The 282921-nt window shown below is 49.1% G+C and overlaps 9 protein-coding genes across 15 annotated transcripts; 6 read left to right on the top strand and 3 right to left on the bottom strand.

Annotated features, from left to right (window-relative positions):
- Positions 1–16119: 16119 nt before the first annotated feature.
- On the top strand, positions 16120–36364 carry BUB1B (BUB1 mitotic checkpoint serine/threonine kinase B; the record flags this gene model as incomplete). The annotated part of the gene is made up of 5 exons (XM_080645284.1): positions 16120–16329; positions 16506–16597; positions 32161–32390; positions 35562–35674; positions 36308–36364. The coding sequence occupies exons 1-5, from the start codon at positions 16159–16161 to the stop codon at positions 36362–36364; spliced, it is 663 nt and encodes a 220-aa protein (XP_080501410.1). The 5' UTR covers positions 16120–16158.
- Positions 36365–64811: 28447 nt separating this feature from the next.
- LOC308248114 (serine/threonine-protein kinase PAK 6) lies at positions 64812–124721 on the top strand. 3 transcript variants are annotated; one of them, XM_080668126.1, is made up of 11 exons: positions 64812–64934; positions 91164–91243; positions 102454–102574; positions 114315–114523; positions 115382–116026; positions 119696–120193; positions 120317–120450; positions 120795–120921; positions 121030–121155; positions 121614–121748; positions 123168–124721. In XM_080668126.1, exons 4-11 carry the CDS (start codon positions 114320–114322, stop codon positions 123333–123335), a joined length of 2037 nt encoding a protein of 678 aa, XP_080524252.1. In that variant the 5' UTR covers positions 64812–64934; positions 91164–91243; positions 102454–102574; positions 114315–114319; the 3' UTR covers positions 123336–124721. The 3 variants fall into 3 exon arrangements, with proteins under 3 accessions (XP_080524252.1, XP_080524251.1, XP_080524253.1); XM_080668125.1 differs by lacking the exon at positions 64812–64934 and adding an exon at positions 89667–90397; XM_080668127.1 differs by lacking the exon at positions 64812–64934 and adding an exon at positions 90943–91022.
- Positions 124722–125591: 870 nt separating this feature from the next.
- ANKRD63 (ankyrin repeat domain 63) lies at positions 125592–130069 on the bottom strand. The gene has a single exon (XM_080658645.1). It carries the CDS (start codon positions 129706–129708, stop codon positions 128554–128556), a length of 1155 nt encoding a protein of 384 aa, XP_080514771.1. The 5' UTR covers positions 129709–130069; the 3' UTR covers positions 125592–128553.
- Positions 130070–134660: 4591 nt separating this feature from the next.
- Positions 134661–155112, bottom strand: PLCB2 (phospholipase C beta 2). 2 transcript variants are annotated; one of them, XM_080659050.1, is made up of 31 exons: positions 154900–155112; positions 151563–151640; positions 150931–150999; positions 150230–150370; positions 150015–150094; positions 149879–149932; positions 149697–149772; positions 146084–146184; positions 145764–145930; positions 145527–145673; positions 145202–145359; positions 144859–144941; positions 144527–144611; positions 143844–143994; positions 143579–143691; positions 143370–143466; positions 142280–142364; positions 142034–142158; positions 141305–141459; positions 140618–140782; positions 139911–140010; positions 139326–139430; positions 139067–139161; positions 138857–138932; positions 137986–138256; positions 137737–137902; positions 137546–137622; positions 137329–137424; positions 136802–136859; positions 136089–136175; positions 134661–135726 (listed from the first exon to the last, which is right to left on the bottom strand). In XM_080659050.1, exons 1-31 carry the CDS (start codon positions 154981–154983, stop codon positions 135523–135525), a joined length of 3549 nt encoding a protein of 1182 aa, XP_080515176.1. In that variant the 5' UTR covers positions 154984–155112; the 3' UTR covers positions 134661–135522. The 2 variants fall into 2 exon arrangements, with proteins under 2 accessions (XP_080515176.1, XP_080515177.1); XM_080659051.1 differs by having other exon boundaries at positions 137986–138211.
- An 8752-nt stretch (positions 155113–163864) lies between these two features.
- Positions 163865–166858, top strand: INAFM2 (InaF motif containing 2). The gene has a single exon (XM_080659206.1). The coding sequence runs from the start codon at positions 164302–164304 to the stop codon at positions 164755–164757; it is 456 nt and encodes a 151-aa protein (XP_080515332.1). The 5' UTR covers positions 163865–164301; the 3' UTR covers positions 164758–166858.
- Positions 166859–172168: 5310 nt separating this feature from the next.
- Positions 172169–181371, bottom strand: CCDC9B (coiled-coil domain containing 9B; the record flags this gene model as incomplete). Of its 3 annotated transcripts, none has more annotated exons than XM_080683336.1 (11): positions 172169–176310; positions 176393–176435; positions 176990–177089; positions 177191–177244; positions 177823–177881; positions 178177–178373; positions 179011–179133; positions 179224–179379; positions 179922–180029; positions 180299–180412; positions 181162–181371. In XM_080683336.1, the coding sequence occupies 11 exons, from the start codon at positions 181369–181371 to the stop codon at positions 175780–175782; spliced, it is 1695 nt and encodes a 564-aa protein (XP_080539462.1). In that variant the 3' UTR covers positions 172169–175779. The 3 variants fall into 3 exon arrangements, with proteins under 3 accessions (XP_080539462.1, XP_080539463.1, XP_080539464.1); XM_080683337.1 differs by lacking the exon at positions 181162–181371 and adding an exon at positions 180514–180683 and having other exon boundaries at positions 180299–180438; XM_080683338.1 differs by lacking the exon at positions 176393–176435 and having other exon boundaries at positions 172169–172912; positions 181162–181305.
- Positions 181372–200060: 18689 nt separating this feature from the next.
- DISP2 (dispatched RND transporter family member 2) lies at positions 200061–218722 on the top strand. Of its 2 annotated transcripts, XM_080669919.1 has the most exons (8): positions 200061–200217; positions 206147–206476; positions 206767–206796; positions 206943–207066; positions 207343–207458; positions 207654–207781; positions 208149–208246; positions 210202–218722. In XM_080669919.1, exons 1-8 carry the CDS (start codon positions 200105–200107, stop codon positions 213454–213456), a joined length of 4194 nt encoding a protein of 1397 aa, XP_080526045.1. In that variant the 5' UTR covers positions 200061–200104; the 3' UTR covers positions 213457–218722. The 2 variants fall into 2 exon arrangements, with proteins under 2 accessions (XP_080526045.1, XP_080526046.1); XM_080669920.1 differs by lacking the exon at positions 200061–200217 and having other exon boundaries at positions 206148–206274.
- A 4150-nt stretch (positions 218723–222872) lies between these two features.
- KNSTRN (kinetochore localized astrin (SPAG5) binding protein) lies at positions 222873–237945 on the top strand. Its single transcript, XM_080666959.1, has 9 exons — positions 222873–223002; positions 223188–223282; positions 232750–232882; positions 233631–233678; positions 234516–234621; positions 234749–234842; positions 235775–235830; positions 236602–236676; positions 237201–237945. The coding sequence occupies exons 2-9, from the start codon at positions 223213–223215 to the stop codon at positions 237330–237332; spliced, it is 714 nt and encodes a 237-aa protein (XP_080523085.1). The 5' UTR covers positions 222873–223002; positions 223188–223212; the 3' UTR covers positions 237333–237945.
- A 24084-nt stretch (positions 237946–262029) lies between these two features.
- Positions 262030–273374, top strand: IVD (isovaleryl-CoA dehydrogenase). The gene is made up of 12 exons (XM_080665787.1): positions 262030–262264; positions 263254–263343; positions 263576–263627; positions 265626–265795; positions 266636–266729; positions 266899–267035; positions 268961–269057; positions 270220–270313; positions 270815–270896; positions 271395–271499; positions 271598–271670; positions 272346–273374. The coding sequence occupies exons 1-12, from the start codon at positions 262112–262114 to the stop codon at positions 272477–272479; spliced, it is 1281 nt and encodes a 426-aa protein (XP_080521913.1). The 5' UTR covers positions 262030–262111; the 3' UTR covers positions 272480–273374.
- Positions 273375–282921: the final 9547 nt, after the last annotated feature.

The raw sequence follows: 282921 nt of genomic DNA, 5'->3' as shown, positions 1-282921 counted from the left end.
TTGGCACTGGAACCCTGGAATGGGAGGCCTTGTGTGGGGTTGGGACTCTTCACTCCTCAGGGAGGACCTCTGCAGCTGAGATATTCCTCCCAATTTTTTAAAAAAATATATTTTTTATTGATTTTTTTACAGACAGGAAGGGAAAGGGATAGAGAGTTAGAAACATCAATAAGAAAGAAACACCGATCAGCTGCCTCCTGCACACCCCCTACTGGGGATCGAGCCCGCAACCAAGGTACATGCCCTTGACTAAAATCAAACCCAGGACCCTTCAGTCCTCAGACTGACGCTCTATCCACTGAGCCAAACCACTTAGGGCTTCTCCCAATTTTTATCTGCCACATGTGGGTGTGGAACCAGTTCATTCCACATGTCCACCCTTTCTATCAGTCAATGTGGCTGCTGCTGCTGGTGGTGCTTTTTTTTTTTTAAATTGATCCAGAAAGAGGACAAGAGAGAGAGAGAAATATTGATGTGAGAGAGAAACTGAGCAGTTGCCTCCTGCATGTGCCCCAACCAGGGTTCAAACACACAACCTGGGTATGTACCCAGACTGAGAATCTAACCCACCACCTTATGGTGTACAGTACGATGCTCCAACCTAGCCACACTGGCCAGGGCAATGTGGCTTCTTCTTTAATCCCTAGTTGTAGGAGTTCCATTCAGCCAGAATTCACGTAGTTCTGAATGATTATTGTTCTGTAGTTTAGTTGTAATTTTGATGTGGTTATGGGAGGAGGTGAGAACCATGTTTACCTACGCCACCATCTTGACTGGAAGACTCATATAATACTAGAGGCCCGGTGCACGAAATTTGTGCACAGGGGGGTGTGTATCCCTCAGCCCAGCCTGCACCCTCTCCAATCTGGGATCCCTCTCACAATCCAGGACTGCTGGCTCCCAACTGCTCGCCTGCCTGCCTTCCTGATTGCCCCTAACTGCTTCTGCCTGCCAACCTGTTCACCCCCTAACCACTTCCCTGCCAGCCTGATTGATGCCTAACTGCTCCCCTGCCAGCCTGTTTACCCATAACTGCTCTCCCCTGCAGGCCTGGGTCCCCCTCAACTGCCCTCCCCTGCAGGCCTGGTCCTCCCCAACTGCTCTCCCCTGCAGGCCTGGGTCCCCCCCAACTTCCCTCCCCTGCAGGCCTGGGTCTCCCCCAACTGCCCTCCCCTGCAGGCCTGGGTCCCCCCACAACTGCCCTTCCCTGCAGGCCCGGCTGCCCCCAACTTCCCTCCTCTGCTGGCCTGGTCACCCCTAACTGCCCTCCCCTGCTGGCCTGATCGCCCACAACTGCCCTCCCTTGCAGACTTGGTCCCTCCCAACTGCCCTCCCCTGCTGGCCATCTTGTGGTGGCCATCTTGTGTCCACATGGGGGCAGCCATCTTATGTGTTGGAGTGATGGTCAATTTGCATATTATTCTTTTATTAGATAGGATTCTTTTTTTTAATATATTTTATTGATTTTTTACAGAGAGGAAGAGAGAGGGATAGAGAGCTAGAAACATCGATGAGAGAGAGCCATCGATCAGCTGCCTCCTGCACGCCCCCTACTGGGGATGTGCCCGCAACCAAGGTACACGCCCTTGACCGGAATCGAACCTGGGACCCTTCAGTCCGCAGGCCGACGCTCTATCCACTGAGCCAAACCGGTTAGGGCTAGATAGGATTCTTATATGTGTTTTATTAAGAGGTTACACTGGGTAAACCTCGAAGGTGACTTAATCCTGGGATTCTATGGTTATATATTGTTGGAGCTATTAAAAGTAACAATTAATTGATGCTATCGTGGTGTTGGTATTGAAGAGCAATGACATTATTAGAAAGTAAAAAAAATCATAATCTAGACTAGAGCTTCTAAAAGAATGGTCTGCAGACTATTCAAGATAAGTATAAAAACTGAATAGCCATTTAGAAATTTTGTTAACATTTCACATTGTCACAATATCCAAACACATTATTTATCTAGTAACTTGTTTTTATTGTATTTAAAAATATCAGCCCTAACTGGTTTGGCTCAGTGGATAGAGCGTCGGCCTGCGGACTGAAAGGTCCCAGGTTCGATTCCGGTCAAGGGCATGTGCCTTGGTTGCAGGCACATCTCCAGTGGGAGATGTGCAGGAGGCAGCTGATCGATGTTTCTCTCCCATTGATGTTTCTGACTCTCTATCCCTCTCCTTTCCTCTCTGTAAAAAAATCAATAAAATATATATTTTTAAAAAAATATCAGTTCCACGATGGAATGGAAATTTTTAAACACACACACACACCCCGCCCCCAATACTGGCCCCTTCACCACAGGTAATCTGAGAAACACTATTCTAGACAATCCTCAAATTCAAATGATCAGCCCTAGAATGGTCAGCAATAATCTTAACATTGTACGTGGATAACAAGGTGCATATTAAATTATCATTTTTTTCTTTATGGGATAGTCAGGAGGAGTAACAGATGGTTTTCTGACTATCTTTTGATTTGCAGAAAGATGTCTCCAGTTATTTTTTTAAGGGATAATTACAGTCTATCTAAGGGGATGTTTATTTTTAGAAAAATCCAGTATTTTTAGTTAAAATTGTTTTAGTTTGGCTTTTTAGAGCTTACCAAAAAGATTTTTTGTGGTGGTGGTGAACATACAATACAGTGCACAGATAATGTATTGTGGAATTGTGCACCTGAAACCTGTATAATTTTGTTAACTAGTGTCACTCCAATACATTCAATAAAAAGGAAAAAGAAAAGATTTGTTTACCTTTTGGATCTATTACTCTAACCGTGTTGCCCCTTAATTTATGTTTTCTTAAGTGATCTCATTTAGCACTCTGGAATAACCATGGGACAGCCAGCTTTTATTGGCAGTTCCATGCTGCACAGAGCTATTCAGAGAGTTGTTAATAAAGTGAAATCTGTGTTAAGACTGGATCTTACACTGATAACACATTCAGAATTGTAACTTTGCTTGAAGCACTATCACATATGGGAAAACATCACTAATTTGGGTAAGCAGAGAAAAATCATTTACTGAATTACTGCAGAATTAAACTATAAAATACTGTTTTTTTGAGAGAGATATATAAATAGAGCACTTCATTTATTCAGTCATTTTCTACCAGACCCAGGCGAGGGATTGGGATATAGTAGAGAGCAAAGTTTTCTGTGTTTGTGGAGCTTACTTTATTGTGGAAGACAGATGTTAAGCAATTAATTGTAAAAGTAACAAAAAAAAGAGGGAAAGTATTGAGTTGTGTGGGCATACATACAAGGAGGACTTATTTTAGGCTAGACAATCAGGAAAAGGTAGGTATGAGAGAAAATACACCTAATAAATACACAGGAGAAAATGTTAGCCTCCCTGATAGTAAAAGAACTAATTGGAACACTGAAATGCCATTTTTACATGAAGTAAGGGAGTTTTAAAAATTGGTATTTGAGCCAGCCGGGTGTAGCTCAGCGGTTGAGCGTCGACCCAGGAACCAAGAGGTCACTGGTTCGATTCCCGGTCAGGGCATATGCCCAGGTTGCGGGCTCGATCCCCATTGGGGGGTGTGCAGAAGGCAGCCAGTCAATGATTCTCTCCCATCATTGATGTTTCTATCTCTCTCTCCCTCTCCCTTCCTCTCTGAAATCAATAAAAATATTTTTTAAAAATTGGTATTTGGGAATTACTATTAGCATTTTAAATTTGTATGACTCTTTTAAAAGGCAATTTTTAACTTTTTAACATAGTCCAACTAGGATTTTTTTCTTAAGAGGGTAGTGTAAAACATGAATGGTTGTATGCATGAAGATATTTATTATAGAATTATTTGTAATTGTGCAAACTTAAAAGTTGTTTATTTAAAAAGTAATAGTAAAGAGTAAGCCACAGCATGGAAAAAATGAGTGATGCACCAAGTGTAATAAAAGCAATTTTGATTATTAAAGCTTTATAAAATGATTGAAAAAAATCTTATTCTGTATAAGACTAAAGAAAGTACATCAAACTGTCAGTGGTGGGATTTTTAGTGATTTCCACCCATACCCGCTTTCTTACTACTAGAATTCTCTGGAATTACAAGTTCCCTTCTAAAATCCAGATTTGAGGACTCGGTCCCAGCACATGAGGGAGGGCAACCAATTGAAGTGTCTCTCTCACATCGATGCTTCTCTCTTTCTGTGTGTCTTTCTGTCTCCCCCTCCCCCACCCTTTCACCCTCTCTAAAAATCAATGGAGAAAATATCCTCGGTTGAGGATTAACAAAAATAAAAAGAGAATATAATACAGATTTAACCATGTCACAGCTCTTCCACCCAACACACATACATTGACTCTCAGGTAAATTCAGAATTGATTAGCTTGACATTCAACTCCTGTCACCTTTTTTTTCCCCCAAACTCCTAACTTGCCTGCACCCCTACAAACAATTCTCTATGCCTAGAGTGCCCTTCCTTTCCCATTCTGTACCTGATGTAAGTCTATTCTTCCTTTAAGGCCACACTCAAAAATCATACCTTCTTGAAGTCTTTCCTCCTTTTTCTCGCAAATTAACCTCTTCTGTTCTCTTTGTAGGTCCTTTTGTCCTTTTTTTTTTTAGGTCCTCTCAGTATCATCCTTACAACATTATAACTAGTGCCCCGGTGCACGGATTCATGCACATTGAAAGGATATTAATTAGAAGGTGGCCAGTGGGGTGGGACTGGGCAGATGGGCTGGACACGCCCTAGAGCCAACCTCCCTTGGTTCTTCCCCAGCCAGCCTCCCTGGCACTGTGGCTTGAAGGGCGTCTGCGGTGTGAGCGGGGTCCCTCCGGCAGGTGGGGTCTCTTGGCCTGGCCTGCAGGGATCAGGCCGAAACTGGCTCTCTGAGATCCCTCAAGGGGTCCCGGATTGCGAGAGGGCGGTTCTCCAGTGACGTACCCCGGAATCGGGCTCCCTCTTCTCTGGTTCCGTGGTGCGTCACCCGAGAACCACCGCTATCAAGTCACCGCAGCTTGGCAGCAACTGCGTTGAGCGCCTGCCCCCTGGTGGTCAGTATGCGTCATAGTTACGGGTTGGAGCATCTGCCCCTGGTGGTCATTGCGCGTCATAGCTACTGGTCGGATGGTCAGTTAGCCTTTTATATATATGGATTATAGATAGATTGTTTTTTTTTCAATGCAGAAACTACAGATAGTATGTCCAGTGATTGTTTGGCACATAATAGTAAGTGAATAGAAATCGGTTAACTGTTAATGCTTTTAATTTGTTACAGGGGCATTTATGCAATGAGCCTTTGGATATGTACAGTTACTTACACAACCAAGGGATTGCCGTTTCACTTGCTCAGTTCTATATTTCATGGGCTGAAGAATACGAAGCTAGAGAAAACTTTAAGAAGGCAGATATGATATTTCAGGAAGGGATTCAACAGAAGGCTAAACCACTGGAAAGATTGCAATCCCAGCACCGGTAAGATGCTTCTCTAGAGCTTGTTTTAATTCTTTATAGCTAGTGGCTATAAATGGTCATTTTTACATCTAATAAAGTACTCTCCATGGATTGGCATGTTTACTGTGTCACTATTCAGTTTTTTTTTGTTTTTTTTTAAATATATTTTATTGACATTTTACAGAGAGGAAGGGAGAGGGATAGAGAGCTAGAAACATCGATGAGAGAGAAACATCGATCAGCTGCCTCCTGCACACCCCCCACTGGGGATGTGCCCACAACCAAGGTACATGCCCTTGACCGGAATCGAACCCGGGACCCTTCAGTCCGTAGGCCGACGCTCTATCCACTGAGCCAAACCGGTTTCGGCACTATTCAGTTTTTTAAAAGGCATATTTAACACACAGTAAAATGCATTCTATGGTGTACAGTTTTATAAGTAGTTTTCACAAATGAAAAGAGACATGTAACCATTACCATGATCATGATATACTAGTAAACTAGTTCCATCACTCCATATAATCCTATCATGCTATCCCTTTGTGGTCAACACCTACTCTCACTCCCAACCCCTGGCAACAACTCATTTATTCTCTCATCCTATAGTTTTGACTTTTCCATAATATCATATAAATAGAATGATAAAAATATGTAGCCTTTTGTGTTTGGCTTCTTTCATTTAGCATAATGCATTTGAGGTATAAGAGTTCTTTATATATCCTGAATACAAGTCTTTTGTCAAATAAGTGATTTGTAAGCCTTTCTCCCAGCTTAACTCTGGTCTATTCATTCTCTTAACAATATCTTTTATAGAATAAAAGTTTTTAATTTTGAAGTATCTGACATCAGTTATTTCTTATGGATTGTGGTTTTGTTATATCTGAGAATTTTGTCCAGCCAAAGGTCACAAAGATTTTCTCCATTGTTTTCATCTTGAAATTTTATAGTTTTACTTTCACATTTAGATCTGTGGTCCATTTTGCATAATTGTTAATTTTTGTATAAGGTTTGGGTCAAGGTTCTTTATTTTTTGTAGTTGAAAAGACTTTCTCCATTAAGTTGCCTTTGCACCTTTGTCAAAAATCAGTTTCAGTTTGATCATTTGTGTAGTTTTATTTCTGTTACTTTATTTTGTTCTATTGAGTTGTATATTCATTAGTGTATGCCATGTTATCTAGATTGCTGTAGCTTTATAGTAAATCTGGAAATCAGGTAATATGAATTCTCTAACTGTTTTTCTTTTTAGCTCTTCTAATTCCTTGGACCGTAATGTCTTGATTTTTCTTGGGGTTCATTTAAGATATTTTTCTTTAACATTGGTTTTCAGCAGTTTGATTGTGATGTGTCTAGATGTAATTTTATCCATTTGGGGTTTAATGGGCTTTTACAATTTAGTTAAATGTATACCTTTCACAAATTTTGAAAATTTTCAATCATGGTTTTAAAAATATTTTTCTGTGCCTGTATTTTTTTCTTTCTTCTTCTGGGACTTCAGTTATACATATGTCAAACCTTTTGATAATTGTTCCACAGGTCCCTGAAGCTCAGTTCCTGTTTTAATAAAATTGAAACCTTTTTTCTTTCTATTCTTCAGAATGGCCAACTATTGATTTTGTTTTCAGGTTCGATTACTCTTTTGTCAGCCCTCTTCATTTTGATATTGAGTACATCCAGTAAATTTTTTATTTTAGATAATTGTGTTTTTCAGGTCTAAAATTTTCATTTGATTCTTTTTATATATTCTGTGTCTCTACTAAGAACTTTAGTCTTTTTATTCATTTTAAATGTTTCTACCTTTATCTCATGGAGCATAGTTATAATAGCTGCTTTAAAATCTCTGCAAACTCCCACCACACCTGTGTCATCTTTTTTTTGTTTGTTTGTTAATCCTCATCTGAGGATATTTTTTCCATTGATTTTTAGAGAGAGTTGAAGGGAGGGGGAGAGACAGAGAGAAACATTGATGGGAGAAAGACACACTGATTGGTTGCCTCCCACACAGTTCCCAACCAGGTCCAGGGATTGAGCTTGCAACCAAGATACGTGCTCTAGACTGGAATGAAACCTGGGATCCTTCAGTTCACAGGTCCATGCTTATCCACTAAGCCAAACCAGCTAGGACACCTGTGTCATCTTACTGTTAGTATCTCTTGATTATCTTTTTCTTTGAGAATTGGTCACATTCTCCTGGTTATTTGTGTGTCAAATTCGGATTATATCCTGGACATTTATAATGATACTATGTTATTAGACTCTGGGTCCTATTGGTTAATATTCTGTGGAGAATGTTGAATGTCTTAGTAGGTAACCAACATTCAGATGTCTCAAGTTCTTTCTCATCTTATGAGATTTCAGTGTCTGTTAAATATTGAAGACCTTGGGGATCTATGTCATGTGTGTTGCTCATTGGTTGTTCTGGGACTTGGGCAGTGGTTTATGTTGTAGTTCAGTTCCCACAGCCTTTTCTGTGTTGCCATGGTTCTGCCCTGTGCATACATAACTGAGGAGTGAGTCTAGGGTTTGTGTCAATTCCTGTACAGAATTAGGAGATCCTCTTCTTCAGCTCATCCTCTCCCATATTTCTCCCATACCCATTGGCCCTCAGAGCCCCCCTTTCCCAGTCCTCTGGCCAGAAAGATGAGGTTTCTCTAGGAGTTTTAACTTTGCACCTTTGCAACAATTCAAAACCATAAGAAAAAAGAGAAGGGAAAACAAACAGGAAACAACCCCATGTCGGTTATTTCTTCAAGTTTGTCTCCTCTCCACAGTTCACTTGCTTTTGTTTACTTTTCAGAGGCCTCAGTTGCTTTTTTTGTATTATATCTAGAGATTTTAGTTCCAATCAAAGAGAGAGGGGTAGGGGGAGGGAGGAAGAGAGAGAGAAGTACGTGCTATCATGGGCATACTCCATGTTGGCCAGCACTTGCAGTTTATTGGTTTTTTTTGTGTTTTTTTTTTTTACTCTTTTGTAATACTTAAAACTTTAGCAGCAGCAAAAGAACTTTAGTCTTCAAACTTCTGCCAGCTTTACTAAAGTAAAATGTTATGTTGGATGTAACTTTATTTTGAATGATTCCACAAAAATGGTGAGTTGGGAGCAGTGTATGGAGAGAGAAAGAGACACATAAAGGCAGTGATAAAATAATGTGCCAAGAAGTTAACAATTGGTGAATCTACATGAAGGATATTGAGGTACTTATTTACTCTTGTTAACTATTTTGTAAGTTTTATAATAAAAAAATGGTGGTAAACTCTGACTTTAATAAATTCTGTAATCTTAGTCACCCTGATTTTATCTTCAGACCAACCTAATGGTGATCTTCAGAATATTTTTAATTAGTCAAATTTGGATATTTCAAAGGGGGTGTTAAATCATTCTAGCCCAGTGGTCGGCAAACTCATTAGTCAACAGAGCTGCAAACCGTGGCTCGCGAGCCACCAGTTTGCTGACCACTGTTCTAGCTCAAACCCTCTCTGATCTCAAGGTGGTTTTCTTTATTCCTGAGAAAATAAACACTTTCTTGGGCTTTTTCTACATATTTCTTCTCCCATCCAACCCTTCTCCCTTGTTTGTTTTAACAAATTAGAACTTTGAATCTGGTAAGTAGTATTCATCTCACCAAAAGTTAATAGTTCATTTTTTACTTTAGACAATTCCAAGCTCGAGTGACTCGGCAAACTCTGTTGGTACTTGAGAAAGAAGAAGAGGAGGAAGATTTGGGGTCCTCTGTACCACAACGAAGTACACTAGCTGAACTAAAAAGCAAAGGGAAAAAGACAGCAAGAGCACCAATCAGCCGTATAGGAGGTGCTCTCAAGGGTATGTTTGTTAAATGTTATTATGGGAAATTCTTAGTCTCAGGTGGTAGGCAAATTATGTAAAGAGATAATATATATGTAGACATTGTCCTAGTATTCTGAGTACTAGGTAGCAAAAAAGAAGGAAGCCTAAGGAGAATTGATATCACAGTGTACACAAAAAACTTGTCAGCAATTTTGTGACTTAATTTTAAAAAACCTAATATAGGAAGCATCAAGAGTTTTTGAGTTTAAGAGTTGTTAGTCGAAAAAAGATATGTCTTATCAAAATAAGTTTGCATGTCCAGAGCCTCAGAGAATGTATTAACATGGTCTTTAGTCTTTTGGGGCCAGAAATTGGGCTCTCTTTGTACATCTAAAGATGAACAACAATAAGCTTTTTTTAATTCACTATTTTTTAGGTAAATTTTATGTTTATATAGCAACATTGAGCAAAAGGTACAGAGAGCAATAAGCTTTTATTAACTAAATTTATAGCAGTTAGACATGTAAATGAGAACATTTTTTTAAAATCTCTTACCCTTTCTTGGTATCAACTTACCAATATTTAGACTGTTTCTTGGAGATGCTACAATCCTAATATATAAAAACCCTGGGACCGTCACATCCACAATGACCGGAGGCTTGGCCAACAGGAAGTTAGTCCTTCAATCAACACTGGGTTGCCATGCCAACCCAGCGCTGACTGCTGTGGCTGTAGGCATGGTGACCCAACACTGACTGCTGAAGGGGCTGCGAATCAGGCCCGGAGAGAGGCAGGGTCTGATCCGTAGCCTCTGTGGCAGGTGTTGATCAGCACTTGTCTCTCTCTTTCTTTCCGGACCTGGCCAGCAGCCACGCCTCCATTTCTCTCCAGGCCTCCACTGGGACTGCTGATCAGCCCTGCCTTTCTGATTAGGCTATGTTAATAGGCCCAGAGACGCTGACTGGCATAGAAGCTGACCAATCAGAACCAAATCTGGGTCAACTGTGATGAGCCAATGGGTGCCTGGGAGGCAGAGCTTTTGATGCTGACTGGCATAGAAACTGACCAATCAGGGAGAAACCAAGATGGTGGCATAGGTAAACACCTGAACTTGCTGCCTCACACAACCACTTCAAAACTACAACTAAAAGACAAAACGGATATCATCCAGAACCACAGGAAGGCTGGCTGAGTGGAAATTATACAACTAGAAGGAAAGAGAAAAGCACACTGAGACTTGGAAGAGGTGCGGAGGTACGGAGGCACGTGCACGGAAAGGGGCTGGCAACTGAGTACGCTGTTGTCTTTTTTCAATCAGGAGGGAGACACAAGCTCCCGCTTGCTCTGAACTCCAGTTCCGGACAAGACTCTGGGGACCCAGACTCATACGGGGAGAAACTGGACTGTCTGGCATCGGGCCGGAACACTAGGGCGGCTTTCTCTCAGATGTGCTTGCAGTGATCATTGTTCGTGCACTGTGCCATGGGACACAGAGACCCGGGGACTTCTTCAGGGCAGGGCTGACGGTCAGCCATTACTGTTTGCTCCACCCTGGTGATTCCCTGAGACCCCGACCCACCCAATTTACAATCCCACTAAACTGTGCGCAGAGGCTTTTGCATATGAATGCCCTGGCCCTCTGTAATCTAAAACCTAACATACTACAACTGGGTAAGAGAGCCCCAGAGCCTCCAAAAGAAGGCCCAAAGCTGGACAGCAGCTTGCAATGCTTCACAGCTGGACCTCATCTGGGCACCTCCAAACCCCAAACAAAGAGGAGGAATCTGCAGATATCTCTGTAGCTCCTGCTGGGTGGCTTCAGGTAGTGGCTGACTTTCCACCTCCTTGGAGATCCAAGAGCCAGTGTACCCAGTGGTCAGAGTAAGACCATCCAGATTACAACTCTTCAGATCCATAAGAGACACACTTGGGGAGCAGACTCAGTGAGCGCCAAAGCCCCACTGAAGCAAGTCTTGCCCCATAAGGGTGTCTCAAGCACAGAAATTCACCCATTGTAGACACAACTGGTCCTCACAGCCATTTGGCCTGGAGGTCAATTCCTCCCAGTGATACCAACAGCAATCAAGGCTTAACTACAACAAGACTGCACACAGCCCACAAAGGGGTGCACCAAGAGTGCCCACCTCAGGTAATTGGGGAGGCTGAGCCTCTGGTCTCTATAGGACACCTAGCAGACAAAGCCACTCTATCAACACAGGGAAGCAACCAAAATGCAGAGACAAAGAAACAGGTCACAAATGAAAGAAATGGAGGAAAGCAAACTACTGGATATAGAATTTAAAACCATGGTTATAAGGTTACACAAGAATCTTCTAGAAACCTCCGAGAAATTTAGTGAGACCCTCAAGGATATGACAAAGGACCAACTAGATATTAAGCATACACTGACTGAAATAAAGAATAATATACAGAGATCCAAGAGCAGACTAGAGGATCCCAAGAATCAAGTCAAAGATTTGAAATACAACGAAGCAAAAAACACGCAACTGGAAAAGCAAAAAGAAAAAAGAATCCAAAAATATGAAGATACTGTAAGGAGCCTCTGGGACAACTTCAAGCATACTAATATCCGAATTATGGGGGTGCCAGAAGAAGAGAGAGAGCAAGTTATTGAAAACCTATTTGAAGAAATAATGTCAGAAAACTTCCCCTACCTGGTGAAAGAAATAGACTTACAAGTCCAGGAAGCGCAGAGAACCCCAAACAAAAGGAATCCAAAGAGGACCACACCAAGACACATCATAATTAAAATGCCAAGAGCAAAAGACAGAGAGAGAATATTAAAAGCAGCAAGAGAAAAACAGTTACCTACCTACAAGGGTGTACCCATACGATTGTCAGCTGATTTCTCAACAGAAACTATGCGGGCCAGAAGGGAATGGCAAGAAATATTCAAAGTGATGAATAGCAAGAACCTACAACCAAGATTACTCTACCCAGGAGAGGATCCAAGATGACGGCGTAGGTAGACACCTAAACTACTGCCTCGCACAACAATTTCAAAACTACAACTAAAAGACAAAACGTCTATCACCCAGAACCACGAGAAAGCTGGCTGAGTGGAAGTTCTACAACTAGAAGGAAAGAGAAAAGAGCAGTGAGACGTGCACAAGTGCTGAAAAGCTGAGGTTCGGAGGCGCGTGTATCGGAATGGTGGCGGGCGACTGGGAGCACTGCTTTTTTCAACCCGAAGGGAGACAAGCTCCCGATTACTCGGAACTCCAGTTTCTGGGGAGACGCGGGGGAGGAGCTGGACTGTGCCATCGTGTCGGAAAGTGAGGGTGGCTTGCTTGCAGGGCTGCGCGCAGAAATAATTGTTTACTGCGCTGGGACGCGGGGACGCGGTCGGAGACGCAGAGCCGGCTTACTGGCAGCCATCGCTGTTTGCCATGCCCTAGCCTAGTAACACCCTGAGACCCCGCCCGGCACAACCTACAAACCCACTCAAGCTCCTAGCAGCGGCTTTAGCATATGAATGGCCTGCCCTATCGCAGCTTAACCTAGCAAACTTGCAGCCCGGGTTCGACAGCTCCAAAACCTCCAAACCCCAAGCAAAGAGGAGAAAAACTGTAGTTCTCGCTGTAGCACCTGCTGGGTGGCCTCAGACAGTAGCTGACCTGCACCCCATTGGAGATCCAGAAGCAAGTGTACCTAGTGGTCAGTGTGAGACACCAGATTTCAACTCTCACATCCATAAGTGACACATTCAAGAGGCAGACTCAGTGAGCACCAAAGCCCCACTGAAGCAAGTCCTGCACCATAAGCGTGTCTCCAGCGCAGCAGTTCTTCCATTATAGACACAGTGGGTCCTCACAGCCAATTGGCCTAGATGTCAGTTCCTCCCAGTGTACCAACAGCAATCAAGGCTTAACTACACCAAGACTTTGCACTCAGCCCACAAAGGGGTGTACCAAGAGCGTCCACCTCAGGTGATTGGGGAGGCTGAGCTACTGGCCCCTATTGGTCACCTACCACACAAAGCTACTCCATCAACACAGGGAAGCAGCAAAATGCGGAGACAAACATGTCACGAATGAAAGAAATGGAGGAAAGCAAACTACTGGACGACATAGAATTCAGAACCACATTTATAAGGTTACTCAAGAATCTTCTAAAAACCTCCAAGAAACTTGATGAGACCTCCGAGGAGCTTAGTGAGACCTTTAAGGACCTTAATTAGAATGCCAAAAAAATGGAAAAGCACCAGTCAGAAATTAAGCATACACTGTCTGAAATAAAGAATACACAGAAATTCAACTGTAGATCAAAGGACCCCAAGAATCAAACCAAAGATCTGAAATATGAGGAAACAAAAACACCCAACCAGAAAAAAAGAAAAAAGAATCCAAAAATATGAAGATAGTGTAAGGAGCCTCTGGGACAACTTTAAGCGTACCGACATCCGAATTTTTGGGGTGCCAGAAGAACAGAGGGAGTAAAATATTGAAAACCTATTAGAAGAAATAATGACAGAAAACTTTCCCTACCTGGTGACAGAAATAGACTTACAAGTCCAAGAAGTGCACAGAACCCCGTACAAGAGGAATCCAAAGAGGACCACACCAAGACACATCATAATTAAAATGCCAAGGGCAAAAGACAAAAAGAGAATCTTGAAAGCAGCAAGAGAAAAACAGTTAGTTACCTACAAGGGAGCACCCATACAACTGTCAGCTGATTTCTCAACAGAAACTATGCAGGCCAGAAGGGAGTGGCAAGAAATATTCAAAGTGATGAACAGCAAGAACCTACAACCAAGATTACTCTACCCAGCAAAGCTATCATTCAGAGTTGAAGGTCAGATAAAGAGCTTCACAGATAAGAAAAAGCTAAAGGAGTTCATCACCACCAAACCAGGATTACATGAAATGCTGAAGGGTATTCTTTAAGAAGAGGAAGAAGAAGAAAAAGGTAAAGATAAAAATTATGAACAACAAAGTGACAACAAATACATACCTAGCAACAAGTGAATCTAAAAAGTGAATAAAAAATCTGAAAAACAGAATGGACTGGTGAATATAATAGAATCAAGGACATAGAAAGGGAGTGGACTGACAATTCTCAGGGGAGAGGGAGTGTGAGAGGTGCGGGAAGAGATTGTACAAAAATCTTACAGCTATGAATGAAGACAGTGGCGGGGAGTAAGGGCATGGGGTGGGGTGGGGTGGGGAATCAGGTGGAGGGGAGCTATGGGGGAAAAAAAAGAGGAACACCTATAATAATCTGAACAATAAAGATTTATTTTTTTTAAAAAAAGATTACCCAGCAAAGCTATCATTTAGAATTGAAGGTCAGATAAAGAGCTTCACAGATAAGAAAAAGCTAAAGGAGTTCAACACCAAACCAGTATTATATGAAATGCTAAAGTGTATTCTTCAAGAAGAGGAAGAAGAAGAAAAAGGTAAAGATAAAAATTATGAAAAACAAAGTGACAACAAATACATATCTATCAACACGTGAATCTAAAAAGTGAATAAAAAAATCTGATGAACAGAATAAACTGGTGAATATAATAGAATCAGGGGCATAGATAGGGAGTGGACTGACAATTCTCGGGGGATAGGGGTGTGGGGGTGCAGGAAGAGACTGGACAAAAATCGTACACCTATGGATGAGGACAGTGAGGGTGGGCTAAGGGCAGAGGGTGGGGTGGGAACCGGGTGGAGGGGAGCTATGGGGGGTGGGGAAAAGGAACAACTAATAATCTGAACAATAAAGATTTATTTTTTCAAAATGCAGGGGGGAAAAAAGATACGGACCAATCAGAACCAAATCTGGGTGACCTGTGAGGAGCCAGTGGCTGCCTAGGAGAAGAAGCTTTTGATGCTGATTGGCCTAGAAAGCAATCAGTCAGAACCAAATCTGGGTGAACTGTGAGGAGCAAATAGCTGCCTAGAAGGCAGAGCTTTTGACGCTGACTGGCATAGAGACTGACCATTCAGAACCAAATTGGCCGGCAGAGGAGGACAATTGGGGGCGAGATCAGGCCTGCAGGGGAGGGCGGTTGGGGGCGAGATCAGGCCAGCAGGGGAGGGCAGTTAGGGGTGATCAGGCAGGCAGAGGCAGTTAGGGGCAATCAGGCCAGCAGGGAAGGGCAGTTGGGCGTGACCAGGCCTTCAGGGGACGGCAGTTGGGGGCCATCAGGTTGGCAAGGGAGGGCAGTTGTGGGGGACCAGGCTTGCAGGGGAGGGCAGTTAGCGGCGACCAGGCCGGCAGGGGAACAGTTAGGTGTTAATCAGGTAGGCAGGGGAGCAGTTAGGGGGTGATCAGGCTGGCAGGCAGAAGCGGTTAGAGGCAATCAGGCAGGCAGGCAGGCAAGTGGTTAGAAGCCAGCAGTCCCCGATTGTGAGAGGGATGTTAGATTGGAGAGGGTGCCAGAAGGGAGTGGCAAGAAATATCAAAGTGATGAATAGCAAGAACCTACAACCAAAATTACTCTACCCAGCAAAGCTATTGTGCACCAGGCCTCTTGTTATCGTAAAAGAGTGTATATGATCCTAAAGAACATTTCATTCAGCTCATGACGAAGGTTGATTGTATCAAGCAGCCCCACAATAGAGAGCACCCCTAATAAATGGACTAATTTTAATTTGTCTTCATTAGATTCAGTATGTCTCAACTGATTTCCATTCACAAAATTTTAAACTGAAAAATGAAGATTTAGGTTAGGTTAGTCTCTGATAAAAGTAGACAATGTTAGGATGATGACTGAAGGCAGATGTAGAATTTGGTGTTTTTTTTTAATTATATCTATGAGTAAAAAATTGTAGGTGAGGGAAAGGAGAATATAAGTAACAAACACTGGATTAAAATATTACTTTGATTCTATGGTAGTAGAAGTAACCTTATCTGGCATCTGAGTTGGATAACTAAAGATTTTACATGGTTTTAATATTTTTCTCCTAGCTTCAAACCAGAACAGAGGACTCCAAAATCCACTTCCTCAACCCATGCAGAGTAATTCTAGAATTACTGTTTTTGATGAAAATGCTGATGAGGCTTCTATAGCAGAGCTGTCTAAGCCTACTGTCCAGCCATGGATAGCACCCCCTGTGTCCAGGGCCAAAGAAAATGAGCTGCAAGCGGGCCCCTGGAACATAGGCAGGCCTTTGGAATACAGGGTAAGAACTCTTACTTCAATCCAGTGACTTTGCCAACATAAAAAAAGACTTCAGATTTAGATTACAGGAGTATTTTTAGCTTCTTTATAAAAGATTCTTCTTGCATAATTAGGCATGGTCTGCATATTTGTGTCAGAATGTAAAGCCATGGTAATTTTCATTTTCTTCATCGCCAGCCTCATGACAATGCCGCTTCTGTGACAGCTGTGCCCTCCATGCTGCCCAGTTTTACTCCATATGTGGAAGAGACTGCACAGCAGCCTGTTATGTGAGTTTTGATTTCCAGATTTTTTGAGGTGGGAATTACTAAGCATGGGCAGAGGTACCTATCCTAATTCCCAAAGGTATTTTCATCTTTGTGGGTATGAAAGTAACCAAAGTTTTATGTTTCCTTTATGTCTATATTCCTTTGAGTATGTTAGGGCTAAAAGACCATTTGGTAATATTCTTACATTCTTACTGAAAAATAAACTTAATGGGTTTATATTTACACTAGAGGCCTGGTGCACGAAATTTGTGCATGGGGGTAGTGTCCCTCAGCCCGTCTGCACCGTCTCCAATCTGGGACCCCTCGAAGGATGTCCTGCTGGTTTACAGGGATTGGGCCTAAACCAGCAGTTGGACATCCCTCTCGCAATCCGGGACTGCTGGCTCCTAACCGCTCACCTGCCTGCCTGCTTGCCTGATTGCCCCTAACCACTCTGCCTGCCGGCCTGCTTGGCCCCAACTGCCCCCCACCGCCAGCCTTCTCGCCCCCAAATGCCTGCCCGCCAGCCTGATCACCCCCAACTGCCCCCCGTCCCAATGTGCTTGCCCCCAACTGCCTCCCCTGCCGTCCTCACCCCCAACTGCCCCCCGCCCCTGCTGGCCAGCTCACCCCCATCTTCCCTCCCCACTGGCCTGCTCACCCCCAACAGCCCCCCTGCTGGCCTGCTCACTCCAAACTGCCCGCGCGCCCCCCCCCCCCCCCTGCTGTCCTGATAACCTCTAATGGACTCCCACTGATGGGGTGAGAAACTGAGGGCTGTTTTCAGGCTGGCCAAGCCCCCCAGCAGGGACCGTCACCTCATGGGTGTGTAGCCAGCCTGTGTGAGGAGCTGAGGGATGTTTTCAGGCTGGCCATACTCCCTGGCGATCCAGGCTCCCAGCCTTTGCTTTTTTTCTTTTCGTTCTTTTTTTTCAGCGCCTCCTTGAGCGGAGGTCAGGGTCGGCTGGAAGCAGGTATCTGGGATTTCTTTATCTTCTATAATTGAAACTTTGTAGCCTTGAGCGGAGGCCAGGGCCAGTTGGAAGCAGGTATCTGGGATTTATTTATCTAATACAATTGAAACTTTGTAGCCTTGAGTGGAGGCCAGGGCTGGCCAGGGCGGCAGGAAGCTTGGCTTCCTCCATTGCCAGGGGCAACCCAAGCCTCCTGCTTGCTCCAGCTCTGTGGCTGCCGCCATCTTGGTTGGACTAATTTGCATACTCGCTCCTGATTGGCTGGTGGGCATGGCTTGTGGGTGTAACGGAGTGATGGTTAATTTGCATGTTTCTCTTTTATTAGTGTAGATTGTTGTAAGTCAATGATAACCACTGTGATTTAAGTGAGATGTTCTACCTTTATTATTGACAGAATTAGAAATTATTACTGTGTTTCATCTGATCCTGCTCTTTCCTTCCAAATGTATTTTTCTTTCCTTCCTAGTCCTTAGCATTTCTGTTTATAAAAAAGAGTGATGACTAGATAATCAGGCAGTCTTAGATTTGTTCTAATACATAACATTGTGGCATTATAATACTAGATCGTATTTTGTGCCCCAGTGCAACCTAACTCATAAGTAATCTATAACCCTGTACTATATGGTAGGTAGTGTAGCAGAGTAAAAATAGATAAGATTTAGAGTAAAAATTCTGTCTGATAAGAGCTCATTACTAGGGAGGTTAGTCTTTTTAAAATATATATATATATTTTTACTGATTTTAGAAAGAGGAAAGGAGAAGAAGAGAGAGATAGAAACTTCAATTGGCTGCCTCCTGTAGGCCCCCTACTGTGGATTGAGCCTAAAACCCCGAATCAAACCAGCAACCTCTTGGTGCATGGGTGAACACTCAACCACTAAGCCACACTGGCATGGCAGAAGATTATTCTTAAGAAAATAATGAGTATTTATGAAAAATTACCTGAAAAAATTGATAGCACCTATTTATGGATGTTTAATTTTTTTAATGTCTCAAATTTGTGGAAATAATTATCTCAATAAATATGGTATAGAAAATGTTCAACTCTGTTTTCATTAAACTCTTTTTCATGGCTGTCTTGTTTGACTTCTCTATAACATTTTTGTTTAGTTTGTGTTTTCCTTAATATGTTTCAGGAACTCTTTTTTTTTTTAATATACATTTTATTGATTCTTTTATAGAGAGGAAGGGAGAGGGATAGAGAGTTAGAAACATCGATGAGAGAGAAACATCTGTCAGCTGCCTTCTGCACACATCCCACTGGGGGTGTGCCCGCAACCAAGGTACATGCCCCTGACTGGAATTGAACCTAGGACCCTTTAGTCCGCAGGCCGACTCTCTATCCACTGAGCCAAACCAGCCAGGGCTGTTTCAGGAACTCTTGATCGATTAAGAAAACCAGCTAAACTGTAATAGGAGTTGTAAATATTTTCTTCTAGTTTGCCACTTATCTTTTGATGTTGCCTAGTAGCAACCATTATAACAATATTTTAATTTTTTACACAATCAAATTTTACTATCTTTGCCCTAGCCGGTTTGGCTCAGTGGATAGAGAGTCAGCCTGCGGACTAAAGGGTCCCAGGTTTGATTCCGGTCAAGGGCACATGCCCGGGTTGCGGCCTCGATCCCCAGTAGGGGGCGTGCAGAGGGAGCCGATCAATGATTCTCTCTCATCATTGATGTTTCTATCTCTCACTCCCTCTCCCTTCCTCTCTGAAATCAATAAAAAAATTTTTTTTAAATCAACAAATTTTACCATCTTCTTTATGATTTTTTTATGATAATTTTGTTTCTTTCAAATGTCATTTATTAGAAAATAAAATTCCAGAGAAAGTAGGAGATACAAGGACAGCTGGGAAGTGGGTATAGTACACAGACCTCTTTAAATCAGGGGCACAGAGCCGTGGTCAGCAAACTGCGGCTCGCGAGCCACATGTAGCTCTTTGGCCCCTTGAGTGTGGCTCTTCCACAAAATACCACGGCCTGAGTGAGTCTATTTTGAAGAAGTGGTGTTAGAAGAAGTTTAAGTTTAAAAGATTTGGCTCTCAAAAGAAATTTCAATTGTTGTACTGTTGATATTTGGCTCTGTTGACTAATGAGTTTGTTGACCACTGGCATAGAGGATCAAAATAAAATGAGCTACAGGCATCCCTGTACAGGTGGTTTATTTGGTTGGAGTATCACCCTGTATACCAAAAGGTTGTGTGTAGGTTCTATTCCTAGTCAGGGCACATATCTAGGTTGCAGGTTAGATCCCCGGTAGACTCCCCAGTCAGGGTGCAGCCAGGAGACAACCAATCAACCTTCCTTTCTACCTTTATACCTTTCTCTCTCCCTCTCACTCTTAAAAAGGCAATAAAAACATATCCTCAGGTGAGGATTAAAAAAAAAAGAGCTGCAGGCAAAAAGCCAGTAACACATCTATGGTCCATTCACCTAGAGAGGTTCACTCCTGTTCCCCATTTCCCTTCCCCTTCCCCACAGCAGTCAGCTTTATCCTTGGTGTTTTCAATTAAAAAAAAAAAGAGTAAACTTTTTTGCCACTCGATGGTTTCAATGAATGCAGCTTCTTTCTCCAGTTATGGAATGAGTCAGCAAAAGGGGGAATTTCTGATCCTTGGAGCTGGGGAGGAAGCTGAGGAGGGACAAACAGTTCACAAAGTATCCCCCATTAACTCTGTTTCCCAATCATGAGGCACATCCAGCCTATTCTGGTTTAAAACATTAATAAGAAATTCAAAGTCTCTCCCTCTTTTTTTCCAGAAAGGTATGCTTTGGAGGCACAAGAGTGAATTTCAAATCCAAATGGTAGGAAATGAGGAGTATCCTAATATATAAAAAGCCAGGGGCCATCACGACTGAAACATCCAGGCGAACAACCGAACAGCAGGCTGCGTGGGGCAATAAGACCAGCAGGGGAGTTAGTGAGGGACAACCAAACAACTGATCAGCAGGCTGCGTGGGGTAACCAGGCCGGCGGGGGGCGGGGGAGGGAGCAGTTGAGGGTGACCAGGCTGCGGGGGGGGGGGGGGCAGTTAGGGTTGACCAGGCCAGCAGGGGGACAGTTGGGGCTGGCAGGGGGGGACAGTTAGGGGCAACCAGGCTGGCAGAGGGGGGCAGTTGCAGGTGACCAGGCCGGCAGGAGGGGGGATCAGTAAGGGGTGACCAGGCTGGCAGGGGTGCAGTTAGGGGCGACCAGGCTGTGGGGGGGCAGTTAGGGGCAATCAGGCTGGTAGAGGGGGCAGTTGGAGATCAGGCCGGCAGGCAGAGGTGGTTAGGGGTGATCAGGCTGGAGGGGTGGCATTTTGGGGCAATCAGGCAGGCAGGCAGGTGAGCAGTTAGGAGCCAGTGGTCCCGGATTGTGAGAGGGATGTCTGACTGCCAGTTTAGGCCTGATCCCAGGGCCTAAACTGATAGTTGGACATCCCCCAAGGGGTCCCGGATTGGAGAAGGTGGAGGCTGGGCTCAGGGCCGCCCCCACCCCATGCATAAATTTCATGCACTGGGCCTCTAGTATATATATATAAAAGGTTAATATGCAAAATGTCCCCTTGGGAGGTAAACCCGGAGCCTGGGAGTTTGATTGCTCGCTATGATGTGCGCTGACTACCAGGCGGCGCAGAGTGAAGGAAGGCCTTGGCTGGCAGCCAGCAGCCAAGAAAGGAAGGCTCCAACCGGCAGCCAGCAGCCAGGGAAGGAAGACCTGGCCTGCAACTGGAAGCCCCCAATTGGCCCTGATCACAAGCTAGGCCTAGGGACCCTACCTATGCACAAATTTTGTGCACCAGACCTCTAGTTAAGAGATAAGAGTCCCAGTCTCTTCCTCCCAGCTCCAGGGGATCAATCACCACTCTAATCCAGCCTCCCTGAGAACAAAGAAAATCACTGGAAAAACAAGTTTTGGTGTTTTTTAAATCCTCACCTGAGGATATGGTGTTGTTCTTTGAATATGAGAGGTGGGTTGGCAGGGGGAGAGAGAGAAACAGTGATGTGAGAGAGAAACATTGATCAGTTGCCCACCCTGGTTCAGGCCATGCTGGAATGGAACTCTCAGCCTTTTGGTGCACAGAACAACACTCCAAATAACTGACCCACCCTACTATGGCAGGAAAAACAAGTCTTGATGGGACCTCATGCCCCTTTCCTTCAGATAAAGCATCCCTTTGGCTCCAGATTACATAGGTTTATGGTTCCATAGAATGAGGGAAATTCTTATTAAAAACTAGAGGCCTGATGCACGAAGATTCGTGCAAGAATGGGCCTTCCTTCCCCTGGCTGCCGGCACCACCTTCGCTCTAGCCGGAGCTGCCTTTCCGTTCTGGCCCAGAGCCGCCTTTCCACCTTCCCACGGTACCTAGAGGCCCATAGCAGCTGGGGTGGTGCAGAACACCTGCGTCGTTGCCATTGGCTAGTGGGCATCGTGAAGGTATGGTCAATTAGTATGTTACTCTTTTATTAGTGTAGATATGAAAGAAATGGAGCTTGGGAGAGAAGCAGCACAAGAGGAGTGTTGGGTTATGGGAAAGGCTTCCAAGGACTATCCAGCTGGCAGCTATGTTGGCATCTGCAGCCTAGGAGCCCCCTTCCCAGGACCCAGATGCCCTTGGGTGAAAGAAATCAAGGACCAAGGCATCATATTATGCCTCAGAGAAAAATGAAGAGAGTGACCCATGAAGGAGCAGCCCCAGCATATTCACAGGGCCAGCTGGCCCCCAGAAGGGTGAGAGAATGGAGGGGTAGATGGCATATTCAGGGCAAGTCCTAGCAAAGAAGGTGAAGATGAGAGGAAAATCTCGCCCAGCCCCCACCCCAAAAGAGCACTAGTTCCTGAATACAGGTCCTTTGCAGAACTCCATAAGAAAGGCCCTTCCTTACACACACGGGAATCACACTGCTCTCCTTTGGAAGCAAAATCAGAAAGTCCGGCAGCACAGGCCTTAGTCCAGCATACTCAGCCCTTCCTGCTCCTCCCAGACTTGTCCTTAGAGAGGGGAGCTCTAAGGGAGGACTCACTGGGCCCCTCCCCAAATAATTTTTATAGAGAGAAAAACCAAAAAAATAAATAAATAAATAAACACAAATCTGGGGGGAAAGTCCAATAAGAACCTTATCATACAAAAATCCAAATAGTCTTCCCCTTTTTGCCTTCTGAGGCATATGTGAGTTTCTTCTCACAAGGCTTTTGTCCAGTTAGGACAACATTACTGTTTCATTTTTAACAAATAAAAATAAAGCCCTGGTCAGTGTTTCACTCTCACATCGAATGTTTCTCTTCTCCCTTCCTCCCTCTCTCTGTAAAAATCAATTTTAAAATCTTTAAAAAAAAAAAAATAAAGGTATCTGCCCTGGCCGGTGTGGCTTAGCTGGTTGGAGCATTTTCCCATACACTGAAAGGTGATGGGTTCAATTGCTGGTCAGGGCACTTACTCAGGTTGTGGTTCATCCCTGGTCCAGGTGAGTACAGGAGGCAACCAAACAATGTTTCTCTCTCCCTCTGTCTCTCTCTACATTAAAAAAAAAAAGATATCCACATCGCTCCCTTGACACAAGGTAAACTTAAGACTTTGCTGTAACTTCACAGCCTCCAAGGGCCTATTCATTACAACCAACTCAAATTCAGTCTGCAGAGAGCTTCTTACCTCCTATCATTGAGGCCCCATCCACCTGGATGGACAGCAAGGAGACCTGCCAAGAGCTCTGCCCCTTCACAAGGAAAAGACAAGTCACACAGGGAGAGTCCTCTCCACCAGCTCCATCATCAGCCTGAGGTCCAGGCCAGGGCTCTGCTGGGCTCATGAGGTCTTGTGACTTCAAGATCCTAGTTTAAACCAGCAGATCCTAGTTTGCACCTGACCAAGGAGAAGGTTCTTCCAGAATCCTCGCACACTCAACACACTCAGCTGTAGTTCTGCTGCTGCAGGTCTCCCTTGGGCAGTGGTTGGCAAACTGCGGCTTGCGAGCCACATGCAGCTTGCGAGCCGCGGTTTGCCGCTCTGTTGACTAATGAGTTTGCCGACCACTGGGATAGGGGCTTAATCACAAGGAACAACAACAACCTGTAATTATTGGAATCGAGAGTCTTGGTCAGTGGTTGGCAAACTTATTAGTCAACAGGGTGCCAAACCGCAGCTCGCAAGCTGCATGTGGCTCGCAAGCCGCAGTTTGCCGACCACTGCCCTTGGGTATCTCATCATACACCAGCATTGAATTGTAGGTGGGGTTGCAGGTTTTTTTGAGCCACTTTGCTTTTCTTCATAATGGTTTTCTGAGGGTCAGGAAGGAGGAAAATCTTCACATAGAGGTCAGTGTCATTCCCATCCAGGAGCCGTTGCAAGCCCCGAATATGCATCACCATGATGAAGAATTTATTGTTTTTGTAGGAGATGGATAGCTTCAACTCCCCCACTTCCTGATGGGATGGGGCCCAAGAGGCATCTGAGGACTTGGGAACTGGGTTGGTGCTTGAATCCTTTTCATCCCAAGGCAGGGGAGGGTGGAAGAAGGTATATTCCAAATCACACTCAGCCACCTCCAGGTGGTATGGATCAAATGCCTCTTTTTTTTTTTTTTTTTTTGCTGGTGTTACTGCAACCTAACTACCTCTGCTTTTATTCATCCCATTCATTCTTTATGATGTCACAGATCTTCCATGTGAAGCATAGTAACCTCCATCTTGTATAAAAACTGCTGTTTGAAATTCTCTGCTGTTGTTAGATAGTCCTTTGTTTTGTAAACTCTGTCATTTTTAGACAGTCTCTTATTCTGTAGAATAACTGTTTTAGTTTGAACAAGAGAAAAAGATAAAAACTTAACTGTCTGACCTTGTAAGCTAGCCATCTAACATAATGAACTAAGCCTATCTAATAAAACAGCAATATGCAAATTAACCATCACTCTGCTACATCCCCAAGCCACGCCCACCAGCCAACCAGGAGCAAGTATGCAAATTAACCCAACCAAGATGGCTGCAGCCACGGAGAGAGCAGGAGGGAGGCTTGTGTTTCCCCGGCAGTGGAGGAAGCCAAGCTTTCCGCACACCCTGGCTGGCCCAGGCCTCCACTCAAGGCTACAAAATTTCAATTATAGAAGATAAATAAATCCTTACAAAAATGGCAGCAGCCACAGAGCTGGAGAGAGCAGGAGGCTTGAGTTGCCCCCAGCGATGGAGGAAGCCAAGTTTCGGCAGCCCTGGCCTGCCTTGGCCTCTGCTCAAGGCTACAAAGTTTCAATTATAGAAGATAAATAAATCCCAGATACCAGGGTCTCTGCTTGGGTTGCCGGGGGGCATGCAAACCACCACAGGCCCCTTGCCCAGGCCACCCCACGACCCAAGGGAATCTCCACCCTGATCCAGGACACCCTTGAGGGCAAACCAGCTGGCCCCCACCCGTGCACCAGGCCTCTAGCCTATCTAATAAAAGAGTAATATGCAAATTGACCATCACTCCAACACAAGATGGCTGCCACCATGTGGTCAAAGATGGCTGCCCCATGTGGACACAAGATGGCCAGCAGGGGAGGGCAGTTGCAGGGGGACCAGGCCTGCAGGGGAGGACAGTTGGGGGGGACCAGGACAGCAGGGGAGGGCAGTTGTGGGGGGGACCAGGCTTGCAGGGGAGGGTAGTTGTGGGCAATCAGGCCAGCAGGAGGGCAGTTAGGAGTGACCAGGCCAGCACAGGAGGGCAGTTGGGGGAGACCAAGCCAGCAGGGGAGGGCAGTTGGGGGGGACCAGGCTTGCAGGGGAGGGTAGTTGTGGGCAATCAGGCCAGCAGGAGGGCAGTTGGGGGGGCCAGGCCTGCAGGGGAAGGCAGTTGGGGTGACCAGGCATGCAGGGGTGGACAGTTGGGTGGTGGCAGGCTTGCAGGGGAGGGCAGTTAGGGGTGACCAGGCCAGCAGGGAAGAGCAGTTCAGGGCAACCAGGCATACAGGGGGGACAGTTAGGGGCGACCAGACTGGCAGGGGAGGGCAGTTAGGGGTGACCAGGCCAGCAGGGGACGGCAGTTAGGGGCAATCAGGCTGGCCAGGGAGCAGTTAGGCGTCGATCAGGCTGGCAGGGGAGTGGTTAGGGGGTGATCAGGCTGGCAGGCAGAAGCAGTTAGGGGCAATCAGGCAGAGGCAGGTGAGCGGTTTGGAGCCAGCAGTCCTGGATTGTGAGAGGGATGTCCAACCGCCCGTTTAGGCCCGATCCCACTGGGATCGGCCTAAACGGGCGGTTGGACATCCCTGAAGGGGTCCCAGATTGGAGAGGGTGCAGTCAGGGTTGAGGGACAAACCCCCCCCCCAAACGAATTTCGTGCACCAGGCCTCTAGTACTGATAATAATTCCCATATTTTTATGCCAAATGTTTGTTCTTTATGTATCCAAGATTACAAACTGTCTGTAACAATAACTCACAGCCCTTTGTAAAATCTGCAAAGAAGCTCAAAAGGTATATATACGAGAAACTTCCTTTGTGACTTCGCTCAGAGATTTGGAAGAAACGCCTCCCTCTGGGCCGCATGCAATAAATGACTCCTAATTAATTGGCACATTAAGGTGTCTTGTATCTCACTCGCTGATTTATGATACAACAAATGCAAATCTGATTGTGTCATTTCCTGATCAGAGTCCCTTGCTAGCTCCCCATAACCTATGGGATGAAACCCAAACTCCTTAACATAAATTATTAGACCATTTATGATTTTACCTCTAATAATATCTCCAGTTTTCTCCCCCAGATATAGTCACAGTATACTGTTGAACTTGTCTAGAATAGCCAGTCTTTGGACATTTAAGTTGTTTTGTACTATTTTTGGCTATTATGAATCATGCTTCTTTGAACATTTTATATGTTTTTGTGTAGACACATGTTTTCACTTCTTTTGGGTATATACCTAGAAAGGGAGTTGGAGAGGTATGTATTAACTCCATGTTTAATATTTCGAGGAACTGTTAAACTTTTTCCAAAGAGACTGCTCCTTTTTATATTTCTACAGTTCCATGATGAGGGTTCCGATTTCTCCACATCCTTATTAACACTTATTATCTATGTTTTGTTTGTTTGTTACTGCCTTTGTGAAGTATCTCATTAGGGTTAGTGACGTTGAACATCTTTTCTTGGGCTTATTGGTCACTTGTGTATCTTATTTAAATAAATGCCTATCAAATCCTTTGTCTGTTTTTCAGTTGGTTTATTTGTCTTTTATAGTTGAGTTGTAAGAGTTTATATATTCTGGATAAAAGTCCATTCTTTTGTTTCTTGTACTTTTGGTGTTGTATCTAAGAAGACTTTGCCTACCTAAAGACATAAAGATTTACTCCTATGTTTTCTTCCAAGAGTTTTATAGTTTTAGCTCTTACATGTCTGTGACCCATTCTTAGCTAATGTTTGTGTATAATATAAGGAAGGGAGAGAGTCCAACTTCATTCTTCTGCATGTGGATGCCAGTTGTTCCAGCACCATTAGTTGGGAAAACTTTTTTCCCCATTGAATAGTCTTGGTATCCCGATGAGAATCAATTGACTATAATGTATGGGCTTATTTTTGGACTCTTAAGTCTATTCCATTGATCTATATATCTTTCCTTACACCAGTTCCAAGCTGTCTCGATTACTGTAGATTTATGCCAACTTTTGAAATCCAGAAGTGCAAGTCCTCCAACTTTGTCCTTTTTAAATATTGTTTTAACCATCTAGTCTCTTAGAAATTCCATATTAAATTTAGGATCAGCTTGTCAATGTCTGCAAAATAGGCAGCTGGGATTTTGATTCAGATTGTGTTGAATCTGTAAGTCAATATAATGAATATTGTTGCCTTAACAATATCAAATCTTCAGATCCATGAACATGGGATGTCTTTCCTTTGGTTATATCTTCTTTCATTTCTTTCAACAGTGTTATATAGTTTTCAGAATACAAGTTTTGCACTCTTTTTAAAAATTAGCAGACTTTATTTTTTTTTGCTTGAGTATATTTATTTTATTTTTTATTTATTAAGGTATTATATATATTTCCTTAGTCCCCCATTAACCCCCCGACCTGTTCATGCCCTCATCCCCCTGGTGTCTGTCCATTGGTTATGCTTATATGCACGCATACAAGTCCTTTGGTTGATATCTCCCTCTTAGACTTTATTTTTTAGAACAGTTTTAGGTTTACAGAAAAAATGTGCAGAAAGTACAAAGAGTTCTTATATACTAGCCCCACTTATTTGCACATTCAGTTGTTCCTATTATGAATTAACAATTTGTTATGAATTGACAAAGAAATATTGATACATTATTATTAACTAAATAGAGGCCCGGTGAATGAAATTCATGCACTCAGGGCGGGTCCCTCAGCCCAGCCTGTGCCCTCTCGCAGTCTGGAAGCCCTTGGAGGATGTCCAACTGCTGCAGAGGCCGGAGAGGCCCCCGCTGCTGTGCTCGCCAGCTGCCGCTGCGCTCGCCAGCCAGGAGCCCAGCTTCTGGCTGAGCAACACTCCCCTGGTGGGAGTGCACTGACCACCAGGGGTCAGCTCCTGCATTGAGCATCTGCCCCCTGGTGGTCAGTGTGCATCATAATTACAGGTCGTTCCACTGTCAGGCCTAATGTGAGAGGGCCCAAGCCAGGCCAAAAGACCCCACTAGTGCACGATCAGAGCTGGGGAGGGATTTGAGAGGTTGGCCAGCCAGGGAGGGACTGCAGGAGGGCTCCAGGGCGTATCCAGCCCATCTCGCTCAGTCCCAATCGGCCGGACTCCAGCAGCCAGCTAACCTACCAGTTGGAGCGTCTGCCCCCTGGTGGTCAGTGCACATCATAGCAAGCGGTTGAGCTGCCTTAGCATATCATTAGCATATTACACTTTGATTGGTTGAACGGCCAACCAGATGACCGGACATTTAGAATATTAGGCTTTTATTTTTTTTTTTTAGTCTTTTTTTTTTTAATAAATCTTTATTCAGATTATTACAATTGTTTCTCCTTTTTCCCCCCATAGCTCCCCTCCACCTGGTTCCCACCCCACCTTTTGCCCTTACCTCCCCTCCACTGTCCTCTTCCATAGGTGTTTGATTTTTGTCCAGTCTCTTCCTGAACCCCCCATACCCCTTTCCCCCTGAGAATTATCAGTCCACTCCCTTTCTATGCCCCTGATTCTATTATATTCACCAGATTATTCTGTTCCTCAGGTTTTTAATTCACTTGATTTTTAGGTTCACTTGTTGATATGTATTTGTTGTTCATAATTTTTATCTTTTTTCTTCTTCCTCTTCTTTAAGAATACCTTTCAGCATTTCATATAATACTGGTTTGGTGGTGATGAACTCCTTTAGCTTTTTCTTATCTGTGAAGCTCTTTATCTGCCCTTCAATTCTGAATGATAGCTTTGCTGGGTAGAGTAATCTTGGTTGTAGGTTCTTGCTATCCATCACTTTGAAAATTTCTTGCCACTCCCGTCTGGCCTGCATAGTTTCTGTTGAGAAATCAGCTGACAATCGTATGGGTCCTCCCTTGTAGGTAATTAACTGTTTTTCTCTTGCTGCTTTTAATATTCTTTGTCTTTTGCTCTTGGCATTTTAATTATGCTGTGTCTTGGTGTGGTCCTCTTTGGATTCCTATTGTTTGGGGTTCTGTGTGCTTCCTGGACTTGTAAGTCTATTTCTTTCACCAGGTGGGGGAAGTTTTCAGTCATTATTTCTTCAAATAGGTTTTCAGTATCTTGCTCTCTCTCTTCTTCTGGCACCCCCATAATTCGGATGTTGGTACGCTTGAAGTTGTCCCAGAGGCTTCTTACACTATCTTCAACTTTTTGGATTTTTTTTTCTTTTTGCTTTTTCGGTTGAGTGTTTTTTGCTTCTTTGTATTTCAATTCTTTGACTTGATTCTTGTGTTCCTCTAGTCTGTTGTTGGGTCTCTGTATAATATTTTTTATTTCAGTCAGTGTCTGTTTAATTTCTAGTTGATCCTTTTTTATATCTTCGAGGGTCTCGTTATATTTATTGGCCTTTTCTAGGATATTCTTGAAAAGCCTTATAACTGTGGTTTTGAATTCTATATCCAGCCGTTCGTTTTCCTCCATTTCTTTCGTTTGTGATCTGTTTCTTTGTTGCCGCATTTTCACTGCTTCCCTGAGTTGGTAGGGTAGCTTTGTGTGCTAGGTGTCCTATAGGGCCCAGTGGTTCTGCCTCCCCAGTTAACCTGAGGTGGACACTCTTGGTGCACCCCTTTGTGGACTGTGTGTGCAGCCTTGTTGTAGTTAAGTCTTGATTGTTGTTGTTATCACTGGGAGGAATTGACCTCCAGGCCAGTTGGCTGTGAGGATCAGCTGTGTCTACACTGGGAGAAGTTCGGTGCTGGATACAGCCTTATAGGATTAGACTTGCCAAATTGCAAAAGCCTCTGTGCTCAGCTTGGATGGGGTGGAGTCTCAGGGCGGAGCAGACAGTCTTGGCTTCCTGTCAGCCTTGCCCTTGCGCGCGCGCGCCTTCAGACCTCCGCCTTCCCCGGCTCCCGAGTCTCCGCCCGAGAGTCCAGATTCCCCCCGCAAGAGCGTGGGTCCCCAGGGGCTCGCCTGGAACTGGGGTTCAGTGCAGTCAGAACTGGGGCTCAGTGCAGTCAGGAGCTTCTGGCTCCCTTCTGCTAGGGAAAGCCTGTGGCACCCTCCGCAGTCTTTGTGCGCACTGGCGCACGCGCCTCCAGACCCCTGCCCACTGGGGCTCCCCCGGGTCTCCAAGTTTCCGGGTGCCTTTCTCTCTACCTGACAGTCCAGACTCCCCCTTGTATGAGCCTGGGTCCATGGGGTTTCACCCGGAACTGGGGTTCAGTGCAGTCGGAACTGGGGTTCAGTGCAGTTAGGGGCTTCCTTCCCCTTCCTGCCAGAGAAAGTCAGCCAGGCTCTCAGCCGCCCTTCCTTTCTGCGCACACAAAGACCCTTTGCCGTACCTCCAATTTTCTGTGAGCTTTTCTCTTTCCTTCTAGTTGTAGAATTTCCACTCAGTCAGCTTTCCTGTGGTTCTGAATGGTGTCCATTCTGTCTTTTAGTTGTAGTTTTGAAATTGTTGTGCAAGGCAGCAGTTTAGGTGCTTACCTATGCCACCATCTTGGTTTCTCCTAGACTTTTATTATATAGGAAGTTCATAGCTTACATTAGATTTTACTCTAATGTGTTTTGTAGTTCTGTGGGTTTTGACAAATGAGTGTCATAGATCCATTATTATAGTGTCATACAGAATATTTTCACTGACCTAAATATTCTCTCTACATTATTTATCCATCCCTCTCCTGAATCCCTGGCAACCACTGATTTTTTATATATTATCTTTATAGTTTTGCCTTTAAAAATATTCTGAAATATTTTATTCTTTTTGATGCTGTTATAAATGGAATTGTTTTAATTTTATGTTCAGATTATTCATTGCAGGTATATGAAATGCATTTGATTTTTATATATTGATCTTGTATCCTACTTATTTTATGAATTCATTTATTCTAATAGTTTTTAGGTGAATTCTTAGGATTTTCTATACATAAGATTAAGTCATTTACAAATATAGATCACTTTACTTCTTCCTTGCCCATCTGGATGCCTTTTATTTATTTTTCTTGCCTCATAGCCCTGGCTAGAACTTGCAGTTTAAATAAAAGTGGCAAGAATGGACATTCTTGTCTTGTTCCTGATCTTAGCAGGGGAAGCATTTCATTTTTTATCATTAAGTATGATATTTATATGGGTTTTTCATAAATGTCCTTTTTCAAGTTAAGCAAGTCGATGAAGCCTTTTAAGCATATAGATTCTTGGACCCTACCATTAAAGGCTCTGATTAAGTGGACTGGAATTAGGACCAGATATCTTCATTGTGAAAAGGTATATAAGAAAATAAAAGTTATAAAGTCATTCTGACCAAGGATTGAGAACATCTGAGCTATCCTTATTGGGGCACTTTATACTTCATTCTTTTCAAACCTTTATTACCACTCTCATTCTTCCCCTTCAGCTGAGAACCTTGAACTTACATCATCAGTTCCCTAAAATTGTATTCCTAACTCCAATTCTTTTGGGTGCTAAACAGTGGGAAATGGGTTATATTGCATAGGTTAATTTTCATTCATATACTGTGTTTGATTAAGAAATTATATTGTGGCCCGGCTGGTGTGGCTCAGTGGCTGAGCGTCGACCTATGATCCAGAAGGTCACGGTTTGATTCCCGGTCAGGGCACATTGCCAGGTTGCAGGCTCGATCCCCAGTGGGGGCATGCAGGAGGCAGCTGATATATGATTCTCTCTCATCATTGATGTTTCTCTCTTTCCCTCTCCCTTTCTCTCTCTGAATTCAATAAAAACAAAGTTTTAAAAAACAAAGAAATTGTATTATGATATATATATTTTTTACCTATAAGGAATATAAATATTTGATGACCCTAACTTATGGCTAATTTTCTTCCTAATCATAACATAATACTTAGAACATGATTGTTGATAACCAATGTAAATTATTTGTAGGCTCTTTTCTCAACCTTTTGTGGTTTTGTTTTTGTTTTAAAAATCAATCACATTTAGTCTTGCTGCTGACATTGTACTTGTGTCTTATCAAAACGTAAAAAATAACTCATTTAATCTGTATGGTGAATAATAATTATTTTGCTTCTTTAAGGACACCATGTAAAATTGAACCCAGTATAAACCATATTCTAAGCACAAGAAAGCCTGGAAAGGAAGAAGGTGATCTCCTGCAAAGAGTTCAAAGCCATCAGCAAGCATCTGAGGAGAAGAAAGACAAGGTGATGTACTGCAAGGAGAAGATTTATGCAGGAGTGGGGGAGTTCTCCTTTGAAGAGATCCGGGCTGAAGTTTTCCGTAAGAAATTAAAAGAGCAAAGGGAAGGTATGTGTATTGATCTATTTATGTTTGTCATAATAACTTAGTTGTAGGAAGGTTAGTATATTAAGTCTGAGGAGAATTGCCTTATTTTTTGTATGTTTGTGATGTTTCCATGGTTTCTACTGTTTCTCTTTCTATTTAAGCTGAACTCCCATTTCTGCTTTCCATGAGACCCCTAAGGGGAAAAAACTAAGCAACTAAGTCTGTGTTCAAAAGTAAAGGAAGAGAGGAAGCTCTAAACTGTAGGAACAGTTCATATTCACCATTGTAATAGGCAGACAGCTATGATCCCTGACATACATACATGTACATGTCATGCCTCCCCATTAAGTACTTTCTTCATCATGCCTGAAATATTTCACTTGACTTTTGATGCTCTACCTGGAATTTCTCCCAGGACTTACTTAGGTTAACATACTCGGTCACACTGCAGTCACTTAGATGATATTTATTTGTATTATTTCTTAAAGACAGTATCTTCTTTCTAAATTAAGGAAAGTTTTACTGTAAAAGGAGAAATTTGGAATTTTGGGGAAAATGGGTAGCAGTTCTGTTTTGGAGCCTAGAGTACTTGGGGCAAGAGGTAGTGCTGAGTGGGCTGAAAAATATTGAAGTATAGTATTTGGAGCTTAAGGCATTAGAAGATGAGGGAGAGCACAGAATAGGTGGTAGGGGAAGGTCCAAAAGTAAAGTTCATCCACTTAGATATTTTGACTAGATTATATACCAAGAAAGAAGAAATGTTTCTACACAGATATCCAGAATAACCTACTATGGAAAGAAGAGCTGGGAAATTTAACCATTACTTATAATTTACTTATGGAAAAATAATTTCTGAGTTCCAGGTGACAAGTTAGAAGCAAACTTCTATAAAGCAGACTGTTGTTAGTAAGTTTGGAATGGCTTTCATTTGTCATATCAACTATATCAAGATTGACAAAGGTGCTCTGGGTTCAAATTAATGTATTGAAAAATGGAACCTTTGTATATAGGTAAGAGATGGGGAATGGTTAGAAAGCAAGGAGATGGTTGAACCTTTTAAAAAATGGGAACCACCCTAACAAAGAAGTAGGCTAGAAGGTAACCTAATATGAGCTGGGAAAGGAACTAGATACTCAGATTAAAAAATTAGTGTTTTCTTCAACCTAAGTGTCCATCAATAGATGAATGGATAAAGAAAATGGTGTGTGTGTGTGTGTGTAATGGACTATTATTCAGCCACAAAAAAAGAATGAAATCTTAACCATTTGAAACAACCTGGATAAGTCTTAGGGATATAATGAACAGCATGGTGACTATAATTAATAATGTTGTATTGCATATTTGAAAGTTGTTGAAAGAGTAAATGTTAAAAGTTCTCATCACAAGAAAAAAATTTTACAACTGTGTATGGTGGCAGATGGTATCTAGACTTATTGTGGTCATCATTTTGCAATATATACAAATATAGAATAATTATGTTGTGTACCTGAAACTAACATTGTGTGTCAATTATACCTCAAAAAATTTTTAATAATTAAAACAGCATTAAAAAAACAAAAAACTTCTGTTTCTTTAGGAGAGGTCTAGCTTATACCAGATATATAGATGTAAGATGAAAGTACATTTTATTCTCAGCTAGCCAAAGAAGGACCTATGTTAGGTTTAGATAGTATTTGAATAGATGAAAATACCTCTGAGGCTTTTTAAATACTCATTTCCTAAGTTGGTCTCTGAATCTAATTCATGAACATGTAATTTCCCTGCTGTGTATAGTTTGCATTCTTATAAATCGTCATGCCTATAATGAAGTGGTTTCTTGTTATTATTAGAAACTGATTCCAAAGACTGTCACTGATTACTTACTATCAAGTAGGAATACTAGAAATGAGGAAGCCACAGGTAGGGCCTACAGAGAGACAAGGTAGTTCTACATTCTTCCCATTGCTACTTCCAAATCATTTTTTCCCTTCTCCAAAAACTCGACCTTTTTTTCAGATCCGTGTCCTTCCATTTTTTTTCTACCTCCTGAGCCTCCTTAGTCACTCCCCATCATTCATTAATTGACTAAGTACCTAGCTCTGTATCTTCCTTTCTACCCCTACAGCATCCAGTAGTATGGCTTCTCAATTTTGTGTTTGCCATACCTCCTGTGATCTCTTCTTCAACCCTACTGCCCAACTCTTCACATGGTCTTACTGTTGACCTTGTCACCCAATAACTTTTTGATCATGCACCCTGTTGATTCAAGACAAAAAATCCAGAAGTCATCTTTGATCACGCTTTTCTTACTGTGCCCCACAACTAATGAATAAGCCCATCAACTTTACCACCCCAAATTTTCCAAATCTTTTATCACCACTCCCATTATTAATCCAAACCACAATCTTTTAGCTAGACTACAACTAGACTTTCTACATTCACTCTGGGCTTAACGAAATCCATTTTGCTCACAACAAATGATCTTTTTAAAAAATCAGATTATGTCACTTCTTTACTTAAAATTCTCCAGTGTTTCTTTCTCATTATCTTAGAATGCAATAAAAACTCTTTAACCCCATGTGACTTGGCCTCTGCTTACCTCTCCAACCCCATCATTTACTTTTCTCCCTCTTACCATACTGCATACCATGTTGGCCTTCGTTTGGATCCTTGAGCACAGTGATATTGTTCCTTCATTAGGGCTTTTGTGCCAGCTAGTCTCTTGGCCTAGAATCTTTCCCTACGTCTGTATATGACTGGCCCCTAGTTATTCAGAGTATAGCTTTATAATATTTCTTTCTGATAATGATCTCCCCTCATCACTGGCCTTAAATAGTCCCTGACTTCCATCCCCTGCACAGTCACATATTTTCACATCACCTATTTTACTTTATTTTTAAACCTGATTTTCTTGTTAATTTGTGTGTGTGTATTTGTTTCCCCCAAATTGAATGTTAGCATCACATGACCAAGGACTTTGCATTATGTACCACTGAGATGTAAATGCTCAAGAGTTGTGCTTGGCATGTAGTAGATACTTTATTTTTTATACTGACTGAATAAATGAGACCTCAAGTTGAGGGTTCTGCACCACTTATATCATTCATATCTGTAATATTAACATCCATGTTAAGGACATGAAACCCAAACGCAGTTTTGACAGAGTAAATTGCTATGAGTAGTAAATGCCTCGGCCAACTTTATTGTTTCTAGCTGAGCTACTGATCATTGCAGAAAAGAGAGCAGAAATGCAGAAACAAATTGAAGAGATGGAGAAGAAGCTAAAAGAAATTCAAACTACTCAGCAAGAAAGAGCGGGTGATCAGGTTACTTCTCTTTTTTTTTTAATACATGAAACTAAAGTTTATTGAAATAAATTTATGCAATGTAAAAGCATAGAAGGTAAAAGTCCTCAACCCCCATTTAGAGTTTTCTGTAGTTCTTTAACTGTTAATAGCAGCAAAGTTGAACAGGAAAGTAACTTAACAAGTGATTTCAAATGGAATTAGTGGCATGTGAAACAATTTATTAACTTCTTAGTTATATTCTAAACCATTGTTTTGTTACCTCTAATTTTAGCTCTTTTTTTCTATTCATTCTCCATTAAAATGGGGTTAACTAAAGAAATTCAGTATATGCTTGGCACTCTCATAACAATGCCAGTTGATACTAGGAACATAAATTATTGGAAAGAACTTTTGTGGAACAGACATTTTATCTTATTGGTGGATATCTAGGGGCAAAGTATGATAAAGCTAACTTTGGAACTAAAGATTGAAAATAGATAGCATTTTCTAGATAGAGGGGACAAATTGATTTTGTTTATTTAATGCAAACAGCAAGAAGAAAAGATGCCTACAAAAGAGACAGCTGAACTGAAAATTGCTTCTGAGTCTCAGGAAATACCAGGAATGACTGTGTCCAATTCTGTTTGTCCAGTAAACTCTTGTGCCAGGTAGGACCACATTGGTGGAAAGGATGCTGCTTATGGGAAGGCATTTACAACCAACCTCTGACTCTCTAGTGACTTGAAGTCCCTTTGATTTCTATAGTATCAAGACATGATTTTGCAAGTCTCTGTCACAACATAAACTTTGATGCTGATGAGGGATGACAGGGTAGTGACTTTTTTCTATTAAAAACTAACACATCTTTCTTATAGAAGCAATCAAATGTAAATAATAGTTTAAAAGGAAAAACTACCCATTTCTACCACCAAGAGATGACTACTATTAACATTGTTTTTGTTTTGTTTTATAAAAATGAGAGTTTAGCCCTGGCACATGTGGCTCAGTTGGATGAGTCATCCCATGAACCAAAAGGTCAGGTTGATTCCAGATCAGGGCACATGCCTGGGTTGTGGGCTCTATCCCCAGGAGAGGGCATGCAGGAAGCAGCCAATGATGTTTCTCTCTCCCTCTCCTTTTATTTCTCTTTAAAATCAATATAAACATTTTTTTAAAAACACATAAGAGCCCTAGCCAGTTTTGCTCAGTGGATAGAGCGTCGGCCTACAGACCAAAGGATCCTGGGTTCGATTCCAGTCAAGGGCACATACCTTGGTTGCAGGCTCCTCGCCAGCCCGAGCCCTGATTGGGACATGTGCAGGAGGCAACCAATCAGTGTGTTTCTCTCACATAGATGTTTCTCTCTATCTTTCTCTCTCTCTTCCACTCTCTCCTAAAAGATCAATGGGAAAATATCCTCGGGTGAGGATTAACAACAACAACAAAAAAATAAACACATGAGAGTTTTTACCATTTTGTATTCTGCTTACACTGTTAATGTAACTTAACATATATTATCAAACATCTATAATAATAAAAGCATAATATGCTAATTAGACCAGACGTCTTTCTGGATGACCTTCTGGATGAAGCTGGGGCTGTGAGGGAAGCCCGGGTGCCGGAGGGAAGCTGAGTGCCAGAGGGAAGCTGGTGCCGGCAGCCGAGGGAAGGAAGGCCTACTCTTGCACGAATTTCGTGCATCGGTCCTCTAGTCTATATATAAAAGCCTAAGCGACCAGCCGACTGGCTGGTAGCTATGACGCACACTGACCACCAGGGGGTAGATGCTCAACGCAGGAGCTGCCGAGCAACAGCAGCTTTGCAGAGTGCCCTCGCACACACCAGGACCCCTCAGGGGATGTTGGACTGCCGGTTTCGGCCTAATCCCCACAGGCCAGGCCAAGGGACCCCACTCCACAGATGCCCTTCAAGCCCTGGCGCCACCCTAGTGCAGCCAGCTGGGGAGGGACCGCGGGAGGTTGGCTCCAGGATGTGTCCAGCCTGCCTCGCCCAGTCCCGCCCCACTGGCCACCTTCTAATTACTTTACTTTCAATGTGCACAAATCTGTGTACCGGGCCTTTATTATTTCTATAATGGCTATAATGACTGAAGTTTCCATCTTTTTAAAGAATTTTGATTGACAGTACTAGAATATTTTCTTTATCTAGGAGTGAAGAAGATTAATAAAAAAGCTGCCTAGACTTTCTGCTGTTAATCTTCACCCAAGCATATTTTTTCCATTGCTTTTTTTTTTTTTTTTTTTGAGAGAGAGTCGATGGGAAGGAGTGGGGGAGACAATGAAACATCAGTGTGAGAGAGACACATCAATTGGTTGTCTCTCACACAAGCCTTAACCAGGGTCTGGAGATTGACCTGCAACCCAGGTGTGTGCCCTTGATCAGAAATCAAACCTGAGTCCCTTTGGTGTGCAGGCCAAAGCTCTAACCACTTAGAAACCCAGCCAGAGCAAGCCTACTAAACTTAAAAATTAATTCTTTCTGTGGGTAGTAAGCACATCTTTTAAAACAATTTTCTTTATAGGGAAACTTCACTTGCAGAAAACATTTGGCAAGAACAACCTCATTCTAAAGGTAAGTTGCATTTGACAGTGTCATGAAGAACTTGCTGACAACCCATGCTTTATGTAACAAATGATAGATTTTTTTTATAGATATTGTTCTTAATTACAATAAAATGAGTGGAAAGAAGGCAGAGAGGGGAACTAAGGTTATTATTGTATCTCTGAATCATGGAATTTATTTATAAGCATATGATTTGAGATAAGAGACATTAAAAAAAGTGTTTTGAAATATTTGGTTTAATGTAAATATAAGGTTATACTAACTACCAAATAGTCTTCCACTTTAGCTAGTGTACATTAAATCCCTCACAGGGATTTAGTATCCAGCAGCCAAGACTGGAAAGTGATCTTTGGAACCAAGAAAAAAAGTTTAGCCCTGGCCGGTTTTGCTCAGTGGATAGAGCATCAGCCTGCGGACTCAAGGGTCCCAGGTTCGATTCCAGTCAAGGGCATGTACCTTGGGGGTGTGCAGGAGGCAGCTGATTGATGTTTCTCTCTCATTAACATTTCTGGCGGCTCTCTATCCCTCTCCCTTACTCTCTGTAAAAAATCAATAAAATATATTTTTTAAAAAACTTAAAACTAAGACTATATTATATTCCAATTTGTTATCTTTTCCACTTAGAAACATGTTAAAATAGTAAGAACATGCATATCCACCATAAGCAGTTACTTTTAAAAAAACACACATTAAATCAAATCTGATTAAAGCTCTAATTCTAATAACCCTCCCACCAAATTATCCAATATAATAAAAGCCTAATATGCAAATCGACCGACTGGCAAAATGACTGGTCGCTATGATGCGCACTGACCACCAGGGGGCAGACGCTCAATGCAGGAGCTGCTCCTGGTGGTCAGTGCGCTCCCCCGGTTTCTGGCTGAGCAGCGCTCAGCTGGCAAGTGCAGCAGTGGTGGTGGGAGCCTCTCCCACCACCTCCATTGCAGGCAGGTGGTAAGGAGCGAGGGGTCCCAGACTGCAAGAGCCCTGGACTGTGAGAGGATGTCGGACTGCTGGGCATCAGGCCTAAGCCAGCATGCGGACATCCCCCGAGGGGTACCGGACTACAAGAGGGTACAGGCCGGGCTGAGGAACACCCCACCTCCTCTCCCCAGCCACAAGTGCACGAATCTCGTGCACTGGGCCTCTAGTAGGAAATAAAAGCAGGGAGGAACAGGTTAAACAACACAGAAGGGTATAATTGGCAAAAAATTTCAGCATTATGGAGCAAACAACCCAGTTTCTTCAACAACAATTTATTGTTTAAAAATTCTGCCCTAACCGGTTTGGCTCAGTGGATAGAGCATCGGCCTGCGGACTGAAAAGTCCCAGGTTCAATTCCAGTCAAGGGCATGTACCTTGGTTGCGGACACATCCCCAGTAGGAGGTGTGCAGGAGGCAGCTGATCGATGATTTCTCTCATCGATGTTTCTAACTTTCTATCCCTCTCCCTCTCTGTAAAAAAAAATCAATAAAATATATATTTTTTTAAATTCTATGGAATAAAAGTGACTTGAGAGACATTTTATTTTATTTTACTACTAGAGGCCCATTGCAAGAAGATTCCTGCAATAGGGCTTTCTGCAGCGGTCTGCTTCCCTCCCTTCTCCCCTGCCCCGCCTTGTTTCTCCCCCCGCCCTTCTCCACAGCCCCACCTGCTTCCCTCCCTTCTCCGGGGCTCCACTTGCTTGCTTCTCGGCAGCTTCGCTCCCTTCTGCAACGCTTGGCTTCCTTCTGCGCTGTCTTCAGTCTTCGCTCTACTCCTGGATATGCAAATTAACTGCCATCTTGGTTGGGCTAATTTGCATAGTCGTGCCTGATTGGCTTGTGGGCGTGGCTTGTGGGTGTAGCGGAGTGATGGCTAATTTGCATATTACTCTTTTATCAGATAGGATTTATTTAATTTTTATTTTTTATTTTTTTTTTAATATATTTTATTGATTTTTTACAGAGAGGAAGGAAGAGGGATAGAGAGTTAGAAACATCGATGAGAGAGAAACATCAATCAGCTGCCTCCTGCACACCCCCCACTGGGGATGTGCCCACAACCAAGTTACGTGCCCTTGACCGGAATCGAACCCGGGACCCTTCAGTCCCCAGGCCGATGTATCAGATAGGATTTATTTAATTTTTAGAGAGGAAGGGAGAGGGATAGAGAGATAGAAACATCGATAAGAGAGAAACTTCGATTGGCTGCCTCCTACACACCCGCCACAGGGGATCGAGCCCTCAATCCAGGCATGTGCCCTGACCAGGAATTGAACAGGGGACCTCTTAGTTTATGGGTCAATGCTCCACCATTGAGCTACACTGGGCGGGCTAAGAGACATTTTAACTAGTCACAATACATGAATCTTACTCTGCATCCCCAGTTCAGACTTTCTAAAAAATTTTGGTAAAATATGAAACTTCTGATTGGATAGTTGATATTCAGAAATTGTTAATTCTATAGTTATGACTCATGCTTTGAGATTATGTTTTTTAAAAAAGAGCCTCATAGAAATACATACTGAAATTTGTATAGATGAAATGATATGATGTCTTGGATTTGCATCAAAATAATCTGGAGTTGGGTTGAGTTTGGGGAGTGTGGTAGTGGTAGGGAATAAACAAGATCATCCATGTTTAGATAATTATTATTAAACTAGAGGCCCAGTGCATGAATCTTTGTACGGGTGGGGTCCTGCTGGCCCGGCCCCAGTTAGGGCACACTGGGGCTGGGCCTGTGGAGAGGAGATGGCGGGGCCGATCAGGGCTGGGTTGAGAGGCCGTTGGCGATTGGCTAGCGGGGCCCCGCCCCCGATTGGGGTTGGGGGCCGATTGGGGGCGTGGCCAGGCATGGGGAGGGGCGGTGGGCCACCTGGCTCCACCCCCAAATGGGGTGGGGGGGTGCCAATCGGGGGCCAGCAGCTTGGGGAAGGGGCCATGGGTGGTTGACCATCTGGCCCTGGCCCTGATTGGGGTAGGGGGGGCAATCTGGGGTGGGGCCAGGTGGGGGGGCACTGCAGGAGGTTGACCAGCTGGCCCCGCCCCCTATTGGGGTGGGGGGCCAATCAGGGGGAGGGGATGCAGGCTGACCAGGGTGTTGGGGGCCCATAGGGGGTGGGGCTGGTCAGGGGGAGGGGCTGTGGGAGGTTGGCTGGCTAGCCCTGCCCCCTATTGGGGTGGGGGGACAATCAGGGATGGGGCTAGATGGGGGAAGCGGCTCCAGGCCTATTGTGGTGGGGTGGGCTGATCAGTGGCAGGGCTGGCCGGAGAAAAAGGTGGGGTGTTTGTCCAGCCAGCCCTGCCCTTGATCGGGGTGGGTGAGTCTGGTAGTGGGCAGTACTTATTAAAGGACTAGAGGCCTGATACACGAAGATTCGTGCAAGAATGGGCCTTCCTTCCCTGGCTGCAGCACCACCTTTGCTCTGGCCCAAGCAGCCTTTCTGCTCCAGCCCGGAGCTGCCTTTCTGCCTTCCCACGCTGCCCAGAGGCCCAGAGCAGCTTGAGTGGTGAGGAACGCCTGCGTCGTCGCCATGGCGATGACACAAGCGTCCCGCCCCACCCCCGGCTACTCAGGGCCTGCATATGCACATTAACCTGCCATGTTTTTTGGGTTAATTTGCATACTCACTCCTGATTGGCTTGTGGGTGTCTCGAAGGTACAGTCAATTAGCATGTTACTCTTTTATTAGGTAGATGACGCTTTGGTTGAACAGCCAACCGGATGACTGGACACTTAGCATATTAGGCTTTTATTATATAGGATACTTTTGAGAACAGTAACTGGGAAGAATGGGAAAGAACAGGTTTGAGCAGAGGAATAAGTAAAGCTTCAATGCTGTCCAGGAATCAGCCTCAGCGAACCACATAGAGAGCTCTTGGGTCAATGGGGAAAAAAGGAGACATATGTACCTGATTCAGCCGGTTCGCTGACCACAGTGGGCATCATAGCAACCTCTTGTTAAGGTAGTTATGGCGTTATGTCCACTGGCTTTATATATATATATATATATATATATATATATATATATATATATATGATCATTACTTTTATGTGTTTGAAATTATCCTATATAATAAAAGAGAAATATGTAAATTGACCGTACCTGTGCCACGCCCACCAGTCAATCAGGAGTGAGTATGCAAATTAACCCAACAAAGATGGAAGATTAATTTGCATACACAGTCACCAGGTGGAGAGCAGAGCAGGAGAGCTGGCGGCTTGGGGGGATGTGGCTCCCTCGGTCTTTCTCCCCAATCCCCCGGGTGGAGAGCAGAGCAGGAGAGCCAGCAGAGAGTGGAGTGGCTTGGGGAGCTGGGGCCTTGGAGGACTTGGCAGAGTGGGAGGCCATGGGACGAAGACAGAGCAGGAAGGGAAAACCAAGAGTGCAGGAAACACCAGGAATTCTGGGAATAGTAGTTCTGGTGGCCGCCCCAGGACTGGAAGAGGAAGCCCAGAATGCGGGGAGCACCAGAAATGCTGGGAATTGTAATTCTGGTGGCAGACGGATCTCCTACACACTAGAGCAAAGTGAGCCTGGAGCAAGTTACTGTTGCGGTGGGGGATTGAGGGAAAGCAAAGGTGGGAGACATAAGTAAAATCAGAGTGTCTAGGAAAAATTAAAGGGAAGATATCCTAAAACTTCCAGGAAATCTCCACCAATGAAGCAAAGAAAAAAAAGAATGCCTCTATTATTCTGTGAGAAACAAACCAAAATCAGACAATTCGCTCATATGATTGCAAAGACAGACAGAAACTCCCAGATTGGAGAGGGGTGCAGGTCGGGCTGAGGGACCCTCCCCCCTCCCCCCCCCCCCCCCCCGCCGTGCATGAATCCTCGTGCACCGGGCCCCTAGTTCATTATAAAAAACAAACAGTTGCCTTTCTGCTTTCAAACAGTACAAAATATTAATTGATCTAGTTGCCTTGAAGAATAGAGCATTTACTCTAAAGAGAATAAATCTAGTCTCTTTTTCTATAGGTCCCAGTGTACCTTTCTCCATTTTTGATGAGTTTCTTCTTTCAGAAAAAAAGAATATCAGGTTTGAGTATTTTTGTTCCATTTTGACACTTTAAAGTTTTCTATTTTTATAAATGAGAGTTTATTATCTCTGTCAACAGAAAAATATTGTTAAATGGAATGTGTCTTTTTATAGTCCACCTACAGATCCTCCACGGGTTTTAGTCCAACGAAAACCCCTTGCAGTTCTCAAAACTTCAGACAGCATCAATTCAAATGAAGATGTGTCTCCAGATGTTTGTGTAAGAAGTATTCCTAAGTTAATATAAATGGACTAGTGGATTGTTTCATTCAATTCTCAAAAAAAAAAGTTTAGGATTCAAGTGAAAATTACTGACTTAAAAAAAGCACTGGCCAGTTTTATTCCCTCTCTCTCTGTAAAAATCTATTTTAAAAAGCACATGGAAAAATACTCAACATTATTAGTCCTCAGAGAATCGAAACCTCAGTGAGATACTACTTCATAAGCACTAGAATGGCTATAATAAAAAAAGACAGACAGTAACAAGTGTTGGTGAGGATATTGAGAAATTAGAACTTTTATACATTGCTGGTAGGAATGTAAAATGGTATAGCCACTTTGTACAACAGTTTCTCAAAATGTTAAACATAGAGTGACCACATGATCAGAAATTCTCTCCTAGGCTTATATGCAAGAGAATTAAAAACATATGTTAACACAAAAAAATTTGTACATGATTATTCATAGCATTATTCATGATAGCCAAAAAGTGGGAACCCAATGTCCATCAGCTGAGGCATGGATAAATAAAATGTTGTATATCCACACAGTGAACTATTATTCAGGCATAAAAAAGAAAGAGGAACTGATACATCTTATAACATGGTTGAACCTTGAAAACACTTTGTTAAGTGAGTGAAGCTAAACACAAAAGATCACATAGTATTTGATTCCATTTATATGAAATGTCCAGAATAGGCAAATCCATAAAAAGAGAAGTTAGTCCAGCTGGCGTGGCTCAGTGGTTGAACATTCACCTATGAACCAGGAGAGCACGGTTTGATTCCCAGTTACGGCATATGCCGGGGTTGCTGGCTTGATCCCCAGTGTGGGGCATGCAGGATGCCACCCATCAGTGATTCTCTTTCATCATCTATGTTTCTATCTCTCCCTCTCCCTTCCTCTCTGAAATCAATAATAAAAATATATGTATTTTTAAAAACAAAACAGAAACTAGATTAGGGATTTCCAGAGAATAAGAGGTTAGAGGAGTTAGAGAGTGACTGCTAATGGGTATGGGTTTTTTTTGGGGGGCGGGGGGTGGGGGGTGGTGGTGAAAATGTTCGGGAGTTAAATAGTAGTGATGATTGTACAGCCTTGTGAATATGCTAAAAACCACTGAAATGTGCACTTTAAAAGGGTGATTTTTTTTGGTATGTGAATTATATCTCACTTCTTTTAAGTCGGGGGGGGGGGGCGTATTGTGTTAAAAGCCTTAAGCACTTCTTTACAAGTAACATAGCAAAGAATATTTGTTCTTTTTATATAAAATGCTTTTTGTGGCAATAGAAGAGTTATGTGACCAACCATTTGACTTTAGTAATGTTCTGTTTTAACCACTATGGACTAGTGACATGACTAGTTTATAAAAATTGAAGTCAAAGTAAATAACTTTTATCATTGACATTTCATTGAAGTTTTAAGGAAGAAAATCATCCTTGTCTTTAAACCAGCATCTGGAAACTTGTCTTGAGGTGGAAGAAAATGGAATATGTTTAATCTGAAAATTTGACAGAAGACAACGAGTGGCTATAATGATTTAAAGCAGTGTATTCTCCATATCCTAGGGAATTAATCACTTGGGGAAACTTTTTAAACATGTTTTTCCCCATTTACTTCTTTATTGAAGTATATTTTACATCCAGTAGACTGTACACATTAATTGTACAGCTAGATGAGTCTTCACATGTGTGAATAAATTTGCAATTTCCACCTAGATCAAGATGTACACAGTATCTAGCAACAGAAGAGACTAGGAAGCCATTTATGTCTGCAGGTGCTCAGGCCCCATTCTAGTTATACTGAATTGGAATTTCTAGGGATGAAGTCCAAGCATATATTTTTTAAAACTAATTTATTTTTAATTTATTGGGCTGGCCAGTTAATAAAGTAAGCACATATTTTTGTTTGTTTTAAATACTCTCCCAGATAATTCTGATAGTTTACTGACTGCTCTGAAAAAGTAACAATGTAGAATAGTAATAATTATATACTGTGTTCCTGAGAATACCACCAGAGAACATAATGAATGGATAGGCTGGATTTGGAGGTAGTAGTTCTAGGTTCAGCTGTTCCAAAATGGGCTGAATTATTAAAGGAGTCTATCTTAATCTATTGGGGTTTTATTTATTTATTTTTAAATATATTTTTATTGATTTCAGAGAGGAAGGGAGAGGGAGAGAGATATAGAAACATCAATGATGAGAGAATCATAGATCGGCTTCCTCCTGCAGGTCCCAAACTGGGGATTGAGCCCACAACCTGGGCGTGTGCCCTTGACTGGAATAGAACCCGAGACCCTTCAGTCCACAGGCCGACTATCTGCTGAGCCAAACCAACTAGAGCTAGTGTTTTGGTTTTAAACCTTTTACTTGAATTTTGTTAATAGATATCTATCAGAATTTCCTCCCTAAAAATAATATGTCTAAAGGGCCATACTAGTTGTACCAGTTAATAATGCGGATTTTTTTCAATAGATGGAGTTACACATATGTTGATATATATGCGATTTGATATGTATGCTATTTTGTTATATTGACAGCTAGCTTCAAAACTTCATATGTCAAATTTGCTGAAGGTGTTAATATCATAGATATTTTACGCTTAAAAATGTCGAATTTCCTGCCAAAAAAAGAGCATTTGCGGGGAGTTTTAATTAATTACTCTATTTTGAATAAAAGTGCTGCTGAAAGTTGTCGTATACTTCGGGAAGCTTATGGTGAACATGCTCCATCTCAAGATACTTGTGAACGCTGGTTTAAACGCTTTAAAAGTGATGATTTCGATGTGAAAGACAACATCCAGGTCAACTGCAAAAGTTTGAAGACCAACAATTAACAAGCATTATTGGATGAAGATGTGTGTCAAACTCAAAAACAACTTGCAGAAAGATTAAACATTGCTCAGCAAACAATTTCCAATTGTTTACAAGCAATGGGAAAGATTTTAAAGGAAGGAAAATGCGTGCCACATCAACTGAACGAAAGACAAATGGAAAACTGAAAAGTCATCAGTAAAATGTTGCTTTAACGGCATGAAAGAAAGTCTTTTTTGCATCGAATTGTGACTGGCGATGAAAAGTGGATTTATTTTGAGAATCCCAAATGCACAAAAACATGGGTAAATCCAGGTCAACCATCAACATCGACTGCAAGGCCAATCGCTTCGGAAAGAAGACAGTGCTCTGTGTTTGGTGGGATCAGGAAGGTGTGGTGTATTATGAGCTTCTAAACCAGGTGAAACCGTTAATACTGATCGTTACTGACAATAAATAATCAATTTGAACCACGCTTTGATCATAAAATGACCAGAGTGGGCCAGGAGACATGGCAAAGTAATTTTGCTTCATGATAACGCACCATCACACACTTCAAAACCAGTTAAAGACACCTTAAAAGATCTCACCTGGGAAGTATTAACCCACCCGCCGTGTTCACCAGACCTTGCTCCTTCACATTACCACTTGTTCCAATCGATGGCACACACGCTTTCTGAGCAGCACTTCAAAACATACGAAGAAATGGAAAATTGGGTCTCTGAATGGTTTGCCTCTAAACAAGAAAAGTTCTATTGGGACAATATCCACAAATTACCTGAAAGATGGGGGAAATGTGTAGCTAGCGATAGACATTACTTTGAATACAGCACTTTTGATGTTTCTCTTGAAATTATCATGTTTTCTTTGATTACAAAATCCGCCATTATTAACTGGTACACCTAGTAAGTCATATTTGCATAAAATGTATTCTTAGACTATAGATACCTATTTTACTTTAATTTTATAATTTTAGCCACATTTATTGTGGTTTTTTTAATATATATATTTTTATTGATTTCAGAGAGGGAGAGAGAGATAGAAACAGCAATGAAGAGAGGGAATGATTGATTGGCTGCCTTCTACACGCTCCCAACTAGGGATTGAGCCTGGGCATGTGCCCTGATCTGGAATCAACATGACCTTTGGTGCATGGGATGACACTCATCCAACTGAACCACACGTGCCAAGGCTAAACTCTCATTTTTATAAAACAAAACAAAAACAGAACAAACACACAGAAGGAGGGCTATATCAATGTTAATAGTAGTCATCTCTTGGTGGCAGAAATGGGTAGTTTTGCCTTTTAAACAGTTATTTATATTTGATTGCTTCTATAAGAAACATGTTTGTTAGTTTTTAATAGAAAAAAGTTATTACCCTGTCCTCCCTCATCAGCATCAAAGTTTATGTTGTGACAGAGACTTGCAAAATCATTTCTTGATACTACAAAAGTCCGCAGGCCGATGCTCTGTCCACTGAGCCAAACTGGCTAGGGCTATTGTTTCTTTTAGATGTACCTCTCATCTCTACTTACAAATGTTATCAGAAATTTAAAGTATATGTCAAATTGATCATCTAGAAAATTAACGTCTAGCATCCACAGGGGTTAAATGAAATAGGCACTTTTGTATACTGCAGGTAAATGTGTAAAGTAGTACAATCTCTTTAGGGCAGCTATACCATATATATAAAAACCTTTAGTGTTCATAACCTTTTGTTTGACCTGATAATTCTACTTTTAGGAATTATTCCTAAGATATTAAGATATTCCTGAAGACTTAAATGTATAAGGATATTTAAAATAGTTGTATAGGGAAAAAAACCAAGATGGCGGCATAGGTAAACACCTAAACTGCTGCCTCGCACAACAATTTCAAAACTACAACTAAAAGACAGAACGGACACCATCCAGAACCACAGGAAAGCTGACTGAGTGAAAATTCTACAACTAGAAGGATAGAGAAAAGCTCACAGAGAATTGGAGGTACGGCAAAGGGTCTTTGTGCGCGCGGAGAGGAAGGGCGGCTGAGAGCCTGGCTGACTTTCTCTGGCGGAAGGGGGAAGGGAGCCCCCGACCACACTGAACCCCAGTTCTGACTGCACTGAACCCCTGTTCCGGGCGATCCCCTGGGGACCCACGCTCTTGTGGGGGGAGTCTGGACTCTCAGGCGGACACTCGGGAGCCGGGGAAGGCGGAGGACTGAAAGTCCTCTCGCGCCAGTGCGCACAAAGGCTGCGGAGGCTGCCACAGGCTTTCCCTAGCGGAAGGGAGTGAGAGGCTCCTGACGGCACTGAACCTCAGTTCTGACTGAAGTGAGCCCCAGTTCTGACTGCAGTGAACCCCAGTTCCAGGCGAGCCCCTGGGGACCCACGCTCTTGTGGGGGGAGTCTGGACTCTCGGGCGGAGACTCAGGAGCCGGGGACGGCGGAGGACTGAAAATCCACTCGCGCCAGTGCGCACAAAGGCTGCGGAGGCTGCCACAGGCTTTCCCTAGCGGAAGGGAGTGAGAGGCTCCTGACGGCACTGAACCTCAGTTCTGACTGAAGTGAGCCCCAGTTCTGACTGCAGTGAACCCCAGTTCCAGGCGAGCCCCTGGGGACCCACGCTCTTGTGGGGGGAGTCTGGACTCTCGGGCGGAGACTCAGGAGCCGGGGACGGCGGAGGACTGAAAATCCGCTCGCGCCATTGCGCATAAAGGCTGCGGAGGCTGCCACAGGCTTTCCCTAGCGGAAGGGAGTGAGAGGCTCCTGACGGCACTGAACCTCAGTTCTGACTGAAGTGAGCCCCAGTTCTGACTGCTGTGAACCCCAGTTCCAGGCGAGCCCCTGGGGACCCACACTCTTGTGGGGGGAGTCTGGACTCGGGCGGAGAATCGGGAGCCGGGAAGGCAGAGGACTGAAGGCACATACGTGCGCGCAAGGGCAACGCTGACGGAAAGCCAAGACTGAGACCCCACCCCATCCAAGCTGAGCACAGAGGCTATTGCAATTTGGCAAGTCTAATCCTATAAGGCTGTCTCCAGCACCGGACTTCTCCCAGCATAGACACAGCTGATCCTTACAGCCAACTGGCCTGGAGGTCAATTCTTCCCAGTGATACCAACAACAATAAAGACTTAATTACAACAAGGCTGTACACACAGTCCACAAAGGTGTGCACCAAGAGTGTCCACCTCAGGTTAACTGGGGAGGCAGACCCACTGGGCCAAATTGGAAACCTAGCACACAAATCTACCAACTCAGGGAAGCAGTGAAAATGCGGCGTCTAAGAATCAGATCACAAACAAAAGAAATGGAGGAAAACAAACGACTGGATATAGAATTCAAAACCACGGTTATAAGGCTTTTTAAGAATATCCTAGAAAAGGCCGATAAATATAACGAGACCCTCGAAGAGATGAAAAAGGACCAACTAGAAATTAAACATACACTGACTGAAATAAAAAATATTATACAGAGACCCAAAAACAGACAAGAGGAACACAAAAATCAAGTCAAAGAATTGAAATACAAAGAAGCAAAAAACACTCAACCGAAAAAGCAAAAAGCAAAAAAAAAAATCCAAAAAGTTGAAGATAATGTAAGAAGACTCTGGGACAACTTCAAGCGTACCAACATCAGAATTATGGGGGTGCCAGAAGAAGAGAGAGAGCAAGATACTGAAAACCTATTTGAAGAAATAATGACCGAAAACTTCCCCCACCTGGTGAAAGAAATAGACTTACAAGTCCAGGAAGCCCACAGAACCCCAAACAAAAGGAATCCAAAGAGGACTACACCAAGACACATCATAATTAAAATGCCAAGAGCAAAAGACAAAGAGAGAATATTAAAAGCAGCAAGAGAAAAACAGTTAGTTACCTACAAGGGAGCACCCATACGACTGTCAGCTGACTTTTCAATAGAAACTATGCAGGCCAGACGGGAGTGGCAAGAAATTTTCAATGTGATGAATAGCAAGAACCTACAACCAAGATTACTCTACCCAGCAAAGCTATCATTCAGAATTGAAGGGCAGATAAAGAGTTTCACAGACAAGAAAAAGCTAAAGGAGTTCATCACCACCAAACCAGTATTATATGAAATGCTGAAAGGTATTCTTAAAGAAGAGGAAGAAGAAAAAAGGAAAGATAAAAATTATGAACAACAAATACATATCTATCAACAAGTGAACCTAAAGATCAAGTGAATTAAAAACCTGAGGAACAGAATAATCTGGTGAATATAATAGAATCAGGGGCATAGAAAGGGAGTGGACTGATAATTCTCAGGGGGAAAGGGGTATGGGGGGGTTCATAAAGAGACTGGACAAAAATCATACACCTATGGATGAGGACAGTGGGGGGTAGGTAAGGGCAGAAGGTGGGGTGGGAAATGGGTGGAGGGGAGCTATGGGGGAAAAAAGGAGAAATAATTGTAATAATCTGAATAAAGATTTATTTTAAAAAAAATAAATAAAATAGTTGTATAATAGTAAAAAACAGGGAATAATCTTTAAAAAATTGGTTGACTTCAGATAGACCCACAGTGTGATCATATTGTGTTTGTTTGTTTTTTTAACTGAACATTTATATATTCTTTTAATTGTTCCACAACATTATTTAGGTATTTCATGAGTTCAGAATCAGTAATTACAAGCAAGGTGAGCCCATATTTCTGCACTCTAGTAAAGGTTTTAGAAGGATTTATGCCACACTAATATACAGTGCTGTGGTTTTTTGTGTGTGTGTCAAACATCCCTACAGCGAGAACTACAGTTTTGTCCTCTTTGCTTGGGGTTTGGAGGTTTTGGAGCTGTCTGACCCAGGCTGCAAGTTTGCTAGGTTAAGCTGCGATAGGGCAGGTCATTCATACGCTAAAGCTGCTGCTTGGAGCTTGGGTGGGTTTGTAGATTGTGCCGGGCAGGGTCTCAGGGCGTCACTAGGCTAGGGCGTGGCAAACAGCCATGGCTGCCAGTCAGCCGGCTCTGCATCCCTGCGTCCCACGTCCCACACTTTTTTTTAAATAAATCTTTATTGTTCAGATTATTACAGATGTTCCTCTTTTTTTTCCCCCATAGCTCCCCTCCACCTGATTCCCTACCCCACCCCATGCCCTTACCCCCCGCTGCTATCTTCATCCATAGGTGTAAGATTTTTGTCCAGTCTCTTCCCGCACCCCTCACACCCCCTCTCCTGAGAATTGTCAGTCCACTCCCTCTTTATGTCCCTGATTCTATTATATTCACCCGTCCATTCTGTTCTTCAGATTTTTTATTCACTTGATTTTTAGATTCACTTGTTGGTAGGTATGTATTTGATGTCATTTTGTTGTTCATAATTTTTATCTTTACCTTTTTCTTCTTCTTCCTCTTCTTAAAGAATACCCTTCAGCATTTCATGTAATCCTGGTTTGGTGATGATGAACTCCTTTAGCTTTTTCTTATCTGTGAAGCTCTTTATCTGCCCTTCAATTATGAATGATAGCTTTGCTGGGTAGAGTAATCTTGGTTGTAGGTTCTTGCTGTTCATCACTTTGAATATTTCTTGCCACTCCCTTCTGGCCTGCATAGTTTCTGTTGAGAAATCAGCTGACAGTTGTATGGGTGCTCCCTTGTAGGTAACTAACTGTTTTTCTCTTGCTGCTTTCAAGATTCTCTTTTTGTCTTTTGCCCTTGGCATTTTAATTATGATGTGTCTTGGTGTGGTCCTCTTTGGATTCCTCTTGTACGGGGTTCTGTGCGCTTCCTGAACTTATAAGTCTATTTCTTTCACTAGGTAGGGAAAGTTTTCTGTCATTATTTCTTCTAATAGGTTTTCAATATTTTGCTCTCTCTCTTCTTCTGGCACCCCAAAAATTCGGATGTTGGTAAGCTTAAAGTTGTCCCAGAGGCTCCTTACACTATCTTCATATTTTTGGATTCTTTTTTCTTTTTGTTTTTCTGGTTGGGTGTTTTTTGTTTTCTCATATTTCAGATCTTTGGTTTGATTCTTGGGGTACGTTGATCTACAGTTGAATTTCTGTATATTCTTTATTTTAGACAGTGTATGCTTAATTTCTGACTGGTCCTTTTTCATTTTTTTGGCATTCTCATTAAGGTCCTTGAAGGTCTCACTAAGCTCCTCGGAGGTCTCATCAAGTTTCTCGGCGGTTTTTAGAAGATTCTTTTTTTTTTTTTTTTAATATATTTTATTGATATTTTACAGAGAGGAAGGGAGCGGGATAGACAGCTAGAAACATCGATCAGCTGCCTCCTGCACACCTCCCACTGGGGATGTGCCCGCAACCAAGGTACATGCCCTTGACCGGAATCGAACCCGGGACCCTTCAGTCCACAGGCCAACGCTCTATCCACTGAGCCAAACCGGTTTTGGTAGAAGATTCTTGAGTAACCTTATAAATGTGGTTCTGAACTCTGTGTCGTCCAGTAGTTTGCTTTCCTCCATTTCTTTCATTCGTGACATGTTTCTTTGTCTCCGCATTTTGTTGCTTCCCTGTGTTGATGGAGTGGCTTTGTGTGGTAGGTGACCAATAGGGGCCAGTAGCTCAGCCTCCCCAATCACCTGAGGTGGACGCTCTTGGTACACCCCTTTGTGGGCTGAGTGCAAAGTCTTGGTGTAGTTAAGCCTTGATTGCTGTTGGTACACTGGGAGGAATTGACCTCCAGGCCAATTGGCTGTGAGGACCCACTGTGTCTATAATGGAAGAACTGCTGCGCTGGAGACACGCTTATGGTGCAGGACTTGTTTCAGTGGGGCTTTGGTGCTCACTGAGTCTGCCTCTTGAATGTGTCACTTATGGATGTGAGAGTTGAAATCTGGTGTCTCACACTGACCACTAGGTACACTTGCTTCTGGATCTCCAATGGGGTGCAGGTCAGCTACTGTCTGAGGCCACCCAGCAGGAGCTACAGAGAGAACTACAGTTTTGTCCTCTTTGCTTGGGGTTTGGAGATTTTGGAGCTGTCTTCCCCGGGCTGCAAGTTTGCTAGGTTAAGCTGTGATAGGGCAGGCCATTCATATGCTAAAGCTGCTGCTTGGAGCTTGGGTGGGTTTGTAGATTGTGCAGGGCGGGGTCTCAGGGCGACACTAGGCTAGGGCGTGGCAAACAGCCATGGCTGCCAGTCAGCCAGCTCTGCGTCTCTGCATCCCACGCCCCAGCACAGTAAACAATTATTCCTGCGCCGCAGCCCTGCAAGCAAGCCTCCCTCACTTTCTGACCCGATGGCAGACCAGCTTCTCCCCGTAGGAGTTTGGGTCCCCTGCGTCTCCCCACAAACTGGAGTTCGGAGTAATTGGGAGCTTGTCTCCCTTCAGGTTGAAAAAAGCAGTGCTCCCAGTCGCCCGTCGCCAGCCCGATTCGTGCGCCTCCGTACCTCAGCTTTTCAGCACTTGTGCACCTCTCAATGCTGTTTTCTCTTTCCTTCTAGTTGTAGAACTTCCACTCAGCCAGCTTTCCCGTGGTTCTGGGTGATAGACATTTTGTCTTTTAGTTGTAGTTTTGAAATTGTTGTGCGAGGCAGCAGTTTAGGTGTTTACCTATGCTGCCATCTTGGATCCTCTCCTGCTGTGGTTTTTTTTTTTTAACTCACCACCCAAGGACACTTTTTCCACTGATTTCCAGAAAGAGTGGAAGGGAAAAGTGGTCATATTGTTTTTAAAGGATTTTTAATTTAATAGCACAGAAAATATGCTAAAAATATGAGTAAGAATAATCTATACAGCCCTGGCTGGTGTGGCTTAGTTGGTTGAGCATTATCCCATGCACCAAAGGTCACTGGTTCAATTCCTGGTCAGGGCACATATCCAGGTTGTGGGTTCAGACCTAGTTGGGATGCATATGGGAGGCAACTGATTGATGTTTCTCTCTCTCTCTCTCTTTGCTCTCATTTTCTCGCTCTGAAAAAAAATCAACAAAAACATTTTTTAAGTATAATATATACAGTTTAACCTTAAACAACATGGGTTTGAACTGTCCAGGTCCACTGCTACATGGAATTTTTTCAATATACAGTTGGTCCTCCATATGCCCATGTTTTGCATTCACAGATTAACCAACCAAACAGTATTTTTCATCCGTGGTTGGGAATCTATGAATGGGGAAGGCCAAATATATGCATTATTCTATGCCATTTTACATAAGGGACTTTAGCATCTGGTGGAGGGAGGGGGTCACCTGAAGCCAATTCCCCATGACACCAAAGGATGACTTCTAAGTTAAGCTTTGGGAGACTCCAAGTTATCCAAGGGTTTTCTACTGTGCAGGGGGAAAGGGTCTCCTCCCTTAACCCCACGTTGTTCAAGGGTCACCTGTACTAGCATATATTTCACTTGTTTTAAAATACTTTTTTTTTTTTTTTTTGCCCTGGCCGGGCAGCTTAGTTGGTTAGAGCATCGTCCCAATATGCCAAGGTTGTGGATCCCTGGTCAGGGCACATATAAGAAACAACCAATGAATGCATAAATGATAAATAAATGGAATAATAAATCGATCTCAAATTAAAAAATAAAATACACTTTTTAAATGCATAGAATATGCTTGTTCATGTATCCCACCAGATATATATATATATATATATATATATATATATATATACACACACACACACACACACACACACACATATATATATATTTATATATGACAACAGCAGTTGTTTCTGGGGAGTGATGGGGAAGGTAAGGGTCAAGTGCAGGAGGGAGAATTTTTCACTATATGTCCTTTTAAATCCTTTGAACTATTTGACTTTATTTTTTAATATATTGTATATATTTTTAGAGAGAAAGGAAGTGAGAGAAAGAATGAGTGAGAAACATGGATGTGAGAGAGACACATCATTCGGTTGCTTTTTATATGCACACCAACTGGGGACTGAACCCGTAACCTGGGCATGTGCCCTGACTGGGAATCAAACCAGCGACCTTTTGGTGCCCAAGACAGCACTCAACCAACTGAGCCACATTGGCCAGGGCGAATTAGTTGACTTTTTAAAACCATATATATGTATTACTTTTAAAGACAAAGACATATTTTAAATGTTTCTTTTTATACTTTATATTTTGTTTTCCATATTTTCTACCATGATGGTGAGTTATTTTTAATAAAAATTAACTATTTGGCAAAGAAGATTACTTAAAAACTAGTAGTATAGCAGATTACAGAACATTCTCTAGGCCAAAATAAAGAGAAAAATAGTTTTAGCCTTTTAGTTCTTAGGTGAAATTGGTTGGGAAAAAAACTACTGCCCAGTATTTTTCCTTTGTGTGGAGATTCCTCATAGTGTATTTTTTATGAAATGTAGTTTGCTGTTTTCATGATACAAAACTTTTTTTTTCAGATGTTATGATGTGCTTTTTAAATTATCTTTTCTTAGAGATTCTGATATACTACTTCTGTACCCTGTGTTGAAAATCACATAGCTACTGTATGTCTCTCTAAGTAAAAAAGATAGGGCATCCATATGCTTATTGAAATATTTCAGCTGAACTCTATTTGATTTTTATTTCAGGATGAATTTACAGGAATTGAGCCTTTGAGTGAGGATGCTATTATCACAGGTTTCAGGAACATAACTATTTGTCCTAACCCAGAAGACTCCTGTGACTTTGCTAGAGCAGCTCGTTTTGTATCCACTCCTTTTCATGAGATAATATCCTTGAAGGATCTCCCTTCTGATCCTGAGAGACTGTTGCAGGAAGAGGATCTAGATGTGAAGACCTCTGAGGACCAACAGACTACTTGTGGCACTATTTACAGTTCACCTCTCAGCATCAAGAAGCTGAGGTGATTGATGATTACAGGTTGCACAAACCAGGTTGTTTAAGTGCTCTCTTATTGTGTGTGCTAATCAGTTGTAGCAATTAATTATCATCTCTTACTACCTGTCAGGTACTGTGCTAAGTGCTTTGCATGACAATAGGACTCCCCCAGATAAAGTGTCAAAGGAATTTAGTAATTGATTTAAATATGAGGGTCAGAAAAGTACATTTTGATGGTTAGGAGACTGAGAGGCCCAGGAGGATCATGGTGTGTACCTGATTGGGAGAGAAGAAGCTTTTTTTTTTCCTTTAATATTAAGTTTAATAGTAGAATAACTTTTTTTTAATATATTTTATTAATTTTTTACAGAGAGGAAGAGAGAGGAGAGGGATAGAGAGCTAGAAACATCGATGAGAGAGAAACATCGATCAGCTGCCTCCTGCACACCCCCTACTGGGGATGTGCCCGCAACCAAGGTACGTGCCCGCAACCAAGGTACGTGCCCTTGACCGGAATCGAACCTGGGACCTTTCAGTCCACAGGCCGACGCTCTATCCACTGAGCCAAACCGGTTTCGGCAAATAGTAGAATAACTTTTTAAAAAAATATATATTTTATTGATTTTTTACAGAGAGGAAGGGAGAGGGGTAGAGAGTTAGAAACATCGATGAGAGAGAAACATCGGTCAGCTGCCTCCTGCACACCTCCTACTGGGGATGTACCCACAACCAAGGTACATGCCCTTGACTGGAATCGAACTTGTGACCTTTCAGTCCACAGGCTGACGCTCTATCCACTGAGCCAAACCGGTTAGGGCAATAATAGTAGAATAACTTGATACTAACTTTGGTTAGGCAACTAGAGATGTATTTTTAAAAAGTATATTTTGATAGAGAGGTGGAAATGAACAAAGAATAATTAGGAGGGAATGGCATAGAGAGCCAGAGGCTAATTAATAAGCCTTATGATCTATCCATATTTAAAAGTTGGCTAATTTTAGCAAACTTATTCCAGCTTCAGGAATATTCTTAAGTTTGCCAGTTTTTGTTTTTAAACTGCATTTTCAGACTTTTTCTCCAACAAACTTTTTATCAGATTTGTTAGCATGTTTTCACCTTGAGTGATGTTGGTTTCCCTTTTTCTTTCTTGATCCTTTCTTTTTGCAGAGTAAAAAATCCAGAGAAGCAATCAACAGGTAGAAAATTAGAGTCTATTTCAGTTTTCTCAATCATTTAGGATAGATACAGAATAGGCATTTACTATAGATTAGATAAATAAAGCATAAGTTTAGAAATTTAATGCTAGGTATTGCTTGTTAACCAGGGTAGGTAAAGTTACCTAGATTCTGATTATCAATCTACTTTTGTTTCAGGAAAATAATGGCCTTTGAAAATGAGACTATTAGATATCAAAATGTTATATAACAGATAAAATTGACAGGTATTTTCCCTATGAGGATTGACTGATTTGTAATTCTTTCAGCCCAATTATTGAAGACAGCGGCGAGGCCACACATTCCTCTGGCTTCTCTGGATCTTCTGCCTCAGTTATAAGCACCTCCTCCATCAAATGTCTTCATATTCCTGAGAAACTGGAGCTTACTAATGAGGCTACAGGTAAGTACACATATACCACTGACTTGTAAGCAAACATCTACATCCATGTGTAGTGCACACTTATTTATATCAGCAAACTGAACTGTTTTTCTTTTCTAGAAAAGTTTCCATAAATTGTGGAATTTCTAAAGTAGATTAGTACTAACAGAACATCCTATATAATAATAGGCTAATAGGCAAATTGACCTAAAGGTGGAACAACCAGTTGCATGATGTGCACTGACCACCAGGGGTCAGACACTCAATGCAGGAGCTGCCTCCTGGTGGTCAGTGCGCTCCCACTGGGGGAGCGCCGCTCAGCCAGAAGCCCTGAGCTGGGCTTACAGCTTGCAAGTGCAGTGGTGGTGGCAGGAGCCTCTCCCGCCTCTGCGGCAGCACTAAGGATATCTGATCAGGCCTTTGACATCCCCTGAGGGCTCCTGGACTGTGAGAGGGCACAGGCCAGGCTGACAGACCTCCCCACCCGCCCCCCCCCCCCCACCAGTGCACTAGTTTTGTGCACCGAGCCTCTAATAATATCATAAAGACCTGAGATAGATGAGTTTTGTTAGGTACCAGTATTGATCATGCAATCTTGTTTTCCCCCCTCCTCTGTTATAATACTCATTTTAGGTTTTTTGGGTGTGTTTTTTTACAACTTCTCCTCCTCCCCCAGAAAACCCTATTCAGTCACCCTGGTGTTCACAGTATCGCAGACTACTACTAAAATCCCAACCAGAGCTGAGTGCTTCTGCAGAGTTTTTTGTAGAAGATAGACCAATGCCTAAGTTGGAAATAGAGAAGGAAATTGAACTGGGTAAGTATCATTGAATGCATATCCTTTTGTGTATGACAGTATACAAATAAGTGATTATTTTTGTACTTGAGCTTGATGCTTTTGAACAATAAATATTTCTAGATTACAAGAAACAGAATCATTGATAAGTTCTTGTCCTACTAACAATAGGAATTCTTGTCTTCCCTTTCAGTATTTAATAAGTGATTTTTTTTAAAATATGTTTTTATTGATTTCAGAGAGAGGAAGGAAGAGGGAGAGATAGAAACATCAATGATGAGATATAATCATCTATCAGCTTCCTCCTGCATGCCCCCTTTTGGGGATCAAGCCTGCAAACTTGGCATGTGCCCTGACTGGGAATCAAACTGTGACCTCCTAGTTCATGGCTCAATGCTCAACCGCTGAGTCACACCAGCCTGACTAACAAATGATTTTGAAAAGTATTCTAGCTGCTACTAACTGACTAATTACAAGGTGCTATTAGCCCTTAAACCAGGAAGTAAAAGCTAGGGGCCCTATATACAGTATATTCCAGTGGTTTTTAAATGAAATCAAAACCTTCTCTACAGGTAATGAGGATTATTGCATTAAACAAGAATACCTAATATGTGAAGATTACAAATTATTCTGGGTGACACCAAGAAACTCTGCAGAGTTGACCATAATAAAGGTAGGACTGATTCCTTGTCATTACAATTACCTTGTAAATAAAGTGAGTTGAAGCAATAACTGTGTCCCCGTGGTACCACCAAATTCTTTGAATAGTCTGTAAGCTTCTTATAGGAAAATCACTGATGCTTCAAGAAATCACTCGCCATTACATTCTAGGACCAGATATCAAAAATAAGAAGCTATTGTGTAACACTCTTAATATGTCCAAACATACTCAGTATTCTGTAATTTTATCTTTTTGAGAAAATGTGAAATTTTCTGCCCTGCTCCAATATGGACAAGGTACATTCTAGACTTCACACACACATATTATTTTGAAATTTTCATTCACCACCATCCCAGGGACTCACATTACCTCATTCTTAGATTGCATGCCCAGTTAATTGGATTTCATTTTTTTCTTCTTTCTTGGTTTAAGCCCTCATGCTTTAGTAGCTTCCTGAGAAGAGATGTATGTAATGTAAGTTTTTTGAAATCTTGCATTCTGAAAATTTCTTATTTTACATCTTTACTTGATTGGTAGTTTAGATATTAGAATTCTTCATTTAAAACACTTTAGAAATTTTTTTAAAATATGTTTTATTGATTTTTAGAAAGGGGAAAGGAGAAGCAGATGGTCTTGTGGCATAGATTTGGTTGCTCTCGGCTCTTTTATTATAGATTTACTAGAAGCCCGATGCATGAAGATTCGTGCTAGAATGACTTTCCTTTCCCTGGCTGCCAGCACTGCCTTTCCACTCCGGCCCAACCCTTTTCCCCTCAGGCCCCGAGTGGCCTCTTTCCCCCACCTTCCCACAGGCCCTGAGAGCTTCCCGCCCCTGTCACTCAGCGCCTGTGTATGCAAATTAACTTCCATCTTTGTTGGGTTGATTTGCATATCACTCCTGATTGGCTGGTGGTATAGTGGAGGTATGGTCAGTTTACATGTTTGTCTATTATTAGGTAAGATGCCTTTCAAAACATCCCTTTACTGTTATTTCTGTTGGGGTATTAGAAGGACTGGAGGGAATGTTTTTAATCTGCCGACACTAACCATAGATTCTAATTGCTCTTATTTTTAAAATATCATTTCTTACTAGGTATCTTCTCAAACTATCCCATGGGACTTTTATATCAACCTCAAGTTAAAGGAACGTTTAAATGAGGAGTGTGATTATTTGTGCAGCTATTATCAGTACCAAGATGGCTGTATCATTTGGCACCAGTATACAAACTGCTTCACCCTTCAGGTTTGCAATAACATAAAAACAATTTCAAGTCCTCAAGTAGAGAGATTTGTGTTCCATTTAGCAAAAGAATTTAGTACAAAATTCTTGTTAATTCTCTAGTAGACCAACTCATTATAAATGAAAAACATTGATCATTTTCTTTTCCCAAGTTATTTTGACTGAGACCTCTTTTAACTTATATCAATGTTCAGACATATACAAAAGTAGATAATTGTGTAATGACCCTGTCATCTATGATCATCATCAGCTCATGGTCCCTCTTGTTTTAAATTCCTGGTTGGTTAATTCCAATTTCTCTGCCATGTCTGGTTTTGACACTTGGTCTGTCTCTTCAAATTTGGGTTTTGCCTTTTAGTATTCCTTGTAATTTTTTCTTGATAGCTGATATGATATACTGGGTAAAAGGAACTACTGTAAATAGAGCTTTAGTCACGTGGTGATAAGGTGTGAGGGGAGGAAGGGGGAGCATTGTATAGTCCTGTGATTTATGTTTTTAGGAGCCTATGTCTCCATTTCTGTCCTCCCCTACCCCACGTCCTTGTGTGGAACAGGCTAGCTAGAGTGGGCTGGAGTTGGCTTTCCCTTCCCCGGTCTGGCAGGCTTTGGGTAACTAGTTTCCCATGAGGCAGGCCCTGTTAAGAACAGAGCACTCTGGGCTATTTCACATGGTTTCTTCTCTTCTCCTCCTGCAGAAGCACGAGAGACATTTTTGCCACTATTTACTGTGAGAACCTGGTCTAGCTCCTACAGTAAATGCTCACAAAAGTGTGGATCTTTGCTTACAGATCCTAGAAGAGTTACAGAGCTTTTTACTCTTACCCCCACTGGATTATGTTTAGAACCCAACCACATGTAACATTTTCTCTGTAATGTTCTTAAGGTTTTGCTGCATATTTTGACTGTAGTATGATTTCCCTAAATGGTTGGAATAAGGGTATTTTAAAACTGCCATTTATAGAACACCTTTTATGGGCCACGTTTGTCCTTAATGCTCTTAGTCCATTATTTCATTAAATCCTCACAAACAATCTTATAGGAGAGCAGTGTTGTTAAAACTGGGACAAAGGCCCAACCTACAAAGGAGCCCCCAATTCTAGTACAGAACAACAAGAAAGAGGACAAAGCAGCAGCAAGCAAGGTATTGAATATAAGTGCAGTCACCCTAACTTAAAAGACAGTGAATTTTGTTGTCCTTCTATCTCCAGGATCTTTTTCAACACAGAGAATTGATTACCCATGAAATAACGGTGTTGATTGTTTATAACCTTTTGACAATAGTGGAGAAACTACACAAAGCAGAAATAGTCCATGGTGACTTGAGTCCAGGTACCCTGATTTTTAGAAACAGGTTGGTCCTTTTCATTCTTTTACGCTTCTGTTAGCTTTCTCTCAAACATAGATAGTTGCCATTTTCTTTTGCCTTTCAATAAATGCCACATTGACAAACACAGTATGTTAAGAAAATATTTGCTACCTAAAAATCAGTAACCATTTAAATAGTCAATAGTTTAAAAGAATTCAAAGGAAAAAAATTTTTGGAAATACATTAATTCAGAAAAAAATAATTAACCACTCTGAGTATTGTGATGATTCCTGTCAAAAAGAAAATAAAATATGAATATTTTGAGGAATGTAAAGTAGATTGTCCAGTCTTTCTTTGAGTGGGACCAGTAAAAATCTAGTGAGTATGCTAGCAAAACCAAGGCACTGCTTAGTTTCAAAGACCAAAGCTTAAGTCAGGCCAAATTAAGGCAATTGCCAAGAGGAATAGGTAAAAACCAGAATACAAATGCAAACTATGCCAAGAAAAGGGGCTTAGTGTTCAAATTAAACCCAGCTTAGCCATCAGGTTCAAGGGGTAAGTGGAGAGCAGGAAATAAGAAATAAAGCCCAAATACTAAGAACTGAGAAAATATAGAACATATTAAGGCATGTACAGTAGAATATTACTTGGCTATAAAAATGAAGGAAATCTTATCTTTTGTGATAGCATGGATGGACCTGGAGAGTATTATGCTAAGTGAAATAAGCCAATCAAAGAAAGATAGATACCATGTGATCTCACATGTGGAATCTAATGAACAAAATAAACAAAAAATAGAAATAGACTCATAGATACAGAGAACAGACTGACAGCTGTCAGAGGGGAGGGGTGTTGGGAGGCTGGGTGAAAAAGGTGAAGGGATTAAGAAAAAAGAAACCCACACACATATATATATATATATATATATATATATATATATATATATATATATATAACATATAGACACAGACAGCAGTGTTGTGATAGCCAGAGGGAAAGGGGAGTAGGGGGTAGGTGGAGGTAGGCAAAGAGACTTTGCTTGGGGCACTGGGAGCATGATGCAGTGTGCAGATGGTGTTTTATTGAGTTGTACACTTGAAACCTATATAGTTTTGCAAACCAATGTCACTCTATTAAATTTAATTAAAAAATAAAGAACGAACACATTAAGGCATGAACAAGGAAGGCATAGTCCATAGTTTTTGTTTTATGGGAAGGACTAGAGGACCAGCATACCTTTGTAGTGATTACTGGTCTCATGGTATTTGAGTAAAGCAGTTTGGTTTAAAGATGCTTTGTCTGCCCCAACCCTGTGTCTACCCCAACCTTAGGTAAGCAATTAACTTTCTCTGAGGCCATTGATGTACACTAAAAGCAGCAATCATTCTTTACATTTCTCCTGATTACTTAATCTGTAAGAGAAGACTCAATTCAACTCTAAATTATAGTTGGTATGGAAATTAAAGGAACCCCCAGTGTATTTCTGCAATTATAACCAAAAGAACTGGAGCATCCCACCTTCTTTCTTGAGATAGCAGAATCCTAAAGTCTTCCCCAGGCATAATACAGCAGCATTTCTCACCCAGGGCACCAAAAGTATTTTGGATAAGATAATTCTTCATGCCGGTCTATTCCAAACATTTTAGGATGTTTTATGTCACTATTCTCCCATAACTGTCCCCACCCCATCCAATTAAATACAACTTATATTCCCCTAGCCATGTGACCACCAGACTCTGCCCCTCCCCCACCCCCGTGTGTTCCCAATGTGAAAACCCCAGGTATAGTTTTTATTTTCACTGTGTTTCACAACACTGAAAGTTTAGAGGATAATGCTAGAGTTCTCTGGTCTACTGAAGTTTTAAGCAAAGGGCTTAAGGATTGGGCATTTGTGCACTATGAATTTAGATATCCCTTCTTTTTGTCACGATTTGTCAAATGTGGTAGGAAATTTCATATACATTCAAAAGGATTTAAAAGAACCTTTTGAAATCACTTAATGCAGTGCTTATATATATATTTTTTGTGACGAAATGAGATCCAAAATAGTGAAATGCCTTGTCCAAGGTAACAGTGAGTGGCCAATTAGAGAGTGAGGAGATCTTCCTGCTTCTTTTTATTAACCTAAGAAACATTTTTCCTATCTCTCCCAAGTTTTAAAATATCTAGAAATTACAATTTTGTGATGGCCAAAACAGTTGCATCGTACAAAATGGAAGCAAATATAAATTTTAAGGTAAAATAGATCGTTCTGTGCTGTAGACGTATGTAAGTGGTTTATTCAAAGCCTCTATTTAGGAATAGAGGACCTGCCACCAATGTCAATCAGGGATTTGAGGGAACTGAGAAAAGCAGAGAGACAAACACAAAAATAATCCGTTCTTTTCTCTCACATAATAGTTCCTACATCTCTTTGAATAGTAGCTTTATTGCATGGAATAGATAAACCCAAGGAAATAAAATTAATGGTGAATTAGTGTTACAAAATTATTTTTCTGTTTGTTTTTGTTTTAGGAAATAAGGGTTGTAATAACAGTAAGGTTGAATTTGGTGTTAGTTTAATAGAAAGCAGGATAGATTTCAATATAGGTAGCATTTTACAAAAAATAAAAAAGAAGTCCTATATTTTCCGTTAAAATCTGGGACAAAGGAACCTGAATGAAAATGAAAACTTGGAAAATTTAATCTATAGTAGTAAACAGAAAGGTTATGACACCTATAAGAGCTTAATTTTCTCCATCATAATTCTCATCAGTGTATAAATAAATCATTGCTTTTGTATGAGTTAATATGTACAGTGTAAGGCAGAGTCCTGCACTCTACTTTCAGTACTTACTTATGGAAACTTGATAAATGTTCTGTGGTGACCACGCACTATGGTTTAGATATATACTAATGCTTGTGTCACTAAACTGTAATCTTGACAATCCCCACTTGCCCACTTGGGTGGATGGATAGACACTGCCACGGCTCCTACAGGTGTATTTTCAAAACTAACCACTGGGGGGAGCTATTGGCATAGCTAAACCACACCTGCAGTACCTCTTTTTCTTTTTTTTTTTTTTTTCTTTTTTGTTTAAGACCAGCTATGCAGCTTTTTTCATGGCCTATTTTTTATTATCTCTTTCTCTTAAATCTGGGCTTAGAATCTACGATCCCTATGATTGTGATAACAATCAAGCTTTGAACATAGTGGACTTCTCCTACAGTGTGGACCTTAGAGCACAGCTAGATGTTTTTACCGTCAGCGGTTTTCGGACTGTACAGATCCTGGAAGGACAAAAGATCCTGGCTAACTGTTCTTCTCCCTACCAGGTAAGTGTAACATAAGCCTGAGCAAATATGGAGAGGGTTTCTTCATCTCTCTTTTCTAGATAAGCTGTGAAAGCTAGTGTTTACTGATACTGTCTCTCCTGGAATAGATGACCTAATTTTCAAATATCATCAAGTCAAGCAAAATATACCATTTTTTTTGCCACAACATTAAAGAATATACACAGACACATGCAAACCCATGATTAACTCAGTAACCTAAATGCCAGGACTATTTCTAGCACTTATCTATGTAGTAAGTCATTCTCTGTGATCTCTGTAAAATAAGGATAATCTGCTCTGTGTACATAAGAATTGTTATGAGGATTAAATTAAAAAATATAAAGGGAACATTAGGACAAATATAAAGTGTTTTATACATTATATGCACAGCCCTTTCTGACTCAGTTCTGGACAGATAGCATTTGCTGATTGAATATGTAGCATGAACCTGAATTAGTCATATGGACCACATTTAGATCACAACTGGAGTCCATGCAAATTCAGTAGATCAACAAATTTGAATTTGACAGTCCAGTTATTTTTGTTACCTTTTGTTCTTAAGGATAGTTCCTAGAGTTGGCTCCATTGATCACTTCTTCGGGGGAGCTTCTCCCTTTACTGTAAGGGTATGGGACAGTCTACTAAAATATATGTCATAAAATAAATTTAATCACTCTAGTATCTTTCAACTTCCTATATAAATAAATTGCCATGAATCCTGGTCGGTGTGGCTCAGTTGGTTGGAGCATTGTCCCATACACCAAAAGGTGGCGGGTTTGATTCCCAGTCAGGACATATACTAGGTTGCAGGTTTGATCCCCTATCGAGCTGAGTGTGGGAGACAACCGAACAATGTTTCTCTCTCTCCCTCCCTCCCTCCCCCTCTCCTTCCCTCCCCGTCTCCTTCCCTCTCTCCCTGCCTTCCTCTCTCTAAAAATAAATAAAAATAATTAAATAAATTGCCATGATAGTAGCAGAGAATTGTTTTAGCTGATGGTGCTTTTTGTGATTTCAGGTAGATCTGTTTGGTATAGCAGATTTAGCACATTTACTATTGTTCAAGGAACACCTACAGGTCTTCTGGGATGGGTCCCTCTGGAAACTTAGCCAAAATATTTCTGAGTAAGTATTGGTGATTTCAGGGTCTTTGCCTGCTCAAATAATTTTCTTTTTCTATTGGGTGCTCTCTCTGCTTTGGCAGCCTTAGTTTTCTTAGTCCCAATGCCATGATTCCATTAATTTCAACAGTTTTTATTAAGTATCAGTGGAGCACCTAGGACAAAGGAATTGGTAATTAAAAACAAGAAACTATTCAGACTTCAGGACATCATTCTAGACCTCGATGTATCATATAGACTGCAATTGTAGTATTGAGCCTCTTAGTTAGAAGTGTTAGTAGAAACATTTCATGAAAATAATTTTCTAACCAATTGGTGTTAGTGTTATACCCTTTTTTAATAGCTGTTGTTATCAAAAGTTAATAACCATCTCTTGAAGATAGTTAAATTTCTAAATTATATACTAATTGTAGCCTATTATTTATTTAGTGAATGGGTGGAACCAAAGCAGAGAACTGAATCTCCTTGGTGAAGAAGTAAATGCTCTTTTAATAAGAGCTACTTGGTCTCAGAACTTTAGTACTCCCTCAAGCCTGATCATGAAACTTATTAAATATCCCATGTTTCACTTTAGTTTATCAGAGCTAATAACTTCCCAGAATAAGTTTACCAAGGTATCACTGATACATTCTTTGGTTTTAAAAAATCAGTGTTGAAGATTTAACATTCCTTCTCCTTCATTCCCCATTCCCAACAATTGAATTGCATTTTTTTCTTTATTTAATTTAGAATTTGGCCAATCTTATTTGCCTCCAACATATACTTTAAAAATAGGCTTGAAATGTAACACAAGACACATAGGATAGATTCAGGTGCCTCCAGTTGTTTATGATCCTAGGTGGGTCTAACACAAACAGAAACAGGTGGGATCAGTTGGGATTTCCTAATAGCTCTGCCTTATACAATAATGGCAGCTTCTCTGATTTGAAGAAAAAAAAAAAGTACAAACATCATAGACTAAGCAGCAGTTACTTCAGTCAAGCTTAGGATTCTCGGAGGATTGTGAAGATAATAAACCACTAGGTAGGGGAGAGATTCTATAGTCTTTCTAATGACCTAGACTTTAGGAAAGTTAGAGGAGACAAAATTCATTTTTCTTCTATTTGTAGAAGAGAAGTGCTGTATCTTAGTAAACAGAGGAAATTTATTGGTTTAGATGAGAGACTTTTTTCTTTTAAGTGCATTGTATTATGGCTTTTCCCACTATTGATAGTCCTTTTAAGTTTCACCTTGGACTTCCAAAGTGCTATTTGAATGATCTCTAACCCTAGAGTTCAAGGCATTACCTTAAATCATATGGTACATAAATGTACCACTGAGTTAAACACAGAAAGAATTTTAACTTTTACATGCCTAATATTGACAGAAATGGTTTTTATATATTTTTAGGCTAAAAGATGGTGAATTGTGGAATAAATTCTTTGTGCGGATTCTGAATGCCAGTGATGAGTCCACAGTGTCTGTTCTGAGGGAACTTGCAGCAGAAATGAATGGGGTGTTTGACACCACATTCTGCAGTCACCTGAACAAAGCTTTATGGAAGGTAGGGAAGTTAATTGGTCCTGGGGCTTTGCTCTTCCAGCAAGATAGGCAGTCAAGTCTCTCACAGGTTCCTGCCTAAAACCACTGGTTCTGCTGTAGAACACTAGACCTGTCTATGCTATAAGCTACTGTAGGATGCATTTAGATACACTACCAACACTTTCTACTTTTTGGTAGTGGTGTATCTCTAGGTAACTAGCGGTTCTTTTTACACAGTAATGTACCTACTCTTGTCAAACTTTAACAAAGAACTGTTTTATTCTAAATGGACTCCATGTGAATGGGTACCTTGTTGTTGTTCATTGCATTTGTCTCTACTTTTCCCTTTCATAATTTGTGATGTGTACCCTTCTGATCACTGTATTTTGTAAATAATAAAATAGTATTTGTTAAATTTGTGCTTCTAACATCTCACCTACTTTTTGCCAACTAAGATAATAAATGGCTTGGTTTTGTAGACAGGAGCTGTTTTACCATGGAAATTTATATATCTTATATTTGGAACTGTTATGATAGGTTCGTAACAAGACAGTGGCCAACCATTCCTTTAGGTGTTCCTGACCTTTCACTAAGTGGTCTAAATTGAAAAGTAGATAAAATATTTACACAAGGCCCAATTTTCTTAACTTTCAAGTGGCAAGATTATGTTTTCAATATATCTTAATTAGAGGCCCGGTGCATGAATTCATGCACCAGTGGGGTCCCTTGGCCTGGCCTGCGGGATTGAGCCAAAACTGGCTCTCTGACCTCCCCCAAGAAGTCCCGGATTGCGAGAGGGCGCAGGCCAGGCCGAGGGACGCAGGAGGTTGGCCAGCCAGGGAGGGACTGTGGGAGGGCTCCAGGGCATGTCCGGCCCATCTCGCTCAGACACAATCAGCTGGACCCCAGCAGCAAGCTAACCTACTAGTCAGAGTTTCTGCCCCCTGGTGGTCAGCATACATCATAGCAAGCGGTTGAGCGGCCTTAGCATATCATTAGCATAGTACACTTTGATTGGTTGAACAGACGACTAGACAGTTAGCATATCAGGCTTTTATTATATAGGATGTTTTAATTTTTATCCACCCATCCCCTTTGTCTGTTTATATAATCTAGTGGTGCTGTTGCTACTGGGTCTCTTGATTGTGACAGTGGCTATTAGAAAGGAAAAGGAAAGGTTTTCAATGTGGTTTAGCAACCCTTTAGAAATGGAGTAATCATCATTCTGTTACATATAGAATGACTTGGTGGAGGCTTAAAGGAATAGAAGGAGATTTTGTTGTTTGGAAGATTTGAAGAGACAGAGGTCAGAATCTACCTAATAAAAGAGTAATGTGCTAATTGACCGTACCTTCATGACGTCCACCAGCCAATCAGGAGTGAGCATGCAAATTAACCCAACAAAGATGTTGGGTTAATTTGCATACGCAGGCGCTGAGCAGCCAGGGGCAGGGCGGGATGCTTGCGTAGTCGCCATGGCAGTGACACAGGCATTCCACACCACCCCAGCCGCTCCGGGCCTCTGGGCAGCGTGGGAAGGCAGAAAGGCTTCTCTGGCCAGAGCAAAGGCAGTGCCGGCAGCCAGGGGAAGGAAGGCCCATTCTTGCACGAATCTTCATGCATCGGGCCTCTAGTAAAAAAATAACTTTGAAGTATGGAATAATTTGTAAGAGAATAGTTCTAGATGAAGTAGTGAGCCCCCAAATGGAAGCATGAACTACACCTGGCCTTGGTGATAGGGGAAAAAATTGGTATAAAAGGGCACTGAAAATTATCTATTTCATATCTAAATATCAAAATTATCTAATATGACTCCATGCAGATGCCTGATTTTTTTTTAAAGCTCTAGTTGTCACTGTTACTGCTGTGACAGTAAAGATTGCTGGAAAGTAGAAAATTCTAAATATATCTCAACTAAAAATATTTAAGCATATATAGTTGAAGCACTGAAACATGACTTGGATATAGAAGATCCAAGTTAGAAATTCTTGCTCTTATCCAAAATAACATTTTCATGTGTACTTCACATACAACTGATGATGTAAAGTTACGTATCTGTATGGTCTGTGTAATTGAGCCCTTCAGCGCCTCTGCTTTCCTCATTGTTCAATCTACTGCTTTGCACAAAGTCATTACTCTGAGGCTGGACAATGAACCTAGATTCTTTCTTAGCATAAGCTTAGCTACAGTCTAGTAAATTCTTCAGCAACCTTGACAGCACGGCTGACAAACCACTGCTCTCTGGAGAAAGCTTTATTTCTGAAAGTCCACTCAGAGGAGAGGAGGAGAATCTGAGGAAGCTACTTACTAGAGAACTTGCAACTGTTTTGCCACCTCTCCCTCCATTTCCCATCCCTCCAACTCCAGGCCTTCTTTGTAGAGGAGAGAAAACAGTACCTGATCAGTTAGGATATCTTAGCATAAGCATAAAACCGCAAAGCGGGCACATTTTCATTTCTCGTATATTTTATGCTTGTTTGTCTTGGGAGAAAGAAGCCTGTGATTTTTGGCAGAAGGTTCAAATAATTCTTATTTCTTGTCTCACTAAGGCAAGAATAGCATAATGAGGACCTGGAAGAAAAATAAACATCTGAAAAGACAGGATTTTCACTTTAGTTTGAAAAGAGGCCATGGAATATATAGTGCCTCACCATTCACAAAGTGTGCATCCACCAACCTTCTACCACTGAAAGCCTGTGTCCTCCTGTGCCTGTTGTATAAGAACCTTCCAGTTACAGTGCTCTCACTGATGCCAGACCTGAGGCTGGAAATAAAACGGTTTCCTATAACAGCTGGACTTTAGACTGTTAGTTGAGCTATTACCTCAAGGTAGATAAGAAAGCCTTTCAGATGGTTAACACTGGCTCTTTGAAATTAATCTCCTTATTGTATTTAGGCTAAAGTTTTTAAGCGAAGAAGTGCTTCTTTTCTGTTACATCCGAAAATGAGAAATTATTCATCCAACTCTTTCTAGTATGTTAAAATTTGCTTTCAATCTGGCTCCTAAAGTTAAGACTTGTGAGAAAAGTACATTTAAAAAAATTTTTTTTAATATAACGAACTTCAACCTTAATGATGTTCATGGTTCCACCAAAGACGCAAGAAGCCATGACTAGAATAGGATGGAGGTGGCATTTCAAATCTGTAGGTATTTCTTTCCGCGTCCAGCGCGGCTAGAGAGCGGGTCCAATTCCTGAGTAGGGGCGGCTGGGGATTGAGAAATGAAAGAAAGAAAGAGACAAGACACAAAATAGAAGGAAAAAGCTGGGAACCAAGTGGGACCACTGCCCTCTTCTGCTGGAGAGACAATGACCCAGAGCTAATCCATTTATATCCCAAATACCAGGAAGTTTCACCAAAAGGTCAGGACAAAAGGAGATTATTTGCATTCTTGAGTAGGCCTGAGCATTCCTGGTGCTTGACTGGATTTACATATCAAAACACTCACCTGGACAAAGGTAAGAGTCAGTGCTGATAACACATCTGCCTTTTTGGTAAATGTGTATCCAAGACACGCTTTGCCTGTCGCCTTGGGTTCAGCTGACAATAATTAAAGAATGCCCATGTGCCTTCCCAGGCGCTGTCTACACAAATCAGTGTGGGGAGAGATGGATTAGTTCATAACTGCTGTGGAAGCAATGGTTTGGAGTTTGAACTCTCTCATCAGTGCCACCACTAGTGTGTGCAGTACCTCTGTACAAAGTAGAGGAGGGCCCTTCCTCTAGTGGGCTCTGCCTCTCAGTGCACTGTTGCTCAGCTGATTTCAGACGCTGCTCAGCCTGGTGTTCTTGTGCATTGAGTAAGTTCCATAGCTATGCACTGTGGCCTTTGCCTATTTTACTGCTTACCCACAAAACAATTTTAGATAGATCAAAAATGTTAATATAAAAAATGAAAATATAAAATACTAGATGACTTCATAATCTTGTCTGTGTAACATAAAACTAAGATATAAACAAGAAGATTGCTGTATTACTATAGTAGATAAACAAAATCTAACATGGCCACTTATCTCTCCCCTGAAAAACAAGAAAAAACACGCCATAAATTCAAAGCAGGAAAAATTACTTAAAACATATACTTGCATCATCTTTCACTTGGATTGTCTCAAGGTCTCGTAACTGTCTCAGTATTTCCCCCACCTACCTCCAGTCATATATGAACCCTCCAGTAGTTTCCCCTCTCACACAGCACATCTGAAGACCTATCACCCTGACAACGCCCTACCAGATCTGACCTCGCTGTTTCCTAACCTCTGTCCTGACTCCTGTTTTCCTTGTTCACTCCAGTCTGCCCACCTGCTTGCTGCTCCTCAAACATGCCAACTAGTTTCTCTCTTTATGGCCTGTTTGCTTTGCCATTTCTCCTACCTGGAATGTCTTCTCCTGGGTTTTCACATCAATTACTCCCTTATTTCCCTTCATGTGTCTTCTCAAATATCCATTTTATCAGAGGTCTTCCCTGGCCATTCTGTAAAAAACAGCATCCCCAGACACACTGCTATCACCTTCTATCCTTCTTTACTCTCTATACTAGTATATATTTCTTTTCTTGTATCCCACTACAGTCAAATCTCATTTTTGAATGTCTCCCATCTTGAGCAAGAACAATGTTCTTGACCAAGTTAACAGACAAAAATGTCTTGGGCCAAAACTTCAGTTTTCAACCTGACAACCCTTTCATGCTGATATCTCAGCATGACAAAAAGCATTAAGCTTTTTGGAGAGAGTGCTTTTGTTGTGGGTGATTAGCACTATTTTAAAACATAAAGAGGCCATCAAGAGTGCTAATATTGCTAAGGGTGTGAAAGTGCTCACAAAACAGCAACCACAGGCAAATGAATAGTTAGAAAAGCTTGTTGATTGGATAAAGGAAAAGCATTTAGCCAGTGATAGCATTTCGCAGGCAGTGATATATGAAAAATTCCTTTGGGCTATTAGGGAATGGTTCTACAAATTCAAGAAAAGAAATTTTTAAGAAAAGACATATACTGTATATAAGAAAGGTTTGAAATAGAATCAATTTGGGGGTCTGGAATGGATTAATTCAACTTACATTATTTCTAATGATTCAGTTTTATAACAAATTGTTTCTCAGCCTTCTGGAATGAATTAAGCTCGAGAAACGAGGTTCCACTGTATTAAAATTTAAGCTCCTAAGGGCAGGAATTTTGTTTCCTGTAAAAATGCAACATACCTGAAATTTTCATCATTTACATAGTTAATAGTTGAAAATTGTGTTTGAGGATGAGGAGAACAAATTTAGTAGATTATTGGGTGATTTGTCTATTTTTATTAAATGTAAATATTTATTTCCTTCAGTTGATAAAGTTTCCTAATATTTATCTTAAACCTTGGCACAGGTGGTCAAAGATAAAGCATTGTCTGTAATCACTGTCCTCCCTGCTTCTAAGGCTCATTATTCCCAAAAGGATAATCAATATGACAGATCCTGGGAAAATAGGAGTCCTGGAACTAATACAGAAATGATGTCAGACTGTTTTGGGGGGTTTTTTTTGTAGACTGGGGTGCCTTGGCATTGCTACTGGAGGCCAGTCTTCCAATTTGGCATTGAGCCCATAGAGATGGCAGAGCCTGAGTTAGGCTTTGAAAGGTGAGTTGCAGGCATTTTCAGCTTATGTTTGAAAAAAAGCTGAGGAGGAAACGTTATTGCCTTTAGGGAGAGTGTATTGTTAGGTCGCTGAAGGAGGAAGGCACGAGGCCAGAGAGTGGTGAGGGATTATGAATTTATTTGATCATCCGCACACCGGGTGGCTGAGCCTAGATGGCTCCAGCACCCAATGAGAGGAGTCATCGACTTTTAAAGGACTTTTGGTGGGCGGGATTTTTCTGGGCGGAGACTTCTTTATGCATACCCTGAGGGAAGAGAATGGAATGTGGTCACCACAGGTGAAAAGTGGTCTTCAGCAAAGGGAATGTCCATAGTGAAGTGACCTGAAAAGCCAGTTCCCGGGGGAAGGGTATCAACTCAATTGCTCTATCAAACCTAACATGTAAAGTGATGGAGAGAGGAAAGAATGAAGGCTTTTACTTTTCAATTTGTACATTTCTGCACATGTTATGTGTATTTTATGTCTATAGGATAATCCAGACTAAGAAATTATGGGCCATGGTTTTGTCATCTTTTCCCTTATTTACATTTAAAAAATAAAAGCCTAGTGAATGTTTTTTGGTTTGTTTTTTTTTTTATGAGAAATGTGACTCTTTATTACCCAAATATAAAAGCAAGATTAATTTGAAATTAAAATGAGAAACTGAAAATAATTTTAAATCATTGAGGATGATATAAGCTAAACTTTTTAGTATGCTAAAAATTCATATGTGATCAAATGTTTTGTAATGTTTCTATTCAAGATATGCTTTGTAAAATTACCACCTTCCTACTATTACAACTTCCTATGTCTGAAGGGATTGAATTATATAAAGCTCAACTTTTTTTCAGAACAAATATATTTTTTGGCTTTCATATAAAAACTTGACATTGTATGATTAAGAAAGGAACAAACAGAGATGAACTTAGGCTAAACTTCTATAAACATACTTTTTCCCATCAGAGCATTCTGCTTTAAGTAATCTTGCTCTTGTACAGGCTCCTGTGGCAAACTTTTGGCTGCTAAACATTATTGTCCCATAAGTTCAGATTTCTCTCCACAGGAAATAGTGGTTGCCCAATCAAAGTACTAGTTTTCAAACCCCATGTGAGCAAAGGACGTCTTCTCAACTTTATATACTCCCAGAAATTAGCACATAGTTCTCAAAAATAAGTAGTGAATTTAAATGTTGGAAATGTGCAGCAATGAGTTTTAAAAAATGTATATTAGAGCCTTGGGGAGGGGGGGGGGTGGAATCTATCCTAGGCTCTAAATGTGCCTGGTATGGCAATCTCATTTTCATATCTCTTGTGTCACTTCATGTATGTTTCTTTAACCTTCAGTTGTCATTTGCTGCTGACCTTATGTCGTGCTACACTTCATTGTCCTGTTTACTCTTTTCAGAATTAAATATTTTAGCCTCACATTTATTTGAAACCGTTATATGAATCAGTGTATGCTGCAGTTTCAAAGTGGTTTAATCTTACTGGCCTGGTCATGTGATGCATTTTATTTAATTGTTTCAGTCCTGCAATTAGCAAAGTGAGGATGGCATTTCATAAAACAGATACCCATTAAAATCTGTGAACAAAAGGATGAGTATACATTTACTTGTGTGTTTTTTCTTTATTTTTTTTCCCATCACCATTTATCCCCCTTTACCCTCTTCCCATTTACTTGTTTGATTTTGCATTTTTCAAACAAAATTGTAAAAGAAATTTGGTAACACTAGAATCCTATCTAATAAAAAAGAGTAATATGCAAATTAACCATCACTCTGCTACACCCACAAGCCACACCCACAAGCCAGTCAGGAGCAAGTATGCAAATTAACCCAACCAAGATGGCTGGAGCCACCGAGAGAGCAGGAGGGAGGCTTGGGTTTCCCCAGCAATGGAGGAAGCCAAGCTTTCCGCCTGCCCTTGCTGGCCCAGGCCTCCGCTTAAGGCTACAAAGTTTCAATTATAGAAGATAAATAAATCCCAACAAAAATGGCAACAGCCACAGAGCTGGAGAGAGCAGGAGGCTAGGGTTGCCCCTGGTGATGGAGGAAGCCAAGCTTCTGCAGCCCTGGCCTGCTTTGGCCTCCACTTAAGGCTACAAAGTTTCAACTGTAGAAGATAAATCCCAGATCCCAGGGCCTCCGCTTGGGTCGCCGGGGGGCATGGCCGGCCTGCAAACCATCACAGGCCCCTCGCCCAGGCCACCCCATGCCCAAAGGGAATCCCCACCCTGATTCAGGACACCCTTCAGGGCAAACCAGCTGGCCCCCACCCATGCACCAGGCCTCTATCCTATCTAATAAAAGAGTAATATGCAGATTGACCATCACTCCAACACACAAGATGGCTGCCCCCATGTGGACACAAGATGGTTGCAACAAGATGGCCAGCAGTGGAGGGCAGTTGGGAGGGACCAGGCCTGCAAGGGAGGGCAGTTGTGGGAGACCAGGCCAGCAGGGGAGGGCAGTTGGGAGGGACCAGGCCTGCAAGGGAGGGCAGTTGGGGGCAATCAAGCCTGCAGGAGAGGGAAGTTGGGGGCAAACAGGCTGGCAGGGGAGCAGTTAGACATCAATCAGGCTGGCAGGGGAGTGGTAAGGGGGTGATCAGGCTGGCAGGCAGAAGCGGTTAGGGGCAATCAGGAAGGCAGGCAGGCGAGCAGCCGGGATCAGGCCTAAATGGGCAGTTGGACATCCCTCGAGGGGTCCCAGATTGGAGAGGGTGCAGGCTGGGCTGAGGGACATCCCCCCCCCCCCGTGCACGAATTTCGTGCACTGGGCCTCTAGTAAAGTAATAAAAATATTGAAAAGGATGACACATGAAGATTGGATCATTTAAGGAAATGGATAGCGAAGGATGAGTGTGTATGTGGTACAGTGAAGGAATCCCCGTGAATCCAGGGGTCAGGTGGGCAGAAACGTGAGCTAGGTAGAGTAGACAAAAGTTAACTAGCATTGCTAGGAGAGATTCCAGGTCAGCTGTACCCTGTCATTGAACAGATAAAAAGGCCATTTGCTTAGGACTCACCCAGTCAGGTACATCCCACCATGTAGACCAGAGGTCGAGGTTCCATGTTGTATAGACCACTGAGGGCAGCCCATAATGCCTACCTTTACCATTCCCCTACTACATTATTAGTTGCCTGGGAAAGGTACATGTACATGCCTTACCTCTAACTCAAATGAGCTCTTTGGGAGAAGATCTGTGTCTTTCTATACCTAGTTATAACTTGCATGTAGTGCTCACATTATAGGACATCAACTTCACAGGCCTAGGAACTCCTAGAACCTCCTCCATATTGAGGTGGCTCCCTGCCTATAGTACCAAACCAAACACTAGCATAGTGGTTACAGATACTCTCTGGAAACCAGAATGCCTGGGTTTGAATCCTGGCTGTGTGGCATTGAACAAGTTACTTCCTCTGCACCAATCTTCCTGTATAAAAGGAACCTGAGTGCCTATTTTACAGAGTATGGAGAACTAAAGCTTTTAGTATAGATACTTGTAGATGCTTGTACTGATTTAGTTCTGATGTTTAAATGGTCTAAAGTTCTCTGGAAACCTCTCAAGCACATTGGGATCCCAGTTAGTTGATTGGAGCCTCACTGTCTTGGATTAATTTACAGTACAGAGTATAGCTAAATCTGTTAACATAATGAAGATAAATGAAAGAAATGTATTCTGTAACTTTAAGGATAAGGCAAAACAATGTGTTTCTGTTGGGAGTTATCTTCAGGGAACCAAATATTTGTATAGTCCCAAGACAGTCTCGAGATCAGGCAAGTACCAAGCTATCAGAAAGGTCTATCTGGTCCCCAATCTTTAGTCTCAATGTCATTCCAACCCAAAGAGTCTCTGGCTTACAGCCTCTGCTGCTTCTGTGCCATGTTCACAACACAGGAATCTTGAAAAGACTGCCCCTGCTCCCGGTTGCTCTGATGGATCAGGCTGAGTCTTGCTGCTCACATTGGTGGGAAACAGGCTGCGGGTCCCTTCTCTAGCCACCTACAGACACATCTTACTCCTCTCCTCTCTCTCCCATATCAGAGGAACAAATTTCTAGCTTGGGGAGCAGGGCCCTACTCAAGCCAAGATATTTAGTCTCTTCCTGAGACTTCCTTGTAGAGCTTGGAACTATTTCTACTTTCTACTCTGCTACATCCCTGTCCTGAGCCAATGGATAAAAGGTGTCCACTGCGTAATAGGAAAGAGGAGGCACAGGAAGCCCTATAGACTTGATTCAGGAACTGGAAAACCTCATACCCTCCATCTGCTCCTTACTAGCTGCTTGATCTGGGCAGGTCAATCTGCCATGTTTAAACCAGTGCTGATGGTTCCTACCCCAAAAGGTTGTTGTGAGAATTAAAAACATGATATGGTGCCCTGGCCAGTGTGGGTCAGTCTGTGCACCAAAGGGTCATGGATTTGATTCCTGTCAGGGTATCCAGGTTTGAGCCCTGGCCCTGGTGCATGCAGGAAGCAATCAGTCTCTCTCTCTGTACACACACACACACACACACACACACACACACACACACACACACACACGAGCAATATGCAAATTAACCGTCACTCCACTACACCCACAAGCCACACCCACCAGCCAATCAGGAGTGGGTATGCAAATTAACCCAACCAAGATGGCTGCAGGCACAGAGCAAGCAGGAGGCTTGGGTTTCCCCGGCAATGGAGGAAGCCAAGCTTTCCGCACACCCTGGCAGGCCCAGGCCTCCACTCAAGGCTACAAAGTTTCAATTATAGAAGATAAATAAAATCCCAACAAAAATGGCTGCGGCCACGGAGCTGGAGAAAGCAGGAGGCTTGGGTTTCCCTGGCAATGGAGGAAGCCAAGCTTTCCGCAGCGCTGGCCTGCCTTGGACTCTGATACAAAGTTTCAATGATAGAAGATAAATAAATCCCAACAAAAATGGTGGCAGCCACAGAGCTGGAGAGAGCAGGAGGCTTGAGTTACCCCTGACATTGGAGGAAGCCAAGCTTCCACAGCCCTGGCCTGCCTTGGCCTGTACTCAAGGCTACAAAGTTTCAATGATAGAAGACAAATAAATCCCAACAAAAATGCCTGCGGCCACGGAGCAAGCAGGAGGCTTGGTTCCGCTTAGGCTACAAAGTTTCAATTATAGAAGATAAATAAATCCCAGATACCAGGGCCTCCGCTTGGGTCCCCGGGGGGCATGGCCAGCCTGCAAACCATCACAGGCCCCTCGCCCAGGCCACCCCACGCCCAAAGGGAACCCCCACCCTGATCCGGGACACCCTTCAGGGCAAACGAGCCAGCCCTCACCCATGCACCAGGCCTCTATCTTATCTAATAAAAGAATAATATGCAGATTGACCATCACTCCAACACACAAGATGGCTGCCCCCATGTGGACACAAGATGGCTGCCACAAGATGGCCAGCAGGGGAGGGCAGTTGGGAGGGACCAGGCCTGCAAGGGAGGGCAGTTGTGGGAGATCAGGCCAGCAGGGGAGGGCAGTTAGGGGTGACTAGGCCTGCAGGGGAGGGCAGTTAGGGGTGACCAGGCCTGCAGGGGAGGGCAGTTAGGGGCAAACAGGCTGGCAGGGGAGCAGTTAGGCATCAATCAGGCTGGCAGGGGAGTGGTTAGGGGTGATCAAGCTGGCAGGCAGAAGCAGGGGCAATCAGGAAGGCAGGCAGGTGAGCAGTTGGGAGCCAGCAGTCCTGGATTGTGAGAGGGATGTCCGACTGCCTGTTTAGGCCTGATCCTACCGGGATCAGGCCTAAACAGGCAGTCGGACATCCCTCAAGGGGTCCCAGATTGGAGAGGGTGCAGGCTGGGCTGAGGTACACACCCCCCTGTGCATGAATTATGTGCACCCGGCCTCTATTACACACACACACACACACACACACACACACACACACACACACACTCACACACACTAGAGACCCAGCGCATGAAATTGTCGCCGCCACCCACCCCCATTCCTCATGGTTCCCCATTTGCCATCCAGCAATCAGAGCCTGCGGGCTTGGGGGGTGGGGTGGGGGAAGAGGGACAGAGAGGTGGTCAATGCAACTCATAGTGACTGGTCGAGCAGTCATTCTGATCATTGGGCTTATATAGGATATATCCTATCTAATAAAGAGGGAATATGCTAATTGACCATCACTCCATCACAGAGATGGCTGCACCCACAGCTGAGTCCAAGTTCCCATCAGGAGCCTTAACAAGCAATCAGCATGGACCTGAGGCTACTGCCCTCCCCTACCCCATGGGGCTTGATGGGACCTCAGGCTGTATCCCCGACCCAGCAAGGCTTGACAGGGGACCTCAGGCCGCACCCCCCCCACCCTGGTGTCAGGCTGGGGGACCTCAGGCTGCACCCCCTGCCCCAGTGCCAGGCCAGGGGACCTGAGGCCATGCCCCCCACCCTGTGGGGCTTTATGGGGAACCTCAAGGTGCGCTTCCTGTCCTGGTGCTGGGCTAGGGGACCTCAGGCTGCTCCCCCCACCCCAGCGCCAGGCTGGGGGACCTCAGTCCACACCCCCCGCCCGACGGGGCTTGACAGGGGACCTCAGGCCATGCCCCCCGCCCCAGCACCAGGCCAGGGGATCTGAGGCTGTGCCCCCTGCCTGGCTGGGCTTGACAGGGGACCCCAGGCCGTGCCCCCCACCCAGAGGGGCTTGATGGGGGAGCTCAAGGTGCACCCCCAGTGCTGAGTTGGGAGAACTCAGGCTGTGCCCCTGCCCAGCGGTGCTTGACGGGGCACCTGAGGCTACGCCCCCTTCTCGGTGCTGGGCCAGGGGACCTGAGGCTGCGCCTCCCCGCCTGGCGGGGCTTGATGGGGGACCTCAGGCCATGCCCCCCACCCAGAGGGTCTTGATGGGGGACCTCAGGCCATGCCCCCCACCCAGCGGGACTTGACAGGGGACCTCAGGCCATGCCCCCCACCCAGCGGGACTTGACAGGGGACCTCAGGCCATGCACCCCACCCAGCGGGGCTTGACAGGGGACCTCAGGCCATGCCCCCCACCCAGCGGGGCTTGACAGGAGACCTCAGGCCGTGCCCCCCACCCAGTGGGACTTGACAGGGGACCTCAGGCCATGCACCCCACCCAGCGGGGCTTGCCAGGGGACCTCAAGGTGCACCCCCAGTGCTGGGTCGGGAGAACTCAGGCCGCACCCCCCACCCAGAGGGGCTTGACAGGGGAGCTCAAGGTGCACCCCCGGTGCTGATTTGGGAGAACTCGGGCTGTGCCCCTGCCCAGCGGTGCTTGACAGGGGACCTGAGGCTGCGCCCCCTCCTGGTGCCGGGCCAGGGGACCTGAGGCTGCGTCCCCCCGCCTGGCAGGGCTTGATGAGGGACCTCAGGCCATGCCTCCTACCCAGAGGGTCTTGACAGGGGACCTCAAGGCACGCCCCCCGCCCTGGTCTGGGCTGGGGGACCTCAGGCCACACCCTGCATCCTGGCGCTGGGCCAGGGGACCTGAGGCTACGCCCCCTGCCCAGCAGGGTTTGACAAGGGTGGGACTGGCCAGGTCTGGATCTAGCCCAATTGGGGGAGGGGTGGCTGGGTCTGGGTCTCATGCGATTTTCAGGCGCATGTGGGTGGGCAGGGACTTGTCTCTGGGTCCCGTGGTGCACCCCAGACTCTGACAGAAAGGTTTTCATATACATTTTACTAATTTTCTTTCATCTCTGACACTTCTATTATAGAGAAAGTGCAAGTAGCAATATTAAATTATTTCCTCTAATTAATCCCCTTTTAATGTGCACAAATTTCGTGCACCAGGCCACTAGTGTTTACACACACACACACACACACACACACACACACACTGAGTGGCCAGATTATTATGATCTCTGAATGCATAATAATCTGGCCACTCAGTGTATATTCTATATAATAAAAGGCTAATATGAAAATTGTCTCCTCAACCAGGAGTTCGACCAGCAGGCAGGCCAGCCAACCGCCCATGTCCCCTCCCCCTGACCAGGCTGGCCGGACCCCACCCATGCACGAATTCATGCACTGGGCCTCTAATATATACTGAGTGGCCAGATTATTATGCATTCAAAGATCATAATAATCTGGCCACTCAGTGTGTGTGTGTGTGTGTGTGTGTGTGTGTGTGTGTGTGTGTGTGTGTGTGTATACACTAGTATTCATGCATGGAGGGGCAGGGGGTGGTCCCTCAGCCCAGCCTGCACCCAATCTGCGATCCCTTGGGGGATGGCTGGCAGTCGGACATCCCTCTCGCAATCCAGGACCGCTGGCTCCTAACCACTCACCTGCCTGCCTGCCTGATTGCCCCAACCTCTCTGCCTGCCAGCCTGATCGCCCCTAACTGCTCTCCCCTGCCGGCCTGATCGCCCCTTGTGCTGTGCTAGCACAGCCAGCTTCGGTGAGCCTGAGAGATGAAGGATTAAGAAAAGACAGACAAAAGAAGAAAGCTGGGGCTGGGTGGGACACTGCTCTCTCTCTGATGGAGAGTCAGCACAATGGCCTGCAAGCCAAGTCTTTATTTTATAGCCAGATCCCATGAGGCAAAGTAAGGGCGTGGTTACAACTTCTCGTGCGTTTTGAAACTACTCAATTACATGCACCTGATCAAGCTTTGTTTACCTGGTGCACCTCCCGCAGCTTATATCACTCAGCCACGTGGGACCACAGGTTCGGACCATAACCTGTCCAAACACTGTAGCCACTCTCCACAGCCCCTAACCGCTCTTTCCTGCCAGCCTGATCATGCCTAACCACCTCTGCCTCGGCCCCCACCACTGTGGCTTTGTCCGGAAGGATGTCTGGAAGATGTCCGGTCTAATTAGCATATTTCCCTTTTATTGGTATAGATGTATATATCTGCCCCAGCCTCCCTTTCTCCCTTCCACTCTAAAAATCAATGAAAAAAAAAATATCCTCAGGTGAGGATTAATACACACAAAAAAAAACATAATATGGTTGCCAAACATGAAACTTTCCTGGCTCATAGCAAGGAGCAGAGAGTCCTGTCTATCTCCTCAGCAGCCAGCCCAGAACTGGGCACATGGGAGGCAGGTGGAACTGGTGGAATCCATTGTGAAATCTAAACCACAATTGAAATGCCAAACATTGTCATTTAGTCAGGCCTCCAGCTACTACCCGTTGATGCCTTAATTTAACATGTCCATTTACCCCCTTCCAGGGCAGACAATATCTCTAAATGTGTCAAAGAAGGTTAGCCAATAAATATTTAGTAAGTTCTACTGGGGCTCCAGTAAGGATGTAGAGAAATATAAGGCATGCTTACTCCCTTCAGGAAGTTTATAATTTAGTTAGAGAAACAGGATATTACAGGTTAAAAGCCAAGACAATAAAGAGAAGTAGGTCAAAGGACATCTCAAAGTAAGCCAGGAGCGGGAGCCAAAGGAGAGGAGCAGGTGTGTCAGGACACTCAGCAGAATTGAGGGCCAATTGGGTTGGGGTGTCCTGGAAGCCATCGTGGTGTGACAGGGATTGGTGGTGGTTTGTATTAGGTCATCTTCACCTGCACAAAAAAAATCAGAAAATCCAAAATACTATAAGGAGTAAGAACCTCTGCTGTCTCACATAATAATGAGCCTGGTGTTCAGCAGCTCAGGAGAACCCAGTTGTTTCCACCGGTCTATCCTGCCCGCTCAGCATGTTGGCTTGTCTTCAGGCTGGTCCCCTTAGGGAACCACAGTTCCAAGCTCAACAACTTGGAGTAGCACAAGAAAACTTTCCAAAACCCTCCCAGCCAATTTCCCCTCATTTCTTGGCCATATTGTCACATGTCCTGACAAAAGGAAGGGAATTACCAAAATTGGTCCAAACTAATTAAGATTCACCCCTGGGACTGGTGTTAGGGGCCCTTCCCTGAGTACATAGGAAGGGGAAGAGTGTACATCCTAATACATGGGGTTTCTTCCAGCAAGTAAGAAGGGAGGTGAGCTTGCTTTAGAGAGGCAACCAGTAGTGTCTGCTGCATGGGTGGTGTTGGGAAGGAAAAAGGATTTGGTAGCAAAACAGCATCCTGGCCCTAGCCAGTTTGGCTCAGTGTTTAGAGCGTTGGCCCGTGGACTAAAGGGTCACGGATTCTATTCCGGTCAAAGGCACGTACCTTACCTCAGTTGCAGGCTCGATCCCGTCCCAGTCGAGGTGCATGCCGGAGGCAAGCAATTGTGTGTCTCCCACATCGATGTTTTTCTCTGTCTCTCCCCCTCTCTCCCATTCTCTCTAGAATCAATGAAAAATATATCCTCTGATGAGGATTAACATCAACAAAAGTATAGCATCCTGGACTCTGAAACAGATTCTAAAGCCCTATCCTGATAGTGACCTGAGCAAGTGAGTTAACTTCAGGAAGCCTTAGTTTCCTCATTTCTGAATCGGGATAATAGTTTCTACTTAGATTGTAAATTATATGAGGACAGGGACTTGAGCTTTGTGCCTAGCAAGTACTCAATCCAATCCATTCATTGAATGGATTCATTCATTGGGTTAGTTGAGGATTTAATGAGTTAATAATGTATGGTAAGGGTTTAGCACACTACATAGCCTATGTGTTCAAGAAAGTTAGCTTTTAGCCAGTCATTTAGAGACATCACGAACCCTCCACCTGTGTCCATTCGCTGCTTTGCAGCACCTGTGCTGCCAGATTTATCACTAGTCCTTGCTCATGGCGAAATGAGGCGTGTTAAGGAGACTGCTCCTGGTAGACTAGGACTGGGATGGCAAAGACCCCTCACATCCTCTGCTGAAGAGAGGACACACTTGTGATCCAGCCCTGGGACTCTGCAGTGTGTAACTCTGCTCTGACAAGTTTCTGAGCCGCCCCTCACATTGCTATTAATGCCTCAGGGTCAAACTCCTAGCGGACAGGGATGCCCATTTCACTTTTCTTTTTCATCCTGTCTCAGCGACAGCCTAGCCAGTCCCACCTTTTCCGTGCTCTGACAGAGGTGGGTCAACTCGCCCACAGAGGCTGCTCCCAGGAAAGGCTGGTCCCTAGGAAAGGCCTGCTCCCGGACACCGAACTGGGCAGTGAGTGCTGGCCCCCTCCTAAAGTCTAAAGGCCTGCACAGTCCCACAGAGACAAAAGCCATCGGAGGCAGCACGCCCCGTTTCCCTTCTGCAGCACTCAGCCCATCAGAGCAGGTGTGGTCAGACCCCAACTGCGTGCTCCCTTCAGGCATCTGTGCAGTGTCACCCACCAACAGTCGAGCCAGAGCTGTCCCAGGAGTGCCTGCCTCAGCCACAGGGGTCACAGGGAGAGCTAGGGCAATACTCTGAGCCTGATTCCTCATCTGTACAAATGGGGATAATAACATTGACCTTTGGTGTTCTGAGGCTTCAATGAACTAACAGGTGGAAAGGTCCTAGCCATACTATGCTGGCACATGCCAAATATTTCATAAACAAGCCCCCGAGTACCCGAGCTGCCAGGCGTCATGGGCTGGGACCCTGAGGAGGCCCCAGGACAAGCATCTTCCCAGAGGCTGTGCCAAAGGAGGGGAGGAGCCTCTGGCTAGAGGCTGAGTGAGGGATGCCGTTGCAGGCCAGGCTGAGGAACACCCCCCCACCCCCCGCCGACCGCCCCGTACCCCCGTGCACGAATTTCATGCACTGGGCCTCTAGTAGTTCATAAAAGTGTTTTCAGCTGCTGCCACCCCATCTCACAAAACCAAGTATTTTCACACTTCCATTCACCCCTGGGAAAGGATCCCATTACTTGAAGCATACTGTTTCTCCTGAGGGGAAACTCTGGAAGTCAACAGCAGAACCCCTAGCTGGGGTCACCCCTAATGCTGATGAGATTCTGGTCTGTGCTCCCCTCTCTCATGCCCCCTATAGCACTGTGATGGACTGGGCAACATGGGAAGACCACTCTGACCCTCCCTTCTCTGGGTGTCTCCCCGCGGACCATGCCACTGCCACGCTCTCTTCTGGCTTCCTCCAGGTGCCCCAGAGGCATGGGGGATGCTAAACCAGCTTTTCAGGACATAAGCCCTGTTTCCTGTCAGACAGCACTATGGTCCCTTCGCCTCCTCCCGCTGCCCTGCCCCTTGGTCCACGCAGGTTCTGCAGCCTAGACGAGGCTATTGGAATACCTCCAGGTTCCCTCTTGGCTTTTAGGCAGAGGGCCAGCCTTGGGCCTTCTGATCAAGGCCAGAGTGGCAGCAGCCTGGCAGCAGGGCTGTTGGTTGTGACTCCTCCCAGGCTTTTCCAATGTGCTCTAGTTAAAGAAACGAGTTCCTGGAGAAATCCCCCAACCTGCAGCCCAGTAGGCACTCCTATTCCATGGAGCATGAGAGAAGCCCCCCTGCCAGCCATCCCCCACACAGCTGGCCCTGCCCCCAGGGCACTTCATTACCCTGGGCTCTCACGCCTGCGTGCATACACACTGGATGGAAGGAGGAACAGGACCAGAGGAGCGGGCACAGAAGGTACCCAGAGTATATCTGACTAGGCTCGTAAGCATCCTTCCTACTGGACCTCCAGGACTTGACCTGGTCGTCCTCCCTTTTGCTACCAACACTGCGGAGGCTGGGTGGGTGCCCTGGAGGCATCTGCTCCCAGGCACCCCACCTGCCATGCAGGAAGCCATTTGGGAAAATCTCTTGGAGATGAGGCACCTGCCTCTGGCCTGGCTCTCCTGGAGGCCCAGGGCTGAGGGACACTTCTGAGTTAACAGCAGCCGTGGAGTGCAGGACGTGCCTCCAGTGACAACACCTGCTCATTAATCCAAGGCTTTCTCTCTGGAGCCTGCCCTGGCTTGGATGGTAGGAGGTGAAGGCAAGTAGAATCTTCCTCCCTTCCTGGCCCTGAGGTGTGAGGTGTTGACGAGTGTAGGCAGGTGGAGACAGGCCCACTCAGCCATCAGAAAACCTGTGTAAGGCACCCTCTATCCATGCAGCACAAGAAGGTGGGGAGTGTGTAGAAGAATCTAAAGATCTAGAAAAATGTGGCAGTGAAAGGGAATTTTTCCCACATGCTAGAACCCTAGACTTTGTTCTGAAACTTCATTCTTTGGGAAAACCTATGAAGCATTAGTTCAGGCAAATTTTAGGACTTCATTGTTACATGGCCTTTCTAAACATATCTCCAGATGATTCTTTTAAAACCATGCAGTAAGACATCGTTAATGTGGGCAATCATTCCAGTTGAACCTGACTCACTGAAACGGTGCAGATGAGGCAAGTTGTTTTTGAGGCTGTAAGTATATATTCATTTTCAAAAACAAAAGAGCTTCAAGTGAAAGCCTTTATTAAGAAATTGTTGCCCTAGCCCCATGGTCAGCAAACTGTGGCTCGCGAGCCACATGAGGCTCTTTGGCCCCTTGAGTGTGGCTCTTCCACAAAATACCATGGCCTGGGTGAGTCTATTTTGAAGAAGTGGTGTTAGAAGAAGTTTAAGTTTAAAAAATTTGGCTCTCAAAAGAAATTTCAATCGTTGTACTGTTGATATTTGGCTCTGTTGACTAATGAGTTTGCTGACCACTGCCCTAGCTGGTTTGGCTCAGTGGATAGAGCATCAGCCTGTGGATCGAAGGGTCCCAGTTTCAATTCCAGTCAAGGGCACATACCTCAATGTGTTTCTCTCACATCGATATTTCTCTCTGTCTTTCCCTCTCTCTTCCACTCTCTAAAAATCAATGAAGAAATACCCTTGGGTGAGGATTTAAAAATAAAAATAAGAAAGTAAAAAAGGAAGAAAGGAATTATAAGGACATCACGTGGCTGATTTGCATTGCTGCAACCTAGAGAGCCAAGATTCAAAGGCAGAAATGCCTGTGGTGACATCGCCACTGCTGCCTTGACTAAATTACCTGTGTGGACAGCAAAGGGAACAACAGGCCTGTAGGAGGGAAAACCAAGTTCCAGTCCTGACTCTGCCTCCTATGTCCAATATGGCTTTGCTGAGTCACCTAATCTCTGGCTTGGAGTTTTCTCACCTGGAAAGGGGGTGGGGCTGATGAACTTAGAATTCCTCTCAGCACCGTAATTCACCAAATTCCCAGTAGGGGTGGCCAGAGCACTGAACCTCTTCAGATGTTCATTCATTCATTCAACAAAGATGCTCATTTGCATGAGCATCTCCTTTATGCCAAGCACCATGCTGGGATTCCTGCCCTAGAGCACTCACAACCTACTGAGCAGAGAGGTGAGTGAGTCCACTGGGCTAAAGAAGGGCACAGGGCACACCACGGGCCCAGGAGCAACAGGCAGTCAAGCTTCGCAGGGTTTTCTCCAAAGGCTGGCAGATCGCACACTCCCCTTTCTACAACCTGTGAAAGAAATGGATCTCAGTTTGCAGATATTTTCACCAAATCAAGAAGTCATGCAACATTATAGAGCAGAGGAATGAGACTGTCAGGCCATCAGTTTTCAGAGGTCCATTGCCACAACCTGCACGGCTGGTTTCAGGATCTGAAGGAGGGGCCGACGCACAAATGAAAATGCACAAGAAATAATGCACAAGGGATTTAGAAGGCATTGGGAGCCAGGTGGAGCCTCTTTCTTGAAGAGACTTCTGGCCTGGTCTGCTATTTATTTACTTGAATACACATTTGCCCTTTAGCAATGCATACAGGCATATCAAAGGTAAAGTTAGGTAAACAGTAAAAGGATTATCAGGTTAGGGTATTGCCTTGAGCCACCTCTATCTCAACAGAACAATCGACCTTAGCACTGACACCCAAGGTCCATCGGCCTTCCACGTTCCTTGGTGACAGTATTGGCAAGTGGTGGCTTCCTGCAGTCCATGAAGACAAGAACACAGGAATCAACAATTACAGATTATGACACTCAGAAACTTAAAATTATTAGAAAAAGTGCCAAAGATGCTGTGGTGACCTTTGGCTGGTTTGGGGCCTCCAGCACACTTTCCTTTAGAAACAGCACCCTAATCTTCACCACATGTGTCTAGTGACAGAAGCACTGTGCCCAGGCTACCCTCCCCACCACCAAAGGTGGATACATGACCTGAGGCGGCCAACCAGATGCACCCTGCTCTGGGACTAGGTGTGGAGGTGCACTAGGTAGAGCGTGTGGTGGGAGCACTTCCGTCCAGGTCAATCCTGATGCCTAGAGACCTTGGGGCTGCCCTGGCTTCTGTCCTAACCTGATGCTCCAGACTTCTCATCAGTGCTAGAAATTAGTTACCTGATGGCTATAAAAAAAACTCTTTCTTGCTCAAAATGGAGTTAAGGTGGATTCCATGGCTGGTAGTTGGAGGACCTGACTAATTGAAGTTTTTGTGATTAATGCCATGTGCTCCAATACTGTGCAGTTCAATCAAAATGTCTATGTATTCAGCTTGAGACCTTTGCACAGGAGGTGACTGAGGTCACGGTTTTGGAAGATTAATCTGCCACCAGTTGGTAGGTGGATAAGAATGAGCAACGAGCAACACAGTCATGACAGCTAAGAAGAAAATTCATGTTTATTGAGCTCTCGGGATGAGTGGTCCCTGTGCCAGGAGCTTTGTTCATTTAATTCCCACAATCCTGGAAGGTGGGCAAAATCACCCCCATTTTATGTATAAGGAAATTGAGTTTAGTTGGTTAAATAACATGCCGAGGTCACTTGGTTGATGGACAGCAGAGCTGGGACTTGAAGTCAGGACAGTGAGAACTCATAGCCTGGGCTTTTAACCAAACACCACGTTGCTTTACTATGGAAGAAAATGTATGAGTTTTCAAAAATAATATGAGCAGCCTACCGCCACCTCGGAAATAAGGGCCAGCTTCCCATCTGTCAGCAACAGTTGGCCCTGGGAGCAGGAGCTGGCCGGTCAGGGGTCAGGGTGGCACCTGCAATGAAGCAGCAGGGTGTTGGGCTCCGCGGTGAGCTTTTCCAGGTTGACAGTCAAAGCCACAGAGAGGATAGTGTTCCAACCGAGTGTGGTAAGTGGGGAGAGAGGGTTAGGGAGTCAAAACTGGAGCTTGGGCACCCACAGCTGGATACTGGGAGAAGTAAAGGAGGCGGGAGGCTGGGAGAGAGAGAGGGCACCTCGGCAGGCCGGGCTCCACCTGGCGCGCTCAGGGTAGCTGACCGGTAGGCGCATGCGCAGAAGAACTCAAGATACTCACCTGCACACACCCTGGTTTCTGATGGGGGGAGGGGAGGCATGATTCGTATGGGGCGGTTGAGTGGCTGGTTTCACTGGTCCCTGCAAACCCAGGACGCCAGCGTTCACACTGCCCAGCACCCCCAGTGTGCCATTCACCGCAAAACCAGCTGAGACCCGGAAAGGGGAGCTCAGCCCAGCTGTGGTCAGGGCCAGCCAGGTCTGAATCTCGCAGCGCTGCGGGGGTGGGGAGCCTGGGAGGTCTGGCTGGGGGGGCTGAAGGAGGCGCCCACTGATTCCGGCAGGCAGCTCTTCCTCTCCCTCCCGCTCAGTAAAGGAAGGCAGGGGAAAACGCTTTTATAAATAGCTCCAGCCCCAGCTGATTTGTAAATTCAGTGGGTTTTTTTGTGTCAATGACATCACTCTCCTCCCCATGGCAACACTCGACGATATCAAAATTGCCAAGCAACGTTGGAGCAGGTTGCTGCCTGAGGATTTAATGGAGAAATCCCAAAGTGAGCCGGGGCGCGCTGTGGAGGAGGGGCGCGCCGTGGCGGGGAAGGAAGCTGGAGCCCGCCGCCCGCGCCGCCTGCCCGGCAGCCCTGCGCCCGCGGGAGCTCCCGGGCCACGCTCCCTTTCATAGCTGTGGACAGCAGGTGGGGGAGGGGCTGCTCCCTGCCTGATATGCCGGGAGCTGGGAGCAGCCATCCAGGTGACTAAGCTGGCCCACTGGCTCTGAATCACCTGCTGGCCCGGAGGTTTCTTTCTTCTCTTTTGCATCTGATTATTTTGGGAGCTGGAAACTTGGAGCTGCATCTGAGTCCCGCCCCTTCTAGCCTCCCCTCCCTACCTTGGGCTCCGAGGAAGATGGGACCTGCTGAGACTCTGCCACTCCTTCCTACGGTTATAGAAGACGCTGTGGGGGCCGGAAGTGCCATGGGAGAGACGCCAGCCAAAGTGCAATAGCAGATATGGTGATCAGGCTGCCTTGTCCTCCAGAGGTGCCGGGAGAGAAGGGGAGTCTGGTCCATGCCGACTGGATTCCTCCCGGGCTGGCTTTGAACTCACCTCCCACGAGATATTTCTGTAAATGAGTGGCTTCTAGGGTCAGAGTGGCATTTGGAGAGCGAGACTGGATTGGCTAGGCCGACCTGGGCAGGTAGGTGCCTCTGTGCTGGGTGTGGCCCCACGTGTGTGAGAGAGTGTGTGTTGTCCCAGGGCTGAGGACAGCAGGGGGTCCACAGAGAGCTGAGGATGCAGGATTTGGCAGCAGCTGGTCCTCACTGATGCTGGGCCAGCCAGGTCCTGAGGTGGGTGCTGTGGAAAAGGGACACAAGCACCTGGCCTGAGCAGGGTGAGAGCAGTGCCCGCTCAGACAAGCCCAGGCCCTCTCTGAGTCCACAGCGCAGACAAGGGCACAATGCCGAGGCAGGGAGCGGTCCGAGGGGCAGGCCAAGGATGGAAGCCAGCCCGCCAGCCAGCCGGACAGCACATCGCTGCTCCCTCTTCTGACAGCCCTGGGCACTAAGGAGAGAGCTTTCTACCAAGGAATTCTGTCACCCATGCAGTGCCAGTCAGCATCTATGTGTGTTCTCTGCCACGCTCACGGGGTGCGTTTCCTGAGAAGAGCGCTGGCCAGGGGACAGCTTCCCCATACTCAGGGCCCAGCCAGGGGCCACTGCTCAGCCTGGCCCCCACGGGGCATGCTCCAGTGCATGTCAGGCCGAGGGGCGTGGGCCCCCCACTCCCCCACACAGCTGGCAGCCAGCCTCATGGGCACACTGGTGAGTAAGCTGCTGAGGGAGGAGGCTGTGTGCCCACAGAGGCAGCACGACACCAACCAGGAGCCTTTGGGAGAAGCGGCTGGGTGAGAAAAGCACTGAGGTTTTCTTTTTCTCTTCTTTTTTTTCCCTTTTTGCCTGAAGGGAGTGGCGCTTCCTGGGCTAGAGACAAGCACCAGCCTGCAGTGGGGAGCTCCAGGCCCAGCTGCCCGGAGGAGTGCACGGTAAGGTCCCGGCCACCTACATAGGTTCGGGCTTCCCAGGCAGGGGTGGGGATGTGGAGGTGTCCAGGCTATGTGCCATCTGGGACAGGGACAGCAGCTGTGGGTTCCTGTGGGCCCCATCTTATCTGCCACTCCCTTTCCAGGTCGATTTTGAAACATCCCAGTCCAAGCTGGCCTCTGGCTTCCCGGCTAGAGCGAGAAATGCTTATTTCTACTGTTCCCGCCTGTGCCTCCCCTCCTGCTGGGCCGAGCCAGTGCCACCAGGACACCCTTCCAGGATGTCCTCTTACCCTACCACCTCTAGGACACTCCCCTCTTGTATTCATCCCACAAATATTTGTGGAGCATCTTTGGGACCCAAGCTCCAAGTCATGCCCTTATGCAGAGCCTAACCGGGCACAGATTCTGACTCTGAAACTCAGTGGCAGGCCGGGTTCAGAGGGCCTGGCTGAGCAGTGAAGGCCTTGGGCTCTTCACTTCTGCTGCAGGCGTTAGCGTCCTGATTTGCTCTAGGGTGTCAGGCCCAGTGAGCTTGGGGTGTTCAAGTGCTGGGGCCCAACCAAGAAGCAAGGCTAAAAGAGCACAGTTTGTTCTTTCCCTGGTGTCACATACCAAGGTTGGAGGGGCCTGCTTGGGTTCGTTTCCTACGCCAGGAACGGGGTTCTAAGAGTTGAAGATAAGCTCTGGGCTGCCGGGCCCTTGGGTCCCAGGAAAGCTCATCGAGCTGGGAACCAGGCCTTGGGGCTGAGCAAGGGGTCCCTCTGCAGATGAGGAGTGGCACGCCGGGGAACCCTAGTGCCTAGTCAGGAGTGGTGAGCACCAGGAGCAAGGCTTCTGTTCTGGAAGCACTTGATTTGGGCAGGAAGCTTGTGTCCCGTGGTAGCCACAAGGTGGGAGTGTGGGGGCTGCATGGGTCCCGAGGACAGACTGACTCTTGTGCGCTGAGTTCCTAGGATGTGCCAGGCATAGGGAAGGTGCAGGCAGGAGCAGCACATGAGCCCAGCATCAGGATGAACCCTTACAGGCCCCCACACCTGGCTCCAGGATGAGGAAATCCTGCTCTCCCCCTGCATAAGGTGACTCCAAGCCCGGGGGGTCCCCTGTGTATGCAGAGCTAAGCAGCAGCTGGTGCCCAGGAGCTGGTGCCCAGCTGGGTTCAGAGTGGCAGAGGCTGTGGAGTACCAGGCAAACAGCAGGCTAGCAGGGTGGCAGCTGATGGAGCCAGGAGGGAGCAGAAGGTAGAGGCCAGGGTTTGGGGGGCAGGAGAGGGAAAGCCTGCCTGGAGTTTAAGATGGCTGAGGGAGGCCCTGGACACTGATTTTCTTATGCCTGCCCACCTCTGTGGGACAGCCCGGCAGGGAGTCGTCGGAGACAGTGAGAGACTGCATTCCTTCCCCAATGGCCCAGAGACACCCCTAGCACACTCTGTCCTGGGTGTAGAAGGCCCGACGGACTCGTGGGAAGCTGTCCTGCGGCCTGAAGCAGGGCCCTTCTCGCAAGATGCCCTCCACCCCCTGAGTGGGAAGGCCCAGGCCTCAGGAGCAGTTTCTAAAACTTGGGCAGTAGGAAGGGTGCTGACAAACCTCACCCACAGGCATTCCGCAGCTGCCCCTGTGAGGGCTTTGAGAAGAGTTCATTTCTGTGACCCGGCCTTGGTGGAAAGAAGTGGGCTAGCTTGCAGGCTGGATAGAGCATGGGAAGATGAAAGCTTCGGAGGCAGAAAGAACTCTCAACCTCCTGGCCCCAGCTGGGCCTCCTGCCTGGGGAGAGCAAGCTGACTGGAAGCCCCCTCTTCCGAGCTTAGCCCTGGGGCCCATTAAGGGCTAAGGTGAGATGTGAAGGGTGTGAAATAAAGGGGAATATGTCTTTTCTTGGCAAGATGAGTGCTCCAGGCAGCCCTTGGAGATGGCACTTGGCACCTTGTTCTGGCTCACTTGCTTGTAGGCAGAGAACAGGGATTGCCTCCTAATACAAAACACTGGTGGCAGGAGCAGGGGGTGGGAGGAAGTGCCACGAAATGACCAGGACAGAGCCCTTGCCCTGGGGAGTGTACAGTCCTTCAGCAGAGGAGGGAAAGGAAAGCTGAGCATGGGGCCAACCCCACCCGAAACCAGCCAAGCTGCTGAGAGCCATGATCAGCATTTGGGGGAGGGAGGGCGGTGTTGCCCTCTGTTCACTCTGGGTCCCCAATTCATCACTGAAATTGTTAGCCATGACCCATTCAGTCCAGATAATTTATAAATTTAGACCAATACCAGGAGATGGTTCTTAACATAGAACTTTATAAAGATGAATAAAAAAAGATTAGCCAAGAATGAAAACACAAAGGAAGAAACAGCTTCTACTGTTATGGGCAGAAGACAGATTCTCAGAGCGATATATAGGAAAAGGCAGAATAGTGGATGGTTAACAGCAGGTGAGTGTCAGGCCCGGGGCTGCCTCTTCCTGCCTGGGTGACCTCAGATAAGTTACCTCATCTCACTAGGTCTCCATTTCCTTTCCTGTCCAAGGGAGATAATTATAGCACCTATGAGTTCGGGAGGTTGAGAAGATTAAGTAAGGCTATATGCAAATACCCTTAGCAGCATGGCTGGCACATAAGATAATATGTGCTCAGCAAAGATAATGTTATCATTGCGATGACTATTAGTGTTAGAGGAACAAAGTACCAGCAAGGGAGAGACCACACTGGGGTCTTCAGGGGAATCAGAAAAGGCTTCATGGAGGAGGTGGCTTTGGAAGAACCCTGCCCTGAAGAAAAGCTAGTTTTCAGATTGCTGACAGATCCATGCCCAATGCTAGGAAGGAAAGCACTACCAGAACTATTCTTTTCAAAGAGCAAATTGTTTATCCACAGAAATTCTCTAAGGAATGATTTGAGCCTATTAAGCGTTTCCTTCTCTTGGGGGGTTCCTAGAGTTTGAAGTCTTGAGAACTTGATGTGGACTGTACATAGTGAAGGAATCAAAAGTCTGACTCTGGTCCCACTCTCCTTTGGGCCTGCAATCTTGTCACAGGGTGGCCTGATTCCCTGAAGAACTGTGTACTAATGCGCCCCATCTAAAGCACACACTTGGAGGTGCTTCCTGCAGAAGGGCCAGCCTGGAGACCACAGCAATCTCCTTGACTACCATGACGTGACTTAGAAATGCCCAAGAATCATAAGGCTCAGACTCAGAGGCATTTTTCTTTGCCTGCCAACGGGTTATCATTCTATGAATTTAAGAAAGGTAATCCCAGGTTCTGTTTCACCTAGAACAAGACAAACCCAGAACATGACAGACTTTCATATCCTGGGGGAATTAGCGTACAAAAAAACAAACAAACAAACAAAAAAAGCGTTCCCTCATAACTACATGTGGCCTCATCAGCCCCAGCAAAGGGACACCCACACTGGCCAGCATTTTCTGTAAAATCTCATTATGACAAATCAGGCATGCAAAGATTCAAGTCTTTATAGAAAGACAATGATGACTTTTTTGTACACCTACGGGTTCTCTGTGGCAAAACTGCCCCCTCGGAGTGCTGCATCGTCAGCAAATGCTGGCATCTTCCTTGCCCAACCCTCAAAGCACTCAGGCCCCTCAGCCTCTGGCTAAGGGGATGGGGCAGGGCTGTGATCTGCACACTCATGCTGCCCCGGACCTGGCGTAGGGGCCTCTGGGTGCTCAGAAAAGAAAGTCCAGACAGCTCAGGTCAGCTGCTACGTGGTTCTGGCTTCTGGTCCCAGTGCGGCAGCTCCCCTCAAGGCAAATAGCAATGAACCAGTCACCGTGCTCAGGGCCCCCTGCCGCCTGCCTGTGTGCCCAGCTCCTGAAGGCTGCAGCAGCGGCAGGGTTAAAACTGGAAGGACTGGTTCTCTGGTTCAGCTTCCTGGCCTAGAGCCTCCAGCCTCCATTTTCTTTCTTTCAGCTTCAAATGAGGCTTCAAGTGGAATTACGCAAAAAGGCCCAGGGGGTGTAGGGAGCCTGGGGACCCTTTATGCCACAGCCTCCCTGACCGGCAAGAGCACAGTCCCAGGTCAGTGGGTAGAAGCACAGAGGTGGAAAGGGCTATTCCAGAAAGGAGTTGGCCTTGGATTGCTGTAGCACATGCAAGCCAAAGGAAGTTCCTAAGAATGTTCAATCCTGCCCCCATACTTTTAGAGAGGGCAGAACCCCAGAGAAGGAAAGTGGGTCCTGGGAGCACACAACTAACTGCAGCAGGGCCAGTTTCAGACCTGGGGGTCTCCGGCTCTCAGTCCAGTACTCTCCCCACCCAGACTGCCTTTCCATAGGCAGCAGCATCAAAGGCACCCCTAGTAGGGACAGACATTAGACACTTGATGGCTTGAGAGAGGTGGCCTGACCTGACAAAGTGGGAGGCTGGACAGGTCCCAGCACTCCTCTGTGCCTCCTGCCCTACCTAACAGGGTCCTGGTCCTGCCACCCCTGCCCCCATCCGGCTCCACATGGAGCCCCCGCTCAGCTCCTGCTCTGTCAGCAGAGCCCCCAAGAAGAGGCTCTGCCCACCCCACCCAGGCCACTCTCTGAGTGTAAATGGACTGACTCAAGTTGTACTTGCTCCAGGAAGTATTTTACATTTTAACTAGAAGGCTGTCATTGTCTTAAGCCAGAGAAGGAGGGAATGATGAGCGTATCTAGGAATGAAAGGGAAATCTGGGCAGAGGTTAGGGAAGGCACACAGGAGACCCTTTACCTCAGGCAGACTTTTCAACGGTATATACTCTGACCCCAGGCAGGAGTATAAATGTCCAATGGCCATCATCAGAAGCAGGAGGCCTGTCATCTGTCACCCTATCACCAGGCCCAAGCTGGACAAGAAAACGTCTGTGTTCCACTATAGTGGGTCTTACTGGAGATGGTGTGTCTAGGGTCTGGAACAGTGGAGAACGGCAGAGGTCTCAGACCCTGCGGGGGAGGGAGCCAAGGCCAGGAGGACAAATGCAAGGCCAGGAGAGCGCAAGGGTGCAGGCTCCTGTGGAGAGGGGGGGTCAGGATAGGAGGAGGAGCTGCCTCCCAACGGTCCATCATCCCAACAAGGGCCATCCACATTGAAGGCGTGGCAGTACACGCCAGGCCCCTGCATGGCAGCACTCACATGAAGGTCCTGAAGGCTGCTACCGTGGGGCAGTCAAGGTGTGGGCCAGAGACTAAGACAGGAATGACCCTGAGAAGGGCGGGCAGCAGCTGCCTGCACCCCTCCAGGACCCTCTTAAGCACAGCACCGCGCAGGGCAGACACAGAAGGCAGAGTCCAGCGAGCTCTACAGCCAGGTGGTCAGTGCTCCCGCAAGACCACACAGCCCACAGCCTGTGAACTTGTGCATTTAGAGTTAAGGCGCTCCAGCCAGAGGGTTGTGCATGGGGCTTGGACAGCCAAAACTGAGCTTCCTCAGACTCGTTCCTTTCCCTGGCCTGAGCCCTTACCTAGTCACAAGCCTCCTACTCCCCGCACTCACCTGTCCTTCCTTAAAGTCAGGCCCTGGACACCCACTCCAGACTGGGGCAGCCACCAGAGGCTCAGGAGGGAGAAAAAGGACAATGAATGGCTTCCATTCAAGGAGGCTTCCAGCTGTTAGTTCTGCCAGCAAAAATGCCAGCCAGAGAGCGGAACTGCCAGCAACAGACATTTGGATGGAACTTTGGAGCCCATTAAGAGCAAAACCTGCAAAGTGATCATAGTGAGAAGATATTAAATGAATTTATCATGTCTCTAAAAATGAGTGTTCTCAGCACAGAGGTGACTCTCTCTTTTCCCAGCCCTCCTCAGGGTGGCTTATCGCCCCTTGTACCTGGGAAGGGTGCCCCAGCCTGCGCTGCCCCTGCTTCAGCCCCTTGAGGTGGGTGGACAGTGGCCCCTGCACCTGAGTGGCTTGTCCAGGTCACCAGGCCCCTTTGTGACAGTCAAGCAAGTTTGGGCCCAGTGTCAGTGTGCCTTTGGGGAGGACTGGCCTTGTGTGTTTCCGATGTCATAGGGAGCCTATCACAGGTGCAGAGCTTGAGAAAAAGGTGGAGAGAGGCTAGAGGCTTCTCGATGTGGGAGTTTCCCTCTACTGAGGTTCAGGCAGCAGCCAGGCAGGGGAGCCCCATGGACTTTTCCCAAATACCTACCTGGGCCCAGACAGTGCTGCCCCTGGGCTGGGTTCTCTCTCCAGGACTGGAGGGACTAGACCTATAGAACTGACTTCTTGGCAGGTCCTCCTGGAAGAACCCTGGCATCCTGCCCCTGGGGCACTCCAAACGGGGCTCAGTGGCTCCCCGTGGCAGCCACATGCGTGCATGGCACGGCAGAAGGGACTCTCCTCGGACCCTGTAGCAGTTGTGAGGGCCGAGGGTCAAGAACCTTTCACCCTGTTTGGGATGCTGATCCTCTGGGCCCCTGCACTCCAATGTCCTAGATCTCATCATTTCCCCACCTTCTGAATGGAGGTTGGCCCATTATACACATCAAGAAGCTGAGGCTGAGACGTGCTGGCAGTCTAGAGAGACAGAAGGGATCCAAGCGTGTAGGAAGCCATGTTCTCTGCAACTAGTCTCTCTCTCTCCCCTGCTTAAGGACCCCATGGGCTTGGCAATGTTAACTCCCTCAACTCACGCTCCCAGGCCCTCAGAGCTGGTCACTTGCCTCTCAGCCTCATCAGCAGAGAGAGATGTGGTACTATCAGGGTGAGGGACATTGCTCAGGCTACCCCAAGAACAGGAAGGGACAGCCTGGAAGAGAGGGAGATGAAGGAATCTATAACAATCTATAATAATAAAAGCATAATAAGCTAATTAGACTGGACAAACGAATGACCTTCCGGACATCATTCTGGATGTCCTTCTGGACCAAGCTGCGGTGGCAGGGGCTGAGGCAGAGGTGGTTAGGGGCGATCAGGCAGGCAGGCGAGTGGTTAGGGGAAATCAGGCAGGCAGGTCAGTGATTAGGAGCCAGTGGACCCAGATTGCGAGAGGGATGCCTGCCTGCTGGTTTAGGCCCAATCCCACAGTGAGATCGTGCCTAAACTGGCAGTCAGACATCCCCCGAGGGGTCCTGGATTGTGAGAGGGTGCAGGCCAGGCTGAGGGAACCCCACCCCTGTGCATGAATTTCGTGCACCGGGCCTCTAGTCTACTGTAAAGACTGTCCCTCTCCTAGGGCCAGAGGCTGCCTCTCTTCCAGGCTCCAGGGGGTTCCTCCAGCCAAGTAGCAAGCAGGCAAGCCACCTTCCCAGCAGTGCCCACATGTGGGCCTCCTGGTGCTGGGCCCACGGTGGGTCTGTGAGGACACAGGCTGGATGCTGGGACTTCAGGCAGGGTGCTGACTCATGACTGGGCAATCCAGCACCTGGTTCCTAGCAGAGGCTCAGTGACAGGGTGGGAGCACTGGAGGCCCCCTCTACCCCTCACACCCATTGCTGTGTGATGGTCCTCACGCCCCGTCAGAAATGAGGGAGGGTTACCCCCACCTCTCGGTGTCACATCACTTACCCATCCAGGGTGGCACAAGAAGGCAAAAGATCAGTGCCTCCCCCAGCAACTGTTCCCAGAAACTTAACCCGACTTGGTCAAGTCATATCAGACAGTCCTTGGAACCAGGGGCTTCTGAGCAGGATGGAGTTAAGAGAACAGTCTCGGGGGATACACTTGGTTTGAAATTCTGGCTCCACCACTCAATCACCACAAGGCCTTGAGCTGGTTCCTTAACCACTCTGCGCCTCAGTTTCCTCATCTGTAAAATGAGAACAATAATATCATTCTTCTGTGCCAAGGTTGTGGTAAAGACTTGAGTGAGGTAATGTGTGTAAATAGCTTAGCACGGGGCCTGGCCCACCGGAAGTGTATAACAATTGGCAGGTATTATTATTACTGTTACTAGAGGAGGGCAGAGTCCTCCAGAGAAAGGAGCTCTGGGAGAGTGTGAGCTTGTCAGCAGTCTTCCTGATCCCCAGGCAGCTTTTCAAGTCATGCAGCAGGAAGTGCAGGGAAAGGATAATGTGTTTGTGTTTCTAAACCACAAGTCGATCCATATCTTTCCTCTTTGGTCCTAACCCAGGCTCCCAGCCCTAGCTGTAGGTGCTTACAGCAGGCCCCAACAGCCACAGGCGGAGAATGAGCCAGGAAGTGCCTGCCCTGCCCAGCATGCCTTCCCAGACAGTTCGGGTTGGCCAATGCCCCAGTGCTGGTGGGGCTCCAAGAGCCACCGGCCATGGTGAAATGTCAGTTCTCAGTGTCCCTGTCTCCTGCCCAATTTGTAGAATGGCAGCATATGGACAACTCCCTCAACCTGAATGCCTCTGCCAGCTGCCAGGGCTCTTCAAAGGAGGGTGTGCCTGATCCCTTTCCCTGTGCCCAGCACAGCGCCATGGGAACAGGGCCAGAGGGAGGCACATGGATGCTGGAGGAGACGCTGTCCTCCAGGCTGTTCCTGCCACTTCCTGCATTCTTGTTCTGCCCTCTCATCCTGGACAGGGCTGAGTTGGCTGTGAATCAGAGGAGGATAGAGAAGAGGGGAGTCACTCACAGGCATTAACCACTCAGGACCCAGCCATCCTAATTTGCAGAGGTCACCCAGCCCAGAGGTGCTGACCCACCTATAGATGCGACCAGAAATGCAGAAACTTGGGGTTGTGATGGGCCGGGAGGTCCTCTTGTCTAGCCTAGTATCCAGTACGGGAACCTTTGCTCTAGCATACCTGACTGATAGTTATCTGGGGTCTTCAGTCATGGGGGATTCATTACCTCTGTGGTCAGTCTTATTTGGGAGTCTCTGACTCTCCCCAAACCCCATCGATGTTCCCAAGGGTAGGAGGACCTCAGGGTTACCTAGACTCACTCCTTATAGGATGGGGATGGGACTTGGCTAGTAGCCTTTATGGGATACCCAAGCCTGGATTCAAACCAAATTAAATACCAGTTCACTTTTGATAATATTCTAATGTTCACACTTTATCATAGTTCAACAGTTCAGAAGTACTGCTTGGAGTTGTTGTTTTGATATATAAGGTATTTGTATAAAAAGAATGAATTCCTGTGTGCATCTGTGAGTCAGCAAAATATAATTTAGGTCCTGTGTCCCTGGGTAACTAAACTTGGGGAAAGCCATATTGGTATCACAGGCCCCTTTGTCCTTGGCTCCACAGGCAGCTTCCTGGTGAGGAATGGGGGTGGGTGGGGAGGGGGAGGTCAGAGGTTGGCTAACAGAGTAGGGCCTAAGGTGTGGCCTGAGGGAAGAGAAAGAATCCCTTTGGGAAAGACACAGAGAGGAAAGGAGACAGAGGGTACGGAGAGGAGCAGAGACCTGCCTGCAACTGCCCCAGCTTCCACACCACGCTCCCGCTCCCAGGCCAACATCTCCAGCGGGCACCGCCGCGCTTTCCCCCCAGAGGCTGAGGGCACTGAGGCTGGTGCAGCCAGCAGGGTGCGGGCCTGTTTGGGGCAGGCGAAATCCCACTCACCACCTTGGCTATGTTTGGCAGGCGTCTAGAGTAAACTGTGCATAAGCAATAGAGCCCATATGCAAACACTGTGTCCATAAATTGCATTGATAGGTCTAAAGAGTCAGTGAACAAAAATGACACATGACAGTAGTGGCCTCAATTAGTAACTGAAGTCTGAAGTGCCAACAGTGACAGAATCTCTGCCGTCCTAGGTCCCCTTGCTGTGACTCGCAGCCACCCAGCCACTGTTTGGGGGAGCCATTTGGAGTGCAGACATGCTGAATTTCCAAGCCAGAATCCTTTCAACACTCAATTAGGCACAGGCCTTTCTGGGGGCCCAAGTCTGGGACAGCAAGGGTCTTCTCACTTCCTTGATTGGGGAAGAGACAGGCAGGTGGTCCCTCCCCCTCCCCCACAACATTAATACACAGGAGAAACCACCCTCCGAGCCAGAGGAAGCAGGGCAAAGGGCAGCCATCCTGCTCCTGGGCCAGGGCACTGCTGGGTAGAATGACGGATGGATGCTCCTGTGGAGCCGAGCCCCACCCTGTTTGGGTGCAGGGCTCCTGAAAGCTTTCTTTCCCCCAGAGGTCCCCCACCTGAAACCAGAGGGTTCTCAGAACTGAGCAGGGTCTGACAAGGAAATTGGCATCTCTTTAATTCCAGCTTTCCTGCCCAAGACAGTCTTAGGGCCTTGTCCAGACGGACAGACAGGCCAAGGTGGCAGGTGGCAGGTGGCAGGACTCCAGCTGGGGCTCTCCAAGGGGTGTGGGTGGGCCCGCAGCACCTCCAGGGTCTGGAAGGAGGCGGCCTGGGTCATCTGCAATGCAAATGAGTGAGTTAATTACACAGAGAGGGGCGCAGCGGATAATCGGGTCAGGCCTCCGCCAGGCGGCCCAGGGACCCCCAGGGACTGTGAGCCACCGGCAGGTCACAGCGGGGCATGGCTGGGGTCAGGGTCCTAAGGCGAAGGGCCTGAGGAAGCGGGAGCCACGCGTTAGAAAGGGTTGAGCGTGGAAGCGCCCCTCGGGCAGAGAGGCTCCTGGACACGGACACGGACCCCCGCGTCCTTGGGCGACTTTTCCAGGGCTCTGTTCGCTGCCGAGTCCTACCTGGAGCCACACCCTAAAATCCAACTCGCGGCCAGGTGAGGCCGGCGCTGCACCGACATGTAAGCGCGGCCTCCCCTCGCGTTCCTGGCGCCCAGGTCCCTCCTGCGGAGGGCGGGCCGGCTCCCTGCCTCTCCGAGTGGTCTGAGGCTTCCTGCTCGCAGGTGGGTGCCCCAACCAACCCCTGGAACTGGCTATCCTCCCCGGGCTGGGGCCGGGGCCGGGGCCGGGGCCGGGACGAGCAGACAGGCCTCCCCGTACGCGCGGCCCCTTTTCCCGGTTCTCATTCCCCTAAATTCGGGCCGCCGGCGCCGGGTGAGGCTCCTGAGCGCAGGGGCGGAGAGGTCGGGCTCTGCGAGCGGCACCTCCTCCACGAGGGCGCCCAGCGCTCGCCCCGCTGGCTGAGGGATTCCCGCCCCATCGGCGCCTGCGAGGTGAGGCCCTGTGGCTGCTGTGGTTCCCAGTGTGGCGGGAGAAGGACCCTAAGCGCTGCGCATACTGTCCCCTCCTCCCCTTGCGCCGGTGGAGAGACCGCCGCCTCCCCTTGCACCTGAGCCAGTGGCTTAGTGGGGAGGCTGGTATGGGGCGGTTTGAATGCTCTGGATTGCTGCCATGCGCAAAATCCACCGCGGAGACACGTATCGCATTTGTCACAATGACTGTCTTATCTGTTTCCCCTCAGCCTACAGGACTGGCCAGGAAGGTCCTTAGTCTTCCCTCTCCTGGTGCCTAGAGCTCTGCCCACTGAAGGGTAAGGAGCCAGGAAGAAGAGGAGGCAAGGAAGGCAGCCCAGCCCGCAGGAGGTGAGTGAGGGACCTCCAGCCCTGGTAGGGTGTCCAGGAGCCTTTTGGAGACTAGCGTGAGGGATAGGTTGGAGGGGCAGTGAGGCCTTCTTGGGCCACCCCGTTCTTGGTACTGCTAGGCAACAGTGATCTCTCTCTCTCTCTCTCTCTCTCTCTCTCTCTCTCTCTCTTTATTGTTTTTATTTTAGAGAGGGAGAAAGGGAGAGGGAGAGGGAGAGAAATATTGATCGGTTGCCTCCCCCAGGCACCCTGCCCGGGGGTTGAGCCTGCAACCTGGGCACATGCCCTGACCAGAATCAAACCAGGGCCGCAACCGTCCCTTTTAGGTGCCATCTCTCAGTCCTTAGTGGATGTGCATTGTTACTTCCATCGCCTCAGCCCACAGCAGGCCACTGAGCTCCGAATGCCCTGCCCTGGCCCCTGGCCCAGCCTCGCGTGTCATCGGGTCTGATGCCTGTCTGGGGCAAGGCAGTGTCACCAAAGCCCTGCACTGAACTCTTGCTTGGGAAAGAGGCTCCCGAACAGGAAGGGCAGTAGCAGGCTCAGCGCCCGTGCTGAGCAGCGCGTTCCCTGCCAGGTTTTCTGGCACCCAGTGTGCAGCATCCAACCCGGGATGTAGATGCTGCGAGGAACATGAAGGGCCGAGACATAAAGAGCCCCCAAGACATGGACTGTGCTTCCTGTATCTTGCCCCTTCTGGCATTCTCTTCGGCTCTTCTGACGTGCTTCTCTAGGTGGGGGGGTTGGGGCTGTGTGTGCTCAGGTCTTTTGTGGCGGGCGCAGCATACACTGCGATGCTGGGAGTTCTCATGCCGTGCACAGGACAGTGGCTGAGCACCCATTTGGGACCAGAAAAGGCTGGGTTCGAATCCTCACTTTACCTTTGATCGCTGAGGCAAGTTGCTTTACTTCTCTCCCAACTTGAATGTCCTTGGCGATAAAATGGGGAGGATCATGCTTTCCTCGTGGGATAGTTGTGAGGAGTCACAGCAAGACATGAGAACAGCCCATCAAGGGAGCATGTCTCGCCTCCACTTGTTAGTATTGGAAAAGCTAGAGCTACCCGAGCTCTCCTCGCTTGGAGAACGTGGAGAACGGTCTGACTGTGTGGCAGGACATTGTGAGGCTGTGAGAGCAAAGCAGTGGGAGAACAGTAAAGGCGGAGGGTCCATGGGGGCAGGCAGGGAGGTGGCCCGGGGAAGGGGCCGTTTCTGGAAGGGGATCTGAATTTGGAGGCAGAAACAGCAGCATGCTCCATACATGTCACATGTGGTCACATGTTCCTGGGTGACCCTGGTCACAGGTGTGGCCTGGGGTAGGCAGAGCCTCTGGCTTGAGGCTTTCGATCCTATCTCTAAGTAGCTGTGTGATCTGAGACAGGTCACTTAACTTCTCTGGGCGTGACAGAGGAGAGGAGCTTGGAGCTTGGAGTTGGAGAGATCTGAGTTTGAATCCCAACTCCACACATAACCATCTCAATTACTTCTCTCCAAGCCTTGGTTTCTTCACTTGTGAAACAGAGTCTATAATATCTCCCTCATAGAGCTGTGACCGTTAAATGCAATAGTAAAAAGCACCACCCAGCACAGTGCCTGACATGTACAGTGTGTATCCCTTTCTCATCTCCTCCTTCCTCTCCCCAGCCTGCTGTCATCTTTAAAATGCACCCAGTAAAGCAGGTTTGGCCCAGGTCACAGTGGTATTGTGAACATAAAGAGAGGAGGAAAACAAAGTAAACATAGAAAGTTAAGGCCTGTAAAAATATAACTGTGTGTGTGTGTGTGTGTGAGAGAGAGAGAGAGAGAGAGAGAGAGAGAGAGAGAGAGAGAGAGAGAGAGAGAGGAGAGAGAGACTGGGGACCTAATTTTGTGAGTAGGGGACTCTAGCGGTTCTTGCTAGGCACTGAGAACTCTGTGATGAGTTCAGGCCTCTGCATGCGGAGGCTGTTGAAAATCTGGGCTGGTGAGGAGGTGCCTGGCCTGCGGCCCTCCCAGGAAGGCCATTCTTCTCTCTTCCCTGGGAGATAACCCCGTGCCCAGGAGAGCACAGTACTGTGGACCCAGGAGGGGGTTAGAATTCCGAGTAGAGTGAACAGAGGTCAGAGAGCTCTGGCTTGAGCTGCTGCTGGACCACAGCTCTGCGTGTGCAGGCTGGAGCTGGGCCTGAGAGGCGAGCCTGAGTCAATATTAACCTTCTCCGGCTGGCCAGCCTGGCTCTTTGGCCTCTTATTCAACTGGAGTGTTGACACAAGTGATTGAATGAGCTTTATTATCATATTCTTTTCAACAGCAGCCCCATTATCTCTCCCCTGGGGATTCACTGGGGCCTGCAGTGTGGGAATGATGACAGGGGCAGGGAGCCCAGACATGTGGGCTTATTAAGTGCACAATGCCCTCTGGCCTGCACACACAGCTTCTCCCTAGGCCACTCCAGGGGGACAACAGGACCTGAGCACTACTCAGCATCCTGGGGACACGCCACACTGCAGCACAATGGTCCTGGCAGACCTTATAGAACCCCCAGGCAATGGCAGTGAGGGCCACAGCCTGGGTCTAGGCCCAACCCCTGCAGGTGACAGCTGGGCAGAAAAGCAAATCAAATTCTATCCAGGCCTTTCCCTGGTATATTTTGGGGGGGCCAGGAAAGTGTGCTGGGGTGCCACCTCTCCTGACACTCGTGTCATATGAGGAGGGACAGATGGTGTCCTGGACCCCTGGTGGAGGCTGAGGGAGGACAGAGGCCAGGGGCCCCGGGAAGGGGGAGGAGCTCCCCATCAGCAGATTCCTTTGAGCAGTGTGAGCGCGGGGACAGGCTTCTGTGGGGAATGCCACACAGGGACTGCAGTTTGGGCCAGGACAGAGGGGAGGCCAGACCCCATGCGCGAGTCCCTCAGGGTGAGCACACCCTCTCTTCCGGCAAGTGATGAGCTCAGGAGGGTGTCTAAAATCTATTTGGAAAGCAAGCTAAACTGCATAAGAGCAAGGATTTTGTTTTGTTCACTATGGTCCCTGGGGCAGAGTAGATGCATAATAAATACTTTTGAATAAATGGATGAATAGTATAATTTTATATTAAAACAAACCCCAGAAAATAAAGTTTGAGAAAAATCTTCTGACTGATGAGAATACTCTAATGAGAGGCTGGTTCAGTCCACACTGTTCTCAACCAGGAGCCGAGACCCACAGGCTCTTCAGGACGGGTGTGAGGGATGCGGGAAGAGGTTGGGCAGCCCGACTGCAGAGGTCAGCACGGGAGGGCCCAGCTCTGGGGGTGACAGGGTCCGCTGTGGTCACTCTGTGACTGGATGGTGACAGCAGTAGGGGTGCCTGTCTGATTGCTGTAGAACTCGGGGTTATTCCTCTGCCTCGGTGCCATGATTCTAGAATAGTTCCTTTCCCAAAGCAGCACCTTGGGTGGGCCTGAGAACTACGCAGCGTGGGTGGTGGGAGGTGACAGCCGACCGCAGCCACGTTCACATCAGGATCTGGGTCAGATAGACATGGCTCTGCCCCTTCTTTGCTGCTTGGCTTGGGCAAATCATTAATCTCTCTGAACATCAGTTTCCTCATCTGCATAATGGGCCAATAAACAGTCTAACCTCACAGGCTTGTGGCGAGGAGATTTTGTATGTGAAATACTCAGTGCACAGCCCAGCTGTGTGGCTCAGTGGTTGACTGTCGACCTATGAACCAGGAGATCACGGTTCAATTCCTGGTCAGGGCACATGCCCGGGTTGTGGGCTTGATCCCCAGTGTGGGGCATGCAGGAGGCAGCCGATCAATGATTCTCTCTTATCACTGATGTTTCTCTCTCTCCTCTCTCTCCTTTTCCCTTTCTCTCTGAAATCAATAAAAATATTTTTTTTAAAATTAAAAAACTGCTTAGCGCACAGCCTGGTGCTCACACCAGGCATTCCCTGAGTGGTGGTTACTAAAAACACCCAAAATGGACCCTCAAGCTAGAGCAGATGCTGTCTCTCCTCTCACTGTGCTTGAAGAAGCTGGCGGGTGAAGGAGTCCCTTCCCTGGTCGCCACCTGAAATGCTCAGCCTAGGAAAGAGAGCAGGCCAAGGCCACAAGCCAGAGCTCAGGATCCCCATTCCCTGGGGCCACACTGAGCCAGAGCTCAGCTCTGATTAGCAGGCCCTGAGCCTCCCGAAGAGGAAGCTGGGGTGCGCCCCCCACTCTGGCTCACTGACCCTCAGTGCAGGGCCCAGGGTGCAGCTGCCTCCTCTCTTCTATTCGCCTGGCTTCATTCCTAACAGACAGTTAACCACCTTCCCAGAACTTATCCAGCCAAGCCCACCCGCTTCAGAGTAGCTGCCTGCTCCTTTAGACTTGCTCTCTGGAAGCCACCTTCCCAGCCTGCAGCGAATTCTTGTGACTCCCTTTCGTGGGCTAAGTGTCCTTGCCTTGAAAGGGATCTGATGTATGGAAATAGTGAAACCCACTTGAAGCCAGGCCTGGAAGGTAAGGTGGCTAACCAAGGCAGACACCGCCACTTCCGGTGAAAGCAGAGGCAACAGGTTAGGAGAACAGTTGATGTTGGCTCAAGAGAACTTCTGGAAGTACTGGAGCATGTTAGAGTCACTCCCAAGGGTCTGCCTCAAAGGGCAGCACTCATTTGAATGTCTGAGCTCCAGTCTGAGGTTTAAATGCAGACTCGTTTCTCTGTAGCTGTGTGTTGGATTTGTGGAGCCCTACAGCGTGGTGGCCCTGGCACCCCAGGCCCTGGCAGATGATGGCAGAGGAGAAGCAGTTTGAAAGGGTGACCCACCTACCATGTCTGCTCTGCTTACTCTGTGATGGACTCAAGACCAGCCAAGCCACAGTGCCTGCTCTGAGGGCCACCACCCAAACCCATGTGGCCGAGGAGCAGTAGCATCAACCACAAAGCTCTGCCTACCACTCCTCGAGCCAAGCCTGTGGGTTGCCCAACTTCAGGCAGATTGAGACCCTGTGGAGGGGACCTGACCTTGCTGGAGAGAATACACTCCTGCTGCTTTTGTGCCCTTTTTCATATGTGCCGGGCCCCACAGCAAGGCCACCAGCATGAGCTTTTTGGAATAGTTTACCCACCCTTTGCAAGTCAGAAAGAAGCCTGGTTTCAAACAAAGTAAGGGTCAGCCTGCAAGTCAGGGCAGCCCCAGCTCCCCTGGTTCTGACTCACCCATCAGCCCAGGAAAGAACCTAGCAATCTTGGATGAGGAAGCTGGCCCTCCCACTTCTACACACTCCCATGAGTTTGCTCAGGCTGCTCAGCCCCGTTCCTGTTCATAGAGACTCAGAGAATGAGGTTAACAGCAGCCCAGGGCCCTCAGAGTGGGCATAAAGTGGATGGAGCAGGGACTTTGGAACCACATCTAGGGCCCAGGCCCGACCCAGTCACATCCTGTGACTTTGAGCAAGTTATTTTACTTCTCTGAGCCTCATCTGGATTTGTGAATAATAATAATCCCTACCTACCAGGGTGGTTGTGAGGATTAAATGAATTGATCCTTGGAAGGGCCTAGCACATAGTAGGTGCTCAAGAACAATAACTTCCCTTTCTGTCTGAGTCTCCTCTAACATGACAGTCCCACTCCTCAGTGACCCCAGCCTGTAGTTCCCTGAACTCTCCCACCACCTCTGCCCTCGGGGTTACTGGGTGTGGCAGCACTTCCACCAGAAAACCTCTGCCAGGAACTGCCCAGCTCCTCCTCTGCCAGGCTCTGGCTGGAGGAAGCAGCATCCGCAGGAGCTGTGCCCAGGGAGCCTCCTTCTCAAACTGGTTTGGTCTGGTTCTCCCCTCCCAGCACTGGCATCCCCCTGTGGTCCAGTCATGGGCCAGCCAGCCAGAAAGTACTATCTGCAGACATTCAGAAGAGCAAAGTTCAAAGCATTCCTGTCACAACAATGCCTCCCAGCCTGGGAAAGAATCCTTAGCACCCCCCTGCCCTGTGATGGGGAGAGGTGTCAGACAGACAGGAGGTCACCCTGAATCTGAGCTGGTCCCCTGCCTCTGTCCATTTCTACTGCAGAGTCTCAGGCCCATATCACTTCCTTCAGCTCGGCAGAAGGAAAGGCAGGGACTGGCTCTCTGAAGAAAAATTGTCTCCCTCCTCCCTCCTCCCTCCTCCCTCCTCCCTCCTCCCTCCTCCCTCCTCCCTCCTCCCTCCTCCCTCCTCCCTCCTCCCTCCTCCCTCCTCCCTCCTTCCTCCCCCTCCTCCTTCCTCAGGGATATCTTCTTTGAGGAAAGCTCCTCCACTAGATGAATTGAGTGTGAATGCAAAGAGGTGAGATACTGGGGGCGGCAACTTTAAGGGTTGGCACAGCCGGATTTGGTTTAACACTGCACCCTCAGGGCTGATGCAGCAACCACTCTCCCTCAGCCCCGGGGGGCATTTGGATAAGGTCTGAGGTAGGAACCTGGGGTGGAAGATGGAGAACTAGAAATGGCAACTTGACTGTCAAATCTCAGAGGGAAGGTAAATCTCAGAGGGAAGGCTTGGGTGGGTGGGTGGTGGGAAGAAATCAACCAAAGACCTTATCTGCATATATGTATGCATAACCCATGGACACAGACAATAGGATGGTGGAGGCCTGGGGTGGGGGTGGAGGGGCAGGACCAGCTATATGGGGTCAATGGGAGACAATGGGAGAAAAAAGGGGACATGTGTAATACTTTCAACAATGAAGATTAAAGAAAAAAAAAAGAAATGACAACTTGAGGCCCCCTGTCTGGGCAGGCGGGTGTGCCTAAAGGCATGGGCTCTGTTGCTGGAAGGATGCAGAATGTTTGTGTCTCAGGGTTTCATATCCAATGACTTGGCAACATTAGGTACTTGAGTGGGCGAATGTCTCTTAGGAGCTCAGTCGTCATGGATTGCCCTTTCCTTTCTTTAAAAACAGTTTGCTTTCGCCCTGGCCACTGTGGCTCAGTTGGTTGAGCATTGTCCTATGCACCAAAAGGTCACTGGTTTGATTCCTGATTCCCAGTCAGGGCACATGCCTGGGTTGCAGGCTTGATCCCCAGTAGGGGGCGTGCAGGAGGCAGCTGATCAATGATTCTCTCTCATCATTGATGTTTCTATCTCTCTCCCCTTCTCCCTTCTCTCTCTAAAATTAATAAAAGCATATTTTTAAAATATATATATTTTTGGCCTGGCCGGTGTGGCTCAGCAGTTGAGTATTGACCTATGAACCAGAAGGTCATGGTTCGATTCTCAGTCAGGGCACATGCCTGAGTTGCGGGCTCGATCCCCAGAAGGGGGTATGCAGGAGGCAACAGATCAATGATTCTCTCTCATCATTGATGTTTCTATCTCTTTCTCCCTCTCCCTTCCTCTCTGAAATCAATACAAATATATTAAAAAACACGTGTGTGTGTGTGTGTGTGTGTGTGTGTGTGTGTGTGTGTTTTCTTTAGAAAAGCAGTCTATCATCTTTAAGGAAAATTTAGAAGAGTAGAAAGATGAGGTAGGAAGAATCACTTGTAGCCCACCAGTCAAACACAACAACAATAAATATTTTGCTGTATTTCCTTCAACTATTCATTGCATTCATACTACATTTACAAGTTAATCTTGGTGAAATTTTTATTTTTATTTATTTTAATTTTTATTTACTTATGTGAGAGAGAGAGGAAGAAGGGAGAGAGAGAAACAGAGAGGGAGAGAGATACATCGATTTGTTGTTCCACTCATTTAGGCATTTATTGGTTGGTTCTTGTATGTGCCCTGGCTGGGGATGGAACTTACAAGCGTATGGGGATGACACTCTAACCAACTGAGCTACCTGGCCAGGGCCTAGGTGAAATCTTTAGAAAGAAGCCCAACTCTTAACCTGCGACATTAAGAATTCTGCTTTGGTGTGGAAGAAAAAGGGGTTTTGTGGAAAGTAACCTTACATGGTGATCTGATTATAAATTCCTAACTGGGCAGGTTATGGTGGGGAGTCATACGCCAGCCAGGCCTATAACTTCTTTAGTGAAAGGCTTATCTTTGCCTTAAGCAAGCCCTGTCCTTTGTTTCTGTGCATCTAGGTTAACACACCTTTCGGACCCTCCTTTAAAGCCTGAGAGCATATCATTGTAGCTGTCCTGTAATCCAGTGCCACCTTCATGTGATCCTCCTAATGTTTCTTCCTTACTTGCAAATGCATAAGAGAAGCTGCAAAACTGTTATTCTCCGGAGCATGTCAGATCTTGCTCCCTAGCATATGCACATACACAATTTGGCTCAAATAAACTCTTATAAACATTTTTAAAAAATTCTGCTTTGGACAAAGAAAACCTGGTAGGGGCCCCAGGTAGTCACTCACAGGGGCCCTGGGACAGGAGATGGCCAGACATGGGGTGCCCCCTCTGCTGTCCCCACCACCACTCCCACCAGCTTTATTATTTTACCTTTCACGTTTAGATCCAATTAATTTTGAGGGATGATATGAATTCATTTTCATATGGATATCTAATTGCTTCACTACATTTATGGAAAAGGTCATCTGTTTCCACCATACTGCAGTGTCACCTTTGTCATAAATTAAGTGACCTTGTATGACTGAGACTATTTCTGGATTCTCCCTTCTAGTCCATTGGTCTAGTCATCAATCTTTGTGCCAGTTCCACGCTATATTAAGTAATGTAGCTTTATAATAGACCTTGATATCTAGTAGCGTAATCCTCCAACTTTGTTCAAGATTGTCTTGGCTCTGGCCAGTGTGGCTCGGTTGGTTGGAGCGTCATCCTGCACACCAAAAGGGGCGGGTTCTATTCCCAACCAGGGCACATACCCAGGTTGTTGGTTTAATCCTCAGTCAGGGTGAATGCAGGAGGCAGCCGATGGATGATTCTCTCTCATGTTGATATCTCTCTCTCTCTCTCTCTCTCTCTCTCTCTCTCTCTCTCTCTCTCTCTCCGCTCTCTAAAATCAATTTAAAAAAATTTTTTTAAGATTATCTTGGCTATTCCTGGTTCTTTACATTTCTCTGTACATTTTAGAATCAATTTCTCAATTTCCACCAAAGAAACACACTGGGATTTTGATTGAGATTAAAATAAATCTGTAGGTTAATTGGGAATAATTTACATCTTTACAATATTGAGTCTTTCAATTTATGAACATTTTTACAATATTGAGTCTTTCAATTTATGAACATTCTTTAATATCTTTCATTATTTTATACTTTTCAGTGTAGAAAACTTGCACATTGTTCATTAGATTATTCCTAGGTGTTTGATACTTTCAATGGTATCTGAGGTTTTTTTCCCCCTGATAACACTTCTGACATCAAATGAGAGAGTTCTTTTCTTCCTGTGACCATTTCTCCAGCTTGGATACCAACTGGGTGTTCAACAGTTGAGTCCTTTTCTCAGGCCTTTCTGCCTCTGTGGAGAATGTTCTGGAATTGTTGGGATAGCCTCAGGGATCCTAGAGTCATTTAGATGATTTGCTAAAGATTCTGTCCCCTGCAAAAGCTGGGTCCTTGGGCTGGGCAAGGGAGTTGGGGAGAGAAATGTTATTGGGGGGAGGAAGTATTAGCCAACTTTTCTATTCTTTATTATTATTATTATTGCTTTCTAGAGATAGAGGAAGGGGTGAAGGGAGAAAGAGACATCAATCTGTTATTCCGCTTATTTATGCTGTCATTGGTTAATTCTTGTATGTGCCCTGACTGGGGATTGAACCCACAACATTGGTGTATCAGGACAACGCTCCAACCACCTGAGCTCCTGGCCAGGGCCTTAGCCAGCTCTTCTTTAACTCTTGGATGTGTCCCTGTATCTCCAGAGGAGTTAACAGAGTTGGGGAATAGGGTGAAACCATCAGCTAAGCTAAGCCCAGGATAGAGGGTCTGTGTCAGATGCTGTGAGGACAGACTGAGGGACGAAGACCCTTCTGTGGCCAAAGGCTGAGAGAGAGGAGATTAAGTTTTATCAAAGTTTCAAGAGTCAACATAGGGGAGAGTTGTTGAGGGCCTGAGGTCACAGAAGTCAGGCCTGTCCCCTTGACAGTTTAATCTGAGGTCGGGGTTTGGCATCACTCCCAGACTAGTATCTGCTCACGTTCCTACATCTGTAGGGCCCTGAGCTTAGAGACAGGAATACACAGAAGTAACACAGCAACAGGAACAGCCCCCATTTACTGGGAATCTGCTCACTTAATACTCCCCAAACCCTCGAGATATATTTTATTAACCCCGTTTCATAGATGAAGACCACTGAGGGCATTTAGATTAGTGGGCGACTCCCTACAGCTCACCTGCCACTCAAACAGGTGTATGTCACTCTGAAGTCCTTGGTTCTTGGGGGTCCTGCATAGGGGGCTTTGCCTGTAGCGGGTGCTTGGTGGACTCTTGAACCTTAAGGTCCCGAAAAGTAGTTGACACTCCAAGGGGTATGACAGGGACTCAGATTGGTTCACACCTGGTGAACTCTCGTCGGGAAGCTGTGGCTGTGAGCCGGCAGCCTTTCTGAGTGGGCGCCAAGTGCCTCCCAGGTCTGTGACCTACTCTGGAACCTGCTAAAGTGCCCAGGAAAATGCTGTGTCCAGAGCAGCAGCCAAGAGGAAATGCCCCAGGATCCGAAGATACCCCAGACCTACGGATAGATGAATGACCCAAGCATTCAGGGAAACTAACATGCTTCTTGAAACCTAGAAGTGACTTTTCCAGGTAACCTAAGAGCCCACTGAGTGTATTTTACCACGATAAAGAAAAGTTTTAAAAACCCAGTGAGCTGCTTCACACACAAAAGCCTTCAGTGGGCACCCTGACTCACATCACATGAGGACCCGTCAGGGACTCCCTGAGGTGAGGCTGGAGCCGCTTCCAGTCTCCCTCTCTCCAATCCGCATGCCAACACCACTCTGAGCTGCTGAGGGACCTCACCAGGGCCTTAGAAAACCCCACATCAGCAGGGAGAGGGAGGAGGTTGGCTGCAAGTGATGTTTTGTACAGTCAGAGTTCTGAGACCCAGAAAAGAGGCCCAGGGGGTGGGCTCTCTGTTGCCTGGAGAGCTTTACCCCTGAGACAGCCCCCCTCAGGGCTTTCCAGAATTAGGACGGAGCGCCTGGTAACAGGAGGGTCCCAGACGGAGCAGCGTGTCTGTGACTCGGTGGGTTGTCTTTTTATGGACGTTGTGTATAAACACATGAACAGGTTTTCTGTCATTGAACCATCCTGGGACAAACCCTAGTTGATTGTGAGAAAACAAAAACAAACAAACTGTAACAAATTATTGGATTCCACTTGCTGGTTTTGTTTAGGATTTTCACATTTATGTTCATAGGTGAGGTTGGTTTAAATTTTCCTTTTCTTGTACTAACCTTGTCTGGTTGAAGAGTCAAGGTCATGCTCACTTCATAAAATGCACTGGCCGGCTTTCCTCCCTTCCCCCCTTTTTAATTCTTCGACAGTGGACGATAATGGTAATGGGCTTTGGGTTTTATAAGAACACCCCCCCAGAGTCTGCCTGCTCGACAAGGGATGTGCACAGACAAGAAGACAGACACCTGTTTTCTTTAGTCTGTTGCCTTAAATATGGTGCTTTTGTTGTTTGTGGGACCCTCTGCTGGGAGCTAGCCACTTTCCTGAGGAAGTAGAGATGAGGGATGAGGGGAAGCTCTGGGCCCAGACAGGGGAGATGTGCTGCGGGGAGAGAGAGCCCAGAGCCTGGTGCCCCACCACCCTCTGCAGCCACCCCTGCTCCCCGGGCCCAGGCTCCTGGAAGCCCTGCAGGAGCTCAGCCTGCCCCTCCCACACAGGCACCATGTTCCGCAAGAAAAAGAAGAAACGCCCTGAGATCTCAGCCCCACAGAACTTCCAGCACCGCGTCCACACCTCCTTTGACCCTAAAGAAGGCAAGTTTGTGGGCCTCCCCCCTCAATGGCAGAACATCCTGGACACTCTGCGACGCCCCAAGCCCGTGGTGGACCCTTCGCGCATTACGCGGGTGCAGCTCCAGCCCATGAAGGTAAGGTGGGCGGCGGGAGAGTGAGGCCAAGCGCAGCCTCTCCCGCTCCACAGATGCCCTGGTCTGGCCAAACCACAAAGGCACCTGGAGGAACCACCTAATTACCAGCTGTCAATTAGCCGCTGTTTTCATTCCCTGCTCATCAGCCCTGTGTCTCCCTGGGTAACCCAGGGAGGAGGAGCCTGGGGAGTCCTCTAAAGGGTGGTAGGGTTGCCAAATAGAGCAAATAAAATGCAGGCTGCCCAATAACGTTGGGATTTCAGATAACAACAAATAATCTTTCTGTATTCAGCGTGCCCAGGTAATATTTGGACCTGCAGCCCCTGTGGGACTGGGGGATTTAGCTGTGTGGGTCAAGAAGGGTAGACCCAAGAACCTGGGAGGGGTTGGGGTCAGGATTTAGAGGCCACAAAGCCAGTGTGTGAGGAGGAGGGCCCTGGCCTCGTCCCTGCCTCCTCAGAGGGCTCTGCACATTTCCCAGAAGGCCACAGGCAGAGCTGGAGAATGGTAGGGGGCCCCGGGTGGCCCCGTCTCGATGGTTCCCCTTAGCTCCCCAAGCTCAGCTGCCCACACCATTTGGCGTTCTGGATTGTAACCCCGTGGTTACTCACCTGTGTGCCCTGCTAGACTGAGAGCCCCATGAAAATGGGCCTTTTCCCTGTATTTCTGCACGAGCACAGGCCAGATCTGCCATGGGCCCCGGTAAATGACTGAAAATTTAAGGAATGGGGGGATGACACAGCAGGCAAGGTCCTTAGGTGTTCCTCCTCAAGGTCCCTGGGGAGGCCCCCGGGCCTGGTCCGGCTGCCCTCCCTGCCGCGAATAGGTCATTCACCCACGCTCTCCTCTCTCCTGCAGACTGTGGTGCGGGGCAGCTCTGTGCCCACAGACGGCTACATCTCGGGGCTGCTCAACGACATCCAGAAGCTGTCAGTTATCAGCTCCAACACCCTTCGCGGGCACAGCCACACCAACCGGCGGCGGGCACAGTCCCTGGGGCTGCTGGGGGAGGAGACCTGGACTGCCGACCCAGACATGTACCTGCAGAGCCCCCAGTCTGAGCGCACTGACCTCTACCTCAGCTGCAATGGGGGTGCACCGGCAGGCCGCCGGCAGGTGCCATGGCCAGAACCACAGAGCCCACGGGTCCCGCCCAATGGGCTGGCCACCAAGGCACAGTCCCTGGGCCCCGCCGAGTTCCAGGGTGCCACACAGCGCTGCCTGCAGCTGGGTGCCTGCCTGCAGAGCACCCCACCTGGCACTTCACCCCCTGCAGCCACGGGAAGGCGTGGGGCCAAAGCTGTCAGGCATGGCTCTGAGGAGGCCCGGCCACAGTCCTGCCTGGTGGGCTCGGCCGCAGGCAGGGCGGGCGGGGAGGGCAGCCCCAGCCCCAAGACTCAGGAGAGCAGCCTGAAGCACAGGCTGTTCCGGAGCATGTTCCTGTCAACTCCTGCCACAGCCCCGCCGAGCAGCAGCCAGCCAGGCCCTGCACCACAGAGCAAGGTAGGTGAGCGGGGCTGCCTTCGGGCACTCTCCGCAAGGCCGGGAGGTGGCCTGGCAGGCGTCCACTGGGGAATGCACAACACGTCAGGTGCACAGGCCCTGCCTGGCCTTCCCCATTTACGGGGTTGGGTTGGGGACAGCATGAGGGAACAAAATAATCAAGAAACCAGCTCAGCCTCAACTGAGGATTCTACCCTGAACCAACTGAGTCCTCGTCCTCCAAAGGCTTAGCATGTGTGAGTCAGGCTGTGAGCCAGGGCGTTTTCCTGGGGGCTTCAGAGGAGCTATGTGCACCCAGCTTACACTCCTGCCCCCTGGGGGGTGGTTGGCAGATACCCCCCGAAAAAGCAGCATTTAAAAAACATATATTTTTATTGATTTCAGAGAGGGAGGGAGAGGGAGAGAGAAAGAGAGAGACATTAATGATGAGAGAAAATCTTCGATTGGCTGCCTCCTGCACGCCCCCTACTGGGGATCCAGCCTGAAACCTGGGCATGTGCCCTGGAATCGAACTATGACCTCCTGGTTCACAGGTCGATGCTCAACCACTGAGCCAAGCCGGCCAGGGGAAGAAGACAAACAGTATTTTTAATCACAAAAGCCCAGACCTTCCCCTGCCCCCAGTGCCCAGCAACCCCCACCCAGGCTCCAGCCGAGATAGGGGCTCCAGCACCCGGGAGGAGGGCTCTCCTGCCTCCCTCTTCTCAGACCGTCTTTCTGCCTCCATCCCTCACCGGGCCCGACCTCCTCTGAGGCTCCGCTGAGGCTCCTGCACTGCCGCTCCCTCCGCACTCAGCTTGCACTCAGCTTGCGCCTCCTCCGTGACCGTTCCGCCCGCCTGCGCTTTCTTTAGCATTAACATTTCTGGAATGACTTATTCTCAAGTTTGTGTGCCGTTTGAAAGGCGAGAGGATTGAATTTGCCTGCATCCGGAGTAGCAGGAGGACTGCCTTGGGCTGTGTGACAGTCTAAAATGCACATATTTCTCTTAAAGAAAGAAAACGGTGAAGGGGGCCCTCGCAGTGACATTTCTGGACAGGCAGAGAACAATGTGCTTCTTACATGCCCTATGGCATCCTGTCTGTGGTAACATCCTTTCCCACTTTCGTCAGTCAGAAGCCTGAGTCAGAGAGGGTGAGACAGCCAAGGTGTCGGGAGTGCTCAGGGAAGGAAGGCACAGAGGCCTGGCTCGGGGCTTCTCTGTCTTGGCAGCCACTGTTCTCTAGCTCCTTCCCGAGGGGCAGGCAGAAGTGAGCTTAGGCGGCAGCATGAGACTCCTAAGTCAGACCTGAGAAACGGGTGGCTCAGTGATGGCGGCTCCCCGCCCTGGAGGACGAGCCTGGGTCCTCCCCCTCAGTGATGGTGCCAGCTGGTCCAGCCTGAACGTGGCTGGGGAGTTTGGAGAGTGGCCTGGACCCTCAGCCTTTCTAAGTCAGCACCAGCCCCAGGCACCCAGGGAAGGCTCTGGGCTTTGTGCACTCCAGCCCTGCACTGGGACCAGGACAGTGGGCTGGGATCCCCTGTGGGGTGGGTGTCTTGGGCTTGGAGATGCCACAGCTCCAAATCCAGCCAAGTGCTTTCCTTCTCAGCACTGTGGGCACATGTTTCTAGAGAAAATCTCTAAGCCAGGCCTGCGCCACTCTGAGCCAGGGCTTCAGCCGGCACTGTTGACATTTGGATCAGACGATCCTTTGGCGTGGGGGCTGTCCTGTGTACTGTAGGATATCTAGTAGTGTCCCCAGTCTCTACCCACTGGACGCTAGCAGCACCCCACCAATGGGACAACCACAAATCCTTCCAGATATTGCCAAATGCCTCTTGCGGGGCAAAGTCACCCCTAGTTGAAAACCACAGCTTTAGACAAATTGCCTCAGACGGGAAGCCCCAGGAACCCCCAGACCAAGCCAGCAGCCAGCACTCTGCCCCTCAGCATATGCCAGGTGCTGGCTCTGGACACTCACAGCAGCTCCCATGGCAGCACTGGTGCCCGGAAGGTCAGGCTGCCAGTGGCCTTGTGTGCCAGGAGTGCCTACAGGAGGCCTGTGGCCCTAGGGCTCTGGGACTCAGCCCAGACAGCTTGGTCTGTGGTCACTCACTTTGGCTAAAGAGCAAAAGAAGACCTCAAGTGGCCCCACCACACCACGTTCCTGTCCCAGGCCATGTCAGTGCGGGGCTCTCAGCTCAGTAGGGAGGGACACCCTGACCCTAAACAAGGCCTAGGACTGTGGTGGGGCGGAAGCCCAGAAGCCTGGGGCGGGGTGCTGAAGAGCTTGAAAAGGTGCTGGATGAGCCAGGAGGGCCTGAGGCCCAGACTTAGAGCTCCCCAGCCCAAGCAACTCAGCCCAAGCGGACTGCTTGAGATTTCCTGGAAGCTGATTCAGCTCCAGGAATCAGGACAGGGGCCCCTGGGCACCTAGACAACCAGATGTGATGGGTTCTGAGAAGTTCCGAGAAGCCTCTGCAGCGCCTGAAGGTCCCCTAGGTTATACAGGGCCCTCTCCCCATGCCCCCTTTAAAAACACAAAATCCTCACCGGGCTGGTGTGGCTCAGTGGTTGAGCTTCAACCTATGAACCAGGAGGTCACGATTCAAGCCCTGGTCGGGGCACATGCCCAGGTTGCGGGCTTGATCCCCAATGTAGGGTGTGCAGGAGGCAGCTGGTCAGTGATCCTCTCTCATCATTGATGTTTCTCTCTCTCTCTCCCTCTCCCTTCCTCTCTGAAATCATACAAATATATTTTTAAAAAACAACCCACAAAATCCTTAGTCATGTTGCACATGCCAGCTGCCTGGGGAGAACCCCAAGGAGGGGATCATTTCCTGGCTGGGCTGGCAGGAGAGCTTGAACCCAGAAAGGCAAGGAGCCTCAAAGGGTTTCAGGGGTGGGCCCAGCCTACCTCTCAGCGCCACCTTCCCTCCCTCCCCACAGGACAGGCCTACCTTTCCTTCCTTGTGGGGGGTCCTCAGGCAGGAGTTTCATGCTTGGGAGCAAGTGGAGGGGCTCCTCTGGGGAGCCCTTAGAAAACCTCCCCGGGATCCCTGCCCCCAGAATTGGGTTTGGCTGGACCTACTCTCCTGATCCCAGATTTCTCTGCTCTGGAACCATATCCCCAGCCCCGGGGGGAGGGGAGGGGGCGGGGCGCGGGGCTGGAACCCCCCCCCCCCCGGTGGAAACACAGCTCTGTGGGCCTCTGTGGGGAACACCACAGGGCTTCTTCCGCCTGCGGGGGCCTTGGGTGGGAGAGCCGTGGGAGCCACTGCCTCTGACCCAGATTCCCCAGGGAGCCCTGCAGCAGAGGGGGGACTGCCTCCCAGTGGCCTCCCTGGGGCCTGGCTGTCAATTCCCCAGGAAGAAACACCCAGCACAAGGGCACCCCAGGGACTCTGCTTTTTTTGTCTTCCCAGGAGCAGGCAAATTGGATGTAGAGAGCTCTTGTTTGGTCTGCTCAGCTGGGAGCCATGGGGGGCTGGTTTCCCGAGCAGAACTGTGGTTTGGCTTCAGCTCTGTTTGAAAATCTTTGCTTATGGCACCTCCCCAGTTTGGTGTGATGCCCTGCCTAACCCTGCCCATGTCTTGGGGTCCTAGCAGCCACCCCCTGCCTCTCGGAAGTTTGCTCCAAACATTCCCCCAGTGAAACCCCTTTCTGTGTCTTTCTTTTTTCCCTGCAGCCCAACCCCTCATTCCGGCCACCACAGAAAGACTCCCCCACAAGCCTGGTGGCCAAGGCCCAGTCCTTGCCCTCAGACCAGCCCATGGGGACCTTCAGCCCTCTGACCACCTCAGATACCAGCAGCCCCCAGAAGTCCCTCCGCACAGCCCCAGCCGCCGGCCCTCCTCCAGGCCGGTCTTCCCCTGCTGGTTCTCCCCGCACCCGGCACGCCCAGATCAGCACCAGCAACCTGTACCTGCCCCAGGACCCCGCAGTAGCCAAGGGTGCCCTGGCTGGGGAGGACACGGGCATCGTGACACACGAGCAGTTCAAGGCTGCACTCAGGATGGTGGTGGACCAGGGTGACCCCCGGCTGCTGCTGGACAGCTACGTGAAGATTGGCGAGGGCTCCACCGGCATTGTCTGCCTGGCCCGGGAGAAGCACTCAGGCCGCCAGGTGGCCGTCAAGATGATGGACCTCAGGAAGCAGCAGCGCAGGGAGCTGCTCTTTAATGAGGTGGGAGGAGAGGGCGGATGCGGGTGGGCATCTGGGATGGGCAGTGAACACCAAGCCAGGCTGTTCAGGTGAAAGCAGGGCAGTGGGTCCTACCGGCACTCAGGCATCCCCACCTGCCCCCAGGTGGTGATCATGCGGGACTACCAGCACCTCAACGTGGTGGAGATGTACAAGAGCTACCTGGTGGGCGAGGAGCTGTGGGTGCTCATGGAGTTCCTGCAGGGCGGGGCCCTCACGGACATCATCTCCCAAGTCAGGTGGGCAGCTGGAGGGCTGGGTCCCAAGTGCTGGCTGCCCCACCATTGCCCTGGAAGGGTTCCAGGCGGCCTCGGGCCCAGCAGACTTGGGGAAACTATCCGATCGTCCTGAGCTCACCTGTCTGTTTGGATTCATAGACCCAAGGGCCTCAGGGGAGTGGGAGGGCAGGTGGGGTCTAGCCTAGGCCCAGGCCCATTTCCACCAGGGCTCTGTCCTACCTGAGATCCCACACACCAGGCCCAGGGGCGGTGGGGCCTGGTACCAGGGGCTCCCAGCCCGTCTGTCCTACAGCCCAGCCAAAGCTAACATTCTCTCCCGACGGGGTCCTGCCTTCCCTGTCCAGGCTGAACGAGGAGCAGATCGCCACTGTGTGCGAGGCCGTGCTGCAGGCCCTGGCGTACCTGCACGCCCAGGGCGTCATTCACCGGGACATCAAGAGTGACTCCATCCTGCTGACCCTCGATGGCAGGGTAGGACCCTCCCCGCCCTGGCACACCCATGCTCCCCACTGCCCTGCTCCCAGCATAGCTCCCCCTCCTAACTCACCACTTCCCTGTTCCCTCTTACCCCAACCCCAGGTGAAACTGTCAGACTTCGGATTCTGTGCTCAGATCAGCAAAGACGTCCCTAAGAGGAAGTCCCTGGTGGGCACTCCCTACTGGATGGCTCCTGAAGTGATCTCCAGGTCTCTGTATGCCACCGAGGTAACCACACCCTCCATCCCCAGTCCTCCCGGAAGAGGCGTGGGAATACACAACTCTAACACTTTTGGCCCCGCCCATCAAAAATAACCCTGTTTCTCAGGTTCCCACTTAGTCAACCCCCTGCCTCACTGCCCTCTGTCCCTTCATGGATGCATCTGCTCTTGCCTGTGACTTTGCTGCCACAAACTGGTCTCCAAAATGCTAGTCCTCAGCTCAAGGGCCAGGGGTATGGCCAGGCTTCCCCATGTGTGATGTCCTTTCTCAGAGAGTGGCTGACAGCTGTGTCCCTAGTCAAGGTCACTCATGCAGGAAGTAACTGCCCACAGGGCCAGTGGCCAGGAAGGAGGTCAACTCACTAAGGAGAACTGAGACCAGCTGTGGCCTCCCCGGACTGCAGCATGCTGCGACCAAGGGGCCAGACTCTGGCTAGTGGAGTCAGAGACATTTTCCTCCTGCAGGTAGATATCTGGTCTCTGGGCATCATGGTGATTGAGATGGTGGACGGGGAGCCACCCTACTTCAGCGACTCCCCAGTGCAAGCTATGAAGAGGCTCCGGGACAGCTCCCCACCCAAGCTGAAAAATTCTCACAAGGTCAGTTGGTGCATAATGTGGCCCCACAGACGGAATACTTCCGGAAGCTCAGAGGACCAGAGCCAGGCCCCAGCCCAGCCTCTCCCTTTCACAGAAGCCAGAGGGTCTGGGATCCTGGGAGTGGTCCCTCTTTCTCCATAAGAAACCTGCACCTAGGTGTGGAGCCACATCTATAAACAAACTCCCATGGTCACTCCGACAAGTGTCTACCTGCAGGGATTGATAGGAGCCCGAGAGAAGGGACAGCAAAGCGTCCAGGAATCTCTGATGCTCTGGAGAAGAATCTAGAGAAGCTGAGCAGGAACACCTCAACCCCTCTGTCAGGGGAGCCATACCATGTCAGTGTCCCCTCCCCCCACCCCCCTACCCCGGTCTATTGCAATGAATCGGCTTGTCCTCCATCACTGCACATTCTGACCACATCTGAGCTAGTTTTTCCCTTAAAACCTGCGTGTGTGTGTGTGTGTGTGTGTGTGTGTGTGTGTGTGTAACCCTTTTCAACCAAATCCAGCCAAATCAGCAGGCCTTACACGCCGGTCCCCCTCCCCCCTACTTCACCCCACCCCTGGCCAGGTCAGCACAAAGCTGCAAAATGGCTCTGCCACCTAGTGGCCAGAGTGAGAAGTGTTCCAGAGTGTTGAAGCGCTGTCCCCAAATGGGGAAGATCTGTGGCCCCAACACAGCTAGATGGAAGGACAGATGGTAACACCTCAGAGACAGCTGGTCCTTGGAGACCACTGCTGACCACAAGATTAACAGGGGAGAGTTCTAGTTGACTAATTCCCCAGAGGAGGTAGCTTTCTGTAACAGACCAAGACTCAGCCTCTCCCCAAGATATTGGCTCAAAAAGAACTAATATAAGACTTTGACTTAGACTCTAAGTCTTAGAGCAATAAAGTTTCTTGTTCTTTTCTATTTTCCAAAAACGCTTCTTCATCCCTGACCCCTTTTGTCCTCACTAAAGTCCTATGAGGCAGACAGAACAAGGACATTAGCCCATTTTGCAGATGAGAAAACGGAGGCCTAGAGAAAATTGCAATTAGCCAGAGATTAGCGATAAACCCAGAACTGGATCACTGGTACCAATCCCATGGCCCTTTCCATGGAACCTGAACGCTGAGAGACCCCAAAGAAACAGGGTGTGGAATGGTCTGTATTTAGAGCCCAGCTCCCCGAGCACTCCAGGTGCCCTAATCCCATTGCTCAGCAGCACCCCCTGGAGGTGATCTGGCCACTTTTCCCGGACTAATGCTGATTTTCTTTACCTACTTGATAATCCCAGAAATGCTGAGCCTGGGAGGAAGCAGGAAGTAAGAAAAGAAAGAACTTAAGACTTTCAAATGATGGTGGGATTAGGCATATGGGTCACCCCAAAATGACTGCAAATTGTAGCTTCATCTCACTGCCTTGTCTCCACAGGTTTCCCCAGTGCTGCGAGACTTCCTGGAACGGATGCTGGTGCGGGACCCCCAGGAGAGAGCCACAGCCCAGGAGCTCCTGGACCATCCCTTCCTGCTGCAGACTGGGCTCCCCGAGTGCCTGGTACCCCTGATCCAGCTCTACCGCAAGCCGACCTCCACCTGCTGAGCCCACCCCGAGTGCGCCTGCCACCTGTGCCCACAGGCAGGGGACACGGGGCAGCCAACTCGCTGCCAGGGCCTGCTTGCCTCATTCTCTCAGTATTCTCTCCAAAGATTGAATGTGAAACTTCCCCCTCCTGCCCCTCTGCCCACTGGGCCAGGCCGGACCTGCCCCTTAGTCTCTCCCCCTCCCAAGAGAGTCCCCAGTTGCCTTTGGGACGATGGAGACCCCTTTTTCAGGATGACCCTTTGTTATTTGCACAGGGATATTTCTAAGAAACACGGAGACCAGCACTTCTGGCCACTACAGCCAACACAGCAGAAAAGGTTGCTGCGTGTTTTTTTAAGGCAGCATCCCAGGCCACCCAAGAGGGCAGAGTGTCTGTCTTTACCGGGACACTTGCTGTTCTCAGCTCTAGTTCCTAACCCTGATGTTTCGAGAGGGCCATGGGGAAGGTTTTTATTACCTAAATCTATCTATCTTCCCTTGTGTCTGACTTCCTGAAGGCACAGTCCCACCTGCACCTGCTTCCCGACCCGCCTGCACTGACAACATGCAACACTCTCATGCACAGCCTGCTCCGAACTGTGAACAGCCTGCTTGTAGGCCCTGGGAGCAGAAGGGACATTTTCTGGGTGACAGAGAAATAATGGGGTTGGTGGTAAAGGTGGTGTCACTTTACAGGATGCAAGTGCTCGTGTGTGTGTGTGTGTGTGTGTGTGGTCACCCCGACAGCCTGGCCCCTTCAGTAAGGCTTCCTCATCCTCTTTCCCACTAAGTTCTGCTCTGAAGAGACCTGCTTCCTTGGCCTGGCTTCCCATCCCTTAAGTCCCGTGTCTCCACCTGACCAATGAAGAGGTTTGTATTGAGGCCGACACATCCGGAGGGCTGGGCAGCTTTCTGAGTTTCTCCTGTACTGTGGGGTCGGAGCCTAAGTATGCAAGGATGAGGAAAGAAACTTCATTTTACCTGTTAGCTTCATCTCAATAACCAGGACATCAGGGACCCTTCTTTTCAAAATCCTGGTCTGGGGGAGGTGAACCAGCTCCCGGGGTTCCATCATGTCCAAGAGACTGGGCACCCCATTTGTGCAAACCATCTGCCCCTCGTTGCCTCCTCGGGCACCTGTCTCTTGTCCTCCTTCCTTCCCCACCTTCAGGGCAATTGTGAGACAGGGAAGCCCAGGGAAGAACTCCAGGTGTCTGGACCCAATCTAGATCATATTTTTAGATTCCTCTGCTCCCTAGTGGCCTGATTTGGGGCAAAAGAAAAAAAAAAAAAGAAAATTACAAGGACTTTTTTAAAGGTCAGTTTTAAAAACAAAAGCATCTTCCCTAGAAACTTTTGTGAATTGTTTGCACTTGTGCCTGTTTTAAATTAAACTGAGTGTTCAAAACCTGGGACTTCCTGTTGTCTCTAGGAGTAGAGCTAAGTTGTCTTTGAATGGACACTCTGTAGTGGGTGTCTAGTGTGGTCCTCCTCCTCCCCAATGGGAGCTTTCCAGTGGCCACGCTAGTCCACAGAAAACCCAACTCCCTGGCGGTGTGTGGGCAGAGAATGGGGGAAACAGGAAGTGAAATACCCTTGGGACTGAAAGAGCAGGGAAATAGGCTCCTTCCCAGGGGAGAAGAGCCCAGCAAGGGCCAGGGCCGAGCATCTGGCTTGCTGGCCCTACATGGGCTCTGGGGGCAGCCACCAGGGCTGATGACCACTCTCGGTAGCAGCTTCTCCCTTCCCGTTTGCTTCTCACTCCCCGGAAAGTCAAAGGCTGCTCTCCTCGAACTGTCCCTAGGAAGGGCCTGGAACTGCTTCCAATGAGAAAGCTGTCTCCGTTTTGAGGGAGACAGGAGTTTGGATAGTGCAGTGGCTGGAAATTAAGAAACCTGAGCTCTAGTCCTGGGATTGAGGTGAGTGGATGAAATTATCTTGAAACTTCTAGCTCTGACACTGATTCCAGTACTTTACTTCCTGAGAGTTAGTAGCTGGAAGCATCCTACTGCCTAACCCAGGGCTCACTGAAACCTCCTAACCAGGAGCAAGGAGTCATGCAGACCACCTCCTGCTCCCCAAAGCATTCCCAGCTAGATAGCTGCCCTGGTCCGAGGGCCCTAGTCCCACCAGCTCAGCCGGAAACAGCACCTGGGTCTTACCTTCTGGAGGCAGCCACAGAGGGACCCATGAGGCAAGTGTACCACCTACCCTCCCACCTCTCCAGAGGGAGCCCGCAGTCAGGAAGGCAAAGAGAGGCCAGTTCTTGAAACTGAACAATACTGGATTTATTAATTATTCTTTTGAGTTCTAATAGTCCTTCCACCACACAGTGTCACCCCAAAAGCATGTGCATACATCAGCCTCACACAGACCAGTTCCGAGTTTGATCTTAGAGGACCAGACTCCAGTGGCATGGGTAACGCTTCACAATGACAAAAGCAACGAGAATTGATGTTTAGAGAGTCTCTTCTAAAGTGGAGAGAGCTAGAAGGAATCCCAGCCCCAACGCCCTTGGGGATGACAATGAGTGGAAGTTTAAGTTCTGCACGGAGCTGGGCCTGGTAAGAAATCTGCAAGAACAGCAAGTCAGTCAGACACACAATTCAGTTCAGACAGGAACAATCGGCTGTGGTTTTTCAGGAACATCACGTTCAACCACCCAGCCCTGGGCAACTCCACGAGAGCAGCCTTCATGGTTGCTTACCCGATAAAGAGGGCACAAGGTGACATTCAACCAAAGTCCCGTAAGTGACACTTGGAAGATACAGCACACTCAACACAATGTGCAACGCAGACCTCATGGTGTTTTGAAGCCAAAATGCTTGTATTCTTACGCCATTAGAAATGTCATGAAAATTAAACACAGTTGGAATAAGTGAGCAAGCAAGGATCAGAAAAAAAGGAGTTTGCACTTGGGGTGTCCATCCCTCCCCAGATCCTCTCCCTCTAGCTTTTCAGGAGCTTCTCTATTGTTTACCCACCACCCAGACCGTGGGATCCCAGATGTTTGAGAAGAAAGAAGTGAGGAAAGGGCAAAATGTCCCCCAAACAAAAGCAAAGCTCGTCAGACCAAAAACAGTGCATAATCAGTAGGTTCCCAAGGTTCAGCAGTGATAAAGGAGGGTTTGGGGGCTCCAGTTTTTCAGAAGACAGCAGGACCGCTCAGGACACAGAACTTTAACTTGGAAGATCTTGGGGTCTTTAATGACCGGGTCTGGGTTCCCGCTACTCCAAACGCGAAGTTTTTGTTCATTGTCCCTCACTTCATTGCTGTGAAATGACTTCAAGTATAAGGATTTAATATATTACAAGAGTTTGAGGGTTCCATGGGTAAATGCACACGGAGGGAGAAGTAGACAGTAGTGATCCCAAATAAAACTCTAAGTCCAAACTCCGAGCTAGGGCGCAGCGAAGAGAGCGCAGCGCTGCCACCAGGGGGCACCAGAGATCACGTCCAGTGTAGGGGCGCTGGCGGCCTCACAGGCCTGGAAAGGTGGAAGGATTGGGGAGTTACCAGACATCTACCTCCACAAGACCAGCTCCTCACCCCCAAGCCCAATTTCTCAGCACCGGTCATTCTCTCTCTGGGCAGTTCCCTTAGAGTTACTGGCGAGAAACCTTCCGTTCTGCAAAGACGAGCAGATCGACGTCTTGTAAACACCCCTCTGCTGGTAAAAAAGAGGGTGCACGTTCAACCTTCGGGGTTCACAGAAAGAGCCCCCACGCGCCTCTACCTGACGGGCTAGGTGCGCAGATACAAGTGCTAGCGCTTCCGCAAGGTCCTAGAGCACGCGATTCGCCAGACCCGCCCAGGGCGGTGAGGGAGAGAACGGAACGAGGACCAGGCCGAGGGGAAAGGGCTTTTAGCCACCTCTCTGCGGTTGCCTCTGACTCACTAATCTGCCCAGCAATGACGCGGGGCCGAGCCTGCGTCCCACGCGTTGGAGCAGAAGCAGGGGTCCTTGGTCTCGACTTCTAGCATCCATCATCCGCCCTGCCCTCCATTAACAGCCCAGCGAGAGGCAGGGGCCTTTTAACAGCCCCCCTCCCGGCTCTTGCCGGAGTTTGATGTAATTTAAACCCGGGCCTGCGGCTCGTGTGGGCTTCCGACTCCCGCGCGCCGCCGTTTAACGTGGCAAACACTTCAGTCAATTATCCCCCTCGCGGAGCTTCTATTTAAAGAGACATTGTCAGGTTCTTAAGCCTGGGATCAGACCTGCTGCTTTCTGCTTCATATACAAAGGCTCAAAACACCAGCACTTTGAGGATTGGAACAAATACAATTAAGCAAAACCTTCGCAACCGTTCTACCCTGCAGGAGCACCCACGTGTGGGATGCGGGAGCTGGGAGGTGGTGGGGGCGGGAGAAGTGCTTAAGTCCTTTTCATTTCAAGCCTCTGAGAGCCAGAGGAAATAGGCTGGGCCATCAAGGGTGAGACCTCAAAGATGGAACTCAAATATAGCCGGGCCTGGGGATGGGCTGGGTGGGCGCTGGCTGGGGCAATGACCACACCTTGTCAAAGAAGTTGAATTCTGGGTGGGCCTCGGGAAGAGGTGGAGGAACTGCAATTACCCAGAAGCTAGTTCAAGGGACAAAAAGCAGTCAACTCCCAGGGCTCTGCCACTTCCAAAATAGGCTTTCATTGTCCTGGGGCAGGAGTTTCTCCCCAGAAAAATTTAACCTCTTGACTCTTTCCTAATCAGCCCTAGTTTCCTAATGAGGCCCACCCAGGTGCTCCCCTCCTCCAACACTTAAGGGGATGGGAAACTTGGGTCGTGTGTGGCATTATTGTCAACATCCCTGGGAGAGGGGGTGGCTAGGCCCTTGTACAGGTTCAGTCTTCGGCCTGGCTGCCTGGGTGTGGGGAAACCTGACAATGGGAAGGAGACCAGGCAGGAGCCACAGACTCGGGACTGAGCCTTAGGGTGGAGGAAGGGGCGGGGTCCATCTTCCTGGGAGGCTGTAGCCCATGGAACCAGTCTTCTACTCCTCCCTTTCCAGGACAAGAAAGGCAGGCTGTAGGGAAGGTGAGACTTGGGCAGGGAATACCGAAACTACCAACAAGCACAAAAAGAAATAATAGGGGTCCCTTTCAGAGAGAAGGCCACTCATCTTGGCAGTGGGGTCAGATGGGAGGGAAACTGCCAGGAAAGAGAGGACCTGGAAGAAAGAGAAATCCCAGTGGAGCAGAGACAGGCAGGTGCAGGGAACTCGGCTCGTCCTCTATGCTCTTTACCGCTGATCATGCAACACCACGGCCTCCTCCGTGCCTGCCTGCCAAGGCTGGGGCCCAGGCGTCGAGTGTGGCACAGCATTGGCCTCTAACTCCGGGCCGCTCTCGGGCCCCGGTGCCTCCCCGACCAGGCTGGGGATGTCGGGAGCTGTGGAGCGTCGGCGCAAACCCAAGCGGCCAGAGCCCGGGCCGCCCTCGGGGTGGGGACTAAGGCCGATGGGAGCTTGCGCCAAGGTCGGAGGCGGCGCTCCCTCCAGCACCTCATGCGAACGCCACCGCCCGGTCCCCGAAGACTGGGGAGAGTGTGGTCGGGCCATCAGGGCTCCCGCCCGCAGGCGAGCTGCCTCCTCCTCGGTCACAGCTCCCAGAGCCAGACTCATGCTTCGGCCCAGCTCGGGCCGCTCGCCCCCCTGCGCCCGGTGCCGGCCCGAGCTCTTGCCCCCAGAGCCAGCCTCGCCGCCGTGACCATGGCCGCCGGCCGCTCGCGCAAAGCGCGCCAGGAGAGGCCGCGGTAGGCGGCGGGGGCTCGGTCGTCGTCGCTCCGGGCTTGGCGCAGAAGCCGGGCGAGCAGGGGGGCTGTCGGAGTTGGAGCCCCGAGCCGCGGCGGCGGCGGCGGCGCGGCCCCAGGGACCGGTGAGGGCCTGCACGCAGGTTCCGTGGCCGCGGGCGGCGGCCAGTTGCAGCGCTGTAAGGCCCGCACGGTTGGTGCGGTCGAGGCGCAGGCCGAGGCGGCGGAAAGAGCGCACTAGGAACTCGAGCACCGCCCCGTGGCCGCAGGCCGCCGCCCACATCACTGGGCTGTTGCCCGCGGAGTCGGCCGCCTCGGGGTCGCCGCTGAACTGCACCAGCAGCTGCACGGCGTCCAGGTGGCCACGCTCGCACGCCAGGCTGAGAGCCGTACGGCCACGCTCGTCCCGCAGGTTCACGGCCGCACCCTGCTCCAGCAGTAGTCGCACGAAGCGCGAGCGCAGCGCGGGATCCGGCAACCCCACGGCCACCATGAGCGGCGTGCGGCCCTGTTCCGCGCGGCAATCGATGATGCTTCGGTCCAGTGCATCCAGCACGAAGCGGGCCAGGTGCACTTTGCCCGCCTGCATGGCCTCCAGGAAGGTGCGCGTACCCGCTCGGGGGCACAGGTCCTTGGGCTTGAGCATGGCACCCGCCGCCGCGCCCAGGCGGCCCGGCAGCTCCGCACGGGGGCGCCCCTGTTCCCGCGCCCCACCGGACTCTGGCCTCCGCGGTGCTCTGGCGTGGCTCCCTCTCCGCGTGGGCGGCTGCGGCCGAGGTTCCTGAGCTTCCCACTCTTGTGCCCCCACTGCTCCCGCTGCCCTGCCGCAACTGCGCCGCACGCTGCTCCTTCCCTGGGCTTCCCGCCCGCCTGGAGGTGTAGGTTGCTCGCTCCTCCACGCTCCGCGCCTGGCCCGCCACGAGATGACTGGAGCCGAAACTCTGCCCCTCCTGACTCTCCCGCTGTTTTCCTCGTGTCCGGCGAGCCTCAGTCCCCCGTGGCCTGGAGCCGCGCCACTCACCCGCACTCGGGGCAGGCCCCGCTCCCCTGCTGAGACGGTGGCGCCCGCCTTCCGCGCCTGCCTCTAGCCCCGGCGGGGCGCGCCTCTCCTCAAGCTGCTAGCGCCGCTCCTCCGCCTCCTCCCCTCTCGCGGGGGCCGGGCCACGCCGGGGCGCTTGCTCCTTTCTTGGGGGGCTCAGCAGCGCGGGAGCCGCCGCCCACCTGGATACTTGGCTTTGTAGCCTGCGGGGGAGAGGGGAGTCTCTATGGAAATGGCTGCCCTGGAAGCGGGCTGAGCCATCAAGGCAGAAAAGGGCTGGGCGGGGGAGTCCGCCCCTGACCCCCACACCTCCGTGGGCCCCGAGGTGGGGGAGCGGCTCCTCCTCCACGCTCCCCTGGGGCTACAGCGCTGGTTGCGGAGGCTGCTCGCTGTGGGCCACATGCACCAATCCAAAAGTCAGTCATTTCTCCCCGCCCTCTGCCCAGCGGAGTCGCTGCCCTAGGCTCCTTAGAAACTGGTGGCACCTCGGGACCGTCGGGGAAGACCGCGGGTTGCCCCCAGCTGTCCGGGTGGAAGGAAATGGTACCCCATGAGAGCAGAACTGGACCACAAGAGAGCTAGGGTGGCTGCGAAAGGCGGGCTGGGAGTAATTCGGAGGAGGGAGTAGCTGCGCTGTGCGCGGGATGGGGGGCGCTCAGTCTGGCTGGGAACTGCCACTCGAGGTGTCGCAAACCACGCACTCACAATTGTTCCTCCCGCACAGGCTCACTCGGAGTGAGGGTGGGAGGAGAGTGTGCCCGCCAATCTCAGACGTCTGCAACCCCTACAACGTGCCCGCCTGCCAGCTCTCGGCGGCTGAGAAGCAGGCGGGGCGGGCGCCTTAGGATCCCGGAGTGCTGCAGCCACGGTAGCAACTCCCGGGTGCCGCCTCCTCGCCGCTTCAGGACAGGCGCCATCCCGGAAAGAGCAAAGATCAAGGGACACACGCAAGGCTCCCCCAGTTCCCAACTCCCTCTTAAGCATAAAACCACCCCTAGACCACAAGGCTCTGACCTCGTCCACTACCTGACCCCTCTGAATAGAGAGAAGAGAACTCAAGTCAATAGGGGGTCTCTATGGCAATGGCTGCCCTGGAAACCACCGCATCCAGTCTCCCTCTGGTGGGTGCTCTGAGGGGGGCCTTGGAGAGCAGGGCGGGCAGGCCTCCGGTAAGGGGAGTCAGGGCACCTCAGAGCTGAAGGGATGTGGGAGGGTGTGTAGGGTTGGAATGGATTTTTGTAAAATAAGTGAATCTGGTACCAACTACAGAATTTACTGAGATTTTTAGTGAGCCAGGTTTCCAACTGTTTGCAGCGGTGGGAAATACAGAAACAAGTTCAGTTCTGGTTAGAAAAGACCTCCCCTCTCAAGTGGGAAGACAGGACCAAGACCTAAAAAGTGGAGATTATCACCTGAGGGCGGAATACTTCTGTTAAAGACAAAGGAGGTGGTCCTTAGAGGAAAAGGTGGAGTTGTTGGGAAGGGAGGGCTCTGAATCTTCTAAGGATAGCGCTTCCAAGGTGGTTTTCAAGGAAGTGTGGGATGGGATCTGGCTGCTAAGAAACAAGGAAGAAGACATTCCAGACAGTGTTACTGAAGCAAGGGCATGGAGGGAGGAGGGACAGTGTTGGAGGCTGTTTTGAAGGGTTCCTCCCTATGAAAGACAGGAAATTAAGGGAAGAATAAAAGTGTCCTTAGCCTGGGCAGAGCAGTGACAAAAAGCTTTGCAGCAGGAGTTGCCTGGGGAAAGGTATGGGGCAGGCAGAGGATTTGCCTCTAGGAAGAAGACGGTGGTTGGGTGGCAAAGTGGGCACATGGCCCCGCACCCTGAACTTCTTGCTTCTCTCTAGCTCCCAGGCCCCAGGGATGCCCTTGACATGGGGCCCAGTCATGGAGCAGGCGTTCCCAGATCACTCTGTCCTGAGGGAACATGTGTTGTATGCCCGCACACACTGTGAAGCCCCTCTTTTTCCTTTTTGCATTTTTTTCATCCCTCTGCTCAGGGGTCTGCCAGCTTTCTCTCATGGTGTCACAGAAAGGGCACAGCATTCAACATCAGAATTAAGTCCCAGCTTGAAGGCATTTACTAGCAGTGTGGCTCCAGGCCTGCATATCCCCACCTTCAAAATGAAGTTGATGATACTACCCTGCCTGCTTCAAGCAAGGTCTTGCTAGAGTATCAGGAAGAGAGCTGCACAATTACTCAGCATGCAGAAGCTCAGTGCCTCCCTCAGACCCAGGCCCCTCCTGGCTGTCGCTCAGGGCAGGTGCAGACTCTCCCAACCCCATAAGGATGGGGAATGCTCTCCCTCTTTACTCAGACAGTAGAAGAAACACGTTTCTTCCCTTTGTGACTCAATTTCCCCTTTCTCCCCCCTGAGGGAAATTGCTTTCTTCCCTTCTTTCTCTGTTTTCAGGGTCAGGGGAGAGGGCACCTCTGGAATCTGTGTGAGGCAGACCATCCTACACCCAGGCAGTGTTGCCCCCCAGATGGAGAGAAGCAGCAGGAACATGGACTGGGTCCTAAAGAGTCATGGCCCCTCTCCCCTGAGCCTCCCTGAGACAACTCTGTCTTATTTATGTCCCTGTGAAGTGTGGAGGACGGGGACAGTTCCATGGAAGAAGAGGAGCTGAGGCAGGTCCCCTTCAGGGCCTCATCCTGGCCTGTCAGAGAGCCCCGTGCTGGCCGCTCTTTGGTTCCATTTCCCCCAGCTGGCCTTGCCAAGCAGGCCTGACCTGTGTGTGTGTGTGTGTGTGGCGGGGCGGGGGGGCAGAAGGGGAGGGGTGCCAGGTCTCTGGCCTGGAGCCTTTACTCTGACTTCCCTGTGGGCTCAATATGTTCTGAACAGAAAAGAAATAGCAAAGCTGAAAAAAAGGCTGAGACTTTGCTGCAGAGCACAGAGGCACCAAGAGCCCGAATTAGAAGCTGTCGCTTAGGGAGCTGAAGGCTGACAGGAGATAGAGCCGAGGCAGGCAGGGGGCAGGCAGGCACTCCACACTCCCCTCCCCTCCCACCCGCTGATCCTCTCCCTGTGCAGGCCCCAGGCTGGCAAAAGGACTTCCCAGCAGAGGTGGCTCAGGTCTGCAGTCTGTCACTGTCTGCTGCTGCCCGCCCCCCCCCCCCCCCGCAAGGCCTGCTTCTTTCCTCAAGTGTCACCAACCCCCTCACCCTGTCACGTTGCACCAGCTCAGCGGGGTTGGGCCTGGTGGCACGTGGCTGGAAGATTTAGAGAGCTTGCGGGTTGTGGGGGTGCAGGGGCTGGTGAGTCAACAGGGGACTCTGGCAACTGAATCAGCATTGGGATCGAGCAGTGGGTAGGGATCCTTCAAAGGGTGAAACTGAGGCATGACAAGTGGACAGGGAACCTTGCCCCAGCCCCATAGATACACATCAGGAATGGAACCCAGGTGCCCTTCACCTGCCCAGTGCCCGAGGGAGGGCAACTCTTCTCTGCACATCCCCTGATGCCAGAAATTAATTCATCCCTGAGGCCCAGAGACTGGCATTTCCCCAGGGGCACCTTGCCCTTTTCTAAGAGAACAGAGGCAGGGAGGTGGGTACTGGGCCTGGAAGCCTCCAGCATGGTGTGCAGAGGCCTCTCTGGGAGGCAGGATTGCGTTTCCTTCCCCATCCCTGGGCTTCCCAGCTCCACACCAGGGCCCAGAGACTCTGCCAGGCCTGGCTCAGAGGCAGGGGAAACAGCCCCTCCTTTCCCTGCGCAGTCATTGGCACAACAAGGGGGTGATGCCCTGTGGGCTCTATTTGGTGCTGGCTCCGGCTTCTGCCCCATGCCTGGGTCAGTGAGTTCCTCTAGGCCTGGGTGCTACCCTGGGCTGGAGGGCAGATAGGCAGCTGAGTGCCCAGCTGGAGGACTGAAGACAGGGCACTGCCCTTGGCTGTATCAATGAGCAGGCCCTTAGCCTCACCCTGCAGCCAAGGACTGCTGGGATCCCAGAGGGGATGGAGTGGGGCTGGGGGGAGTCCTGTTCATTTTCCAAAGGCACTGGTGCTCACAGCTAATGGCATTTGCTATAACCCTCTGATAAGAAAACAACCTCTTCCCAGAATCAACCCCACCCTGCCTCTCCCAAACCAGTGTCTCCTCCCATTTGGATTTGGGACCATGCCATGGGTGCAGTGAATGGCTGCCCACAAGCCCCTCCACAGCAAGTGCTGGGTGAACCGTAACTACCACAGGGGCCTGAGAAGCTGACCACTGTAAGGTGGCCTGAACGTTGGCAACTTGCAGGAGGGTGGGGGGCACCTCTGCATAGGCTCTTCTGCTCCAGCCCTGAGGGTGGAGACAAGGAAGGGACACATCTGGGTGGGGGTGGAGAAGAGGGGTGACATCATTTTCCAGTGGCTGTGGCAGCAGGGCTGACAGAGGGGAAGCGAATCCTCTTCAAGCTTAGACGCAGGGCCATTCTGCTGGGCTCTGGAGGACACCTTTCCCCCGGGTTCCGCTCCCAAGGGTTTTCCCAGCCTGCTTCAGTTCAGGGCTTTCTCCTCCCCTCCTCCCCATTTCTCAGCGGTAGAACAGAGGCCAGGCTTAGGCGGGAAATAATGGGACAGAGTTCTTTTGTAGGAATAAAAAGGAGAAAAATAAATAAACCTCAAAGTTAGGAGAGAAAACAAATGTGACCTTGTCAGGAAGCCTGGGTTGGAGTACGTGTTAGGAAATATACCCCCCAAGCCTAGGAAAAGGGTGAGCGGGCTCTGGATCGGAACATGCCCAAAAGGCCACCCTTCTCCCCTCACCACCAGCCACGGCCCAGTTGTCTCTGGGGCTGACAGACAGACAGCTGAGGCAGCTTTTTCATGTCAGCCTCCCCACCCACCCCCCACCCCCGCCCACGTCTCAGGAAGCCAGGGAAGGGACCTCAGCCTGGAATCCTAGGGGCATCAGACCTCAGGGAGCAGGCAATGAGGCCAATTCAGGGCAGGCCCCCGATGGGGCCGAGAAGCCTGGGTAAGCTGCCAGCCTTACAGCAGAACAGGTCCTGCTTGAATTACAGGTGCTGAGTGGAGGTTCCAGGAGGCCAGGCCTAACTCTCTAGGTGAGGAAACTGACTCCAGGTGGGTGCCACTAGTTGCACACTAGGAAACGCAGGGTGAGGCCAGAACCCCATTCCCTGCCTCTCAGTCCATATTCTTTTGCCCTCAACAAATAGATGACACTAATTCAAGGAGAAGGAGGAGGAGGAGGAAGTCAGCTTAGAGAGGACCTCTAGGCCTCAGATAAGCCCCTGCCCTGATCCTCTAACCTGGCTGTTGAGGAGACGGCTCCAGAGTCCAAGAGAACCCCAGCTTCCCACAGCCTCAGAGTACTGGGGCTGCTGGGGCCTTTCTTCCTGGGGGGATAGAGCCCATCCAACAGGAGAGGGAATGTCCTTGCAGAATGTCCCAGCTGGATGGGGGCATCAGAGGCAGCTCTCCTGGGTGTCTGCGTTGGCTGTAAGTGAGTCCTGTTCACACAGCTCCTGGGATGTCTCACAGGACCTCTCAGGCTTGTCCTCAGCCTCAGAGGGGAAGTAGGTCCTGAGGCAGGTCCTCAGCGACTCCTTCACCTCAGTCTCCAGGCCCTTCATCCTGGCCTCGTACTCTGCCAGCACCTCCTGCTGCAACTGTGGGGACAGCAAGGACCACCACCCGGATCAGGAGGGGCCACCTGCCCACTCTCCCTCCCTTGGACAATGGAACAAGGAAATACCCAGTCTTTGCAAAGCTCCCAGGAGATGGAGGTGGGAAGTAGGCATAGTGGAGCCCATCAGGGAGCCTCTCAGGAGAGGGGGTGCCAAACAAGCAAAGAGAGCTGCCTGATGTAAAAGGGCTCTAGGGCCCCAATGGAACCGGAGCCTCTGACCCACTGGTGAGGGGTGAGTCCCCGCCTCCTGAACTCCTGACTGGATGCTCCCTGGAGCAGGGGCCCTTTACACCCTGGAGCCGGGCCAACTCTGTTGGGGGCCAGGGTGGTGGTTCCTGTCACCTGCTTCTCCATCTCCCGGATCTGCTCCAGGCAGGCCGCCTGCTTCTCCTCCAGCTTCTCCTGCTGCCTCTCCAGGCTCTCTGTCATCTGGATGGGAGTGAGAGGCAGGCATCAGGGCAGCTCAGACAAGCAATCTGGGTTGGCATCCAGCTGCAATCCCAGTTAACCAGCTATAACACTTAGGGTAAAGTCCTTTGCTTTTTAATTTGTAAAATGAGGATAACAGTACCTGTCTCACTGGATTATGAAGGTTTATATGACACGGTTCATGTGACGCACCTGGTTTAGTGTCTGGCATAAGGTCAGGATTCGGTAGCTGGTAGTTGTGCTACTTCTGCTAATCCCCAGAGGAGCTTTAGGTCCATTCCCAGCAGGCCTTTCCTTTCTTTTTGGACTCCTTGGAGCCTCAGGAAGCACTCCTTGCTCCTGCTCACCCACCCACCCCAATTCCATCCTCCCTGGCTAGCGGGCTCATATCCTTTCCATACAGTGCGACTGACAGAGACAGAAGCCTTTAGGCTAGTACCCCAGTCTCCACAGAAAGACCAGAGCCTCAGGCTGGCCTAGGGGGGTCCCCTTCCCCTGCACTGCCTCCTGCCTTCCCTAGCTGCATGGGCCACTCTGGACAGTATATCTCCTAAGGGCAAAATCTCTCAGGGAGAGCGTGTGCGTGTGCGTGTGTGTGTGTGTGTGTGAAGGACAGTGTTACACACCTGGTTGATGACCTGCACCACCTCTTGGATGTGGGAGTTATTAATCTCTTTCTTCAACCTGTTGGGGTGATCAGAGTTTCACAGAGGGCAGGAGGCCCCTGGGAAGAGCTGGGTGAGATGAAGACTCCTCAGGGTATAGACCAAATAAGGACTATGCAGTAGGGGCAGGAAGCAGCCAGAGGGTGACATGGGGATCCATTGGAAGTCCCGGGGGATCCTCTGAAGGAACTTGCACTGTCCTTCAAGGTGTGCATGGGAAAACCAAGGTGGGAAGCTGCTGTCCCAAGGTTTCACCTCCCTCTTGATTTTCCCTTAAATTCTCCTCTCTGCTCAGTGTTGGCATCTGTGTTTTGCCTAAGGAGGTCACTCTAATCAGCAGTAAGATTAACTTTCAAGAGCCAGGGGACAGGCACATGGCTAGGAAGCGAGTCGGGACCCTCTGTAGGGAGGCCCCTTCCCCCCTGGAGTGGTTCCTGCTCAGCACTGGGCCTGGAGTTGGAGTCCTGGGCCTCTCTTCCAGGGCTCACCTCTCCTGGGCCATCTTGTCAGCGGTGACCTTCATCATGGCCTGGATCCGCTCCAGCCTCTTGGCCTCCAGCTTCTTCTTCATCTCTTTGGTGTCACTGTAGAGAGACAGGCATCAGGGAGATGTTTCGGGGGGAGGAGGGGCTGGGCCAGATGCTTTGTGGGGGCCTGAGCCCCCCTGGGAGTTGGAAGTCAGGCTTGGGAGGGAGGCAGTCATACCTCTCTGAGGTCTCCTTGAGGGTCTTCAGCTCTGCGGCCTGTTTCTCTCTGGCCAGCTCCACCATCTTGGCGATTTGCTGCAGGGAGAGGAAGGATGGGTTTAGCAAACAGGCTTCTCGGGTAGCCCTTTGTTGGGCAGAGGGGGTGGGTTTGGTGGGGTTGTAGCGCTCTCCCCTCCCCCGCCCGGGCACCTCGGCCAAGTGCTGCTCCTTGCGCTTCAGGACGCATTCGCACTGCTCCTCCCGCTGCTGCCGCAGCTCCAGCTCCAGCCGGTCCCTCAGCTCGCGCACGCGTGGGTCCGCACCCTCGGGGCCCTCGCCTGGCGTGGCCCCGGCCGCCTCCTCCCAGGGCTGGGTCCTGCGGAGGCCGCGTGGGAGCAGGTCCTGAGCCCTCGGCCGCCCGCACCCGCGCGGAGGGCAGGCCGCCGCCACTGCCCTTACCTTTTCTTGCGGGAACCCTTACCCGGGCCCAGCCTGCGGGCCCCGCTGCCGCCCCCCGCGCCTGGCGGCCCCAGCTCGGCCAGCTGCGCCGCGCCCCGCTGCAGCGCCTCCTCCCAGCGCCGCGTGCCGCGCCGCTCCAGCTCCCGCAGCTCCTTCTCGTGCCGCCGCTGCAGCTTCACGACGCCTTTCAGTTCCCGCAGCTCCTCCAGACTGGCGGTGCGCGGCTCTGCGGGGAACCCGGTGAGGCGTCCCGCCGCCCGAGAGCCCCCGCCTTTCCCACGAGACCCGAACCTTCCCCAAGCAAGCTGGTCCTCAAGACCCCTCAGCAGGCCTTACCCACAGCCTCGCTCGGCCCCTCCCTGGCCCTGGCCTCGGCCCCGGCCCCAGCTGCTACAAGAGCCACAGGACGGGCTGACAAGGTGTCCTGGGGACCCCGGGCTCAGCTCTGCTCCTCCCCGCCGCCTGGGGGTGCCAGCGTGGGACCCAAGGTGCACTTTCTCAGCGCTGAGGCTTCAGACACGTGTTCCCTTCCCTTGGTGAAAGTCTTAGTCAGGGGTCCTCAAACCGCGGCCCGTCGAGGACATTTATCCGCCCGCCGGGTGCCACTGCCTGTCCTGCTTAGCAGCCTACTCGTCCTGGGCCCGCAGTGCGCATAGGAATTTGTTCATAGTTTGTTTTTTGGTTTTTTTTTAAACTATAGTCCAGCCCTCCAGCGGTCTGAGGGACAGTGAACTGGCCCCTGTTTAAAAAGTTTGAGGACCCCTGGCTCTTAGTTTTGTACTGATCTGCCGCCCCACTGGGCGGTGCCTGTAGATGCAGCCAGAGAAGCCAGGACCCTTGCCGGTAGGTAGGAGGACCCCGCAGTGCATACCTGCTGACCCATTGCTGGTCGGGGCAATTGCCCCGTTCACCTGGCTGGCAAGTGGACTCCCGGGAAAGAAGGGCTTCTGTGTAGGGATAGCAGGTTAGGAAGATGGCTCCAACAGCCCTCTCTCCCCAGCCCTGGACTCTGCCCCTCCCTCATCTTCCCACCGAGGGCAAAGGTGCTGGGGGCCCTGGCGATGGACCCAGCCACACAGACCTCAGGCAGACCTCCCATGGCTTCCTTCAGCTTCACAGACTTCTTATCATGGGCATTGAAGAACTTGATAGGATTGGCGAGGGCCACAGTGAGATCTGGGTGCACAGGGGCATCACAGGCCTGGTATGGAGAGTACCTGGAAGCCCCCGCCCCCCAACCTTCACCTACCCCAGGATACCCTGTCCTGCCCCACTCTGGAGGCTGACTTGAGGAAGGGCGAGTGGAAATGGGCCTCCCAGCACTCTATGGGCCTCCTAACCTGCCCAGGTGTCAGGTACGTAGTCTTTCATCTCCAGGAGGACGAAGAGCGCAGGCATGGTGAGGGGCATGTTGCTCTCACTGCGCAGGCACAGATGGTGGTAGCCTGTGGGTGTGACAGAGGAGCAGTGAGCAGAGCCCATTGCCACCCAGCACTGTATGCCAGCAGCCCAGCACCCAGGCTTCTGGTTTCAAAGTCAGAGAGGCCAGGGTCCAAGTCCTGGCTGTGTGACCTTGGGCAGGTTGCTTTAAATCTCTGAGCCTTTTCTGTCTGCGGTATCTGCCTCATGTGATTAACAGGATTAAGTGAGAATAGAAGCCCTTAAAGCATTTTAAGTGCCCAATAGATGTCAGCTACTTGGGAAATTGCCCCAGTGATTTCAGAAAATGACATTCTGTTAGATGACCGGAGTCCCTTCCTGCAGAGGTGCTATTCCTGCTCCACGCCTAAAGGCTGATGATGTGAAGGGCTTAGGTAAAGTTCAGGGCCACCTCCCTGAAGCTGCCCCACCCTCTGGATGGGCTCCTGATGCTCGCCTTGGTCTCAGACCTGCAGGGGACAGTGAAGAAGGGCCCCTCCCCTTACCAGAATTCAGGGCATTGATGGGGATGATGCGGTGTCCAAGAAACTTGCTGCCTTCCTCCATCACAGCCACCCTGAGGGAGGCCAGCTCAGGCATCAAGATCTGGGGAGAGTTCGGGACAGGACACGCTGGGGAGGAGGGGGTGGCCAAGCTGACCCCCTCCCTAGTTTCGGAAGTCCAGGGCCAGTGTGAGAACATAGCAGGTGTGACCAGATTTGGTGAGGACAGAGGGCACACTCTAGGCCACACACATAGACGTCCTCACAGCTCTTGTCCTGGCTGGTCCACTCAGGGGAGTAGGGCTGGACATGCAGCCACAGCTCTGGGGGTCCTGGTGCAGACAACTGTGACGGCTTTGTCACAAGTATCCAGTGGGGGTAAAAGGCCCCCTTGTAACCCCCTGGGACCTTGCACCCTGGTCTGGGAGTTCATGTTTCTGCCTCTGATCCTAACATGAACACACACATGTTCACACATACACATGTCCACATGTGCACAAATACACACAACCTGCGCACCAAGTATATTTCTATAAACTTGCTTTTTGGACTCTTGAAATTAAGGAGGGCACAAAGTGAGGGGTGGGGAGAGGAGGAGAATCAAGGAACTCCCTCTATGTATTTTCTCTTTTCTATAAGTAGAGGCCAAGAATTAGGGATAGCCCTTACCCTGCCCAGACCCCAGCCCCTGCCCTGCCCTAGCCCTCCACCTTCTCAAACACAAAGGGCTCCTCATTCCAGATGGGATTGATGGAATTGGCAGTGGGGGACAGCTTGGTGCGATAGCGCCTCTTGGGGTCCCCAGGAAGGCCAAACAGCTCCACTTCCACATAGGTGCGCACACTGCGATCTGACAGGAACTGCCCCGAGATTACCTGGAGGTGGGAGCCCATGGGAGACCAGCATCAGCTCCCCCACCCAGCCATTCCCCAGCTTCTCTGGCTGAAGCATCCATCCATTCTTGGGTACTGTGAAGAGTGCCACTCAGCTCTGGCCACTGACCAGAGGCTGTGTGGCTCAAGGTTACAGCTAAGCTCTGGTGACGAGGGTATTTCCAGCATTCAGGAAGAGGTGTGGGCCTCCCCATCTCTCCTCCCAGGCAAAGAAGGAATAGGGCTCTCTCCCAGGGCCTGGGCTCCTACAACCCCACTTTGCCCACTCTTCTCCCCTCCCCCATCCCAGCCTCAGTCCTTCCCCTTGGTTTCCATGGGGACCAAGAGGCAGCCTCCAGGGCTGAGGAGGAGGCAGTTTCCAAGGCAACTTGCTACTGTAGGAGCTGGCTGGGCTGAAGTTTGCAGGATATCAGAGAGGGGGCTGGGAGTGGAGGAGTGGGGCTCCTGTGTCTTTCTCCTCAACACGCCAGCCCTCCCGGCCACTTGTCCACCTCAGGGCCTTGCCTTAATGGAAAGGGTGGTGGCTACCACCACGTCGATGCCATCCACCGAGAATGGGTTGAACTGCTTGTCTGGCCGACGCATGAACTCATGCTTGAGGAGGTAGCCGCTCTGCCCATTGAACTCAAATAGCGCCATGTTCTGCTGCATGGGCAGATCTGGGGGGACAGGGCACTTGTGAGGAAGGCCCGACCTCTATTTCCATGTTCCCAGCCTTCTCCTGGCTTGTGAACGGGGAGATTGAACGACCATGGCATGAGGATTCCTCATGTCAGCTTGGTTTCTTAGGGTGTCTCTTCTCTCAGGAAGGGCCCACAACCTGCAATCATCAGGACCAAAGCCACAACCAGACCTCAGGCTCACAGTGGGAGTGGAGGCCAGTGGAGCAGGTGTTCCCACAGACCCACTCAGAGAGCAGCCAGCACCCGTGCCGGCTCCTGGCATCTTCCCATACACACTCATACGTACAGTCATATAGGCATGAGCTCATGCATTTCTACCCCGAAACACGCACCACCTGCATTCTGACAGGAGCTGCCCAGAGATTCCCTGGAGGTAGGAGCCCGGGCCTGACTCCTCTGGTGCGCATTTATAGACAGGGCCCCAGTCCAAGAAAGGGAGAGGACCTAACAAATACTTGAACATCCGGTCTGTTCTAAAGACCACCCCCCAGGAACGGGGTGAAGGTGGGAAGGGTGAGGGAAGGGGCTTAAGGGCCTGAGAGTACCTCACCCATTGTCTGGAAGTTGAGGGCAACCATCTGGCAGCCAGCATTCCAGAACATCTGGGGCATGTAATTGGAGGAGTCCATGCGGGTGCCCTTGGGGTAAATGCGGCTCATCTGGCGTTTGTTGTAGCTGCTCCAGAGTATAGGAGGCCAGCCTGAGGCTGCACCCGGAGTACCCAACAGCCCCCCTTGGAGCCCTGCCCCATCCCTCCTCCCAACCAGGACCCTGGCTCCTGAGGCCTCAAGGATACTCCACAAACTGCACTGCGGCCTTGGAGAGCAAGTCATAAGCCTTGAGCTCCGTGAAGGAGGAGATGACATAACTTCGGTTCTTCTCTGTGGCGGGAGTAAGAAGAGGGAGGGTCTATGTCAGGCTGAGGTACTCCCTCCAACCTACCCTTCCCTTCGGTGCAGCTGCCTCCAGCACAGAGATGCATCTTGGTCCCCATGAGGCTTGAGGGTTCAGGGAGGGGGTGAACCCGAGGGGCAGGGGGATGTGCAGATCTTCGTGGGTAACTGTGTGCTGGGGGTAAAGGTATGCGCGGTGGGTGTGCACAGGGATGGGAGGTGTCACAGTCCTGGAGGGTGAGGGGTACATGCCTGGTGGGTGCAGAGGATATGGGGAACATGAGAGGATGAGCCCAGAGAGACAGGAACATGCTGTGATGTGCAGGGTCTACACACAAAGGGTGGGTGTGGGGGTGAGAAGTACACACCAAGGGTGGTACACGCCGCGGGGAGCACCGGTAGGGGTGCAGGCTGTGGGTTCAGGGGTGAGGAAACAAGGTTACAGATGTATACACTTTGCACAAGTGTATACAGATAGAGGTGATTGTGTTGGGGACACGCACAGAGGCAGAGAGGAAGGCACCGCGTGCGTGTCCGGGGAAGATAAATAACTGTGCACAAAAAGGGAGGGCTGTAAGGAGTAGGGTGCACTGGCTGGCTGCTCTGTCCCCCCGCCCCCCGCCCCGGAGTTCTTATGCCCTGGGATGGGCTTTCTGGGCTTAGGGGCCACAGAACCTGCAGGAAGCTGCAGGAGCCCCAGGCCAGCCCCACTGAGGTAGCCTGTCGTAAAGGACCGGCCTGCCACTGACATACTCCAGAGCGCTCTGCTTGGTGCCAAACCCCCAGGACTGTGCTGGGAAATGGAGCCACTGCCACTTAAGTCCTTGCCTGACTCCTCCGATGCATATTTATAGACAGGGCCCCAATCCAAGAACGGGGAGGACCCCTTCCTCTTACCCCCGCCCATCAAAGTGTCTGGTGTCAGACACACTTCCTGGGGGCCTCCTGAATCTAGCTGAACCTCCAGCTCACCACCACCCCGTGCGAGCTTACGGGCAGAGAACTCAAAGGAGAGGAACTTGGTGGGCTGGATGTAGTTGACGAGGCTGGACATCTCCTCGTACGCTGACACCTCCAGGCCCGCTGTGCCCTGGGAAGAGAGAGGAGAGTGGAGAGGAGGAGCCCAGAGCCCAGGGACATGGCCCCACTGGACAACTCTCCAGCGCAGATGGTAGAAGGGCCTCTGGGCTGTCTCCACACACCTCATCCGACTGCATCTTCTTCATCTCTTCTTCATCCAGATTTCCCGACTCCTCCTCCTCTTCCTCTCCCACCTCCTCCTCCTCCAGCTCAGCCCCTTCCTCACCAGCCAACACTGCCACACACAACTCCATCAGCTCTGGGGGCGGGGGGCGGCCCCCACACCAGGCTGGCTCTCCAGCACTTTCCCTCCAGGCCCAGCCCCTCTCCCATTCCAGATCCTCCCTCACACCCACCACTACCCCCACTCCTCCGGGGCTGACTCACCTGTGTCCCCGCCCACAGGGGCACTGGGTGGGCAGCTGCCCTCAGCCTCTCCACTGGGGGATGCTGGGCCTGAAAACTGGTTCTTCTTGTTCTTAATGAGGATCTTGCCACGGAGATCCTCAGGGCTGGGCAAGGGGCTGCCTGGTTTCAGCTGTGGGAGAGGAGAGAGTATCAGCACCCTCTCCTCACCTTCAGGGTGCAGCCTCAGTTCCTTCACACTGAGCACTGCTCCACCTGCCCTGCCTCCTTCTGCAGCCTGGCCTCTCACCACTGCCCCGGGTGCTAAACTGCTGCCTGGCCCAACTCTCCCCTGCTCCTCAGACATGTTCTCTCTCACCTCTTCTGTCTGCCTAGCATGCCTTTCCCTACTCTCACCAACACAAACCCAGCATCACTCGTAGGTTTTAGCTTAGCCATCACCTTCTCCAGGAGGCCTTTCCTGATCCCCAAGACCAGTTAAGGACTCCCCAGGTACTCCCAGAGCAGCCCCACTGTTGTCATGGCCAGGTTCCTTGTCTTTCTCCCCATCAGACGGTAAGCAGTCTGAGGGCTGGGACTGCACCTTTGCCACTAGCACCCCCCCAAAGCCCAGCACAGTGCCTGACATGTGATTAACCTGGCCCCCACCATGCCCCTGGTCCCCAGCTCCCAGCCCCAGGTGTCCCACAGAGAAGTCCACTTGCCGGAAACTTTTCCAGGGGCTCGGTGAGCAGCATGTCACCAAACATCACCCGGCAGTACTCAGCCATCTTGGCCTGTTGGCGGGGCCTGCAGGGGGCAGAAGTGGGGAAGGTTCAGCAGCACCACCCTCCTCTTGGCCATCCTTCTGGGCCCCTGATCTGGGTCATCAAGAGCACAAGAGGTCGGGCAGGCAGGGACACAGGCAGGAGGGCCTGGGGTCTCGAGGAAATTGTGTGGAGGGCATGGGCAGAGGCCGGGATAGTTGGGGGAGGGCAGCACAGGCGGAAGATGGGGACAGAGTAGAGAATGAGGCTGAATGGGCCTGGATACTCACGAGTCCACATGGTTTTCAAATGACAGTATAACAGGATAGGGGGAGGTCTTAAAGGCACTTTCTGCAATCGCTTCAATTGCTTCCTAAAAGAGAGAGGACTCGTTGGATCGAGGTCCGTGCTCCAGGCTTTCCCTCCCCAAGCGGCACCCTTCCCTCTCCCCAGTTTTCACACACACGTAGAACCGGAGAGCCACTGTTGGCCCCCTGTCTCTTCTGATCTCCTCTAGTCCCCATGCTGGTCTGAGGCCCCCAGCCATTCCTCCTGCTTCATGCCCCCCACACCCAGAAAGCTTGGGGACCAGGGCCCTTCCCAAGTCTCCAGCCTCCACACTCCGAGTCTCACCTTGAAGTAGATGTCTGTGGTCATGGTGAAGCCATGGGTGATAATGGGCTCCTCATCGGGGAGCTTCCCCTTCCAGCAGTCCAGCTCCACACAGCGGCAGCCAGCCAGCAGTACCTGGCGGTACATCTCCGCAGAGGAGAGGCCCGAGAACTGGCCAGCTGAGGCAGAGCAAGGCGGGGCAGGGGCTTCACTCAAGGGCTCTCCCCCACCCCACTCCAGCATGGTCTGTACTGTTGGCAGCCCATGGGTAACCCTGCGAGGAATTCAGGGAACAGGAGCAGCCCCCATAAAAGGAGAAGTCAGTAGTGAGGAGGCTAGGGCCCACCTGTCAGGTAGGTGTTGTGCGAGGAGTTGATAAAGTAATGATTGAGTGGCTGGGTCATGTCGTGGTGAATCAGCAGCTTGTCCTGGACCAGCACGCTGTTCTCCGGCCCACAGAGAAACCACACCATGCCCTGGGGTGACAGCTGGCCTGGGGAGCAGGGGATAACTATCAGGGCCACAGCCCAGGTGTCAGAGCAGGACAAGCCCACAGGGGCTGAGGGCTTCCATTGGGCCTCACCCCGCTGTATGTTGATGCCACTGGGCTCATACTTGTCGATGAGGCCCTGCACTTGGTCAGGCCGCGCTGGCGGGAACAGTAATGTGTTGAGGCGAGGGTCCCTCTGTTTCTGGTTGATGAATTTGGTCAAGTGTTCCTTGGTCATGTAGGGTTTGGCCTTGGCATGGCTGCAGGCCAAAGAGAAGAGCACAGTCTCCATCCTCTAGGCTGGGGAGCTCAGACAATCCCTCTGTCCAGCAAAGCTTCCTAATTGTCAGCATAGCAGGTAGGAATTTTAGCCACACCCTTTCCCCATGCCCAGCCCAAACCAAGAAGCTCACTGGGAAGTGAAGATCTCGTCTATTTCTGGCCGAGGGCAGAGGTTCATGAGGAAACTCTTGTAGACAGATTGTGGGAAGTCCTCAGGATTGATGGCGTCATTCTGGGGAGACAGTCACCTGATCACGTCTGCCCCACCTTCTCAGCGCTAAGAACCACAAACTAGGCCCAGCCCTGCACTAGGGGCCTGATCCAAAGGAGGGCTCAGGCAGACAGAGGGGCATTGAGGACATGCTGTGCCCCACTTTTCTTTTTTCTTTTCTAACTTAAATTCTTTATTGTTTAAAGTATTACATGAGTCTCCTTTTTCCCCTATTAACCTCTCCCCGGCTGCCCCCACCCCCCAGCACATGCCCGCAACCCCCCACCCCACCTCCCTGTCTGTGTCCATTGGTTATGCTCATATGCATGCATACAAGTCCTTTGGTTGATCTCTTACTCCTCCCAGCCCCCCACCCCACCTTCCCTCATAGGTTGGACAATCTGTTTGATGCTTCTATGACTCTTGTTCTATTTTTGTTCATCAGTTTATGTTGTTCATTATATTCCACAAATGAGTGAGATCATGTGATATTTATCTTTCTCTGACTGGCTTATTTCACTTAGCATAATGCTGTCCAGTTCCATCCATGTTGTTGCAAATGGCAATAATTCCTTCTTTTTTTACAGCAGCGTAGCATTCCATTGTGTAGATGTACCACAGTTTTCTAATCCACTCATCTGCTGATGGGCACTTAGGCTGATTCCAAATCTTAGCTATGGTGAATTGTGAGCACCCACTTTTCAAGGCCCTGGATGCTGAGCAAAGAGCATGCTTAGCTGGTTTGCTTTGCCCCTGAATTTGGACACTGGCTGGTCTCTTGGCTGGGGCAGGATTAGAACTAAGAATGACCAGAATGAGGAGGGGGAAAGGTCAGAAGTAAGTGGTGCTGCTTGCCAGAGTAGTGGGCTAGGTGTGTTTTTTTTAAGCGGAGAACAAATTTTCAAAAAGAAGCAATTTGAATATAAAGAATACAGCTAACAACAGAGCCCCAAAATGCATAATGTAAAAACTGACAGGACTGGCTGGCATGGCTCAGTAGTTGAGCATCGACCTATGAACCAGGAGGTTACAGTTTGATTCCTGGTCGCGGCACATGCCCAGGTTATGGGCTCGATCCCAAGTGGGCGGGGGGCGTGCGGGAAGCGGCCAATCAATGATTCTCTCTCATCATTGATGTTTCTATCTCTCGCTCCCTCTACCTTACTCTCTGAAATCAATAAAAATATTCTAAAACAAAAATAAATAAAAACTGATAGAATTAAAGGGAAAAATAGACAAGTCAACAATAAATAGTTGAAGACACCAAAAAGCACAAGAACAAGAACAAGAAAAGATAAATTGGACTTCATGAAAATTAAGAACTTTTGTGCTTTGAAGGACACCATCAAAAAGGTGAAAAGACAAGCCACCGAATGGGAGAAAATACAGGGTGGGGCAAAAGTAGGTTTACAGTTGTGAGTGCACTAATGTTTATTCTTATATTCTTTTTTTTTAATTTCTTTATTGATTATGGTATTACATGTGTGTCCTTATTCCCCCATTACCCCCAACCGCCCCCCCCCCCCCGCATTCATGCCCTTATCCCCCTGTTGTCTGTGTCCATTGATTAGGCTTATATGCATGCATATAAGTCCTTTGGTTGATCTCTCCCCCTTACCACCACCCTCCCCTACCTTCCCTGTCTTATATTCTTATTTATTAATTCTTTGATTATTTTCCATAAGAACAACCATGACCTACTTTTGCCCCACCCTGTATTTGCAAATCAGATATCCATGAAGCAACAGCTCAGCAGTAAAAAAGCAAATAACCTAATTGAAAGATGGGCAATAGATTTGAATAGATAATTCTTCAAAGAAGATATTCAAACAACTAATAAACACATGGACAGATGCTCAATACCATTAGTCAGGAAAATGCAAATCAAAACCACAGTGAGATATCATTTCACTCCTACTAGGATGACTAAAATTAAAGAAAAAAGAAGTTAAGTGTTGGTGAGGATGTGGAGAAATTGGAACCCTCGTACAATGCTGGTGGGACTGTAAAATGGTGTGGTCACTTTGGAAAACAGTTGGCAGTTCCTCAAAATGTTAATTAGAGTTACCATATGATCTAATAATTCTGCTGCTAGGTATATATATATACCCAAGAGAATTGCAAACATATATCCGAACAAACATGTGTACATGAGTGTTCATAGCAACTTTACTCATAATAGCCAAAAAGTGGAAACTATCCAAATGTTCATCAATTGATGCATAGATAAGCAAAATGTGATATATCCATACAATGGACTGTTATTCGGCCATGGAGAGGAATGAAGTATTGATACATGCTACAACATGGATGAACCTTGGAAACATGCTAAGTGAATAAAGCCTGACATCAAAGATCACATATTGTATGATTCCATTTACACGAAATGTCCAAAATCAGCAAATCTATAGAAATAAAAACAGAAAGTAGACTGAAAGTGCCAGCCAGGGATTCTGTGCCTTTGCATCCCATCCCAGAAACACCCATCCTACGTCCTCCAGGATCACACTGGAAGGCCAACATTAGTTTGGCGCAGGAGAGCTAGAACAGATTTCCCGAAGATTGGACCTTGGACCCATCAGCTTCAAGCAAAGATGGGCCAGTGGCCCCTACTGGGACACAAGCAGAGCTGACAAATCAGGACTTAGCCAAGGTGGAGCTCAGGAGGCAGGAAGAAAGGACAGTGGGTGTGTACTGACCGCAGCTTGCCCTGCTGGCTGTAGGGCCCTCAGCAGGAGCCCATTCCCACCCCAAGCTTGCATGCCCTGGGGCTGATTGCACCCAGGGGTCACCAGCTCCATAAAGCTGTGACTGTGGGGGAAGTATCCTCTTGAGATCCCTGGGGACAAGTGATCAGTGAGGTCTTAGTTTAGTTACAATGTTCCAAATTCTTAGCAGGAGAAAAGACTCCATGGGGTGCGTGTGGTGCCCTGTGCAAAGGCATGGCCAAGCGGGGAGAGGGGGCTGAGACCCACTCCCTCCACCAGGCATGAACCCTGGCTCAGCCCTGCATCTGCCCATAATATACCTTATGGGTGTATTACATAATATACCTGCACACAACTTGTAATTAAAATTACTTAACTAAAAAGAAGGGGAAAAACATTTTTCTGTGTTGAACTAAAGCCTGTGTCCTGGCAGCTTACGCCCTTGATTCTGTGCCCCTCCCACACCCTGCAGAACTAGTCCCTGCCTGCACCTTTCACATCCCTGCAGTCCACCTCCTGACCCCGCTGGCTCCTCCAGCTGAAAACATTCATCTCCACTCCCATCCCACCCCTGACCCCACCGCCACCAGGGGGAGGAGACCCACCTGCTCAGAACCTGAAGCATCTCGCCCCCCTTGCCTGGTTCTGCCTTTGTGTATCAGAACCAGTGGTTCTAGGGCTAGCTGGCTTTGGGGCTGTTTGCTGGGACTGTGCTGTCATTCTTACCCTCTCCAACCCCCACCAGGCCTGGCCTAGTTGCCTCCTGGTCAGAGCCAGCTCAGGTGACAAGGAGAATAATGGGGTGGGGAGGAGGGAGACACTCACTTTGCCTTTGGGGAGGTGGCAGGCACTGAGAGCAGCTTCTACCCTCTTTCGGTCAGCAGGAAACATCTGGAAAAAACTAAAGGAGCAGAGGAAGGCGTGAGACGAAGAGAGGAGTCATGCCTGGAGAGGGAGGGCTGTGGAAAGCTGGGTGGAAGTGTGGGGAGGAGACAGGGCAGACTCACTTCTTCACAGGAATCTTCCCTTCAGGGTTGAGCTGCATTTTGAGCTTCACCAGGCTGGTGGGCAGAAAGCAGCCTGTCAGGCCCTGGGCTGGCACACTCAGCCCCACACTCTAAGGCCAGGCAGGCAGGCACTTACATCTTGTCCAGGAAGGTGGTGCGGGGGGCGTTGGCTGTCAGCGGGTGCTTCACCAGAGCCAGTATGTCCTCAGCCCAGTCCTGCCGGACCCCAGAGCACAGCAGTCAGGCCCCTGACCTCACAGGTGTCCACGCCACCCCACGGCCCAGGTCTGTCTCTCCGGAAGTCCAGGCTATGCCAGGTGCCAAGCCCCAGGCCCGGCGACCCCAGTGCACCTTGCCCACATTCTCCTTGTAGGAGACGAAGTTGTGGAAGGTGAGGTCCACCATGTCCGGGCCAGACACCACAGTGAGTGTCTTCAGCAGGAAGTTGTTGTCAGGAAAGTCCAAGTTGAAGACCTCCCGGAGCTTCTGGCTCTGCAGCAAAGGTGACATGGTTAGGGTAGTCCCTGCCCACAGTGGCGCTGCTGTCCCTTCCCCTCAGCCACTGGGGTAGAATCACATTCCCATCTTAGGAGCCACAGGCCTCAGCATCTTCCTATCCCCGACTTCAGGGCCTGTGGCCGGGAGGGAGAAACCCACCAGAGAGATGAACCAAGGCCCTGGGGTCTGGGAGTCCTGCGTATTTTGTTTGCCATTTTTTCATTTGAATCTAGATTCTTAGCTCCCTGTCTCAGGGAATCCTGCTCTCCCAATCCCTTCCTCCAATCTTCCTATGAGCATTAAGCAAATATAGGCAAACCAGTCAGGGAGTTGAGGGGGGGGGTGGGCGTTGGGAGCCACACCTCCCAGACAGCCTGGGTGATTCAGGGGCAAGGGCTGGCCTCAAGACAGGAGCAACCATGCCCCTTGCTCGGCTCAGGGGGAGGCCCGGTTGCCCAGCCCAGGGACCTCTCCTCACTCCCCAGGGCTCCTGCCCCAGCCCCGCGGAGCTGGTGACAATGCCGAGCGTGCACGCTGCTATTGGGCCCACCTACCTTGGGAATCTTGGCAAACTTCCCAAAGCGGGTGTCCCGGATGCTGGTGATATCCAGAAACTCCATCTCCTGGGGGACCCCAGGGGGGAAAAGGAGAGATGTAGACATAGAGCAGGGAGGAGGGAGCTTCCACACCCCTTCACATCCCGACCAACCTCCCTCTCTAGATGCTAAGACTGTGTGGGGCTGCCCTTCTGTCCATTCCTTCCCTGGCCACTCGAGTTACTCAGGAACCAGTAGCCTGCGGTCTCGCCTCCACCACCCTGGACTCTCCTCAGGTTCTCCCTCCCTTCTTTCTGCCTGGGTGCTGAGGCCCTTCTCTGATCGCTCTGAGCCCTCAAGTTCACCTGGGACCACAGGCAGAAAATCTGCCTTCAGTAGCAGCGTTTCCCCTTCTCTCTCTCTCTTTCCATGCTAAGGCTGAGCATCTAGGCTGAAGGCAGCCATGGTTGGAGTGACTGCACCCTCCCTCCCAAAGCAAACAGCCCCTGCTCACAGGAGATCCCCCAGAGCCACCTGGCCAGATCGTTCTACACTCCCAGCATGCACCTCCAGCTCCGCATTGCCACGAGGCTGCTTTGACTCCATGGAATAGCAGGAGCTCAGGGCCATGCTAGGAGGGGCTGCCTCACCTTACTCTGATATGTCCAGTATAAATAATAGCCCTTGGGGTCCACACGAAGGATAACCGGGGAGGCTAATGTTGTTTCCTGTGGAGAGAAAGAGTCAGCGCCCTGCTCTGAGACTTCAGGCCACGCTTCCCTGGCGCACACCAGGGGTTCGGAGCTCACCATCTCCCTAGGAGGTGGCTGTCCCAGGGATCTGCGGGCATTTCCCCCATCCTGCGGAGCTAAAGGCTGGGCATAAGCCTCAAAAGCTCTGTGCCACAGGAGGGAAGGGGTAGAGGATTGGAGGAGGTATTTCTGGGAGAAGAGAGGGTTTCCCCTCTAAGCTCCAAAGAGAGGTTCTCCCTCTAGACCCCAAACAGGGTCTTGGCCCCCACCTCATCCTTGTAAGGGCCACAGCTCAGTCAAAGATGCAGAATATCTCTCCTGAGAGTCCATACCACCTCCAGGTTGCTCAACAGTGAGAGCTGAGAACCCCACTCCCGCACCTGCATCCAAGGCCCTACACAATCCGGCTATAACCTAGCTTCCCACACGCCCAGCCTTCCCCTCCATGAACTGCTCCTCCATCCATCCATGCCCCATAGATACCAAGTGCGTTCTCACCTCCAACCCTCCCTACCTGAAACACCATTATGGACCAGCAGAAGCCTCATGTCTTCAGAAAAGCCTTTCCTAAAACAGTCTGGGGCTTATCCTCCGACCTAGAAACCCATCCAGGAAATCCCCAGGGGCTCAGACTCTCAGGAAATAAGCCCGTACTAGACCATGAGCCCGGTGCCCCAGGTTTGCTAAAAGAGTGACTGAATGATGAATGAACTCACTTCTAAATTCCTGTTCAGTTCACGGAGCACACAGGCTACCTTTGATTGTATGATTTGTATGCGTATATAACAAGATATTAAAGTTGAAGCTTCCTACAAAACATGGTAGTTCCTGCACACCAAAGCAAGTCAAGTGCAGCATTTACAAAGGAAAGAGTCAAAAAAAAAAAAAAAGGTTCTCAGATCTGGGGTGCTTAATGGACTGGAGAAAGAGAACTCTTTGTGAGGAGGCTAATTTTGGAGAAAGCTGTGTTGTGAGCTCCATTCCCTTCCTTCCCCAAGGGAGGATTGGGGTGCCTGACCCCTCACTTTAAGCCTAGTGAGGGGTTTAACTGCACTTGGAGAGATTTTGTCACCCCTGCTGTTGTGGGACATAACTGACTGTGGTCTGACTCCTGCCCAGGAAACAGTTGGTGGCAGACCGGCTGACTGCTGGAGGCAGAGAGACTCTGGTGTGTGAGATGAGCCGGCCCCCCGGAGTCTGTTGGGACAACGCACACGTGCACACTTGCTGGGGTCCAGCGTGGGCCTGTGGGAGAGCGGGGCTGAGTCCAAAGCTATGGGAAACTGACGGCGGTCACTGGATTCGGAGGGGCTGAAGAAGCCATTGCAAGTGGCCTGAAATACAGATAGCAGGAGGGCCCTGAGCAAGAGAACCCCAGTTCAGGGTGGAGAGGTCTCCTGAGAATCCTCAAAAATGTGCACCATCGAAAGAATAAGCTCAGAGAGCACGAGCCAGTTGATGATGATGCCTGTTCAATGAAGCCCTTTGATACCCCTTTCTCATCTCCCTCCCTGCACCTCCAAGTGGGACTTGGAGGAGGAGCAGGAAACCCTACCAGAGGCCTGCAGCCCGCCTAAAACCACTCCTAGCGGGAGGAGGGCAGAAGATGTCATTCTACATAAAGGTTGGAGTTCTTCATGATAACTGTTTCTGAAATAAGACTTGGCTTTGTGAGGGAAAGTGACCACAGAGTTGTGTTCCCCGAGAGCAAATGGATTGTCTGTGGCTGCCTGAGTGTCCTTCCACGGGCCGGAGGAGTGCTTCTCCCAACAAATGCCTTGTAAAGGGGCATGGGAGACAAAATGCAGTTGGGAGTGGATTACATCCTGTACATTGTGCTTATTCAACATGGCACGACATACCCAAGTCACCTGCCACCTGGGCTGAATAGTCTGAGAGCAGAGCCCTGGCTCACAGGTCCATGTGCCCTGTGGCTGGGCGTGGGCGGTTCCTGCTGTGGAAATTGGGATTGAGGGCCCTGCAGTGCCCTACCTTGGGGAGAGGAGGGGAGCAGCCAAGTACCCAGGTGCTGGCTTGCAAAGAAGGCCACAAAGCATGCCCCCACTCCTAATGACCCTCTGCCCAGTCAGGTTACGCACACTTCCCAGAGGAACTGAGAGAGGCCACTTCACTTTTCATTCTGAGCCACTTCCCTCATTCCACAGGCTCCTGGGACATGCCACCGCCATGCCACATCTACCACACACCCCTAGGGAAGCAGAAAGCATCTGCCATGGCCTCCTCCCCATAGTCATGGCAACCAGATTGCTCAGCCCAGCCCAGCCCTGAAAGGCCGAGAGCCCAGGCTACCTTAACTCACAGACCCAGAGCCCCCTCATCCCACCTGTGAGGAGGACTAGCCAGCCCGAAGGACCCTCTCTTCCACCCCCTACACCCTTCCCCAGCCTTCACTTCCCTTCCTGGGACCAGCCCCACTGACTCTCACACAGGGCCAGCCCAGCAGCCTCCCCTCCCTGAAGAAGGGTCCCCATACCGCTCTCCTCACCTACCCCAGAGAATCCCTGGCCCCTGGGGTCTGGGAGGACCAGAGGCTGGGAGCAGGCCCCAGTTTAGGAAGGAGCAGACACAGTGGAGACACACTACAGGGCAAAGCAGTGCCTTCCCCCTTCCCCTGCAGACAGGCAGGCGGCAGGGAGCCGGATGAGCAGCCCGCAGAAGCAGAAGTCAATCCGTTCCTTCCGGGGCCCCTGGGACTTGGGGTGCAGGGTCCTTTAGTGGCTGCCCCACAGCCACTTTTGGGAGAGCAGGGCTTCCTTGGGATAGAGACAAGGACAGGGACAGGGACAGGGGCGGGTGGGGAGGGGCGAACAATCCTAATGGGCAAGAGTGGGGCATCTGTGCTGGGAGCAGGCCCTGGTTCACCGCTGCTTCTGGCCCTGCCTCTGCTCTGGGGCACCTTCCTCCCACTAAGCCGGGACCAGGAGCAGCACACCCTGGGGGCGATGGGGAAAGACCCACCCGGACCCAGAGAAACGTCCTCCCAGCTTCCCACATCCAGACACAGAGCCTTAGCCCCGCAGCCCAGGAACATATGTTTGGGGCACACACCCTCACCCCCAGGTTTGTTTATCCAGGCAGTTGTGTCAGCTGCCTGGCCAAGCCACACAGGCGCCTGAGTCCTGACAGACATAAACCTACCCACCACCCTGGCAAAGCATCTCGCAGCCCAGCCTGCTACCCGTGTCCCAGCGGCCCACAGCCCTGCCCCACTCACATCGTCCCATTTGATGAAGCGCTCCCCATGGCTCAGATAGGCCTTCACTTGGGGGGGCAGCAGGACAGGGTTGAGCAGAGACATGGTGCCAAGTGTTCCTCTTTGGCGAAGCTGGACAGGCAGAGGCCGGCAGGAGGAGGGCCAAGCTGGGCTCACATGGCACCCGCCCTGAGCTGGTCCGGAAGTCTGGGTGCTCCTAAGCCCACGGTGGCCGTGGCGGGGTGCAGAGCTGAGTGCTTCGGACAGAGGTCCCGCTGCCTTTTAAATCAGCCTTCTCCTGCCTGCCTGCAGTGGGGGGCTGTGGTTACTGCTCCTGCCCTGAGAGGCCAGCTCCCCTCCTCGAAGCCTCCGCCCTCACCCTGTGCCTCAGCACTTCCTGCTCACAGCTTCCTTCTCACTGCTGTTCAGGATGCAGGTCAGGAGGTCTGGTCTGCTTGGAGCTGGGGCCTCCCGGTCCCAGAGTTAGTCCTACTCCCCTCCATGCGGCGGGGGGACTAGAGAAGGGATAATATGGGGCCAGCTGCAGATACTGTTGCCCAGGCAAGGACTGAGGGGAGGAAGCAAGCAGGTGACCAGGGAAGGGACTTCCACAGAGATGGGGTTCCTAGAGCCTGAGAAGCTGGGACCACCCTGGAAGTGGGAGTTGAGGGTGGGGCAGGGCCCAGCTGGGACTGAGCATTTTTGAATAAGCAAAGTTTGCTGACTACCCAGCTCCTCTTTCTCAACGCTTCCTCCCCATGAAAATGAGGTGCAAGTGAGGCAATCACACACCTCACCCCCCACACATGACTCTCCCCTCTTGGACCTCTAGGCCTGGCTGACACCTGGAAGCCTCGCTGACCAGCCACCCTCACACACAGACAGTTGAGCAACCCTTGGCCACCAGACTTCACGAGGCTCTCCTACCAGGCCCCCTCCTCTGATCTGTGCCCAGAGCCTGGGTAAGAACACTTGAGGCAGGAGGCTGCTCACAGAGGCCTCAGCTTTGGTCACCTGCTCTGGGTGCCTGCAGGGCCTCTACACTGCCCCAGCCCAGGGAGCTCAGACCTGGCCCAGCTCAGCCAGCCAGCCCACTTCCTCTTGCTTAATCTGATTTGCTTATCACCCTTGCTAATTCAACTGGGGGAGCAGGGAGCTCTGCCCAGGACTTCCTTCCCTCTCAGGTCCTGGTTTGCTGTCCCAGGTTCTGCCATGAGCCTTAGTGCCGGCCCCTGACGACTGTGGGATCCTCACTCAGGCCCTAAAACCGTCTCTGCTGGCCAGTCTGGGCCAGGGCAGGAGGATGGGGGCTAGTGGGACTGGAGCTAAGGGGACTCCCAGCACTAAAATTACCTCTAGGAGAGCAATTCTAAGACTTGGGATGGAGCCTGGAGCAAGCAAGGTCTGGCTGAGCCTGTGGAAGCAGCTTGAGAATCCTCCAGCTTCTTTGCCCTTTGCCCTCATCCTCCCACCCCTCCCTCCAAATCCTGCTGCCCGCCTTTTCTCTTCCCCCATCCCTCTAGCCAAGGGCCCCTCTGGTGTCCCTGTAGTTTTGGTTCCCTCCTGGGCTCAGGTTCCCTGTTTGTCTGTTTGAATAGATTTTGCAAGGGAAATCGCTGCCCCTTCTCAAAGCCCCTGCACCTGTCACCTGTAGCCACCTCTGGCCCTGCATCCCCATCCCCCCCTCTGATCTGCCCTGCAGCCATCAGCCTTCTCTTCACTTTGGGCCTGGAAAGACAATCCCTTCCCTCTCCCTTGGGGCGTGGGGGGAGGGGGAGCTGGGGAGAGACAGGTTTGGGGGTGACACAGGAAAACAGGGAGTTCAGGATATTTTACTCTAATCCTTCCATTCTCTGGCTCTGAAGATTGAGGCTATGGATCCACAGAATAAATCCTCACCCATCTTTACCCACTGATGGCACTGCCTGGAGCAAGTTCTTGAGAACCCCACTGTAGCTTCCACGGGGCCTGTATTTTCCTGCCCACATCCTGAAGAGCAGCCCTTAGAATGCAGGGGATTCACACAGTGAGGGAAGCTGGGAAAACCTTCATCAAAGGGCTTTTTTTTTTCTTTTAAAAACACTGAGTTTTTTTTTAAATTGTATTGACAAAGAAGAAAAATACTGTATAAATAATGGTAGAATGGATATGGAGAAAGCAGGAGGTCACACGAATACCCAGTTTGGGAAATGTGCTCCTGGCCTGAGCTGAGCAGAGGGCCCCAGGCAATCTGCCAATCTCTCCCCCTCCCCCCTCCTTCCAGGGCAGAAGGTGGAAGGGTGACGATGCCCCCTACTGGGCACACTGAAAAGCTCATGCCTCCTGGGGAAAGGCTGGGGATCAAGGGAAGACAGATCCCGAGTGAAGTGAAGTCACCAGAGGGTCTGTGTCAGCTGTGAGACACCTACACTGGAGAGTTTGGCATGTGTGAGCTCTGGGCCATACACGTCACTGGGGATGAACAGTCAGCACATTGCTGCCTCCCAGGGAGATGGTGGTGGCCCAGAGCCTCGGAGGCAGGACCCGAGTTCATTGGCTCACTTGGCAGCTTGTGTGAGGACCGAGAAGTTTAGTGGTGGAAGGTGAACTCAGATCTTCGGGTGACCCAGTTACCAGCCAACAAGGGAGTCAGATTAGGTGGGTTTCTTAGCTGATGCCATGGCTTCCCTGATGAAGCAGTTGGGGTTCAGGAGCCCTGAGGCATGTTGTGCATCTTGGGCCAATGGCTAGCTTAGTTTTGGAATGAGGAGGGCTGCTGTTACATCCTCTGGGGTCTGTTTCTCAGCCTGACACATGAGCCAAATTCATTATTCTATGAACCCAGTCACTCACAAGCTGGTTTACCTTGTGATATTTAACCTTCCTAACCTTCCTGTGCATCAACATCCTGACCTGTAAAATGGAAATAACTATGTTTCAAGGGATATTGTAAGAACTAAATACTGTAATGAACATAAAGTACTTAACACAATGCCTACACATGAGCTTAGTAGTGGTAGTAGTAGCAGCAGCCACTGGCGGGAGCAATGCAATTTCTTATTACGTCCTCCTCAGTCCTATTCTTTCCATAACAAATATCTTCACTGACTTGCTCTTTGTGTCCCCCCCCCCCCCAGCAGTTTGTGTGGGTCAGGGGCTGGACCCACCTTCCCAGGGCAGGCCGAGTTAGGGGTGCTTCTGGTTGTAGACTTGAAGCAGGCTGTCCCCCAGATGACCAGAACGCAGGAAGTTGAGTGCCAGCCTCCCACCACCACAGCCCCCACAGCTGATGAGGCAGAGTAAAGAGCAGGAGCTGTCCATCAGTCTGTCTGTATGTCCAGCTGTGGCTCCAGATCCAGCCATCCTCTACACACTGAAAGTTGAATGCGAATGGAGGAACAAGGCTGGATAGCAGGTGCCGAGGTTCTAATTCCTCATGTAGGGGAGGAGAGACAATCGAGAGTTTTCCGTAGAAGCCCAGGAGGGAGATGTTGCCTGTCCTCCCAAACTAAGCCCTTCTAGAATCATAGAGGGAAACATCTGGGACTTAGAGGTGGAAAAGATCCGGTCCCATGTGTGTTTCCTTTGAAGTGCCATTTTGGACCAAACTTACTTGGAGATGTAGCTGAGTGAATACTGGATTGTTCTCAAGAAACCCAAATTTTAATCTCCAACAGAGGAAAGGTTTTTGCTGTGTGATCTAGGCAAGTTACCTGAGCTCTCTAATCTGTTAGCTTTTGATGGTTCCTAAGATTCCTTCCAGCTCTAAAAATCTTTTTCCAATCAGAAGGGTCAACCTTGTAACGTTTATCTCCCACCTTTCCTCTGGGAGATGACAAAAACCTAGAGATAGGAGCTGTAGATGGCAGGAAAGGATTGGCCCCCTCCTGCAGCAGGGTATTCTTAGACACAGTCCGCATCTTCCCTGCCTCTGCTTATCCGTCTGTGAAATGAACCCATTGTCCTAAGTGTGATGAAAGTGAGACGATGTCCTTCTCCAGGCGGGCCTGGTGCCTTGCACATAAGGAAGGCCCTCAGGAAGACTGCTTGCTTCTGTTCTTATTCCTGTCCTCGTCCTTCTTTTTATCAGGACCTGGGCAAAGCCACAGGGAACAAGGCCCCCAACGTTGTGGATAACAGGCCGTCAGTGAGAACAGGGGATGTGTTGGGAGACACACTCAGGATCACAAAACTCCCTAACCTGCTGGAGTCACAGCCTGAACCTCAAAGGTGAAATGAACATGGCTTAACTGCGAGATCTGGGCTTGGCTCCAAGGCACCAACTGTGCAAGGACAGGGTGGGGAAGTGGTGGCTTAGCAGAAGCAAGTGTGAATAAAACTGAGGGTTTTTGCTGACAGCCAGCTCCATATGAGTCAAACGAAAAGGCTGCCAGAAAAGCGGATAGACTCTGAGGCTGCTGAGTTGAAGTCGAACACACTGAGCCCAGTGACTCTCCATCTTGATATCAACCAGAATCACCTGGGAAGCTCTGGTAACACTGTGTCCTTGCTGTGCCCAGACCCTCTGAATCAGGACCTGGGATGGGTGAGGGGGAAGAGGGAGAGGAAGGTGAGGAATTTGTATTTCCAATGTTTCACCCTTGGTTCCAATGTGCAGCCAGAGCTCTAGAACCAGGGAAGATGCAGTCACATTCTCATTCCTGTCCTGTCAGACCACGTCTCATGTACTCAGGGACTTCTGTTTGGTTGCTTTATCACAGGGGAACGAACAGCAGGAGGGCATTTGGTGGAGGACAGCCAGGATGTAGGATGCACACAACACTCTGTGAGGACTGGTGGAGGGAACCATGGCTCAGAAGACTCAGGTGGCCAGGAGGTCTACCTTCAGATGGATGAGACTTGTTCTCCTGGGTCCCCAAGGTTAGAATCTTAGGTGACGTAGGTGACTCTCTTAGCTCAGGTTTCTCATGAAGCATTATGAGGAAAAGGTTTTCTTGCAGAAAGTTTATTGGGAGGCACTCTCAGAAACAACATGGCATCGAGGAAGTGAAGGAGTCAGAATTGAGCAGAGGAATACATTGATCAGTGATGCAGTCACAGCAAAGGCCGCCTCCACAGGGGGCTCTGGAGTGCAGATTATCCCAAGGAAGAGCTCATGCAGTAGGGGCAATGGTTCCTCCTACTTACCGTCCTGTAAGATTCCCGGAGAAAACAGTCACTAGAATTCTGGAGGAGCTATTTCCACACAAAGCCAACTTCCTGTACGAAGCATGGAGGGCTAAGCCATGTCCAGGGGGCACTGCTGCAGTTGCTGTGGACACCACCCAGGTCCTGCACCTGCGACCAAGAAACTTAACCCCAAATTGCCAGGAGTGCTGGCGGCTGGGGCCTCACAGCTCAATCTCTCCCTGAGCACTTCCAAAGGGAGCTACCTGGCCCGGCTTCCTGAGCAGGGACCATCTGCCTGGCCAATGTGGGGACACAAAGGTACAGCCCTCGTGCCTCAGGTGGGGCCAGGTCTGAAGCGTCATCCCAACTCCAGAGCCCCCTGTGGAGGCGTCCTTTGCTGTGACTGCATCACTGATCGATGTATTCCTCTGCTCAACCCTGACTCCCCACTACTGCAGCCTGTCTTGGTGTCACTGATATTCAGCATTCTCCCCGCCCCATTATCCAGTCTAGATTCTCTTCAATTTGCACCTCTGCTGGTCTAGGTGGCTTACCTGGTGGCATTCCTGAGGGGTCTGAGTGCCTACTCACCAGGCCCTTCTCAAACCAGGCTTCTGAATTTGTCTACTTACTATAGACATTGGGCAAGGGATTACCAAGAGACACCCAGGTGCATCACCTGTGTGCCAAACATATTCTTTCCTAACCCTACTGTGTAGCAGCAGCCCTATCTTTTCTAAAGGACCAGGGTCACATATCCCTGCCAGGAAGTGACTCCTTTCTTTGTCTGCTGGTCTCTTGGCACAAGGAGTCTGGAGGATGAAAAGCAGCCACACTGAACATTTATGGGACCCTTGTTCTGTCCCCTGCTGGAAGTGTTCCGCCTCTGAGACCCAGATTCTGTAAACCACAGAGACTGGAACTATAGGAATAGGAACCACAAAACCCACCCCTTCCCCAAGGGTCACTGGGAGTGATGGTGAGGTTATTCTTCCTACTACCCCTTGTTCCCTAGACCTCTGTATTTTAGCTGTTGAGCCGTAGCCCAGATTATAGTTATTGGATAGAGTGCATACTTCATGCCAGAGCACATTGTACTAAAGTGGTGCTTCAGCTGCACCTTTGAAAGGCAGTTATTTTACTCTATCAACTCTATTCACCAGTAGGCAGCAAAGTTTGTGATGTGCCCAGACGATTATATGACCACTCTTTTGCTAGAAAGTGGGACTCTTGATCTGATGCAACATTATGTGAGATCTTAGGTCAGTCAGTGAGTCAAACACTCTTTAAGCCCTTGGAGAGTGGTGCTGGTTGAGACCTTTAGCAAGAATGTATGCCCATTCAAGTCAAGATGGGTCACCAACCCTTCCAGAGTACCTACCTGATAGGTTGTTGTGAGACAAGGAACGTAAGTGCTGAGTATGGTGCCTAGCACATTAGGGCGTGGATGTTGCTGCTGTTATCATTGGTCAGAACTTTCCAAGGCTGCCTTAGGGAGCAAACAGGGTACACGATCATGGAGGGTCTTGTAGTTGACGCTCCATAGGGATGTCGTTCTAGGGGCCATTGGAGTATTTACAAAAGATGACCTTCTGGGCCCTTTCTGTCCCCACCCTGCCTTGATGCTCTGATTTCTCTCACTCTCCTCCCTTAGTGGGGGAGAGGCACTTAGGGAAGCATATGCACCTTCAGGCCACTAGGGGGCCATTTAGTTGCCTGCAGCAGGAATACACTAATGGTTTCTTAATGGCTCAAGCACCAGGGAGATCAGGCTCAATTATATCTGAAAGCAATTTGAGTTCTGGGGTAAAAGACACTATGTAAATCCAGATAATAAATAGGGCTTACTGATAGGTTAAAGAATCTGGCACTGTTTAGTTTAGAGAAAAATAGGCTGAGAGGAATTGAATAAGTGCTTCTCAAGTATGCTTATTCTTTAGTATAGAAAAGAATGGCATGCTGTTTTCTGCTCCACTGAGAACCAAGCAAGAAAAAAGAAGTTTTAATTTGCAACAGGAGAAATACCGGGTGAATTCAAGGAGGAGGCTTTGGGTTGGCCTTACCTGGAATCTTTCCAAATAATTTACCTTGTATAGTTGGTATGATCAGTCCTGTCAGGAAAGCCAGAGAGCAGGGGAGAGGAGAGGACAACATCCGGAGGCAATTCAGGGCTTTTAACTTAGCAGCTCCCTGTGGCTGACCTGGGAGCAGGATGGGAAGGAGTGATTGTCTTTTCCCCATCAGCCCAACAGAAGACAATACACACTCCAAACTTCCAATGTTCTTGAAACTTCTCAGAAAGTGAAAAGGCAGGCTATTCTGGAAATAGCATCCAGTTGGCCACTGTTAGTGGCAGGCTCACAGCTGGGCCTCAGGAATGAGAGTGAGGGGTCAGGTTATAGGCCTTTGGCTCCCTCGGCCATCAGCACACTCAGTTCCGGTAGCCACCTGACTTCTGTGTGTAATTGGTCAGAACTGTCCAAGGGCTAAGAAGCTGCCTCGGGAGCAGGCAAGGTCCACCATCACAGAGAATCTCTACGGGACGCTGAAGAGTGCTCCATAGGACGTTGTGCAGGAGGTTCTAGGGTCCATGGGGATATTTACAAAAGATGGTCTTTTGGGCCCTTTCAGTCCCCACCCTGCCTTGACTTTCTGATTTCTCTCACTAGGCCTATCCTAGTGCGGGCAGGACAGCAGTGTTGCGAAGGGGATTCCTCATCATGGGGCATCGTGTCTGGATACCATAGATCTCCTGTGGAGGATGAGGAAAATGGGAAAGGCGAGAGGGTCCTGCCCCACAGAGTCAGAAGCGAAAAGTCAGGCTCGCATCTACAGGGGCAGAAGTTGGGAGGAAGCTGTTCACTCACAGAACCACAGTCCTGTCCCCACACAGGCACAGTCTCCCACACCCAGGTGGTCCATACATCCGGTTCTGGGAACATAGGAAGTAGAATTCAAGCAGGAGGGACCTAGAAATTCTGGGAAGTCTTGTAGAGAGAGAATAGGAAGAAGAGAAGGCAAGAGAGGGGAGGGCAGAAGGAGGGGGAAGGCGCAGGGAAAAGCGTCTGCTGAAGAGTCCGAGCTGGGAGAGGGATCGTCAGAATAGACCAGAGGACAAACCTCACACGGGAATGGGGTGGGGGTGGGGGCGAGGGAACAAACGCCCAGGCTCTGCGGCCTGGAGAGGATGAGAGGTGGGAAAAGCTCTCGGAGCCGCTCCACGGGTTCAGTGCAGCCTCTTGACCTAGGGTCGGAAGCCCCCGAAAGCGGGATGACACCTGTTGCAAACTTTGGCACTAAGATGGAAGGCGAGCCTGGAAAACGAGCTTAGCACGTGGTACTGGCCCGGAAGCTCTGGGCACCCTGACTGGGGCCCTAAGAGGACAAGGAATCGGGTGGATTTCAGCGAAGCCCCGAAGCCCTGGCGGGACGGGAAAGGGGGTGGGGCCGGCGGGGAAGGGGAGCGACCTGCCGGGAGCTCAGCGCGCGGGGCGTGGGCTAGAGTCGCTGGGTGTAAAGGGGTCTGGAAGGCCACGTGGAGCGGGGCGCGAGCCGAGAGCACGCGCGTGCTGTCACCCCCCACTCCGGGGTACACTGAGGCCTGGGGCCCAAGCTGGTGCTGCTGTTCCTCCGCGGGACCGTCAGCAGAGAGGAGTCGCCAGAGTTGACAGCTCCGCGCTCCGCCCGCCCCTCCCCGCCCCTTTCCTGTCCGCTCTCCTCCCCACAGGACGCGGGTCTCCCTTTAAAGCAGCACCGGAGCCCCCCGTCACGGGCGGCGGGCGCGGGGCTGCGGCGACACTGCCCCTTTAAGACCAGCCTCCTTTAACCCTCTCGCACCCGGGCGCCCGGCGGGCTAGCGGCGCCGACAGAAGCCCGCCTCCCGCGGCGCTTCCGGACCCCGGCGTCGCCCCTTTAAGAGCAGCCCCCCGCGGCGCTCCCGCCCCGATCCCGGCGCGTTAGGCGGGGGAGCCGGGCTGGAGCAGCGCGGTCGGCGCGGCCACTGGAGACCGAGCGGCCGGCGGCCAGGCAGACGGTGGCGGCGGCGGATGGGGACGCGGAGCCGGGCGGCTGCGGCGGCTGTGGCTGTGGCGGCGGCGGGGAAGCAGCTGACGGGCCGGCGGCGGCGGCGGCGCTGGCGGCGGTGACTGGCCCAGGCCCCGGCGGCGGCAGCGACGCGGTGGCAGGCTGCGGGCGGGCGGTGTGAGGAGCGCGGAGCGGCCGGGAACCGGGGCGCCCCCGCCCCCTGTCCTCCAGGCCGCCAGGCCCCCGCCCGCCGGGGCCGTGGAGCGCCGCGCCAGAGGCCGGGGCCCCCCCATGAAGGAGCGCGACGCGGCCCCGTCCGAGCGGGGCAAGCCGGCCACCTACACCGGGGACAAGAAGGCGAAGATGGCGGCCAAGACCAACAAGAAGTGGGTCCGGCTCGCCACCGTGTTCGCCTACGTGCTCTCCGTGTCGCTGGCAGCCATCGTGCTGGCCGTCTACTACAGCCTCATCTGGCAGCCGGTGGGCGCCGGGACCTCGGGGGGAGCCGCCGGCCAGCCCCCCGGCGGCTCTAACGCCACCGGCCAGTCCGGGACCTCGGGGGCGGCCGCGGGGCCCAACGCCACGGGGTCGTCCCGCCGCGAGGCGCCGCGCGACGCGCCCCCGCTGCAGGCGGCCCGGCCCCCGCCTCCCGAGCCCCCGGCCGACAGCCCCCTGGCCGGGCCGCTGGAGCGGGCGCGAGGGCCGGAGGAGGACGAGGAGGAAGCGGCGGCGCCCGGGAGCCGATGAAGTCCTCGCACCTGGGCGGCGGGGAGCCGTCCTCCCCGAGCCTGGACGCTGGACTTTGCAGCAGGACGGAGAGCCCGCGGGAGGGACCCTCACGGAGCGAACGCCCCCTTCCCCGACGATCGCCGATTGGTGGGGCGAGTGACCTGCAGCCCGATCTTCAGCGGAGGGACCACGATTGGTCTGGGACTCGGGGGTTTGGTCTTCCCAGGACTGTGCGGCGGCGCCGGGTCTATGAGCCATAACGGGGCGGGTGGGGGGGGGGCGGATTCCTGCACCGAACCCTTCTGTGCCGCTTGCAGTGGTGTATCCTTCGTGCAGGGGTGACTCGGGCTTTCCCCCAAGACTCAGGGGAAAGAGGGAGCTGTACGGGCTCTTAAATAAGCTGAAGCTGTCGGAAGGAGGGAGGGCACCAAAAAAGCAGGGGAGCTCAGGTACGTCAACCTAGTTGCAGTGGCCACAAATGCATTTAATTTATAGATCCCTGTATATAGTTGTTGACATATGCACCAGAAGTTGTAATTACATAGTATTCTATATATTCTCCCACACCCTGGGTAGCTGATGGGGTCAGGCAAGGGCTATTTGCTGGGCCCCAGAGTGCAGCCAGCCACAGGGCACAAACTGTTTTTTCCATCATCCACTCTTTCCCTCTTACTTCAGAAATAGGTTTATGACACAAAAGAGTATAATCATTCTTCGACTTGTTGAAAGGACAGTGGAAACCCTTAGGAGAAGTAGAAGCAGTTTAGGGAGGGTGGGGAGTGTGCTGATCTCCTCCTCTTCCCACCCTAGTGCCCCCACCCAGGAGGTTTCCTGTGGCACCCTAAGTATCTGGATATGGGCCAGGAAAGAAGGAAGGGAAAGTGCGATGCCTGCGTGCTTCAGTCTTTGGCCTTCTCACAGTTTTTTAGGAAGAGCAAGCTTTTGTAAGTAGAGTGACTCACAAGTGTTTGTTTTATCCCCCCTCCTTAAAATCTTGTCTTGGTCCAGTAATCATGCCAGCCTTCCCTCTTTCATGAGCTCGTAGTGACAATTTAGCCCAGCGATTAGGATGAAATTTGTTGTGAAATCAGAGCTTTGAACACATCCTCTGGTTTAAAAGATGGGCTTAAAGCTCAGGATTGTGCTTTGATAGCCAGTTAATAGACGAGTGGTGGCAAGCTTAAATTGGCTTGTCTTTACCTCTCCTGGTAAACTCCTGTGCATTTACTGAGATGAGAAACATCAAGGGGATGACACTTGGCAGAGCTCTGGGGCAGCAAGAATTATACATCCTCAATTAGGATTCCATCTCCTTCTGCCACTTGCTTTTAGGCAATTGAATGTGGGTATGACAAGATACCAAACCTCTTAATGTTTCCTTTTTGGGAAATGAGGCACCTTTTTTAAAAAAGGACAAATTTAGCCACCTGAGCCCTGAAACAGTTTGTCTCTCCAGTTTTCTGACCTACACTCTAGTTAGCTCTGATCCAAGGACGCACAGCCTTGCTTTAAGCCATGTCCTGTTGTGGGCAAGAAAACTACAGCTGAGCTGTCATAGCCTGGGGGCAGGCTGGTAGCACCCCCAAGGTGTCTTGCTGGAGGAGATTTCTGAGCAGCTGACTTGACTTTGGTCATTAGAAAGTCTCTGAGGCCTTTTAAATTTTTGGTGGGGACCTATGGGGGAGAAACATAAAATGCCACTTTATAACTTCAATAATAGCCTGTACTTTATATTTATTGTGTGAATTTTTAGTCCTATATTTTAATAATTTATAAATTGATCTCTTATTCCAAGAATTCTTTGACCTTGCAGGAGAACATCTGGGAGTCCAACCCCCCTGTCCCCATCCTGATCCCTGCATTCTGGACTGTTGGATCCACTCGGATGGATCAGGGTCTAGAGAGACCACTCAAAAGGCCCCACTGCTGGCCTCTGACTCTAAAGCCTTCACTGGAACTGGGACATTGGTTCCAGCCCTCGCTGTGAACATGACCAGAGACATTATTTATAATTCAGCCATTTAAGATATACCTGTACTCAAAAAAGTCTTGTATATTTTTTAAAAGTTTTATTTTTCAGGTGAACAAAAATACATTCTAAGAACTCTACGTAAGCCTGTGTAAGTTGTTTCTGTTTTCGAATTTCTTGGGGAAGGAGTAGAAGTTGGAAGAGGAAATGGTCTGAGATGTGGTGGATGGGTGATGGTAAATAGCTGTCGGAGGAAAAAACAATTGCCCTAATGTTCTCTGCCCGATGGCTTGACTGAATTGATTAGTCAAGGGTGGCAAGATCCATCTTAGTTGGGAAGCAATGATGGGGTTGGCAGAACAGTGATATCTAGCTTTAAAAGGTTAGGAAAAAAAAGTTCTGCTTTTACAGGACTCTGAACAGATGCCTAGCTGAAGAAGCTAAGGGATCAGCCACCATGCATATTAAGAATTATTGCAAATATTGAGCTGGCTGAGAGCTGAGGTGAGGATAAGCCGCATGATAACATCACTCCTCTCAGCTTTAAACAAACCATTGGCCCCTCGATAGTTCAGGAAATGCTAACACCGGGAAAGACACTGAGGAGGCTGCAGTGGTTGGTCAGCTTTGTCTAAATGGAGGAGGCGAGGGAGCCAAATGCTGAGAGAACTTTAGATTGCTTCAAAGGTGAGGCTTTTTCTCCCCCTAAAGCAAACAATAAAAGACATGTGGGTGAAAAGCACAAAACTAAGGGATTAGTTATGCCACAAAATACATGGCAAGCAATTGAGCTCGGCTCATTATTAGACGGCACTGCCCAGTACACAACCAAAAGCCAGTGTTGGCGGGGCTCCCTGGGGCCTGCACTTCTACAGAGCTGTTGGGGGGTGGCTGCTGCTCTTTTACATCACCTTGTAGTCTGCAGGGGAGCGGGGGGGTGGGGGGGGGAAGTCCGCCCTTCTTTTATTTCCCCCTTCAGCCTACACAATGGCTTTCTGTGAGAGGGCTTGGTAAGGCAGAGCCGAAGGGGCGGCAAAGAGTTTTGTGGTTCTACTCAGGCTCCCTTTCCGTGGATGGTGACATACGGCTTTGCAGCTGCACGGGCTTCACACGGTGGACCACGCAGCAGTGTGTGTGGCAGGGGCCTGCTGGCTGATGAGAACTGGGCCCAGTTGGTGGGGGGCAGTGGTCTCAATAGTTTTATTTTCAAGGGTGAGACATTATCTGCAAAATTGTCCAACAGCTTTTGAGTCAGAAAGTAGAGATTTGTGCAAAGGCAATTCCTTTCCTTCAACTGCTTTGTACCTGCACCACGAGGATAATTTCTCGATGTTTGCTTAGAAGTTACTGCCGTGCGCTTATTCCCTGACAGCCTGAGTTGGAAGGAAGAGATAGATAATCCTCTTTTGAGAGAGGTTTTGGAGGGTGAGGGGCCAGGAGTTTGCTAAGCCAGTTACACTGAGTTTGTGTGAGTATCATTTCTCTCCCCCAGGGATGCTGAGGTACGAAAAGTGTTTCTTTGAAGTTTTAAGCAGAAGAAATATTTTTCTTCCTAAGCTCTAGATTTCTGCACAGTATGAGACCATTTTCTGTCTACCTTGTTTTTCAGTTTTCACTAGGGAATTCTAAGATACTGTGTTCTTCAGTTGAGTATTTATATCCTGTTTTGAAATGCTGAGTGGAGAGCATCTACTTGTTTCTACATGTTTCTTCAAGGAGAACTGAAAGGTCAACTCCTAAGCTTTAGGGCTACCACAGCTATTTAAAAGGGGGTAATAATTGTCCTCCCCTTCCTGTTTGCAGAGAATAGAGGTATTTCTGGAATTGCAATTGCATTAACAAAAGGGTTACAGCTGGAGGTGCTTTTTGTGTGCGTGTGTGTTTTGTGTTTTGTGTTTTGGTCTCTCTGGGCTGAGAGAGGGACTTTGCTCGTTTCTCAGGACCAGCACTAAGCTCAGTGCCTGGCACAGTCGTAGGTGCTCTGAGTTTGTTGCTCACCTGGTTAATCACTGTGTTGGATAGCCTTGTTCCTGTGTCATTGTGGTGTCAAGGTCATAATTTACTTGTGGACCCACATCCACAGCCCATAATCTGCTTCAAGGGAGTGGACTGATGGCTGAAGAGAACCCCTGCAAATCACTGCTGCGCTGGCCATGCTAGCCGCTGTTTTCTTCACTTGCAAGTTGAGGGACTTGGGCTGGGCCTGCCTGTTCTTTCCAGGCTCCAGAAGCCCACAGCTGTATTCCATGAGGTGCTTAATGGAGGCAACACAGAATGTGTGACCCATTCATTGTCTCCTGCGTTCTGACCCTTTATGCCTGATGTTAAGCTATAAAAATACCTACTCCATTAACAGTTTTACTTGCTGACATAGCCTGTGGTTTCTGCTGCCAGAAAACCTATGTTCCGCTCTTTGTTCCCTCCAGTATCTTATTTTAAGAATACAAAAACAAAACCTTTTTTTTTTTTTTTTTTTTTAACCACACAGGCTCTACCAGGCTCTCCATCCTAAGTACAGAAACAGCTATGCTCCCATGATGCTCAGGAGCCACCTGGTCAGTAAGGAGCACAGTTCCCTTGAGCTGCTCTAAACATTCGGTAAGCTACTACTACGGGGCCAGAAAGTTACCACACAGTTCTCACCCTCAAGGACTTTACAGTCATGCCAACAAGAATCTACCCTTGTTATTGCCCTGTTTTCTTAACTTTAGTAATCTGTTTTTGCTAATAGCTTATCAGGTAAACTGCAGTAAGATTCTAACTATTTTCCATAAACCACTACCGTTAATTCAAGAACTATTTATTTAGTGATTTAGTGCCTACAGTGTGACACGTGAGCCTCAAACGTCCCAAAACCAACTTGTCCAAAAAAGCAATTATGTTGATTACCAAGGATTTATTTTTAAATATACCCCTCTCTGCTACCTCCGTAGTATCCCGAGTCATGAGTTGAGTCTCCCCGCACTGTGTTCTGGAGGCCACTCATCCCCGCAGCTCCCTGCTGGTCAGTCTGGGCAGTGTGTGTCACAGCAGCCAGTCTCTGATCCATTGACAGCTCACAGTATCGTGAGGACCTGGGTGGGAGGCAGCATGCTCTTAGGAGGGAATCCTGAATGGGCAACTTGAGGACTCGATGGCATTGGTTATGGCCCTTGAGAGCAAATGGAGGCAATAGATGCGACAGGGCTTGGAGATCTTGGGAATAAAAGTACAGTGTTCACACATGAGGTAATATGTTTTCAAGGGAATGTCTGTCCCTTTGGGGAAAACCGATGCATGGAAAGAAATGTGATGAGCCAAAACTGGTTTGGCTCAGTGGATAGAGCGTCAGCCTGCGAACTGAAAGGTCCCAGGTTCGATTCCGGTCAGGGGCACGTAACTTGGTTGCGGGCACATCCCCAGTAGGAGGTGTGCAGGAGGCAGCTGATTGATGTTTCCCTCTCATCGATGTTTCTAACTCTCTATCCCTCTTCCTTCCTCTCTGTAAAAAAGCAATAAAATATATTTAAAAAAAAAAAATAAGAAATGTGATGGGACAGGTAGCAAACACCACACCCGTGCCCAGACCATCAGCTTGAGCATCCCTGGGAACTTTAGAAATGCCATGTCTTGGGCCCCATCTCAGACCAACGGAATGAGAAATCCAGGAATGGAGCCCAGCATGGTGCTTTAAACAGCCTTCCAGGTGATTCTGATGCATACTAAAATTGAGAGCCACTGGTCCAGCCTTTCCCTCTGAACCTGCAACAGGTGAGGGTATTTCTGTTATTTATTTTGATTTCAGAGAGAGAGGAAGGGAGAAAGAGAGAGAGAGAGAGAGAGAGAGAGAGAGAGAAACATCAATGTGAGAAAAACATCAACCAGCTGCCTCCTGCACATGCCCTGACTGGGAATCGAACCCGCCACCTCTTGGTGTACGGGATGATGCCCAACCAACTGAGCCAGGGCTGAGGGTATTTCTGGTTTTCTGATTTTTGGTGTTTTTTTTGTTTTTGTTTTTGTTTTTAAATATTTTATTTTTTTACAGAGAGGAAGGGAGAGGGAGAGAGAGCTGGAAACATCGATGAGAGAGAAACATCAATCAGCTGCCTCCTGCGCACCCCCCACTGGGGATGTGCCCGCAACCAAGGTACATGCCCTTGACCAGAATTGAACAAGGAACCCCCCAGTCCGCAGGCCAACGCTCCATCCACTGAGCCAAATCGGCTAGGGCGGTATTTCTGTTTTGACAGATGATTATCAAGGGGTTTTTGATCCTCTTGGTTGAAGCCAGCTACCCTGCTAGGGGGAAGGGAAACGCTGTGTCTCCAGAGTTTGTGAGAAAAGGGGAAAAGCCCACAGTGTTGAATATTTGTGACAGTTACAGCAGAACTTGCCCCGGAGAGCTTGTTAACAAGGAGGCAGTCCTCTCTCCCCTTTCTACAAAGGTACTGATGTGTTTGCCTCACCTCCTCCCTGAGCCTGCTGCTCCTGGAGCCAGTCCTTAAAAGGAGCAGTGGGTGCCACATTGGTTCCTTCTGGTGCCAGGTCTGCGCAATTTCACTTCCCTGGCGTCAAGTGGATGCTTAATGAGAGGCTGTGACGTGGGCCAGCAGCCTTGTTGAGAAAAAGCAGCCTCAGTCTGGGCCTTATGCTGGCTCCTCTCATCGCCTTTCCCAGCCTCAAGTTCTCCCCCTCAGTGAGGTGGTGGTTACCCAGTGTCAGCCCTTCCTCATAAGCCCTGATAACCCTTGCTCAGCGAGACGCTTGCCGGGGTCTGTGGGTGCTGATAAATGACTCCAGAGGCAGAAGTGAAGGGGTTGGTGTCTTAACTTTCTCCTATGCCCTTGATCCCCTCTGATTAATCCCCAAAATAAGAAAGTATGGGGGATTTTTTGCAGTTTCCTTTATTCTTCTGGGGAGCTAGTACCATCCTTACCTGGGCCAGGGTTGGGATTGGAGTTGACTAGTGGTCAAAACTTCCCAACTTGTGCCTTGTTGGGTAGCTGGGGAGCCCCTGCTTCTAGGGATCCCCATACCCATCCCTTGACCATAAGAAAATATAGTCATGCTGCTCCTTTGGGTGACAAAACTTAACACTAGGAGACATGGAGCAAACTCCACAAGTCGAGTTTGTTTCTGGGGGAAATACTAAAGAAGTAAACACTTGTGGGAGTTCATGAGATTCCTAATGATGTGAACAGAGGAAAAGAGAAACCACTCTGAACTGTGGGAGCCAGTGTGCAAAGGCAGGCAGAAGTGCGTAGCACATCCTTGGCTCCCACTGGTGGGTAGGGACAAAGAACCCTCCCTGTAAGAGAAGGGTCACTTCCTGAGGCCTTGACTCAATTAGACTTCCCGGGGTGAAAGCGGGTCAGCTTTATAAACCACCCCTTGTTCCCCTGAGGGTGTACTGACCCCGGGAAGGTGAGACTAGAAGAGAAAGTAAAAGAAAAGATGGGAAACAAAGTAGACAGGTCACACCAAATAGCTACTTCATTTATTCAACAATATTCACCAAGTGCCTTCCGGTGCCAGGCTACTGTTAATAGGGTGCCTACTGTGTGCCAGGCATATTGTGCATACTCTTATCTTTAATTTTTTGAACAGCCCTTCAAATAGTTATTACTAGCCCCATGTCGCAGATAAGAACACAGGCTTTTAGAAGCTAAATTGACCAAGGTCATCCAGCTGGCAGATGGCAAACAGGATTCAGATTCAGTCTGTCAGATTCCAAAGCCCATGTGTGTCCTATCATCAAAAAAGGTCCCTCCCACCCTGGCCAGTGTGGCTCTGTTGGTTGGGCTTTGTCCCATGCACTGAAAGGTCTCTGGTTCAATTCCTGGTCAGGGCACATGCCCAGGTTGCAGGCTCCATCCCAGTTGGGGAAGTGCAGGGGACAGCTGATCGATATTACATCATTGTTTCTCTCCCTCAACCTTCCTCTCTAAAAATCAATAAAAAATCTGTTTAAAACAAAACAGAACACATACCTCCCTTACAATATGGTCTGCTGTTCCTCTCTGCGAAGTGATATGGGCCCAGCACAGGGATGCCTCCTGCCTCTTCCGCGCTCCCTGTTTTGAGGCCTTCGGTAAAGTTGTCATCTCCCTGCTGGTTTCCTGTTACACTCTGCGCCCTCCCTTCTCAGTTCCTCCAGCTCTGTGCCTGGGCTCCTGAAAGCCATGTCTCATGAAGAACTTCCCACTTTAAGAGCAATCTTGTCTGTTGGTTGGAGAAGAGAAGGGATTCTAAGAGGAAGGCTCCCGACCAGGCCTTAAGGATCCAGGAAGAGAGAAAGCCAGCCTTCCAGGACCCCACGTTTTGTGGAGGGGTATCTACCCACGTTCCCCTCCTGCTCCATATCTGGTTCCTAGAGCAGGAGGGGTGGCCCTCATAGCTGCTGGTTCCCTTTATTCTGAAGAAGGGCTCCCTTCTTTTTGGTTGTTGTGAATCCTCACTCCAGGATATTTTTTCCATTGATTTTTAGAGTGGAAGGGAGGGAGGGAGGGGGAGAGAGAGAGAGAGGGAAATATTCATGTGAGAGAGACACATTGCCTCCCACACAATGGGCCTGGAAAAAACCAAGGTACGTGCCCTTGACCAGGAATCGAACCTGCGAACGTCTGGTGCGTGGGCCGGTGCTCCACCACTGAGCCACACTGGCCAGGGCTCCCCTTTATTAAAGTACAGTGATATTTGCCTTGCCCTACAATCTTCCTCCAGGGAGGATGTCCTGTGCCAGTCTTCTTTCCAGCCCCTAGTGACTCCCTTTCTCCTAACATCCTTTTGGATGTGGCCCTCAGGGAGAGAAGCCCTATCTGTCCGTAGCCTTCTGCCCCTCTTTCTCTCTTGCTTATGTCCTGTTGTGAGGACTGAACCAGAGGTCTGCCCAAATGCTAAATCCCCATCCCACAGTCAACATGCCCTGGCACATACCCTCGAATGAAGGGTACAGCTGGAAGCATTGGAGTTGGGATAAGTTTGTGAACCTTAGAATTCAAATTCTTGGTCACAATTATTTTTGGAGACATCTGCATTCAAGGGCTCTGCCTACCCCAGCTCCATCCTTTGGGAGTCATGGGTTCCAGGGCCAGAGCAAAGCTCCAAAGCCATATTTGTGTGACTGGAAGGCAAGAGGAAAGCTTGAGCTGGGACTCTTTCATTCCTACCTATTCATTTCATAGGGGTCTTCCTCCCATATGCATAGGAATGTTCCCAAGCCTTTTCAAAATCCCTTTGATCAACCCACACCAGCCTCTTCCACCCCCTTTATCTCAGCCCTTTCCCACCCAGCTTTTCCACTCTCCACCACAGGAAGCTGGCAGCCCCACTCACTGGCCTCTCCAGCATCTTCTCAGCTGCCTCAGCTTCCCACCCAGCTCTGAAGCCAGGCAGCTCCCCACACAGGGGCAGCGCTTCCTCATCCCTTACACAGCCAGCAGCAGGCAGTGAGAGTCAGTCTGTCTTTGCCCTTCCCCCATATATGCTGGTCCAAACCCTGACTGCTAAAGTTTGGTCCAGGAATCAGCAGCATAGGCACCCGCTGGAGATGCATCAGACATGAAAGTCCCTGGGCCTGCCCTGGCCTGCTGAATTAGAATCTGCATTACTCTGCACTTAACATGTGAGAAGCACTGCTGTCAACAGTCGGAGCCCCTCCTCGCGCTTCCTGAATAGTTGGGGAGGGTGGAGTGAGAACCCGTGAGGCTGCGACCTCATGGTCAAGGCCTCACTTTGACAATGGAAATCCTGGGGACAGTCTGGATTCTCCCCAGAGAACCTAGGGAAGCTGGTGAGGCCAGGCGCTCTCAGCAGAGAGGAACAGCCATGGCAGGAGCAGAGAGGAGGGGAGCAGAGGGGGCCCACGGGGAGATCCAGGCAAGGGCTCCGGGGCAAAGGGTACACGTGTTGAGAAAGGGAGGGTTCCCCCACCATCCCAGTCCCTGTCCCCTGTCGGGCACCTACATTCAAGAACGGCTCCCGCTGTGCAGCCTGGATCTGCCGGATGACTAGGTTTCCTCCCTCCCCCTTGCTGGCAAAGTCACTGTCGCCCACAGGCTGCATTGCTGGTAGTGTGTGCTCAGGAAATGTTTGTTGAATTGAGAGGAAGCCACAGCTTGTGCGGAGTCTGGATAATTCACCAGACGTGGGCCTCAGAGGAGGGGCAGAAATGGAGACTTCAGTAGGAAAGACAAGCCCTGATGTCGTACTTATGGAGAGTTGCTGTTTCTCATCTCTGAGATCTGTCTGCGTCCTTGCTTTTTCCTGACTATGGTGCAGTGAGGTGGTGGGAGAGGAAGGAGGAGATGGCAGGAAATGACCCCAGGCTGCAGGGCTGCTCCCTGACCCCCCTTCAGGGTGCACTCAGTGTCTGGACTGGTGTGGGGGGTGGTCCCTGATGGTAAGGTCTCCCACTGTACTGTGGGGCGGGGAGGCTGTCCCCTCCTCTCCCACTCTCACTCCATTTCAGAGAGGAAGTCCTCCCAGGGGAGATCTGAGCTCTGCTCTTCTAGCCCCAGCTCAGCCTCCGCCAGCTGTGGCCTCCCTTTCTCTGGGCCTCAGCCTCCTTTTCTAGAAAGGCAGAAGGCTTCTGGCCGCTGGATTGGCCACCCTGTGAGTCTGGGTGCAAGGCAGAGGCGAGGGAAAGGGCCCAGGCCTGGACTGGTCATGCCAGCTGCTGAGGTGCCTGCACTGAGGAGCTGGCAGCTGGCAGCTGGAGAGGGAGGCCACATAAGCCAGGTGCTAAGTGCTTCTCAGCCTTGCTCTCTCGCCGAGGGAGGGAAGTGGGGGGGCAGGGTAGGGCGAGGGGGCGGGGGCGGGCCAAGCTTGTGGCCAAGGCAGCAGTAGACCCAAGACAGGGCTTACCAGCCTCAGAAACCAGGTGTGCGAAACACATGCACAGGGATGTGCACATGAGGTGCAGGAAGGACAGCTCCTGGCCCCACATGTCACTGTGCCAGAGAGTTTGCCAAACTGCTGAGCCAGACGGCCACCAGCCACAGCAACCAGACGCCCATCACAAAGAAGGCTCTTGACTGTGATCTTTCCTTCTCTTCCCAGTCTGGTGCCCCTGCTCCCAGGAGCTTTGCTCAGCATCTCCCTGCAGGGCCAGGGCCCCCTCTTCTACTCCTCACACCTCCTGTGCCCCTCGCTCTTTGGCCAGTTCCTCTGGGGGGCCTACTTCGCGGTGCCAAGCCCTGCTGGGCCCCAGCCTTGCCAGACCTGTCTTTTCTGGGTTCCAGGGGCCCTGCTCCTCTTTGTGGCTCAGAGCAAGTCTGGACTTCCTGCTCAGCCTGGGGGTCATCCCACCACACAGGCTGCTCAGAACCATCCCACGGGGACACAGGACTCTCCTGGGCCCCAGGCCTCAGACACATGCTCTTCCCAGGCCCGGGGCTACCGGTGCCTCCTAGAGAGAGGTCAAGAGGGACCAAGTCAGTGTTCTGTGGAGAGCCAGGGACCGGACTGGCTGCCGAAGCTTCTGATTCCCCTTTTGTCCCCTCCGGGGATGCTGGAGCTGGGCTGGTTGCCGGAGCACTCGGGGGTCTGCCCTGCTCCATCCTGCTCTGTGTCTGTGCCTGTTCCTTCTCATTCAGAGTCTGGCCGGTGCTTTCACTTCCCTGAAACAAGAGATTGGCACTGCTGGCTGGCAAACCAGGGCTCATGTCCCTATCCCGCCCCACCCCCAGTCCAGGTACCCACCTCCTGGCTCTCCACCTCCTCCTTGTCTTCCTTTGTCTCCCACCTGTAGAAACACCGCACATGGTAGGCCCTACTCTTACCCACCCCACTTCACGTCATCAGAACAGTAGTCAGTGGCTTCAGGGTCTCAGGAGCATCAGAGCCAGAATGAGGCTCCAGGATACTTCCCTTCCAACCCGCCTTGCTCCCCGAATTCAGTTTCCTCTGAACACTGCCCTCCTTAGCCCCATCTCAGGTCCCCCGCTGCTATGTATGGCCAAGCCTGAAGCACCCTGAGTTCTGTGGAGACTCCAGGCACGTCCCTGCCTGTGCTGCCTGGGAAAGGCACCTGACTTCCCAGGGGAAGGTAACTGCTGTAATTACCACCAGCCTCCCTGGGCACCAGGCTCTTGCTGCTGCTGCCTTTGCTGATGGCCTCTCCCTGCATCTCATTAACCGGCCACCAGGCCACAGGCAGCAGTCAACCAGGAGGCAGAGGCCGGAGGGCCAGAACTGGCACCCGGACCAGTGTGGGTCCTCAATTCCTGGGGCAGAAGGGAGCCAGGAAATAAGGAAGCTCAGACGCTGCCCTTGATTTTGCCCCCTGCCCCCTGTTACCTGCGGGCCCTGCCAGTCAGCCTCTCCGTCCCTCGGGCTTTGCTGTGTAGGGCCAGTGCCACCAAGGGTCTGCTAGATTGCCCACCCCGAGCAGTACCACCTGCAAGAAATGGCCCACAAATCAAGGTGAGAAGAGGGTCTTAGCAGCTTGGCTCCCTCACCAGCTCATGGGACCCTGCTCCTCCCTCTGTCCTAACTCACCTTTGCCATCAGGGGACCGTGGTGGGGGCTGTAGCTTCCAGTGGCTCTTGGGGCCTAAGAGAGGCCAAAGAAATGGGGGAAGGGAGGGTGACAAAGGATCCAAACACCAGTTTGGAGCAGGAGCATCAGTTCTCCCAGGACCAGGAAGCTGTTGTTCATTCTCTCGGTCTGGCTGTGCGTTCTCTGGCTCCCACATAGAGCCCTGGTCTGGCCGTCAGGAGGGCTGGGTCCCTTGCTCACTTTGCCACTCCAGCCTCCCCATGTGTAAGACAAGGGACCAGGGATCTGCAGAGCTCTGTTCTACGCCAGGCCAGGGGCAGGGGAACTCGGGCTTTTGCCTACGAGGAGCCAACAACTCAGCAGGACCCAGCACAGGCTTCCTCATGAGCTTCTCCCCGGACATCTGGGGTCGGAACCAGGGGCAGGAGCTGTGGTTTGGAGGGGAGCGGGGAGGTCATGGTGACCTCCTCTGATAGCAAGGGGGAGGAAGGAAGATGTTCTTCCATGCTTCCTTGCAGCTCTAAAAATAAGTGGCAAACCAAGAGGCAGAGAACAGAGAGGAAGAGGGGGACAAGGGAAAAAAAAAAAAAAAAGCCAAAGAGGGGCAGGCAGTGAGGTGGGGTGTGGCTCACCCCTGGTGCTGCCTGTCCCGCCGGGGCCCTCATCCCGAGGCTTGCTGGAGCCCTGGAGCCTGTGGAGACAGAGAGGCAGTCAGGCTGCTGGTGCAGGGAGGACAGAGGCTGCAGCAAGACCCACACCTGCTCCACCTCCCCCACCCGAGCCCCAGAACTGAGGGCAGCAGGAAGATGGTGGGCCCAGGAAAGATGGGGGCCCCAGTGCCCACACAGAGCCCTGACTCGAAGGCCCAGGCAGACCCTCCCCACCCTGGGGAGGGTCCTACCAGCTCTCCAAGAAGCACCCACAGTTAGCCTTCCCCAAGCCCCACCGCATGTCAGCCCAACAAGCTTCCCTGCCCCGCCACCCACGTGGGCTTGGCCTTGTCCAGGTCCCATGGGCGGCGCCAGTCACCCTGTGCATCCCTGTGCCGGGCGAGGCGGGCCAGGTCAATCTCCTCCCGCTCCTGCTTCCACTGCGCATAGTCCCAGCCCCCCTCTAGGGGCCCCCACACTGGCCGGCGGGGAGCTGAGCGTCCCAGGCCTGGATTCCGGGGCTCCCGGGCACCCTGCCAGGAAAAGACACTCAGAACTATGGAGTAGGAGCAGAAAGTGCCCTCAGTTTGGAATGGACACCCAGAGTCTACTAACCCCTTCCTCTCTCAAGGTTTCACTGTCCCCATCTAAACATTAGATGTGTTCCATCTCTAATGTGCTGTTGGCGGTAGGCATGGTTTCCACCCACTTGCTAGCTGTGTCTTTGGAGCAGTTACTTAATCTCTGTGTACATTTCCTCATCTGTAAATGGGGTATAATAGCACCTGCCCACAGGGACGCTGCAGGGGTGTGTGGCCAGGCCCAGAGTGAGGGCACCCAACGGCTGTGAGCAAGAGCCAGGACTAGGTGCTGCTGCCACCTAGAGGTCGAACCTCACACGTGGCCAGTCCCTGGCTCCCTCCTGGCCCCACCCATGTGCCACTAGAGGTCCAGGTAGGATAAGGGGCTGGATCACAGGTCTGGCTTACCCTGACTCTCACTGCAAGACCACCCAACATAGGGACTGGTCCGAGAAAGGAAGAAAGGGTGGGAATTCTTGCTGGTGCTGCCTGGCCATGTCCCACAGATGGGGACATATGACTCAGCTTCTTGACCTCCCCCAGATGGGCACCACCACATCCATGTCCCCATCCCCTCTTGAAGATATACCCTCCGTGCAGAATCCAGGCTGGCAGCCATGTGCGCGAAGGAGCTCCGGCCCACGCCCTCTCCAGGTGACCCTTCTGCCCCCTGGTTCCTTGCTCTGGGCTTCTCACTTACGATCCGCTTGGCCTGGGGGAGGTGAGTGTGGGCAGTGAGGCAGAGCCGGGGGAGGAGAGGCTGCACACTGGGCGCCTGGGCTTCCCCCTCCACCCTGCTCACCTCGGCTTTGTTTTCCATGGTCACAGCCAGCTCCACCCGCTCCCCCAAGCAGAAAGTATCAGCGTGGTCCCCCACCTCCTCATCCTCCAGCATCTCATTGGCTGCTCCAGGCCCAAGGGTGTTCCTTGCCCAGTTCCGGCTGACCACCCGCTTCTCCTGCAGAATAAGGAGCTCTGCCCTCAGGCCTTGTGGGCAGTGCTGGGGGCTGGGTCCTTTGGGTGGTTCCCCAGGCTGGGCTCCACCCTGGCCCTCCCTGGAATGCCCACAGAGAAGCTGACTCCACGGGTGTTCACATGCCAGTGGCATTAGGTTATCAAGGCCTGGGGCCACCCTGGGGCCCAAGATGCCACAGTGACCGGTCATCTCTGAGCTGGGAAGTCCAGAGCAGTCGGACAATGGGGCTTTGTCCCTCATCCACTGTTCCTAGCATTCAGTCCCAGTTCCCTGACCCCTGGGGTTTGGGGTTTAGGAGTGCTTTGAGGCCTATGTACAGGGCTGTGGGGCTGGGAAAGGGTATGAGGAGGCTTCTATTTGTTGGCCTTTCAGCTGTGGCCCTTAGGGGATGAGGACAGCAGTGGCTTGGGCTGCATGGGGTTGGGAGCTGGAGAGTAGCCCAGGACTATAAGGGGGAGAAGCAGAGGGGCAGGGGTGGTTGTCCACCTTCTTGCCACCCTGCCCTGCCTGCGGGTGGGGCTTACACCGGGAACCTGGCTGATGGTGACGGTGAGGCTGTCAGGTCGCAGCAGCTCCGGCGTGGTCACAGCCATGCCCCCTTGCTCCGCCTGCCGACGGTCTTCCTGGATCTCCTGTGGGATGACCTGGGGTCAGCATAGGCCCCAGAAGCATAGAGAACAGACGCTGGCAGGCCTACAGAGAGACACCGGCGGGACACCAGGAGGCAGAGGCACCACTTCACAGAGTCCCCAAGACCCTACGGAGCCTCTGAGATGGACCACACCCACCCTTCCTCCATCCCCAGCCTGATCCTTCAGGGAGAGACCTCCACACAGGGCTGCGGGTCAGACAGGGAGTTCCAACCCAGCTGGTCCTCCCAGCCCCTGGCACAGCCACTCACCTGGTACCTGCGTAGCAGGGCCTGGTTCTTCTTTCGAAGAGCAACTATCCTCCGGTCCAGCTCTGCATCCTTCTCTTCCTGCCTGTTCATCGGGGTCTCAGCCCCGTGAGGCCCCTGCAGAGGGCAGGGGGCCCGCGATCCTGACGGCTGGGCCCAACACTCACCAGTGACCCAACCTTCCCACCAACCAGATTCTTACCACCCAAGGAACATACCTGAGGCCCAGAGCTAGGGGCACAAGGGGAGATGGCACAGAGAGGGCCCAAGCCCACAGCCCACGAGGCCTGTCTGCCCATCGCTCTGCATTCTTGTGCTCAGGTCAAGGCCTCATACCCAGGCCCCAGGCTCCCAGACGTGGGCTGCCCCTCCCCCGGCTCTCCAGGGAGCGCCACTGCTGAGCACAGCCTGGAATGGGAGTTATAAATGGCTCTGGCAGCAGAACCTGCCGTGACTGGGAAGCTGCCAGGGGATTCGGGAGGCCGAGGAGCAAGCTGTTTGGCTCCCAGGCCGAGAACCACCGTGAAAAGAGAGGCCCCTGATTCGTCCTGAACTCCCAGTCCCTGGACCCCACTCCCCAGGCCTGTGCCCAGCCTGTGGGAAAGAGCTGCTCCCAGGGGTCCAGCCTCTCGGGGCGTGAGCTGCTGGCAGCGGGCACAGGAAAGAACCAGCTCCAGGGAGGCCCAGCCCCCTCCCTGTGTGGCTGCAAGGTCTCCTTTGTCACCAGTGCCCCTGCCCAGCCCTAGGCACAGCCCTTCTCCTCCCAGGCCCAGCTGTCCCCAGCTGCCACCAGAGTATGGCTTCCTGATGTCTCAACCCTCTCCCAGCCCCAAGAAGCCCTCCATCAAGGGTGAGGTGCCACTCACAGCTGAGTGCATGGCAACAGCAGGCACGGAGAGAATTCCAGAGCAGCCCTGGGGGAGCCGAAGCAGGAGGGACGCTGGAGCCACTGGAGCCAGGCCTCTGCCGGCCTCTCCCTGCCGGCTTCGCTGCTCAGCACACGAGATCATGTTGTGATTACAAAAGACTCCTCTGGGCTCCCGGCCAGGAACGCCTTGGCCACTGCCCCCACCCATCCACTCTCAGAGGGCGAGGGCCAGGCCGCCGGCAGCCAGCTGGTCCTGCCCAGTACCTCTCCCTGCCCTGCCCCAGTGTCCCCAGACAGACCGACAGGATCTCGCCCTGGCAGGTCGAGCCGACACAGGGGACCTGCCCCAGGCCCTGCTTTCCCCAAGGCCCTGTGCACAGAAAGGCCCGCCTGGCCTGCCTGCAAACAGATGGGAGGCCTTTACCCCTCCCTGTGGTAGAGAAAGGCCCACGGGACACAGGACACCTGGTCTGAGCCCCTCCCCCCCCCCAGAGGAGCCTCCCCTCACTCTCCTCCCCAGCCCTAGTCAACATAATCTGAAGCGATCAAGAAGCTCACCTGACTTAGTCTCTGCTACCAAATACTACTCATACCTAACATAACACCATTAGTCACTCATTCCTTTAGGTTGAACGCCGTCTTTCCTGTATTTTAAAGTTCAGCCCCTCGTGGGAGGCTCAGCTGTTCGTGTCTCTCTTTGGAAAGGGGTGAAGGGCCCTTGCCACCACAGCTCACAGCTGGCCACACCAGCCTTCCCTCCTCAGGCTCCTGACGCTGGGCCCTTGCTCTCTCGGGCTGGCCCTGTCGGCCTCTCTGACCCGGAGAAAGGAAGCAACCTTTCTTGGGAACATTTCTCGCTCAGCTTTCCCTGTGTAGCTAAGGCTGTCCCTCTGCCCAGGGGAGCAGCTTGCCTGCATCCCCTACATCCCTGATTGACAAGGCCTCAGTTTCCCTAATCCCATGCCATGACTCGTGCCCTTTTGGTTCCAGAGCAGAAAGCTCCTCTGCCCTCTGTCTTCCCCAGCGCAGTCAGAGGCCCCATCTCTGCTCCTCTTGAACCCCCCTTTCTGGGGGCCCTCCCCTCCCCTCCACGGTTAGCCTCTTTCCTGGCCAGGCCCTCACACAGCACCCTAACCCCACATCCAGCCTCCACAGACCCAGAGTTCCCTTGGAAATGCCCCTGCTCTCTCTTCCTGCCTGCCGGATGTTCCCACTGAGTCAGACTCTTCCGCTTTCCCAGCAACTGATGCACCCAGGCTCCTTGTCCTGGGCCTCTCTCAGGCACACTCGCCCCATTACCACCTTCTCCATGCGCTGCCCCCCACAGCCGCTGAGTTCCAGCAGAGCCTCTGAAGGAGCGGGGGGGGGGGGGGGGGGGGCAGGTAGGCCCTGGAGCGTGGCAGGCAGGCTTCCCATCCACTGCCCACACCATGTTGTTGGAGCTGGAGGCCTGCAGAGCATCAGCTTGGGAGGGGAGATGTAGCTGAGACCTTATGTTCGCTACCATGTTTGGGACCCAGGCTCCCAGACCAGATCGAGGAGGAGGGGTATAGATAGAAGAGGCTGTAAGGGTGAGGCAAGATCTGCTGTCCCCCTGGGTCCCATTCCCAGCCAGGGGAACAGGAGGCACAGGTAGAAATCCAGCCGCCCCATGGGGAGGGTGACCCAGCGCTTCTGGAAGGGCCTGCCAGGAGGGACTCCACTGACCTAGTGGCAAAAGCCCATCAGGCTGGAGGCCCAGGTGCCCAGGACAAACCAACAGTCAGAGCCCCACAGTTTCCGGTCCTGAGCTGTCCAAGTGTTACACTGTCACACCTCCTGTTTCCTCCAGAGCCTTATTTGCCTGTGTGCTCTCCCACTGCACAGAGGCTCTCTGAGGGCAGAAATGGTGTGCCAAGGGCCTGGCAGCGCCCTTGCAAACTACAGACCCCACCACCACTTGCAGAATGAATATATGGGTGACAAGGCCTCACCCATGCCATCCTGGGCGCAGCTGCGGCTATCTTATATATAGGCAGGCTGTGCCTACCTTTCACCCAGACCAGTGGTCGGCAAACTGCGGCTCGCGAGCCACATGCGGCTCTTTGGCCCCTTGAGTGTGGCTCTTCCACAAAATACCACGGCCTGGGCGAGTCTATTTTGAAGAAGTGGTGTTAGAAGTTTAAGTTTAAAAAATTTGACTCTCAAAAGAAATTTCAATCGTTGTACTGTTGATATTTGGCTCTGTTGACTAATGAGTTTGCCGACCACTGACCCAGACCGCAGGCATCCCTGAGGGAGGCGGTGGCTGTTAAAGGCCACTAAGAATGAATCCCCCGCTGAAACCGGTTTGGCTCAGTGGATAGAGCGTCGGCCTGCGGACTGAAGGGTCCCGGGTTCGATTCCGGTCAAGGGCATGTACCTTGGTTGCGGGCACATCCCCAGTGGGAGGTGTGCAGGAGGCAGCTGATCGATGTCTCTCTCTCATCGATGTTTCTAGCTCTCTATCCCTCTCCCTTCCTCTCTGTAAAATATCAATAAAATATATTTTTAAAAAAAAATTAAAAAAAAAAAAAAAAAAAAAAAGAATGAATCCCCCTTCCCTGTCTGGGGGAGGCAGGGAGATGACCAGCATGATGTTCCAGGAGACCCTGATTCTGTTACTCCGTGCCACCACTAGGGGGCAGCAGAGTTACAAAAGCCCGGTTTGGGGAGGCGTGGCTTTCCCCTTCACTCCTGCTCCCCAGCTCCTGTACCTTAAGTCTCTGTAACCCCCACCTCCCAACTCTGTATGAGGCACAGGCGCAACTACTAGAAACCAGCAGGCCACCTGCCTCCCTTGCCCAGCGCTCTCCCCCGCCCCTCAACCCCACCAGATGCCCCAATATTTTACTTCTCAGGTCTGGGTCACATCTCTTCCCTTTGGAAGGTATGATGGGTCTATGGTCCACAGACCCAGAGCCAACCCTGAGGGCAGGTGCTGCAAGACTGGAGATTCTTGTTGAGGAAGAAAAGAGGTGGAAAGCTTGCAGGGGAAGAAAGACCCCCTGGATTGCTCGCTGAGACGGGAGCACAGATCAGGCAGAGAGCCGGCACTACTCAGACCCTGGTCACTGTTTCCAGAATGGGTGATCGTTAAATACAAGCACTCCTTGCCCTTCCTCAACCTTGTCATAAATGAGGCAGTGTAATTGCAGATTCCAAATTAACGTGATTCACCCCTTACTGGCTGCATGGCTCTGGTCCTCGTCTATAAAATGAGGTGTAACTACTTCAAGTCATTGGCAGATGAAATGAAAAAACACAGTAACATCCATATGTGTCTCTACTAGGGTGAAGCTCAAAATAGTTTTCTTCTTGCCCCAGGTAACCTTGATAGCCACCTCTGGATGCTTTCTTTGAGGCATCCCAAAGGATGCGGGGACTGCACACATTGTAGACCTGTGGTGTATGGAGACCTTTTGTGACCTGGTGCAGGAGATCCTGAGGCACGTTCTCAGCATCCTTTCTGTGCCTCCCTTCATGTTGTTCCCTGCCCAGAAAGTCCTACCAGGCCGGGCTCCTACCCCACCTCCTCCAGGAGTCTTCTCTGCCTGCTCCCCTCCCCCAGGCCTTGTTCCCTCTGAAATCCAGGCTCTGGCTGCCATCCATCTCCAGCTAGCACTGGAGCTCATGGAAGCAGTCCCTGTACTTCACCTGCCTCTGGATCCCACTGGGTCCAGTTCCAGGCTCATGTCCCAGTGCCTGGGAACCATTCTTTTTGACTGGGGCTAACCCCTAGAGGTCACTGGTGCCACTAGACAACTCTGGGTGGATGGATGAGTATTGAGGAAGGGGATGGGCAAAGCTAGATTGCATGAGAGCCCAGTTACTAGGCAGCAGCCCTCTGAATAAGAAGAGACAAGAAGGTGGCTTAAAGCACATTGTTCCTTTCCTACAAACCCATTTCCTCCACTCCCCCCCATTCCTAGCTGAAGAAACTGCTGTGCTAAGTCCTACTGACTAGAGCAGCGGTCGCCAACCGGTGGTCCGTGAAGTCCGAAAGGTTGGCAACCGCTGGACTAGAATATATGCAGGCCTTGCAGGTCCAGCCAGGCCTGGCCCTGGGTGGAGAAGATGCAGAGTGCATGATATGGGGCCAAAAGGACCAGTCCTGAGTAGGCTCCAGGTGCCAGAGACAAAGTCTGGGCCCGCCTCTCCCAGAACACACATGCCAGAGCGGGGCAGGGCCAAAGCCCTTAGAGGCATCAGGAAGCGGAAGAAAAGCTGGTCTGGGGACCCACCCCTCCATTCTGCTCTCCAGGGCACACCCGGGCTGGGGCCTCTAGAGCTTTCCAGCTTTAGGCCTAGCAGCGGGAGGTGAGCCCTTGTGTGGAACTGAACCCCTGGGTCTCCCTATAGGGGATGCTCTTCTCCCTGTAGCTGCAAAGTAACTCAGAGTGTTTTTCTCAGAGCTGTCCACAGCAGAGGCCAAGTGCTGCCCCGTCAGGGCACCTACTGTGTGCTTCACCTGGCTGGGGGGACAAGGAAGTGAGCACACAAGTAGGAAGCTGTGTCCAGAGCTGGTGGGGAGGGGTCTGGGCCAGGCAGAGCAGTGTGGGTCCAGGGAGAGTGAGCAGGAGGCCTCAGAGCATTAGCATAGCTGGGGGTGAGCACAGCGGAGAGGGGAAGGGCCAATACAAGGACTCAGGCCTGCGGACCCTGGAAGCGTGGAGCAGACCGGGCTCTCCTGCGTGTGCCCAGGGTGCTCCTTCCTCTGGGCAGGCAGAGAGGGTTGCGTGGGATACACAGGCTCTCTTCCACCTTGAAGCTCATCCCAGGGGCCTCTCATGGGAGTGGGGTGTGGGTGGAGCCACATCCTCTAGGGACAGGTAGGGAAAAGGTCTGGCAAGTTTTGAGGGGTAGAGAGCTGGCCGGCCCCACAAGAGGGAATGGCCAGGGGTGGTGTGCCCCATCTCTGGGTGGCGTGCCCTGGACTAGAGGCTTCAAGGCAGGAGAGGTCAACCAGGGAGAGAGAGAGAGAGAGAGAGAGAGAGAGAGAGAGAGAGAGAGAATGCTGAAATGCCCGGGGCACCATCACCATCACAGGGAAGAGGAAGCAGCCTGGGGGTGGGGCGAGCAGTATGGTGACCAATTGTCCCCGTTTGCCTGGAACTGACCCCGTTTTAGCACTGAAAGTCCTGCCTCCAGAAACCCCTCAATTCTAGGCAAACCTGGACATTTGGTTGGTTTCAGGGGAAGGAAGGTGTTGCAAGAGGCTGGGGCAAGGGAGGGAACTTCTCAGGAGCCCGTCAGTGAGATGCCAGGGGCCAGAGGTGGAGCCCTGTCCGTAGGAAGATCCCTGTGTGAGCAGGGAATTTAAATAGGTCCTCAGTGCTCTTGCTGACAACAGTAACAACACCTCCCACTTACATCTGACATTGCCAAACCCTCACACACCTGATGCCATTTGATCTCATCAAGCTCTGAAATCTGCGAATTAGCCAGGGCAGGTGTTACTAGCTTCTCTTTGGCCATCAGGGTCAGGGACCTGCCCAGGGGCCTGGGTGGAGGGTGGAGGCCTCCCACTCACCTGCCTGCAGCACTCAGGCCCAGGCCCCAGCCCGCCGCACACTCTCCAGGGCATGCCCAGGGCTGGCCACCTTTGCCCTCCTGCGGTGAGAAATCTGTCCACCCAAACCAGTGGTTGGCAAACTGCAGCTCGCGAGCCACATGCAGCTCCCGAGCCGCGGTTTGCCGCTCTGTTGACAAATGAGTTTGCCAACCACTGGGATAGGAGCTTAATCACAAGGAACAACAACAGCCTGTAATTATTGGAATCGAGAGTCTAGGTCAGTGGTCGGCAAACTCATTCGTCAACAGAGCGGCACACCGCGGCTCGCGAGCCGCATGTGGCTCACGAGCCGCAGTTTGCCGTCCACTAACCCAAACCATGCAAAGAGCCTGCTGTCCTGCCTCCCTCCCCACCCAAGGAGCCGGGGAGCAAGGGGCCTTGCCGGCTCTGCTGAGAGAGATCGGATGCCACAGAGAGGAACATTCTGCCTGCGGGCCTTCACTGTCAGTGCGCACCTCCCCGAGACCCCTACCCATAGCCTCTGCCACTAGGAGACGCCCTCCCGCCTCTCCTCTCCCTGAGTTCAGCCCCTCACCCAGCAAGGTCTCCTTTGCTCCCCGGGGCTCCTTTCTCTTCCACTCGGTGCCTTTCTGGCAGGAAGGTGCCACCTCTCTCAGCCAGGCAGTAAGTCCAAGCACTTGGCAAGCGCTTACCCCTGTAAGGCACAGTGCCGAGGGAAAGAGGGACACGTGCGGCTCAGGCGCTGCTTGCACATCTTAGGGGTGGATAGGGAAGATCAGAGCCTCATGCTCTGCTGTAAATTGACTCTCACGTGCTGGCCCTGCTGTGGGCATCCTCACTTCTCTCAGGCCTCCCACCCCAGCCAGGCTACGCAGTCTGTCCTAGCTTCTCTGTCCACCTCATCAAGACAGGTCTGCCGCCTCTATACCTCCCACCACGTTCCTCAGTGAGCTCAGACCTTGACTCCAGAGATGGTGAGGACTGAGGCACTGAACCTTGAGACCAGAGCAGGGAGCCCTTACAACGCTCCTCAAGCCTGCAGCCCCGGTCCCCTAAGGGTCCTTGAGGACATAGGCCTCCCCTTTTGGCTCCCTGCCAAAGCTGGGGTGAGTGGGGTGGGAGGTCATGTTGTCAGGGGCCCTGAAGGAGAAAAGGAGGATTCCTGGAAGGGGGTCGGGGGCATGGAGGGCTGGTGAAGACAGGCCCTGGTGGATGCAGGTCCTGCCATTCATGCAGTGTGGGCTGAGGGGTGGGAGCACTGTGAGCACCAACGCCTTCATAAACTTCCCCGCGGGCTTCCCCCTTCTGTGCCCTGTCTCCCCCAGGCTCACAGCAAATGCATGGGTGATGGACGCAGTAGTAACTCCCCACTGACTCATTGACCAAAGTCCTTTGCCCACAATGTTACCAAAGCAGTCTGCAATTTTTCCAAAGAGCATTCCTGAAAGGAGAGACAACAGGATGGAGAAGGGGCCTAGGTTAGACTTAGATGGCTGTGATTGGGACTAACTGTACACTGGCTGGGTGGCCTCAGGCAAATTTCCTAACGTCTCTGAATTCTGGATTTTTATTTTTTTTTATCTACAAAAGAAGGGAAGATAAAACAAATCTTCAAGAGCTGATACGAGATAATCCTATATAAAAAAAGGCTAATATGCAAATGGACCGAACAGCAGAACAACCGGTTGCTATGAGGTGCACTGACCAGCAGGGGGCAGATGCTCAATTCAGGAGCTGCCCCCTGGTGGTCAATGCACTTCCACAGGGAGAGCGCCACTCAGCCAGAAGCTGGGCTCACGGCTGGCGAGCGCAGCAGCAGTGTCGGGAGCCTCTCCCTCCTCCGTGGCAGCACTAAGGATGTCTGACTGATGGCTTAGGCCCGTTCCCACCTAAGCCAGCAATCGGATATCCCCCAAAGGCTCCCAGACTGGAAGAAGGTGCAGGCCAGGCTGAGGGACCTCCCCCCCAAGGGCACAAATTTTGTGCACCGGGCCTCTAGTTGATACTATAAAAGAACCTGACACACAGAAATACTTTTCTACCCACCATGAAAATAATGGAGAATCATTCTTTTTCCTTCTCTCCATTTTTCAAATACTTTTCTGATGTGGTTGTTACTTCTGTTTTTACAGCCCCTAAGTGAGAACAATTGACATACCATAAACTGCACAAATTGTGCAATTTGCTAAGTTTTGTCTATGTATAATCCATGAACCATCACCATAATCAAGATAATGAAAATATCCATCAAACCCCAAAGTGTCCTTTCTAACATCTCCTTCCAACCCCTCCTCATTTCCACCATGCTGTCCCCAGGCAACCATTGATTTGCTATCATTATAATTAGTTCACATTTCCTAGAATTTTCCAAAATTCTAGAATTTTCTAGACAGAATTATACAGTATGTGTTGCTTCTTTCATTCAGCAGTTATTTTGAGATTCAATCATATTTTAGCATATAGCGAAGTTCTTTTTTGTTGGAAGATTTACATATACATTTTACTAATTTTATTTCATCTCTGACACTTCTATTATAAAGGGCAAATAGCAATATTAAAATATTTCCTCTAATTAATCCCCTTTTAATGTGCACGAATTTTGTGCACTGGGTCACTAGTGTGTGTGTGTGTGCTGACCTCTCAGAGAGAGAGATAGGCGGGGCTGATCAGCAGCCACCCCAGGCTACTGGTGAGGCTCTCTCTCGCCAAGAGGTCAGCAGTTCAGCCCACTGGCCAGCAGCCTGGAGCGGCTGCTGGTCAGCCCCGCATCTTTGATCAGGCCCAGAGATGCTGAATGGCATAGAAACCGACCAATCAGAACCAAATTTGGGTGAACTGCAAGGAGCCAATGGCTGCCTAGGAGGGGGAGCTTTTGAAGCTGACTCGCATAGAAACTGACCAATCAGAACTTATCTGGGTGAACTGTGAAGGCAGAATCTAAGGTGGGGGCCGAGGAGGGGTTTTAAGAGCAAGAGCTGTTTGGTGTAAGGTGTAAGAAAGCCGTTCAATTTTTTAATGACTGGTTTGGCAGTATAGTGCATATGGCTGGCTATCAGTCCAGATGTAGGGATTATGTATTTTTGTCTGCCAAGAGCATCTCCTCCTGCTGAAAAGGGCTCCCCTCCCCCCATTTAAGCAATCCTATCCTATATAATCTATCTATACTAATAAAAGGATAATATGCTAATTAGACCAGGTTGACCGGCCATATTCCGGACATCTGACTTCCTTCTGGACAAGGCCATGGTGGTGGGGGGGGCGAGGCAGAGGCAGTTAGGGGCAATCAGGCCAGCAGGGGAGGGTCATTGGGGGTGAGATCAGGCCTGCAGGGGAGGGCAGTTGGGGGCGATCAGGCAGGCAGAGGCAGTTAGGGGCAATCAGGCAGGCAGGCAGGTGAGACGTTAGAAGCCAGTAGTCCCAGATTGTGTGACGGATGTCCCTGATTGGAGAGGCCTGGTGCACAAAATTTGTGCACATTAAAAGGGGATTAATTAGAGGAAATAATTTAATATTTCTATTTGCCCTTTCTCTATAATAGAAGTGTCAGAGATGTAAGAAAATTAGTAAAATGTATATGAAAACCTCCCTCCTGTCAGAGTCTGGGGCACACCACGGGACCCAGAGTCAAGTCCCCACCCACCCACATGCACCTCAAAATCACGTGAGACCCAGACCCAGCCGCCCCCCCCACCCCCGCCCGGCATTGGGCTAGATCCAGACCCAGCCAGTCCCACCCTTGTCAAGCCCTGCCGGGCAGGGGGCGTAGCCTCAGGTCTCCTGGCCCGGCACCAGGACGGGGTACGTGGCTTGAGGTTCCCCCAGCCCAGACCGGGGCAGGGGCGTGCCTTGAGGTCCCCCATCAAGCCCCGCCAGGTGGGGGCGGGCGCAGCCTCAGGTCCCCTGTCAAGCCCTGCTGGGCGGGGGAGCGGCCTGAGTTCCCCCGACCCAGCACTGGGGGTGCACCTTGAGGTCCCCCATCAAGCCCTGCTGGGTGGGGCACGCGACCTGAAGTCCCCTGTCAAGCCCCACCTGGTGGGGAGTGCGGCCTGAGGTCCCCTGGCCTGGCACTGGGGTGGAGGGAGCAGCCTGAGGTCCCCTAGCCCAGCACCAGGACAGGAAGTGCACATTGAGATCCACCGTCAAACCCTGCAGGGGGTGTGGCCTCAGGTTCCCCGGCCTGACACCAGGGCGGGGCACGGCCTGAGGTCCCTTGTCAAGCCCTGCCGGGTGGGGGGTGTGGCCTGAGGTCCCCTGTCAAGCCCCACAGGAGTGGGGGAGGGCGTAGCCTCAGGTCTCTGCTGATTGCTCATTAAGGCTCCTTATGGGAACTTGGCCTCAGCTGTGGGTGCAGCCATCTTTGTGACAGAGTGATGGTCAATTGGCATATTCCCTCTTTATTAGATAGGAGATATATATATATATATAATATTTTCATTATTACCCAACAGTAACTACACTCCAACTTCCCCAGATATTTACTGGGCACCTGCTAAGTGCCAGGAGAACTGCTAATGGCCAGTCCCTGGGAATACTAAGGTGAGCATACAGTCCAGGGGGGCAGGGAACGTTAGAAGAAAGGACCCAGGGAGCTAGGAAAGCTTGTAACAGGGGTACCTGGTCTGTCTGCAGGGCGTAAGGAGAGGCCAGTGGGCCAGGCACACAGAGCAAAGGGTTGTGGTTCGCAGCACAGGTCAGGCTCAGAGGAGGCCAGAGCACAGGGGCTTGCAGAGTGCAGAGCAAGTTGGCAGCCTGGACCTCAAAACCCAGGCTCCTTTCTGTCTTGTCTAAATTCCATCCAAAAAGCCCGCTTTTCTGACTTGTTCAATTTCCACTCACAATATGGCGCCCGGGGTTGCAGCAGCACATTTGAGCACTCAGGACTGGGACTTGGTATTCAGGGCAAGTCGTCCACCTGTTCCTTCCACCAGGTCACTATTTCCTACCCCACCCATGGAAGCAGGTGAGAATCCTGTCTGGTATGAATCTGTTGATTCAAGTGTGTGAAGCAGCAAAAGGCCTGGGACTCAGTAGCCGCTCCACAAATATTTAGAGCCAGTCCCTGGGTGCTGAACAGTCTTGCCAGGGTCTGACCAATAGTTCTTGTTACCAGACATCAAGTAATGGGTTGTTCCCTACTCTCTCCGCCTGTTACATACACACACACACACACACACACACACACACGCAAACTGCTTCCAGCTCCTCTTTGCCCAGATAAAGATTAGCTCTCCCCTCCTAGTCCCCTCCCCACCCTCTGCCCACAATCCTCCCAGTGCACCTGAGCCATCCCAGCCCCTCCCCACCCTATACCAGTGATTTTCAACCTTTTTCATGTCATGGCACACATAAACTACTTACTAAAATTCTGCTGCATGCCAAAAAATATATTTTTTGCCGATGTGACCAAAAAAAAAAAAAAGGTGTAATTTTGATTCATTCACACTAGACAGCAATTGTTGTGTTGGCTGTTATCACTTTTTTATTTGACAATCTAAGGGAAAAGAGGTCAGTGCCCCTGACTAAACAGTCAGGTATTGCATGTTTTTAAAAAATTCTTGTGACACTACCGGTGTGCTGCAACATGCTAGTTGAAAACTGCCACTCTGTACAAATACACCTGAGCACTGGGAGAGCCTCAGACTTCCCCCTGACCCCTGCTCTGCACTCTCAGGTAAGAGTCTGGCTCTGCTGGCTGCGGCAGGGGACAGGAGGGGCTCTCTGTGAGAGTGCGTGGTGTGTCTGTGTGGTCATCGTCTCTCTGGGTAGAAGTGTCTGTGTACTGAATTGGTATCTGTGCCCCTGTGTCTCTTAGGGTGGGTGTCCTGCATCTGTGTGTGTTAGTCTGTGTCTCTCATCAATGCAATGTGGGTCTGTGTGCTGTATGTCTGTGTATCTGTGTCTGTTCACCTGCCCTGGTCCCATTCCTGGCCAAGCCCCTGAACCTCCACCTTCTGCTTGAGTTATACTTGAATTTATAGCCTCACCTGTCAAGCCCCACCTGGTGGGGAGCGTGGCCTGAGATCCCCCGGCCTGGCGCTGGGGCGGGGAGAGCAGAAGGGTTTTGCAGAGGGTTGAATGGATTGAATGACTAGTTCCCTTTCAGAGCCACCAACTGCTGTCCCTCAAGCACTTGTCCTGAATTGGGGAGACAGTCCAAGGCCTTTTTTTTTTTTAGGTTTAATTGACATATATTAGTTTAAGGTATGCAACAGTTCGTACCTTTCATCCCCTTCACTCATTTCACACACACACACCCCGCCACCTTTGATAACCACCAATCTGCTTTCTGTGTCTATGAGCTGAGGAGTTTTTAAAAAAATTTTATTTGTTTGTTTTCTGTTTTTTAATATTCCACATATAGGTGAGATCATACAGTATTTGTCTTTCTCTGTCTGACTTATTTCACTTAGCATAATGTCTCAAGGTTCATCCATGTTGTTGCAAATGGGAAGAATTCCTTCCTTTTTTATGGCTGGATAATATCCTTGTGTGTGTGTGTGTGTGTGTGTGTGTGTGTGTGTGTGTGGTATGTGTGTGTGTGTGTATGTGTGTATGTGTGTGTGAACATTTGTGCTTCTATGTTCAGCAACTATATGAGTACCAGAGAGCCCTGATGTCAAGAATTTGGTCTTTCTGTTACATAATGTATTCTAATTTGTGGGTCAGAAAAAAATGAATGTACTGTGTGCGCACTTGGTCCATTCTGGGGTTGTCCATTGTGGCCAGCCTTGCACCAGAGTTCCTCAGTAGTCCATCCAATGAGAACACACTTGTTGGTGAATGACAACTTGGCTCAGACCCCAGGCCTCCCACCAACTTCCAATCCTGGTGGGAGGAGATAGGAACAAGCAGCTAGGACTCTGGAAGACTTTCCATTCACTTGCAAAGGTCTTTGGGTCCCTGGATCTTCCATAGGCCCCTACCCACTAACTCCATCCTGCTCTTGCCTGCTCTGGGTGAACTGATGTCACCAAGCCATCCTCTCCCACCTTTATGCCAGATGTCTACACGGAACAGGGATCTATAGGATCACCATGAAAATCACATGGTAGGCACACAACATGAATAATTAACATGATTGACATTGACCCAAGTGGAAATGAATCTATAATAATAAAAGGGTAATATGCTAATTAGACTGGATGTTTGGACGTCATTTTGGATGTCCTTCCAGATGAAGCCAGGGCTGGAGGGAAGCCCGGGTCCTGGGTGCCTGAGGGAAGCCGGTGCCGGCAGCCAGGGGAAGGAAGGCCTACTCTTGCACAAATTTTGTGCATCAGGCCTCTAGTTAATATATAATTGTGAGTCTGGGGGTCATGTGTGAAGGTGTGTGCTTCAGGGACCAGTGCATGATGCTTTCATGTCTCTGTCCACCCACCATGCGGGTGAACCCACTGTATCCATTCAACACTCATGCCTGGCACCTACTCAGTGCCCAGCTCCATACTGGGTACCAAGCTAAGCCAGAGGGAGCAGTTCTATCCCTTTTATCCCTTGATGGGCTGTGTGTATACATCCCTGAGAGAGAATAAGGAAAGGTGGAGATTTAGATTACAGTAAACTAAAATTTACCTGTTGAACCACAGGTGTTCCTTGTGTCAGTCTCTGTACTTGCCCATAAAGATGGAGCCAGAGAGTTACTGTGGTTGGGAAGCTGTGGATGGAAGAAGGAAGTGAGAAGGAACGAGAGGTAAAGGCAGGGGCAATCAATCAGCTCTATGTACTGCATGCCAAGAATGTGTGTTTGTGTGATGGTGGTGGTAGGCTTCCAAAATGAAAACAATCTCTTACACTTCGTAGAACACTTTACAGTTTAAGAAACATTCTCATACATCCTTCATCTTCAACCTCAGAAATAAAGCAGACAGATGCTTCTCCCATTGTGCACATGAGGCTCAGGGAAATTAGGGGGTTATGCTCAGGGGGAGGCCATGGAGGTGGAGCTAGGTCTGGAGTCCAGAACTCAGCTCTTGGCAGCTGTGCCATTGGCTTCCCTCAAAAGGAACAAAAGCCCAGCTGGTGTATCTCAGAAGTTGAGCATCAACCTAAGAATCAGGCGGTCATGGTTTGATTCCCAGTCAGGACACATGCCCAGGTTTCAGACTCAATCCCCAGTGTGAGGTGTGCATGCAGGAGGTGGCCAATCAATGATGTTTCCTTCTCTCATCATTGATGTTTCTATCTCTCCCTATCTCTTCCTCTTTGAAATATATATATGTGTGTGTGTGTGTGTGTGTGTGTGTATATATATATATATATATATATATATATATATATATAATTTTTTTTAAAGGAACAAAAGACCATCCTGATCCTCAAGAAATATGTCTCACCCTAACCAGTTTGGCTCAGTGGATAGAGCGTCGGCCTGTGGACTGAAGGGTCCCAGGTTCGATTCCGGTCAAGGGCATGTACCTTGGTTGCGGGCACATCCCCAGTAGGGCACTTGGATGGAATTAGAGAACATTATGCTAAGTGAAATAAGCCAGTCAATGAAAGAAAAATACCACATGATCCCACTCATTTGGGGATAATGAAAAACATTATAAACTGATGAACAAAAAGATAGTTACAGAGGCAGTAAAGCATCAAACAGACTGTCAAATTACAGTGGTAAGGTCAGGGAGAGGTGGGGGAAATAAGAGATCAACTGAAGGACTTATATGCATGTATATAAGAGTAACCAACGGATGCAAAACATTGGGGGGTGAGGGCATGTATGGGAGTGGGGTGGGGGGCAATGGTAAGATATGTACACAGATAATACCTTAATAAAAATTTGAAAAAAAAAAAAAAAAAAAAAAGAAAGAAATATGTCTCATTAAGTAGGCAATTCCCACCAAAGGTGTCCTTCAGAACACCCAGGACCACTCAGATTGGTTACTGAAGAATGAGCCATTGGGTCGCAGCTGGCAGGGCAGGCAGAATGGCTCCCCGAGCAGGCAGGGCAGGCAGAATGGCTCAATCTAACCAGACATCCTGCAGGAAAGCAACAGAGAGTTGAGCCAAAGAGATTTTCAAATAACAGGAGATATGAGCAAAGGCTAACAGAGGGAAACAGAAGATCATAAGCAGTAGCCAACAAACAGCTGAGGATCTGAGCAGAGACTGGGCTGAGAAAAGTGGGATTGGGCGGGGAGGGGCAGATGGGGAGGCTGGATGGGGCCTGTCTGGGGGTAGAAGCAGAAGAATCAGGGTTTGCCAGTGCAGAATGTCTCCCTTAGTGTCATGGAGTTTGCCTGAGATTTGGAGAACAGACAGCTGACAGGGTGGGGAGAAGAGCCCACACTTCCTAATTGGCCCCACCCCACTGAGGAGGACTCAGCCAGCTCTTGAGCAAATGGGAATGCACAGCTGAACTTTGCATTAACTTTCAATATCCTGTTGTTGAGTGAATGAAGGAAGGAATAATGGTCAGGCAAGTGACCAAGTCTGAAGACCTTTGTTGGAGGTGGGGGTGGGCACAAAATCAGCACCAGGGAGAGAACTGGCTTCAGAACTAAATGACCAAAGCTGCTTCTTTTTCCCCTTTCTCTCCCACAGGTCAGGAGGTAGGAAAGTTTCCCAGTCATCTTCCCTTTTCCTCCCTGCTGCCACGTCCTCCAGACCTCTAGCGGCCTTCTCAGACCTTCCCAAATGAAGAGTGGGGAGCAGGCACAGACATCGGCCCCACAGTACTCATCCACCCCCTGCCGGTTGCAGCCTTCTCTTCAGCTGCTCTCATATTTTCCATCTGTTTCTCTCCTTTCCTCTCATCCCCTTCCTGCCCCAGCAGCCCATCCTCTCTCCTGCTGCTTCCCCTCCTGTTCATGTTTCCTGCCTTCCTGGCTACCCCCACAGCCTTCCTGGATGGCTGGCTTGCTCTCAAAACCCAACCACACTACAGGGCCCCAATGACCTGACTAGGCCAGAGAAGGGAGGCTGCCAGCTCCCCCAATCCCTCCATTGCTACCACCAGCAGACCCAGTTCCTAGGCCTGAAACTGGTCCTACCATAAAAACAGTCATGGAAAGAGAGGTGGGCAGGGTAGGAAGGGGCTATTTCCAGGCATCACAGAGCCTGGATGGGGCAGGGACTGCTCTAACATGGTCACAAGAAAGCCCCTAGTCCTGGAGCTGCCTCCCGCTCATCCCCCATGCTGCCACCCCCATGGCAACCCCCACTCCCCAGTCTTTATGAGGTCCTAGGAGGCAGAAGCAGCCTGGGAGGGTATCCCACCCCTAGAGTAGGAACATAGCCCTACCCCTGCTCCCTTAGGATCCCAGGCAAGGTGTTATCTCTCTTCTCTTCCCTCGTCCTGTGGCAAGAGGCAGAAAAACTCCTCTGACCTTGGGGCCTCAGGAGTGGTTCTAGCCAAGACAGAAGGTTAAACCACCCTCTTTCCAGGCCTCTTCTGGCTGAGGCAGTAAAGCATTGATTTTATTTTCTATTCTTTCTGGTTTCTTGAATCTGGCACCTATTCAGGGACAGGCACAGGTTCACACACATTCCCATTGTCCTGTACATACAACCATGCACATGCACCCATATGCATATATCTGTGTACACAGCAGGCATGTATATGCACCCACCCATGCACATGTACACAGACAGCTATTTTTATGTAAATTAGCACACACCCATGTACCACACACATGCATGCACTACCTACATAGTGAACACAAATACCCTTGACTTGCCACTTCCTACCTTTGGTCTCCTCTCACCCTCCAGCTGCCTTCCTCCTCTTCCTCCTCCACCGCCTCCTCCTCCTCCTCCTAATATTCCTTTTCTCCTCCTCTTCCTCCATCCCTACAAATCCTACAATTCCCCTGACCCTGCCTCCTGTCTCCTTTTTGCCTCTGGCCCACAGTGAGCTCCTCTGTAGCCTCCCCAGCCCCACCCTCACTTTGAAGTACAGTCGGCTTGCAGTTCCTAGCATGGCAAAACCTCTAGTCACTCTACAAGGATTCCTGGGTGATGGAAGGGAGAAGATGAGATTGAGATAATTCTGCTTCTTTGTTACAGATAAAATAAACTGAGTTCCAGGGAGTGGGAGTCATATCTCAACTCAAGGAATGGAGACAAATGAATCTGGCTTCCTCCCTTTTGTCTGCTCAGTACTCTGATTTCATCAAAGCAAAAGGCCCAGAGCTAGGAACTGTCACTGCTGTCTGCCTCCCAACCCTCCAGCATGATCCCCTGCTAGTGCCCCAGAATCTTGAGTCCTCTACAGTTAGGTGTAGAGAGAAGGGAGAAAAGCAGTGTCGATTTGGGGTGAGATTGGCACTGACTGTTGACTCTAACATTGTTCATTTGGCTTTCCACAGGAGCACTGCCATGATGGTGGGCATGACCATGACCCTGGCCCTGGGCACTGCCTGGAGGGGAGCCACCCTAAGGGTCCTGTGGGCCATCCCCTGGTCCACATCACTGAGCAAACAAAAGAACAAAGGCACAAGAATGGGAAGCCTGAGTGGGTTGCCCTGCTGACCTGACATGGAGCCTGAACCAGAGTCTTTTCTTCCTAAAAACAGCTTCCTAAAGGCTATGTTTTATTCCTTTTTTAAAAAGAAAGAGAGAGAGACATGTGAGAGAGAAACATCGATCAGTGCCTCCCATACATGCCCCAACTGGGGATTGAACCTGGGCATGTGCCCTGACTGGGAATCAAACCCATGGTCCTTCGGTGCACGGGATGATGCTCCAACCAACTGAGCCACACAGGCCTGGGCACCATGTTTTACTTTTGAAAGAGCCTGTCTTCCTTCACATCCAACCTGTCACTCAGGGGTCCAGCAGTCTCTGAGTTCCCTAGTTGTGAGAATGGGGTACCCAGCCAGGCATTCTTAGAACCTTGGCTCAGTGGTCCCCATAGCATCTGGTGGTATAAGGCCACCTCCCCTTTCCTTTTCACTTTTGCTTCCTCCAATCAGAGGACCTCAAATGTGGCCTATCATATACACCCAAAGGGCCTCCCAAAGTTCCATCTTACTTCACTTTATAGATCAGAAACCTTTAATGGATCCCTGTTGTCCAGTTGTATTTCTCACCATTCCCTGAACATACATTGAACTTTCCAGCCTCCTTAACTTTGCACAGTTCCCCACCACCACCACCATCCCTGCCCTATCCCCAGGTCAGTAATTCCTTGCTTCCAAGCCACCTGAAGCTCCATCATCAATGAAGCTTTCCCTAAAGCCCATTAGGAAAAGAGAAGTCCTCTCTCTGCACACTGCCTCCTTCTCTGTAGCTTATATCAACTATCACATGGACCTGACCACATCCTACCCAGTTAGCACCAATTTATGGGCTAGCCTTTTATCTCTCCAACCAAACTAAGGTACTCAGGGCAGGCCTACCACTTCTACACATCTAGATTTCCCACCTCCATCCCCTTCTGACCTATGCCTTGCATAGAATGGCATTTGCACACAGTTTTTGGATATCTATACTCCAAATGCTTCTGGTTCTAACTCTCTCCCCAGCCACATTCTTTAACCAAGGCACCTCCCTGCACACACATCCAGCCTGCTTGCTGTGAAACCCTTTCTGCTTGAGCAAACCGTACATCTGGGACCCTCTCCACTCGCCAACTCCCAGACATCTTACATTTGCCCCTATGGATTCTAGTGCTACCACAGCCCACTAGCCAGGCCTAGCCACAGCCCATCACACCTCCCCTCCCTCACAGTCATTCCCAGATGGGAAAGACAGCAAGGGAGTAGGTACTGGGTACTTCCCAGGCTCAAGTAGGGTGATTATAAGAAAAGGAACCAGGGATTCTCTTGAGTGTCTTTCTTCCCCCTCCCCATTGTATTCCACACAATAACAGAATTGGGGCTCCGTGTCTGATGGATGGGCACAGACTCAGGTCCAGGTCCAGATGAACGTAAAGGAAGACACAACTTGAGCAGATGCCTAGCCCCACTGGACAGGAAAGGGGGTCGCTGAACGGAGCCGAGAGAAATGTGGGACTTCTCCCCTGAATGCCCTGTGCCGTGCTCCCTCTTTCCGACTGGTAAAGTCTGCGTTTCAAGTTGCGAGGCTCTGTACCCTGTGCCCGGGTCGCGCTTCCTGGTTCCTTACGGGAAGATCGATGCCCCTCAAGAAAGGCCGGTGTGCAGACGACAGCCAGAAAGCCGGACTCCTAACAGCAGCTCTCAGACTTGGCCTGGTTAAGGGCCCACACCACCAGTCCGGGGGTCTTAAGGGTTAGCGAGCCTCCAGCTCTGGGCAGCCGGCGCCGCGGGAAGCCTCTGTCCCCGCCCCCCGGTGCCGCACCCATTGGTTGGGCTCCTGATCGGCCCCGCCCAGCAATCGGCCCGCCCAGCGCCTACGCATGCGCAGGAGCCCACCCCGCGACCGCTTCAGCACCAGCGCCCGGACAGCGGCACCGCCCACGGGCATGGACCGAGGTAGCTGCAGCAGCGCTGGCGGTTCGGCTCCCGGCCCGGGTCCGGAAGGGGAGCAGCAGCACGAGGGGGAGTCTTTGGCCCCAGATGGCAGCTCTCCGGACAGGTAGGGCAGACCACTCCACAAACCCAACTCTCAGACCTTCTCAGCACCCCCGCCCCAGGTATCCACAGTAGCCGCCATACATCACCCCATGCAATCCCCAGCCCCTGTCTGAGCCCCTTCCGGCGCCTCCAGGCTCCCGGCCCCCTGGCCACGCCCTCATTCTGCCAAGTCAATTTTCTCTGTCGCTGATACCCCCTACTGTCAGCTCCCACCTCCCTCATCGCCCCGGGGAAGCTGCCCTTCCCACTGTTCCTACCATCCTCTAAGACCCGGGGTTCCCTCCACCCCACCCCACCCCACCCCACCCACCGGCCTTCCGAGCCACTCCCTCTAGGCCCTGCCCGCGCGCCTCCTCAGTGAGCCCCAAGCCTGCGGCCACCTCAGTCCGGGTTCCAGCGTGTTAGTGTGCTGGAGGGTGTGTGTCTATCGTAGATGGGAGGCTCGCCACGGTGTGTGTCCTGGGGATGGCAGACACTCGGCGGCCACGCCATGGACTGTCTTTGTCCACTCTACCCTGCATGGCCAGCTGTGCACGTGTGGGCCAGAGTCTCCACATGTGGCAGCTACCTGCACTCTCTGGAGGTACTACCTGCACTCTCTGGAGACCTGACCGAGGCTCAGGCCACCGTCAGAACCATCTCCCCCTCCCCCCACCCCTACCCTTAAGGATCTCCAGGAGGGAGGATGGAACACTTTCCCGCTGAGGGCCTAGGTCTTGGTGCTCTCCTCTCTCTTCCTCCACCATATGTGTGAGGAAACAGCCCGGCTAGGTAGCAATATGGCGCAATTTCTGTGCCCTGTTAGATCTGCCGCCTCCAGAATCCCTCCCCTGACATGACACTGCCTTTCTATCCTGCCTGGACTGAAATGAGAGGCATTCTTTGGAGGCACAAAGCAGAGGTGGACATATGGTCTCCAGACTGCTCCAATTGAAATGTACATTCTGCACCTCAGAGCAAGAGGATGCCCCACAAGTGAAAAGAAATGTTTCCTGCCTTCTATTATTAACACATCAGCTGGACAGATTTAGCCACCTTTCCATCTGAAAGGCCCAGAGTTTTCTTCAAAGGGGTGAGACACAGGATGGATGTGTTCCTGGACCAGGGTCTACCTGGGACTGGAGCCTGACCAAAGAGCCAGGCGTGGACAGGGAAGGAACAGTGACAGGGCAGAGCAGGGTCCTGGGCCAGGAGCCTCCTCAGAAGGGACTGGAGAGTCATTTGGTGTCTTAGATATTATGCCAAGGATCAACACTGTCTGGTCTGCTCACCTCCCCTGCACATGAGGGTCATTCTTAAGTACAAGAATCACTTGCTCTCCTCCAACAACTCCTTGGGACCTCTGGTGCCTCTCTGTACATCCCCAGATTGACTCTGGGGGGGGGGGGGATAGATACATAGTGAATATGATGGCATGCATGTGTGCACACACACACAGTCCTTTACTAATGCATTGACTACAGCGCAATTTGAAAAGTTCATTCTTTGTGTTTTTAAAAATTACCTTTTTATTTTCCTAGTGGTGTGGGCTGCTTCCCCATCTATCCTGGCCACTCTGCAGGATCCCATGGATGTCCATATGGCTCTGTGTCTGTGGACTTGGGGGAAAGATTAATGCACATGTGCATTGCCCCTTATAAGGCTCCCAAGTGGGGGCTCTTGTGTCTGGAGCCCTGTCAGCTAGGCCCTGAATACTGACTTTGGCCTCTTAAGGAGGCCTGCATCACTACTTTCCATCTCCCTGCCTGCCTGTCTCAGTCACTTGGCTTACAGGCCAGCCGGCCCAGGCAGTCAGCCCAGAAAGTAGCTCATCCCAGTCCGAGCCATGGAACTGAGAGGGTGAGAATGAAAGCCCCCTGGGGAGGCAAGGTCTGGAGTGCTTAACTCATATTATTACTAGGTCTCCTAAGCATAGAAGGCAGCAGGGGCTAGCAAGAGAAAGCTTTTATTCTGAGGAGAGTTTGGCTGTTCTCCTTGAAAGAGTTGAGACAAAGGCCCAGTTCTACAGCAGTCAGAATGTGGCGTTTTCACATTTTGCCATATTGCCCTAGCCGGTGTGGCTCAGTTGATTGGGCATCATCCCATGCACTGAAAGGTTGTTGGTTCAATTCCCAGTTAGGGTACATGTCCTGGTTGCAGGTTTGATCCCCAGTAGGGGGAGTGCAGGAGGCAGCTGATAGATTGTTTCCCTCTCCCTCTCCCTTCCTCTATTTCTCTCTCTTTGAAAAATCAATTTTAAAAAATTCTACCTATTGACAATGATGGGCACAGTAAAAAAAGGGTGATATTTGGGAACAGTAGATCCTAGGTCCCTGGAGAGGGAAAGAAGGGGTTAAAAGAAAAGGCATGGCTCCAGGAAGACCTTAGTAACAGCAAATCAATGGTGGAGGCTAGAGTCTCCCTTGAACAGAAGCCACAAAAAGAAGGAGTTAGGCTTATGAGGTTTGGTAGACTGGTTAAGGGAGTGTGCTCATGGTCTCCTCTGGCACCCCCTGGAGGACTTGCTGACTTCTCTTAATGAAAAAGAAACTGACGCTAAGTGGGAGCCTGGCTCCTGGGACAAGTCAAGTACTCAGTGAGTGCTTTAAGGCCACGGGAAGTTGGAATATTGCCCCACCCTCCTGACCTCTGGAAGGCAGGCCCTGCTCTAAAGAGGGAGACCAAAACTAATGGGTCATCTTCATGCCTTCAGAGTCCAACCCAGACCAAGCTCAGTGCCCAGTGTGTGGTAGGTGCTCAAAGTATACCTGCAGAATAAAAATCTTGAAGACGTAGATGTCCACACTTAAACACATGAACTCAGGCCGTTTATGCAGCTTCCTTTTGGCCCATGGAGATGGGCCCATAAGGTCTTTTAACTGGCAGGACACTGGTTGCTATGTCATTAACTTTATGGGGTCCTCTGAGGTCTTGCTTTAGAACAACATTGATCAAATTCCTATTTTTCTAAATGTTGTTAGTAAAAAGAAAAAGTATCAGTGATTTAATCATGAGATCAAATTCTGATGCAGCTTTTGAATAACAAAAAATAAAGTATTAAAAAAATAAAAGAAAGGAAAGTATTTATAATTATACTATACCAGGCCTGGTGCACAAATTCGTGCATGGGTGGGGTCCAGCTGGCCTGCCCCGATGGGAGCCCATTGGGGCACAGCTGCGGGGGGGTGGGGAGGGGTCATGGGTGGTTAGCCCACTGGCCCTGCCCCAGATTGGGGTGTTGGGGGCTGATCTGGGCCTGGATCAAGCTGGTTGGCTGCCACAGTGCATGTCATAACCATCAGTCATTCTGCCGTTCCCATCGCTGGGCTTTTCTATATATAGACTAGAGGCCCGGTGCACAGAATTTGTGCACTCAAGGTGGGGGGAGTCCCTCAGCCCGGCCTGTGCCCTCTCACAGTCCGGGAGTCCTCGGGGTATGTCTGACTGACAGCTTAGGCCTGTTGCTCCCCATGCTTCTGGCTGAGCGGTGCTCCCCCTGTGGGAGCACACTGACCACCAGGGGACAGCTCCTGCATTGAGTGTCTGGCCCCTGGTGGTCAGTGTGTGTCATAGCAACCGTTCGTTCCACTGTTCAGTCAATTTGCATATTAGCCTTTTATTATATAGGATATATAATGAGACTTTCAAGGTATGAGGAGTTCTCAAATAGAGATATATTATCTGAGGTGCCTAAAGAGTTCCAATTGTAAATATAAATATACTTCTTAAACTACATGCTCCCGCAGCACTGAGTGTGAGGAGGGGCAGGAAAGCAAATGTGTCTTCCATAGGTCTTCCACATATGTTATATCAGTTAATACCAAACCTGGGAGGGATCATTATCATTATACCCTTATGCCACAGACATGGATGCCAATGCTCCAAGAATTGTGTGTCTTTCCCAAGGTCCCAGAGCTAGAGGATGACAGAGCCAGGAGTACACCACCACTGCTCCCCCATTTTACTCTCAGCATAAGTCTCTGCCAGCCTTCTTGGAGGAAGAGGTTGAGTTTGCCTATTCTTTACAGTTCCTCTACTTGGTCTCTGGGCAGAACCCAGCCTCTGTGGGCAATGTCCACTTGCATTAGGACTCCGGCCCACAGCCCCTTCAGCAGTGCAGCAGGCAGGACTAGAAGCCCACGTTGGTTCCGCATACACCTTGCTCTCCCATGAGGGCTGTGCAAGCTCTGGCAGGCCACAGGATCCAGGGAAATGGAGGGAAAGAGACAGGGCTCTGCCAAGGCTACCCATCCCTCTGTTCTGTGGCCATCTCCTCGTGTCCTAAGTCTGGCAATTCTGTCACTGGGGTTGGACTCCATCTACCCCCACACCCAAGGAGTGGGCTGAGTCCCTACACGGAGTGTTGCCCTCATTAGTAATTTTGGAAGAGATATCTATTTCTGAGTCCTCATGGCAAGTTCCTTGGGGGTCCCAACTCTATCGCCCTTACAAAGCAAACCTGTCCCATGGTCCAAGGTTGGTGGAAAGGCAGTAACTGCCTTGGCCAAACTTTCCCTGTCTATCCCCAGCCTTGTGAAGGTCCAGCCCTCTTCTGGGCTCCTTCAGCCCTCTGTGACTTCTCTCACAGCACTCAAGAGGTTAGACTGTCCACATCTCCCACTACTTTGAATGCCTAGAGGACAAGGACTGGGACTTCTTTATCCTAGCACCACTAGTAACAAACTGTCTGACACTCAATATTAATTCAGCAAACACTCCCTGGGCACCTTCTGTGTGCAAGACACTGTTCAAGCCACTGAGGATAGAGAGATGAACAAATGTTTCAGGCTCCTGCTCTCCCATAGCTCACATTTCATATGAGAAAGAGGCAATAAACATGACAATTATATCATATAATGTCCAGTTGTGGCAACTGCTCTGAAGAATTATAAAGCAGGTAGGGGGATGGAGAGCTGGTGGGTGATTATTCAGAGAGGGTAGTCATGAAAGCTTCTCCAAGAAGGTAATTGTTAAACTGAGAACAGAGTGTGAGCTATGCAATTATCTGGGAGAGAAGCAGTTATCTGTGGGGACACGAGTGTTGCAGGTGCTCAACTAATAACTAACAAGAGAATGAACCAATGACTGTGGCAGCAAAAGCACAGGACTGCCAGTCAGAACTGAGCTCAAGGCCCAGCTCTTCACATCTCACTGAAACTCAATTTTCAAATCTATAAACAAGGAAAGTACTTCCCCTGTAGGTTTTTGTAAGGAGTAATTAAGTCATACATGTAAAAGCATGTTCATTGCCTAGCACAGTGCCTGGCATATAGCAGGCTGACAATAATGGTGTGTGTGTGTGTGTGTGTGTGTGTGTGTGTGTGTGTGTGTGTGCGCGCGCGCGCGCGCGCGCGCTTTGAGTGCATGGACAGATGAGTCAATAAGACAATGGACCCCAAGAGGTAAATTGGGGCTATAGATCCACAGTCCCCACCCTCCTTGCCTGTCCTCCAGGACTAGTAATAGAAAACTCTTGCCCTAGCCAGTTTGGCTCAGTGAATAGCAGCCGTGGGCAAACTACGGCCCGCGGGCCGGATCCGGCTGTTCTATCCGGTTCTCTTGCTCTCCCCTCCACTCCTTTACTTTGAATTTATATTAGTTCACACAAACACTCCATCCATGCTTTTGTTCCGGCCCTCCGGTCCAGTTTAAGAACCCATTGTGGCCCTCGAGTCAAAAAGTTTGCCCACCCCTGGAATAGAGCGTCAGCCTGGGGACTGAAGGGTCCCGGGTTCGATTCCTGTCAAGGGCATATGCCCGGGTTGCAGGCTCGATCCCCAGTAGAGGGCGTGCAGGAGGCAGACAATCAATGATTCTCTCTCATCATTGATGTTTCTATCTCTCTATCCCTCTCTCTTCCTCTTTGAAATCAATAAAAATATATTTTAAAAAAGAAAGAAAACTCTCACCAGTGTGTCTCACCCAATCTTCCTTGCCTCTTCTCTCCCCAGGTTCCAGAGCAAGGCTGTGGCCCCTGAGGCAAGCCCAGAAAGGAGCTGCTCCCTTCACAGCTGTCCCCTTGAGGACCCTTCCAGTTCTTTGGGACCTCCACCAGCAACTTCTACCCTCCAGCCTGTGGGTCCGTCCAGCCCCTTGGCCCCTGTCCACTTCACTTATACCCGGGCACCGAAGGAATACCGAGGGGGCAGTTCCCTGCCAGGGCTTGGGGACCGAGCAGCTCTGTGTTCCCATGGCTCCAGCCTCAGCCCTTCCCCAGCCCCCTCACAGCATTATGGGGCCTGGAAGCCACCATCTGTGCAGCACCATGTAATCAGCGTCAGGTAAGAGGGGTCTAGCAGCCTGCCAGCTGCCACTGGAAGGTAGGGCTGGGATAAAAGTAGGGCCAACACTGCCCCCCACCCCCCAGGATCTGAACTCCAACAGTAAGGCAGCCCAGGATGTCCCCTGCCTCTGATGAAGGAGGCAGCTTGGGTGGAGGAGGAAGTAAGGGTTTAGCTGTGGTATGGGAAAGCCTAAGAGGGTTAATGCCATCATCCTCTATCCTCCTACCCCCGCCTCTTCCCCTGTAAGAGGACTCTGACAAGCAAGTGTCTTTTCTTCTATTCCACAGGCAGGAACAGGCCTTCCGGATGCCAAAGAGGTAGGCCTAGGCCTTCTCTTGACCTCTAGAGTGACCAGGCTGTGCCCAGTACAGGTCCACTAGTCCTTCTTGGTGGCTCCTAAGCTCACCAGCCCCTGCTACCACACCCAACACCAATTCATGCGGGCTCTCCTCCTCTTTCCCAGCTATTCCCAGCTGATTGCTGAGTGGCCAGTGGCAGTGCTGCTGCTGTGTCTAGCTGTCATCCTCCTCTGCACCCTGGCTGGACTCTTGGGGGGCCACCTGCCCGACTTCTCCAAGCCCTTGCTGGTGAGGAGTCAAGGGGAGGGAGGGGGGCCCCAGGCCTGGCCACTTCAGCTCAGTCTGGGGCAACAAGTCGGAGTGGCCCAGCTGGGGGTGGGGTGGCAGTGGTGGGCTCTCAGCCCACAGAGACAGTTGGGAAGATGGTATAGAGGTGATACTCCCGTTCAACAATCCAGGCAGGTGAGCTGGCCTTCCCTGCTCCAGGGACTCAAGGGGGCAGAGCCAAGAAGGACCAGATGGAAAACCCCTCCTCCTACTTGCCTCATCTTCCTCCTCCCTCAGGGCTTTGAGCCTCAGGACACAGACATTGGACGAAAGCTGGTGGTCTGGAGAGCACTGCAGACCCTCACGGGCTCCAGGAAGCTGCTCTCCCTTTCCCCAGACCTTGAGCTGAACAGGTAATGGGTTCCCATCTTCCCACACCATTGAGGGGAATGGGATTAAAAATGAGGTCTCCAGAGAGAGGCCACTGGGTGACCTCCTCAAAGGTAGGTCAGAAGGGCTTGCTGGGGACCTCTGGGGAGTAGTGTCTGGCCTCCTCTGAGCACCCCACCCCTTGATGATGCCTGGCATTGCTTTTCTCTATACCTCAGCTCAAACCCCCACACCACTCTGAGCCCCACACCCTGGAGTAGTGCCCAGGAGGGCATGGTCCGGCCCCGGAGGATGGTGGAGCCCCTGGAGGACAGAGGGCAAGAGAACTTCTTCTGTGGCCCCCCTGGTAAGCTTCAGCTTGGCCACTTCCTGACTTTAATGGTGGTCCCCACGCCCACCTACTAGAACAGAAGGGGCCAGAAGAACAAATTTGGGCACACAGAAAGGGAAGGAAGCCAGCTGGCCATATTTAAGCCGAGGAAGTTGGGTTATATTTGGGAAGATGAGGCAGGTCTCAGGTGCTCCAGCCAGGTAAAGTTAAACTGGATGTGGGTGGGGCACAGAAGCTGGGATGCAGGCCCAGGATGAAGCAGCCAGTAACAGGTTTCAGCTTCCTGAGAATCTGAACCTCACATGGCCCTGGGTAAGAATCTTTCCTTTGGTGGGTCCAGAACCTGGGGCAACAAGGGCTGAGCTTTGGGGGTGTATTGCAGAGAAGCGCTATGCACAGCTGGTATTCATGTCCACCTCAGCGGGAAGCCTGTGGAACCTACACGCCATCCATTCCATGTGTCACATGGAACAGGATCAGGTGAGCTGACTGGGGAGGTACCAGGGACTGGGTGTGGAGGGAACCAGGACACCAAGAACTTGACCCTAAGGAAATACTGCTGAGTCAGGACTGCCAAGGTGGCCTGGGGAAGAGCATTCCCTGCTTAGAAAATTATCCCAATGCTTCTGAGAGGCTCCAGGTTGGGTGGGGGAAGAAGAGTCCACTGTTTTCAGAAGAGCCAAAACACAAGTGTTGGAAGACAGAACATGCAGAGCCTGGGGATTTCCTAAAAGTCCTAAATCGGAGCTCAAGAACTGTTAAAGAGGCCCCAGCCCAAGGGCCCCAGGCCCCATCAATCCAAGCAGTGCACAAGGGTATCCACAGTACCCAAAGGCACCGGTTAAGAACATGTGCTCTGCCCTGGCCAGTTTGGCTCAGTGTATAGAGCATCAGCCCTTGGACGGAAGGGTTGCAGGTTGGATTTTGGTCAAGGGCATATACCTCAATTGCAGGCTTAAGGTAACCAATCTCTCTCTCTCTCTCTCTCTCTCTCTCTCTCTCTCTCTCTCTCTCTCTCTTCCTCCCATCCACTTTCTTTAAAAATCAATGGAAAAATATCCTTGGGTGAGGATTAACAAAACAAACAAACAAATAAAAAAGAGCATGTGCTCTGGAGTCAGATGCTGATTTCAAGGCCAGCTCTAATACTCCCTAGGCCAGTGGTCGGCAAACTCATTAGTCAACAGAGCCAAATATCAACAGTACAACGATTGAAATTTCTTTTGAGAGCAAATTTTTTTAAACTTAAACTTCTTCTAACACCACTTCTTCAAAGTAGACTCGCCCAGGCCGTGGTATTTTGTGGAAGAGCCACACTCAAGGTGCCAAAGAGCTGCATGTGGCTCGCAAGCCGCAGTTTGCTGACCACAGCCCTAGGTGAATTCAGACCACTGACTACCAGCTGCCCTCCCGCAAGCTGTGTGACTTCAGGCATGTTTCTTAACCTCTCAGTGCCTCAGTCTTTGTATATATAAAATGGGATAAGCCCTAGCCAGTTTGGCTCAGTGGATAGAGCATCAGCCTGCGGAATGAAGTGTCCCGGGTTCAGTTCTGGTCAAGGGCACATACCTGGGTTGTGGGCTCGATCCCCAGTGTGGGGCGTGCAGGAAGCAGCTGATCAATGATTCTCTATCATCATTGATAGCTCTATCTCTCCCTCTCTGAAGTCAATTAAAAAATATTTAAAATAAATAAATAAACGGAAAACAAATAATAAAGTGGGGATAAGAATGGTACTTTACTCATAAGGATGTGTGACAATTAAGATAGAGTTTGTAAAACTATAACATAATGACTGGCAATAGTAATCTCAATAAATGTTACCATAGTCACCATGATCTCAGCGCCGAGGCCATACATCCAGCTGGTGGCAGAACAGAGCCTCTGGTTCCCAGGCAGGTGCTCTCTGTAACTACACCAGCTGTTGTGATGTCACCAGCAAGTGGGAGAGAAAAGCAGGCATGAGGTCTGATAAAGAAACAGACCTGTGCCTAAGAGGGTTTAAGCAGAGTAGGAGACAGAGGCGGGGCTAGGGTTTGGCAGTGACCCTGATCCTGGAATGTTTTGGCCTCCGCTTTTCTCACTGTTTGCTCCAGTTCCGTTCCATATGTGACTGCCACTTCCACTCCTACTCCTGGCTCAGACAGTGTAGAGTTGAGGTGTATGACCTGCAAGGCCCTTAGGGCAGGACCTCTCAGGCTGGGGCCTCAGCAGCATTCCCCAGGCTCCTCTTTGATGGAGCCAAGATGTAAGTGCTGACACCTGGGCCACGAGCCAAAGGCAGCTCTGAGACAAGCCAGTACTGCTGGGTTGTGAGGATACATCTCTCCCTCCATTCTGCAGCCTGAAAGGAGGTGAGAAGGCCTTGGACAGGGCTGGGAAACCCGGGCCCCTGCACTGCCCTTGAGCCCTCTCCTGCTCTCTGTGCCCTACAGATTCGCTCCCATCACCGCTTTGGGGCTCTGTGCCAGCGTACAGCAGCCAACGAGTGCTGCCCCAGCTGGTCCCTGGGCAACTACGTGGCAGTGCTCTCCAACCGCTCCTCCTGCCTGGACACTACTCAAGCAGACGCAGCCCGCATACTGGCCCTGCTTCGGACCTGTGCCCTCTACTACCACCGTGGGGCCCTGGGGCCCCCTTGTCTGGGACCTGGGCAGGACAAGCCCCCACGCTGTGCCCAGGTTCCCACCAAGTGCTCCCGGAGCAGTGCCGCCTACCAACTTCTGCACTTTCTGCTGGACAAGGACTTTCTGAGTCCCCAGACTGCTGACTACCAGGTGCCCTCCCTCAAGTACAGCCTGCTCTTCCTGCCCACCCCAAAGGGTCCCTCCATGATGGGCATCTACCTGGACCACCTAGCCACCCCCTGGGGGCTCTCTGACAATTACACGTCCATCACTGGCATGGATCTGGGCCTCAAGCAGGAGCTGTTGAGACACTACCTAGCCCAGGACACGGTGTACCCCTTGCTGGCCCTGGCTGCCATCTTCCTCAGCATTGCTCTCTACCTGCGCTCCTTCTTCCTCACGCTCATGGTGTTGGTAGGGGTGCTGGGCTCCCTCCTGGTGGCTTTCTTTCTTTACCGAGTGGCCTTCCGCATGGCCTACTTCCCCTTCGTCAATCTGGCGGCCCTCGTCCTTCTCAGCAGCGTCTGCACCAACCACACCCTCATCTTCTCCGACCTCTGGCGCCTCAGCAAGAACCAACTGCCCTCTGGGGGGCTGGTGCAGCGCGTGGGCCGCACCATGCACCACTTCGGCTACCTGCTGCTGGTCTCCGGCCTCACCACCAGCGCGGCCTTCTACGCCAGCTACCTGAGCCGCCTCCCGGCCGTGCGCTGCTTCGCCCTCTACATGGGCACGGCCGTGCTGGCGCACCTGGCGCTCACGCTGGCCTGGCTGCCCTCTGCGTTTGTGCTCCACGAGCGCTACCTGGCGCGCAGCTGTGGGGCCCGGGCGCAGGGCCCGTGGGCCGGCAGCGCGCCCCGGCGGCTGGCGCTGGCGCTGCACCGGCGGCTCCGCGGCCTTCGGAGGACCGCGGCCCGGACCTCGCGCCTGCTCTTCCAGCGCCTCCTGCCCTGCGGCGTCATTAAGTTCCGCTATATCTGGATCTGCTGGTTCACGGCGCTGGCGGCAGGGGGCGCCTACATCGCCGGCGTCAGCCCCCGCCTGCGGCTGCCCACCCTGCTGCCGCCCCGCGGCCAGGTCTTCCGCCCCAGCCACCCCTTCGAGCGCTTCGACGCAGAGTACCGCCAGCAATTCCAGTTCGAGCGGCTGCCTGAGGGCGAGGGCGGCCACATGCCCGTGATTTTGGTGTGGGGCGTCCTGCCTGTAGACACTGGGGACCCCCTGGACCCTCGCAGCAACAGCTCACTGGTAAGTGACCCTGCCTTCTCAGCCAGCAGTCCCGAGGCCCAGCGCTGGCTGCTGGCACTCTGCTCCGGAGCTCGGAATCAGAGTTTCTTTGGTGCCCAGCCAGAGGGCTGGCCCACACTGTGCTTTGTGGAGGCCCTCCAAAACTGGATGGAGAGCCCCAGTTGTGCTCGCCTAGGGCCTGGCCTCTGCTGTGGCCACTTAGGCTTCCCCTGGGCACCCCAGCTTTTCCTGCACTGCCTCAAGATGATGGCTCTGGAGCAAGGTCCAGATAGCACCCGTGACCTGGGGCTCCGCTTCAATACCCAGGGCAGCCTGACTGCCCTGGTCCTACAGTTCCAGACCAGCTTCCAGTATAGTCCGAACTACAGCCAGGCCCACCACTTCTACACTGAGGTCAGCCACTGGCTGGCAGCAGAGCTGGGCAGGGCACCTCCCGGCCTCCGCCAGGGTTGGTTCACCAGCCGTCTGGAGCTGTATAGCCTGCAGCATAGCCTGAGCACGGAGCCTGCTGTGGTGCTAGGCCTGGCTCTGGCGCTGGCCTTTGCCACACTGCTGCTGGGCACCTGGAACGTTCCACTTAGCCTGTTCTCCGTGGCAGCTGTGGCAGGCACGGTACTGCTCACCGTGGGGCTCCTGGTTCTACTCGAGTGGCAGCTCAACACTGCCGAAGTGCTCTTTCTCTCTGCCTCTGTGGGCCTCTCGGTAGACTTCACTGTCAATTACTGCATCTCCTATCACCTTTGCCCACACCCAGACCGCCTGAGCCGCGTGGCCTTCTCACTGCGCCAGACCAGCCGCGCCACAGCCATGGGGGCTGCAGCCCTGTTTGTAGCTGGTGTGCTCATGCTGCCTGCCACGGTGCTGCTCTATCGCAAGCTGGGCATTATCCTTATGATGGTCAAGTGCGTCAGCTGTGGCTTTGCCAGCTTCTTCTTCCAATCTCTCTGCTGTTTTTTTGGACCAGAGAAGAACTGTGGGCAGATCCTCTGGCCCTGTGCCCACCTGCCATGGGACGCCAGAACTGGAGAGCCAAGTGGGGAGAAGGTAGGCCGCCCACGACCAGGGCCACCCGGGTCCTGCTCAGAGCAGTATGAGCTACAGCCCCTGGCACGGCGCCGGAGCCCCAGCTTTGACACCAGCACAGCCACCAGCAAACTGTCTCACCGGCCCTCTGTGCTCTCTGAGGATATACAACTTCATGATGGCCCCTGCTGTTCCCGGCCCCCACCGGCCCCTGCCTCACCAAGAGAGCTGTTCCTGGACCACCAGGCAGTCTTCAGCCAGTGCCCAGCCCTGCAGACCTCCTCCCCTTATAAGCAGGCTGGCCCCAGCCCCCAGACCCAGGCCAGGCAGGACTCCCAAGGGCAGAAGGCTGAGCCCGTGCAGGCCTCACCAGAAGCCCCAGCCCCAGCCCACGCCCCCAAGCCCAAGGCTGCAGAGCCACCTGATTGCCTCTGCTCCTCAGCCAGCACCCTGGAGGGGCTCAGCGTCTCCGACGAGACCTGCCTAAGTACCTCTGAGCCCAGTGCCCGAGTACCAGATTCCATGGGTGCCTCCCCAGAGGACCTGGATGAAACTGAGCAATCAGTACCTGAGCGAGGCCAGCTGAACGGGAAGCGGGACACCCTGTGGCTGGCGCTGAAGGAGACTGTGTATGATCCATCACTGCCTGCCTCCCACCAGAGCAGCTCATCCTGGAAGGGCCGAGGGGGGCCAGGGGATGGCAGCCCTGTGGTGCTGCCCAACAGCCAACCAGATCTTCCAGACGTTTGGCTGCGCAGGCCCAGCACCCACACTTCAGGCTACAGTAGTTGAGAGTGGCCGAGCAAGGCTGGATCAGGGTACAGAGCCTGGACCAGGGTGCAGGCAGGGGCAGCATCATGCTGGAGCTTGATGGTGTTTTCCCATGTCAGCATGGAGAGGCCTCACCCTTCAGCTTTGGATTTTAAATCCTGCCAGATATTCCAGCCTTGGTCTGGGCTGCTGCTTACACTCCACATTTGGAGGATTCTGTGGGCAGTCTTTGGAGGGGAAACGCCCCGCTCTCCTTGTGACCTGCTGAGGGCTCCTGAGCACCCACAGTGCCAATCAGGACCCACCCCAGTGTATCTCACCAAGCAAGAGTCCCGGGGAATCTCAGCAGCCTCCTGGGCCTCATGCTTTTCAGGGGCTCTTTATCAGGACACTTGCTTCTCTTTGGGGAGCTTCTCTGTGCCAGAATGGGTCCGGGGCCTCTGTCCTGAACTGCCCTGCCCCCCTCACTCACCCAGTCTGACCAGAAGTTCATCAAGGCCAAGCTTGAGATGGCAGGAGCAGGAGAAGGAGGGCTGCTCAGCCTCAGAGCATCCCTATTATACTGCAGGCTGGTCCTTCATAGGAAGCTGCTGTGGCAGGGAGAGTGCCCCTGTTAACAATCAGAATCCTTTCCATCCCTGCCTTAGTCTTGTCTCCTGGGAATCTCATACTTGTCTCCTGGGAATCTCACTTCATGGTGGGGTAGCCTGCAGTTGGCCAGGTTCTTTTGCCCCCAACTAAGTTGTTTTACCCAAAGTCATGTAGCTAATAAATGGCAGAGCAGGTTCCCACACTCACTCCACCACTACAGCTCCCACTCTCCTCCTGGCCACCTATCCCAAGGCTGTCCTGATCTTTTACCTCTAGCACCATCCTGTGACCTGCCTTCTCAGATGTCTCTGAGTAAGCCCCACCCTGCACTCCCGCCCCACTTTACCTCCATTTCCAGAGAGAGCTATACTGAGCAAGCCTGGAGTTCCTCCCCATCATCCCTGTGTGTCACTCCAAATGCAGCTGAGATGCCTACTGGCCATATGGAATCCTGGCTAATCTGATTCCCAGGTTCAGAGTTAGGGGCATGCCTCTTCTATGGCCACAGTATATGGAGAGCCCCCACCAGAAGAGACACTGAAGGAAGTAGAAGTAGAGCAGAGTTCAATTAAAGCAAGAACTGCCCTTTTTGGGACTGTGTGGGTCTGAAGCTGTTCCCCAGGTGGGGTCCCCAACTTCCTAAGGACAGATGTCCCTGGTGGCCAGCAGCAGACCAGAGGCTGAATCCTCCTCTCCAAATCTGTGAGTCTCTTTGGAAGGTTTTATCCCATGTAAGAGCTCATGACACTCAGAGCATCAGCAATTTACTGAATACCTCCTCTATATATGGTACCACACGGGGCAGAGGAAAATCGGCATCTTCCCTCAAGGAGCTCACCTTCTGACTGGGGAAACAGTTCACACGTCTATGCCTGTCATCCTCAGTATTGCTGGAGCTCGAGTACCAGGACTGGGTAACCAGGAAGGCTTTTGGAAGAGGAACAACTTGAGCTGGGCTTCAGAATCCTAAGTATCTCAGACTGGAAGGAATGATCCTCCACTCCAGCAGTTTTCAAACTTTGTAGCCTCAGGACCCTTTCTTCAAAGAATTATTGTATGGAAACACAGTATATAAAACAGATAAAAGCAGCTACTCTGGTGGGTGCTGGCTAGGGAGTACAGCTCAGCCCTCCTTTCTACGGTGCCTGGGAAACCCCTCAAACTCTGAAGGCTCCAAAGAATGTGGTGTGAAAACCCCTGATTCAGGCCATTTTACAGATGAGTATCATAAAGGGGAAGGGAGTTTTCTAGGACCAGTCTGGCAGAGCTGGAGGCAAATCAAGGAGTGTTGGTTTTTTCCTGTGTTGTTGAGACTCGCCTCTTACCCAAGTAGCTCATGAAGTGGGACAGAAACCCAAATGAGACACGGGAGTTGAAGACACAGAAGACTGTGGGCAAGATAAGTAAATCAAACCCATTTGACTCCTGACTAGGAAGGGAGGGTAGTGACTAGGACATAACTTCGACCTGTCCCCTCAGAGATCTGCTTGGACCTCTCTCCATGTCCAAGTAGAATTCAGCCTCTCTGGCCTAGGGCTGCTCATCAAGACTGTCTATAGACTGTCCTGTTATCACACAGCCAGGCTGAGAGGGCCCTGGTCTCATCTGGGACAATCAGCTCCCTAGAGGGAGGACAGGTGAGCCCTTCCTCCTAAGCATGAGCAGAAGTCTGGCCTTGACTCAAAAGAGAGTCTAGCATCTTTGTTTCTTCTCAGCAACTCACTGTTGTGGGAGGGCAGCAGGGACCTGGACCAAAAAAACCCTGCTCTTCCACACCCTTTTTTGTGTCTTACAAAGGAGAACATTGGTGTCTGGGACTGGAACTTCAAAAACTGCCTGAACACAACCACTGAAATGTTAGAGCATGGGTGCGGGGGGAGGGGTTATTGGGAGTTTGGGCACACCTGAGACCCTATCAGGGTCTCATTCTTGTAGACCATGACCATCCAACCCTATAGGAAGGCAGATGAGCCAGAGCAGCTTAGGTACCGACTGCATTTGTTCTTTATGCCTCCAGGCCCAAAGGATTGGAAGAACCCAGTAGCAATCAAAAACTTCAACCTCACAACAAGAATGGCCCAAACCACCCTAGTCGGGTTGCTCAGTGGTTAGAGCGTCGGCCCTGGGACTGAAGGGTCTCAGGTTCAATTCTGGTCAAAGGCATGTACCTCGACCCTGGGCTCCAGTCTGGGCGTGTGCAGTAGGCATCCAATCAATGTGTCTCTCTCACATCAATGTTTCTCTCTGTCTCTTCCCCTCCCTTCCACTCTGTCTAAAAACTCAATGGAAAAAATATCCTTGGGTGAGGATTAAAAAAAAAAACACAAAAAAAGAATGGCCCAAACCAACAGCAGGCACCCCACTCCAGCGGGTAATCCAGCCACCTCTCTAGCCTCAGTTTTAGAAAGCAGGATTTAAAGCATTTTCAATTTCCTTTGACTTTAGCAGGTCTATTCACTTTATTATTGTTACGGGTGGTTACAATGAATGTGTGGACCTGGACACATGTGGGGAGAGGCTTATAAGCATGTTATGAGGCAGGGGAAAACCAGTTAAAGCATTCACGTTTGCTCTGGAAAATTCAAGAAATGATTTCTTAATACTGAGACACTTTAAAATAAGTACATTAAAATTCACTTGGAACTTGAGAGTATTTCTCCCATTTGTGCCACAGATTCTTGGACTCACACACAGAGTATATGTGCTGTGTTTTCAAAATGTAACTTGGTATAGTTTGCTACAATGGGAAAGCCCATCCTTCCATGGCTGTGGTGCTTTGATGACGATGGGAGACAGATTGATGTGACCAGCAGAATCTTAGATTTTTACTGGCACATGACATATCCCATACCATAATATTTAGTCAGTATCCCAGCTTGAGCCTGGTTCTGAAAGAGACATCTCACAAGAGATTTATAAGCCAAACTTCTCAGCCCCCTCCAATTTCATTCTTCTCCCAGCACACAACAGGACAAGGAGGCAGGTGAGGGGTAGCAGTTTTACAATCTTCACGTTGTCTGGAGAGTTTCTGATCTTTTCTTCCATGTTGGCCTTATCTCAGCCTTTGATAATACACATGGGCAATGACAAGCGCTCTGGCACCCCACGCCACACATCAAGATCCCATCAGCTTGGGGATAGGAAAAACAGACATTCCGCACCCTTTCTACCCTGACCCTTGTTCACAGGGGCGACTGTAACTCAAGGTCTGGATGTATTTATGCTTAAGAGAAGAAATTGTAACATAATTCGTTGGGAAGATGAGAAATAAAAGAAAGCCATTATACGCTATGTAAATGGCTGGCTGTCCAAAGCCACCCTGTAAATGAAGAGCCGTGGAAGGACCTTGATAAACTATAATTATTATCAGGCCTCTGTGTGATTATTCACCGTATCTCTCAATACAGGGGAAGGATCAGCATTGTACTGTTAGGCCTAATCAAATCATTGAATGGATACCCTCTCCCCTGGGAACGGGCCTTTAGACCATTTCACAACCGACATTCCCTTTCACTTAGACCACATTCCATTTGCTAAGACCATTATCCTTCCCACCCAGAAAAAGCCCTTTAAAATCTCTGACTCCTCGTCGCCTGGGTGTTGGCACCATTTTGGGGCTCAGCCCATCTGGGTTTCCAGATGACCTAATACATTTGTAATTCTTTACCCCTTTTGGCCTTGTGCGTTCCCCTTTGGCAACCCTAACATTTACCAAATCCATAAACATCGAACAAGAGCTTTAGTATTGCTAAAGAAAATCACACAGATTGATGTAGATCTGAATTCATGACCACCAACCTCAAGTGGACCCTCAGCCCTGCTAGTTTCCATTCTAGTTACTAGTTTCCATTCTTTATAATGACCATTTCATACTTTTTCTACCTTCCTCAAATATCTGATGCCCGTATCCATCTTCCACAACCCCACTGTCAGTAGATAACTCATTCTTCATAAAGAAAACTGGAAATTTACTCACCTCAAGGCACCCAGTCCCCAACTTACCTACTCCTGCTCCTGCCTGCTTCTGTCCCCATCCCTTCTCTTATCACAAAGGAAGCAGTAATGGTTCCATCAATGGCTTCACGCTGCACAAGAGGCCTTCAAACAAGGGCTTGCATTCCCACAGGGACATGAAGACTTTCCAAAAGGTAGGTGGACACAGACAATTTTAAGGAAATCCATTTCCAGAGCTTCCTCCTTTATATGTTTCCTCTCTTTATATTGATCAGCCTAAGAAGGAGGCTTAGGTCAGTCAGTTCTTCTCTATCTCCATTTTCCCAGTTGACCCCTCCTGCATTTTGAATCCTACTCTGGCAACTCTCTCAAAGGACAACTTGAGAATACTCTGCTTAAGGGAGTCTTTGAAGGAGCAAAGCCTAGAGAGCTTCTATGAGAAGTTTCAGTTCTGTGCCTTCTCCATTTAATTTGAATTACTTGAATTGAAAAACAAAATTAAGAACAGAAAAATTAAATAAAAATTTGAAAATCAGACATTTTCTAATAGAAAGTCAATCTGATTTGGCTGATGAGTTTGACACAGAGGACTGACTTTGCAAACAGGATATATGATGGACATTTTCCAAAATTAAAATCAATTAAATCTGAAGCTTCATGGTTTGAACAAAAATATACTTAAAGTACATATACAACTTTCCCTTCTAGCCAAGATGGAGTAGCAGGGATCCTTCCTGAAACAACAACCAAACAGAAAAAAAAAAAATGAAACATTTTTCATGACCCTGGATATCAGACAAGAAAGGACAGTGATCCCTGATAGACAAGAAACAAATGAAGTGGGCCTTCTAATTGCTCAGCTTACTGCTTGAGAGAGTTTGCAGATATGTTGCAGGAAGGGAGACCACAGGCAGGGCCATACAGACTTCCTGAGCTAAGAAGATAGCTCAGGGTTTGGGGCAACCGAGGTAGCTAGAGAGCTCAGGACAGAATACTGGATAGGAGAAAGGTGCAGAGAGAGAGTTCTGGAGATCTGCAAAGGGCCTCCCTGAGTATTCTGCAGAGCACTGCTCAACATATAAATGTGAGGAAACTACTTGAGACCAAGGAAAGAACCACCCAAAATGATTAGAAGGAACAGAAGTCACTAGTTACATAGGGCTGGAACATAGTCTATTCGCGTTAGACTGAAAATCCTCCTAATTTATGGAGCATTGGTTAGAGTTTTCAGAAAGTTCTTGGCTCAGCAGTGGGGACTCATTAGACCTAGTTTGAACACTGATTGCTCCCACCTAATAAATCTCAAAAGCAAGACTTGGAGGGATCAAACTGTTTCTAAGTAATGTAACTTTATCCCAGAACAAACCTTTAGAATATTTACAGGAATACAAAATAACCAGCATCCAAAAACATAAAATTCACAATGTCTGGGGCCAAATAAAAAATTACCAATCATGCAAAGAAGCAGAAAAATATGACCCATAGTGAGGGGGGAAATGAATTGATACCAATCCAGAACTGATACTTATATGAGAATTACCTGACAAGGACATAAAAAAAGTTATTGTAACTTATCCCATGTATTCATATAGCTAAGTGGAAACTTGGAAGGTATTTTTAAAATATGCAATTTGAACTTGTAGAGATGAAAAATCACTGGATGGAATTAAAAACAGTTTAGACACTACAGAAAAAGATTAGTGAACTTGAAAACATAGGAAATTATCTGAAATGAAATACCAAAAGAAAAAATAATTTTAGAAATGAATAAATATGATGCATAATATATAGTAAGTAGAAAGTATATGTCCTTTATAAATATTTAAAATTATGAAAACATTTAGGCATCAACTAAAAATAGGTAAGAGGGTACTTTTTTTGTTTTATTATTTTGTGGGGGTATATGAACAAAAGAACTTTAAGATGCTGCTGTAGATCCATCTTCCATCCCTCTTTCTCTATGACTTCACTCCTTTGATCATCCCCTCTCCCCTGTGAAGCATCCTTTTCTTCCTCTCAGCTGGCATATGTATCAAGTAGTATCTGCACCTTCAAGCGCCCAACCCACCTCCAGTTACTGCTCAACTGCTCCTCCATTCACAAGCTCTCAGTCTATACCCGCCTCCTCCTCTCTCATGCACTCTTCAACCTGCTTCCACATGGCTGCCACTCAAACCTCTGCACCAGGCTTTCTCTTCCTATACTCACCAATGACTTCCTTGTTGCTAAATTAAATTGATCCATTTTCTTTCTCATCTCACTTACCCTTTCGTGTGTGTTTTTCAACAGTTTACCACTCCATCTTTCACTCCTTCAGCAGTTTACCACTTTTTCCTTCTTAGCTTCTAGGATACCACCCTTTTTTTCCTTCTTCTCACCTCTCTGGCACCTCTTTATCATGTTTCTTGGCTGGCACCTCCGTATTACAACTTCTAAATGCTGCTGTCCCTAAGGCTCTCTGTGCACTCCTTCCCTTGGTGATCTCATCCAATATTGTGGATTTAAATGCATCCATATACCCATAACTCCCCAAAGTTTATCTCCAACCTAGACTCTCCTCTGGGCTGAAAGCCTGCATTTCCCACTGGCTACCTAACAGTTTAAACATTTGAATGTCTCAGAGGCATTTCAAGTTTACCATGTTCAAAACTAAACGCTCAATCTCCCCACAACACAAAGCAGTGATTCTATCCACCTAATTACTCAAGCCAGGGAGTCATCCTTAAGATTTCCCTCTCCCTTATCCTCCACTCCCTGCCCCACTTCCAATCTAGCACTGAGTTCTGAGATCCGATCTCCAAAAGTTGTCTTAAATGTATCTGATTGTCTCTTCGTTCCCACGAATACCACCACCCTCATGGCCAACCCACCATCTTCTGTCACTTGAATGATTACAGTAGCCTCCCAATTGTCTTCCTAGTTCCACTCTTGCCCTCTTCCAATCCATTCTCTGGGGTAGCCAGAATGAGCTTTAAAAATATATGTTTTTTTAAATTGACTTCAGAGAAGAAGGGAGAGAGAGACAGAAACATCAATCATGAGAGAGAATCATTGATTGGCTGCACACCCTTTACTGGGGATTGAGCTAACAACCCGGGCATGTGCCCTGACTGGGAATTGAACTGTGAGCTCCTGGTTCACAGGTTGATGCACAACCATTGGGCCACACTGGCCTAGCAAGAATGAGCTTTTTAAAATATAACTTGAACCCAGCTGGTGTGGCTCAGTAGATTGAGCGTTGTCCCTTGTACCTAGAGGTCACCAGTTTGATTCCTGGTCAGGGTACATGCCCCAGTTGGAACTGGATCCCCAGTTGGAACTGGATCCCCAGTAGGGGGCATGCAGGAGGCAATCTATTGATCGATTGATCAATCGATGTTCCTATCTCCCTCTCTTTTCCTCTCTATCTAAAAATCAATAAAAGCATATTTAAAAAATAAATAAAATATAACTTGAAGAATACTCTCCTGCTCTAATCCTATCCTATATAATAAAAGGCTAATATGCAAATTGTCCTCATGGGGCAGGAGTTCCACCCACTGGGAGTTAGATGTGCGCTGACCACCAGGGGACGGCACAGAACATGGTTGGTGTTGGTAATGTGGTGCTGGCAGCGGGCCCTGATGAGAGTGGGACCACGGTGGGATGGTGGAGCAGGTGAGCCGGTGGCACCAGGCCAAGGTGAGTGTGAAGGGAGGCCCCGGCCGGTGGTAGCAGCAGGCAGCTGGGGGAAGGGTGGCTGGCAGCTGGCAGCTGCTAGAGACCCTACCCATGCACAAATTTTGTGCACTGGGCCTCCAGTCCTATATAATAAAAGCCTAATATGCAAATCGACCGAATGGCAGAACGACCAGTTGCTAATGATGTGCAATCGCTGGCCAGGCCTAGGGACCCTACCTGTGCAGGAATTTCGCTCACAGGGCCTCTAGTACTTCAATGACTTCCCTTTACTCTTTAGATAAAATCTAATCTCTTTACCTTTGGCCTGCAAAGGCTGCCATTCTTCCAACTTTATCTGTACCACTCTCCTTGAATTTTTCAGTCTCTTCTAGGAGAAAAGCCCATTCCAGCCCCAGGACTTTGCATTTCTGCCCCTCCCCCACTGTTACCCTGATTAAGTCCCACTTATCCCCCTAAGGGACCACATCCCAGTGATGTAAGGATAAGTTGCTTTCCCTGCTTTTCTCTATCGCAGAACATTGTACTCTTCCTTCATAGTTTTACTACATTTGGCAAATATATATTTTTTTGACATTTGTCCAGCTTTATTGAGATATAATTGACAAATTCATATGATTGTTCACTAGATTGTAAGCTCCAGGAGCGTAGAACCAAGGTCTCAATATTTGTCTCTCTCCTCTTTCTCGCCCCCCTTCCCAACCTCCCCCCCACCCCGCCCACTTAAGAGTAGTGGCCTGGCACATAGCAGGTGCTCGATATTTGTAGGGTGAAATGATCAAGATAGAATTGCCTGTAGGTGCCTCAGGTATTTCAGCCCACAGGCCCTCTTCAAACCTCATCTGCTACTCCCCACCCTGCAACGTGTAGTTTTACGCCCACTGAACTACCTTTTGCGCCTGGCAATCAGGCATATCCCTGACCATCACAGACCAAACAAAGAGAAGGATTGTGACATGGGCTCTAAACTTGGCTGCGTTTGCGGCCCGAGCTGGAAAGTGACGCCGGGTGGGTCATAGCTCCATTCAGGTCCACAACGTGCACCACTCCCCTCCCCGGCCCATACCCAGGGACTCCTGCAACACCCACCGCACGGGAAACGGACTCGCGCCTCAGCTCGGACGTTCCGTACAGCATGGCAGCCCCCAGAGGCGTCGCCCAGGGCAGTGCCGGCGGTACAACATGGCCGCACCCAGGGCGCGCACCGCAGCCCCGCCCACCCGCCCACCGGAAGTTTCCATTTGAAACCCAGGCGGCAGACCCGGCCGGCAGTGCGGCGGTTTCCGCGGAGGACCTTTTGAATCGGAGCGACGAGGATTGCCGGCGGGAGCAGCAGGCATCTGGGTTCGGCTCTCCCGGGGCAGGGGGTTGGGCTGATGAGGGCGGACGGGTTGGGGTGGAAATGGACGAGTTTCTCCCTACTCCTCCCCGGAGCCGCAAAGGCTGGGTCGCGCTCTCCCCGGGCCCTTCACATGCTTGGGGGGGTCCTTTGGCCCACCACGGGGTAATATTCACCTTCCACCTTCTAGGGCCAAGCCTGGCCACCCTGTTACGATGACCAGCGTGGTTAAGACAATGCACACACTGCAGCCCCCCTCGGTGCAGAGTGGCGGCCCGCTCGCAGGTGAGTGTCCACACCTCCCCCCTGGGGAGTGTGGAGGATCGAATCCGTGGCCGGGAGGAAGGGGCGCAGGAATCCCTTTGTAAACAATTCCCAGTTTTATTTTCAGACTTGCGCTCCCTGGAGGGACTGGGTTTGTTGTCAGGGAGGAGAGAGAAACAAGATACTTAGGGGAGAGCACTAGGGTTTCCCACCGCGTCTGGTTCACATTTGTATCTGCACAGTGTCTCTCATATAGTACATTCTCAATAAACATTTTTTGAGTGAAGTGAGAGAGGGGGGTCAGGCCCAGCTAGAGCATTCGAGAAACTTGGGAGAAGATACATGGTTAAATTGGGTTGATTGCTTTGCCATCTTGCTTTATGTTACCTGGCCTGTGGTCGAAAGTCATTGCCTAGGTCGGTCTGCAGGTGTCCAGCTGCCTAATCTAGAGATTGTAGCACCAAATGAGCTTCAAACTTTAGAACCTGTTGTGGAACAGGTAGACTGTCCAGTTAAGTTTAGAAGAGCGAGTCGTTAGCTTGTATTTGTTTTTCAAATTCAATTAATCCTGGATTTTTTTGATTTTTTTTTTTTTTTTAAGAATCTGTTGTGGGAGATTTTGAAGCAGCTAAGATCCCTTCCCAATGACTCCATGCAGCTGGCTGAGGAAGTAGCAGGACTTACCTGTGAAGTAAATAGGCTTTTCTCCCAAGGCTTAAGGGTTGTTCTGCTTTGTCTTTTGTTGTCTCAGAACACCTGACTGGTAATCCTGGCATTAATAGGGCCCAGGCGTGACGGGGGGAACCAGAGCCACATCTGGTTACGCTGCTTTTCCCTTAGAGTGCAGTGCCTCTCAGTCAGTGTGGAGTGATTGGCTCTCCCCAGTCAAGCTGAAAAATTTCATCTCTTTACTTTCTATCCCTGTCCCAGCTTTATGATCTTATGTAGCCTCAATAATTTAACATTTTTAGACGTATTCCAGGCTTTTTGTTTTTGTTTTGGGCATAAGTTGGTTGTTTTTACGTTTCAGTTTTTTTTGTTTCTTTTTATTACATTTAGTGGGGTAACTGGTTAATAACATTATATAAATTTCAGGTATACAACTTTATAATACAGCATCTGTATATTTATTATGTGCTCAGAACCCGAAGTCTATTTTTTTAAAATAACTATATTTTTTTATTGATTGCTTTTTTTAGAGGGGGGGGGGAGAGAAAGAGAAAGAAACATCAATTTGTTGTTCCACTTATTTATGCATTCATGAGTTGATTCTTGTATGTGCCCTGACCAGGGATTAAACCCACAACCTTGGTGTATCGGGACGACGCTCTAACCAATTGAGCTACTCAAGCAAGGCTCTAGTCTCCTTCTGTCACAATATATTTGATCCCCTTCCACTCTAGTAACCACCATTCTGTTGTCTGCATCAATGAATTTGGTTTTTTGTTTGTTTTGTTTGTTGCTTTTTGTTTATATCCCACATACAAGTGAAATCATATGGTTGCTTTTTTCTCTTTGACTTCTTAATTAGCATAATACTCTCAAAATCCATCCATATTGTCACAAATAGCAATAGTTCATCTTTTTAACGGCTGAATAGTATTCCATTGTATATATGTACCATATTGTGTTTTTCCAATCATCGGTTGAAGGACACATGTCGTAGGTTGTTTCCATGTCTTGACTATTGTGAATAGTGCTACAGTGAATGCAGTGAGTGGTACATATGGCTTTACAAATAAGTGTTTTCACATTTTTAAGGTATGTATACCCAGAAGAGGTATTGCTGGCTCATATAGTAGCTCTGTTAATTTTTTGAGGAGCCTCCATACAGTTTTTCATAGTGGCTGCACCAGTTTACATTCCCACCAGAAGTATACGAGGGTTCCCTTTTCTCCATAGCCTCTCCAACACTTATTTTTTGTCTTATTGATTATAGCCATTCTAACAGGTGTGAGGAGGTATCTCATTATGTTTTGCTTTACATTTCCCTTATAACTAGTGATATTGAGCATCTTTTCATTTTTCTGTTGGTCATATGTGACTTCCTTATAAAAGTGCTTATTCAGGTCTTCTGCCCATTTTTTAAGTAGGATTGTTTTTGTTGTTATTTGTATGAGTTCTTTATATATTTCAGATATTAACCCCTTATCAGAGGTATTGTTCCCATTCTGTTGGATGCCTTTTTGTTTTGTTATGGTTTCTTTTGCTGTGCAGAAGCTTTTTAATTTGATATAGTCCCAGTCATTTATTTTTGCTTTTACTTCCCTTGCATTTGGGGTCAAGTTCACCAAAAACCCTCTTTGACCAAGATCCATAAGTTTAGTGCCTATGTTTCTTTCTATGTATTTTATTGTTTCAGGTCTTACAAGTTTTTGTGTATGGTGTCAAATAGCAGTCTAAGTCTCATTCTTTTGCAAGTGGCTTTCCAGTTTTCCCAACTGTGTTAAAGAGACTTTCCTTTCTCCCTTATATCTCTTTGGCTCCTTTGTTGAAAATTGGTTGCCCATATGTGTGTAGATTTATTTCTGGGCTCTCAATATTGTTCTATTGGTCTGTGTGTCTAATTTTCTGCCAAAACCATGTTGTTTTAATTATTGTAGCTTTGTAGTATAATTTATCCTTTTTTCTCAGGATTGCTTTGGCTATTTGGGAATCTTTTGTGATTCCATACAAATCTGAGGATTTTTTTATTCTATTACTGTGAAAAAGCCATTGGGATTTTTGATAGGGATTGCATTAAATCTTTCAACAGTGTTTTGTAGTTTTTATTGTACAGATTCTTTATCTCCCAACTTTATTCTTAGGTTTTTTTTTTGTGATCATAAATGGGATTGTTTTCTTCATTTCTCTTTCAGATATTTTGTTGTTAGTATATGGAAATACAACAGGTCTTTGTCTTGATTTTGTATCCTGCAACTTTGCTGTATTTGTTGTTTCTAATAGTTTTTTGGTGGGATCTTTAGGGTCTTCTGTATGTAGAGTCATGTCATCTGCAAGTAGTGTCAGTTTTACTTCTTCATTCCCAATTTGGATGCCTTTTCTTTCTTTTTGTTTAATTGCTCTGGCTAGGACTTTCAGTACTATTGAATAGCAGTGATGAGAGTGGGCATCCTTGTCTTGTTCCTGATCTTACAGGAAAAGTTTTCAGTTTCTCACCATTGAGTATGATGTTACCTGAGGGTTTGTCATAATGGACTTCATAATGTTGAGGTACTTTCCTTCTATACCCATTTTATTTCCTTCTATACCATCTATAAATGGATGTTATAACTTGTCAAATGCTTTTTCTGTACCTATAGTTGTAATCACAATAGAGGCCCAGTGCACGAAATTCGTGAAGGGGGTGCGCGGAGGGGTCCCTCAGCCCAGCCTGCACCCTCTTGCAATTCAGGACCTTTCAGGGGATGTGCAACTGCCAGTTTAGGCCTGATCCCACAGGGATCCCTGCAGATCGGGCCTAAGCTGGCAGTCAGACATCCCTCTAGCAATCTAGGACTGCTGGCTCCTAACTGCTCGCCTGCCTGCCTGATTGCCACTAACCACTCTGCCTGCCTGCCTGCCTGATCGCCCCAACCACTCGCCTGCCTGCCTGATCGCCAATAACCACTCTGCCTGATCGTCCCTAACCACTTTGCCTGCCTGCCTGATTGCCCCTAACCACTCACCTGCCTGCCTGATCGCCCCTAACCACTCTGCCAGCCTGCCTGATTGCCCCTAACCACTTGCCTACCTGCCTGATTACCCCTAACCACTCGCTGAGGGGTGGGGCCGTTCTGGTCGTTCCACTGTTTCAGTCGCTGGGCTTTTATTATATAGGACTAGAGGCCCATTGCGCAAAGATATGTGCAATAGACCTTCCTTCCCCTGGCTGCCGGCACCAGTTTTCCTCCGGGACCTGGGCCGCAATGGAGCCAAGCCTTCAGCCTTCAGGCTTGGCTCCAGCTGCAGAGGAGACTTCTGTCTTCAGTCTTCGCTCCATGTCTGTATATGCAAATTAGCCCGCCATTTTGTTGGGTTAATTTGCATACTCCTGATTGGCTAGTGGACGTCGCGGAGATATGGTCAATTTGTGTCTTTCACTTTTATTAGTGTAGATCAGCCGTGAGCAAACTACAGCCCGCGGGGCGGATCCGGCCCGTTTGGCTGTTCTATCCGGCCCGCGGAGCCGAAAGAGCGGTGGGTTCTCTTGCTCTCCCCTCCGCTCCTTCACCAGCAGCAGTGTTAACATGGCAACATCGGGAAACACGGCCGCAGCTCCTTCTTCTGAGTGGGTGGATTTATATCCGCCCATTCAGTAGAAGGAACAACCTCTCAATCTTCCAGAGGCTCCTTGTAATGCCCGCGGACGCGGCTCCCGACATCACCTCGGGAATGCGACATCACCTCGGGAATGCGTAGACACGTTATCGTGGTGATGTAGGGAGACACGCCCCTGGAGAGCACAGTATCAGAGCCTTTCTGAGGTAAGATTAAGAGCTCTACTCAAACACAATTTTTTCCTGTTCCCACATTCTGTACATCAATGACTTGTTAATAAAACAACAAAGACTTTCAGCTTTTAGGGCTTGTATCCACTGCAGTTTTTTTTCCCACTGTGGACGCACGCAGCAGGGAAAAAGACACACAGAGGACATGTCACACTAGCCATACTGCGGTTGCATTTTTTTGCTGATATGGATGCGGTATCAGTAACGCTACCGTGGCCACTAACCGCATTTACTGTTTACACATTTTGTTCTTTTCTATTTGTTTTAGTTTTAAATTATTTTATTATATTTAAGTTTAATTTGAAAGGCTTTTGTACCTTTCCTTTGTTAGGCAATTTTATTTTGCCTTTGCCATCTTCAACATAAGGTATGTTATTGTGCTATGATTCCTCCATTTTTTGAAGTTTCAAATTATAATAATTAGTGTTTACATTCTTCTTGTTAAAATGTTTGAAATGAATAAAACTATTGAAATAAAAAAAAAAAAGACCGTACCCTTTTATGTAATGATGTTTACTTTGAATTTATATTAGTTCACACAAACACTCCATCCATGCTTTTGTTCTGGCCCTCCGGTCCAGTTTAAGAACCCATTGTGGCCCTCGAGTCAAAAAGTTTGCCCACCCCTGGTGTAGATTGATTGGTTTATGGATGTTGAACCATCCTTGCATCCCAGGAATGAACCTCACTTGATCATGACTTACGATTCTTTTAATATATTGCTGTATTCAATTTGCTAGTATTTTGTTTAGGGTTTGCATCTGTGTTTATCAGAGATACTGGCCTGTAGGATGTGTGTGTGTGTGTGTGTGTGTGTGTGTGTGTGTGTGTGTGTGTGTGTGTTTGTGAGAGAGAGAGAGAGAGAGAGAGAGAGATCCTTGCCTGGTTTTGGTTTTGGTATCAGGGTAATTAATGTTGACCTCAAAATGAATTAGGAAGTTTTCTCTCTTCTCTCTTCAATTTTTTGAGAAGGATTGGTATTAAATTTTCTTTGAATACTTGGTGGAATTCACCAGTGAAGCCTTCAGGTCCTGGACTTTTGTTTTTTAAGAGGTTTTTTTTATTATTGTTTCAATTTCCTTACTAAGGATCCATCTATATGCATTTTTCACTTCTTCATGGTTCAGTCTAGGGAGGTTGAATATTTCTAAGAATTTGTACATTTTTCCTAGGTTATTGAGTTTGGTGGTGTATATCCTTTCATAGTATTCTAGTATAATCCTTTGTATTTCTGCAGTGTCCATTGTAACTTCCTCTTTCATTTCTGATTTTATTTATTTGAGTCTTCTCTCTTTTCTCTTTTAGCCAGTGTTTGTTTATCTTTTCAAAGAACCAGTTCTTCATTTTATTATTTTTTTTCTATTATCTTTTCTCTATTTATTGCTCTATTTTTATTACTTCCTTCCACTGACTTTGTGCCTCATTTCTTCTTTTTCTAGTTCTTTAAGGTATAATGTTAGATTATAACCAATGGACATAGACACGGGTTGGGGGATGAGGGCATGAACAGAAGTGGAGGTGGGGGGTAACGGGGGGATAAGGACACATATGTAATACCTTAATCAATTACAAAAAAAAGATTGTCTATTGAGTTTTTCTTGTTTCTTGAGGTAGGCCTGTAATGGTATAAACATCCCTCTTCGTGCTTTTGCTGCACCCCTAAAATTTTGTTACATCATATCTTCATTTTCATTTGTCTCTATATATTTTTTGGTCTCTTATTTTTTCTTTGACCCAGTAGTAATTCAGTAGCATGCTGTTTAATCTCCACATTGCGGGGGCCAGATACGGCGGGGGGCCAGATATGGCAGGGATCTAGAGAGATTAACGAACCGGTTCTAAGTGGAGGCGGCCAGGGATTGAGAAATAAAAGAAAGAATGAAAGAAAGAAATAAGATGCAGAGATAGATTTAAAAAGCTGGGAGCTGGGTGGAACCGCTGCCACCTCTGATAGAGAGGCAGGGACCCTGAGCCCACGCAGCGCATTTATTTTTATACCCCCAAATACCAGGAAGTAACACCAAAACTTAGGATCAAAGGAGCTTATTTGCATTCTTGAGTAGGCCCGAGCATTCCTGGTGCTTGCCTGGATTTACATATCAAAGCCCACTCCCGACACCTGGGCTGAAATGAAGGCCAAGCTGATAACATGTCCAGCCTCTTTGGGGAAGCATATTCCCAGGGCGTGGCTCTGCCTATCGCCCTGAATTCAGCTGACAGTAATTAAAGAAATGCCCATGTGCCTTCCCAGGCGCTGTCTACACACATTTATGATTTTTCCAGCTTTCTTCCTGTAGTTAATTTCCAGTTTCATACCATGTGGTCAGAAAATATGCTTGGTATGATTTCATTCTTAAATTTATTGAGACTAGTTTTGTGCGCTAACATATAGTCTGTCTTGAGAATTCCCATGTGCACTTGAGAATGTGTATTCTAGTATTTGGAGATGGAAAGTTCCATAAATATCAATTAAGTCCATTTGGTCTAATGTGTCATTTAAGGCAGTATTTCCTTATTGACTTTCTGTCTGGATGATCTATCCTTTGCATCATCATCCAGGGGTGTTCAGGTCGCCTATTATAATTGCAATTTTGTCAGTTTCTTCCTTTAAGTCTGTTAGTAATTGCTTTATATGTTTTGGTGTTCCCAGGTTTGGTACATATGTATTGATAAGTATTATGTCTTCTTGATGAATTATCCCCTTTATCATTATAAAATGTCCGTCTTTGTATCTCTCTACCTTTTTATTTTGAAATCTATTTTGTCCCATATAGGTACTGCTACACCTGCTTTTTTCTCTGAATGCCATTTGCTTGGAGTGTCATCTTCCACTCCTTCTCTTTAAGCCTATGTTTACCTTTGGAGCTGAGTCTCCTGCAGGCAATATATAGTTTGTTCTTTTGTAATCCATCTCGTTACTCTATGCCTTTTGATTGGTGAGTTTAGTCCATTTACAGTTAGGGTGATTATCGACATATGAGAACATAGCAACAGCCATTTTACACTTTGTTTTCTGGTTACTCTATGTCTCTACTGTTTCTTTTCCCTTGCGATTCTCTCTCATATTTTAATTTGGTGGTTTTCTATGATTTTTTTCCTCCTTCATTCCCTCTTTTTTTTAAATCTAATGATAATCTAATGGGGAGAAACAAAGGAGTCTTCTCACTCTGCCATGATGGCTTACATCATTCCCAAGTTTTACGTAACTTCAAGTTTTAGTTTTAAGACTGGGTACCAAATACACATAAAAAAACAAAATCCAAAGGTAGGAAACGATTTGCATTGGAAAACAAGACCCCTTTCCTTTTTGAACACCAGCATTCAGTTTCCCCCCTAGTATCTCTCATTTTAAGAAGACAGTCTTTGTTAAATCCTGCTAGATTTTTCAACAATGAAATCCTTAGGTTCTAGTAAATAGGGGTTATTGGAACTAATTACAGTCAATGAATTTATGGTTTAACACCTTTTTACATGGGGTGGATTTGTTATTATGAATAACTTACAAATACTTGAGAGAGGAGAAGGTAAATACATTCCCCCACAGTTATCTTTTATTTCAGACAGAGACCTCATGAAGAACCCATTTAATCTTTGTTTTGTGGATAAAAGTATGGAAAATAGAGTGTAAGTGCCAGTGAGTGTACTATAAATGAAATAATTTGTTAACCTGAGAAATATTTATTACAAACTTATGCAGTTAGAGTCATCAAAATAAAATTTCTTTCAAATATGAATACAAAATTTCCTAATCCCTGTGATCCAGTGCTTTGTACCTCATTTTTTCAACTTGATTTCATTATTATGGCTTTTTATTTAGGTTAAGCTTAAAGGGGCCATTTTACAATGAACAAAGTAAAAATTAGTATAAACTAGAAAATCGTGGGGGCAGGGAGGGAGTATTTTTAATTCCAGAAGAAGTTATTACTTGAATTTGGTATGGAATATAAATGGTAAAAAGTGTGGTAGAGGATAGGGTAGCATAAGGGTTAGGGGAAAAATACTCTCTTGTGGGGAAGAAGAGTCATGGCAGGGCCATTTCTCTGCTTATCTGACAATAGCCTGGCAAAAGGATCAGAACAGAATGCCAGATAGGGAATCTCTGAGCTTAATGAAGGGTAAACAAAGTAAAAGGCTGGCGGTAAAGGTAATCAGCATGGAAGAAGGAAAGAATACTAGAGGAGATTATTTAGAGATGATCTATGAACAATCCATGAAACTGTGAAGTATACCACTTATTCAACAAGCAGGTATTGAACCTGTAGGTATGCCAGATACTCTCCTAAGCGCTGGGACACAAGACACATTTTTGAGTAGTTAGGGAGACAGTCTGGTGAAAACAACTAAAGCGATATTTAAAAGAGAAACTCAAAGCGGTTTGAGTGTATTCTCCGGAGAGTGTGCAGAGTGCCTAGGAGCTTAACAAGATGGCTTGATTCTTCTGGTGTTTGATGGAATCTACGGTGTTTTGCCCTGCTGACTGCTACACGGCCTTTTATTTAGCTCTTTGCTTGTGTCAACCTTCACTTTATACCGGCTGGCCATTCCATTTGATAGGTCATGAAGCTTTTGGCTACCCTTAAACACACTGCACTGTTACATTTAAAGCATTTGTTTTAGCCCTGGCCAGTTTTGCTAAGTGGTTAGAGTGTTGGCCCTCGGACCAAAGTGCCTTAGACTCAATTCCTGGTCAAGGGCATGTGCCTTGGTTGCGGGTTCAATCCCAGCCCCCATCAGGGCGTGTGGGAGGCAGCCAGTCGATGTGTCTCTCTCACATTGATGTTTCTCTGTCTCTCTCCCTATTCCTCCATTTTCCCTCCCTTCTACTCTCTCTAAGATCAATGGAAGCCCATGTGGCTCAGTGGTTGAGTGTCAATCCATGCACCAAAAGGTCGCTGGTTCAATCTTCACAAATTGAGATGGGCCAGAATGAAATACTGGTTTCTGACAACTTAGAATGGAACTCTGCTTAAGTTTTCACTCTCCTGTTTTCCTTTGCAGACACACAAACTCGAGCCACTTCTAAGAGCTTATTACCTGTGAAGTCTAAAGAAGTCGATGTTTCCAGATCTCTTCATTCAGGAGTTTCAGAAAATGATGTAATGAAAGTCATCAAACCGAGACGAGAGAATGGGTGGGTCAGATCATTGGTATCCAGTTAGAAATTGCTCAGTACCAAGAATTAGAAAGTGGGGCGTTTGAGAGCGCAAGGCACCTCAACACTGAGCCTGGAGTCAGGGACCTGGAGCAATGCCGCATTGCTGAGCTGTTTGTCAGGACCTTCCACGTCGATCAGTTCTGAAGAGGCACAGCAAGGGTTATGCTAAGAGACACCCTTCCCCTTCTCACCACTGCTCGGAGTGTACAATGGCCCTACTGTGGTCATACCCCAGCCCTAAATGATAGTCACGGTGCGTGGGCTAGTTGTTAGCCTGTGTTGCTGGTCTGAGCACAGTCCAGGCCAGTGCGCATGTGTGTCCCTCCACCCAGTGCTCAGTCCCCATGTAAGTGAGGTTGACATGAGAAGGCCGTTCATTTTTGAGCAGAAGGGGAGTTCATTATTAATAAGCCCTTTTCAATAATCTGGGCTGAAACAAAGTGCATGGGCTTCAGAGCTTCTCAGTCTTGTGTTATTCGCATTGTTTAAAATCTCTGGTTCTTTCCTCAGAAAACCAGCCTCTCTGTTCTGCTTTGTTCACAACACATAGAACAACATGTTACAATTCTCGGCTTGATTCCTTTGTTGTTGGTTTTTAATTAAGGCATTGACTACATTATAGTTTCAAGTATACAGCATAATGATGTGATATGTGTACATACTGCAAAATGTTTGCCACAATAAGTCAAGTTACATTCTGATTTCTTTGTCTTTGCTCCACTAGGCAGGGGAAAGCTGCAGATACTGCCATCAAGAAGAACATCAAAAAGAGGTGAGCATCAGGATAAATGAAGGTTGGGCACCATGTTAGTGGATTGTGCAGGATTTTTTGGGACTTGTTTAATGTGTTACAGTCTGGGTGCCACCCAGAAATCTGAATGGAATTTTCAGGGGTGAGGCACAGCTAGATTTGAGAAACACTATCAGGGCACGATTAGTGAAGCTGCCTTCTTGAGTGCCAGTCAAGAGCTTTTGGGGCTCTGTGCCAGGACCACTGCTGACCAGAAGTCAAACCCAGCTGTGCCCTCTCAACAGAAGTATGAAGCCTTCAAGATCGGAGGGGCTGCGTGTAGTTAACAATTTCAAGATGGTATTTCTGGTGGTGCTACTGGTACTGGTGAAGGAGGAATCCAGGAGAAGGACCTATCCTTTGTCGTGGAGGCTAGCTTGGACATTTTGCAGTCCTGAAGACAGAAATAATATAAGCTGAAAATTCTGTAGAAATAGGTTCTAATTCCAAGTCTGGGCATGTTTTAAAAGTTCTGAAAACAAAACTCTATCCAAGAAGAACTCTGAGAAATTGAAAAAGAACGTTTAATATTAATGGTGATAATGGCTCTTAATAATTAAATGTTTACCATGTGTCAGTAGTGTGCTAAGAATGGTACATGTATTCTTTCTCTTATTCTTCACAATAATAACATTATGAGAGGTAGGTATTATCCTAATTCTGGAAATAAGGAAACTGAGCCTCAGAGAGGTTATGCAACTCACTGAAGGTCATATACCACTATGTGCTGAAGCCAGGATTCGAACGCCTGTTTGTGAGACTACCCAGTCCATACTCTTTACCCCCCACCACTTCATATAAGTACAATTATCATTACAGCTACAGGCCACTGAGTAAGCAGAAGTCAGAGGAAGAGCTCAAGGATAAGAACCAGATCTTAGAGGCTGTCAACAAGCAGTTACACCAGAAGTTGACTGAAACTCAGGTGAGAGACCCAGCAGTCCTGTGCCATCAGCAGCACTGGGTGATGCATGTAGAACCCCGAGGGACAGCCCCTCAGACCACCCCTGCGGAGTAGCATGGGCCTGATGTGTCTGCATGGCACCCCATAGGGCAAACTGAAGGACCTGACTGAAAAGGTGGAGCTGCTGCAGAAGTTTCAGGACAACAGTTTGGCGATTTTGGAGAGCAAGGGCCTCAACCCAAGTAAGAAAAAGCACAGCAGCCTTCAAAGGAACCAGTGTGCGTGCCCCGCTGGGGTGGTTCTGGGCTGTGTGTCAGGGTCCAGCGTGGCAGCAGCTGGCCTAGGCGTGCAGAGGTTTGGAGCACCTTTTTTTCTCTGCTGATGCTGACTGTGCCTGACCGATTCCAGGTGGTTGTGGAGAGAGGATTATCGCTTTCTTATCTGAACACTTTGGTGCCCAAAAGTATGACCTTGCAAATTAGACCAGAAATATTTTATTTCTTTCAAGATAGGTAGCATACAGTTAACTTTCTCAAGTGGGAAGAGAGATGATACTGTTTCTGGCTAATTGGCAGAATCCCAGTGGTTAAAGTGGGACTCCTGCTCTGACCCTCTCCCCAGCGATCAGTCTAGAGCAGAGAGGAGAGCACAAGAAGGACTTGCCCAGAGACTGGGAGGGGGCCTCAGGCGGAGCTGAGGGGCCTGAGCATCCCAGGGAAGGACCCCAGGCTTCTTTGAATTAAGGAATGCTGACTGAATGCTACTGGTTAACTGTACAGTTTAGGATATATTCTTCACATATGTTTTTATATTACTTTATTGTGTGTATGCACTACTTTTATCAATTATATTTAAGGCCTAAAAAACTTTAAAAAATTGTTTTGTGTTTTGTAAACAAAACTATACATTGCCTTTGGACAAATTTTCTGAGGAGAGAGCAGAATGAATTTTTGGCCATATCCAAACATAGAAAGGAAGGGGCTAAAATATATCTCGAGGCAGGCGTGGGCCACAGAGCCAGGGTGAAAACTCGGGGGAGTCAGGAGCAGCTGCCTAGAGAAGTCTCCCTCATGAAAACTCTTGTGCTTGTCCTAGAGGGTATTTTTGGTTGTTTATTTTGTGGAAGGTACAGTTCCCTAAGCGAGGCTAATTTTGTTGTCTCCATTACATTTAGACAGTGAAACCCTGGAATCACAGCAAGAATCCAACCCGGATCACATGGACTCAATGGTGAGGGCCTGGGTGTGAGTGGGCGAAGGCCGAGGGACTGCGGGCCGAGGGCCCACGGGGCTCTGCAGCTCTAGGAGATCGCTGCCATGTGCTCAGTAAACCCCGAGAAGCAGCCTTTGGGACCCAGGAGGTGGAAGAAGAGAGTGGTGGATATGTACTCGAAAGAGCATATTTTACTTGGCAGGTGACCTGTGCTTGCAAATATGAGTGAGTCTGAGTTGAAAATGTACTACTTTAAACACATAGCAGGACAGACCAGTAGACAGAGCATTCTGGTTTCATGTTTTACCCCAGACCAATTTCTCTCCTTACTCCTCCGCTGAGAACTAGATAATGAAAAGGTTCTGCCTGAGTGAAATTTGGCTTCTCTTTGGCTCCTTCCCTGAGGTAGGAAGGTAATTGTTTGGGACCCTGCTAAAGTCTCTTGAGCTTCTGTGAGTTGCATCTTACTGTCATAGAGCACTAGATATGGAACCATCCTCAGCTCTCCCAGGTAATTAGTCACCCCTTCAGTGGGTATGTGTGTTCATGTTGCTTGTGTGGCAGAACCCATGGAAGTGGGATAATCCTTCGTCCCTCCTGGAGACTGAGTTCCTCCAGGGTGTCCAGTGGAGAACCCAGATGTGTGTGGACACAGCCAATGGCTGAATGACGTTAACAGTCATCTAATTCAGCTCCCCTTTTATACAAAGAGATTAGTTTATATGAAGAAAATGTTCGCATACCAATGAAGATTTATACTTTGTTTTACTAATTGTACTTTCCTCTTAGTTGCTGTTAGAAACTTTGCAAGATGAATTGAAGCTTTTTAACGAAACAGCAAGAAAGCAGATGGAGGAGTTACAGGTGAGAGGCAGACATCACCCTGAGGCAAAATTACCATTCCTGCTACATAGATATATAGAGGGTTCTCTCTCTCTCTCTCTCTTTCTCTCTCTCTCTCTCTCTCTCTTTCTTTCAAATCCTTACCCAAGGATATTTTTCCATTGATTTTTAGAGAGAGTGGAAGAGAGAGAGAGAGAGAAACACAGATGTGAGAGAGACACATTGATTGGTTGCCTCCCACATGCCCCCGACCAAGGCCAGGAGCTTGCAACCAAGGTATGTGCCCTTGACCAGAATCAAACCCGGGACCCTTCAGTCCACAGGCCAACACTCTAGCCACTGAGCCAACCAGCTAGGGTTGGAGGGCTCTCTCTTATTTATTTTTAATAAACTATTTTGTAATAATTTTAGATTTACAGAAAATTGGCAAAGAGAATTCAATTCCCCTACAAATACAGAGAATTCTTTCTTAATGGGACAGAACAGAAGCATGATGTTTCAAAGTTTTTGTTTGTTTTTGTCTTTTTTAATATCTTTCCAAACAGGCCTTAAAAGTAAAGTTGAAGATGAAAGAAGAAGAGAGGGCCCGGTTCCTAGAACAGCAGACCTTATGTAACAGCCAAGTAAATGATTTTACAACAGCCCTTGAGGAAATGGAGCAGCTATTAGAAATGTGATAAAAAGCAAGTGGCCAGATGGCTCTCTCTTGGGGATTAACTCTCAGAGGAAGCCACTAAGGACATCTGCTTCTTGGCCGTGATCTTCACCATTCCAAGAATTAAATCAGTTTGTGCAGTAGGATTAAGGATAGTTTATGCTGGAATGGCAGTTCCTCCTTTTGAGAAAGTGTTCCCACTAGTCAGATTGGCCAGCTCTCTGAACCTCACGTGTACGTAATTGAGGTCGACAAGAAGGGCACCTGGAAGCTTGGATCAACTCGTAGGCAGCAAAGCAACCCACTGTTAGAAACAGGAGACTAAACCAGCCACAGCCAGAGGATCCAAAAGGTCACATTCAGATGTGCGGGGAGAAACCCTGAATCGTTCTGTGGGGCAAAGGTGCTCCACAGGAAACGCCACTGAGGAGCCATGCAGGCCCTTCTGATTTGGACACATGGGAACTTAAAGTCACTTGAAATGGCTTAATAAATGGGGTGAAGGTATAGATAGCAATGACACCAACTGAAACAATACACTTTGGAGCTTTTAATCTAAATCACTTCTGTGTTTTTAATATGTATATATATAAAGTGCTAATTTTAAAATAAATATTTCTGTAACTTCAGATTGCAATGAGAAGTGAAAATAGCCTTTTAACTTAAATATATTCACTGACTATTGAACTAATGTAGGCAAGTTCACACCTCTAATTTAATCCAGAATCTTTTCCTTCCACTCATTAAGTGCTCCATGCCTACCAACCCCTTCTTCCCAGGCCTTCTGAGGGCGTTCCGTTTGCAGCAGTGGGCCAGACTCCACCCACCAGATTTGTAGCTGCCTATTCTCCCTGTACTCCTGAGCATGATTATGTTCCTGCTATTTGCTCTGCACAGCCAATCCTGGACCTGGCTTCATGGATCCTTAATCAACTGACGTCCATGGGCCGCCCCACCCTGGTTTACCAAAGGCACAGCCATATTTCATTTCTTAGACAAGGCAGTCGTTGGCCAGCTCCCTTTCTTTTCTGCAATTTTTTCACCAAACCCATCCACCATTCAGCATTGCTGAGGTTGCCCAGAGCCACCCATTAATGCCACAACCCTAACTTACAGGGCTAAATTTTTTTTTGCCTTCAGACACAAATGTTCATGCAGTTGGTTATGTCCCAAATATTTTGAGGGGGGGAAATCCAGTTAAATAATTCTCACCAATGAGAGGGGCTGAACATTGTCTTCTATCCATTTTCAAGATATTTATAGTTTAAAAGATTGTTTACAGCAAATGAATTTGTAATTGCTATTTAAGGCCCCCAAAAAGTTTTACTTCCTTTTTGGAAGGAGAGGGTGGGAAACTCAGTTGTGGGATCCTCACCTTGTCATGCCTCCCTAGTTAAGGCCCGGGAATGTAATGATCTTAATGTCTCCCTTTACTCATCTGCCCCAGTGTAGAGACCCTGCTCTCGTGGCCTGGTCTCACCAAGGGGCTTTCACGTCATGGTGCTGCTTTGCACCACCAGCCAGCGTTTGTGCACTCTTGCCTTTATTCCCTCTGACCTGTGCTGTTCCATCTTGTCTCTTGTACATGTGACTTTATCTGATCTGGAGCCTGAACAGATTCATGCATAAACCAGCAAATAGTGATCTGCACCCTCCGCTTTGCTAGTTGCTATAGGAAACTTTAATAAGCTTACAATCTTATTTGGTGAAACAAAAAATGTGCAGGTCATAAGTTAAATAACAAAAGGCAATACTTTATCAACAATTGGTGTGATACAGTTGTGTTCTATAGTAGTTAACTGTGGGCTAGGCTTATGGAGGAGGTAGATTGACATTTGGAGAGGCTGGCAAAAAAGTTGAGGACCTTCCAAGTTGGTGAACACGAGAATTGGCAAGAGTGGCAGGATAGTTGGAAACTCCAGGGGGAAAATAAAATCACGAAAGATTGAAAGAACAGGGGAGAGGGAGGTTGGGGGCGTTATCCAGATGAGTTTTGGGGAACTTAGAACACTGGGCTGTTCAGAGGGTTCAATATGAGAAGGGATTATGTCTGACATTTAATTGAACATTTGTAATATGCAAATGTATCTATGTTCCTAGTGTATATTCTCATGCAATCCTCATTATAAGCATACAAGGTAAGCACTATTACTCCATTTTATAGCTGGGGAGATAGCTCAGAGAAGTTAAATTGATTCACCCAAGGTCAAACAACAAACAAGTATTGGAGAAAAATTTGAGCCAGGGAATAATGAGGGTAAAAGGTATGTGGTGGTACCAGAAGTTTTGAACCTTGAATGCCAGGCTAAGAAGTGTGAGGGGTTTTGTTGTTGTTGTTTTAATTTTTTTATTAAGGTATTACATATGTGTCCTCATCCCCCCAGTAACCCCCCAACAGAAGTGTGGGCTTTTATAATTTAGGCCAGAGGTTTCCAACTTTCTCAGTTCATGATGCCCTTATTGTCTCAGTAATAAATATTTTTATTTAAAAAATTTTATTATCAAATGTCTCTACAGTTTGCTTGCTCTTATTAGCTGATAAAAAAAAAAAATTCCAGAGCAGAGCAATTCACTGGCACTGGCATTAAGTTGTAAATCTATCCTTTGTCACAGAGCAAGAATACACTTCAGATCAACTCAAGAAAATAAATTCACAGAAAAGTGTCACAGAAGTACCCATATCCATTTATCATGCATCCCAGTATCTTGTAGTCCCCTTTGCAATTGCCTAACTTCTAACCCAGTTTCATTTTGTAGTCTGAAAATAAGGAATCACTCAAGTGAGATGTCCCTTCAGAGCATTGTTGAAAAAAATATTAAACGTAGAGATATCCCATATCCCTGTTCTAAACGTTAAAAATATATTAAATGAGCACACAGAGAAAATATCCTTAGTATCGTCTATGTTCTAATTAGTTTTTGTTTCCCCCTTTTGGATACCTCCAACCTCTGAGGCCCTTTCTTTGTAGTCATTTGGTTCTATCATATTTAACTTCTTTTGGTACTCTGCAAGCATTTCTATTTTTGCACCCATGCAAATGACCTTTTTATACTGGAGTGAAGGGGAAGCATTTAATTTTTAATTAAATTGATTGGGGTGACATTGGTCAACATGAACATATAAGTTTCAGGTGTGGGTTTTTATGTTACAAGATCTGTATATTGCACCATGTGCCCACCACCCAAAGTCAAATCTCCCGTCACCATATATTAGAATCCCCTTTCTCCCCGCTCCCCACCCTTCCCTCTGGCAACCACCACACTGCTGTTTGTGTTCATGAGTCAGTTTTATATCCCACATATGAGTGAAGTCATATGGTTCTTAGCTTTTCCTCACTGACTTACTTCACTTCGCATAACGTTCTCAAGGTCCATCAATGTTGTTGCAAATGGCGCTATTTCATCCTTTCTTATGGCTGAGTAATATTCCATTGTGTATATGTACCACATCTTCTTTATCCAGTCCTCTATCACAGGGCACTTTGGTTGTTTCCATGTCTTGGCCACCGTGAATAATGCTGCAGTGAACATAGGGGTGCATATATCTTTGTGAATACATGATTTCGAGTTTTTCAGGTATATACCCAGGAGAAGGACTGATGGGTCATATGGTAGCTCTATTCTTAATTTTTTGAGGAATCACCAAACTGCTTTCCATAGTGGTTGTACCAGTCTACATTCCCACCAGCAGTGAAAGGGTTCCCTTTTTTCCATAACCTTTCCAACACTTGTCTTATTGATAATGGCCACTCTAACAGGTCTAAGGTGGTACCTCATTGTAATTTTGATTTGTAATTTTTTATCTGGTAACTTTGACAGGTTATTTTCCTTCTTGAGTGTAAACATTAATTTCTATTGGGACATATGTTCCACTATTAATCACTTCTTGCTTTTGTTCATTTTCCATACTTCATCACCTGGACTTTGAAAAATGGTGGCTATACCTCCACACCACGTTTCGCTTGTTTTGCCATGAGAATTGCCAAAGTCAAGCTTAAAATCCTATAAATGAATAAACATTTGATTAATAGCTCTTCCCCTGTCTCAACTATAAGTATCTGAATTTCTCTCCTACATTTGGGAAATTCCCTACTTGGTGCGCCTGGAGTGTAGAGCCACAGAAGCTGGTTTTCCAGCTTTGCTTGCAGTCAGGGCATGGGCACGCGGCCAAGACTTAGCCAACAACACCCTCTGGGGTTTTGAATTAAGCCCAGAGACAGCAGAAGCTCCACCCTGTGGTGGCAGCCACATCTGGGTTTGGAAACTGCAGGGGTGTAGTGACAGTGGCAGGCAGGGCCCAGAGCAGGCGGTGCTGTTAGGTCAGCTTTGTGGTCCTAATTTCCTGGTCATTCTGTAAGCTCTCCAACAGCCTTTCAACACATCTGCTTATCTCAGCCACTTTCTGTTGCTGCAACTAAGAACGCTGTGGGTGGGCCACACAGCAGAATGCAAACCCAGGGGTTTCGGAGATGGATTAGCTGGGTTCAGCAGGTTCCTGCCATAGGCAAAGTACAGAAAACTCTCCTCCTCCTGCCATGCAGGTCCTCGCAGCCTGAGTTCACCAGGCAGATGCCTGCACGCCTCACCGTGTCTGCAGCAGGGTTCAGAACAGCAAGCAAAGCACAGGAGTTAGAGGAAAGGCGGGAAGTATGGGCCCTATTGTCTCAGTAATATTTTTTGACACCAAAAGAAATACCTAACTGCCCTAGCTGGTTTGGCTCAGTGGATAGAGCGTCAGCCTGCGGACTGTAAGGGTCCCAGGTTCAATTCCAGCCAGGGGCACATGCCTGGGTTATGGGCTTTATATGGGGATGTGCAGGAGGTAGCCAATCAATGATTCTCTCTCATCATTGATGTTTCTATCTTTCCCTCTCCCTTCCTCTCTGAAATCAATAAAGATATATTTAAAAAAAAAAAAAGAAATACCTAACTACTTTAAGTAGTTACATCCAATAATAAGTACTTATGTCCTAACAACTTAATAGCTATTTGAAAAAATAATACACAAATCTAAAGAAAAATTTTTTTCATTGCTCAGTAACTACAATGATTTACTAACGGGATGTTGGGAACTGCTTAATTTCTCAAACCTTGGAATCAAATTGGACACTACTGCCTTCATTCCCTGTTTGACATTGAAAGGAATGTGGCGTGATCTAATGTTGAAACTGACCTACTTCAAACTAGTAGTTCACATGTCTAACATGTCAAGTATCACTGTGATTCCCCCAAAAGTTTAAACTATCCCATGGAGTGCCTGTGAGTTTGTTGCCCAAGGGTGCCTTAACTCACAATCTGGGAACCACAAATCTAGGCAATGGAATCAGTGAAACATTCTGAGCAGACAATCATCATGATGAAGGTTTTAGAAAACTGAATCTGGCATTGGTGTTAAAGATGGATGGCAGCGTTAAAATACAATAAACAAATGGAGGCCAGCCTTGACAATTCTGAGGAGACAAAACCAGTTCAGTCATACAAACAAATCGTAATTTAGCTTATTTTGCTACACCAACTTGCCCTGGTTCGTTTCTTGCTTTTGCTTCAGGAAATCATAAGCAACACTTGACCCCTTTCATGAGGTTGACATAAGGTAGCCACTGAAAATCGCTGTGAAGAATAAGCAGTCACTGCGAGTTTGTAACTTCAGAACCAGCTCAAAATGGTCCTATCCTGTTTCTGACATGTTGCTGAGTTACCTTTCATAGTCAACAGACCAAAACTGCAACTCATGAAGCCAAAGCATGCGCAGAGGAGAGAACTTTTGGCCTCCTGCTATACACAGGACCAAAGAACTGGGACATGACCAGTATTTGAACCAAAACCCTTTCAGAAGCAAAGGGTCAGTTGTGCAGGAAGATCAATGCCTCTTGCCAGAATCCTATCTAATAAAGAGGGAATATGCTGATTGACTGCCATGCCCTCAAAGATGGCAGCACCCATAACCACAAGATGGTGGCACCCAGTCCCTCAGTCCCGCCCGGGGGCGGCAGGTGCACAGCAAGGCCGGGCCTGCCCCCAGGCGGGTCAGGCCAATCCGTGCACCTGCCTCGGGAGTCCCCCAGTCCCCTCAGCCCCCCAGCCGCACAGGGCCAGCCTGAGGCACAGGCAAGCCTCGGATGGTGGCTGCCCAGCTGCCCAGGGCCGCCCGAGGCTCAGGTAACCAGGGCCGGCTGAGGCTTGCGCTGCTGGCAGTGGCAGCAGCAGAGGTGTGATGGGGGCATCGCCTCCCTGTGATCGCTGGATCACCTCCGGCCCCTGAGGGATCCCGGACTGTGAGAGGGGGCAGGCTGGGCTGAGGGACGCCCCCCCCCCCCAGTTTACCATAAATGGCCAAGTTCCAAAGCTCTCCAACACCTGCACCACCAGTGCTTCCACATGCTAGCAGCCTGTTCCCCTTGGCCTTTGCCTTTAGAACCCCTTGATTAAAAGCAAACTCCATTGGGAGTTGGGGTTTTAAGTGATTGCTTCCTGTTCTCCTTGCTTGACTCCCTGCAAATACTAGTAAAACAGCTTTAATCTCTCCATTGCAAACCTCGATGTGCAGTGTTTGGCTTTGCTGCACATAGGGCAAGCAGACCCTGGTTGGTTTGGTTTGGTAATATTTTCTCACCATATAAGCTGCTTTATAACAATATACCCCTGAGCCTCATTCCATGTTTTAGTTTGAGTGCTCCTGGTTTGCACAATCAACTTTTACTAATTGCTACTTCAGTGACTCATTGGTTTTACTTTGGCTATTTATGAACTTTTAAGAGGATTAAGAGAATACAGTCAAGGACATCAGGACAATGTAGGAATCAAATGTGTAAGGGCCATAGCAGCAAAGGTGTAAAGAAAGATTCAAACACAAGAAAGCTATAGGAATTTATTGATGGCATAGGGTGTGGGGGGAAGGAATCCATATACATAGAAGTTTTGAGCAAGGTGACAGAATAAGAATTAGTTATAAAATTAGGATGTTAAAACTTCAACTTGCAGCCCATCCCAGCCAGAATGGATTGGAATTCCAGCCTACACACTGTTTCATCAAACTGGAGGCTTTGGCTAGAAATAAATGATAAAGATGTCAAGGGTCTTAGGATTTGCAAACCAGAAACACAACTAGTCAATACCCGGAGTGTTCTGAAAAAGACAGAAAAGCTAAGGGTCCTCACAGTAAAAAGTACATTCTTGAAAAGAATGAGTTCATAGCCTATGGATTGGTCCAAAATGGTAATCCTCTAGAATCTAAACGACCTAGTCTGGATAATGGCTGTCAGTAGTTTGGATATGTGAACATTTTTTCCTTCGTCTTTCAAGGAGTGATCAGAAAGTCACCTGGAGGTTTGTTGTATGTCCAGGTATTGATGTCGGATTAGAAATTCCAGAAGTCAGTTCCCAGGCTAGTTAAAACAAGAATAGAATCATTTCCTCATACTTCAATCTGCTTGATTTCAATAATTTAGCAGCTTGACTACAGTGATTCCATGTTATTTCTTCACTATATTTCTCACCTCTAAAAGCTGGTCTTTGACAAATTACTTCTCTCGGTCTCATTTCTTACCAGTAAAATAGGGATAATTGTGTCCAACACTTGGCAAAGGTACTCAGATTCTGATGGTGATTAGTACTCCAATCAAACTTTATCTTGATAAATTATTTCTTTCATAATCTTGCCCTTAGCCATGCTGGCACTCTCTCCTGCTCTTTAATGCCCTCATTTTACTATGACTTTGCAAAACTCAGATATTCAACTTCCCTGTCACTGGGATCTCTTAGGCTCAAATACAACCATCTTGAAAAACAAACAAAAAACAAAACACCATTCTCATCCCCTCCAGCTACCATCTATCTCCTATTCATTCACTCACTGTCCTTTTCCCCTTCTAGTCTGATTACATGAGGGTACATAGAGTGCGCAAATTAATAGAGACAGAAAGTAGAATAGAGGTTTCCAGGGGCTGGGTGAGAAAGGAACAGGAACTTTAACACGTACAGTTTTTGTTTGACAAGATGAAAAGTTCTGGAAATAGATAGTGGTGATGGATGCACAACACTGTGAATGTACTTAATGTCACTTGATGTACACTTAAATAGTTAAAATGGCAAATTTTGTTATGTACTACAATACTATACTACAATCCTATATAATAAAGAGGTAATATGCAAATTGACCATCACTCCAACACACAAGATAGCCCCCATGAGGTCAAAGATGGCCGCCCCATGTGGACACAAGATGGCCACCACAAGATGGCCGGCAGGGAAGGGCAATGGTGGGTGATCAGGCCAGCAGGGGAGGGCAGTTGGGAGGAACCAGGCCTGCAAGGGAGGGCAGTTGGGGGCGATCAGGCCTGCAGGGGAGGACAGTGGGGGGGGGGGAGTGGGCAACCAGGCCAGCAGGGGAGGGCAGTTGGGAGCGACCAGGCCTGCAGGGGAGGGCAGTTAGGGGCAATCAGACCAGCAAGGGAGCAGTTCGGCATCGATCAGGCTGGCAGGGGAATGGTTAGGGGGTGATCAGGCTGGCAGGGGAGTGCTTAGGGGGTGATCAGGCTGGCAGGCAGAAGCGGTTAGGGGCAATCAGGCAGAGGCAGGTGAGCGGTTGGGAGCCAGCAGTCCTGGATTGTGAGAGGGTGCAGGCTGGGCTGAGGGACACCCCCCCATGCACGAATTTTGTTCACTGGGCCTCTAGCTTTTATTTTATTTATTTATTTTTTTAATATATTTTATTGATTTTTTACAGAGAGGAAGGGAGAGGGATAAGAGTTAGAAACATCAATGAGAGAGAAACATCGATCAGCTGCCTCCTGCACACTCCCCACTGGGGATGTGCCTGCAACCAAGGTACATGCCCTTGACCGGAATCGAACCTGGGACCCTTCAGACCGCAGGCTGATGCTCTATCCACTGAGCCAAACCGGTTAGGGCTGGGCCTCTAGCTTTTAATAAAATGTATTGAGGTTTACCAAAGTGTACTAACCTTAAGTATACAGGTTAATAAATTACTGCCTCCCTCTGTAGTAAGCAGTTAGCCAGACATGAACAGAGCAAAGACAATGGGCCAAGTGCAGCAGGTCTCTGGTGTGGAAAGCCCTGGAGCCTAGCAACAAGAAAAAACTGGGAAAACAAGGACCTCGCACCCAGGGTAACCTTTCTTCCCCTACCGTATCACTGGTCATTCGGTTTAGACTCCCTGATCTTTCATATCACTGGTCAGGTGGTCCTGACCCTCCCCTGACCTCTCCTCCCCTGGCATGATGGTAGTTATGTAGGTTAGACCCCTTGGAGTGGGAACAAAAACGGCACCCATGAACAGCCCTTAAATATTGAGCCCCCAGGACAATGAGGTTCTGACCTGCATCAGATACATTTAGGCCTCAGTTGTGTTTCAGCTCCAGGCCCAGAAAAGCAGCAAAACCTCAGGACCAGTTTTGTTGACTAACAACCCTGAAAGGACACACCTGGAAAGCTAATGGCTATTCTATTGAGGTTCTTCCCTGGGACTTCGCCTAGAATCTCCACCCTTAAGAGCCCTTGGGACTGGAGGACACAGTGGTTCTCCCTCTCTGGAGAATGCCCACTCCTTTCCCTCCTTCCCCTCCTTCCCCTCCTTCCCCTCCTCTTCCCCCTTCCCCTCCTTCTCTTACCCCTTCCCCCCTCCCTCCAGGCAAGTTACCTTTACCTTCCTCTCTTTCTCCTAAGTTCCTCTCTTTCTCCTAAGCTCCAAGGGCCCTTCTTTTTTTGTTTTTGTTAAACCTCACTGGAGGATATTTTTCCATTGATTTTTAGAGAGAGTGGAAAGGAGGGGGAGAGACAAAGGAAACATCAATATTAGAAAGACACATCGATTGGTTGCCTCCCGCATGCACCCTGATCAGGGCCGGAGATCAAGCTACAACCAATACGTGCCCTTGGCTGGAATTGAACCCAGGACCCTTCAGTCTGCAGGCTGACTATCCCCTGAGCCAAACCAGCTAGGGCAGTCCTTCTTTTGCTTCTGTAACTTGTTTTCTGAGCACATTTCTTCTACAGCTCACTTCTTCTGCCTCTGTAACTTTCTGAATAAACTTTTTTTTTTTAAACTTTCTCTTATAGTTTGAGTCTTATCTCTAAATATTTTCTTAGCCAGAACTCAAGCACCAAGGTTCAATTGCCAGTAAAATTCTGGTGTCCTTTTTGCTGCCACCACCACCTCCAGAGAGGAGCACTATTCTGACAGAAAATCACCATCTATGAGTATTCTTTTACTGAACTTCATATAAATGAACTAGAGGCCCGGTGCACGAAATTCATGCACTTGGGGCAGGGGGGGAGGGGCGTCCCTCAGCCTGGCCTGCACCCTCTCGCAGTCCGAGAGCCCTAGGGGGATATCTGACTGACGGCTTAGTGGGACTTCCTTAGCATTGCCGCTGTGCTCACCAGCCGTGAGCCTGGCTTCTGGCTGAGCAGCACTCCCCCTGTGGGAGCACACTGACCACCAGGAGGCAGCTCCTGCATTGAGTGTCTGCCCCCTGGTGGTCAGCGTGCATCATAGTGACCGGTCATTCTACCATTTGGTCATTTGCATATTAACCTTTTATTATGTACAATACGCTGTAGATGAGGCCCCTAGAACAGTGGTCGGCAAACCACGGCTCGGCTCACGAGCTGCAGTTTGCCACTCTGTTGACTAATGAGTTTGCCAACCACTGTCATATACTACCCTTTACCTCTTTGCACACAATATGCCACAATTGCCTAATCCTCACAGCTTCCAACTACACAGTAACATTTAGTCTAGTCCAGTGGTTGGCAAACTCATTTGCCGACTACTGCCCTAGAACCATAAGAAATGCAAAAATTCACTGTTAACGCATTCTCAAATTGCCCCCCACTTAAAATAAAATTGCCTGCCCTAACCGGTTTGGCTCAGTGGATAGAGCGTTGGCCTGTGGACTGAAAGGTCCCAGGTTCGATTCCAGTTAAGGGCATGTACCTTGATTGTGGGCACATCCCCAGTAGGAGGTGTGCAGGAGGCAGCTGATTGATGTTTCTCTCTCATCAATGCTTCTAACTCTCTATCCCTCTCCCTTCCTCTCTGTAAAATATCAATAAAATATATTTAAAAAAAAAACTGCCCCCAACCGTGGGGCGTGTGTTGCACCTTGGGAACCAGTGGGCTTGATACTTTTCCTCTCTGAGCTTCATTTCTGAATACATACGCATATACCATGGGAATTGTAATCTCTTCTGTGCCTACCTCACTGGGTTGTCATGAGGAGGTTCTGAGCTAATAAACCCGGAAATGTTTCAGCAAGTAAGTGATGTCTAAACGGGAAGGGATTGTTATTTTTAAGCCCATGGGTACCCTCGCAGGTAGCAGGTGCTGATTAGGGAGGAGGGCATGATTGTTTCCTGGGACTGTAGCTATGGAAGCTTTGCAGAGGGTTCCGCAGGCCTCGGAGGGGCAGGCTCTGGCCAGCAGCCCTGTAGTGGTGGTCATCCCTGGACGCGCTGGCGGGCGTTGGAGCATTAGGGGGGCGCAGGGGGGCTGTGAGGCTGAAGGGGGAGTAACTGTCAAACCTTCCCACTTGGTGCCATTCTTTAAATTGTATGTGGCTGTTTCACAGCTGTACCTGCTCAGGGTGGGGCTCCAACCTCCTGGAGCCAGGCAGGCTAGGAGGGAATGTTTAGCCATGCCCCTGGCAAGGTTCAGCGGGCTTCTGCTGCAGAAACAGTGCCGCTGCTGTTGCGGGGGGGGGGGGGGGGTGGTGGAATTGACCTTGGGGTGCCGCTCAGGCCTGCCTCCACCTGGGTCTGGAGTTATAGGGAGGAGAGTCATGCCCGGTCTCAGAGGAGGGGGCCTGGCAGCGGCCCAGTGCACAATTGTGGCATATTGTGTGCAAAGAGGTAAAGGGTAGTATATGACAGTGGTTGGCATATTGTGTGCAAAGAGGTAAAGGGTAGTATATGACAGGGGCACTGATGGGTGGTCGCCAGCGTGCTATTGTGGGCGCCCCTGGCAGGGGTAGTGGGGGAAGAGATAGGGAGTCGGAGGTACAGGCTGCAGCTACCCCCAAGGCTGGGTCTTCTCCCCATCTGGTCAGCCTCCTCGTCCCCCCAGGGGTGCGGGGGCTGGGGTAGGGTGTCCCTGCAGGGGGATTGGAAGAGCTCCCCATGGACACTTCCTCTTCCTTCTTTGCAGTCTGGGCTTTTGTCAGGCACTCTCCTCAGAACCCCAGGAACTTGACTATGGCCGCCCACCCCTGCTGCACGCGCAGCCTCCTGCTGCTCTGTCAATATGCAAATTGGTTGTTACTGGGACACCGTAAGGGACAATTAGCATATTACCTCTTTATATGTATAGATTTGTCCATTTTGCCATTGTCAAATGTGTTGGCATGAATTGCTCAAAATATCCTCTTGTATTTTTCATATCAGTAGGATCTGAAGGCTATCCTCTTTCTCATTCTTGATATCAGTAATTTGTCATTTCTCTTTTCTCTTGATCAGTCTTGTTAGTGTTTCATCAATTTTATATTGCTTTTCTTTGTTGTAAATCTGCTCTTTTTCAGAATTTCTACTCTTATTATTCATTTCCATCTATATTTGTTGTAATTTAGTCTTCTTTTTCTATTTTCTTAAAACAGAAGAGTAGATAACTTCATTTCAAGTTTTCTCATACCCAGTTGTCAAAAAAAGAAACGACAGACAAAATGGAGTCACTTCTGCTAAGCTAACTCGCCAAACCAAAACTAAATAATTAACCTAATTGCAGTTTCTGACTCTCCCTGGAGTCAAATTTTTAAACCAATTAGTCTGAAATTTCCTGGTCAACACTGAGGTATCTACCTAATAAGATCCTACCTAATAAGATCCCTTGCCTTCACCTAAAGGAGGCTTACTTGTCAAAATAATCCCCTCTTTTAACTTCTTAGTCCCACCTACTTTCTGCCTACAGAACCATTTCATTTTGTTCAACTCAGTTGAAATTTCTAGATGCTAGATCAGTCGCTGCCCAATTTATGGATTGCTTAATAAAGCCAATTAAATCTTCAAATTTGCCGAAACCGGTTTGGCTCAGTGGATAGAGCGTCGGCCTGTGGACTCAAGGGTCCCGGGTTCGATTCCGGTCAAGGGCATGTACCTTGGTTGTGGGCACATCCCCAGTGGGAGGTGTGCAGGAGGCAGCTGATCGATGTTTCTCTCTCATCGATGTTTCTAGCTCTCTATCCCTCTCCCTTCCTCTCTGTAAAAAATCAATAAAATATATTTAAAAAAAAAAATCTTCAAATTTACTCTGTTGAATTTTGCTTTACAAACTATAAATTTTTCTCTAAGGGCCAGATAGCTGCATCTCACAGTCATATTTTTTTACTTATCAATGTGTTTAAAATATTTTCCAATTTCTATTGTGATTTTTTTCTTTCACCTATGCATAATCTGACTTCTTGTCTCATTACTCTATCAATGCAATCTTCGCTTAGGTCACCAATGATCTGCCTGTGGATAAATCCATTAGACTTTCAGTTTCATTTTGACCTTTAAACAGTTGAGGACACTATTAACTACTTCCTTGAAGTTCGGGCTCTTGGCTCTGCCTGAGAAGAACAAATTTTCCTCTACTCTCAAGGGTCTTCTGGCTGGTCTAATAATCAAATAGACATGAGAAAGATTAGTAAGAAAAAAATAACCAAATTTAATAGATACAAAGACCCCACATGCATAAGAGGTTCAGAGATAGAAAGGGGGATTAGCCCAACCTGCATGGCTCAGTTGTTGAGTGTCAACCTATGAACCAGGAGGTCACGGTTCAATTCCCAGTCAGGGCACATGCCCGGATTGTGAGCTCAATCCCTGTGGGGTATGCAGGAGGCAGTCAATCATTGATTCTCTCTCATCATTGATGTTTCTATTTCTCTCCCTCTTCTTTCCTCTCTGAAATCAATAAAAAATATATTTTTTTAAAAAAAGATAGGGGGATTAGCCCTAGCCTGTTTGGTTCAGTGGATAGAGTGTTGGCCAGCAGACTGAAGGGTCCCAGGTTCAATCTAGCTCAATCCCTGGCCCTTGTTGGGGCATGTGGGAGGCAACCAATCAATTGACTCTCTCACATTGATGTTTCTCTCTCTCATTCTCTCTCTCCCTTCCACTCTCTCTAAAAATCAATGGAAAAATATCCTCAGGTAAGATTAACAAAAAAATAAATAATCTCTATATATAAAAACCTAAGTGACCATCCAATTGTCCAACTGTCTGACCAGTAGCTATGATGTGCACTGACCACCAGGGGGCAGGGCAGATTCTCAATGCAGGAACTGTCGAACTGTGGTGAGTTGGCAGCTGCGTTCTCCGGTGACGTACCTGGAACCAGAGGAGGGAGCCTCGTTCTGAGAACTGCCATCTCACAATCCAGGACCCCTCAGGGGATGTCGGAGAGTCTATTTCGGCCCGATCCCCGCAGGCCAGGCTGAGGAACCCCACCAGTGCACAAATCCGTGCACCAGGCCTCTAGTAAATAAATAAAAATGAAAATGTAAACTAGCCCTGGCTAGTGTGGCTCAATTGGTTGGGCATCATCCCATGCACCGTAGGATTGCTGGTTCCATTCACAGTCCGGGCACAGGCCCAAGTTGTGAGCTCGATCCCCAGTAGGGGGCATGCAGGGGCAGCTAATCCATGTTCCGTTCTTACATTGATGTTTCTCTCTCTCCCTCTCTCTCTCTTCCTTTTTCTCTCTCTAAAAATCAATTTAAAAATCTTTTTTTTTTAAATGCAAACTAACCTTGGCCAAGTGGTTCAATGGGCTGGAGCATCGTACTGTACACCAAAAGGTTGCAGGTTTCATTCCTGGTCAGGACACATACCTAGGTTTTGTGTTTGATCCCCACTTGGGATGTGTATGGGAGGCAACTGATATGTGTTTCTCTGTCACATTTCTGTCTCTCTCTCCCCCTTCCTTTTTCTGGGGATCAGTAAAAACATATCCTCAGGTGAGAATCTACATATATAAAAGGCTAATATGCGAGGTGTCCCCTCGGGAGTTCAACCGGGAGACCAGGAGTTCACTCGCTCACTCTGACATGCACTGACCACCAGGAGGCGGTGTGGAACGAAGGAAGGCCCTGGCCAGCAGCTGGGAGGCCCCAATTGGCCCTGCTTGCTGGCCAGGCCTAGGGACCCTAACCATGCACAGATTTCATGCACCGGGCCTCTAGTTTAAAAATAAAAATGCAACCTATGCTCTGGCTGGATAGCTCTGTTGGTTAAAGTGTCATCCCAATATGCCAAGGTTGTGGGTTCGATACCCCATCAGGATACATACAAGAATCAACCAATGAATGCATAAATAAGTGAAACAACAAACTGATGTTTCTCTCTCTACCTTCCTCTCTCTCTCTCAAATCAATAAATTAAAAAGTGTTAAAAATGCAACCTGCTTTGCCCTAACCGGTTTGGCTCAGTGGATAGAGCGTCGGCCTGCGGACTGAAGGGTCCCAGGTTCGATTCCGGTCAAGGGCATGTACCTGGGTTGCGGGCACATCCCCAGTAGGAGGTGTGCAGGAGGCAGCTGATCGATGTCTCTCTCTCATCGATGTTTCTAACTTTCTATCCCTCTCTCTTCCTCTCTGTAAAAAATCAATAAAAATATATTTAAAAAAAAATGCAACCTGCTTTAATATTAATTTTGTATCCTGCTACTTTACTGAATTCATTGATCAGTTGTAGTAGTTTTTGTGTTGTGTGTGTGTTGTTTTTTATTAGAATATGCAGTGTTCTGTGTATATAGTATCATGTCTTCTGTAAATAATAAATTTTACTTCTTCCTTTCCAATTTGGATGCCTTTTATTTCTTTTCTTGTCTGATTGCTGTGATTAGATCTTCGAATGCTATGATGAACATGGACAACCCTGTGTTGTTCCTGATCTTAAGAAAAATGCTGTTAGCTGGGGGTTTGTCACATATGGCTTTTATTGTGTTGAGGTACATTCCCTCTACTTCCCCATTGCTGAGAGTTTTTATCATAAATAAATGCTGGATTTTGTCAAATGTTTTTTCTGCAACTATTGATATGATCATATGACATTTATCACTCATTTTGTTTATGTGGTGTATCATGTTAATTGATTTGTGGATTTTGAACCAACCTTGGATCCCAGGAATAAATCCCACTTGCTGATAGTGTATAATCTTTTTAATGTATTGCTGAATTCGGATTGCTAGGTAGAGCAGCCTTGGTTGTAGGTCAGGGGTGGGCAAACTTTTTGACTCGAGGGCCACAATGGGTTCTTAAACTGGACCGGAGGGCCGGAACAAAAGCATGGATAGAGTGTTTGTGTGAACTAATATAAATTCAAAGTAAAGGAGCGGAGGGGAGAGCAAGAGAACCGGATAGAACAGCAGGATCCGGCCCGCGGGCCGTAGTTTGCCTACGGCTGTTGTAGGTCCTTGCTCTAATCACTTTGAATATTTCATGCCAATCCCTTTTAGTCTGAAATGTTTTTGTTGGGAAATCAGCTGACAGCCTTATGGGAGCTCCCTTGTCAGTATTAACTGCTTTTCTCTTGCTGCTTTTTAGACTCTCTCTTTGTGTTTAACCTTTGCCATTTTATTATATATATATATATATACATATATATATATATATATATATATATATATATATATATATATATATATATATATATTGATTTCAGAGAGGAAGGGAGAGAGAGAGAAACATCAATGATGGGAGAGAATCATTGATCGGCTGCCTCCTGCAAGCCCCCCAGTGGGGTTCGTGCCCACAACCCAGGCATGTGCCCTTGACCAGAATTGAACCTGGGACCTTTCAGTTCGCAGGCCGACACTCCATCCACTAAGCCAAACCAGCCAGTGCTAACCTTTGCCATTTTAATCTTGATGAATCTTGGTGGGCGCCTTTTGGGGTTTGTTTTTTGGGGGAACGCTCTGTGCTTCCTGGACTTGTGTGTCTTTTCCTTCACCAGGTTAGAAAAAGTCTTCAGTCATTTTTTCAAATAGGTTCTCAATCCCTTATTCTCTCTTTTTCTTTGGTACTCCTATGATATAAATGTTGTTATGCTTTATGTTGTCCCACAGGTCCCTGAAACTATCCTCATTTTTAAATCATCTTTTTCTTTTTGCTATTCTGGTTGGGTGTTTTCTGCTACCATGTCTTCTAAAGTGCTGATTCAGAACTCTACTTCATCTGATTTTTTGTTGATTCCTTCTAATGTATTCTTCATTTCTGTTACTGTATTCTTTATTTCTGACTGGTTCTTTTTTATAGTTTCTGTGTCCCTTTTTATGCTTACTATATTTTGTTGAGGTTCTCACTGAGTTCATTTATTCTTCCTCTGAGTTCCTTGGGCATCCTTATGACTGTTGTTTCAAACTCTGCATCTGGTAGATTACTTACTTCCATTTAATTTACTTATTTTTCTTGAGATTTATTCTCTTCTTTCTTTTTTTAATATTTTAAAACATCATTTTTCTTTTTAAAATATTTTATTGATTTCAGAGAGGAAGGAAGAGGGAGAGAGAGATAGAAACATCAATGATGAGAGAGAATCACTGATTGTCTGCCTCCTGCACACCCCCTACCAGGGATCTAGCCTGCAATCTAGGCATGTGCCCTTGGCCAGAATCGAAACTGGGACCCTTCAGTCCACAGGCCAACGCTCTATCCACTAAGCCAGTGGTTCTCAACCTTTGTAATGCCACGACGACCCTTTAATACAGTTCCTCATGTTGTGGTGACCCCCAACCATTAAATTATTTTTGTTGCTACTTCATAACTGTAATTTTGCTACTGTTAATGAATCGTAATGTAAATATCTGTGTTTTCCGATGGTCTTAGGCTCTACAGCAGCGGTTCTCAACCTGTGGGTCTAAGTGACTAAGCCAAATCAGCCAGGGCAATATTGTCCTTTTTAACTTAAAAAAACAAAAAAACAAAGAACACCAAACTTTAATTTTGCATTACCTTACTTTTGGTATTTAAATTTATTCACTTGATGCCCTAACCAGTTTAGCTCAGTGGATAGAGCGTTGGCCTGCGGACTGAAAGGTCCCAGGTTTGATTCCGGTCAAGGGCATGTACCTTGGTTATGGACACATCCTCAGTAGGAGTTGCGCACGAGGCAGCTGATCGATGTTTCTCTCTCATCAATGTTTCTAACTCTCTATTCCTCTCCCTTCCTCTCTGTAAAAAATCAATAATATATATATATATATATATTTTAAATAAATGAATAAATTTACTCACTTGATAATTTATTTCAATCTTATTCAGCCTGACTTCACATAAGATTTTCTTTCTAAAGATTTCTTTTTCATAAACTTTCTACATCACTTTTAATACACACATCAGTGCAAAATTACTTTACTTCCCTTAACAAAAACACATCTCCAGATTGCATACCTTTTTTCAAGCCAAACCATATCCTTTTTTTTTTTTTGTATACACAGTTGTTTTTCCTATTACCATTAATTTCTGGAGCTTTAATTACATATATTAGAATTCTTTTTTAAAAAATATATATTTTATTGATTTTTTTACAAAGAGGAAGGGAGAGGAATAGAGAGTTAGAAATATCTATGAGAGAGAAACATCGATCAGCTGCCTCCTGCACACCTCCCACTGGGGATGTGCCTGCAACCAAGGTACATGCCCTTGACCGGAATCGAACCTGGGACCCTTCAGTCCTCAGGCCGACGCTCTATCCACTGAGCCAAACCAGTCAGGGCCATATATTAGAATTCTTAACCTTTAAATTTTTAATTGCTAGTGAAAACTAAAAAGTAAGCAATTTTGTTTTTGTTGTTAATCCTCACCTGAAGATATTTTCTCCATTGTTTTGGAGCGGGGAGGGGAAGGATCATTGTGTGAGAGACACATTGACTGGTTGTCTCCCCAAATGCACCCAACCAGGGCTGGGAATCAAACCTGCAACACAGATATGTGCCCTTGACCAGGAACCAAACCTGAGTCCCTTCAGTGCACCGGCCAATGCTCTAACCACCTAGGTCACTGGCCAGGGTGAGAAGTAAGCAATTTGTAACTATCTGTTACACCAGTATTTTTAGATACATTTATGAGCACATTTCATAATTTCTAGAAATATATTACCTCAAGCACCATAAAAATTTTTTGAATATATATATCTTTATTGATTTTAGAGAGGAAGGGAGAGGGATAGAGAGTTAGAAACATCGATGAGAGAGAAACATCAATCAGCTGCCCTGCCCCCTGCACACCCCTCACTGGGAATGCGCCCACAACCAACATATATGTCCTTGACCAGAATCGAACCCAGGACCCCTCAGTCTGCAGCTCTATCCACTGAGCCAAACCGGCCAGGGCCATAAAAATTATTTTAATGTGGGGTACAAGACATGTTTACTGATAGACACAAATATTTTTAATTCTGTAGCAGGCAGACAGACGTGAGCAGAGCAAGGACAATGGGCCAGGTATAGAAGGTCAACAGGGTGAAATCCCTGGATGCCTTGCAAAAGACAATTGTAAGGTGGAACTTCACCTCCAGGGTAACCTTTTCTCCCCTAGTATATCTCTCTGGTCATGCAGTTTGGATCCCCACAACCTTTCGTATCACTGACCTTTCCTCCCCAGAGATAATATCTAGGCCTCAGTTGTATTTCAGCTCCAGACCCCAAAAAGCAGCAAAACCAGACAAGTGACACCACGGCTGACCTCAGGACCAGCTGCATTGAATAATGACCCTGTGCTCTGGTGCCCACCAATTAATCAGTGGAGACCCAGACCCAGACTGACCGAGGCTAAGACCAACAAGTGGTTAGCATAATTATGTGAGAAGTCCGTTAGAAGGCTAATGGACTTTGATATTCAGCAAGTGCTGAAAATCAGCATTGTATTACCCTGCTGCTGGCTGAATGGATGAAGGCAATCCCCTAACCTGATAATCCTTTATTGTTTACCAAATCTTACCATTGACTGTCTGTTTGCTTTGATAAAGGGCAAATGTGTATGCTAGTAAATAGAAAGCTAATGGGTCCGGGCATTCGGGGAACCTCTCCGCTAGAGAGTAAGGTCTCCACCTGGCTCCCCCCATGCCTTCTAAATTTATATTTCTTGTCTAGTATATCCGTTTGTGCGCAGCCCCTTCTCCAGACCTTGAACCCTAGCCATGCCAGTCTTGGCTTCACACCAGACCCTGAAAGGACATACCTGGAATGCTGCTGAATATCCCATTAAGGTTTTCCCCTGGGACCTCCCCTAAAAATCTCCACCCTTACAACCCTCAGGACTGGAAGACCTATGGAGCTTTTCTTTCTCTCACTCTCCCCTCACCCCTCCGCCACCCAGGCACCTTACTATTACCTTCCTCACTCCTAAGCTCCAAGGGCCCTTTTTTTTTTCCCCCCTCTTTAACTTGTTTTCTGAGCCCACTTCCACTGAAACATGCCAGCAAGCCAGGACAAGTGGAATAAGGAAAGTGAGACAGGTAGCTGAACAAACTGGCCGAGCAATTTACAGCAGATACGGAAGGTCACCTACCTAGAGATAACATCTAGACCTCAGTGGTATTTCAGCTCCAGACCCAGAAAAGCAGCAAAACCAAGTGGCCAACACCAGGACCAGCTGCAATGCCTAATGACCCCCTTCCCTGACACTGACAATCAAGGTAAGGTAAAAAGGAATTGGTGGGCTTTCATTGGTTTTTGGAGCCAATACCTCAAGTATTGGGTTGTGGTGTAAATGGTGTAGATATCTTGTCAGGTTTCAGCTGGGATAAACAGTAAGTATTTCTGGTGGTATTGAAGAATCCCATGGACCCAAGAGGACACAAAGATTATCACCTTCTAAGAGTCTTTTCCTCTGATAGCCAGAAGAAAGAACTGACAGCCTCTGTGGAGAGGAAGGAACTTGCCTCTGCTCTCCCATTTCACCCGGCTGTTCTAATAATCAAGTAGACTCGACACAGACTAGCAAGAGAAAATAACCAAATTTAATACATTCGTACAATGGGAACCCCACATACATGAGAGAGTCAGACTCCACATGCAAAGATGTTCAGAGATAGAAAGGGAACATGGGTATATAAAACATCCTGAGCTAAGAATAAAGTATAGTGACTTGGGGGCTTCAAAGAGTTATTGCAGGATGATAAAAAGAGCAGATGCTTAGTAAATAAAGGTTGTCCTGTCCTTAGCTAAAAAAAAAATCCCCATACCACATTTTGTACCCAGAAGCACATCTTGGGGTGACTTGTTCTGAACTCCCACACCTTCAGGACTCAGTTCTCCAATATCTATTTCCACAATACAATCAGGTAAAAGAAGATACAATCAATTAAAGTTGACATAACTTTTTAAGACTAAGGTCTGTTTATTCCAGTTTCCATAATCTAATCAATCCTTATGTTGTAGGTGGCAGGAATGGCACCAAGAGTCACCGATGGGGTCAAACCCGACCTGAGTTCAGCAACCACAGCACTTGAGTTCTGGCTAGGAAAGAATTCTGGCTAGAAGACCATTTAATTACTTACTTACTTATTTATTTACTAGAGGCCCAGTGCACGAAATTCGTGCACTCAAAGGGGGTGGGTCCCTCAGCCTGGACTGCACCCTCTCGCAGTCTGGGAGCCCTCAGGGGATGTCTGACTGATGGCTTAGGCCCACTCCCCATAGATACATTTTAAATAAAGGAAAATATTTTAGTTGAAAAGAGTTTTATGTGAAATAATATAAGTAATTGCTCTACACTGTACTTTATATTCTCAACTCCGCTCAAAGAGATATTAATTGACCCTATGTTCACTGAGTGCAGGTGTGACTTCCGCCACGCCAACCCAGCACTGACTGCCACGGGGGCTGCAATCTGCCGAGAACCAATTCCAGCATGTAATAATTACAAGAGTTCCGTCAAAAGGTTGATGGGACTTGGGAGGCTCAACAAGGGTGAGCCACACATGTAATTTACCTGTTGGAAATGGCTAAAAGGCACTTCCCCCAAACCTGGATAGGATAATCGTTTGCTGCCAGAAAGCTCAGGGCATTTTATTGCCTCCTGTTGGCCAAACACCTGAACAGCTGTGGGCTATTCTCCAAACTGACAATGTTTCTGTATATCCTTTGATACCTTACCCTTTGAAGTGTATATGTCCACCTTGCCTTAGGATAAATCGTTGTAATAAAAGCACGGGTCCTTAGTCAAGGGAGAGTCTTCAGTTCCCTTTAGCTGAAGCTCCTCTGACCCCCAATGCCTTTCAAAAATATCTTTCGTCCTTGGACTACTTCTTAATCATCTACGCGCAGCCCCTTTCTCCAGAATGCTGAACCCTTTGTAAGGCTGGGAAAAGAACCCCGGCATTATGGTGCCCTAACGAGGGACACCAACAGTGATCAAACCCTGCTTTTCTCTCTGGGCCTCTGTCCGGGCCTGATCACAGCCCCGTTGGCATCAGTGCTGGGTCACTGAGGCGGCGACCCAGCACTGACTGCAGAACTGATTTCCCATGTTTGGTCAAGCCTCTGTCATTTTGGACGTTACGGACCCTGGCTCTTTATCTATAGAGATTACTGTTGAAAGTATTACAGATGTCCCCCTCTTTTTTCCCCATTGACCCCCTGCACCCTCCACCCCCCCACACACACCCAGGCTTTCACTACACTATTGTCTGGGTCCATGGGTTATGCATAAATGCATATAAGTTCTTTGGTTAATTTCTCCCCACCCACCCACCCACCCCTGCCTTCCCTCTGAGATTCATCAGTCTGTTCCATGCTTCTATGTCTCTGGATCTATTTTGTTCATCATTTTATTTTGTTAATTAGATTCCACATATGAGTGAGATCATGTGATACTTGTCTTTCTCTGACTGGCTTATTTCCCTTAGCATAATATTCTCCAGACCATTTATTTATAAAATCACAGAAGTAGAAGCAATTCATAGAATAAATGGGCTGAGGAAACAAGTTATAGAGGCAAAGGAAGAGCTCTTGAAGCTTGGGAAGCAGAGAGGAGGGGCAGGAGGGAAAGGTGAGGGGTGTGCTCCCAGGAGGGAGACCAGGTTGGGTCTGCCTTTCTTCCAAAAGGTTTGAGATTTTAGGGGAGGTCCCAGGGAAAGATCTCAATAGAATATTCAGCAGTTTTCCAGGTGTGGTCTCCATTGATTGATGGGCCCACACTGGGCAAGGGGTCATTATTCAATGCAGCTGATCCTGAGGTCAACTGTGGCAGGCTTTGCTGCTCTTCTGGGCCTGGAGCTGAAATACAACTGAGGCCTAGATGTTATCTCTAGGGAGGAAAGGTCAGGAGGTCCAAACTGCATGACCAGCAATGTGCTAGGGGAGGTAAGGCCCCCCTGAGGGCAAGGTCCCACCCTGAATTTGCCTTTGCTAGGCACCCAGGGCTTCCCACCCTGGTGACCTTCTGCACCTGGCCCATTGTCTTTTCTCTGCTCATATCTGTCTGCCTACCACACTTACATTTCTATATTCTTTTTTTTTTTTAATTGGTTGATTCTTGTCTGTATCCTTACTGGAGATTGAACCCTGACCTTAGTATACTGGGACAATGCTCTAATCAACTGAGGTACAGTGCCAGGGCTATATGTTTTTAATCTAATTGTAGTTGAGCCAGGGCTTCACCAATGGGCTTTTATACCACAGTTCATGAATTCCCATATGAAGGAATCCTAGAAATTTATCTTTTCTATCTCCTGACTATTTTACCCACTCGAGTAAAAAGGCTTTGGGTCACCAGCAAGGAGTCAAGCCAAGGGACCCTGGCCCTGTTACCAAACTTTAACCTGACTTACCCAGCCTTATTGTTGCCCCACCTGATTGCTGGTCAGGTTTCTCATTGTAATCACTTCCTTTCAGTCGTCCCTAAAGACAGGTAAATAGAAAAGACTTGCTTGAGGCCCTTTAATGTTGGCGTTCTTACAGGGAATCAACTCAGCTCATTCAGCCTTTGGTAATGCTGTACTAAAACCTTGGTTTTAACCTCATCCATATCCACTTTATTTATCCCAATTTTTCTAAAACTGAAGGTTTCCACTCTGGTGAAAAGAGTCCTGTGACTCACCCTTCACTTTGTTTCACCCTTATTAATATTTGAAAATACTGTAGGCACCTCATTCTGTTTACTTGATTTGGAAGCCCTTGCTTTTTTTAAAATTTAATATATTTTTATTGATTTCAGAGAGGAAGGAGAGGGAAAGAGATAGAAACACCAATGATGAGAGAGAATAATTGATCAGCCGTTTCCTGTACGCCTCCTACTGGGGATCAGGCCCACTACCCCGGCATGTGCCCTTGACCGGAATCGAACCTGGGACCCTTCAGTCTGCAGGCCAATGCTCTATCCACTGACCCAAACCAGCTAGGGCAACTGTTCACTTGGGCAACTGTTCACTTGCTTTTTCAGTGCAGCCTTCTTTCCTAGCCTGAGCTATCCCAGATTTGCTTTAACAATTAATTCCCAAACATCGGGCATTTGGGGAGTTTTCCCTTTGCTGTTTTAACACCCGCTTTCCAGTGGAGGGGAAGCACTAAATACCCCACTCAGAAAAGGAGGACACTTCTCTTGCTATTGTACTTAAAGAAGTCCCAGCCTAGCGCTGACGCCAGCCGGTCCCGCGCCTGGCACTCAGAGCCCCCTCACGCGGGGTCACAGCTGATTAGCTCTGGTGTGGGCGGAGGGCAGCTCGGCCGCCCGCGGACAGCGGGGGTGATAGGCTGCTGGAGACCCATCCCCCTCGCCGATTGGTGGGGGCCGCGCAGCCGGATTGGCGGAGCCCATAGGGCGGGCTCATCTCCGCTCGGCTCCGGCTCGCTGTGGTGCGGAGATGGCGACTACAGCTTGGCTGCTGGGGCGGCGTGTGAGGAGCTGGAGGCTGCGGGCGCCGCTGTCGCCGCTGGCCCGCGTCGTTTCCCAGCGGGCCCACTCACTGCTGGCGGTGGACGATGCGATCAACGGGCTGAATGAGGAGCAGAAGCAGGTAGGGAGCCTGACCCTCTTCCCGACCCCTAGGCCTCCCGGCCAGGCCCCATCTGCCAGCTTCGGGGTCGCCTTGGCACTCGCCTGCCCACCTGCCACCGTGCGCCCGGCTGCGGGAGTGAGATGCAGAGGCAGGCAGGAAAGCTGCTGGAACTGAGGGTGTTCTGGTGGAGTTTGGGCAGGGGCCACCCGTGCGTGGCAAAGGGGCCTCCGTCTGCCTGAAGTCTGCTTACACCTGAAGGAACACCAAGGTTAATCATTATCCCCAATAAATTGCTTTCCAATACACACCCCGGGGGCTTCGACATGCAGTGGAATCTCACCCCACAGAGTCAGAGCCCAAAGTTGAACAAAATACTTGAAAGATGTCATTACAACGGGAGCTGAAGCAGAGCCCTTCCAGGAGGGAGGAGACTGTTCACTTGGACACAGTTCCCCCGGCAGGTGATTTTCCTGAGGCAACAGCGAGCATGTGCCAGAGTTTCCGGGAACTCCAAAGCCCACTTGGATTTACAGACAGCAGGCAGAGCTTTAAATCACTCCGGAGAACTAGAAAGCAGTTCTAGTTCTCAAACTTTCCTGACAAGAGGAGTTTCTAATCTCGTTAAGTAATTCCTTTTAGACAAAGGGCAGAAAAGAGCCGACAGGTGCTTACAACTGGGGGAGAGGGGGCTACTGGGGAAGGCTGGACGAGTCAGTTCATGCAGGGCCTTGTCCTTCTAAGCACAAAGGAAGGCCATGGGATGATTTTATGTAGGGGAGTGACATTTAAAAAAATACTCATTAAGCGGTCTACACTGAGGACCCCAAGAAAGAGGGGTGACGATGATCTCTGAGGAAGCATCATGTATGGTCTCTTAAGTTTCAGTCTGATGCTGTTTGGTGAGGTATCATGGAGCCTGTTTCCCTGAATGTGTCCTCAGTAGTGGAGACGCTGTCTTCAGTGGCAATAATGTACTGTTAAAGAACTGTACACCTCTCTCCCTCTAGCTTCGTCACACCCTTTCTAAGTTCCTGCAGGAGCACCTAGCCCCCCAGGCCCAGGAGATTGATCGAAGCAATGAATTCAAGAACCTTCGAGTGAGTCTTAAGGCCCACACTGGGGATGCAGGGGGGCAGTCTGGGAGCTGGGCTATGCTGGGAGTTACCCTGCAGCCTAGAAGAACTCATACAGTCTTCTGGTAAATGAAACCTCCTTAAAAATGCAGCCCCTTTCTGTGAAGTGTTTGGGTCTCTTTGTCTCCAGGTGTCCAGGCACCTGTGACTGGCTGCCTTCTCACTACTCACTATGCCCTCTCCATTCTGTTGGCAGGAGTTTTGGAAGCAGCTGGGGAACCTGGGAGTCCTGGGTATCACAGCCCCTGGTGAGTATAGTTTCATTCCCTAAGGAGAACTTTTCTCTGTGTCTTGCGTGCCCTTTAACACCAGAACTAAAAGAAGCAGGAAAGGAGTGAAAAGACTGCTCAAAGAAAAAAAAGGGGGGGGAGGGGTGGATTGTGCTCAAAGAAACCCAGAACTTCCTCCCCCTTGGTCCTAGGAAAGCTCCCATTGACTGTCAGCCTTTCTATTTTTTTAGGCAGTGATGTTGAGATGACAAAGAGCCAGTGTGGTTCACTTGGGTCAGAATCACTTGGGCTCTTGAAGTCCGCATGCTGAATAAGCTCCCCCAGGTGATGTTGGCAGCTTAGTCCCTTACTATAGTCCCTAAATTCTTAAACTCTGTTCTACCAGTAACATCTAGGCACGCAGCTTGGTCCTGGGGCTCATTTGGAAACAGATGAAGTTGTGGAGGAATGCCAGTCTGAGCCTCCACATGAGGTGGCCAGATGATGTGTTAAATACGCTGTCCCTGGGCCTGCCCTGTGTCCCCTGTGGGTCTTACTACTTGTTTCCAGGGATAAAGGGAGCTGGTAGTCTCTGATTTGGATGTTGGCTTCTGAAGGAGAGGCCCAGCCTGGCTGGCAGTGCCCAATAAATAGATGAGACTGTGGCCTCACCAGCTAAAGCCTGGGATGGCACACCCTGCTTCAGCTTGTATTCCTTGGGCATTGGAATAGAGGTGGAAAACAGTGTACTTCTTACATCTCCCCCTCACCGCTTGGAGACAGTTCTTGGTTTTGAGCTGATCATAGAAAGTTAGATCATGAGTAATGATAAAATGAAGCCACTTAAAAATTAATTTAGACCACCTTAATGGAAAATAGGGGGAAAGCCACTGGAAACTCCCAAACAAGGCTTTCTTCCTCTGTGTCTTGGGGGTTTATGAACCCCATAGAGAATATGTTTCTGAACCAGATGGTATTTCAATGGAAGAAAGAGGTAGTTAGAAATCAGAAACTTGAGAAGAAAGCCAGGTATAAGTCCTGGTTTCTGCATGATTGTTCCAGTGGTTGTTTCCAGTGTCACCACCTGAGGGCTTTCCTTCCCGGAATTGCAGGGGGCGGGCCAGCCTTTCCGCAGAGGCTTGGGTAAGCCTGACTTCTTGGTCAAGAGTGAACACGTGCAGAGGATCTCACCAGGGTTTACCCAAATAGCAGGGCAGCAGTTGGCACCAGTTGACCCAACCACTTTTTTTTTTTTTTTTTTTTATTGATTTCAGAGAGGAAGGGAGAGATAGAAACATCAATGCTGAGAGAGAATCATTGATCAGCTGCCTCCTGCACACCCCTACTGGGGATTGAGCCCAAACCAGGCATGAGCCCTTGACTGGAATTGAACCCGGGACCCTTCAGTCTGCAGGCCAATGCTCTATCCACTGAGCCAAACCGTCCAGGGTGATCCAGCCACTTTGATTTAGGATCTCCTGCCAAGGAAAAGGCACATTTTTATGAGGAGTTGCGAAATTCCCTAACCAGCATCTCGGCTGCACTGCCCATCAGATTTTCTCTCAGGCTGTGGCTCTCCTGTTCCTGTTACTAATCTTGCTTTTTTTTCTTTTTTTTAACTTTTTTCATTGAGATATAACTGACATGTAACCTTTAAGGTGTACAGTTTGTTTATTTGATAGTCCTGTTTCTTTAGGTCCAAACCTATGCACATCTCACTTTCCTCAGGCCTTTTACACAAACATCTGTCCTGCACTTCAGGTTCTCTTGCCTTCATTAAGAGGTCTGTCTGGGATAAAGTGGGGGTGGCAATGACTGTTTTCTGAACCACCTCAGCTGACAGAGGCAGCAAACAGAACCCATTCTGTGTGTTTGTAGACAGACTCTGTGGCATCAACCTGTTGACTTTGTCAGCAGGAACTTGGAATAGATGCTACAAGGATGTTTCTCTGCTGTCAACAGCTGCTAGGTTCCTGCCAATGTCCTGGTTTAATCTGAGCTGCCTTTTCTGTTCCCCTGCACAACCTCTACTCCCAGTCCAGTATGGCGGCTCTGGCTTGGGCTACCTGGAACATGTGCTGGTGATGGAGGAAATATCCCGAATTTCTGGAGCCGTGGGACTCAGTTATGGTGCCCACTCCAATCTCTGCATCAATCAAATTGTACGCAATGGAAATGAGGCCCAGAAGGAGAAGTACCTCCCCAAGGTGAGGAAATGGGAATGGAGAAACACACCCTGACCTCCGTGCAACCACCAAACACGAGGCACCCTGTTGTCGAGGGCCAGTCAGATTTGCTTTCCGTAGCATGCTGCCCTGAACCAGATATAGTTAGGAAGGAGTCAGGGGTTTGCTTTCAAATACTTAAGTCAAAAAAATTAAAAATACGGCCAAACTTTCTGAGTTCGTCACTGGACAGCATTTGCAGGGCGCACTCTCAGAAACTGAAGACTAGGACTTGCTTCTGTGCAAAGGGACTAGGAAAAGGAGAGAGCTTTTCAGCCACGTAGATACTGGGTTTCTTTTATAAGACTTTACTAATAGCCTGGTCTTTGAGAGAAGTTTGAAGGGGTGTCATGTGTGCCCAGCCACGGGTTTGGCGAGCCTGAGGGGGGCCGGTGAAGGATGTAGAAAAGACAGGCAAAGAGAATAAGCTGGGTCTAGGTGGATCTTCTGTGCCTGGCTGAGACCACAGAACAGATCCAGACTGCAAGCTGATGCTTTATTTTATAGTCAGAGGTAAACAAGGTAGTTGTCACCATAGTTACAATGTTCTTGTGAGTTTCACTTGTTTTGGCAGCACTTGCTGTACCTCCCACAGCCCATTAGCTACCCAGGAAGGATCTAGGGAGTGTCATAAGGTCAAGCTTAATTATGCTAAGAGGGCTGTGCCCTCTAAGCTGGGACTTGTTTGTGGCTTTGCCAACAGATCAGTCCAAGGCTTAACCCTATAGCCGCTCCCTATAGACATGCAAATAGGCAGGAAGTATCTCACTCCTGTAGGAACTTCTAAAGTCATAACCAAGCCCTTTGGGGTTTTCCTTGCAGCTGATCAGTGGTGAGTACATCGGAGCCCTGGCCATGAGTGAGCCCAATGCTGGCTCTGATGTTGTCTCCATGAAGCTAAAAGCTGAAAAGAAAGGTGAGGCCTCTCTTGACTTGGGAGCTGAAAAGGACAGAGGGACAATAATTGGGGTGGCCTATGCTAGATTTCTAGGACTATTTCCAGCTGGGCAGCGTCCTGCTTAGCAGGTCTGTGGACTGAGATGGACCAACATGGTGGTGTTAAGTAGCCAAATTCCTGTTCTTAGGCGATCACTACATCCTGAATGGCAACAAGTTCTGGATCACCAATGGCCCTGATGCCGACGTCCTTGTTGTCTATGCCAAGACAGATCTGGCTGCTGTGCCAGCTTCTCGGGGCATCACAGCCTTCATTGTGGAGAAGGTGAATGGAGTGGGAGTGCAGGTGGGAGGCGTTGGTGATGCCAGAGATAGATCCCTTCCCCTGATGGCAAACACGAGCTATCCTGTGTGCCCTGCCAAGGCTCTCTTGGGTGGAGGTGAAGAGCAGACTGAAAGGAGGGTGGCCAGACAGTGGAGTCCAGGGAGGGTGCGTCAAGACTGAGATTGGTGGAGCCGCACACCGAGCCAGGCCACACACAGGATCAGGATGATGAGGAATGAGGACTGGATTTGACAATGAAGGCGTCATCAGGGGGCTGCTGAGAGCAGCTATGGAAGACTGAAGTGGAAGTGTGAATGGGAATGCGAGTGGAGACAGAATAAAGACTGCACCTTTCAAATCTTTTTTTAAATATATTTTTATTGATATCAGAGAGGAAGGGAGTGGGAGAGATAGAAACATCAATGATGAGAGAGAATCATTGATCGGCTGCCTCCTGCACGCCCCCCGCCCCCTTACTGGGGATCGAGCCTGCAGCCTTGGCCTGTGCCCTTAACTGGAATCAAACCCAGGACCCTTTGGTCCACAGACCGACACTTTATCTACTGAGCCAAACTGGCTAGTGCCAGATCTTGACAATAAAAGCAAGAGGGAGCCCTGGCTGGTTTGGCTCAGTGGAACAGAGCGTCAGCCTGCGGACTTGGGGGGGTCCCAGGTTCGGTTCTAGTCAAGGGCATATGCCCAAGTTGTGGGCTCGATCCCCAGTGGGTGGCATGCAGGAGGCAGCTGATCAATGATTCTCTCTCATCATTGATGTTTCTCTCTCTCTCTCCCTTCCTCTCTGAAATCAATAAAAATATATTTTAAAAAAGCAAGAGGGAGACAGGGCAGAAGGTAGAATGAAGGGTTGGGAGTTGGGCCCCAGCCTGTTTTGCTCAGTGGTTAGAGCGACACTTCCGGTCAAGCACGAAGCTCAATTGCAGGCTGGATCCAGGAGGCAACCAGTCAGTGTGTCTCTTTCATATTGATGTTTCTCTCTCTCCCCCTCCCTTCTATCACCCCCTCCCAAATCAATGGAAAAAATATCCTCCAGTGAGGATTAACAACAACAAAAGTTGGGAGTTTGAGTTTGTTTTTAAGAATGGGAGAGAACTGAGCTAATTTTTTGGTAAAGAGAAAGAAATTTAGGAGAGGGAGAACTTGAGATGTATCTGAGCAAGTGAGCAAAACACAAGGGAGAGCTGAGGAAGGAGAGGTAAGGCTGGTACAGGTGATGGGGGAGGAAGATCTGCCTGGTGACCTTGAGGTGGTAGGCCAGGGCATCCGTGAGGGCTGGGACCACAGGGGTGAAAGAGTTGGTAGACAGTTTCACAAATTAGTTTCCTAAGGGTTTGCAATACCCTCCCTAGGAAGAGGGGCAAAGTGGCTGGCTAGGATTGGAAATCTCAAGGTTGTGTAACGCCACTCAGCAGCCAGGAGGTTAGGGAAACAAAACACGTGCTCTGAGCACTCGCCCATGCACAGTGCATCTGATTAGTCCAGGCTGAAGCACGCAGGTGGTTGAATTGATCCCGGCTGTGATTCAATTAGGTACAGATGGCAGAGGAACAAAAGGCCCAAGGAATTGAAAGGGCTGGTGAGAATGTCTTGGAAATTATTTCCCTAAGGAAAGGAAACAAAGCTGGGAAGGGTCAAGCAGGCCCCAGGGATCAGGCGTTTGAGAAAGAAGTGCCCCCGTGAGAAGTGGGGAGGACGCAAGCTAGCGGCAGAGAAGGCTAGGGTCTGGTGGGGTACTAGGGCTGGAACTCCCAGGAATGGACCAGTACAGGGTGGGGCCTGGGATTAGAATGCCGGCGTGCCGTGGGAGCACGGGGACTGGGTGGGAAGGTGGGCTTTTCGCAAGGCTCTTCCCTTTACTAGACCCTGTTGGGCCTGGTCTGTAATCAAGGCCTTTTGTTTCTGTGAAGAGCATGCCTGGCTTCAGCACCGCCAAGAAGCTGGACAAGCTGGGGATGAGGGGTTCTAACACCTGTGAGCTAATCTTTGAAGACTGCAAGGTTCCTGGTGAGTCTAAGAAAGTGTGAGCCCCTGTGGGGACCCCTTCATAAGCTGAGAAAGCCCATCTCTGGGTTAGAGAGGCTCCCCATTGTTAGCTTACCAGTGACTGTGGCTGGACGGTGGGCCTGAGGGGCAGCTGTTTTCCCTGTGTGCCTGACTGTGGCTGCGGTGAAAGGTGGTGTTTCCTATGTAGAGAGCACACTGTATCTGGGTTGGATTCCAGGATCTGGAATAGAAAGATAAGATCCGCTCTTGCCCACTAATGTCCTTCAGACGGCCTTGTTGGTACGTTTCCCTGTACAGCCCGTGTGAGGTATTCATTAACAATGCTAAAAAGCCATCCAAGTACACTGATGGAAGCTGGACTCAGTGAAGGGAAGGCAATTCAGTTTGAGTATTTTCTCCCCTGAAGTGTAACTGAAAATGTGACACAGTGTGGGAGAGCCAGCACACCCTTCATGTGCTAATGAGACCAAAGGCATAGATTGGATCACTGACTAGGTTTACTCTGTAGTACCTCAGCCATAGACCACGCCTCACCCTCACGATCCACCACCCAAGAAAAGTATGCTTTGGTTACAGAGAGCATCAAGGGAGCGGGGGATCAGTGCAGATCCTCCTTCGTAAGCAGGAAAACACTCGGAGGTCATCCAAGGTCCTGGTTTCCGGGGTGGAGAGGCCCTCAGCAGTTTCGGTCACCAGTGTTGACTGGCCTATCTGAACAATGACTATTCCATGGACACTCTTGGAGGGGAGGGGCCGGGTGATATTGGACCAGCACAGGCTCAGTCTGAGGGAAAGAGTAATTACGGACACAGGTGTGAAAATACCAGGAAGGGTTTGGATGACTTCTAGACCAAATTAGCTTTTCTTCTTCCCATCCAAGGCAGTGGAGGGGGAAAAGGCCTAAGGGTCGGGCCTTTGTGTCTGATCCTGTGGATCGTGTGTGTATGGGGGCGGGATATCTGTCTAGCAAGCTCTACTTCTGACTGGGAGTGGTAAGCTCCAGCCTTTTCTCTCATCCAGAATCACCCTCGTTGAAGGTCAGGTGACATATTTTAGTGCCTTGTATAAGAGCCGTGGTACCAAACCTAGTAGCTTTTATAAAGTGAGAAGTCTGTGGGCGGTGGACAGCCCTCTTCCCTCTGACCAGCACTTTTCCCGGCAGCTGAGAACATCTTGGGCCATCTAAGTAAGGGAGTCTACGTGCTGATGAGTGGCCTGGACCTGGAGCGGCTGGTGCTGGCTGGTGGGCCCCTCGGGTGAGTGTGAGGCTCGGTGCGGGTGTGGGAGCTGGGCTTTTAGCTTCCTTGGCAAGCAGCGCCCTGGCAAACAGCAGCCACAGCCACAGCCTCAGCCTCAGCCTTCCCCTCCTGGCCGATGCACCTTCTTTCCTGGAAATAAAAAGAGCCTCCTATTCACATGTGTAATTTCTTCACACTGAAGGGAAAGAACATTCTTTGAAAGACAGAACGCCTGAGGAGCAGTACTGCTTGGTTACTCGGGATGTGAAATAGGACAGACACCCAGGCTCTCAGGCCCCACTGCACAGGGGTCTTGCCGCTCTGTCTGGTCTTGGGGTGCAGTGACCGAGCAGGGGTAACCAGTGTCCTCAGTCTCCTTTTCTCCTCTCTAGAACTCCAGCTTTTTGTCTCACTGAGCTGCCCCCCACCACCAAGCCTTTTCACAGTGGCATTTTGCCACCCCAGCTGGCAGCCGGGGGACAGTGAGGCACCACCCCAGTGTCTTTGTCCTTCCCACAGAATTATGCAGGCTGTCCTGGACCACACCATTCCCTACCTGCACGTGAGGGAAGCCTTTGGCCAGAAGATTGGCCACTTCCAGGTGAGTGGAATGCTTTGTTGACATGTCCTCTTTCCTTGGGTTTAAGTTTTCTTTAACAAATGAAAACGTGGAGCATGTGCTATGGGCATTTGCCAACCTTCCCCAGCAGAGTGAGTTTGAATGCTTGGAGGGCAGGCTTCTTCAGCGTGCTACCTGGCTTCGGAAGTTGTCGGGAAGTTCACCACATGTCTCCTCGCTTCTTGTTTGAGATGAATGAACTAGGCATTGTAAGGGTGAGGCGTGGATAAAGGGGGCGCATGTCTAGTCGCCCTTTCTGGTGTGAAGACTCTGCAGGGCATTAATGAGGGTGGTGGTGGGTGGAGGGCCAATCGGTGCGGCAGCAGCCCTCCACCCTCTGTCATCCTAGGCAAGTCCCATCAGCTTTCTGTGCCCTGACGTTCCCATGCTGGCTGTCAGGTTGCTGCTGCGGATCTGTTTTTGGTAACTAGGGAGAGTATCTAAGAGGAAAGTTGACTTGTGACCTCTCTTTGTGCCCAGCTGATGCAGGGGAAGATGGCCGACATGTACACCCGCCTTATGGCCTGTCGGCAGTATGTCTACAATGTCGCCAAGGCCTGCGATGAGGGCCACTGCACCCCCAAGGTAAGGGCCTGCCCAAAAGGGAGGCAGTGGGAGGGTTCTGGAACTCGCTGTCTGTGTGGCCCTGGCAGGGCCTGCTGACCTGGGACCTCCTCCCACAGGACTGCGCGGGTGTGATTCTTTACTCAGCTGAGTGTGCCACACAGGTGGCCCTGGATGGCATTCAGTGTTTCGGTGAGTGGTCCCCACTCCCCACCCCCCTTCCCAGGGCTTGCCTGTGGCTGCCTCCAGAAGGAGGTTTCCTCTTCACCCCTCACTCTGAGCTTCAGCTAGCTGCAGCTGAGCTGGTGCTATTCGGCTGCTTCTGCCTCAGTTATTACGAGAACATGGAAAAGCAAACGAGAAAACTGCTGAAGGCAGCACGCTCCCTCACACCTAATCCTTAGGACACTGGCAAGTGGAGAGAGATGCCTCAGTGGGGGACAGCCTGGTTTCAAAGCTGCAGTGGTTAAGAGCACAGACTTGAGCCAGACGGCCTAGGTTTGAGTCTTGGTTTTACCACTGACCAGCTTTGTGACTTGTGCAAATTACTTCACTTCTCTGACCCTGGCACCCAGTAAGTGCTATGCAGTATCTCCTTATCCCCCTTCTCCATGTTCACCAGTGGTCCTCTCTGCCTGCCTGCTGTCCTCTGCCCTCTGGGTGGCCTTCTGGCCCCTTGTCCACTGTCCTCCCCAGTAAGGTATTCCCCACACCCCGCCCTCTCACCACCTTTTGCTGATTCTCTTGAATCAGTCTCTCCTCCTCTGGCCTGTTTCTGATCCTTGGCCTTCTGTTTGCGTCTCTTGCTTTGCCCACCTCCCATCACTTTTCCCGTTGTCCTTTCTTCTGCCCACACCCTGGCTACAGGTGGCAATGGCTACATCAATGACTTTCCCATGGGCCGCTTTCTGCGAGATGCCAAGTTGTATGAGATTGGGGCCGGGACCAGTGAGGTGAGGCGGCTGGTCATTGGCAGGGCCTTCAACACGGACTTCCACTAACTCCAAGACCTTCACCCTCTTCCCAGCACCTAGAGGCCTTTCTTCGGCAGTAGAGTTGTGGCAGCTCTACTCCCTGCCTGAGGCAGGTTCGGGGCTTGGCTGCCCTTGCATCCGCCTGCTGGCCTCTGCATGAGGTTGTGTTCTCTACAATGGCAGCCAAGTGCTGTGGGCCGTGGAGCCTGGCCAGCCAGCCTAGGAAGTGTTCAGTGGCTTAACATGGACCCGACAGGAAGCAGAGTGGCTTTTCTGGGGTATGGCGATGGGCTTTGGTGACTGCCCTTGCTCTCTAAATTCCAAGCCTGACACACCCACCTCCCAGGGTGGTCCATGGGGGCAGGCAGGCAGTCGCCTCCTTTTTGGGAGTGAGCCTTGGCAGGGAGCCCTCTGCTCATTGTGCCTGGTAGCTTTTCCAGGGGGAAAACCCCCAAAACCTAGCCTTTCTGCTGATTTCCAGAGGCATCAGCCCCTAGCAGCTTGTGAGCAGGCACCCACTCTTCACAGCCCTGCATCCTTCCAGGGGCTTCACTCTTGAGGGCTGAAACCCCCCAATCAGGGAATAGGCATCTCAGAACATGTGCCATCTAGACCAGCAGTCACCAACCAGTGGTCCATGAGGTCCGAAAGGTTGGCGACCGCTGGTCTAGACTCTGTGGTGGGGTAGAGGTCAGCATGCTTGTCAAGGATCAGCACCTCTGAGCCCTTCAGCACTGCTGTGCCACCACCACCATCGTCCTAGCCATGTGACAGCCCGCAGCTGACTGGGCAGCAGGACTGTGTTGGCTGGCTCAGCTCCAGCCAGGGCTGCCTGTGTACATTTCTCTGGACACCCTACGGCTAATTCTGTTACAACTGCACAGCGGCTGCTGCCATTTTATATTAAACATTATGAAGCAGACCCATCTGCTTCTACACTGGTGTTTTTGGGGAGAAGCAATTGACTTGCCTCCTGTCTGGCTCCAGCCCCGTGGAGAGTGACTGGTCTGGGTCCTGCCCTCCAGTCTGTTCATTGAAAGGGGAACACTGGCGCGAAATCAGCCCTTAGAAGAGAAGAAGTCTCAGCCTCTCTTTTCCAGATCCGCAGAGATTTTTTAAAGGCAGTTGGAGCCCTATCCGGTTTGGCTCGGTGGATAGAGCATCGGCCTGCGGACTGAAATGTCCCAGGTTTGATTCCGGTCAAGGGCATGTACCTTGATTGCGGGCACATCCCCAGTGGAGGGTGTGCAGGAGGCAGTTGATCGATGTTTCTCTTTCATCAATGATTCTAACTCTCTATCCCTCCCCCTTTCTCTCTGTAAAAAATCAATAAAATATATTTAAAAAAAAAAAGGCAGTTGGAATCCCAGAGTGGTAAGAGCCTTGGAGCTCTAGAAGGAAGCTCATAAATTTTGGAAACCATCACCATGGTTGATTGGTTTGTTTGTTTATTAATCCTCACCCAAGGATATTTTTTTCATTAATTTTTTTGGAGGAAGTGGAGGGGAGAGAGGTGGGGGAGAGAGAGTGATAGAAACTTCAATGTGAAAGAGACACATCTATTGGTTGCCTCCTGCGTGCACCTGTCCAGGGCCAAGGGTTGAGCCCTTGACCAGACAGGAACCCAGAACCCTTCAGTTCGAGGGCCAACCCTCTAACCACTGAGCAAAACTGGCTAGGGTCGTCCCCATGTTTTTTAAAAGAGCAAGACAGTTTGATTTTCCCAAGGTCAGAACTGGAAATCTAGAATCCAGAGCAACAGAAATGGGCAGACTGGAAAAGCCATCATGGGTCCCCACTGCACAGCTGCCTGGATGGAGCAGAGAGGAACAGGTTAGGGTGGTTCCATTCCATCCAGGTTCCCTAAAAGAGAGAACTGGTTTTCTTGGTTCTCAGTCCAGTGATACCCCTTTTGATTTTTGATCCTGGCCTGTAGCCAAGTGCTGTTCCATACCTACTCAGCCCATTTCAGCCTAAGGGAGGAAGATCCAGGGCTTGTGGCACTGCCCCTTCACTTCCCCACTCGGCCTGTTGTGTTGGTGAATGTGGCTAAGATGGTGGTCTTACTGGGTTTAGTGTGGGGCTGGAACACCAGCCTGGAGACATTCAGAATGTGACAGAATGGGATGTTTCGTCCAGTCAAGATGGGTTACAAACCTTGCCACCATCTTGGGAAGGAAGTGATTGTTCTCCTAAAACCAAAAAAATAGGTAGCGTGAGTCATGAATGGAGGAGCAGGGGGCCCTTCCACTTGGGTGGTGGTGGGAGTTCCTGCTTGTTTACATGCACTGTGCAACTCCACAGCGTCAGCTGCCAGCCCTGCTCCTTCCTGGGCTGCCTCTAATCCCACTCCAATTGTAAGCAAGTCACACTCAGCTCAAGCTCCCCTGTGGACTACGTCCCTGCTTTCCCACTGCTTGCCCTGTGGGATGGTAGTAGAAGCTAAGGAAATGGTTCTCCAAGTGTGGTCTGGGCACACCCTTTATGAGAGCTTGGCAATCTGTAAAAAAATAAAACATTCCTGGATGGGCTCCAGACCTATTCACATCTCCAGGGGTAATTCTGACGCACAGGCCACCTTTCAGAACAACTGGTCTATCTGGGGCTGTAGCTACAGGATGCTTCCCAGAGGCCTGAGTCCTAATTCTAAACCCATGTAACCTAGTAATGGCAATAACTTACCAGTGCAGCTCTCTCAACTCTCGTTTTGAAATATTACTTCCTTGGTCTTCCTGACAACCCGGTTGGGAAGACCAGGTTGCACACGGTGGTGGGGGTGGGTGGAGGTGGAAGAGAGCTTAAGGGAAAAATAAAAGGTTGCACAAGAGCCCCATTCCAAGAGACGGGTAAGGTGAGTGGTCCAGGGGCACACGAAAAAATCGAACAAATCGCGGATGAGCCAACCCCGCCCAGACGCTGGGTGGAACCAGAGCTGGTGTCAACACAGCGTGGAGGGGGCGCTCAGTTCACATCCTGCCCCGCGGAGCCCGGACTCTTGACCCAGGTGGCTGTTCGACGTGACCCCCAGTTTAAGGTAGGTTTAAGGTCCTCCGTCTGCCGGTCTCCTCAGAGGCACCGCGCACCCAGAAACGCTGCTCTGGCGCTCGGGTTCGGCGCGGCTCCGCGGGCCGTCCGTGGAGCTCGCCTGACCCCTGCCGGCCGGCCGCGGGATCGCAGGCGCACAGAACCCTCCGCTCAGCCTTTGGTAGGTGCTCTGCACGGCTCGGGGTTCAATGAGAACATTAAGGGGAGAAAGAAGCCTGCTGTCTTTGTATCATTTCATACAAGAAAGTCCACTTTTAGCAGTAAAAAAAGAAAGGACTTAAACTCAGAACAAAGGCCAATGGTGCGTTTTAAAATTTTGTATGGTGAGTTTTTAAATATAGTTTAAAAGGCTTATTTTAAAACCCTTTAAAAATAAAATCCTTCCTTCTTCCAATCCATGCCCCTCAACCCTTCCTCTATACTGAGCCAGAGTGAACTACCAAGCTCCCCCTAAACACTTCAGGAGCTCCCAGCACCTGTAAAATCCAAGATTTGGCCAGGCGAATAGGACTCTGGTCTGCCCCAGCCTTCCCCTCCTGTGGCTCCTCTCCCCATGCCCGTGAGGACTTGGGTTCAGTTGCACATAGTACTTATCGTGCTGCTTCTTACTCCTGTGCCTTTGTCCCAGCTGATTCCTCTGCAGAGGATGTCCTAGCCCTGCAGCTTGCCCTTGCCTCCTCATCCATAAAGCTCAGTTCAGGAGCTGTCCCCTCAGGAAGACCTCCCTTCTCCAGCCTTTTCCCACTGCTTGTCCCCATCCCACCCATCCTGAGTGGGGCCCCTTCCTGCGTCTCCCTGGCCATATCTACACCTGTGGGCTTGCCCCACTGTTAGGTTTATCTCGTTTATGTGTCTGTTTGCCCTGGATCAGCCTAAGAACTTAAGGGCCAGGATTGTGATTTAACTGCCTTTATCATGCTCACCATCCTGCATGGCTCCGGGCATATAATAGATGCTCAACAAAATGTTTATTGAAAGAGTAGATGGGTTGTTATGTGTCACTTAGCTCACATTTTCTGGTATCATGGTTATTTGTGTATGTGATCACCTCTGAGTATATTGTAAAATCTTTGAGGTCAAAGACCACTTCTCACTTACCCGCATCCTCCCAACAGCGCCCAAGGCTTACAGAAAGCCCTCAGCTATGTTCATGCTGAATGAGTGAAACAACAGGTGGGCTAGAGCCTTGGCCTAATCCCCAAAGTTGGCAGGAGCAGCAGAGCCAGCCGGCCTCGCCTGGCCCTGCTTTCCCATCACCCTGGAGTGGCCAGGACCCAGCTGCAGAGGGGAGGCCCTCACCCCCCAGATTCCTCTCACCCGCTCCGTAACAGAAAGGAACAGTGATGAAGGACACTGGCCCCTCTTCTGCCAGCTGAGGACAAGTATGGGGGTGTGTTGAATGTGTGGTATATACACAAGAGTATGTACGATGCGTATGCAATGCAAAGAACAGTAATAAATTCCTATGTACCCAGCACCAGGTCATTGAGGAGAATATTCCAATTACCTTAGATACAGGGGTCCTCCCACATGCGGCCCGCCGAGGACATTTATCCGGTCCGCCGGGTGCCGCTGCCTGTCCTGCTTAGCAGCGGACTCGTCCCGGGCCCGCAGTGCGCATAGGAATTTGTTCATAGTTTTTTTTAAAACTATAGTCCGGCCCTCCAACAGTCTGAGGGACAGTGAATTGGCCCCCTGTTTAAAAAGTTTGAGGACCCCTGCCTTAGAAGCTCGTGTTCCCCTCCCTGATACATTTCCCCCAAAGGCAACAGCATCCTGAATTTAGTGAAAATCCTCTCCTCACTTTTCTTTATGGTTTCCTACCTTTGTGTATACCCCTAAATAATATTGCTTAGATTGCCTGTTTTTAAATTTTCTCCATTAGACTCAGACTTAATATATTCTTCCATGTCTTGTTTCATAGGGTCATCATTGTACAGGTTTTAAAGATTTCTTCATATTAATGAGCAGAGCTGCAATTTGATCAACTTTTTTTCTTGTATAGTATTCCATTCTGTGAAAAGGCTACAATTTCACATCCATCCTAGTGTTCCTGGACATCTGGGTTGTTACCAGTTTGGGGCTACTCTAAAACATTATATGTCTTCTGGTTTATGTGTGCCAGAGTTTCTCTAGGTACATCCCCAGGAATGGAACTTCTGTGTTATAGGGTATACACCTGATCAAATTTACTAAGTAATTCCAAACTGTTTTGCAAAGTAGTTATGCACCTCTATTTTTTAGAATAATGCCACCAGAGGTGACCCAGGGCAGAAGTGGCATGCCAGCCTCGGGGCCAGCTGTATGAGCTGTTTTTCAGCAAGGGAGAAAAGTCAGATGGCAAGAGTGTGCATCATGCTTCCCTGCCCGGGCCCATCAACCTCATGGTCAACAAACCTTTACAGACAAGCTAAGAGCCATGCACTAGGCCAGGGGCTGGGAGACGGCATTGAGCGAGCGCAGAGCCGCCTAAGAGAGGGACAGTTGTGTTCCCACTTAGGCTGCCAGGCAGCCTGACACCGCTTTGCCCTGGAACACATGGGAGAGTCAGGGTGGGATGGGTAAATGGGAGTTTCTTGAAGAGAGGAATAATGTGTCCAGCTCAGGATATCCCAGCACAGGCACGATCTTCCTCCTCCTCAGAGGAGAGTGGTCAGTGGAGGAAGGACAGAGGGCTGCCCTTGCCATCGCTAGAGGGAAGGAAGGAAGAAAGAGAAGATTGGGGCTCTCTGAACCCCAGAGATGGACATCTCTCCATCCAAACACACCTGTTTCCTTGTGCCCATCCAAAGGCAGACGTGGCGCACACAAAGAGACAGGCTGTTAGGCATGCTGCAGGAGCAAAGGCCAGAAGCATGAGCTTGCAGCTGCCTGCAGGAGATAAGCCTAGCTCAGGGGCCGGCCTGGGCCTGGACTGCCCTGAGCGTCCCCCTGGCACATCGCCTGGGCTCCCAAGAGGCAGCCTCTGCAAAGCCTAGTGTCTTCAGGACAACCTGGCATCCCACCCCTAATGCTTGCTCTATTTATGGAAATAGGGTAGCAAAGTCTCTTAGTCCCTACTCCACACCTCCCCACCCCCGCCCCCTCTGATGCTGCAAGGATGGACAGGATTGAGTATGCAGTAGGTCCCTTTATTTGGTGAAGTAAAATTGTTTAATTAAATTTATTATAAGATGAATTAAGATTTAAAATAAGGGGAGGAGGACTCTGAAATGCGAAAAGGCTAGTGAGATGAGACTCTGTGTCCTTTCATAATCGGCCTGCAGCCTGCCCCATCCTTCCTTTCTTTCCAGACTCCCACTGTTGGCCCGGAGTGGAAGGGTGTGGTCTGTTGACCCAGAGTGGAAGGGTGGGGTTGGGGCCATTGCAAGGTTGCTAATTAAGGCTGGAGGTATGTGAATGTGATATGACTGTAGTTGCCTGAGAAAACAGGGATCTGCTCCCCAAGGCTGAGACTGCTTCCAGTGGCTGAGCTGGCCACACTTCGGGCTAAAGCATCACCACCTAGATAGTCAGACCCAGCCAGCACCAGCCGCTCTCACCATGATCGATCTCCCTGCTCCCACCTCCCGGGTGGCCATGGGCAGAGTACACACTTTGGTCCTGCAAGGCTGAGAAGAGCAGGGAGGGAAGCAGGTTGGTCTTTGAGAGCTCCATCTCCTTGGGTACCTCCCGCCCTGGGAGGCTACCAGGCTCCAGAGTGAAGGAAGGTGAAGTTCTCACTGGAAAGTAAGTGGGGTCCCCTTAGTCTTCTGTGGGGGGATACCCAGATGCTTGGAACCCTGCCCCCCTCCCCTCTATGCCCCCCACCCCCCTTCCCTGACCCTTAGGAGCCAATCTCAGAGCTTCATGCTGCAGTTTTTCTGCTCTCCCACCTGGTCATTCACATGCCTCATGTCCAGGACTCCTGAGCCCTGGAGAGAGGCCCTGGGGGTGGGTGCCTTGGAGTGCGGAGCCTGTTGTCAATAGGCGCAAGCTAATCTGTAAGTGAGGCTGTTACGGTCCCCAAAGAGTCAAACAGCCCTGGTGGTGCAGCTCGGTTGTTTGAAGCACCTTGGGTTGATTCCTGGTCAGGGCACGTGCTACGTTTGGGATTCGAACCGCCGCGCCCTGCCCCCCGCCTCCCCTCCCTCGTTGATGCAGGAGGCAACCAACGGATGTTTCTCTTTCAAATCAATAAAGAAAAATAAAAGGGTCAAGGCTGGCTTCTCAGTCTTAGCTGAGAGGCAGATCCCTCACTAATGGATACCCTTCCCTATCTCATATTCTGCATTCCTAAAACTTCCACGTTCCCCTCTGCTTCAAGTGGACACTCCTGTGGGCTCAGCCCTCTTATGATGCCCCACTAGGTCCTCTGATAAGCCTCTTCCCTCCACCCAACCCCTCACCCCAGCCTGCCCCTCCCACCAGGACAGCCACCGAAACTCATTTCCCTGCTGCCTCCCGGAAACTTCATCTCTGCACCTCATGTGAGGGTTTCAGTGCCCAGTCAGTGGGTGGACCTGCTTGTCCAGCTTCCTGCCCCAGCCAGCACATCCCTGGCTCAGCCCATTGAGTGACCCATCCTTGCACCCACCAATCCCTGGCTCAGAACAAAACAGGCATTTGCTGAGTGGCTGCTTTGCACCAGGGGGTGCTGGGGATTCAAAGACCATTAACAGTCATGGGGCCAAAGGTGATTACAATTTAGTTGAGGAAATAGACATAAAATAGATCAGTTCAATCATTCCAATCAATTCTAATGTTATTTATTCTTTAAGACCTAGCATGGGCACTGCTCAACCAAACATTACCTGTCTGTGGTTTGCTGCTGTATCCCCAGCATTAAGTCTGGCTTAATGGAGGTGCTTGAATAAGATATATTTGCATGATGAATGCCTGCCCTGGGGGTTTGCAGGAGGGGACCACCTAGTCTATCCCGTCTCTCTCAACCAAGCTTATCTAAATGAAATCAGATTTAACTGAAACATCACCGGCAGATTTGCAGGGGGAACGGAACGGGGGAGGTGCCCAAGTGGGCAGGGGAAATCCCAAGGCTTTGCCTTGAACTAAATTCTCCAATCTTTATAGTAGCAGCTAAAAGATTGGGGTTCCGGGGCCACAGACTCTAACTTCTTGGAGAAGCCATCTGGTCTGCCAGAGCCAGAACTGTAAATTTTATGTCTCCAGATTTCAAAGGCTCTGCCTGTCAAACCCGTAACTCGGAATCCAGTCACTGCATTCATCAAGTCAGTAAATTTTATAGTAAAAATGTACACAAATCACAAACCCCACAAACATTGGAGACTCAGAGACCAAGGTAACTTCAAAGTGGCTCCTAAAAACAGGCAAACTGGGCTGGAAGGAGTGAGTCTAAGGGCAGCAGGCAGGGCCTGGCACACAGTGTGGCTAGAGGAAGTAGTTTTCCAGCACTGTGATCATGTGGCAAAGCAGTCGGACTGCAGAGCTAAGGAGGCACAGGCAAGGCTTCATTTCTTTGCCAGTCATTTATTTATTCATCGTTTGGTAATTGTTACTGAGAGCCTACCATGTGCATTACCCCACCAGGCTGTGGAGAAACAGTAGGACCCAATGCAGATGTCCTCACCCTAGCCTAGTCCGGAAGACAGGCCTTACGGGAACCACTCCCTTGACAAGCTGGGCTTGGGAGGGAGGGAACGTCGCAGGTTCAGGAGTGACATTGGGGGGTGGGGCACGTAGGGGTCAGGAGCCTCCCGGCTGAGGCAGCCTCAGTTGTCTGTTTCAGATTTGGATAGCAGGAGCTACAGACGGGTTTATTCTGGAGAATGATATGATGCAATCTGTTTTGAAAAGATCCCTGTGGCAGGTGCGTGGGAAAGTCTGGGGGGCGAGGGGTGGGGAGATGGGAAGGGCCCAAGGGCTGCGGGAGCCCAGGCTGTGTTTGCTGGGGTGGGGAGGAGGCTCGGTTCCAGGCGTGGAGGTAAGTGACAGTCAGGCTGTAGCGCTGGATTAGATATGGGTGGAGGCTGGGAAGGAGAGGGAGGTGCCAAGTATGACTCTTGCAGGTTGCTGGCTTTTGAAACTGGGTGGGAGGTGGTGCTTTTACCCCCAGATGGAAGCACTGGGAGAGCACTAGGTTGGTTTGTGGTTGGGAGTGAGTTGAAGTGTATTTGATGTTCCTAAAGGAACACATTGTTATTTCAGTGTCAAAATGAGTGCAGAGGGCAGGAAAAGGGTACTTTTCATGAGACTTTGCACAAGGAATACTTCTTTTTACAAATAAATATGACAATACACTCGCAACATTTTACCCCCAATCTAATAGCGGCTTACAGCACCTTTATGAGTAAAATCCAAATGATTTGCTAACCGATGGCTGGAAAACATAAGAACAGAGAGTTGTTGGGGGAAACTCATTTAGGAACAAATGATGGAGGAACAACTCAAAGTGACCAGGCTGAGACCCACCACTTATTAGCTGTGTGACTTTGGGCAAGTTATTGAAACTGTCTATGCCTCAGGTTCCTCGTCAGTAAAGTGGGAGTAATAACAGTACCTATTTCATAAGACCGGTTGAGAATTAAGAGAGTGTATACCCTTTCCAGCTGGCAAGTCATGGGCATCTCTCAGGATAACTGGCACAAGCGTGCAAGACCTAGGGGTGGCGGGATGGCAAGAGAAAGCCTTACCACAAGAAGCCAAAACTGGGAAGCCCTGCTGCCTACTGTAAGATTGCCCCCCCGCCCCCCGCCTCCACCCACCGTATACAGAGTCTGAGTGCGGGGGAAGCAACAAGAAGTACTCGGAGTCCTAGCTGGTTTGGCTCAGTGGATAGAGCGTCGGCCTGCGGCCTGAAGGGTCCCAGGTTTGATACCAGTCAAGGACATGTACCTTGGTTGCGGGCACATCCCCAGTAGGAGGTGTGCAGGAGGCAGCTGATCAATGTTTCTCTCTCATCGATGTTTCTAACTCTCTATCCCTCTCCCTTCCTCTCTGTAAAATCTATAAAAATTATAAAAAATAAAAATTAAAAAAATAAAACTCAAGCTCCTTCATCTTAAAAAAAAAAAAAAGAAGAAGAAGAAGTACGCGGAGCCTTGAGGCTGGATGTGGGCAACTTCTGGGGCTTGGAGGGTTGTACGTGCAAAATAAAGATTATCGATGTTGTCTACAATGCATCCGACTACAAAGGGGACCGCACCAAGACCCCAGTAAAGACCTGCATTGTGCTCACTGACAGCACTCGACCCACAGAGGTTCGAGTCCCACTAGGCACAGGTCTGGGCCACAAGAATGGGGTCAAGCTGACTCTTGAAGAGGAAGAGATTCTAAACAAAAAACGATTAAAGAAAATTCAGAAGAAATGTGATGAAAGGAAAAGTAGTGCCAAAATCAGCAGTCTTCTGGCAGAGCCAGTCCGGCACGCTTCTTGCGTGGAGCGCTTCAAGACCAGGCCACTGCAG

The sequence above is a fragment of the Plecotus auritus genome, assembly GCF_963455305.1.
Source record: "Plecotus auritus genome assembly, chromosome: 1".
Taxonomy (NCBI): Eukaryota; Metazoa; Chordata; class Mammalia; order Chiroptera; family Vespertilionidae; genus Plecotus; species Plecotus auritus.
Note: the sequence above shows the minus strand (reverse complement) of the source record. Positions and strands in the feature narration are given on the sequence as shown.

What these genes read in the sequence shown, in the direction of transcription:
- LOC308248114 (XM_080668126.1), top strand. Translation starts at nt 114,320, where the DNA reads ATGTTCCGCAAGAAAAAGAAGAAACGCCCTGAGATCTCAGCCCCACAG. An exon ending in TGCAGCTCCAGCCCATGAAG is followed by an intron (nt 114,524 to 115,381) that starts GTAAGGTGGGCG and finishes TCTCTCCTGCAG; the next exon opens with ACTGTGGTGCGGGGCAGCTC. An exon ending in GACATCATCTCCCAAGTCAG is followed by an intron (nt 120,451 to 120,794) that starts GTGGGCAGCTGG and finishes TTCCCTGTCCAG; the next exon opens with GCTGAACGAGGAGCAGATCG.
- ANKRD63 (XM_080658645.1), bottom strand. Translation starts at nt 129,708, where the DNA reads ATGCTCAAGCCCAAGGACCTGTGCCCCCGAGCGGGTACGCGCACCTTC.
- PLCB2 (XM_080659050.1), bottom strand. Translation starts at nt 154,983, where the DNA reads ATGTCTCTGCTCAACCCTGTCCTGCTGCCCCCCCAAGTGAAGGCCTAT. An exon ending in CCACAGACATCTACTTCAAG is followed by an intron (nt 144,942 to 145,201) that starts GTGAGACTCGGA and finishes TCTCTCTTTTAG; the next exon opens with GAAGCAATTGAAGCGATTGC. An exon ending in AGCCCCTGGAAAAGTTTCCG is followed by an intron (nt 143,995 to 144,526) that starts GCAAGTGGACTT and finishes CCTCTCCCACAG; the next exon opens with CTGAAACCAGGCAGCCCCTT.
- INAFM2 (XM_080659206.1), top strand. Translation starts at nt 164,302, where the DNA reads ATGAAGGAGCGCGACGCGGCCCCGTCCGAGCGGGGCAAGCCGGCCACC.
- DISP2 (XM_080669919.1), top strand. Translation starts at nt 200,105, where the DNA reads ATGGACCGAGGTAGCTGCAGCAGCGCTGGCGGTTCGGCTCCCGGCCCG. An exon ending in CCAGACCTTGAGCTGAACAG is followed by an intron (nt 207,459 to 207,653) that starts GTAATGGGTTCC and finishes TCTATACCTCAG; the next exon opens with CTCAAACCCCCACACCACTC. An exon ending in GTCACATGGAACAGGATCAG is followed by an intron (nt 208,247 to 210,201) that starts GTGAGCTGACTG and finishes TGTGCCCTACAG; the next exon opens with ATTCGCTCCCATCACCGCTT.
- KNSTRN (XM_080666959.1), top strand. Translation starts at nt 223,213, where the DNA reads ATGACCAGCGTGGTTAAGACAATGCACACACTGCAGCCCCCCTCGGTG. An exon ending in AAACCGAGACGAGAGAATGG is followed by an intron (nt 232,883 to 233,630) that starts GTGGGTCAGATC and finishes TTGCTCCACTAG; the next exon opens with GCAGGGGAAAGCTGCAGATA. An exon ending in GAGCAAGGGCCTCAACCCAA is followed by an intron (nt 234,843 to 235,774) that starts GTAAGAAAAAGC and finishes CATTACATTTAG; the next exon opens with ACAGTGAAACCCTGGAATCA.
- IVD (XM_080665787.1), top strand. Translation starts at nt 262,112, where the DNA reads ATGGCGACTACAGCTTGGCTGCTGGGGCGGCGTGTGAGGAGCTGGAGG. An exon ending in CCTGGGTATCACAGCCCCTG is followed by an intron (nt 263,628 to 265,625) that starts GTGAGTATAGTT and finishes CTCTACTCCCAG; the next exon opens with TCCAGTATGGCGGCTCTGGC. An exon ending in AGAAGATTGGCCACTTCCAG is followed by an intron (nt 270,897 to 271,394) that starts GTGAGTGGAATG and finishes CTTTGTGCCCAG; the next exon opens with CTGATGCAGGGGAAGATGGC.